Source organism: Jaculus jaculus, chromosome 1 (genome assembly GCF_020740685.1).
Source record: "Jaculus jaculus isolate mJacJac1 chromosome 1, mJacJac1.mat.Y.cur, whole genome shotgun sequence".
NCBI lineage: Eukaryota > Metazoa > Chordata > Mammalia > Rodentia > Dipodidae > Jaculus > Jaculus jaculus.
Window position 1 is genome coordinate 108,584,118 of NC_059102.1, and position 266,677 is coordinate 108,850,794.

Below are 266,677 nucleotides of genomic sequence, written 5' to 3' on the forward strand. Positions count from 1 at the left end.
CATCTGGCTAACATGGGTCCTGGGGAGTCAAGCCTCGAACCAGGGTCCTTAGGCTTCACAGGCAAGCGCTTAACTGCTAAGCCACCTCTCCAGCCCTAATTATTCTATTATGATTATTTAATAAAAGAATGTTATAGAACCCCGCGGAGATGCTCAAAGTATGAGAAGTACTTCTTTATTTATTAACAATTTTCTTTTGTTGGATTTTTGAGGTAGGGTCTCACTCTAGCCCAGGCTGACATGGAATTCACTATGTATTCTCAGGGTGGCCTTGAACTCATGGTGATACTCCTACCTCTGTCTCCTGAGTACTGGGATAAAAGGTGTGCACCATCACGCCCAGCTTTTAACAATTTTTATACATGCATATCATATATTTTGTTCATAATCCCTTCCTGTTATGTTGTCCCCCTACCCCCTTCTACTGAACCCCATCTTTTCAACTAGTGCTTCTTCTACTTTGATGTGGCAGAGGTATTTCTTTCTCTCTTGCTTGCTTGCTTGCTTGCTTGCTTTTCAAGGTTGGGTCTCACTCTAGCCCAGACTGACCTGGAATTCACTATGTAATCTCAGGGTAGCCTCAAAACAATGGCAATCCCCTTACCTCTGTCTCCTGAATGCTATGATTAAAGACGTGTGCCACCATGTCTAGATTTCTTGAGGTATTTTATAAATTCATATTTGCCTCAGAGCTTACAGCCCCTCATGGAAGGGTTCAGTAAACTGGACTGAATGTCCAGTATGTGCCACCTACTGAGCCAGATTATTGGGCTACAGAGGTGGGCAGTGTTGTCCTGGGCTCTGGGTACTGTAGACTCAAGGAGGACAGGGGATACACATCTTTTTTTTTTTTTTAATTTATTGATTTTTTTTGAGGTAGCGTCTCACTCTAGCCCAGGCTGACCTGGAATTCACTATGGAGTCTCAGGGTGGCCTCAAACTCATGGTGATCCTCCTACCTCTGCCTCCTGAGTGCTGGGATTAAAAGCGTGCGCCACCACACCAGGCCACACATCTTTATTATAAAGAAATGCCCTCCCCCAGCAATGACTGACTCTCCTCTCACAACTCATAACCCACAACTCCATGGTGAATACCAGCAACCCCACTAACAAGGGTCCTCAGTGAATTGGGGACAGGGAGAAGAGAAGTGAATGGACCAACACATGATGTGTCCATACAAATTTTCTATTTAAAATAAAAAAAGAAATGGAATTTAGATTTTTCATACCCTGTCACACAACTTGTCCCTAAGTTGATTCTGCCCCTACCCTATTTTCCCTACATTTAGAAGAAAAGTGAGGAGGAACTGAAGAGGGCAGGATCTAATGTTAATAGCAAACTGAGGGCAATGCTGGGAGGAACCAGTGGAGACACAGCGGAGCAAACTAGATTGGAAGCCAGGCAAGGTGTCTCTGGTGTGATAAGGCCAGAGCGGGAATATGGGACAGAAATAGCCACACTATAAGTTTACCAGCCATAATTCATGGTCCCTTCTCTGTAGAAAACTCTAGAGCTATTACCAAAATGTTAGAAGATAGGCATTAAAAGGTCAAATATTTGTAACAAATTCTCTCTTGTTCTAGAATTATGTGTCTATGTATATAAATGTGTATTATTAGCCCTCTCTCTATACCACAAACTCTTGGAAGGCAGGTACCATCCTGAGTCCCCTGTTTTTTTCAACAGTATGATCTTCCAGGAGTCTTGGCCCCAGTCATTTCCAAAATAACCTCACTGCTGTACGTGTGGGCCAGGTTCTTGAGTGTATGGTCACAAGTGGTTTACACACTCAGAGGGGTTGGTGCTGCTGTGAGCTACCTATAGCAATACCATCATCTGTCATTCATCTGGTGCCTACATAGTAAGACCCTGTCTGAAAGAGGAAAAACAAAAAGTCCTTGCCATTAAAGAGCTTGGATTTGTTAAAATTTGATTATGTGCTATGTTTATGCATATTTGCCCACACATATATTCATGTGCATGTGGAGGTCAGAGGTCAACATCAGGTGTCTTCCTCAGTTGCTCTTGACCATTTTTAAAATTAATTAATTATTTATTTATTTTGGTTTTTCGAGGTAGGGTCTCACTCTAGCTCAGGCTGACCTGGAATTCACAATGTAGTCTCAGGCGAATTCAGGGCGATCCTCCTACTTCTGCCTCCTGAGTGCTGGGATTAAAGGCATGTGCCACCATGCCCATCTTAAATTATTTTTTAAATTTTATTTATGTATTTGAAAGAAATAGAATGGGTGTGCCAGAGCCTTCAGCCACTGCAAACGAACTCTAGACACATGTGTCACTTTGTGCATCTGGCTTATGTGGGTCTTGATGAATTGAACCTGGGTCCTTTGGTTTTGCAGGCTAGTGCCTTAACCACTAAGCCATCTCTCCAGCCCTCAACCTTATTATTTTATTTTATTTTATTTTGGTTTTTCGAGGTAGGGTCTCTAGCACAGGCTGACCTGGGATTCACTATATAGTCTAAGAGTGGCCTCAAACTCATGGCGATCCCTCTTTCCTCTGCCTCCTAAGTGCTGGGATTAAAGGTGTGCACCACAATGCCCGGCTTTGACCTTGTTAAAGAATTTTTCTATGTTTGCATCCCACTGCTGGGATTGCAAGTATGCACCACCACATGTGTCTGGGGATCCATCTCAGGTTCTCATGCTTGTACGATAAACACTTTACTGACTGAGCTATCTTCCCAACCTAAGCTTGTACTTTTTAAAAACAGAGACAGGCCAGGCGTGGTGGTGCACGCCTTTAAACCCAGCACTTGCGAGGCAGAGGTAGGAGGATTGCCGTAAGTTCAAGGCCACTCTGAGACTCCATAGTGAACTCCAGGTCAGCCTGGGCTAAAGGGAGACCCTACCTTAAAAAAACAAAAAAAAAAAAAACCCCAGACAGATAAACAATAAGTACATAAATAAAACATAGCAATAAATCCTTTGGAGTAAAAGGTTAAAGGGAAGGTCAATGATAGCTGCTCTTTTTTTTTTATGAGGTAGGGTCTCCCTCTAGCCTAGGCTGACCTGGAATTCTCTATATAGTCTCAGGGTGACCTTGAACTCATAGTGATCCTCCCACCTCTGCCTCCAGAGCGCTGTGATTAAAGGTGTGAGTCACCATGCCAGGCCTTGTTGTTTGTTTAAGAGAGACACAATTGGAGAGCCAAGGCCTCAGCCACTTCAATCAAACCTCAGATGCTTGTGCCACCTGCAACTTTGCACTTGCCTCACCTTTGCACATCTGGCTAACATGGAATCTGCAGAGTAGAACATGGGTCCTTAGGCTTCACCGGCAAGCGCCTTAACCATTAAGCCATCTCTTCAGCCCAGTAGCTGCTATCTTTCATAGTGTGGGCAGGTAAGGCTTAGCTTTGGCAGGTACACAGAATGAAAGGAGAGAGGAGATTGCTGACAGCTGGACAGAACCTCCTGAGCTGCACTAGCCAGTGGCCTATAGGGATCAAAGGGGAACTTGCTGTCTGTTGTAGAGATTTCTGCTCTAGGGGAACTTGCTGTCTGTTATAGAGATTTCTGCTCTGAGTGAGTGGGCAGACGTGGATTGTTGGAACAGAGGAGCAATGCAGTCTGACTCCTATGTTTAAAGGATCATTCTGATACTGTGTATATTGGCAGCAGGGAGGGGGTGGGGAAACAGGGAGGACAATCAGAAGGGCAGGGACTGATCCAGGTGAGAGATGAGCAGGGCTTGGACAGTGATGGTGGTGGTGAATGCATGGCCATGAGGGAGGCAGGCATGGAGAACAGCTTAGCAACCCAGGACACTGCTTAGCTTGAGCAGTAAACACATTTCCTAGCAATGCACCTAGCAACCAGCATCAAGCTGTCTGTCCACATGTCAGGCATTGGAATAAATCTCTAGTGACAATTCATAATGTCCCTATTGTGGTAGGTTGCTGCCCATATATGTTCCAAGATATATCTGGGATTGAGAGACAGGTATCATCTGGCCTGAGCTGATTGTGGGTGCATGTGCAGCAAGAAAAACTATGTCCTCTGAGTGATTTTTTTTTTTTAGGAGAACACCCTATTTACCATCTGATGCCAATGGATTACTGGCAATACCTATGATTTAAAGCAGACACATAATAGGAAGAGACATGGGCTGTAAAGAAAGGGTTATGTTCCAGGGCAAGTGGCATGGCTAGGCAGTTAAAGGCACTTGCTTGCAAAGCCTGAAAGCCCAGGTTAAATACCCCAGAACTCACATAAATCCAGATGCACAAAGTAGTGCATGCATCCAGGGTTCGTTTGCAGCAGCAAGAGACTCTTAAATGCTCATTATCTTGTGTCTGGAATTCATTGCAGTGGCAAGAGGCCCTGGCACATGAATTGCATGCCCCCCCCCTCTGAAAAACTTTTAAAAGAAAAAGTGAGGAGGGGCTGAGAAAATAGCTTAGCGGTTAAGGCACTTGCCAGTGAAGCCTAAGGACCCTGATTCGATTCCCCAGGACCCACGTTAGTCTGATGCACAAGGGGGCGCATGTTTCTGGAGTTTGTTTGCAGTGACTGAAGGCCCTAGCACACCCATTCTCTCTGTCTCTGTCTGACTCTTCCTCTCTCTCTCAAATAAACAAGTTTCATTTATATATATATATATATATATATATATATATATATATATATATATATATGTATATGTATATGTATACACACGGGGGGGGGGGAGAAAAGGTAAGGAGCCAAGTGGTGATTCATGCTTTTTTTCTGGTCTTTTCAAGGTAGGGTCTCAGTCTAGCCCAGGCTAACCTGGAATTCACTATGTAATCTCAGGGTTGCCTCGAACTCAAGGCGATCCTCCCACCTCTGCCTCCCGAATGCTGGGATTAAAGTCGTGCGCCATCATGCCTGGCTAATGATTCATGATTTTAATGTCAGCACTTAGGAAACTGAAGTAGAAGACTTGCCATGAGTTCCAGGTTGGCCTGGGCTAGAGTAAGACCCTACCTTACAAAAACCAAACCAACTAAATAAAACAAAATAAATAAAAGAAGAAAATGTTGTATAACAGAGAATCACCCAAACTAAGCCCCTTGGCAACCAGCCCCTCATTCCTGTGACTCCTTAAAAAGAAGTCCTAAGTGAGCATGATGACTCACACCTTTAATCACAGCACTGGGGAAGCTGATTGAGAAGGACTGCTGTGTTCAAGGACAGCCTGAGCTACATAGAGTGTTATAGGTCAGCCTGGACTACAGTGAGATCCTGCTTTTAAAAAAAAAGCTCACAGGCTGGAGAGATAGCTTAGTGGTTAAGGCATTTTCCTACAAAGCCTAAGGACCTTGGTTCAATTCCCCAGTACCCACGTAAGCATATGCACAAGATGGTGCATGCATCTACAGTTCATTTGCAGTGGCTAGAGGCCCTAGCACATCCATTCAGTCTATCTGCCTCTCTCTGTCTTTTTCACTGTCTCTCAAAATAAATAAATAAATACAAGCCAGACTGTGGTGGTGCATGCCTTTAATCCCAGCACTTGGGAGGCAGAGGTAGGAGGATTGCCAAGCTTTCGAGGCCATCCTGAGACTGCATAGTGAATTCCAGGTCAGCTTGGACTAGAGTGAGCGAGTCCTTACCTCGAAAAACCAAAATAAAAGAAAAGAAAGAAAACAGGGGGCTGGAGAGATGGCTTAGCAGTTAACGTGCTTGCTGCGAAGCCTAAGGACCCAGGTTTGATTCTCCAGGTCCCACGTAAGCCAGATACACAATGTGGCACATGCATCTGGAGTTCATTTGCAGTGGCTTAAGGCCCTGGTGTGCCCATTCTCTCTCTCTCTAATAAATAAATAAATAAAAATAAATCTTAAAAACTAAATAAATAAAACATTTTTTTAAAGCTCTAAACATGGCTGGACAGATGGCTTAGTGGTTAAATGCTTGCCTGTGAAACCTAAGGACCCTGGTTCAAGGCTCACCAGGACCCATGTAAACCAGATGCACAAGGGGATGCATGCATCTGGAGTTTGTTTGCAGTGGCTGGAGGCCCTGGTGTGCCCATTCTCTCTCTCTCTTTCTCTCTATCTCTCTGCCTCTTTCTCTCTCTGTCGCTCTCAAATAAATAAATAAAAATAAACAAAAAAAAATTTAAGCTCTAAGTAACTGGGGATCATGATGAGTACTTTCCCACCTTGAATAAGATGCCAAGGACCTAGAAGCAGACAGATAGACAGAAACTACTAGTAAGTCAGATTCTGGGTCAATTTACAGATGGGATGTGGTGGAGAGAGAGAGCCAGAGACAAGGGTTTGGGGCTGAACACCTGGACTACCGGTTACCGTGACAGCTGGAAAAGACCTCGAGGAGATGAGCCATTTAGTCTGCATATAGCACCAGGGAGGAAGAACACAGCCACGGAGCAGCCAAGGGGCGGGGGAACCAGAGAGGAGTAGTGTGTAGGAAGCCAGATGGGGGAAAAAAAAGTGCTTTATGGTGAAGACCCATCCCTCCCCCTTCAAATTTCTTTCAAATTTTGCTAAAAATAGGTAAAGTAAAGGCAAAACTGGAAATTGTCCTAACCATTTCTTTCCTAACTATTCCATTCAAGTTAATTACAGGCTATGACACCCAAAGAGGTTAAATATAGCCTTGGCCATGGACATACAGGTTAGACAAGTTGCATAATTTGCTAGGGCCCAGGGCAAAATGAAGACGCAGGGCTCTTCCTTCAAAACTTAAACAACTTTAGACAGCTTCAGACAGACAATTAAGCCCAGCACAGAGCCCTACTTTCACAAGCGTTTCACTGGTCCTTGCAGCAAACTTACACTGTAGCTATTATTATCACCCCGTTTCAGATTAAGACGCTGCTGCTCGGTACACTGAGTGATATGGTTGAGGTCACAGGCTTAGACCGGTAGTCTGAGCCTGGAAGCTGAGTTCCTGGTCTCTGAGACCAGCCTTCTTTACTAGACCAAGCTAGGGCATGGGGCAGGGGAGGGCTGCTCTCTGGTCCCCTGACCACATGCAGCAGGTTGAAGGACAGAGGCCTCTACGGCATTGCAGAGGCCCACCTGGGAAGAAGGAGGCACAATGCTAAGAACTTCTGCCCTGGGGCTTTTCATGGAGGGCATGATAATGTATCATGGGGAAAATAGCTCCTCGTAAAGTAGATACACTTTAGTAAAAACGTGACCATATGTGTCTGTGTGTGTGTGTAGTATATGTGCTATGGTGTGAATGATGCACATATATGTGCACATGCACACATCCCATGGACATGCATGTGGAGGCCAGAGAACATCAGGTGTCCTTTCCTATCACTCACTTGTGTGTTTCTTGAGACAGAGTCTCTCACTGAACCCAGAGCTGCCATTTTCAGACAGACAGGGTGACCACTGCCCCAGCAATTCTCTGGTCTCCACTCCTCTCAGGACTGGGGTTACAGTGTACATGGCCATGCCCAGCTTTTACATGGGTGCTAGAGAATTGGACTCAAGGGCAACCAGGCCTTCTTGGGTCCTTGTGCTTGCCCAGCAAATGCTCCTACCTGCTGAAACATCTGCCCAGCCCCATGACCATATTTTGTTAAATATCTGAAATTAATGTCATTTTAGGCTAGATTGAGGGATTTTTTTTTTCCCTAGTGTTCAGGATTGAACAGGACCTTGTGCATATTAGGTAAAGTCTCCTTACTCAGCTGCATCCTTAGCCATATATATATATATATATATATGTGTGTGTGTGTGTGTGTGTGTGTGTGTGTGTGTGTGTGTATATATATATATATGTAACGTCTCACTAAGTTGTCCATGTTGGCCTTGTCCTCACTCTATAGCCCAGTCAGGCCTTAAACTTTTTTTTTCCCCTGAGGTAGGGTCTCACTCTAGCCCAAGCTGACCTGGAATTCACTTGGTGGTCTCAGGGTGGCCTTGAATTCATGGCAATCCTCCTACCTCTGCCTCCCAAGTGCTGGGATTAAAGGCGTGCACCCCTAGGCCCAGCTAGGCCTTAAACTTTTGATCCTCCAGTCTCAGCCTCCCCAATGGCTAGGATTATAGGCCTGTACCTACTACCAACTAGATAGAATTCTACAACTGTTTGATTTGTCACTCCAGAGCTAAAGTGTGAAGTCATGAAGGCCACATGAACAGTGTTTGCATGTATGTCTTGAAAAGAGCAAGGTATGTGTTCTGCCATTTCCTTACTAGGTAATTTAGGGAGAAAATAACTTAATTCTTCTTTTTTGGGTTTTCAAGGTGGGGTCTCATTCTAGCCCAAACTGACCTGGAATTCACTCTGTAGTCTCAGGCTGGCCTCAAACTCATGGCGATCCTCCTACCTCTGCCTCCCAAGTGCTGGGATTAAAGTTGTGTGCCACCACCCTCCAGCCACTTAATTCTTTATAATCCTCAATTTCTTACTCTGTAGAACAGACAAGTAATGTCTCAGAGATTCTGTGAGGATTAAGGAGCTTCTAACGGCCTTTATGAAATGAAAAGCACTATGCAAATGTAAGTTACATACATGTGGGCAGTGATAATAACACTTCCAAGACTCTCCCCAGAGGCACCTGGGGCTTCTTCCTGAAATGCATCTGGGGAGAAGGGTCAAGTAAGGAAACGCTGGACATGTGATATTCTTTGCCCTCCTTGTTGAAATACTTTCTTGGAGCTGGAGAGATTGCTTAGTGGTTAAGGCACTTGCCTGCAAAGCCAAAGAACCCAGGTTTGATTCCCCAAGACCTATGTAAAGCCAGAGCACAAGGTGGCACATGTGTCTGGAGTTTGTCTGCAGTGGCTAGAGGCCCTGGCATGCCCATTGTCTCCCTCTCTCTCTCTCTCTTCCTCTTTCTCTCAAATAAATAAAAATGTTTTTGAAAGTACTTTCTTGCCACGCATGCCTTTAACCCCAGCATTCAGAAAGCAGAGGTATAGGAGGATTGCCGTGAGTTCAAGGCCACCCTGAGACTACAAAGTGAATTCCAGGTCAGCCTGGGCCAGAGTGAGACCATATCTTTAAAAAAAAAAAATATATATATATATATATATATATATAATATTTAATATATATTTAATATTTCTTGAAGGTTTCACATACTCAAAGAATTGTTTCCTATGTGGGAAGGAGTCCTTGCTTCCCTCTCTTGGTCTGTGGGTGCATGATAAATGAACCCTGTCTCTGCTCACACAGATGTGCTGCACACACACACAGATAGTGTGCTCTACAGCTTCAGAATGGCTGCGGCCTGACTTCCTTCTAGCTTGTTCCAAAGCCCCTCTGACCTCGTGCAGCCAATACTACCTTCTATTAAAGTCTTCACAAATAAACATCGCTAGATAGACATCGGTGAGTAGAAAGACAATCTACTCCTACCTTGAGACACCATCCTATCTCAGTCCTTGTGTTCCTGAACCTCTCGAGCTCATGCCTTCTCAGGCCCCCCTTTTCCACAGCACTTCACGGTGGTAGAGCACTTGCCCAGCACCCACAAGGCAAACATGAACAAGAGCCACCCCACCACCCATTCCTTTGCACCTGCAGCCTCACTTTTCCCTCTGCAGAGTATCCTCTCATAAGTCATCAGTGAGTTCCTAATGGCCAAACACAGTGGTGCCTTCTCAGTTTTTTTTTTTTTTCCTTAGAGAGAGAGAGATAGAGAAAGAGGCAAACAGAGAGAGAATGGGCACACCAAGGCCTCCAGCCAGCGCAAAACGAACTCCAGACATATGCACCACCTTGTGCAACTGGCTTACATGGGTCCTGGGGAATCAAACCTGGGTCCTTTGGCTTTGCAGGCAAGTTCCTTAACCACTCTTTCCATCTCTCCAGCCCTCAATTTTTTTTTAACCTCCCTGCAGCTAGCTCATGATTGCTCCGGGCACTCTTCAGTTCTGTGAGGTGTTTACCTCTGATCCCTCCTTCTGTTTCACAGGTTTCTCTTTCACTGTCCTAGTGGGAGAGGGCTTCTAAGGATGAAACCCCAGTCCTATCTTTTCTTTTCTTTTCTTTTTTTTCAGTTTTTCAAGGTAGGGTCTCACTCTAGCCCAGGCTGACCTGGAATTCACAATGGAATCTCACGGTGGCCTCAAACTCATGGCAATCCTTCTACCTCTGCCTCCCCGAGTGCTGGGATTAAAGGCATGTGCCACCACACCCAGCCAGTCCTATTATCTTTGGACAGGTGGCTGACTCAACTATGTACTTTTAGCTATCTACTCAGTAGCTTGTAACAAAGATCACCACTGGTGTCTCCTGATGATCACTCTTAACCACCTAGAGATCCCATGGAGCCAAAACTTAGTTCAGCTGAAACAAATTTGTTTTCCCTCCAACCAAGTCACTGTGTGCTTGTTCGGTATTGGAATGGTACCACTACCCCTGGCATGCAGTGGTACATCTTCAGAACTGTTCTTTTTAAAATATTTTATTTTTTAAGAGAAGGAGAGGAGAGGAGAGAGAGAAAGAAAGAAAATGTGTGCACTGGGGCCTCCCGCCACCACAAATGAAGTCCAGACATGTGCCACCTAGTTCATCTGGCTTACGTGGGTCCTGGGAGATAGAACGGGGGTCCTTAGGCTTCACAGGCAAGTGCCTTGACTACTAAGCCATCTCTCCAGCTCCAGAATTGTTCTTGACACCTGTCTTCTCACTGTTTCTCATACCACCACCCCATTAAAGAAAACACCAAGGGAACAGGAGAAGGGTTATCTAAACAAGCTAAAAGGAAGGAGACAAAAAACTTCCCTGAAAAGGGAAGCTTGATCACAGTTTTATGGGATGAATAGGGATTGCCTTTTGAGTGTGTGGTACTGGAGCATGAACCAGGACCTCACACACACTGTACAGGCACTCTTTTTACCTTTTTTTTTTTTTTTTTTTTTTTTTTTGAGGTAGGGTCTCACTCTAGTCTAAGCTGACCTGGAATTCACTATGTGGTCTTAAGGTGGCCTCAAATGCACAGTGATTCTTCTACTCTGCCTTTCCAGTGCTGGGATGAAAAACATGCGCCACCACACCCAGCTGTTAACTTATTTTCAAAACAAGGTCTCACTAAGCAGCTCTGGGTGGTCTTGAACTCATTCTGTAGCCTGAACTTACAGTCCCCTTGCTTCATCTGGGGTTACTGGCCTGTGCCACTGGCTATTCGTACAGCTATCTTAGTCCAATCTTCCTAACACCCCTCCAGGTACTCCTGTTCTTCTCTTACCCCCACCAGGGAGGAGGATCTCACACTTTTGTTGGAAATATAAAAACAACTTCAGGGCCAGAAATATGGCTTAGAGGTTAAGGCGCTTACCTGAGAAGCCTAAGGACCCATGTTCTATCTCTCTCCAGATCCCACATTAGCCAGATGCACAAAAGTGAGGCAAGCACAAGGTCACACATGCCCACCAAGTGGCGCAAGCCTCTAGAGTCCAATTTCATTTACTGAGGCACTCCCACACCATTTTTTCTCCCCCCCCTCCAATTAAAAAAAAAACAAAAACTTGTGATTTATACCCTCCATCTACACCCATCCTACCAACCCATCCTGTACAAACAGCCAGAACATTCCTCCTATAGCTGGCACGGAAGCCTGCCCTCCTGAGAATGCTGGAAGTCTCAGAACTGTCTGTGGAACAAACACTGACCTTCTCGGTCCAGCAGTGAAGGCCGGCTTCCCAAGGTCCTTTCCCATTCCAGGTAAGTAGCACTGTTTGCCCTCCCTGCTTTGAGCCCGTCCTGTCCCTTTGGTTACTCAGGACTCTCCCGTGTCTGGCCATCCAGGCAACACGGGCCTATGTCACAAAGCCTTAGATGATGCTGGGGAGATGACAAGATGCTAGCTTGTCTATGAGCTCATAATGGTACTTGGGACTTCACCTGCAGCGTCCAGCACTTCCAAGCAGTGTCTCCCTGTTTCACTGATAAGCTGCAATGTAATTAGGTTATATCCCTGGGTCATAACTGATCAATATAAGTGACAGAGTTAAGCTCAAAATCAAGGCTATTGCACTTTGAAAGTTCACAGGTGTTTTTGTTTTTGGTGTTTTTGTTTTGTTTTGTTTTGTTTTTTAGTTTTTTGATTTTTCACTCCCTCTAGTCCAGGCTGACCTGGAACTCACTCTGCAGTCTATGCTGGCCTCAAACTCACAGTGATCCTCCTCCTATCTAAGTCTCTCAAGTGCTGAGATTAAAGTTGAGCACCATTATGCCTGACTCTAAAGTTCACAGATTTAACCACTATTGTTATTTTAATATTGATTGACTGGCTGAAGCCAGAGACAGAGGGAGTATAGGCATGTCATGGCCTCCTGCCACTGCTAATGAACTCCAGATGCACATGCCATTTTGTGCATCTGGCTTTACATGGGTACTGGGGAATGGAACCCAGGGCCATCAGGCTTTGCAAACAAGTATCTTTAACTTTTGAGCCATTCTGCCACCCTTAATTTTATTTCCTGATGCCTTAAAAAAAAATTTTTTTTAATTTGAGAGAGAGAGAGAGAGAGACAGAAAAAGAGAGCATGGGTGCACCACGGCCTCCAACCACTGCAAATGAACTCCAGACACATGCACTGCCTTGTGCATCTGGCTTTCATGAGTCATAGGGAATCGAACTGAGGACCTTGGGCTTTGCAGGCAAACACGTTAACTGCTAAGCCATTTCTCCAGCCCTCCTGATGCCTTTTTGTGTGTATGTGGTTTTCAAGGTAAGGTCTTGCTCTAGCCCAGGCTGACTTGGAATTCACTATGTAGTCTCAAGGTGGCCTCAGACTTATGGCAATCCTCCTACCTCTGCCTCCTGAGTTCTCTGATTAAAGGCATGTGCCACCACACCTGGCCTTTTCCTTTTATGTATTAATTTTTATTTTATATTAATTATAACAGGTTGTTCTTTTGTATCCCCTTGCCACAGCTCCTGTTACCCTGGAGACCGTCCTCATTGGGGTCATGGGATTCACTGTGGGATCATGAAGTCCTCAGTCAATCCCTGAGGGTATTGGGGGACTGTGCCTCAGAATATTCCTACCCACTCTGTGGCTCTTATAATCTTTCTGCCCCCTTCCTACTGCCTTTTTCTACCTAGAATTCATTGACCCTTTTATTATTATTATTTATTTATTAGAGAGAGAAAAAAAATGGGCATGCCAGGGCCTCTAGCCACTGTGAATGAATTCCAGAAGAATGAATCACCATGTGCATCTGGCTTACATGGGTACTGAGGAATCAAATCTGAGTCCTTAGGCTTTGAAGGCAAGTGCTTAACTGCTAAACCATCTCTCCAGCCTTGATCTCTCTTTTTGAGAGTTAAGATTATTCTCTCTCTCTCTCTCTCTCTCTCTCTCTTTGGATTTTCTTTTCATTTATTTATTTTGGTTTTGGGAGGTAATGTCACCACACCATGCCAGGCAGTTTCTGGATTTTTTTTTATTGTTAATTTGATTTGCAAGCAGAAAGAGCTAGAGAGAAGAGACACAAAGAATGGGCTCACCAGGGCCTCTAGTCACTGCAAGAGAACTCCAGACACATGTGCCCCTTGTGAATCTGGTTTACATGGGTCCTGGAGAATCAATCGTGGGTCCTTTTGCTTCATAGACAAATGCCTTAACTGCTAAGCTATCGCTCCAGCCCTCCAACTTTTTTTTTTTTTTTTTTTTTTTTTTTTTAGTATTTTGAGGTAGGGTCTCACTCTAGCCCAGGCAGACCTGGAATTGACTTGGTAGTCTCAGGGTGGTCTTGAACTCATAGAGAGCCTCCTATCTCTGTCCCCTAAGTGCTGGAACTAAAGGCATGCTAGTTATTATTATTCTTGATCTGAGCCTCTTTAATGGTAAATATCACAATATTTTTTATCTTTTATAGTCCATATATATGCAGCTCTGTGCTATATTTATTCAGCAAACACCGAACACATTGTGGGAATTTTTTTTTTTGTTGTTGAGAGTGACACAGAGAGAAAGAGCACACCCAGGCCTCCAGCCACTGCAAAGGAACTCCAGATGCATGTGCTACCTTGTGCATCTGGCTTATGTGGGTCCTGGGGAATCAAGCCTTGTAACAGGGTCCTTAGGCTTCACAGGCAAGTGCTTAACCACTAAGCCATCTCTCCAGCCCCATTTTTTGTTTTTTTGAGGTAGGGTCTTGCTGTAGCCCAGGTTGACCTGGAATTCACTATGTAATCTCAGGGTGGCCTTGAACTCATGATGATCCTCCTACCTCTGCCTTCCAAACTGTGGGATTAAAGGCATGTGCCATCACACCAGGCCAGTTGTATCATCTTTTGACAGCTGATTGAACTATATACTTTTGGCTATTACATCTATTCAGTAACTTCTAAATAAATGAGTACAAAGATCACTATTGGGGTCTCCTGATGATCACTCTTAACCATGGAGCCAGAACTTAATTCAGCTGAAACAAATTTGTTTTCCCTCCAACCAAGTCCCTGTGTGCTTGCTCTGTGTTGGAATGGTACCACTACCCCTGGCATGCAGTGGTACATCTTCAGAACAGTTCTTTGTAAAATATTTTATTTATTTATTTATTTATTTATTTATTTATTTATTTATTTATTTATTTGAGAGAGGAGGAGGAAGAGAGATAGAGAGAGAATGGGCAAGCCAGGGCCTCTAGCCAATGCACACAAACTCCAGATGCATGTGCCACCTAGTTCATTTGGCATACATGGGTATAGGGTCCTTAAGCTTCACAGGCAAGTGTCTTAACCACTAAGGAATCTCTTGAGCCCTGGGTTTTTGTTGTTGTTGTTGTTTTTGAGGTAAGTCTCACTTTATCCCAAGTTGACCTGGAATTCACTATGTAGTCTCAGGGTGGCCTCCAGCTCATGGCAATCTTCCTACCCCTGCCTCCTGAGTACTGGAATTAAAGGCGTGCACCACCACCCCTAGCCTTATTTTCAAGACAAGATTTCACTATGCAACTCTAGGTGGTCTTGAACTCATTCTGTAGCCTAAGCTGGCTTTGAACTTGCAGTCCCCTTGCCTCAGCTAGGGTCATTGGCCTGTGCCACTGGCTACTCATACAGTTCTATTAGTCTTTTCTTCCTGACACCCCTCCAGGTACTCCTGTTCTTTTCTTCTCTCGCCACCACCAGAGAGAAGGATTTCACACTTCTTTTTGTTTTTTTTTTTTGATTTCACACTTCTGTTGGAAATATAAAAACAACTTCAGAGAGCCAGGTATGGTGGTGCACACCCTTAATCCCAGCACTCGGGAGCCAGAGATAAGAGGATTACTGTGAGTTCGAGGCTATCCTGGGACTACATAGTGAATTTCAGGTCAGCCTGGGCAAGAGTGAAACCCTACCTCAAAAAAAAAAAAAAAAAAAAAAAAACTTCAGGGCTGGAGAGATGGCTTAGTGGTTAAGGCGCTTGCCCGAGAAGCCTAAGGACCCATATTTGATCTCTCTCTAGATCCCACATTAGCCAGATGCACAAACGTGAGACAAGCACAAGGTCACACATGCCCATTAGGTGGCAGAAGCATCTGGGGTTCAATTGCAGTTGCTAAGCCCTGGTACACCATTTTTTCTCTCTCACTCTGTCTCTCTCTCTCTTTCTGCAATAAAATAAAACTTCTTAAGTGAATTATCCCCCTCAATCTACACCCATCCTACCAACCCATCCTGTACAAACAGCCAGAACATTCCTCCTATAGCTGGCACGGAAGCCTGCCCTCCTGAGAATGCTGGAAGTCTCAGAACTGTCTGTGGAACAAACACTGACCTTCTCGGTCCAGCAGTGAAGGCCGGCTTCCCAAGGTCCTTTCCCATTCCAGGTAAGTAGCACTGCTTGCCCTCCCTGCTTTGAGCCCGTCCTGTCCCTTTGGTTACTCAGGACTCTCCCGTGTCTGGCCATCCAGGCAACACGGGCCTATGTCACAAAGCCTTAGATGATGCTGGGGAGATGACAAGATGCTAGCTTGTCTATGAGCTCATAATGGTACTTGGGACTTCACCTGCAGTGTCCAGCACTTCCAAGCAGTGTCTCCCTGTTTCACTGATAAGCTGCAATGTAATTAGGTTATATCCCTGGGTCATAACTGATCAATATAAGTGACAGAGTTAAGCTCAAAATCAAGGCTATTGCACTTTGAAAGTTCACAGGTGTTTTTGTTTTTGGTGTTTTTGTTTTGTTTTGTTTTGTTTTTTAGTTTTTTGATTTTTCACTCCCTCTAGTCCAGGCTGACCTGGAACTCACTCTGCAGTCTATGCTGGCCTCAAACTCAGTGATTCTCCTTCTATCTAAGCCTCTCAAGTGCTGGGCTTAAAGTTGTACACCATCATGCCTGACTCTAAAGTTCACAGATTTAACCACTATTATTATTTTAATAATAATTGATTGATTGAAGACAGAGACAGAGGGAGTATAGGCATGTCACGGCCTCCTTCCACTACTAATGAACTCCAGATGCACATGCCATTTGTGTAACTGGCTTTACATGGGTACTGGGGAATTGAACCCAGGGCCATCAGGCTTTGCAAGCAAGTATCTTTAACTGCTGAGTCATTCTAGTACCCTTAGCTTTATTTTCTAATGTCGTGTGTATGTGTGTGTGTGTGTGTGTGTGTGTGTGTGTGTGTGTGTGTGTGAGTGATTTTTCGAGGTAAGGTCTCACTCTAGCCCAGGCTGACTTGGAATTCACTATGTAATCTCAGAGTGGCCTCAGACTCATGGTGACCCTCCTACCTCTGCCTCCTGAGAGCTGTGATTAAAGGCATGTGCCACCACACCTGGCCTTTTCCTTTATTTTAATTTTTATTTTATATTATAACAAGTTATTCTTTTGTATCCCCCTGCCCCAGCTCCTGTTACCCTGGAGACCGTCCTCAGTGGGGTTATGGGATTCACTGTGGGAACATGAAAGTCTCAGTCAGTGCCTGTGGCATCAGGATATTCCTACCCACTCTGTGGCTCTTACAACCCTTCTGACCCCTTCCTACTGCCGTTTTCTTTTCTTTTTTTTAACTTATTATTTTTTTTTAATTAACAACTTCCATGATTATAAACAATATTCCATGGTAATACCCTCCCTCTCCCCACTTTCCCCTTTGAAACTCCATTCTCTATCATATCCCCTCCCCATCTCAATCAGTATCTCTTTTATTTTGATGTCATGATCTTTTCCTCCTATTATGATGGTCTTATGTAAGTAGTGTCAGGCACTGTGAAGTCATGGATATGCAGGACATTTTGTGTCTGGAGAGAGCACATTGTAAGGAGTCCTACCCTTCCTTTGGCTCTTACATTCTTTCCGCCACTTCTTTCGCAATGGACCCTGAACCTTGGAAGGTGTGATAGAGATATTACAGTGCTGAGCACTCCTGTCACTTCTTTCCAGCACCATGATGACTTCTGAGTCATCCCAAGGTTACTGCCATCTGAAAAGAGTTGGTTCTCTAACAAAAGTGAGAGTAGTATTAATATATAGGTATGAACATTAAGAGAGAATTTTGATGAACATAGTATACAGCCGCAGACGTTACACCCCTAGGGCTCATGACTACTTCTGTTTTAGGTTTTCAGTATCAGGGGTGTATTCCCTCCCATGGAGCAGGCCTGCAGTCCAATTAGTGGGCAGTTGGTTTCCACCATGACAGATGTGCCACTATTGTACTTGTTGGCTCATTTGGCCTCCTACTGCCTCTTTCTTCCTAGAATTCATTGATTCTTTATTATTATTATTATTTATTTATTAGCAAGAGAGAAAGAATGGGCATGTCAGGGCCTCTAGCCACTGCAAATGAACTCCAGATGAATGTGCCACCATGTGAATCTGGCTTACATGGGTACTGGAGAGTCAAACCTGGGTCCTTAGGCTTAAGCGCCTTAACCGCTAAGCCATCTCTCCAGCCCTGATCTCTCTTTTTGAAAGTCATGATTATTCTTGATTTGAGCCTCTTCTATGGTAAATTCACATAATTTTTTGTTGTTTTGTTTTTTTTGTTTTCTGAGGTAGGGTCTCAATCTGGCTCAGGCTGACCTGGAATTCACTATGTAGTCTCAGGGTGGCCTCAAACTCATGGCAATCCTCCTACCTCTGGCCCCAAAATGCTGGGATTAAAGGTGTGTGCCCCCACGCCTGGCTATATTTTTCTTTTATAGTTCATATATATACAGCTTTGTGCTATATTTATTCAGCAAACATTGAACACATTGGGTTTTGTTTATTTGTTTGCTATTTAAGGTAGGGTCTCCCTCTAGTCCAGGCTGACCTATGTAATTTCAGGGTGGCCTGGAATTCACCATGATCCTCCCACCTCTGCCTCCTGAGCGCTGGGATTAAAGGCATGCACTAGCACGCCCAGCACATTTTTTTGAGACAAAGTATTGCTATGTGGGCCATGTTGGCCTTGAACTTGCATCCTCTTGCTCAGCATCCTGACCGCTGAGGTTATAAGCATGTGCCACCAGGCCTGACTAAACTGTGATCATTTTATATTAATATTTACAACTACTCTGAGTGCAGAAACAGGGCACTTAATGCTGCCACTATGGAATTGAAAGATAAGGTTATATCACATTATAACGTGATGATAATTCTCTCTTATAACTGCTTGAAATGACCTTGCCACTGGCTACCAGCTAAAGTTGGGAGGGTAAACGCTACACACATATGATAGCACCTTTTTGTGTGTGTACATGTGTGTGAAGTGTGCTCATATGTGAGTGCCACAGCAAACGTGTTGAGGTGAGACATGTGCTGGGTGTTGGGTGTTGGTTCTCACCTTCTACCTCGACGGAGGAAGCATTTCTCTCTCATTCTCACTATCGTTATGTTTTGCTGGGTTCACCCCAAGATTATAAGCTACCAGGAAATTCTCCCGACTCTGCTACGCATCTCGCCATCAACGCACTGAGATCGCACAAGCTGACCACAGCTTCTGATGTGCTATGTGGAGTCTGGGGATCAAACTGGGGACTCAGGCTTGAGTGGCAAGAACTCCTCCCCTGAACCAGCTCCCCAGCTGCAGATCTTGTTCACTTTATGTAAGGTGCACTTTTGGCCCTTTTATCTGTTCCATAGAAATTGTGGTGGTTTGATTCAGGTGTCCCCCATAAACTTAGGTGTTGTGAATGCTAGCTCCCCAGCTGATAGATATTTGGGAATTAATGCTTCCTGGAGGGAGTGTATTGTTGGGGGCAGGCTTATGGTGGGCTTTATAGCCAGTTTCCCCATGCCAGTGTTTGGCACACCCTCCTGTTGCTGTGGTCCATCTTATGTTGGCCAGGGGGTGATGTCCACCTTCTGCTCATGCCATTGTTTTCTCCTGCCATCGTGAAGCTTCCCCTTGAGCCTATAAGCCAAAATAAAACTCTTTTTCCCAGAAGCTGCTCTTGGTTGGGTGATTTCTATCAGCAATGAGAACTGGACTGCAACAGAAATGAAGGCAAGACTCAGGAGGCAAGAGGTAGAATGATCACTGTGAGTTCGAGGCCAGCCTGAAACTACATAGTGAATTCCAGGTTAGTCTGGGCTAGAGTGAGACCCTACCTCAAAAAACTCAAAACACAAAAATGCCAGGTGTGGTGGCACACACCTTTAATCCCAGAACTCGGGAAGGATGTCTGTGAGGTCAAGGCCAGACTGGGACTATAGAGTGAATTCCAGGTCAGCCTTGGGTAGAGCAAGACCCTACCTCAAAAAAAAAAAAGGACTGAGTTATTACAAAGTGCTTAGGACAGTGTTAGGATATGGCAAGTAACCACTTCCCAAGTATTGACTATTACTGTAATTTCTGTGGAACAGATAAAAGGGACAAAAGTGCACCTTACATAAAGTGAACAAGATCTGCAATATAGAGGCCATCTGAACCAGTGGGACGACAGATACCCCTGACTAGAGCTGCTGCCACTAGGTGGACATGAATAGAAATTGCATCGTTGTGACCTGTCAATCAGGTCATGAGTTCTGGTTCTAGCACTTTCCCTCGTAGGCAGCCAGCCTTGCTCCCTACCTCTCTGACACTGTTTTCCCCACCCTCAAAGTCCTCCTCTGGGGGAGTTAAACACTTAGAATATTTGTATTCCAAACACTTAGCTAATCGATATTCTTATCACAGTCTGCTCAACAAATGTTTGGCAGCTGTGTTTTTAATGCATTTTGATGTCATTTGGTGGCATTTAGGTTGTCTTCTTAGCCAGGTGAGGGAAGGAAGAGTGACGTTAGCAGGCAGGTCTTTCTTGCCTGGCATGTTCCTAAGGGGCTGTGAGTAGTCTTAATAAAGGGTGCTCAGGACATGATCTGATCTGTTTTTTTTGTTTGTTTGTTTGTTTATTTTTTTGTTTATTTATTTATTTGAGAGTGACAGACAGGAGGAGGAGAGAGAGACTGAGAGAGAGAGAGAGAGAGAGAGAGAGAGAGAGAGAGAATGGGCACACCAGGGCTTCCAGCCCCTGCAAACAAACTCCAGACGCGTGCGCCCCCTTGTGCATCTGGCTAACGTGGGACCTGGGGAACCGAGCCTTGAACCAGGATCCTTAGGCTTCACAGGCAAGCGCTTAACCGCTAAGCCATCTCTCCAGCCCCTGATCTGTTTTTATCAGCATGTATCCTGGGAACGTCCAGTGTGAGGGTCAGAATCCCGCTGTGCTTCTCTGTGCTCTGTGTTGTCACCCTTTGTGTTGGCACTCCCGTTCATAGCCACAGGGCTGGAGAACTGGCTCAGTGGGTACAGTGCTTGCCAGGCATGCACAGGCCCTGGGTCCATCCTCAGCAACGTGAGGATGGAGCTGTAATCCCAGCAGTAGGTAGAGGCAGGATACTTACAAATTTAAGATTATCTCCAACTATATAACAAATTTGAAACCAGATTGGGGTAGAAAATACTCTGTGTCTCAGGATTGTTACTAGAAAATTTTCAGTGCCAGGGATGGGATACCTTCCAGTGAGTTGTTGGCCAGGGAGGTCCCCGATGCCCCCAAAGCATTATAGGCCATTGCTGAGGCCCTTAGATTCCCACTAGAAATAGATGGTAAGACCCTATTGCTGAAGACTCCACATACTTGGGCTGCAAGGCCACTGAGAAATCCTGCTGGAACTGAGCTGATAACCTCCTCTATGTAGACCAGCTGACAGAAAGCTGGAACAAACCATTCTGCATGCAGTTCAGTGGGAGAGAGAGAAATCACCAGTGAGATACTCAACAATGAACACTGCAAGCCTTATAATTGGCCAGCCAGGCCAAATGAGCCAATGGGTGCAATAGTGGCACATCTGTCATGGTGGAAACCAACTGCCCTCCAATTGGACTGGAGGCCCGCTCCATGGGAGGGAATACATCCCTGATACTGAAAACCTACAACAGGGGTAGTCATGAGCCCTCAGGGTGTAACATCTCCTGCTGTCTGGCTAAATGTATATACTATGCTTATCAAACTGCCCAGTAAGCACTTCTCTTAATGTTCATACCCATATATTAATGCTACTCTCACTTTTGGCAGAGAATCTTCTCTTTTCAGATGGCAGTGACCTTGGGATAACTCAGAAGGCATCATGGTGCTGGAAAGAAGTGACAGGAGTGCTCAGTACTGCAATATCTCTATCACACCTTCCAAGGCTCAGGGCCTAATGTGGAAAAGGTGGTGGAAAGAATGTAAGGAAGGGTAGGACTCCTTACAACGTGCTCCCACCAGACACAAAACAGCCTGGATATCCATGACCTCACAGTGCCTGACGCTACCTACACAAGACCCTCATGAGAGGAGGAAAAGATCATGACATCAAAATAAAAGAGATACTGATTGAGATGGGGAGGGGATATGATAGAGAATGGAGTTTCAAAGGGGAAAGTGGGCAGAAGGAGGGTATTACCATGGGATATTCTTTATAATCATGGAAGTTGTTAATAAATAATTTGTAAAAAGCAACTCTGTGTCAAAAATAAATAAAAGGGCCAGGTGTGGTGGCAGATGCCCTTAATCCCAGCACTTGGGAGGCAGAGGTAGGAAGATCACCAGGAGTTCAAGGCCACCCTGAGACTACATAGTAAATTCCAGGTCAGCCTGAGATAGAGTGAAACTCTGACTCAATGCCCTGCCCCCCGCAAAATAAGGAAGAAAGGCAGGAAGGAAGAAAGGAGGGTTTTGGAGAGATGGCTTAGTGATTAAGGCACTTACCTGAAAAGCCTAAGGACCCATGTTTGACTCTCCAGATTCCAGGTAAGCCAGATTCACAAAGTGACTTGAGCGCATAAGATCACACATGCACACAAGGATCTGGAGTTTGATCACAGTGGCTGGATGCCCTGACACGACAATTCTCACCCCTTTCATAAAAAATTAATAAATACATAAAGGGCTGGAGTTAGTGCTCAGCAGTTAAAGTGCTTGCCTGTGAAGCCTAAGGACCCAGGTTCAATTCCCTAGTACCCACGTAAAGCCAGATGCACAAGGTGCCACATGCATCTGGAGTTCATTTGAAAGGGCTGAAGGAGGTGGTTCTGTGGTACAGTGGATAGTGAACTGGACTTCTAGTTGATGAAATAGCTGATGGTCCTGGCACACCCATTCTCTTTACTTCTCTCTCTCAAATAAATAAATAAAAATAAAATGTTTAAAAAATAAAGCTGGGTATGATGGTTCACTTCTATAATTCTAGCACTTGGGAGGCTGAGGTAGGAGGATTGCTGTGAGTTCAAGGCCAGCCTGGACTACAAAGGTCCAGGTCAGACTAGGCTACAGTGAAACCCTACCTCAAAAAAGGAACAACAAAAAAAAAAAAAAAGCCAGGCCTGGTGGCGCACGCTTTTAATTCCACACTCCAGAGGCAGAGGTAAGAGGATTGCGGAGAGTTCAAGGCCACCCTGAGACTACATAGTGAGTTCCAGGTCAGCCTGGGCTACAGTACAACCTTACCTGGAAAAATCGTAAAACAAAAACAAACAAACAAACAAACAAAAAACAGAGCCGGGCGTGGTGGAGCATGCCTTTAATCCCAGCACTGGGGGGCGGGGAGGCAGAGATAGGAGGATCACTGAGAATTCAAGGCCACCCTGAGACTACATAGTGAATTCCAGGTCAGCCTGACCCTACCTCAAAAAACCAAATACATAGCCGGGCGTGGTGGCGCAAGCCTTTAATCCCAGCACTCGGGAGGCAGAGGTAGGAGGATCGCCATGAGTTCGAGGCCACCCTGAGACTCCATAGTGAATTCCAGGTCAGCCTGGGCTACAGTGAGACCCTACCTTCAAAAATCAAAAAAAAAAAACAAAAAAAAAAACAAATACATATATGTAAATAAAGTCCAGCCTTGCTCAGCCCTTGGAGGATTCTGTGTGGGAGCTGAAGAGCAGTGGTTCACATCACTCTCTGTTGGATCTAAAGGGGGTGGTAGTGCTGCCCAGACCCTGTAACAAGGTCATGGCATGTCACAAGAAGCACGGAGAAGGATCTGGCTACATAGCCTACTCAAGGCAATCTTCTTCCTTTTTTTTCTATTTTTAATTTTCTTTAAGAAAGAGCACAGTTTTTAAACATTAATTTTTCTTTTATTCATTTATGTATTTATTTATTTGAAAGAAAGAGGCAGAGAGAGAGGGAGAAAGAATGGGCCTCCAGCCACTGCAAACGAACTGCAAATACATACACCACCTTGTAGATCTGGTTTATGTGGGCCATGGGGAATCGAACCAACGTCCTTTGGCTTTGCAGGCAAGCACCTTAGCTGCTAAGCCATCTCTCCAACCCTCTATTCTTTTATTTATTTATTTATTTGAAGGATGTGAGAAGCAGAGAGAGAATAGACAAACCAGGGCCTCTAGCCACTGCAAATAAACTCCAGACACATGCCTACATTGTGCATTTGGCTTTATGTGGGTACTGGAGAACAGAACCTGGGTCCTTTGGCTTTGCAGGCAAGTACCTTACCTAAGCCTTCTCACCAGCCCAGCAATCTTCTTTTATTTAAAAAAAATTGCCAGGCATGATGGTGCACGCCTTTAATCCCAGCACTCAGGAGGCAGAGGTGGGAGGATCACCATGAGTTCAAGACCACCTTGAGACTAAAAATTCCAGGTCAGCCTGGACCAGAGTGAGACCCGATCTCAAAAAATAAACAAAAAATTGCTGTCCAGGCGTGGTGGCGCATGCCTTTAATCCTACCCAACACTCAGGAGGCAGAGGTAGGAGGATCATATTGAGTTCGAGGCCAGCCTGAGACTACAGAGTGAATTCCAAGTCAGTCTGAGCTACAGTGAGACCCTACCTCAAAAAACAAAAACAAAAACAAAATTTTGCCAGGCATGGTGGTGTACGCCTTTAACCCCAGCACTTGGGAGGCAGAGGTAGGAGGATCACCATAAGTTCAAAGCTACCCTGAGATGACATAGAGAATTCCTAGTCAGCCTGTGCTAGAGACCCTATCTCAAAAAAATTTTTTTTTTAATTTTATTTATTTATTATTCATTTCAAGAAGAGAGGATGGTGGGGGGAATGGGCACACCATAGCCTCTTGCCAATGTAAATCAACTTCAAATACATGTGCCATTTTGTGCATCTGGCTTTACATGGGTACTAGGGAATTGAACTCTGGTTTGCAGGCTTTGCAAGCAAGCACATTTTTCCCTTTTTTTTTTTTTTTTTTTTTTTTTGGCTGTGCTACTTAGCAGTTTTATTACATCAGGAAGTCATCAAATTCTCTTCCTCATTTTCCACATTCAAAACATAAGAATACTCATAAATCCAACCTTCACAGGTTGTGCAAAAGTTAGTTGTCAAAGCACCTTTTTTTGTCTATACTTTTTGAGAGAGAGAGAGAGAGGGAGAATGGGTGTGCCAGGGCCTTCAGCCACTGCTAACGAACTCCAGATGCGTGCACCACCCTGTACATCTGGCTTACGTGAGGCCTGGGGAATTGAACCCGGGTCCTTTGGCTTCTCAGGCAAGTGCCTTAGCTGCCAAGCCATCTCTCCAGCCCAAGCAAGCACCTTTTAACCACTGTGCCATCTCTCCAACTTATTAAGTAGGTGTTTTGTTATTTTTTTTTTCAAGGTAAAGTCTCACTCTAGCTAGATGCACAAAGCGGCACATGCATCTGGAGTACATTTGTAGTGGCCACAGGCCTTGGCGTGCCCATTCCTTCTCTCATTCTCTCTCTGTTTGCAAATAAATAAGTAAAAATATTTTTAAACATTTATTTATTTGAGGGCTGGTGAGATGGCTTAGCGGTTAAGCACTTGCCTGTGAAGCCTAAGGACCCCGGTTCGAGGCTCCATTCCCCAGGACCCACATTAGCCAGATGCACAAGGGGGTGCATGCATCTGGAGTTCATTTGCAGTGGCTGGAAGCCCTGGCGCACCCATTCTCTCTCTCTCTCTACCTGCCTCTTTCTCTCTCTGTCTGTCACTCTCAAATAAATAAATAAAAATAATAAACAAAAAATTTAAAAAAAAAAAACATTTATTTATTTGAGAGAGAGAGAATGGGTGCGCCAGGGCCTCTGCAACCACTGCAGGCAGCAAACATCAGACACACGCACCACCTTGTGCATCTGGCTTTATGTGGATACTGGGGAATTGAACCAGGGTCCTTAGGCTTTGCAAGAGCATCTCTCCAGCCCCCAATAAAAATATTTTTAAAAGAAGAATAGTCTTAAGACTCCTTTTTAAGCCAGATAACTGTGGTGCTTCTTGTTCTGGAAGTCGCTTTGCAAGCTAGTCATTTCTGGAGGTGAGCTAGGTCACGAATTTGAGACACAGTCTGTACGTAATCTATGAACCCTTTAATCCTGGCTATTTAGGAGCCAAGATAGAAGGATTGAGAGTTTGGCAACAGCCAGGACAACAGAGATCCCATCTCAAGAAATTATTTTTTAAAAAATTCTTTATTTTCGTGTGTGTGTGGGGGGTGTACCAGGGTCTCTTGCTGCTACAAAGTATGAACTCCAGACACATGTGCCACATTGCATCAGGCTTTAGGGGAGTGCTAGGGAATTGAACCCAGGTCAGTAGGCTGTGCAAGCAAGTATCCTTTAACTACTGCACCAACTTCCCAGCCCCCATCTCAAAAAATTTAAGCAACAATAACAAAAGAACTAATGTCAATTAGTCAAATTTCCCAAGAGACAACTGAATTCCCTCTACAGACTCAGTTTACTAGAAAGGGGTTCTTTTATCTTGAGCATTTTATTAAAACAAGCACCAAAACAAACTTAAATCAGGCATAATCTCACACACCTGCAATCCAAGCACTTGGGAGGTGGAGGTAGGAAAATCATAAATTCAAAGTCATCCTTAGCTAATAATGAATTCAAGGCCAGCCATGGCTTCATGAAGCCTTGCCTCAAAACTACCACTATCCACCCTCTAAAAATGGAGAAAACCAAGCTGGCTCATGCCTTTAATCCCAGCGTGCAGGAGGCAGATGTAGGAGGATGAATTCCAGGTCAGCCGGAGCTACAGTAAGACACTACCTTGAAAAACCAAAAAAGGAGAAAACCAAAAGAGAGAGAGAGAAAGAGCAAAGGTTTTTAAAACATAGCCCATATAATATAATAGTTCTGATTGTTGTTTCATGGCTTTGGGAAAGTGACTTTTATTTTTATTTTATTTGTTTATTTTTATTTTTATTTTTTATTTTTTTTTTTTTGAGGCAAAGATGGGAGCATTTATTCAGGGAAGAAAAACATGAGCTGCGAGGACTGACTCTCAAGAGCAGAACAGTCAATTTGGGATTACAGATAGAGGGTTTTATAGGCTCTTCAGTTGGGGGAAGGTGAGGAAGGGAAGGAACTCCTTTGTTCTTTACATTAGCCATAGGGTGAGAGACCAGAACAGTGACCTGACCTGAGAGATAAGGGGGCAGAGAACCTAGACCTGGGGCATTGTTAGGCAAGGAAGGAAGGGATAAGGGCTATGGCTTCCTTGAGGAAAATGGATGACCCACACCTGATGTCTCTGTTGCCCTCCTGCTGTCCTCGGTGACTCCATTTTGTCCTGACCTAACATTCTAGCCTTTTGTTAATGATAAGAGATGAAGGTTAATTTTTCAGGCTGACCATAAGGGTGATGAGTTCTTATGGGAGAGGCTGGATAATGCAGTAATGGGTCTCTCTTCAGGGCAGGTGACGAGGAGGCAGTTTCCTGGTGGCTAGAGGTGGCAGAGCGGTGAGATCAATAGCGCCAGTGTAACACGTTGTTACGACTTGGTCCTGAGTGAAGCATAGTCTTCTCTCATATCATCCCTGTATCGAGCTGGCTTCAGGGCAGTCGCTGGTAGACCCCTGTTATAGAGAAGGTGAGGGAGATGGGCTCTGTGCACCCTGTGAGAAGACAGAAGGGAGAATAAAGGAGCGTGTTACTCTTGAAGTGACTTTTATTTTTATGGGCCTTTTATATTGTGTGTTGCTGTGGGGCCCCTTTCCCTTTCTAGATATTAATGTCTTTATCTATAAACAATAACGTTGGACCTCCTTTACCTGCCCTTAAGGATAAATAATTGGCTGAAGTAGATGATGGTAGTAGAAGTTGTACATTTAAGAGAAAGCATTAAGCCAGGCGTGGTAGCAATGCTGTAAGCCTAGCACTTAGAAGGATCAGGAGTTGGAGGCCAGCCTGGGTTACACAGCGACACGCTGCCTCACAAGAAAGATCAAGTACCACGTGTGGTGGTTCACGTCTTTAACGCCAGTACTCAGGGGCCTGGTAGGCTGAGGCAGGAGGATCGCCATCAGTTTGAGAGCAGACTTGGCCACAAGTGCATTCCAGTCAGCCTGAACTTTTAAAAAAAAAAAAAAAAGTGCGGGCATGGTGGCACACACCTTTGATCCCAGCATTCAGAGGCTGAGGTAGGAGAATGGCCATGAGTTCAAGGCCAGTCTGGAGCAACAGAGTGAAACTCCAGGTCAGCTAGAGCTAGAATAAGACCTCATCTCAAAAACTTTAGAAAAAAAGTGTTGCTAATCCTATATTCCCTAGCCAAAGGGCCTCCTTACTATATAACAAGAGCAATGTTTCACTCCCTCCCTGCCCTACTAAAACACCCCCTCGCCATTAGAGTTAGCTATAGAGCAGTTTCTTCGAGAGCATTCTTCAAGGGTTCAGTGTTGTCTAATGAAAAACAAGGAAGGGGGCAGGCCGCACATCCGCTGGGGTCACAGCCTGCACACAGAGAGGCTTTCAGCAGGAGCAGCTGCAACCTCACTTTTGCCCACATCCTCAACTGCCAGGGCCATGGATCCAGGGTCCTCTATCAGCATGGGTAAGCTCCCAAGAGCTGGGCACACGGGATCCTCGCAGGCACTCAGAAGGGTGCTGACTTGTGCAGTCTGCAGGATGTGTAGTCAGTGCCAGTCATGAGTAAGGTCCTGTGTTCAGCACTGGGGATGAGTCAGATGGCTGCTGGGCCTTGGAACCTCTCAGTTTACTGAGAGAAACAGACCCATGAGTGTCATGCACAGGAAGTGTGATGTCCAATGCCTGCAGTCTTTGGACACAGCTATGGCTCACTAGAACCTGTGTGAAATGGTATTTTAACTGGGCCTTAAATGGAGTGTAGAAAATCACTGGTTAAGCAGGCATGGTGCTATATATAATCCTAGCACATGAGAGGCAGAGACAGGAGGATCAAGTTCAAGGCCAGCCTGAGCTATGTAATGAGATCTGTCTCAAAAATTAAAAAGGGCCAGGCGTGGTGGCACACGCCTTTAATCCCAGCACTCGGGAGGCAGAGGTAAGAGGACTGCCATGAGTTCGAGGCAGATGCACAAGGTGGCACATATGTTTGGAGTTCGTTTGCAATGGCTGGAGGCCCTAGCATGCCCATTTTCTCTCTATATCTGCCTCTCTTTCTCTCAAATAGATAATAAAAATACTTTTTAAAAAATAGAACAAACAAATAATATAATTCAGAATAACTATGGGGATATCTATCTTGCCTGACAAAGCCAATGAGCCAATGAGAGATAATATAAATGGTCCAGAAAGCAGTCTCCTAACTAAAATCCAAAAATTCCCTTACTTACACTGACTCCCAGGATATTGGCTGACCTACACAAAGTAACAACCCCTCTGTCTAACTCATCCACCTATCAAGACCTCCTCACATACACTCAAAATTACCAATCCAGAGCTGGAGAGATAGCTTCGTGGTTAAGGTGCTTGCCTGTAAAGCCTAAGAACTCATGTTTAGATTTCTAGGTACCATGTAACCAGATGCACAGTGACACAAGTGCACAATGTTGCATGTGCACACAAGGGGCGTACACATCTGGAGTTCATTCATAGTAGCTGAAGGCCCTGGTGCACCCATTCTCTCTCTCACTCTCTCTCTATTTGCATCTTTCTCTCTCAAAATAAATAATAATAGCCAGGTGTGGTGGTGCACGCCTTTAATCCCAGCACTCAGGAGGCAGAGGCAGTACAATTGCCAAGAGTTCGAGGCCACCCTGAGACTACAGAGTGAATTCCGGGTCAGCCTAAGCTAGTGTAAGACCCTACCTCAGAAAACCAAAAATAAATAAATAAATAAATAATAAAATATTTTTTAATTACCAATCCAATCTACCCTGAAAATGCTTAATTTATGTACCTAAGAGTATCAAATAATTAACCTATCAGAAGCCCTCACATACATTCCAAGTCACCAATCCAATCCACCTCAACTTGACAATTTACATCCCCAAGGATATAAGACCCCCTGATCCAAATCACTTGTAGCTGTCCCCTTAGGACATCTCCCAGCTTAGTAACTCTTCAGCCTTACTTTCAGTTTCTGCTTTGACTTTGTTCACTCTACCATTCTACTATGTCTGCACTTGTCATTCATTATGGGTCACAAGGAAAGAACTCAGGACACTGCCTTGGTGAGTCTTATTGACCATTGAGTTATCTGCCACTCTGACCCCTGAGCTAAGCCCATCCAGAGCCAAGAAAAGTTCCATCACTCTCAAAACCAGTAGTACTAATCTCTTGAAAACTAAGCCTTTAGCACATTGCCTTTGGAGGGCATTAAGGATCCAAACTATGAGGTGGGCATGGTAGTGTGTGCCTTTAATCCCAGCACCTGGGAGGTAGAGATAGGTGGATCACCATAAATTCAAGGCCACCCAGAGACTACATTGTGAATTCTATGTCAGGCTGGGCTAGAGCAAGACCCTACCTCAAAAACAACAATAACAACAACAACAACAAAAAATCTAAACTATAGCACAGCCTCAGCCCTAATTTAGGTTTAGGTAGATGCCATAGTGTCATAGTTACCTTTGCATTGCTGGGACAAAACACCTGACCAAAAGTAGCTGCTGGGAGGAAAGGGTTTATTTTGACTCACAGTCTCCAGGAGGAGCTTTGTCACAGCAGGGAAGGGATGGAAGAGCAGAGGCTGGGCGTCACTTCTTGCCACAGCAGCTAGCAGAAAGCAGCAAGAGTTAAACTCTTGAGGCCAGGCCAGGTGGCGCACATCTTCAATCCCAGCAGAGTTAGGAGGAGGATAGCTGTGAGTTTGAGGCCACCCACCCTGAGACTACATAGTGAATTCCATATTTTATATTTTTTATAATTATGGAAAATGTTAATAAAAATTGTGAAATTTAAAAAAAAAATAAAAGAAAAGAAACAAAAAAAAATGTTAAATGCTGGCCAGGGGAGCTCTGACTATAATACTAAGGCTGCCCCCAGCAATGTACCTACTTCAGTAAGGCTCTACAGCCCAACTTGCCACCAGCTGGGAACCAACTATTCAGAACACATGAGTGTATGGGGGACATTTGGTTCAAACCACCATACATAGCCCATTGGCTACTATATCAAACCATACAGATCTGAAATATACTTTAAATCCCCAGATTCTGTACATTTCAGGTCTGGCGTCATTCAGCTAGTAAATGTTGTCTGTCATCCTCACACTCTTCCATCCAGTTGGACACACTAATTGGCTACCATCAGGCTTTCAACACTGGCTGTTTCCTGGTTATAGATTTCCTCTCTGAAATCACAAAGAACCCTAGATTGCATGTCATTGAACTCCACCTTGCTACCTCCCAAGTTGGGCAGGTATTTAGGGCTCCTATCCTGTTATGCTTAGCCCTTCAGGAGAACTTACACACTGTTTCCCCTTTTGGCCAACAAGTTAGTAACAAGTCTTTGATATTTCCCCTTCCTGACCTGAGTTAGACTAGAGTGATGTATTCCAAGTTCTGAAAGATAACAACTGTCAACCAAGGTTACTTTATCCTGCAAAGCTGTCCACTCAAATAGCTGAAGAAGGATAATGGTGAGTTCAAGGCAACTGTGAGACTACATAGAGAATTCCAGGTCAGCCTGGGCTAGAATGAAACCCTACCTTGAAAAACAAAACAAAACAAAAAGGAAAAAATACACACCTTTCAATAATATCTCTTAATATCAACAACCTCAATGCCCCACCAAAAGACATAGGTTTGCAGACTGAGTTAAACAGCAGGATCCTTCAATCTGTTGCCACCAAGAAACTCACCTTTCTACAAACGGTAGACACTATCTTAGGGTAAAAGGTTGGAAAACGGTGTTTCAAGCAAATGGGCCTAGAAAACAAGCAGGGGTTGCTATCCTAATATCTGACAAGGTAGACATCAGTCCAACATTAGTTAGGAAAGATAAGGAAGGTCACTTTATATTGATTAAAGGTACACTCCAACAGGAGGACATTACAATCCTAAACATATATGCACCTAACATGGGGGCTCCCAACTTCATCAAACAAATGCTATTAGAACTAAGGTCACAGATAACACCAAACACAGTGGTAGTGGGGGACTTCAACACCCCACTCTCATCAATTGACAGGTCGTCCAGGCAAAAAATAAACAGAGAGGCATCTGTATTAAATGAGGTCATAAAATAAATGGACCTAACAGATATATATATATAGGACATTTCATCCAAATGCTACAGAATGTACATCCTTTTCAGCAGCACATGGAACATTCTCTAAAATCGACCATATATTAGGACACAAAGCAAATCTTAACAAATATAGGAAAATTGAAATAATTTCTTACATTCTATCTGACCACAATGGAGTCAAACTATAAATCAACAGCAAGAAAAGCTATAGATCATACACAAAATCATGGAAATGAGCCAGGCATGGTGGTGCACACCTTTAATCCCAACACTTGGGAGGCAGAGGTAGGAGGATCACCTGAGTTCAAGGCCACCCTGGGACTACATAGTGAATTCCAGGTCAGCCTGAGCTAGAGTGAGACCCTACCTTGAAAAAAAATAAAGACAAAATCATAGAAACTAAAAAATACACTATTAAATGATGAATGGGTCAATGAAGAAATCAAGAAGGAAATCAAAAAAATCATAGAGCCAAATGATAATGAGAACACAACATACCAAAACCTTTGGGACACAATGAAGGCAGTCCTAAGAGGTAAATTTATAGCTTTAAGTGCCTATATTAAGAAATTAGAAAGGTCTCAAGTAAATGACCTAATGCTTCACCTTAAAGCCTTGGATAAGGAACAAGGCAAACTAAAAATCAGTAGATGGGAAGAAATAATAAAGATTAGGGCAGAAATTAATTAAATAGAAAAAAAAACCAAAGAATCAATGAAACAAAGAGTTGGTTCTTTGAAAGGATAAACAAGATTGGTAAACCCTTAGCAAATCTGCCCAAAAGAAAGAGAGAAGAGACACAAATTAATAAAGTTAGAGATGAAAAAGTCAACATTACAACAGATACCAGAGAAACTTAAAAAATCTTAGGGACATACTATAAAAACATATACTCCACTAAGTATGAAACTTGGAAAGAAATGAATGATTTCCTTGATTTATATGACCTACCTAAATTATATCAAGATGAGATTAATCACTTAAATAGACCTATAATAAGTATGGAGATCCAAGCAGTTATCAAAAATCTCCCAATAGGGGTAGTCATGAGCCACAGGGGTGTAACGTCTACTGATGTCTGGATAAATGTATATACTATGCTTATCAAACTGTCCAGTAAGCACTTCTCTTAATATTCATACCCTTATATTAATGCTACTCTCTCACCTTTTGGTAGAAAATCTTCTCTTTTCAGATGGCAGTGACCTTGGGACAACTCAGAAGGTATCATGGTGCTGGAAAGAAATGACCGCAGTGTTCAGTACTGCAATATCTCTATTTCTCTATCACACCTTCCAAGGCTCAGGGTCTAATGCAGAAGAGGTGGCAGAAAGAATGTAAGAGCCAAAGGAAGGGCAGGACTCCATACAACATGCTCCCTCCAGACACAAAATGGCCTGGATATCCATGGCCTCATAGTGCCTGACACTACCTGCATAAGACCATCATAATAGGAGGAAAAGATCATGACATCCAAATTAAAAGAGAGACTGATTGAGATGGGGAGAGGGTATGATGGCGAATGGAGTTTCAAAGGGGAAAGTGGGGGGGAAGGAGGGTATTACCATGGGGTACTTTTAATAATCATGGAAGTAGTTAATTTAAAAATCCAAAAATAAAAAAAGAAGAAAGAAAAATTTAATGTACTTGTGGCAGTTTGCTTCAGGTGTCCTCCATAAACTTAAACATGCTGAACGCTAGGTTCCCAGGTGATGGAGATTTGAGAATTAGCACCTCTTGGAGGCAGTGTATGGTTGGGGGCTTATGGGTGGTATAGCCAGTTTCCCAGTGTTTGGCACACTCTTCTGTTTCTATTGTCCATCTTATGTTGGCCAGGGGTTGATATACACCCTCTGCTCATGCCATCATTTCCCTCTGCCATCATGGAGCTTCCCCGCAAGTCTGTAAGCCAAAATAAACCTCTTTTTCCCCACAGGCTACTCTTGGTAAGGTTATTTCTGTCAACAATGTGAACGTGACTGCAACAGTATTTTATTTATTTGACAGACGAAGAGAAAGAGAATGGTTGCATCAGGGCCTTTAGTCATGGCCAATGAACTCCAGATGCATGTGCCACTTTGTGCATCTGATTTTACATGTGTACTTGGAAACCAAACCTGGGTCCTTAGGCTTTTCAGGCAAGTGCCTTAACTGCTAAGCCATCTCTCCAGCCCTGCAGTTGTCCTCTGGGGCAAAGCACCTGACCAAAAACAGCTGGTGGGAGAAAAGTTTTTCTCATGATGGTAGGGGAAAGCATGGCATGAGAAGAAGCTGGACACCATCTCTGCCACAGCAGGTGTGAACAGCACAGGAGAATGAGATGAATTCTGGCAAGGGGGAGCTGGATATGAGACCCCTAAGCATGCCTTCACAAATACCCCTCCACTCGCAAGACTCCCAAATTACCACCAGTTGGAGGCCAAGCATTCAGAACACATGAGTTTATGGGGGGCATCTGATTCAAACCCAACATGATCCTAAAGGGACTGGAACACTGCTAGAGAGACAAGTGACCAGACTATGGGTCAGGCGAGATTTGTCCTTCAAAAGGTAGTCACAGAATTCCAGAGGGCTCAGCAAAAACTGGAACAGATTTTAACTCAGTTCCAGGAAAATATTTCCAGCACTGTGATTTCTGGTGACCTAACCTGAAGGACAGTTGAGTGGAGAGCCTGTAGGGCCATCTCAAACGTGCCCGAAAGCCAGCCTGCTCAAGTATGCATTGTCTCCATAGTGAAGGAGGGCTCATCAGAGCGAGGAGGCCCCACACTCCTTGACCCCATTAAGTTCACAGGTGCTATACTAAGTGTCAGACTCTCTCATCTTGCTCAACATTCTAATTAAACAACCTTTGCTTCCTTGTACATGGAAACAAGTTCCAAGCACGGAACCCCTAGCACCAAGCAAAATAGCAACATAATTTTAGCTCCTGAGCAAAAAGACTCTCACAATAGCATCAGTACAGTGTGCACATTAACATTTGAATATGCTGTATAATAAGCATGCTAATTATAGCAGGGAAAAATACTTGAATAGAAGAAGCGGTGGTTATTGGGGGAGAAAGGGGTTAGCAATGCATTGCATGGGCTGCTGCTTGATGGTATTCAAAAGTACATGATGGGGGGCTGGAGAAATGGTTTAGTGGTTAAGGCACTTGCCTGCAAAGCCAAAGGACCCAGGTTCAACTCCCCAGTACCCAGTAAGCCAGATGCACTAGGGAGCACATGCATCTGGAGTTCGTTAGCAGTGCCTGTAGGCCCTGGCACACTCCTTCTCTCCCCCTCCCCACATCTATTTCTCTCTCTCTCTCTCCCAAAATAAAGAAAAAAATATTTTTTTAAAAAAAAAGTTCATACCCTTATATTAATGCTACTCTCACTTTGGGTAGAGAATCTTCTCTTTTCAGATGGCAGTGACCTTGGGACGACTCAGAGGGTACCACAGTGCTGGAAAGAAGTGACTGGAGTACTGAGTAACATCTCGATCACACCTTCCAAGGCTCAGGGTCTAATGCAGAAGAGGTGGCAGAAAGAATGTAAGAGCCAAAGGAAGGGTAGGACTCCGTACAATGTGCTCCCTCCAGACACAAAATGGCCTGGACATTCATGACTTCACAGTGCCTGACACTACCTACACAAGACCATCATAACAGGAGGAAAAGATTATGACATCAAAATAAAAGAGAGACTGATTGAGATGGGGAGGGCATATGATGGAGAATGGAATTTTAAAGGGGAAAGTTGGGGGAGGGAGGGTATTACCATGGATATTTTTTATAATCATGGAAGTTGTTAATAAAAATTAAAGAAAAAGCATGTCAGGATGGCTGAGCGGTCTAAAAATTGAAGAAAAAAAAGTACATGATGGGCTGGGCATGGTGCACATGCCTTTAGTCCCAGCACTCAGGAGGCAGAGGTTTGAGGTCACCCTGAGACTACATACTGAATCCCAGGTCAGCCTGGGCTAGAGCAAGACCCTACTTTGGAAAAAAAAAAGTCCATGATGGGGGTGGGAGATGGCTCAGTGGGTCAAGTGCTGGCCGCACAAATAAAAGGACCTGAGTTCGATCTCCAGCAGTCACATAAAAGCTGGGTGTGATGCACATCTGTAATGCACATGCTGAGAGGCAGAGATAGGGTCACTGGGACTTCTGACTTGCTGAGTTTTGCCATCCCAGTGAACTCTCCGTTCTGTGAGACACGCTGTCTCAAAAAACAAGGTAGGGTTGAGGTGATTTCTCAGCAGTTGAAGACACTTGCTTGCAAAGCTTGCTGGCCCAGGTTCAATTCCCTAGCACCTACGTAAAGCCAGATGTGAAGAGTGGTACATGTGTCTGGCATCCACCATTTACAGTAGCAAAAGACCCTGGCACACCCACCTGTGCACAAACGTGAACAAGTAAATTTAAAGAAATTCTTTTCTTTTTTTTTTTTTGTTTTTTTGGTTTTTTTTTTTTTTGTTTCTTTAAGATAGGGTAAGGTCTCACTCTATCCCAGGCTGTCCTGGAATTTACTCTATAGTCTCAGGGTGGCCTCAAACTCATAGTGATCCTCCTACTTCTGCTTCCCAAGTGCTGAGGTTAAAGGTGTGTGCCACCATGCCTGGCTTTAAAAAAAATATTTTTTTGGTATTTTCAAGATAGGTCTAGCCCAGGCTAACCTGTAATTCAGTATGTAGTCTCAGGGTGGCTTTGAACTCAAAGTGATCCTCCTACCTCTACCTCCCAATCCCTGCTGGGATTAAAGGCATGTACCACCACAGCCAACTAATTTTTTTGTTTTTTTGTTTTTTCAAGGTAGGGTCTTACTTCAGCACAGGCTGACCTGGAATTCACTCTGTAGTCTCAGGGTGGCTCGAACTCATGACAATCCTCCTACCTCTGTCTCCCAAATGCTGGGATTAAAGACATGCACCACCACGCCCAGCAAAAATATTTAAAAAATTTTTTTTTAATGAGGTAGAGAGATGGCTTAGCCGTTAAGGCTCTTGCCTGCAAAACCTAAGGACCCAGATTGAAGTCCCCAGTACCTATGTAAGCCAGATGCACAAGGTGGCACATGTGCTTGCAATGACTAAAGGCCCTGGCACGCCCAATCTTTCTCTCTGCCTCTTTCCCTCTCTCTCTCTCAAATAAATAAATATAAACCAGGTGTGGTGGCGCATGCCTTTAATCCCAGCACTCGGGAGGCAGAGGTAGAAGGATCGCTGTGGGTTCAAAGTCACCCTGAGATAACATAGTGAATTCCAGGTCAGCCTAGGCTAGAGTGAGACCCTACCTCGAAAAAAAAACCAAAATAATAATAATTGTTATAGTAATAACAAATGTAAAAATAAACAATATTTTTTTAAAGGTCTAAATTTAAGCTGGCTTTACCCAGCGCTTTGGAGGCAGAGGTAGGAGGATTGCCATGAATTCAAGGCTACCCTGAGACTACATAGTGAATTCCAGGTGAGCCTGAGCTAGAGTGAAACCCTACCTTGAAAAAAAAGAAAAACAAAACAAAAAAAAGGAAACCTTGTATTATTAAATAGCCACTCCTGGTTCTATTTTTCCCAGTCTCTGGCAAACATGACTGTTTATCTCTATGAATTTTCCTTTAAAAAAATACTTATTTGAGAGAGAATGAATGGTTTTCCAGGGCCTCCTGTTGCTGCAAATAAACTCCAGACACTACATGCCCTCACCCCTCTCTCCTTCCCTTCTTTCCACCTTCACCAGGGTTTCACTAACTAGGTGTTATATAGCGATTTCCTCTGAAAAGAAATAGTCACTTCTAGGTGGGGGTTTGGTGTTCATAAGACTCAGGAAGTAAAGGAAAGTTTAATACGCAATTTACATGACACAGGAAGGTTAGAAACTTTTTTTTTTTTTTTTTTTTTTTGAGGTAGGCCCAGGGTGACCTGGAATTCAGTATGTAGTCTCAGGCTGGCCTCGAACTCAGGGTGATCCTCCTACCTCTGCCTCCCAAGTGCTGGGATTAAAGGTGTGCACCATGCCCAGCATTTCTTTTGTTGTGATGAAATGTTCTGGAACTAGGCAACAGTGGCACTTACACATTATCAAAGTACTTAATGCCACTGAGCTATATATTAAGATGGTCCTGTAAACTTTACCACACACATTAAAAAGTAAAAGTCCCATGCTATATTTCATGGGAGACGTTTTCTTTTTTTGTTGTTGTTTTGTTTTGTTTGTTTTTCATGGAAATATCCTGGAAGATTTTCTGATCTGGAAGTACTCTTTGGCAGATCTACTCATAGCTACACTTCTGAAAGTTGTGAAACATCTTTTTTGTCCCTAAATGCTAGGTTCTTCACAACCACCTGTTTGGCCAGACATGATGGCACATGCCTTTAATCCCAGCACCTGGAAGGCAGAAGCAGGAAGTTCAAGGTCATCCTCAGGTAACTGTCTAGTTCTATAAAATTATATTTATATATTATTTAATTAATTATTTAATCACTTGTTTAATTCTTGTCTTATGAATTAAAATCCATACACCAAGCCAGGTGTGGTGGTGCATGCCTTTAACCCCAGCACTCAGACAGCAGAGGTAGGAGGATCGCCATGAGTTCGATGTCACCCTGAGACTACACAGTGAATTCTAGGTCAGCCTGGGCTAGAGCAAAGCCCAACCTTGAAAAAAAAGGGGGGCGCTGGAGAGATGGCTTAATGCATAAGGTGTTGCCTGCCCAGGAGCTATGTACTCAGATGCACAAGGTGGCATATGCGTCTGGAGGTGTTTACAGCATCTGGAGGCCCTGGTGTGCCCATTCTCTCTCTCTCAAAAAAAAAAAAAAAATACACCACAGAGAGCAAGATTTAGAGAGACTTTATTAGATTAAGAGGAAAGAGGAGCAAGCACAGAGAGTTCCTGCCATAAGGGAGGCAAGAGGGGTAAAGCCCATGTGTGAGAGGAGGTGAGGGGTCTCCCCTCTTCTCAGGCAGCGGGGCTAAGATGAGGGAAGGCTTACCAGAGCCTGGAAGTTCAGGAGGCAGAAAAGAGAGAGGCTGTCCACCTGGTGTCTACTTATAACCTCATGGCAGTGGGCCTGGCCTTCTTGCTCAAGTGAGCCAGAGTGAGGGCTGACTGGTCTAGGCTAAGGGCTGGCTCCAGAGGAGGCCTGCCATGAAGACAAGTTTTGGGCCTGACTTTAACCAACCACGGTGCCAGGATCAGGTTTGAATTCTAAGGAAAGAAAACTTCTCGCAGGAGGGACTCGGGTTGCTTGTAGAAAAAACAGATTTAGCTAACTCCCTTATTCAAAAGATAAGAAGCCTGGTATGATTGTGCATGCCTTTAATCCCAGCACTGGGGAGGGCAGAGGTAGGAGGATCACTGTGAATTTGAGATAAGCCTGGGACTACAGAGTGAGTTCCAAGTCAACCTGGTATAGAATGACACCCTACCTCAAAAAAAGAAAAGAAAAAGAAAAAAGAGAGAGAGATAAGAAGAGGAGAGATCCTTCTCTGATCTCTAATAAAGTAGAGATTACAAGGGCAGATTTAAGGACATTTCTGCTTTTTATTTTCAGAGCCCAGTCACCCTAAACTACCTAACAAAGTTACCTGGCCATCTGAAAATAGAATGTTCTCTACCAAAAGTGAGAGTAGCATTAATATATGGGTATGAACATTAAGAGAAGTGCTTACTGGGCAGTTTGATGAGCATAGTATATAAATTTAGCCAGACAACAGCAGACATTATACCCCTAGGGCTCATGACTACCCCTGTTTTAAGTTTTCAGTTTCCAGGATGTATTCCCTCCCATGGAATGGTCCTCCAATCCAATTAGAGGGCAGTTAGTTCCCACCATGATAGACATGCCACTATTGTACCTGTTGGCTCATTTGGCCTGGCTGGCCAAATATAAGGCTTGCAGTGTCCACTGCTGAGTATCTTCACTGATGATTTCTCTCTCTTACATTGAATTGCATGCAGCTTGGCTTCTTCTAGCTTTCTGTCAGGTGGTTGGTCTACGTGGAGGAGGTTATCAGCTGAGTTCCAGCAGGATTTCTCAGTGGCCTTCACAAGACATTTCTTAGACCAAGGTTTCATATCCTTCCACATTCGTCTCAAAAATCAGCTCCAAAAGGCCAAAAGCCACACAGGTTTCTAGCAGCAACAATTCCACTCCTCTGGAACCAATTTTACTGTTGCAGTCAGTTTTGAGTTGCTGCACAAAGAACCTGACCAAAGCAGTTTATGGGAGGAAAGGGTTTATTTTGGCTTACAGACTCAGGGGGAACTCTATGGTAGCAGGGGAAATTGTGGCATAAGCAAAGGGTGGACATCACCTCCTGGCCAACATCGGGTAGACAACAGCAGCAGGAGAGTGTGCCAAACACTGGCAAGGGGAAGCTGGCTATATAACACCCATATGACCACCCCCAACAACACATCATCTCCAGGAGACTCCAATTCATAAATTGCCACCAGATGGGGACCTAACATTTAGAACACATATGTTTATGGAGAACATTTGAATCAAACCGCCACACTTTTTTTTTTTAACTTGAATTTCATTAGTTTCACAGGAGCCCATGGACAGAGTTTTAGGTGGCAAATAGAACTGCTACAAAGTTGGTTACAACAAACTGGCAGTCCCTCCCTTAGCTCTTTCCACCTTACTTGTCATTCCCCAGAGAAGGCATTTGCAGTTCTTTAAGCAGTGGCTGCTGGTGCTTGCTGCCTTTTCTATGAAGACCATGATTATATATATTTTTTTTTTCTCAGTGCTAGACATTGAACTCAGGGCCTCATGCATGCTAAGCAAGTATTCCACCATGCAGTCATATTGATACTGGATGGTCAGGAGGGAGTCCCTCATATTTACAAACCCCAAGTTTGGGTTCTGTCCTAACTTTAACAAAAAATTGATAAAGATGAACTCAAGGAGGATAAGTTATGAATTATTAAGTTTATTTAGGGAGAACTCAAAAATTGTGGGGTTTATTTTAAGGGAGATTGGGATCTAACACAGAAGGCTGGAACAGAGTCATAAACACGTGGGAAATAGGAAACATGCTCTCATGTGGGAAACGCTGCAGAGCTTATAAGGTTCATTTAAGGGAAATCAAGGCTTTCAAGAAAAGACTGGAGTAGCACATGGAGGCTGGAATTTAGGAGCTTGTGTATGGAGATTTAGAAGAAACACCCATGGCATCAGCCACAGAAGGAAGTTAATGGTGGTGACTTAAGGAAGAATAGCAGAGAGGAAATATGAAAGCAAAGACCAAAATTTCAGCAAATAAATGAATAATGAAGAGCTGGGTGTGTGGCACACACCTTTAATCCCAGCACTTGGGAGGCAGAGGTAGAAGGATCACCATGAGTTCAAGGCTACCCTGAGACTACATAGTGAATTCCAGGTCAGCTTGGGCTAAAGTGAGACTGTTGCAGTCCGGTTCACACTGCTGGTAGAAATCACCCAATCAAGAGCAGCTTCTGGGAAAAAGAGATTTACTTTGGCTTACAGGCTCGAGGGGAAGCTCCACGATGGCAGGGGAAATCGATGGCATGAGCAGAGGGTGGACATCATCCCCTGGCCAACATAAGGTGGACCACAGCAAGAGGAGGGTGTGCCAAACACTGGCAAGGGGAAACTGGCTTTAATACCCATAAGCCCACCCCCAACAATACACTCCCTCCAGGAGGCATTAATTCCCAAATATCCATCAGCTGGGAACCTAGCATTCAGAACACTTAAGTTTATGGGGGACACCTGAATCAAACCACCACAGAGACCCTACCTCAAAAAAAAAAAAAAAAAAAAAAGAAAAGAAAAGAAATAAATAAATGAGTAATGAAGAGAGTTACACTCATGGTTACCCTGCGTTTAAAGAAACTACACAGGGAGCAGGCCTGGAGTTAGCAAGAGCACACCCGTGGTAGATCTAAAGTATAAGGGAAATATGCATGTAGTAAATTCAGAGACCAAAAGAAAATCATGCATATAATCAAGTGAGAAGTTACCCCAAACTAGTAAGCAGAGGCAAGCAGAAAAGTTCCCCAGACCCTAGAAACAGTGTTATGCTCTCCCTGACACCACACAGCCAGGCCGAATGAGGAGGAAGCTAGACTCATGTGTATCCCAGCCAGAGGTGAGAGGGAACCTAGAGAGAGCTTTGCAAAGAGGGAAAAGCAAGACAGGAAGAAGAGAGCCGTTATATGCAAGGGGAAGACCCAACTGGTTTGTACGTTTGGAGGGCAGGTCCCCAAGCCAGCCCACCTGGGCAAGCCCATTTAGATAGCGGCTAGGCTGTGGGGAGGAGGGGGCACTCTAGATCAGTCTTGATCAGACACAAGTTCCATTTCTGCCAGGAGTTCTGTTCTTGTGCCAGGACGAGGTGGCATGTGGGGTGGTATCTCCTGGTTCTCTCTGGGTCTCAACCTGTAACTGAAATTGCCTGAGAAGCAAGCTGTCTCCTATCCTCCTTCCGTATCACCAGTTTATCTACTTTTGACATTAACTATTAACTTCCTACTAAGAAAAATAAGAATTTATCTCTATCCTCATTCTCACAAACTTTTCTTTTTCTTTCATTGTGTTGTGTGCTTTTGTTTTGTTTTGTTTTGTTTTTTAATTGAGGTAGGGTCTCATTTTAGCTCAGACTGACCTGGAATTTACTATGTAGTCTCAGGGTGTCCTCGAACTCATGGTGATCCTCCTAGCTCTACTTCCTGAGTACTGGGATTAAAGGTATGTGCCACCATACCCAGCACAAACTTATTTCTTATTTCCCCCTAAACTCATTCTTGGTAATGTGACTCTATACACATTACAGGTGATTGTAAGACATACATGTCACTTCTCCTCTTCTTCCATCCCCTCTCTTCCTTCTTATTCTTCTGCTATGTTTTGCCATTGACCTTGATATGTAGCCCTGGTTGACTATTGATCTTCTTGCTGCAGCCTCCCAAGTTACAGGTGTTTGCCACAATATCCTTATGTGGCTTTTAATTTTTCTTGGAATTAAGAATGACCTCCCAGGTTGGAGAGATGACTCAATGGTTAAGGCACTTACCTGCAAAGCCTAACAACCCAGATTCAATTGCCAGTTACTCATGTAAAGAGCGATGCACAAAGTGGTACAAACATGTGGAGTTTGTTTGCAGCAGCTAGAGGCCCTGGCATGCCCATTCTCTCTGTCTCTCTTCCTTCTATTTCTCTCTGCTTGCAAATAAATAAATAAAAATACATTTTAAAAATTCTGATTCACACATGGTGGCAAATGCTCTTCCCAGCACTTGGGAGGCTGAAGTTGGAGGATCACCATGAGTTTGAGGCAACCCTGAGACTACAGAGTGAATTCTATGTCAGCCTGGCTTAGAGTGAGACTATACCTCAAAAAAAAGGGGGGGAGGAAGGGTATTACCATAGGATATTTTTTATAATCATGGAAAATGTTAATAAAAATTGTGAAGAAAAAGAAAAAAGAAAATTCTGTGTTACCAGCACTGGGGTTTGAATCCATAGTCTCAAACATGCTATGCAAGAGCTCTACCACTGAGCTGTATCCCCAGCCCTTTGAAATTTTATCTTGAGGACTGGAGAGATTGCTCAGCAGTTATGGTGCTTGCTTGCAAACCCTAAGGATTCAATTCCCCACTCTCCCCACGTAAGCCAGATGCACCAGGTAGCACATGTACCTGGAGGTTGCTTGCAGTGGCTGGAGGCCCTGATGTGCCTTCCCCCATCTCTGCAAATAAGTAAATAAAACATTTTTTTTAAATATTAAAAAAAGAAAAAGCCCTTGAAAATAAAAAACCTGGCAGCTAAGACAAGGTAGTTTTAATTATCTTAGATACTTTGTTTTAAATCAACCACTTTTCCCCAAAAGGAACTCTACAGTTACTTGTCTTTGGAGAGTAAAGCATTCTGGAATGAAGTAGAGGAAGGAGACATGGAAGAGCCTCTCACCATTTGGCATGGTAAATGTCCACCTATTTCCCTCCATTGTATCTTTGCCCTCTGTCTTGACCTCTACTAAAGCCAGGTGTTGGGCCTCCTGGAAAGATTTTCTAATTATATACACACGTATATAATGGTTATTTATTATCTCTTCACCTATGAAAGTGATATTTATATAAGTAAAATATAATTTTATATAATATAAATGTGTCTATATAACATAAATATATAATTATATATAATATACATATAAAATACATACATTTCTCCTAGAATGGTTATCGTTCTTAAAACCTTTTTGAAAAATATATTTTATTTATTTGAGAGAGAAAGAGGGGGAGAGAGAGAGAGAAAATTGGCACACCAGGGCCTCCAGCCACTGCAAACGAATTCCAGATGCATGCACCCCCTTGTGCATCTGGTTTACATGGATCCTAGAGAATTGAACCAGGATCCTTTGGCTTTGCAGGCAAATGCCTTAACTGGTAAGCCATCTCTCCAGCCCTAGAATGTGTATCTTTTTCTGCTACTTTCTGGGATATTTTTCTCAACTTTAAGCCCTTTCCGGAATTTGAGGTTTGGAGGTAAGCATATTAGTTCAATCTGTGTGTGTATGTGTATGTGTGTGTGTATGCGTTACATGTATATGTGTGTATATAGTACTAAAAATTGAACCCAGAAGCATTTGTGTGGTACTGGAAATAGATCCCAGTACATATGAGATAAGTGTTCTACTTCTGAGCTGTATCTCCAGCTCTCTCTCTTTTTTTTTTTTTTTTTTTTTTTTTTTTTTTTTTTTGAGGTAGGGTCTCACTCTAGCTCAGGCTGACCTGGAATTCACTATGTAGTCTCAGGGTGGCCTTGAACTCACAGTGATACTCCTACCTCTGCCTCTCGAGTGCTGGGATTAAAGGCGTGCGCCACCATATCTGGCTTCTTTTTTACTTTTTACTTTAAGGCAGGATCTCACTAAGTTATACAAGCTGTTCTTGAACTCACTTTGTAGCCCAAAGAGGCCTTGGAGTTTTTCTGTTTGCTTGTTTTGAGGCAGGGTCCCACTCTGGCCCAGGCTGACCTGGAACTCATAATGATACTTCTACCTGAGCCTCCTAAGTGCTGGGATTATAGATATGTGCCACCATGCCCAGCAGAATTTTTGATCCTTCTGCCTCAGTCTACCAAATAGCTGGGATTGCAGGACTAGCTGGTTTTGTTCTATCTTGTTTCATTATTTAGGTCAGGGTCTTGCTATGCAGTTCTAGCTGACCTACTATTTTGCTATGCAGCTCAGACTGTCCTCAACATCATAGCAATTTTTCTGCCTCAGCCCCCTTGTGGTTGGCATTAAAGTCATGTGCCACCACCTCCAGCTAGTTCACTCTATTGTAATTAACCAGGAATCCTTCTGCTATCAGTCTACATGTAGGCTGACAGCCCTTTAGAAGAGATACATGAAATGGGTATGTTAAAACAAAATAAAAGGCCGGGCATGATGGCACCCATCTTTAGTCCCAGCACTCAGGAGACAGAGGTCGGAGGATCGCCATGAGTTCGAGCCACCCTGAGACTACATAGTGCAGTCCAGGTCAGACTGAGCTAGAGTGAGACCCTACCTCAAAAAAACAAAAGAGGGCTGGAGAGATGGCTTAGTGGTTAAGCGCTTGCCTGTGAAGCCTAAGGACCCCGGTTCGAGGCTCGGTTCCCCAGGTCCCACGCTAGCCAGATGCACAAGGGGGCGCACGTGTCTGGAGTTCGTTTGCAGAGGCTGGAAGCCCTGGCACGCCCATTCTCTCTCTCTCCCTCTATCTGTCTTTCTCTCTGTGTCTGTCGCTCTCAAATAAATAAATAAATAAATAAATAATTTAAAAAAAAAAAGAAAAGAAGCACTCTGGAGGCCAAGGTAGGAGGATCGCTATGAGTTTGAGAATTCCAGATCAACCTGGGTCAGTGCAAAACTTTACTTTGAAAAATAAAAAAAAATTTTAAAAAGCGGGTGGAGGCTATATGGGTGGTTATACAGGACTGGTGGTGGTGGCCTTATACAGTCACATAAAGGGTATGATTTCTATCCTCACCTATGCCTGGTGCTCTAAGATCCAGCACCTCTCTGAGCCCATTTCTCCAGAGAATAAATTTTTGGTTTTCTTCCATTTTCCCACTGTTTTTGTACTTATTTATTTATTTGCATGCAGAGAGAGAAGAGTGACAGACACCGAGAGAGATAATGGGTACATCAGGGTCTATAGCCGTGCAAATGAACTTCAGATGCATGAGCCTCTTTTATACATTTAGCTTTATATGGGTACTGGGGAATCAAACTCCAGGTCATTAGCTTTGCAGGCAAACACATTAACTGCTAAGCAATTTCTCCATCCCTGTTTTTGCATTTTCTAGTTTTTTTTTTGTCGTTGTTGTTGTTTGTTTCTTTGTATGGTTTTTCGAGGTAGGGTCTTGCTCTATCCCAGGCTGACCTGGAATTCATTATGAATGTAGTCTCAGGGTGGCCTCAAACTCAAGGTGATCCTCCTACCTTTGCCTCCCAAGTGCTGGGATTAAAAGCATGCACCACCACACCCGACTTGCTTTTGCATTTTCCAAGCTCTCACAGAGGTACTGGAATATCTGTAGATAGAAACAAAAATGAGCGGGGCGTGATGGCACTCGGAAGGCAGAGGTAGGAGGATCGCTGAGAGTTTGAAGCCACCCTGAGCCTACATAGTGAATTCCAGGTCAGCCTGGGCTAGAGTGAGACCCTACCTGGAAAAACCAAATATATATATATATATCCTTAAGGAATATATATTATTCAATGATCTATTCAAAAGAAATACTCAAAATATATTACTAACTGAAAGTAGCAAATTATGTTATCATCTCACTTTGGAAAAAGTATCCCAAATATAATACAGTACTACCCAGGGATCATGATACCTTTTTCCCCCCCATTTTGTAAAAAAAGGGTGTCTGTTATAATTTATATGAATATTTAATGTTGTATTCCCTTCTTCTCCCTACCTACTGAAAAGCTGTTACTAATGAGTTCTGCTCACAAGCTGAGACAAGACTGTACCATATGTGTGCAAAGACTAGAGAAAAAGACAACAAAATGTGACAGAGCTCAGCCCAGGGCATTTCCCTTTTTTTTTTTTTTCAAGGTAGGGTCTTGCTCTCTAATCCAGGCTGACCCAGAATTCACTATGTAGTCTCAGGGTGGCCTCAAACTCATGGTGATCCTTCTACCTCTGCCTCCCGAGTGCTGGGATTAAAGGTGTGTGCCACCACAACTGGCTCATTTTGATTTTTTTGAGATACAGTTTTACTACCTATCCCAGGCTAGTCTTCAATTTGCAATCCTCCTGCCTCAGCCATCCAAGTTACTTGAGGTTACAATTTTTGTGCCACCAGGCCTGGGTAACATTTTTTTAAAAAAAATTTTAATTTAGTTTTTTTTCTTTTCACAATTTTTATTAACATTTTCCATGATTATAAAAAATATCCCATGGTAATACCCTCCCCCTCCCACACTTTCCCCTTTGAAATTCCATTCTTCATCATATTACCTCCCCATCTCAATCATTGTACTTACATATATACAATACCAACCTATTAAGTACCTTCCTCCCTTCCTTTCTCTTCCCTTTATATCTCCTTTTTAACTTAATGGCCTCTGCTACTAATGCAGAAGCCCAGTCATCTGTAGCTAGGATCCACATATGAGGGAGAACATGTGGCGCTTGGCTTTCTGGGCCTGGGTTACCTCACTTAGTATAATCCTTTCCAGATCCATCCATTTTTCTGCAAATTTTATAACTTCATTTTTCTTTACCGCTGAATAGAACTCCATTGTATAAATGTGCCACATCTTCATTATCCACTCATCAGTTGAGGGACATCTAGGCTGGTTCCATCTGGGTAACATTTTTTTTGACAACTTAATATTCCTCTTTTTGTTTAAGTTTAGTGTCCAAGCTTGCTATATACACACAAAGATGACCTGGCTGACCTGATTTTCAAAGAAGTAGAGTGTGTGAGGCTATTTGCAAATTTGACTTTTATCAAGAAACAAGACATTAGGGACCAGATAGAGCACCTCAGGGCTGTCAGGGTCCACAGTGAGACTAACCACACGTCACTACAGAGGCTCGAGGTTAAGCAGGGCAGGTAAGCAGAGCTGGGGAACAGATGGTGGCATTCAGACAGCAGGAGCTGGCGTCGGATCAGCTTTGGTTGGGCGTGGACAGGGAAACCCCTGTGTGCAGGGAGACCTCCAGATGGCAAGGATGCTGCTTAATTATGGTGGAAGGGCTCTCTTCAGCTACTTTCTAGTCTAGCTCAGGGGCATGTTCCAAATTCCTGAAGAGACACCAAGGATAGTGAGACTGATGGAGTCTGACCCCGTAGGGTTTCAAAACTGTTATCAGGGTTGGAGAGATGGCTTAGCAGTTAACACAGGTTTTATTTTCCAATACCCACATAAGCCAAATGCACAACGTGGCACATGCGTCTGGAGTTCCTTTGCAGTGGCTGGAGGCCCCAGCGTGCCCATTCTCTTCCTCTCTCTGCCTCTTTCTCGCTCTCTCAAATAAATTAATTCATTAAAAATATTTTTAAGCCGGGCATGGTGGTGCACAACTTTAATTCCAGCACTCGTAAGGCAGAGGTAGGTGGATCACCATGAGTTCGAGGCCACCCTTAAACTACATAATGAATTCCAGGTCAGCCTGAGCTAGAGTGAAACTCTCCCTTGAACCCCTACCCCCCCAAAACTTTAAAGTTAAAAAAAAAAGAGCTCACTTTAGAGTGAGTCTGTTTTCCCTCAGCTAAAGGGGTAATTACAGGGAGCAGAGGTGGGTCTGATGGCCACAGTTGAATAATATCAATCCCAAGGAGGCCAGAGAGCTCTGGGACTCCGCAAAGGGGCAGGGAGGAAGATGTGGGGGACACAGGAGCTTCACCCACATGATCATGTTTAAGATGGGAGAGCAGTCTGAGCTGAGGAAGTTGAGGCAGGAGGATCTCTGTGAGTTCAAAGCTAGCCTGAGTGACATAGGGAAACTGTATCAAAAACAAATAAACAAGGCAGGCATGACAGTGTACACCTTTAATCCCACACTCCAGGAGGATAAAGTAGAAGGATCAGTGTGAATTCCAGGCTTCAAGGTCACCCTGGGCTGCAGGGTAACTTCCAGGTCTCTGTGAATGAGCTCCTGCCTCAAAAAATAAAAACAAACCAAGCTTGGTGGCACACGCCTTTAATCCCAGCACTCAGGAGGCAGAGGGAGGAGGATTGCCTTGAGTTTGAGACCACCCTGAGACTACATAGTGAATTCCAGGTCAGCTTGAGCTAGAGTGAGACCCTACTTCAAAAATAAAAATAAAAATAAAAACATGGGCTGGAGAGATGGTTTAGCAGTTAAGGCACTTGTGTACAAAGCCTAAGGACCAAGGTTTGCTTCCCCGGAACCCACATAAGACAGATGCATAAAATAGCGCCTACGTCTGAAGTTTTTTTGCAGTGGCAGAAGGCCCTGGTGCACCCATTCTCTCTTTTTGCCTCTTTCTCTCAAATAAATAACAATAAAAAATCAAAAACCATGTGTGGTAATGCATGCCTTTAATCCCAGCACTTGGAGGCAGAGGAAGGAGGATTGCTGTGAGCTCAAGGCCACCCTGAAACTACGTAGTGAATTCCAGGTCAGCCTGGGCTAGAGCGAGAGACTCTACCTCAAAAAAAAAAAAAAAAAGTGTGGGGGTGGGGAGGGAGGGAATTACCATGGGATATTTTTTTATAATCATGGAAAATGTTAATAAAAAATTTTTTAAAAAGTTAAGGAAAAATTCCATTTCCTCACTTACTGCCTATGCACTCTTATTTATTTAGGTTTTTCGAGGCAAAGTCTCATTCTAGGCCAGGCTGACCTGGAATTCACTATGTAGTCTCAGGGTGGCCTTGAACTGATGGCGATCTTCCATCCTCTGCCTCCCAAGTGCTGGGATTAAAGGCATGTGCCACTACACCTGGCAGGGAATGGGATTTTTATATCTTGGAGTCCTCTAAACACAGAAAACCTCAGCTTCTGTATTTTGTAGGGATCTGAAGGTGTTTTTACAATTTTATTTATTATTTATTTTTATATAGTTTTATTCATTTATTTGCAAATTGTAAAGAAGAGTGGAGAGGGAGTGTATGGGTGTGCCAGGGCCTCTTGCCTTTGCATATGAACTCCAGACACATACTCTACTCTGCATCTGGCCCTATGTGGGTACTGGGGAATCAAACCCTGGCTGGCAGGCATTGCCAGCAAGCACCTTTAACCAATGAACCATCTCCTCCTATTTTTAATTTTTTTTCAGTTTTTTTTTTTTTTTTGAGGTGGAGTTTCACTGTAGCCCAGGCTGACCTGGAATTCACTATGGAGTCTCAGGGTGGCCTCCAACTCATGGTGATCCTCCTACTTCTGCCTCCCTAGTGCTGGGATTAAAGGCATATGCCACCATGCCCAGCCTTTTAAGTTTTAAAAAATATTTTTTGGTTTTTCTAGATAGGGTCTTGCTCCAGTCCAGGCTGACCTGGAACTCACAGTGACCCTCCTACCGCTGCCTTCTAAGTGCTGGGATTAAAGGTGTGCATCACCACGACCAGCTCCTTTGGGTTATTAACAGGGTCTCACTCTGTGGCCTGTGCTGCCACAGAAGTTATTATGAAACTAGGTTGAGCTCTAACTCACAGCATTATTCCTGCCTCAAGTTCCTGAGTGCTAGAAGTACAAATCCAAAGCACTATACCCAGCTTGAAAACTCAGAGCTGGGGGCCTGGCTCAGCACTTAGTGCACTTCCTAAGCACGATGACCCGGGAAATGGCTGGAGTAGTTCAAATTTCCAGAGCCTACTTAAGTAGCTGGGCATGCCCACGAGTGCCCGTAATCCCAGTCCCAGCGGGAAGCACAGATCCAAGAATCTTCTGAGCACCACAAGCTCAAGAAATAGTAAGTAAATGAAGACTCTGGCTCAAAACAACACCAAATGGAAGAGTGATAAGTGGCTCACCTGGGGTGGGATCCTCACCACAAGGAAGCATATGAGGCATTGATGGCACATGCACCACACACACATTACACATGTGCATACACATGCATAAGTAACAAGAAGAATAAACAGGTCACACAAAAAATAAACAGAAATAGCCGGGCTTGGTGGTGCACAATTTTAATCTGAGCATTCAGGAGGCAGACATAGGAAGATTGCCATGAGTTCAAGGCCATGCTGAGACTACATAGTGAATTCCAGGTCAGCCTGGGCTAGAGGGAGACTCTAGCTTGAAAAAACCAAAATATTAATTAACTAATTAAGGGAGGGAATTATGATCATGGTATATTGTCTATATGTACAGAAATCAATAGAAAATTTTTAAAAATTCCCAGGCATGATGGTGCACACCTTTAATCCCAGCACTCGGGAGGCAGAGGTAGGAGGATTGCCATGAGTTAGAAGCCACCCTGAGACTACATAGTTAATTCCAGGTCAGCCTAAGCTAGGGTGAGACCCTACCTCAAAAAATATCCCCCCCCAAAAAAAAGGTTTTTAAAAAATAAAAAATAGCCAGGCATGGTGGCACACACCTTTAATCCCAGCACTCAGGAGGCAGAGGTAGGAGCATTGCTGAGAGTTCGAGGCCACCCTGAGAATACATAGCGAATTCCAGGTCAGCCTGAGCTGCAGTGAGACCCTACCTCCAAAAACCAAAAAACTAAAAATAAATAATAATAATAATAATAAATTAAAAAGAAAGCATCACGGTTGGGGTGATGGCTAAGTAGGTTAGAGAGCTTGCTAGAACATGAGGGCCTGAGACCTTCTGAGTTCAATGTCCCAGGATGCATGTAAACAGTTGGGTGTGGCCACACACACCTATAACCCCGATCCTCTGGGTAGCCCAGAGTCACTGGAGCTCATGAAAACAATAGCTTCCAATTCAGAGACCTCATTTCAATTCTAACTTCTATTTTGGTTTTGGGTTTTCATGGTAGGGTTTTACTCTAGTCCAGGCAGACCTGGAATTCACTATGTAATCTCAAGGTGGCCTTGAATTTAAGGTAATCCTCCTACCTCTGCCTCCCAAATGCTGGGATTAAAGGCATGCGCCACCATGCCCAGCCCAGAGGCTTCATGTCAAGGAAATACATGGATGAGCAATACAGAAGGACATCTGGCTTTCTCTGGCCTCTGTCTGCCTCTGAGCGCATCTGCTCATGCTCACGCACACAGCACACACACCGCACAATCCTACGCATGCAGACTAGCCTTCAGCGTGATCCCAAAGTGGTGGGGCTTTTGTTTGTTTTTGTTTTTCAAGGTACGGTCTTGCTCTAGCCCCAGGCTGACCTGGAATTCACTATGGAGTCTCAGGGTGGCCTCAAACTCAAGACAATCCTCCTACCTCTGCCTCGAAAGTGCCGGGATTAAAGGCATGTGCCACCATGCCTTTTTTTTTTTTTTTTTTTTTTTTGAGGTAGGGTTTCACTCTAGCCCAGGCTGATCTGCCATTTACTATGTAGTCTCAGGGTGGCCTTGAACTCACAGGGATCCTCCTACCTCTGCTTCCCCAGTACTGGGATTAAAGGCATGCACTTCCATGCCCGGCCAAACATGTCATATATATATTATCTACCATGTATATATGTGGGTGATGTTTTATACACTCCATATAGAGAGAGACAGAGAGAGAAAATTAATATATCACATATACATTTATGAAAAAAAGCTTGAGAGGGAGTCAGGTAGCTTTGTTAGGTAGTTTAGGGTGACTGGGCCCTGAAAGTAAAAAGCAGAAATGTCCTTAAGTGTGCCCTTGCAATCTCAACCTTACTAGAGATCATAGAAGGATGTCTTCTCTCCTTAACTCTAGACTTAGTTACCTAGATCTGTTTTACCATAAACAAGTTAAACCCCTCCAGGGAGGGAGTTCCCCTTTACTAGAATTCAAACCTGATCCTGGCACTGTGGTTGGTAAAGCTCAGCGCCCAAACTTGATGTCATGGCTGGTCTCTTCCTGAGCCAGTCCCTTGAATCCACACCAATCAGCTCTCTGTTTGCTATTTTCTTTTTTGTTTTTCTTTCTTTTTTTTTTTCATTTTTATTTATTTATTTGAGAGTGACGGGGGGGTGGAGGTGGAGGGAGGCAGAGAGAGAATGGGTGCACCAGGGCCTCCAGCCACTGCAAACGAACTCCAGACGTGTGCGCCCCTTGTGCATCTGGCTAACGTGGGTCCTGGGGAATTGAGCCTCGAACCGGGGTCCTCAGGCTTCACAGGCAAGCGCTTAACTGCTAGCCATCTCTCCAGCCCTCTTTTTTGTTTTTCAAGGTAGGGTCTCACCCTAGCTCAGGCTGACCTGGAATTCACTGTGTAGTCTCGACCTGGAATTCACTGTGTAGTCTCAGGGTGGCCTCCAACTCACAGCAATCCTACCTCTGCTTCCCCAGTGCTAGGATTAAGAAGTACACCACCACCACTCCTGCTCTCTGAGGCTCACTTGAGCCTGAAGGTAAAGCCAACCACAATAAATAGAGGCTTACCAGGTGGACAAGCCCTCTTTTTTTTGGCTTAGCACCTCTCCTGAATTTCCAAGTCCCTGTACTGGTAAGCAGCCCCTCATCTCCACCCTGCTGGTCTGAGATGGGCGGTGGGACTCTTACCCCTGCCCCTACCTCCCTGTGGGCTCCCCACTCCTGCCTACCACATGGCAGAAGCTCTTTGTGCTTTTCTTGCTTTTCCCTGAATAAATGTACCAATTTGATAACTTAATAATTATCTTTTTCAGTCTTATTTTATTTCAATCCTTTGGTAAAACAGACACAGACTCAGGGTTTAGAGTTCAAGAACCTTTCTTGAACTCCCCAAACCCCGTTACAAGCTGCAAGAGCCAGGCATGGTGGTGCTCACCTCTAATCCCAGCACTTAGGAGGCTGAGGTAGGAGGATCACCAGGAGGCTGAGGTAGGAGGATCACCATGAGTTTGAGGCCAGTCTGGGGCTACAAAGTGAATTTCAGGTCAGAGTGAGACCCTGCTATAAAAAAAAAAGGAGGGGCTCAGAAGATAACTTAGTGGTTAAAGGCACTTGCTTCCAAAGCTGTCATTTTGAGTTCAATTCCCTAGTATCCACATAAAGCCAGACACACACTGGCTCATGCTCTGGAGTTTGTTTGCAGTGGCACAGGACCCTGGTGAGGCCATTTTTTCAAATAACAGATATTTTTAAACACCAGAAAGAAGTGCTGGAGGGAAGGCTTAGTGGTTAAGGCATTTGCCTGCAAAACCAAAGGACCCAGGTTTGATTCCTCAAAACACACATGCATCTGGAGTTCATTTGCAATGGCTGGAGGCCCTGGTGCACCCCTTCTCTCTCTTTTCTCTCTCTTTTTCTATCAAATAAATAAAAATAAAATATATTTAAAAAAAAAAAAGAGTCGGGCGTGGTGGCATACATCTTTAATCCCAGCACAGAGGTAGGAGGATCACCATGAGTTCGAGGCCACCCTGAGACTACATCATGAGTTCCAGGTCAGCCTGGGCTAGAGTGAGACCCTACCTCGAAAAATAAAAATTAAAATTAAAAAGGAAAGAAAAACCAGAAAGAAGGGCTGGAGAGATGGCTTAGCAGTTAAAGCACTTGCCTGCAAAGCCTAACAACCGGGTTCAATTCCCCAGTACCCACATAAAACCAGATGCACAAAGCGTTGCATGCATCTGGAGTTTATTTGAAGTGGCTAGAGGCCTTGGCACACAACATTCTCTTTCTCTCCTTGCAAATAAATATTTTAAAATAAAAAAAAAAAACAGAAAGAAAAAGATGTAAGGATATATACCTTGGTGATGGTTCTATTTCAATGGTGGGAATTTATCTACTTATGTATGTACACATGCATTTATTAAATTTTTTTTTGAGGCAGAGTCTCACTCAAGCCCAGCCTGGCCTTGAACTCACAGCAATTCTACTTCTGCCTCCTGAGTGGTGAGATTAAAGATGTGTATCACCATACCCAACTCCTATCTATGTTTGTTTGCTTGGTTTTTTGTTGTTGTTGTTTTGTGGAAGTATTTTACTTCAGGGCTGAAGAGATGGCTTAGTGGTTAAGGTGCTTGTCTGCAAAGCCGATTCCCCAGTCCCCAGGACCCACACAAGCCGGATGCACTAAGTGGCACATATATCTGGAGTTTGTTTGCAGTAGCTGGGGCCCTGGTACACCCATACTATCTGTATCTGCCTCTTTTTTTCTCTCTTTCTCTCAAATAAATAAAATATTAGAAATACTTTACTTCAGACTAAAAAATGAACAGTTTTCATACTGCTTATTGCAAAATACACAGTTTTGCCCAATACAATGCTGGTAGCTTTTTTTTTTTTTTTAATGTTGAATTTTGAGATAGGGGTTCATTATCTCAGCCAGGTCTTGAATTCACTAAGTACCACAGGCTGGCCTTGAACTTGAAGTGGTAGTGCTGCCTCAAGTTTCTGGTCTTGATTCTGGTCTTGAGTGCTCGAGGATTATAGGTATGCAACAACACACCCAGCTAATGTTTTATTTGTACTTCTTTTTTTGTGTGTGTTTTGTTTTTTCAAGGCAGGGTCTCACTCTAGCCCAGGCTGACCTGGAACTAACTATGTAGTCTCAGGGTGGCCTTGAACTCATGGTGATGCTCCTAACTCTGCCTCCCGAGTGCTGGGATTAAAGGCGAGTGCCACCACGCCCGGCTGTACTTTTTTTTAAAAAATCCCACATATGTACATAATGAGTACATAAATCTTTGTTTATTGTTTGAGAGCAAATTTCACTATGTAGCCCAGGACCTCATGATGTAGATCAGGCTGGCCTGTTTGTCCCTGGAGTACTGGGATTGTAGGTAAGTGTCACAACATCCAGCTTCATATAAATCTTAAAGGAGGAAAACAAAAAGAAACACCTTCCCCTCCACCCCCCAAGAAATGATCAAGAAGACTAGGGGATGAAAGTGGTGAGGTGAATTGCAATGAGTATCAACGACAAGATCCAGCTTCTTACCAGCTGTCTCAGCAAACCCACTAGGCTTTGCTGTTTCCTAAACTCTCGAAAAACATGCATTATAGACCTGTCCCAGGGAGCTGTTGCCAGCATTGAGAAGCAATGTGCACAAATGTTCCACACAGTGTTTGGCTTAAGGACAGTGCTTAATAATTACTAGAGCTGACTCTCCAGAAAGGTGCTTGGTTGCTTTGACTGGCGTCCTTGAATGGCCCTTAGTTGTCTACACACCTCCTTGTGTTTTGACCATGAGAGACTAATAGAATCTCATTCCATAACACTTTGTTACCTGCTTGCCATCACCATTCCCTTTCTTAACCATTTAAACTGCCTAAATGGCAGTTCTTAGTATATTTGACACTACCGTGCCACAGCGAGCGTGTGGAGTTCAGAGCAGCCTGGAGGTGTCTGTGCTCTTCCACTTTCTTTTCTTTTTTTAAAATAGTTTTTATTTATTTGCAAGCAGAGAGAGAAGAGAGATGGACAGAGAGAATGAGCACACCAGGGCCTCCAGCCACTGCGAGTAAGTTCCAGATGCATGTGCCACTTTGTGCATCTGGCTTTACGTGGGTACTAGGGAGTAGAACTCAGGTCTTTAGTATTTGCAAGTAAATGCCTTAACCACTAAGCCATCTCTCCAGCCCTCTTCTCCCACTTTCTTTGAGACAGAATTATCTAAAGATGGTCTGAAGTTTCTCATCTCCAATCACCATCCAGAAATGTGTATGAGTTCACACATCAGCTGACAAGATAGATCTCTCTCTCTCTTTTTTTTTTCTCTCTTCTTTTCTTCCTTTTCTCCCTCCCTCAACCCCCACCTCTAATTTGGTGTTATTCTCAGGACTGAATCCAGGGCCTTGTGCATGCATGCTAGGCAAGTGCTCTACTACTGAACTCCACTCCCAACTCCTGGACATTAGTTTACCAGCAAACATTTGTTGCTCAACTGCTATAAAAGTAGCTATAGTGGGCTGGAGAGATGGCTTAGTGGTTAAGCGCTTGCCTGTGAAGCCTAAGGACCCCGGTTCAAGGCTCGATTCCCCAGGACCCACGTTAGCCAGATGCACAAGGAGGGCGCATGCATCTGGAGTTTGCTTGCAGTGGCTGGAAGCCCTGGCGCACCCACTCTCCCTCTCTCTCTTGATATGCGTCTTTCTCTTGCTGCCTGTCGCTCTCAAATAAATAAACAAAAAATGAACAATTTTTTTAAAAGTAGCTATACTGTGTTGTAAATATGGGGGAGAATTTTTTTTTTAAATTTTTATTAACATTTTCCATGATTATAAAAAAATATCCCATGGTAATTTCCTCCCTCTCCCCCCCTGAAAATTTTTTTTTTTTTAGGGCTGGAGAGATGGCTTAGCGGTTAAGGCACTTGTCTGCAAAGCCTAAGGCTCCAGGTTCAATTTCCCAGTACCCACATAAGCCAGATGCACAAGGTAGTACATGTGACTAGAGTTCCTTTGCAGTGACTAGAAGCCCTGGGGTGCTCATTCTCTCTCTACCTCTTTCTCTCTCTCAAATAAATAAATGAGAAAAAAAGAAAATATTTTTCTTTTGGTTTTTCAAGGTAGGGTCTCACTTCAGTTCAGGCTGACCTGGAATTCACTATGTAGTCTCAGGGTAGCCTTGCACTCATGGCAATCCTCCTTCCTACCTATGACTCCTGAGGGCTGGGATTAAAGGTGTACACGACCAACACCTGGTGAAAAACAATATGTGTGTGTGTGTATATATATACATATATATACATATACACATATATATGTGCATATATATATATACATATATGTGTGTGTGTGTATACACACACACACACACACACATATATATGGGGCAGGGCTTGAGATAGCGTCTCACTCTAGCTCAGGCTGACCTGGAATTCACTAGGTAGTCCAAGGTGGCCTCAAACTCATGGCAATCCTACCTCTGTCTCCTCAGTGCTGGGATCAAAGGCGTGTGCCACCACGCCTGGCTCCTTTTTATTTTTATTTATTTATTATTATTATTATTATTATTTATTTTGGTTTTTTGAGGCAGGGTCTCACTCTAACCCCAGCTGACCTGGAACTCATTATGTAGTCTCAGGGTGGCCTCAAACTCACGGTGATCCTCCTATCTCTGGCTCCAGAGTGTTGGGATTAAAGGCGTACACCAGCATAATTTCATTTTTTAAAATTATTTATTTGAGAGCGACAGACACAGAGAGAAAGACAGATAGAGGGAGAGAGAGAGAATGGGCGCGCCAGGGCTTCCAGCCTCTGCAAACGAACTCCAGATGCGTGCGCCCCTTTGTGCATCTGGCTGACGTGGGACCTGGGGAACCGAGCATCAAACCGGGGTCCTTAGGCTTCACAGGCAAGTGCTTAACTGCTACGCCATCTCTCCAGCCCATAATTTCATTTTTAAAAATGTATTTTTCTTTTCTTTTTTATATATGTGTAGATATATATTGGTTTTTCCTTTTTATATTATTTATTTATTAGAGACAGAGAGAGAGAGAGAGACAGAGAATGGGCATGCTAGGGCCTCTAGCCACTGCAAATGAATTCCAGATGCATGTGCCACTATGTGTATCTGGCTTGCGTGGGACCCGGAGAATCAAATCTCAATCCTTAGGCTTCACAGGCAAGTGCCTTAACTGCTAAGCCATCTCTCCAGCCCCATATTTTCATTTTCTTTTTTAAAAAATATTTTATTTTTATTTATTTATTTGACACAGAAAGAGGGAGAGTGAAAGAGAGAATGGCTGTGCCAGGGCCTCCAGACACTGCAAATGAACTCCAGACATGTGTGCCCCCTTCTGCATCTGGATAATTTGGGTCCTGGGAATTGAACCTGGTCCTTTGGCTTTGCAGGCAAACACCTTAACCACTAAGCCATCTGTGCAGCCCTGTATGTTCATTTTACTTTTATTTATCTTTCCAATTTATTTTTTATTTATTTATTTTTTGTTTTTTCCAGGTAGGGTCTCACTCTAGCCCAGGCTGACCTGGAACTCACGGCAATCCTCCTACCTCTGCCTCCCAAGTGCTGGGATTAAAAGTGTGTACCACCCCACCCTGCTTTTTTCCAAATTTTTATTAACAACTCCCATGATTATAAAAAAACATCCCATGGAAATACCCTCCCTCCCCCGACCTTCCCCTTTGAAACTTCATTCTCCATAATATCCCCTCCTCATCTCAGTCTCCCTTTTATTTTATTTTTCATCAATCTGTTATTTAATTTTTTCTTAATTTTTATTAACATTTTCCATGGTTATAAAAAATATCCCATGGTAATACTCTCCCTTCCCCCCCCCACACTTTCCCCTTTGAAATTCCATTCTCCATCATATCCCCTCCCCATCTCAATCAGTCTCTTTTATTTGGAAGTCATGATCTTTTCCTCCTCTTATGATGGCCTCGCGTAGGTAGTGTCAGGCACTTTGAGGTCATGGATATCTAGGCCATTTTGTGTATGGAGGGAGCACGTTGTAAGGAGTCCTACCCTTCCTTTGGCTCTTACATTCTTTCTGCCACCTCTTCCATATTAGACCCTGAGCCTTGGAAGGTATGATAGAGATATTACAGTACTGAGCACTCCTGTCACTTCTTTCCAACACCATGATACCTTCTGAGTTGTCCCAAGGTCACTGCCATCTGAAAAGAGAGGATTCTCTACCAAAAGTGAGAGTAGCATTAATATAAAGGTATGAACATTAAGAGAAGTGCTTACTGGGCAGTTTGATAAGCATAGTTTATACATTTATCCAGACAGCAGGAGATGTTACACCCCTAGGGCTCATGACTACCCCTGTTGTAGGTTTTCAGTATCAGGGATGTATTCCCTCCCATGGAGCGGGCCTCCAGTCCAATTGGAGGGCAGTTGGTTTCTACCATGACAGATGTGCCACTATTGCACCTATTGGCTCATTTGGCCTGGCTGGCCAAATATAAGGCTTGCAGTGTCCACTATTGAGTATCTTCACTGGTGGTATCTCTTTCTCCCATTGAACTGCATGTAGAATGGCTTCTTCCAGCTTTCTCTCAGCTGGTCTACATAGAGGAGGTTATCAGCTCAGTTCCAGCAGGATTTCTCAGTGGCCTTGCAGCCCAAGTATGTGGAGTCTTCAGCAATAGGGTCTTACCATCTATTCCTGGTGGGAATCTAAGGGCCTTGGCAATGGCCTATGTTTGGGGGGCATCGGGGACCTCCCTGGCCAACAACTCACTGAAAGGTATCCCATCCCTGGCGCTGAAAATTTTCTAGCAACAATCTATGGCTTCTGAGTGTTCCATTGTCCAAAAAAGTAGAATTCCATATGATTTATTTATATCCTCTTAGAGTTTGATTAGCCCTCCCTCCACCTTTCCTTTACTCAATCTCTTCCTGACCTCACTTTGGACCTTTTCACCCCCATTAATCTATTCTTCTACATATATATATATATATATATACACAATACCATCCTATTAAGTACCCCCCTCCCTTCCTTTCTCTTCCCTTTATATTTCTTTTCTAGTTTACTGGCCTTTACTACTGAGTTTTCTTCCTACTCACACGAAGTCCAATCATCTCTAGCTAGGATCCACATATGAGAGAGAACATGTGATGCTTGGTTTTCTGAGCCTGGGTTACCTCACTTAGTATAATCCTTTCCAGATCCATCCATTTTCCTGCAAATTCCGTAACTTCATTTTTCTTTACCGCTGAGTAGAATTCTATTGTATAAATGTACCATATCTTCATTATCCACTCATCAGTAGAGGGACATCTAGGCTGGTTCCATTTCCCAGCTATTATGAATTAAGTAGCAATAAACATGGTTGAGCAAGTATCTCCAAGGTAATGAGATGAGTCCTTAGGATATATGCCTAGGAGTGCTATAGCTGGGTCTTATGGTATATCTATTTTTAGCTGTCTTAGGAGCCTCTACACTGATTTCCACAATGGCTGGACCAGATTTCATTCCCTCAATTTTTTTCTTTTCGAGGTAGGCTCTCACTCTGGTCCAGGCTGACCTGGAATTAACTATGTAGTCTCAGGGTGGCCTTGAACTCACGGTGATACTCATACCTCTGCCTCCCAAGTGTATTTTCATTTTCTTATATGAGCTGGAGAGGACTCTGTGGTTAATGTGTTTGTCTGCAACGCATAATGACCAGAGTTAGATTCCCCAGTAACCATGCAAAGCCAGATGCACAAAGTGGGGTATGTGTCTGGAGTTTATTTACAGAGGCTGGAGACCCTGATACACTCATTTTCTCTCTCTGCTTGCAAATATTATTTGCAAGTGTGTGTGTGCACACAGTCTTCTTGCCACTGAAAATATAAATATGCTTCACTTTGGTGCATCCAGCTTTTTGTGGTCCAGTTTTGCATGAATAGTGGGGAACTGAACCTAGGCCTTCAGGGTTTTTAAGGAAATATCTTTAACTACTGAGACATTTTCCCTGTACTATTTTATTTATTTATTTATTTTTCCAAGGTAGGGTCTCACTGTAGCCCAGGCTGACCTGGAATTCACTATGGAGTCTCAGGTGGCAATCCTCCTACCTCTGCCTCCCAAGCGCTGGGCCACCATGCCCAGCGTTTTTTTGTTGTTGTTTGTTTGTTTTTTAGGTAGGGTCTTGCTCTAGCCCAGGCTGACCTGGAATTCACTATTTAGTCTTCATGCTGGACTTGAAGTCACGGTGATCCTCATACTTCTAGCTCCCCTCCCAAATGCTGGGATTAAAGGTCTGGCTTTTTTTTTTTTTAATATATTTTTTGTTTTATTTATTTTGCAAGCAGAAAGAAATAGAGGAGAGAGAGAGACAGACAGACAGACAATGGGTGTGCCAGGGCTTCAGGCACTGCAAACAAACTCCAGATGCATATGTCACTTTGCACATCTGGCTTTATTTAGGAACTGGGGAATCAAACCTGGTTTGGTAAGCTTTGCAGGCATGCAGCTTAACCCCTAAACCATCTCTCCAGCCCTATTTTATTAGGGCCTCACTCTAGCTCAGGCTGACCTGAGACTCACTCTGTAGCCCAGGCGGGCCTTCAATTTATAGCAGTCCTCCTACCTCAGCTTCCACTGTCCTGAGATTACAGGTGTGAGCCACAGGGCCTGGCCCTGGAGTATTTTAAAGCTTACTAGAATTCACACACTTATGAGCAAGCAGTTTTAAGGCTCAAAGAGGTGCCTGGCATTGCTTGATATGATTTCTTATTGGACAAAGAGCATCCGTGGAAGAAATTCATACCTCATTTAGTCTCTCTGACAAACTAAACTGGTTCCACTTTCCCCATCCCCTTCCAGCACTAGCTCAAATCCATAAACCCAATGGCAACAGAGCACCAGATTAGATACGACTGTATATTCTCTGTCTTCCTTACACACAGATGCACACAGAGTGATGTTAAGCACAGCAATATTCAAAAGCAGGCCGTGTGACAACAGTCCCTTCAGGCTTGTGGACTGAGAGTCCTGTAAATGCTGGCAGGGCAGCAAGACACACCCTGTTCAGCGTGTGTGATTTATGCCTCTGGCAGCGAAGCCCCTGACAAAGAGGCATGTCACTGGAACACACGCTCTTTGTTCACGGAGGTGCATGCCAGCACCGGCTGTGTAAGAAGGCACAGTGCCCTGTCTGTAGTCTCTCCTCCTCTGGCTCTTTTGCTTTCTTTCTATTTGCTGCATGTTGTGGCTGTTTATGAATTACTTTGTAGCTTAATCTTATATAACTCACATTTATTCTATGAACTATGTACTACAGGGAAAGTTCTTCATACCTCAGTTTGTCATAAAGAGAGAACACAGCCTCAAGATTTGTCGCCATCCTCCCTAGGGTCAGTATCAGCCTCTCTTGGGAGTCACTAGGTTACCCCTTCTCTAGCACAAACCTAATTCTTCTCTACTACATACAGGACACCATCAACAGCACCCTCTTCACTTGCAAGAGGACACCTGCATGCTGTCTGCTATCAACGTTCTCTGCAACTGCTAATCTACTGTTCCTAAGCAGGTGTGCCCTGCCCATGACTCAGCCTAAACTGGGGGTACAACAGAAAGATGACAGCCTTTGCAACCAGAACTGTCTTAAGGCTAAATACTAGCTCCACATATTGTTGGCAGGGATTCTTTTATAAAGTGCCTAAAACTCAGTTCCTCACCTGTGCAACACAACTAAAATATCACCCATTTCACAAGATTGTCTGGAGATTAAATGATACAGCTGTAAGGTGCACTGCTAGGCCCTAAAAGCCGATGTTCAGCGATTGTCTTTTAGCTCATGGAACTGTACCCAGATTTTATTGTTGCAGTTTGTAGCTTCATAATTTTTTTTAACAAAATACTTTGTTTATCTATTTATTTGACAGAGAGAAAGAGGGAGAGAAAGAATGGGTGTGTCAGAGCCTCCAGCCACTGCAAACAAACTCCAGATGCATTTGCCGCCTTGTGCATCTGGCTAACGTGGGTTCTGGGGAATAGAACCTGGGTCCTTTGGCTTTGTAGGCAAATGCCTTAACTGCTAAGCCATACATTCAGGCCCATTTTCATAATCTTAATGCCCCTGGTAACAGGTAAGGAGCTCACCCTTTCTTCTGCTTATTTGCTTAAGTGCTTCATTTATTTTTATTTATTTATTTATTTTTGGTGTTTTGAGGTTGGGTCTCACTCTAGCTCAGACTGACCCGGAATTCATTATGTAGTGTGAGGGTGGCCTTGAACTCACAGTGATCCTCCTACCCCTGCCTCCCAAGTGCTGGAATTAAAGGTGTGCGCCACCACCCCAGCCTAAGTACTTCATTTATTTATTTATTTGAGAGAGAAGGTGGGGGGGATGGAAATGCATACACTAAGGCCTCCAGCCTCTGTAAAAGAACTCCAGACACATGTGCTACTTTATGCCTCTGGCTTACCTGGGTCTTGGGGAATCAAACTTGTGTCCATTGGCTTTGCAGGCAAGCGCCTTAACCACTAATCCATCTCTCCAGCCCCTAAGTATGGAGAGAAAGAAAGAATGGGCATGCTAGGGCCTCTAGCCACTGCAAACGAACTCCAGACACATGTGCCCCCATCTGGCTTACCTGGGTTCTTGGGAAACGAACCTGGGTCCTTAGGTTTCGCAGGCAAATGCTGTAACTGCTAATCCATTTCCTCAGTCCCCCCTCCCCACCAAGTACTTCTTAAAAGAAGATAGGATTTATGAAGCTACACACTGAAGTTTTTGCCTTTTTCCATAATAATCTAACATCTTTTCTTTTGAAATAACTAGTTTAAAAGTTGATATGTAATTGATTTAAAAAGTTTGGACTGTTGGCCACTAAGGAAAAGTAGGAAGAAGGCTTAACTTTGTAATACCTTTGGCTAACGCATAGAGGTTTACACTTTTGTCCAATAAACTGTGCTTAACCTTTGACGCCTCCTGTCAATACAAGAAACAAGAAGCCATCTGAATTGACACACTCACTGTATGCTTTTACTCCCCAGTGGCCGGCAAAGCACTCACCCCAACATTGTGCTGTAACTACAGGGACCCTCTGAGCCAGACCATAACAAAGGCTGCCGGCCAGGCTTCCCCCAAGTGGAGGCCTAGGATTTACATACCTCACCGGGGTGCCCCAAGCGCAGAAAGGTCTGCTGCTGGGGAGCAGGAGACTGAGGCTCCACTAAAAATGTTTGCATTTGCTAACTCATATTAAAATGTTTTAAAACAAACACGGAGGGAAAGTTCCTGAACTAGGACGGGTCACTTAGAGCATCGCTTGGGCAAGCGGCCGAAGCTGCCACGGTCCCTGCGGCCCCGCACGGTTCTTAACCGCGCCAGTGCCACGAGGTACCACTCAGGCGGGCAGCGATTACGTCCCCACGGGGGAGGGGGGTCCTCGATGGAACTTGCGGCATCATTTGACTGCGGGGATCAGGCTGTTTGCCCAAGATTGGGAGGGGTGAGTGAGTGAACCCCAAAAACCCCAGGCTCGGACTGTGCGGGGAGGGGGCGGGAAGAAACTGTTCACATCTCGTGGCAACGCGGACGAACTTGGGTCCCAGGAGGAATCCCTGAAGCCGCACTGGATCACTCCTCTCGCGCCAACCAACGTCGGCACGAAAAAGCGGGGATCCAGCTAGGCGGCGGGCGCGGAAGCCCCCAGGAAGGTCTTACATCAGCTGCCCCACGTGCGGCGACCGGAGGGAGGGCGGGAGGAGGAGCGCCGGGTTCCCGGGGCTGCGCCTTAAGCCTCCGCCCCGCCTCCCGCCGCGCGCCTCCCCGCCCGCCCGTCCTTGGTGCAGCCCGGGTGCCGAGCCGAGCGGCGCCGCGCAGGGCCGAGAGGAGCCGAGCATCGCTCGCCGCGCCGCGTCGCCGGTTTAAGCGCAGTGCGGGGCCGCGGCCGGGGGCGGCGGTAGTGAGGCCAACGCCGCGCTCCAGCCCCCTTTTCCCTCCATGGTTTCTCTCCGCTCCCGCGAGTAACTTGGCTCCGGGGGCTCCGCACGCTTCTCGCCGCACGCCGTCTCGGACCGCGCCGCCGCTCGCCGCCGGCACACTCCCCCCCACCCCAGCCCCTTCCGACGGCCCTCGCCGCGCAGGCCGGGACGCCTCTCCCCCCTCCGCCCCCCGCCGCGGAAAGTTAAGTTTGAAGAGGGGGGACGAGGGGAACATGGACATGAAGAAGAGGATCCACCTGGAGCTGAGGAACCGAACCCCGGCAGCTGTAAGCAGAACCCCCCCCCCCATCGGGAGCCCGCGTCCGTTTCTTCCACCCTCCCCCATGACTTGCACGTAATGGTGGCCACCTGCGGGGCCGTGGGTCTCCGGCCGCGACTCGCGGAGACGCTTGCTCGCAGCTCGGACGGGGACGGGCAAGGCGGGCGGGCGGGCGGGCGGAAGGCGCGGAGGGGGAGCGAGCGCGCGGGCATTAACTCTTTGGCGCCCGCGGGCCCCCGCGGCCGCGGGGAGGGCGGCGGGTGGAGAATCAAACTTTGAGCTGCTGCTCTTCCCGCAGGGAGCGCGTGTGCGTGTGGCCGGCGGCGAGGGCGGGCGGGCGAGCGGGCGCGGGGGTTGTGTAACGCTGGGAGCCATGTTTGCAGCCTCCCGGGATGCGCGGCCGGGCGGAGGCCCCGGGGCCTGCCGAGGAACCGCCGCCGTCAGTCCCGTTGGGCCCGCCGCCGGCCAGGCCGGGGCTCAGGGCTCCATGCGTCCGGCTTTGGCGACGGAGAGGGCGGGCGGGCGGGCCGGCCGAACGAACGGGCTCGCGGGGTCGGGGCCTGGCGGGTGGTGTGGGCCTGGCGGCGACGGGCCGGGGGTCGAGGCCGGGGGGTTCGGAGCCCCTCGAGCGCGGGCCCTTGGGCGGGCGCGGCCTGGCGCGGAACGGGGGAGGGGCGGGCCTGGCGGCGGAGGTGGCGCAACCGCCGCCCCTCCCGAGGCCAAGTTTGAAAAAAGGATGCGGTTCCCGCCATTTTTTCAAGCCTTAAAAAAAAAAAAATACAACTTTTCTTCCTCATTTGCCTCGTTCTCCTTCCGCCCTCGGCCCTCGCCATGCCGTCCTTCCCGGTCGGCCAGATACCTTCGCCACGGTAGCTTCACCCAACCCCCGCGTCGCCGCCCGGGGCCCTGACCGAGAGAGCCCGGCCCCTCGGTGTGGGCGGGCGGCGGCTCCGCGCGCCAGCCTGGGCGCGCCACAGCGCCATGTTGGCGGGCGCCGTCTTCCTCCGCCGGGTGAGCCGGTCGTGTCCACCCGCCTTCGCCCTCGCGCCGGCCGCCGGGCCCCGGGGCCGCCCCATCCCCCACCGCGTCCCCGCGCGCCGCCTCGGCTCGGCTCGGCTCCGTTTGCCCCGGCAGAGCGGCGTTCGGCCTCCTCGGCTGGTGGACGGCCCGCCGGCCACCCCTCCTCCTCCTTCTTAAAAGGGCAACGGGGGCGGCCGCCGACACTCGGGGCTCGGGCGGCCTGTGCCCCGCACGTGCTCGGAGCGGCCTCCGCGGCCCGCCGCGCGTCCGACGCCGCCTCCGGGCGTGCGGCGCCTGTGGGGCCCGGGCCGCCGACTCGCTGGTCCGTGTCCCGGGGTGGAGGCCAGGGGACCCCCCCCCCCCACCCTCCCTGCTGATCGATTAAGCGGTCTCCTCCGGCCGAGGGGACCCTACCGAGCCTCCGCCTGCCCGGCTGGCGGGAGGCCGCGCCCGGCGCGCGCAGGTGGCCGTGGTCAACAAGTTGTGAACCTGTGGGGGCCGGCCGGCCGGGGTGTGCCCCTGGGAAGCTGGAACCTTTGTGTTACCGCCACCACCCCTCCTCCCCCCTCGCCCGCCCCGGGCCCCGCGGTCACCGGCGCCGAGGTGTAGGGCGGTCCCCGAGGAAGGAGAGCGGTGGCCTCTCTCCCGCCGCTTGTGGGGGTTTAAATGCACATGTCTCTTCCCGTCCCTCCGTCAGACATTTTGTGCCTACCACGTGCTAGTACACTGAATGGCTAACCGTCCTCCCTGGTGAAGTTGAAAGGATGTGCTCGCTCTCCTGGACTTGCTCCTTCCAGACTTTGAAGTAACTACATTTTAGACAAAGTACTCATTTTCAACTTAAGTCTTGAAAAGGCCTCTTGCCAAAAACAGGACAGAGCCATGTAACTAATTAAAAAGTCAGTTTGTGGGTCATACTAGTCACATGAAAAGTGCCCAAAAGCAACAAGTGGTTAGTGGATACTGCGTTGGACAGGGCTGCCTTCCAGAACCACAGTAGTTTATTAGTATTCCAGAGCCCGAGAAACCAGCGTGAACACGACTTCTAAGCCTCTGACCCTGGGGCCAGGTTAGTGCCCCGCGGTGCACAAATTGGAGGGACCTTCGTGTAGTGGCACGGGGAGGCCATCAACTAGATGGGTAGGGGGCTAAAAGGGAAGTCCTAAAGGACAGATGGCACTTAGGTACTCATTTGGGAAGTCTTAACCTAAGACAGACGGGCTTTGAAGGAATAATACGTTATTTTGGTTTTCTGAGGTAGAGTTTCACTCTGGTCCAGGCTGATCTGGAATTCATTGTGTAGTCTCAGGGTGGCCACGAACTTTCTGTGATTCTCCTACCTCTGCCTCCCTCGTGCTGGGATTAAAGGTGCATGCATCACCATGCCTGGCTTGAATTTTTTTTTTTTTTTTTTTTTTTTTTTTTTTTTTTTGAGGTACGGTTTCACTCTGGTCCAGACTGACCTGGAATTCACTATGTAGTCTGAGGGTCAGGGTGGCCTCAAACTCATATCCATCCTCATCTGCCTCCCAAGTGCTGGGCTTAAAGGAGTGTGCCATCATGCCTGGCTCATTTGTGATTTTTTTAAATTTTACTTATTTTTTACTTATTTGAGGGAGAGAATGGGCTTGCCAGGGCCTTCAGCTACTGCAAATGAACCCTAGAAGCATGCCCCACCTTGTGCATATGGCTTATGTGGATTCTGGGGAATCGAACCTGGGTCCTTTGGCTTGAAGGCTAGCACCTTACTTGCTTCTTAAAATTTTTTTATTATTTATTTGAGAGCAACAGGCAGAGAAAGAGGGAAAGAGGGAGAGAGAATGGGTGTACCAGGGCCTCCAGCCAGTGCAAACGAACTCCAGACGCGTGCGTCCCCTTGTGCAGCGGGCTAATTCCTGAGGAATTGAGCCTCGAACCGGGTTCTTAGGCTTCACAGGCAAGCACTTAACTGCTAAGCCATCTCTCCAGCACTTAAGTTGTTTTTTTTTAAACCAGATGGGTGGGGGGGGCATTTTATTTTGGGACTCGAACATCTCGGTAACGTTTATTTTGGCTTTTCAAAGTAAGGTCTCTCTAGCCCAGGCTGACCTTGATTTCACTGTGTAGTGTCAGGCTGGCTTCAAACTCACCAGCCATCCCCCTACCACAGCCTCCCAAGTGCTGGGATTAAAGGTGAGCATCACAATGCCTGGCGTGGTAATGCTTCTAACATGTTTACTGTATGGTGTTTTTTTTTTTAAGCCAAAGGAAAGTTTGTAAAGATATACTTAATTCAGTTTTTCTATGTTTAAGCCCATCTCTTTGGGTGAGTTGTTTGAGGCATCTTTACTGTAGCACAGGCTAGCCTTGGACTCAGTAGTAATAAAGGTGTGCGCCAAAGTGCCTCATCAGAGTATATCTTCATAGTGGGGGACAGTGCTGTAAAATGACATTGCATAATTAAGTATGGTACTTAACCATTTAAAAATGTTTAGTACAGGGCTGAAGAGATGGCTTAGTGTTTAAGGTGCTTGCTTGCAAAGCCTAGGAACCCAGGTTCCACAGTACACACGTAAAAAGTATGCACATGGTAGTGCATACTTCTGGAGTTTGTTTGCAGTGTCTAGAGGCCTATACTCTCATAAATAAATAATAATGTGTAATACAAAAAGAAAGAGCTTGGTGTGGTGGCACACACCCTTAATCCTAGCACTTGGAAGGCTGAGGTAGGATCACCTTGAGTTTTAGGCCAACAGAGTGAATTCCAGACTAACCTGGATTGAGACCCTGCTTCAGAAGAAGAAAAAGAATGTAGACATGAGTAGGAAGTTTTGTTCTTTGGTGCTGTGGATTGGACCCAGAGCATGTGCTCTGTCAGTGGGCCTGATCCCTAGCCCCTAGGAAACGTTATAGTTTCTACAAATGACCACTTTCTGATAGGGGTTGTAGCTCAGTATTAGAGCACTTATCTTGTATGTATCTACCCCTGAGTCAATCCCCCATGTTGCTCAGAAAAAGAAAAAGATGTGTATTACTTCACTGAGAGTGAGTTGAACAGTGTTACAACATATCATATATGCCACAGAGATTGGGCATTATGGTAAAGCCCTGGCATGCTATAGCAGGATATAAACCATATTTAGTTGTGTGCTAGGACAGGAAAGGAATACCTGTTCTTCTTAGGTGAGGGTCTCATCTTTCCAGTGCATGTACATATAGTGTCATGAGCACCGATGTGGCCCACAGCTCAGGACCGCCACCCTTCATAACAGCTGTGTATGCTTTTCATTCAAGGTTAGAAAACTCAGTAGCATCTTCCTGCAGTGATAAATAACATTCCATGCTCCTGTGAAACACTGTACAGTATGCTGGACTGTGATGATCCTCCTGCTGTTAGTCTTCCTTCGCCCTTGTTTGCTGGGGAAATTGACACTTTCCCTTAGCTTGCATTTCCCTTTTTTGCTGCCCTGTTGCATCTCCTACCCCCCAACGTTTGGCGTTTATTCTCTGCTGTGATGTGATTTTTGAGCGCTATTGGGTAGTCTAATTGTTTGCATAGCAACTAATTGGGGAGTTTCCCCCTTGTACAAGAAATACATCTTTGAAGAAAAATTAGGTACAGATAAGTCAAAAATAATTGAAAGAGATAAGCAAAAAAAAAAAATCACACTTAACATCTATGCATTTAGGTGTATACTTTACAAGATTTCTTAATTTTCCAAACTTGTACTTATCTTGTTTTTTTTAAATAAATATTTGGGTGAACATCTTTATCATTTAATATTTTGTAGCCTTTTTAGTGTCTCCATAGATCAAATTGCTCAGGATCCTTTCTTTACCTGACTGGAGAATATGGAGCTTTCCTTTCAATGTATCCTTCCTGACTTTTCTGCCACATGTGAGCCTGATGTGGTACATACCTGTAACTCAAGCACTAAGATAGGGAGAAACAGATAGAGCCTGTTGTCATTTTGCTTATTGTGCATGCCTGGCACTCTACTTCTGAGTTATACCTTAACCTTCTATTGTTTTGCAAATGTTCTTTTAATATATGTATGTGTGGTTTTTCAAGGTAGGGTCTCTAGCTTAGGCTGACCTGGAATTCACTATGTAGTCTCAGGGTAGCTTCAAACTAGTGATCTTCCTACCCTCTACCTCCCAAGTGCTGGGATTAAAGGCATGTGCCACCACACCCAGCTCCTTTAATATTTTTATTTATTTGACAGAGAAAGAGAGAATGGGCCCTCTAAGGGACCCTCCATCCACTGCGAACGAACTCTAGAAGTGTGCATCTGGCTAACGTGGGTCCTGGGGAATCGAACCCGGGTCCTTTGGCTTTGTAGGCAAACACCTTAGCCATTAAGCCATCCCTTTTGAAATGAAAGTCTTGTAAAATAAAAGGGTAAAAGAGCTGGAGAAATGGCTCAGCAGTTAAGGCACTTCCCTGCAAAGCCTGACAACCTGGGTTCAGTTCTGCAATACCCACGTAAAGCCATATGCACTAAGTAGTGCATGCATCTGGTGTTCCTTTGCAGTGGCTAGAGGCCCTGGTGCAACATTTCTTCCCACCCCCCCTTTCTCCCTCTGCTTGTAAATAATAATTTTTTTTTTTTTGAGGTAGAGTCTCCTCTAGCTCAGGATGGCCTGGAATTCACTATGTAGTCTCAGGGTGGCCTCAAACTCACAGTGATTCTCCTACCTCTGCCTCCGGAGTGCTGGGAGGAGAATCACTGTGAGTGCCACCACGCCTGGCCTTTTTTTTTTTTTTCTACCGTATTTATTTTTAAAGAAAAGTAGGTTAATACATTGCAAGGAAGCTATGTGTAGTGCATGCCCTTAGTCTTCCACCACTTGGAGGAGGATCACTGTGAGTTCGAGGCCAGCCTGGAGCTACAAAGTGAGTGTTAGGTGAGCCTGGGCTGGAGTGAAGATCCTGTCATAAAAAAAAAGGGCTGGAGAGATGGCTTAGGGCTTAAGGGCTTGGCTGTAAAGCCAAAGGACCTAGGTTAAATCCCCGAGACCCACGCAAGCTAGATGCAAAAGGTAGCATTTGTGTCTGGTGTTCGTTTACAGCAGCTGGAGGCCCTGGCGCATCCATTCTCCCCCTCTCTCAAATAAATAAAAATAAGATGTTAAAGAAAAAAAAAAAACAGCCAGGCCTGGTGGTGCACTTTTTTTTTTAAAATTTTTATTAGCATTTTCCATGATTATAAAATATATACCATGGTAATTCCTTCTGGTGCACGTTTTTAATCCCAGCATTTAGGAGGCAGAGGTAGGAGGATTGCCCAGAGTTTGAGGCCATCCTGAGACTACATAGTGAATCCCAGGTCAGCCTGGACTAGAGCGAGACCCTACCTTGAAAAACAAAACAAAAAAAAAAAAATCCAAATTTGCAAAGAGAAGCAGGCATGGCAGTAATAGCAGAACCACTGTCCACTTAGTACTTTTCTGAATTGGTCATTGTTAACTGGACATTGAGGTAGGTGCACACTGAAATCCCAGGACTTGGGAGGCTGAGGCAGAAGGATCACAAGTTTGAGGCCAGCCTGTATTATAGAGTGAGATCCTGTCTCAGAACCAAAACAACAAAATAATTGGCATCTCAAAATGGTGTTTAATTTCTCCATGCCTTTCCCCCTCTCCTCTCACAGGAATGCAACAGGGGAAGGTCACCCAACCAGTTAGGTAAAATTGACCCATTTCCAGAGTAGCTAAGGTAGTGGCAAGTGAGAACAAGCTGGAGAGGAAGAAAAACCTGTGTGATCACAATATATAGTTCAGTTTTCAGTGAAAAAGTAGTAGACAAAGTAATGTGGAAATTTTGAGACAGGGTCTTATGTAGTTTAGGCTGGCCTCCAACTCCCTGTGAATGCCTGTCCTCTTACTTTCACCTGCCAAGTACTGGGATTAAAAACACGAACCACCATGAACATTTAGTTCCTAAGTATTATTACTCTTATTTTTTTCTTTTTTCAGTTTTTCAAGGTAGGGTGTTGCTCTAGGCCAGGCTGACCTGGAATTCACTATGTAGTCTCAGGGAGGACTTGAACTCAAGGCAATCCTGATACCTCTGCCTCCTAAGTGCTGGGGTTAAAGGTGTGTTCCACCATGCCCAGCTTTATTCATGTTTGAGAAGAAGCTAGCTTAATAGGAGAATGACCAAAAAGAATAATGATTTGTGTCTTCAATTTTCCATCTTTGAACAGAAACAGAAGGTCATTTAATTCCCTCTTGGACCAAATGGCTCCTTAAATTGTACAAATACAGAAGTAATGCTTCCCTCCCTCCTTCCTTCCCTTTTTTCTTTCTTTTTTGAGGTAGGGTCTCACTCTAGCCCAGGCTGATGTGAAATTCAGTGTGTAGCCTCAGGGTGACCTCAAACTCACAGGGATCCCCCTGCCACTGACTCCCTAGTGCTGGGATTACTGGTGTGCACTGCGTGCTTGGCTCCTCTTTGTTCTTTTCAAACATCCTTGCTAAGTAATGCAGGCTGACTGTGGGCCGTCGTCCTGCTTTGACTACCTGCATAAAAGGGATGACTAGTCTTTGCCAACCACTCTGTTTAGAACTTTAAACAGACTAGAAGGCAGCTGGTGGGGTTTGCAGACATCTCACTGCTGAGCATGACCTTAAATAAGACTGTGTAGTAATTCCCACTTTGGTGCTTATTCTCCAGTGGCTTATTTTACTGAGCCTCTTCAGCTCTGCTCCAGGGGTAGCACATTTCTTGACATTCTCAGCATTCCTGGAAGTCAAGGGACAGGTCCTTTTTGCTTAGCCAGGCAGCCTCTGTCCTATTTATTGGCTCCTACTGGGGAGGAAAATTAATTCTCACTCAGGTGAGCATTCCTTGAACTTCTTGTTCTCTCATTTTGAAACTTAGCTACATCTATACTCATCCAACCTCTTCTCCAGGAGAGCTGTCTCGCCTGTGTCACTGAGCTACACTGCCCGCCCGCCCCCCCAGTTTTTTTTTTTATTGTTGTTTTATTTATTATTTGAGTAGCAGAGAGACAGAGAATGGGTGCACCAGGGTCTCTTGGCACTGCCAACAAACTCCTGATACATGCATCACCTTGTGCATCTGGCTTATGTGGGTACTGGGGAATCGAGTCTCGAACCAGGGTCCATAGGCTTTATAGGCAAACACTTAACCATTAAGCCATTTCTCCAGCCCTGTTTTTGCTTTTCTTTTTCTTGTGGTAGGGTTTTACTCTAGTGCAGGCTGACCTGGAATTCACTGTATAGTCTCAGGGTGGCCTTGAACTCATGATGACCCTCCAACCTCTGCCTCCCTAGCCCAGGGATTAAAGGTGTGTGCCACCATGCCCAGCTCCATTTGTGTTTTTTAAACAGGAGGACTGTGTAGCCAAGGCTGGTCTTGTAGTCCTGCCTCCACCTCCCAAGTATTGATATTAAACACATATACCCCTATACCCAGGATTCATCTCTTCATAATTTTTTTTTGAGACATCATATTATTCACTTTATTTATTTATTTATTTATTTATTTTCCAGGTAGTGTCTCATTCTAGCTCAGGCTGACCTGGAATTCATTATGTATTCCCAGGGTGGCCTCGAACTCACAGTGATCCTCCTGGCTCTGCCTCCCGAGTGCTGGGATTAAAGGTGTGTGCCATCACGCCTGGCACCTTATTTATATTACTTGGTTTGCACGTGTATGTGCAGATGCATGTGCCCTGTGTGGAGATCTGATGAAAGTATAGAATATCTTTCTCTTAACTCTTCTGCAGTTGTTTCCTTGAAAACAGAGTCTCACTGCCCCTAAGGCTCCTGTTTTCATTCCAGTTGGCTAGAGAGTTAACACCAGCAATTCTCCTGTCTCGACTTCCCACAAGACTGGCATAACAGGTTGTGTGTGGCCATGTCCTGCATTTTTTGTGGGTGCTAGGTGTAAACTCGAAGGGTCTTGGGCCTTGTTCTGTCATAGCAAGCCCCCTTATCTGTTGAACCACCTCCCTAGTCCTTACTTCTAAAGGTGTGCACCACCACACATGGCATAGCTTTTTTTTTTTGCTTTGTTTTTTTTTTTTTTTTTTTTTTTTTTGAGGTAGTGTCTGGCTGTAGCTCAGGTTGACCTGGAATTCACTGTTGTAGTCTCAGGGTGGCTTTGAATTCATGCTGATCCTCCTACCTCTGCCTCCTGAATGCTGTGATTAAAAGTGTGCTACCATACCTGGCTCATCCCTTACTTATTTTTTTTTTAATTTTTAATTTATTTATTTGAGAGCAACAGACACAGAGAGAAAGACAGAGGGAGGGAGAGAGAGAGAGAGAATGGGTGCACCAGGGCTTCCAGCCTCTGCAAACGAACTCCAGATGCGTGCGCCCCCTTGTGCATCTGGCTAACATGGGACCTGGGGAACCGAGCCTTGAACCGGGGTCCTTAGGCTTCACAGGCAAGCGCTTAACCGCTAAGCCATCTCTCCAGCCCCCCTTACCTTTTTTTCATGGCTTTCCTTTGTATGTTAGGCTGGCCTAGAACTTTCTAAGTAGCCCAGACTGACCTTGAATTTTATTTTATTATTTTTTAACTTTATTTGAGAGAGAGAGGGAGGGAGAGAATGGGCGCGCCAGGGCTTCCTGCCACTGCAAACAAACTCCAGATGCTTGTGCCACCTTGTGGGTCCTGGGGAATCGAACCAAGATCCTTTGCCTTGCAGGCAAACAAACGCCTTAACCATTAAGCCATCTCTTCATTCAGCCCTGGCCTTGAACTTTAGATCCTTTTGCCTCAACATCCTAGTGCTGGGATTACAGGTGTGTGCCACCATGCCTAGTTGTATTTTCCTAGGTGTTTGAGACTAATGATGCATTAGGTTTAGGTGTCACACCTTTAATTCCTCTTATATCTTTGCAAGATCCCATGGAGTTCTAGCCATGATTCTCTATCTCATACCCAACTTGCAACTCAATTAAACCTACACACAGCCCCGTTCCCCCAGTTGTCTCTTCACAATCTTCATACTGCTGTTTGCTTTAGCAAACTAGTTGTAATTCACATTTGAGACAGGGTCTCACTATATAGCAGAGAGGATAGCCTTGAAATTAAAATGTTCCTGGCTTCTGGGATTATCATGTAATACGACTGCTTCAGTCACTGGAATGAACCTCCAGACCAAACACAGTTTATGGGAGGAAGGGATTTATTGAAGTTACAGTTAAGAGGGGAAGTTCCATATTATTAGCAGAAGAAGCTGGCCCACTTGCACAGGTTCAGGCAGAGGGAAAAATAAAGCAACCACCACCAGCACAAGCAAACATACCCAGGAACTACATAATGGCAGAATGCCAGCACTCTACATGTCTTTTGTCTAGAAACAGATACACCCCAAATACACCTTGGGTCTGGACACTAGGATCTGCTCACAGTAACACTTCCAGACAGGCAGCTGCAGATGTAAATAAATTACAGGCTTTAATAGACTCATGAATGTATTTGGGGCATCCATTCAAACTACCATACTATGGAATTCCCCCCCTCTCCATAGTAGTTTCTGATGGTTCCTTACAGTAGTTAAAATGGGATTTTACCAAGTTTGGCATGGTGGCACACACCTTTTATACTAGTACTCAGCAGGCAGAGGTAGGTGGATCACTGAGTTCAAAGCCACCCTGAGACTACATAGGGAATTCCAGATTAGCCTGGATTAGAGTGAGACCCTACCTGGGGGGGGGGGTACCCCTAAGTTGGAAGGCAGTGTGTGGCAGGGTCTCTTCTCACCTAATCTACTGGTATAGGAGTGTCATTGGTATAACATTCTGTTTGATCTACTCTTTTTAGTTTTGTAAATGGGCCATGGAAGTTCAGTTCTGTAATACCAGCAGTCAGAACAAGAAGCACCAAAGTTGAGGGCCAGCCTGGACCTATATAGTAAATATATTTCAAAAAACCAGGGGGAAAAAAGTGGAAGGGGGGGGGTTGTCGTACTATCCTGTTTTTGAAGTTTTTTTCAGTTTTTGAGATAGGTTCTCACTCTAGCCCAGGCTGGCCTCGAATTCACAGTCATCCTCCTACATCTGCCTCCTCAGTGCTGGGATTAAAGGTGTGCGCCACCATGCCAGGCCAGGAGTTTCTCTTGATCATCATACTTGGTTGACTTTTTTTCCCCTTCAAGTCAGGGTCTCACTCTAGCCCAGGCTGACTTGGAATTCACTAAGTAGTCTCAGGGTGGCCTCGAACTCACAGTGATCCTCCTACCACTGCCTCCCAAGTGCTGGGATTAAAGGTGTGCACTAGTAAACCCAGCTTTTGGTTGACCTTTAAAAAATTTTATTTGAGAGAGAGAGAGAGAGAGAGAAAGAAGCAGATACAGAAAGAGAATGGGCAAGCCAGGGTCTCTAGCCACTGCAAATGAACTCCAGCTGCATGTGCCGCCTTGTGCATCTAGCTTACATTGGTCCTGGGGAATCAAACTAGGGTCCTTAGGCTCCACAGACAAATGCCTTAACTGCTAAGCCATTTCCTCAGCCCTGGGTGACCTTTTTATTAATGGTATTCTAATGCAGTATTAGTTTTTATTTTTTTCCAAAGTAGCTCTTGCTTTAGCCCAGGCTGACATAGAATTCACTATATAGGCTCAGGGTGGTCTTGAACTCAGCAGTCCTGTACCTCTGCTTCCCCAATACTAGGATTAAAGACCTGTGCTGCCATGTCCAGCAGCAGAGGAATGTCTCCATAGATAGCTCAGCTCTGGTCATAATTGGCTTGAGTTTTCTTATAGGCTGGTTCCTTGACAAACAATGGAACAAATGGCAATGGTATTTAGGAAAGTGGATGAAAAAAGGAAAAGGTAGGCTGGAGGGATGCCTTAATGGTTAAGGCATTTGCCTGCAAAGCCAAAGTACCCAGGTTCAATTTCCCCAGGACCCATGCTAGCAGTTGCACAAGGGGCACATGCGTTCTGTTTGCAGTGGCTGGAGGCCCTGGCACGCCCATTCTTTCTCTCCCTCTCCCTCAATTCAACTCTCTAGCATCCTCCCTGTTCCCCCTCAAACGTAATAAATGTGCATGCTTCTGAAACCAAGACTCTTGAACACTGAGAAGTGTGAGTCGTTTAACATGTTGAGAGAATTGATTCCAAATCTGTGTCTTTTGTAATGTACCAAACCAGTATGTATGGCCCACTTGTAACTGGAGTAGCATCACTGGGTTTGTATTGGGTAAAGACATTGTTACTAGCACCTCATATCTTTAGGCTCTCGGTGTCTCCCATATGTATTCTTGTTTAATGCTGTTAAACATGGTAGAGTCACACAAGAATGCCTTTGTGGAGTCATTAAAACTGCAGTTGCCATCCTTGTAAATAGATCAAAGTGTGTTAAAGTAGCAGGCTTCAGAAACAACCCCACAGCAAAAGGAATTATGGTAGTTTACTAATTATTATTAAAATCATCAGCCATGATACCCTTGCATGGATTTGAATTCTGAAAAAGACTTTCAGGACTGAAAAAGGAATCTAATGTATTTATGGTGTGTGTGGGGGGGGTTGGTTTATGCACGTGCATATGCCCATGTGGTACCTGTGTGCCTCCTTGCAGTGAGGTGTACTTTCCTACAGCATGAGGGGACCACTGAGTGTCCCATACCACTGTTAGTGTAGTTTCAGGCTAGCCTTGAACTCACTGTGATCTTCCTACTCTCTGCTGCCTGAGTGCTGGGATTAAAGGTGTGTGTCACAACACCTGGTCTGCTACTTATTCATTGCCTATTTTTGAGGTAGGGTCTCACTCTATTCCAGGGTGACCTGGAATTCACTATGCAGTCTCAGGGTAGCCTTGAACTCTTAGCATTCCTCCCACCTCTGCCTCCTGAGTGCTGAAATTAAAGGTGTGCATCACCATCCCCAACTGAAACAGTTTTTCTTTATTTATTGTGTGTGTGTGTGTGTGTGCGCGCGCGTGTGTGTGCAGGTGTATTGCGTGCATTCTTTTGGTGTGAATGTGGTGGTTAGAAGACAACTTTTGGGTCAGTTCGCTGCCTTCTACCTCATTTGAGGCAGGGTTTCTTGCTCTGTTCTTTGCTGTGCTTGCCACAAGCTTCCCGAAAATTCTCCTGTCTCTGCCTTCTGTATAGCTGTCAGCTGCAGCACCAGTATGCTTGAATTAGAGAAGTATGCCAGTTTATGGCTATGTTGGGTCTGGGGATGGAATTTGAGTTTGAGTGGCAAGTGCATTATCCAATGGGCCATTTCTCCAACCCCACTACCAGGTCTTACTTGAGCAGGAGTCTCTTACTGATGCCAGAGTTTGCTGGTCCATACTTGCCACCCCACTCCATTTTCCAGTTTCTACTTCATTCAGGACTGGGGCTACACATGTGCTTGGCCATGTGCACCTCTTAATATGGGTCCACAGGAAGTGCTTTTACCCTGTGAGCCCCCTCTCCAGCCCTCTTGTTCACCATTTGAGAAAGGACATCATGTAGCTGCAGCTGGTGTAGTCTGCCTGCCTCCACCTCTCAAGTGTATGTACCACCATGCACAGCCTAGATGGATCTTCCTTTGAGTTAAGATGGCTAGTGTCTTTATTCCTTCCATGGTAGATAATTTTAGTAAAGACTGGATTGGAAAGTGCAGGTATACAAACGGTAACCCAGAACTTCTTAGAGATCTTGATGGGGAAAGGGAAGCTCTCTCTTTGTTTATGTCTATCCTGGGCTTTACAGGAGACTGCTTTAAGAATTGTCTCTGTTCTGCACTCAAAGCCCTGTCAAGAACAACCACCACGGGGACACACCTTAACTGAAATCCTGACTACCGTGCTGCTTTGAAATGTAGTAGAGACCATTATAGTATTAATTAACATTTGTCTTTGAATGTTTCTCTTAGTATGTTGCCGTCAGCAACCTAATCATTTTTCATTTATTTGTAGCTGTGTTACTAGGCTCAGTAAAGAGTTGCCCTCTACATAAATGTTTTATGGGATCTTGAAGATTGGGGTTTTTGTTTTGTTCTCTATATGCTTTTGAAAACTTATCCCCCCTTTTTTATTCACAGGTTCGAGAGCTTGTCTTGGACAATTGCAAATCAAATGATGGAAAAATTGAGGGGTTAACATCGGAATTTGTGAACTTAGAGTTCCTCAGTTTAATAGGTGTAGGTTTGATGTCAGTTTCAAATCTACCCAAGCTACCTAAATTGAAAAAGGTATGTGCTTTTTCTTTAATTTTCAGTAAACAAGAACCATCTGGGAAGGTGGAAAGTATTTTTGGGGGAGGGGGTCGAGGTAGGGTCTTGCTCTAGCTCAGGCTGACCTGTAATTTACTATGTAGTCTCAGGGTAGCCTTGAACTCATAGTGATCCTCCTACCTCACTCTTCTGAGTGCTGGGATTAAAAGTGTGTATCACCGTGTCTGGCTATCACCATTTTTCTGCCACCTCTTCCATAATGGTCCCTGAGTTTGGAGGTATGTCTCACTTAGTGCTGAACACTCCACTGTCACTTCTTCTTAGCACTTTGAGTTTTGAGTCTTCCCAGTGGTCACCACAATTTGCAAAGAAGTTTCTCTAACTCAAAGTAAAAGTAGCATTAACTTTTTTTTAAAGGGGGGAGTGGCTGGCTGGAGAGACGGCAGGTAAGGCTAACCCTAACAACCCTGGTTCAGTTCCCCAGTACTCATGTAAAACCAGATGCACAAAGTGATACCTGCATCTGGAGGTCGTTTACAGTGGCTGGAGGCCTTGACATACACATTCTCTCTGTCTGTATCTGCTTACAAATATTTAAAATAAAAGAAATAGGAATCTTTGTTTTGGAGGTTTTTGTTGTGAGACAGGCTCTCACTGTGTAGCTCAGGCTGGCTTCACATCTTGAACTATGAGGGTTACAGATGTATGCAACCATGCCTGTGATTATTTTATCTTAAGTGTTTGAGAACTATTTGCTATTTGACATTTTAATGGTGCCTGACTCTGTATTTGTGTATGTGATCTGTTTTACAGCTTGAGCTCAGCGACAATAGAATCTTTGGAGGTTTGGACATATTAGCAGAAGAACTTCCAAATCTCACACATCTAAACCTAAGTGGAAATACACTGAAAGATATCAGCACCTTGGAACCTTTAGTAAGTAATTGAGAATTTGGAAACAGAGTTACAGGTCATTTTCATTTTCATATCTGTAGTGGGGGAAATGGTTGGGAATAATGATGGTGAAAGTGATATTTTTTCTGCTTTTTTACAGGAGTCCCAATTTTAAATATGGGGGCCTGTATGCATATTCCTATAGTTCCTCCTAAGTGATGTTATTCTTTGTTTTTATTTTTAATATTTTGTTCTTTTGATTTTTTTTTTTAAATAACCTTAAACATGTATCTTAAGTTTTCCTCCAGACTAGCTTTAACAGAAAAGTATTGACTTTTGTGGCCTTTCTGAGATGTAGGAGGACCAATCAAGGACATGTAATTACTGATCTTGTGCTCCTGCATCATTGGTACAGTTTTTGCATGCAAACTTCTTGATCTTGCTCAGTCTTATAAATTGGAATAAGTTACAGAAAGCTAAGTTTAAGTGTCACTTGGGTTATAAGCTTGCTCTGTGACCTATGCCAAATGGCTTCTTCTGTTTCAGCCTCAGTTTCCTCATTTATGAGCAGACTTACTCAGGGGCTCTGAAGATTTAAGTCAGATTGACCTTCTTTTGTAGGTTGGAAATCTGTCAGTGGGAATTTAGCCCCAGCCCCTGTGGAAGTCATAGTGGCCAAAAAAGGAGCATGTGTAGTAGGCAGGAGTGAGGTGGTTAGCCTGATAGGCTACTTTCTGTGGGAGGGAGATAGGCAGCAGATAACACAGTATATTAAAATAAGGGGTGTTACCTCACTTGTAAAGAATGCTCGCTCTTTTGGGAGCTGGGGGTGTCACTCAGTTTCTAGAGTGCTTGCCAAGCATGTAAGAAACGCGAGGTTTGATTCCCAACACCATATGAAACTGGGTATGGTGGTACTCACCTGTAATCCCAGTATTCAGGAGGGTGAGGGAGGTAGCAGCAGGTTCAGTTGAGGCTCATCCTCAGCTACATGGCAAGATTGAGACCCTGTCTCAAACAACAAAAAATAGTGCTCAGAGTTAAATCAATGAAGAGGATTGCCTGCCAGAATGAAGTGTTTTTCTTCCCATTCAGTAACAGAAATTACTGTAGTACAGATCTAGCCATCATCTTTTATTGAGTCCCTTTATTTTTACATTTCATTCATATATGAGTTTATATTTCTTACAGATTTGAGAGCTCATTTTTATCCTTATTCCACAAGTTCTACTTTTTTTTTCTGTTGTAGTTACACCCAAATACTCTCATTTTTATTGGTTTTGTTCTTTTTCTTTTCATAGCAGCCCCCATTTCCAGTAGATAAGTAGACTGTATCCAAAGGCATTTAATACTTTCTCAGTATAGGTTCATGTGGCCCAGAGATGAAAGGACCTATGTCTAGAGATAAAAAGAAACTGAGCCAGGCCTGGTGGTGCACACCTTTAATCCCAGCACTCGGGAGGCAGAGGTAGGAGGATCACTGTGAATTTAAGGCCACCCTGAGACTACATAGTAAATTCCAGATCAGCCTGGGCTAAAGTGAGACCCTACCTCGAAAAAACAAAAAGGGTTAAAAAAAAAAAAAGGAAACTGAGTTTTAGAGGCTCATGGAATTGCTTGGGATTACTGGCAAAGTCAGAATCAAATTATTTTACACTAATCTTGGGAACTGTTCCCACCACCTATAAATAAGTTATTCCTTATCCAAATCTCTGTAATCTGGAATTCCAGCAAGAATACCAAGGGAGTGCCCCTCCCCTCATTAAAAAATATTTTTTAAGCCATTGTGGTGACACATGTCTTTAATCCCAGCATTTGGGAGGCAAAGGTAGGAGAATCGCCATGAGTTCAAAGCCACCCTGAGACTACAGAGTGAATTCCAGGTCAGACTGAGGTAGTGTGAGACCCTACCTCAAAAAACAAACCAAAAAAATTATTTATTTGAGAGAGAATAGGTGTGCCAGGGCTTTCACCCACCACAAATGCACTCCAGATGCACATGCCACTTTGCATCTGGCTTTATGTGGTACTGGGGAATTGAACCCCAGGTCATAAAACAATGGTTTTTTTGGCACTACATAATCAATTATTTCTAATTCTCTTGGCAACCTGAGTCCTTTTTGCTTGTTGGAATCCTGGGTCAGTGTTTTAGAACACAGGCAGAATACTGTATGCTCAAGTGTTCTTGAGCTGCTGTAATGGATGAGGGCCCCGGGACAGTGAAGGGTAATTGATCTTTGTGTTTACATTTTTAGAGGTTCTGCTGTCTGTGCCCACACCATACACTAGTGGGTGCTTTATGCGTGGTATCCTATTAGTGATTGTTGAAAAGTGTTTCTGTAAAGTAGATCTAGCATGACTCTTGGTTCACACTGAGGAAGCTAAAGCTTTGATGAAGTTGAATTCTTGTCCAGAATAACACTGTGGCTGAGCCACTGTGTTGCATACCAGGCTGTTTGGAAAAGCCTGAGCTCCGTCATCCTGTGCTACTTGCTCTTCCCGGCGCTAGGTGTGTCTCCTGATGCTCTAACTTGGAGTAAGGGAAATATGAAGGACAGGTGAGGGGGGAGATGTCGGGTCTGTTTTGACTTCTGAAAGTATTCTTCAGTGGGGAAACACCATCCTCATCCTCATTCATCACATACATTTTGAACACTACGTTGAGCCCAGTTCCTACAGTCAATGCAATGATTGTGAATGCCTCTGCTTGCTACAGGGACATTAATCGAGAGACAAAGAAGGCATCAATTCAAACTTCCTTGGACACCTTTTTTAAGAGACCTGGGCCATCCAAACCATCCCCAAAGCCCTTCTAAATTCTAAGAAGGCAAGCAAAATTATTGTTAATAAAATGTTTAATGTTTATTATGGCTAGCCTTTAGCTTAGGTCAAATTTCTGGAATGGTAGAGTTGTAAAATTTTTAGTACTATTTGCACATTACATTGGGATCCTGCTTAATCTGTATTTTGTGCCTGTTAGGCCTTAAACACAATCCTAGAGACTTGGGATTATTGGGATTTGTTGTTGTTTACCTGCTTTCATTTTATTTTCTAGCATACAATTTGGCATGTCCAAATTTTGTTAATGGGTAGTTCATGTAGTTCAGAAACTGGAGATCCTGTTCTGACTCTGGCTCAGTCCATTAAGTAAACAGTTTTTAGATACTATAGAAATGTTGGTGTGCATTATAATCCTAACCACCTGAAAGGCCAAGGCAAGAGCTCTTGATCATGGGTTTGAGGGCCAACTGGGCTACAGAGCTAAACACAACAACAAAACAAAAACTAAAAAGCCAGCTATGGCGGTGCACACCTTTAATCCCAGCATTTAGGAAGCAGAGGTAGGAGGATTGCTGCAAATTTAAGGCCACCCTGAGACTACATTGTGAATTCCAGGTCAGCCAAAGCTAGACCAAGGCCTTACTTCAAGAAAGTAAGGAGGGAGAGGGAGGAGGAAACAACAACAACAAAAAAAATTGGACTAAACTGCTCAGGGAAAGCTACCTAAATTTATCTTAGTCTTGGCTAATACAGGGTTAGGTTAGCCTTGGTGAACAGAAACTATTTTTGCCAGGTGTGGTGGCACACACCTTTAATCCCAACACTTGGGAGGCAGAAGTAGGAGTTTGAGGCCAGCCTGAAACTTCAAGGTAAGTTCCAGGTCAGCCTGGTCTGGAGTAAGACCCTACCTCAGGAGAAAAAAGAAAAAGAAAATTCATATTGTAAGCTGGGTATGGTGGCGCATGACTTTAGTCCCAGTTGAGTAGGAAGATGGCTGTGAGTTTAAGGTCAGCCTGGGCAAGAAGAAATGAAGAAGAAAAGAAAATCCATATTATAGCAGGGTGTGGTGATGCATTCCTGTAATGCCAGCACCCAAGGGACTGAAGCAGGAGGATCACCTGTTTGAGGCAGCTTGAACTACACAGGCCCTTCCTTTCTTAAAAAAGAAGAAAGCAGCTAGTACTGTGCTAGTTATTCGATGGTGTTGCAGCATTTTCCCTCTATGGCAAGAAGCCATACTTGGGTTTCTGGAAGTGAAGAACCTGCCCAGTAGGAAACCTAATATGAACGTTAACCTGATACAGAAGCAGCTCTTCCTAGGAGTAGCAGGGCTAAGACTGCTTTCTTAAGACATCAAGGAGATGGCTTTATTAAGCAGATATCTGACCCCACAGACTTCAGTCATTGTACATTTTGTGTTGGGTTTTTCGAGGTAGGGTCTCATTCTAGCTTAGGCTGACCTGGAATTCACTAGTCTCAAGGTGGCCTCAAACTCACGGAGATCTACCTCTGCCTCCCAAGAACTGGGATTAAAGGCTTGCGCCACTGTGCCCACCACCATTTTGTGTTTTGAGGGATACAGCATTCGCCTACTGTGTGCTCTCTGGCTCTGTGTTTTGAGGGATTTATTTCTCTGAGAATAAAACCAGCGTGGGAGTCTCTTCCTGATTCGGGAGATAAAGATTCTTCTGTAGGGCTCAGCAGTCTTCCCTGTAAAGGCAGTGATAGTAGTAGATTCATGAGGTTTTTTCAGATAGTCAGTGTCACAGCTGCTCAACTCTATTCTTACAGTCTGAAAGGAGACTTGCACAGCCCATACGTGGCTGTGTTTCCATGCAGTTTCATTTTACCAAAACTGGTGGTGAGCCAGAATCGGCCAGTGGACTGGTGGTGTCAGCTGCTAGAGCACTAAGGCAATTTTCAAGATAATTTATGTATTTCCTCAGAATTATATAGATGCTGTAGGCCTGAAAGCAAGGATCTCTTGTCCTCATTTCCCAGGTCCTGCGAATGTGGAAGTAACTCCAAATAAAGCATCAAAGTCTTAAATGTCAACATTTATTAGAACTAATTTCACACACAGAGCCTATTGCTGGCGGTTTGGTTTTTTTTTTGGGGGGGGGGCAGAGGAGGGCAGATTGTAACCAAATATCAAACTTTACCTCAATTTGGAATTACTAATAATAATTATTTTAATCTCTTGTTGACAGTTTCCATAAGTATAGCTTTTAAAACTTTTTGTTGATGATAGTTCTCTTTTAAAAAGTATATAATAAAGTCACGTGCACTTGGCTTCCTGCCGCATTCTGGAAGGCACCCAGCCATGTACAACTGCACATTCGGTATGGCTTTCTACTGGTTGCTCACTGTCCTCCCTCCTTTGAGGGCCTGCTGTTGTGTCTGACATGCTTGTAATACTGCCTCTACCACCAGTCTCTTTGTTAATTCACCCCAAATTGAACTTTAACATACTCAGGATTAAAGTATGTATCCATTGATTGATAATGAGGCAATTGAAAGTCGTGAGTAAAATACATGGGGATTTCTTGTACCCACTTTGGCTAATCAGAAACCTTTTCTTGGACCTTTTCTTAACTGTTTTTAGATAGATGGTTCCAAACAAGAGATACTTCAAGGTATATGGAAAAAATCTAAAGTTGACTTCAAGTCTGATGATAGTCATTCATTCTTTTCCCCAGATCTTGCAAAGGAAGAAAGGATCATAATGGTTGACTTGATTTCTGAAATCTCAACTCTTGAGCCCTCTTCTTTTCCCTGTACTGTACTGACTCCTGTCCACACTACCACACCTCATGCTTTATCAACATTTCCATCCTGTAGTACTGCACATCTCCCCTGAGCATAGTGGAAAATAAAATGACAAAATGCCTTCAGATTAAGGGTGCATAATCTCTTTAGTGCTTCCCTAAATATGGGAAAAAAGAAAAAAGGTCTGGTTTAATAAGTCATTTCAGATTGAGACACAGATGCCGCCACAAGAAAACAGTTCTGTAGAGGAGTAGGTGCCGGAAGGCAGGGGCTAGGTCATATCTAGGAGCCTGATAGGAAGATGGCACAGAACTTGATAATGTTTTCCTGTGTACAAGACCGAGTGGGTAGCAGCTAAATGAATATGGAGCCTAGAAATTTATGCCACTTTTGGAGATAGGTTTGGTGGCTTAGGTTCCTTTGGCTTATGACTTGTGCTTTTTGGCTGTTTCCTTCAGAAAAAGTTGGATTGTCTGAAAAGCCTGGATCTGTTTAACTGTGAGGTCACTAACCTAAATGACTATCGAGAGAGTGTCTTCAAGCTCCTGCCCCAGCTGACCTACCTGGATGGCTATGACCGAGAGGACCAGGAAGCCCCTGATTCAGATGCAGAGGTGGATGGTGTGGATGAAGAGGAAGAGGACGAAGGTGAGTAACCTTCTGCTTTGTCAGGGTTCGGATTAATGCTACTGAAGTCTTGATGTTGAGGAAAATATTCTATATCTATGCTTGTAGACACTCCGTGAAATTTAAAAGTTGAATTTTGGAGCAATTTTAATAAACTCTTAGGACATTTAAACCTTAGAATGATGTAAAAATAAAACTTAGAACAAACCTAGAGATCAATAACTGCTCCATATTGAAATTCTTTAATGCATTTAAAGGACCTGTGGGTGTCTTAGGTGGCCATGTCTACTGTCCTTTCAAACTCAGCTATGCAGGAGGTGTTCCTTCACCCACAAGTTGCACAGCACTAAACTATCCTCTTGCTCGCTGAGCGACTGTTTTCTGATAGCAAAATCTGTTGTAGCTATATAATACTCAATAGCTTTCCTGCTTTTAACACATGGCTGCAGTTAGAAAATACACTGTGTCAGAGTCTGTTTATTTGCTATAAAAGAAATTAGTCATAATAGCTGGATGTGGTGGCATACACATCTCTAATCTTAGCACTCCAAAGACTGAGACAGGAAACTATTTCAAGTTAAAGGGCAGCCTAGGCACATAGCAAGCCTTTTCTCCTTCCCGTAAGAATCTGTCTCACAGATAACAATTAAACAAAATAGTTTTCAGGTATTGTGGAGTATAAGAAATGCAAGAAAGGGCTGGAGAGATGGCTTAGCCATTAAGTGCTTGCCTGTGAAGCCTAGAGACCCCGGTTCAAGGCTCAATTTCCCAGGATCCACATAAGCCAGATACACAAGGTGGCATATGCATCTGGAGTTTGTTTGCAGTGGCTGGCGGCCCTGACGTGCCCTTTCTCTCTACCTATCTGCCTCTTTCTCTGTCTGTTCCTCTCAAATAAATAAATAGTTTTTTTTAATAGTTTTTTGAGGTAGGGTCTTGCTCTAGCTCAGGCTGGCCTAGAATTCACTATGTAGTTTCAGGGTGGCTTCAAACTCACAGCGATCCTCTTACCTCTGCCTCCCAAGTGCTGGGATTGATTGTAGGTGTGCACCACCATGTCTAGCTTTGTTTTCATAATTTATTGATCAAAGTTTTTAAAATACATATTTTATTTTTATTTATTTTGAGAGAGAAAGGGGGTGAGGGAGAGAATGGGCATGCCAGGACCTTTAGCCACTGCAGATGAACTCCAGATGTATGTGTCACCGTGTGCTTCTGGCTTACATAGGTCCTGGAGAATTGAACTTGGGTCCTTTGGCTTTGCAGGCAAGTACCTTAATCACTAAGGCACATCCCTGGAGTTTTTGTTTTTGTTTGTTTTTCAAGGTAGGGTCTCACTCTAGCCCACGCTGACCTGGAATTCTCTATGTAGTTTCAGGGTGGCCTTGAACTCATGGCAATCCACATTACTTCTGGTTTCCAAGTGCTGGGATTAAAGGCCTATACCACCACGTCCAGCTTTGATGAAAGTTTTTTGCCTATTAGGTTTTTTGTTTTTAGTACAATGAGTTGAGCCGGGCGTGGTGGCCTTTAATCCCAGCACTTGTAGGCAGAGGTAGGAGGATCGCCGAGAGTTCGAGGCCACCCTGAGACTACATAGTTAATTCCCGGTATTTGAGTTGAACCAGGGGATCTGTACATGTATATATGCATGCCAAAGTTTCTTGTTGCTGTGAACAAATATCCATCCAGCCTTACATGGGTAACTGGTGGATTTAACCCAGGCTGGCAGGCTTTGCAAGTAAGTGCCTTTGACTTCTGGGCCATCTCCCCAAGCTATCCTTCTCCCCATTTTTTAAAGACTGGAAATTTGGCCAGGCGTGGTATCACATGCCTTTAATCTGAACACTTGGAGGCAGAGGTGGGAGGATCACCATAAATTCAAGGCCACCCTGAGACTAGAGTGAATTCCAGGTCAGCCTAGGCTAGAATGAGACCCTACCTTGGGGGAAAAAACTTAGAGAATTTCATGTATAAAAAATGATAGGAATTAAGTAAAAACAAACCCCCATATTCCCATCCCTCAGTTTAAGCACTTATTGGTCCTAGCTGGTTTTGTATCTGTCGCTTCGCTGCATGAGTTTGAAGCAAATCACAGACACTTTGTCATGTTCTCAGGAGTGGTAGTATATATCTAGCCACCAGACTTCAAGCCTCTTAATTTTAGGTTGTCCTATTAGATGAGGGGCTTGTAGAAAGAGGGCTGCATGCAAGTCTCCCCTGATGTCTGCAGCTGAGCATTTCTCCTGCCGCCCAGTACCTGGCTCCCATACACTGGTGCACCCTGTGAAGCATTAAGAGTATTCAGTGAATTCCATTTTTGGACTAATTTCAGAAGGGGAAGATGAAGATGATGATGAGGAAGAAGATGGTGAGGAGGAAGAGTTTGATGAAGATGATGATGAAGATGAAGACGAAGATGTAGAAGGAGAAGATGATGAAGATGAAGTCAGTGGTGAGGTCAGTGTCTGTTTTCTCTTGTTTATGTAAAGAAAGGTGGGGCTCAGAAGGAAAGAAAAGGCAGAGGCTTCCAGAACAGACCTAACACAAGGCTGAGGCTGATGACAATAGCTTTTGTCTTCACTTTTACTTTTTGTTTACGGAATGCTGCCTAGACATAGTACTTGTTCCTACAGGGTCAATTTTGCCTCTCAGATTCAGGAGGAAGGAATAGGAATACTCAGTAGTGTAAGAGGATGAAAATGCTGAGCCTCGTTTATGAATATCCACTAATACAGTAGAGAACTCCACAGGACAGGAGAGGACCAGCTCAGCTTTGCCCTATAAGAATGAGAATGTAACTGGACATTGGGGTGCATAGGTATAATCTAAGTACCTGGAAGTTCATAAGTTCAAGGCAAGCATAACCTAAATAGCAAGAGGTCTCCTAGGGAAAGAGAATGTGACTGTATGTGTGTATTTGTGTAAGAATGTAGTGGGATATATAATTCACCTAGTTGTTAAAGGCCCTAAGAGTACATCACATGCATACCGTTCTAAAAATTTCTATAGGAAGAAATCTTTGCTCAACCCTGCTTTGAAATTTGTGGCTTTAAAAGTAATTTTTTTTAATTTTTAAATTTTTATTAACATTTTCCATGATTATAAAAAAAGTAATAATAATAATTTTTTAGCCTGGCATGGTAGCTCACCCCTGAAGTCCCAGTAGTCAGGGCTCGGATGAGATCAATCCTGTGTCAATAAAAAATCAATAAGGAGCTGGCTGTGGTGGTGCATGCCTTTAATCCCAGCATTCGGGGAGTCAGAGGTAGGAGGATCACCATGAGTTCGAGGACACCCTGAGACTAGAGTGAATTCCAGGTCAGCCCGAGATACAGTGAGACCCTACCTCGAAAAAAGAAAAAAATAAATAAGGGCTGGAAAAATGGCTCAGTAGTTAAAGGTACTTGCTTGCAAAGTCTGATGGCCTGGGTTTGATTCTTCCTACTTAGTACCCACCTAAAGCCAGATGCACGAAGTGGTGCATGCCTCTTGAGTTTGTTTGCAGGGTTAGGAGGTCCTGGTATGCCCATATTCTAATTTCTTGAATTGTAACTGCTATGCTAATTAACACTTTTCTAGCAAATGCAGTTCTAAATAGTTTACATACATATAAATTTATTTGTAAGCAGAGAGAGAGAGAATTGGGTGTGCTAGGGCCTCTAGCCATGAGTACTAGGGAATCAAACATGCATCGGTGTGCATTGCAGGGAAATGCCTTCACTACTGAGCTGTCTCTCCAGCCCTGAATAGTCAATTTTTTAAGGAAAAAAAAAATTTTAGTTTAATATTTACTAAATTTTGAGTGTTGGTTGGTTGGTTTTGACAGTATTTCTGGCTGGCCTCTGTAGTGAGGATGACTGAATTTTTGACCCTCCTGTCTCTACCTCCCAAATACCGGGACTTTTTTTAAAAAATAATTTATTCATGGGGGGGCGGAGAATGAGCATGCAAGGGACACCAGCCACTGCAAGTGAACTCCAGATGAATGCGCCCTCTTGTGCATCTGGCTCACGTGGGTCCTGGAGAGTAGAACCGGGATCCTCTGGCTTTGTAGGCAAATGCCTTAACCACAAAACCATCTCTCCAGCCCTCAAATACTGGGACTTTTAAACTTTTTACTTACTTGAAAGAGAGAGGGAGAGGGAGAGAATGGTTGCACCAGGGCCCCCAGCCACTGCAAATGAACTCCAGAAGCATGCACCATCTTGTACATTTGGCTTATGTGGACCCTTGGGTTTCACAGCAAGTGCCTTAACCACTAAGCCATTTCTCCTGATTTTTTTCAACTTTGTTCATTTAATTATTTTGGTTTTTCAAGGTAGGGTCTCACTTTAGCCCAGGCTGACCTGGAGTTCACTTTATAGTCTCAGGGTGGCCTTGGACTCAACTGAGATCGTCCTACCTCAGCCTCCTGAGTGCTGGGATTAAAGGCATGAACTTAACCATGCCTGGCTAGAAAAATATTCCATTTATTTGGCTAGAGAGAGAATGGGCACACCAGGGGCTCTAGCCACTGCAAACGAACTCCAGATGCATGTACCAGCTATCTCTCCAGCTCAATTTTTATTTTCACTTGGGCAGTGGGGAATCAAACCTGAGTCCTTAGGCTTCATAGGCAAGAGCCGTAACTGCTAAGCTATCTCTCCAGCTCCTCAATTTTCATTTTCACATGGGCAGTGGGGCATCAAACCTGGGTCCTTAGTTAGGCTTCATAGGCAAGAGCCTTAACTGCTAAGCTATCTCTCCACCTCCTCAATTTTTATTTTTTAACTTTTGTGTATTTAACTTCTGAGACAAAAGTAGACTCATTGTGCGATTCTACTTCCTCTGCTGTGTAGTCTGGTCATGATGCCTGGCTTAAAAGAATTTTTTTCCTGTGGCACTAGAGATTGATCCAAGGGACTTATAAGCACTTCACCTCCTGGGCTACCTCCTCAGCTTCACTTTTTTTTTTTTTAAATTAAGCTCATTAAAAAATGTAGCATCTCTGTACATAGAGCAAAGTAGATAGAGATAACATGGTTCACTGCGTAGCTGAGGAGGACTAATCATTTATTTGTTGAGGTAGTGTCTCACTCTAGCTCAAGCTGACCTAGAATTCACTGTGCCATCTCAAGGTGACCTCAAACTCACAACCATCTTCCTACCTCTGCCTCCTGAGTGCTGGGATTAAAGGTGTGTGCCACCACACGCGGCTATTTTTTTATTTTTATTTTTATTGACAACTTCCATAATTGTAGACAATAACCCATGGTAATTTCCTCCCTCTCCGCACTTTCTCCTTTGCAACTCCACTTTCCACTATACCCCTTCTTCCCCCTCTCAATCAATCTCTTTTATTTTGATATGCTGTTTTCCTCCTATTATGATGGCCTCGTGTTGGTGGTGTCAGGTACTGTGAGGTCATGGATATGCAGGCCATTTTGTGTTTGGAGAAGCACATTGTAAGGAGTCTTGCCCTTCCTTTGGCTCTTTCCACCACCTCTTCCACAATGGATCCTGAGCCTTGGAAGGTGTGATAGAGATTTCAGTGCTGAGCACTCCTCTGTGATTTCTTCTCAGCACTATGGTGCCTTCTGAGTCATCCCAAAGTAATTGCCATCTGAAAAGAGAAGGTTCTCTAAGCAAAAGTGAGAGTGGCATTAATATGTGTGTACAAACATTAGGAGAAGTGCTTACTGGGCAATTTGAGCATGGTAGATACATTTAGTCAGACAGAAGCAGATATTATACCCCTATGGCTCATGACTACCCCTGTTGTAGGTTTTCAGTATCACGCATGTATTCCCTCCCATGGAGCAGGCCTCCAGTCCAAGTAAGATTGGTTGGTTTCCCCCGTAACAGACATGCCACTATTGCACATGTTGGCTCATTTGGCCTGGTTGGCCCAATTAAGGCTTCCAGTGTCCACTGTTGAGTATTCCACTGGTGATTTCTCTCTCTCCCATTGAACTGCATGTAGCATGGCTTTTTCCAGCTTTCTGTCAGCTATGGAGGTTTTCAGCTCAGCTCCAGCAGGATTTGTCAGTGGCCTTGTAGTCCAAGTATGTGGAATCTTCAGCAATAGGGTCTTACCATCTATCTATTCCTGGTGGGAACCAAAAGCCTCAGCAATGGTCTGTAATGTTTTGGGGGCATCAGGGATATCCTGGCCAAGAACTCACTCTCACTGGAAGGTATCCCATCCCTGGCACTGAAAATTTTCTAGTAACAATCTATGGCTTCTGGTTTCCATATGACTTATTCACAGAAGATGGCTTAACTTGTGATCCTCCACCCTCTACCTCCAGAGTGCTGGGCTTGCAGGCACGTGCTACTAAGCTCAGGTCTGTATTATTTTAGTTTGGCAGAATGTAATAATTGTAGACTGTTCTCTTACATAGGAAGAAGAATTTGGACATGATGGAGAAGTTGATGAAGATGAAGAAGATGAAGATGAGGATGAGGATGAAGGTGGGTCTGATGCATATACCTTGCTTCCCCTGAGTTAGAAATTAGATGAAAGTACTTATAATTTAGAGCTTTTTTGAGACCAGTCTTCCTCTGTTGCCCTAGCTGAGCCCTGGGATTAACAGGCATGAGTCATAATACCTGAATCTTTTTAGAATAAAATACACCTGAACCTGGCCCCTGTTGTCCTCCTGCATATTTACTGGCTGCACAGTTCCACCAATGCAGCTGTGGTATGTGCTGCTACTGTGGTGACTAACACTTGATGTCTCCTGATCAGTCTCATTTTAAAGGTTTTCATTTGGTTAGCTGCCAAGCATGAGATTTCTATATTGAGTTTTAATAAGGCTTAATTGATAATTGTGATTGAGCAGGTTTTGGTGGTGCATGCTTTTAATTGCAGCACTCAGGAGGCAGAGTTAGGAGAACTACTGTGAGTTCAAAGCCAGCTTAATGAATCCTCCCTGAAAGCACATGCTCCCTGCCTTGCTTGGGTCTGTGAATTCAGGTGTTGCTGTGTCTCCCACTTCTTCATACTGGTCAGCACCAGCTATCGCACGCTGGTCTAAACTTGCTGGATATTGAACTGACTAAGATTTGGTCACTGCCTTCAAGGAGCTTTCTGGAACATGAATTAATGTACATTTTATTAACCTCATTTAAGATCATGGATTTTAAGTAGTTGATTAAACAGTATTTTGTGTCTCAAATATCTCAAGGACATAGGAACCTAGGAAATCCCTGTGTGTGTATGTGTGTTCGAGGTAAGGTCTTGCTGTAGCCCATGCCGACCTGGAATTCACTAGGTATTCTCCGGGTGGCTTTGAACTCACAGTGATCCTCCTACCTCTGCCTCCTGACTGCTGGGATCAAAGCTGTGCACCACCAGGAACATTTCTCCATTTGTTTATATTTGAGATGTGTCACTATGTTGCCCAACTGACCTGAATCCCTAAACTCAAGGGACCCTCCTTCCAGAGCACTAGAAATTCTTTCTGTGGCTAATATTTTTATTTACTTATTTAAGAGAAAGAGAGGCACATAGAGAAAGAGGGAGAGAGAATGAGCGCACCAACGCCTCCAGTCACTGCAAGCAAACTTCAGCTGCATGCACTGCTTTTGCAACTGGCTTACATGTATCCTGGGGAATCAAACCTAGGTCCTTTGACTTTGCAGGCGAGTGCCTTAACTGCTAAGCCGTTTCTCCAGCCACTTTTCAGCTAATATTAATTAGGGAGTTAGACTATTAATGCTAAATACCTTATTGTGTTTAATTCTCAGAATGTCACAATTGCTTCCCTGTCTTGAGGTTTTGTGTTTTGTTTGCCTAGGGTCACTTGTGCACAAGTATGACTCAGAAACTCATGGGGTCACTCAAGTCTTGGCTATGCATTTTAGTAGATGCTAGATTGTTGATGCCGAAAAACTTAAGGAAAAAAAATGGATTAATGTAGTGAATGAATTGAGGTACTAATCTTCCAATCGCCAAAACGTTGTTGCCTTCATTAGCACTGTCCTCTGCAGAATGTCTTTTCAATGGTCTTAAAGTCAATTTTTGTTATTATGCAGAAGAGGAAGAGAGCGGGAAAGGCGAAAAGAGAAAGAGAGAAACAGATGATGAAGGAGAAGATGATTAAGACCCAAATGAACTGCAGAAACAGAACTGTTCAGTATTGGTTGGACTGCTCATGGATTTGGTAGCTGTTTAAAAAAAAAAAAAAAAGGTAGCTGTGATACAAACCCCAGGACACCCACCCACCCAAAGAGCCAAAGAATAGTTCCTGTGACATTCCACCTTCCTCCATTTAGTCCCTCTTGGTAATCCACCACCAAGCTTGGGGACCTCACCCCAACAAAAGTGTAAGCGTTGTTAGGTTTTTGTGTAAGACTCTTGCTGTAGCGTGGATAGCTGTGATTGGTGAGTCAACCGTCCGTGGCTGCCAGTTACACTGGGATTGTAACAACATTTTTACTTTCTGTACAACAACAAAAAGCTTTGTAAATAAAATCTTAACATTTTGGGTCTGTTTTTTCATGCTTTTTTTTCTTGTTTTGTTTTTTTACACATTAGGACATTTTATGTGACAACTGCCAAAAAAAAAATATTTTTTAAGACTTTAAGTGAAATAAACACATTACTCTTTGGTAAAGCCTAGTTGTATGCTTACATTTTTAAGTTGGGCTCTAGCTATAAGCTTGTGTTCAAAGACTGAAGAGCAGGATCTTGCTGCTGTTGTATAGGACTTCTGAGCATCTGATTCCCAGGTCCCTGAGTTTAAGCAGCTCCCCCAATAGAAAAGGTAATATATTTGGAATTGAAAAACTGGCTTGAGTCATAAGTTAAAGAAGGGCAGCATGGAGGGAAAGGCCTTAACCAGACTCCTGAGATCTGTGTTCTAATTATGGCTCTGCAATCATTTCCCGTGTGACCTGTGTTGACTTCTGGGTCTTCTCAGTCTAAATATGATAAGTGGAAATGCTCTCTATTCTTAAGGCTCTTAAAATGGGGTTGAGGGAAGGGGAAAGTGGTCTGCAGTCTGTCCAGTAGTTTGACCATTGAGTGTAAATAGATGTTTGACTGTATTGTTAATAATGCAGGTTTTTTTTGTACTGGAAAATTTGAGGGTTGGGGAAATTACATGCTTTAAAATTCAAGTCCTGGGCTGGAGAAAAGATGTAGCTATTAAAGTGCTTGCCTGCAAAGCCAAAGGACCCAGGTTTGATTCCCATGTAAACCAGATGCACAGGATGGCACATGTGTCTGGAGTTCATTTAAAGCAGGTGAAGGCCCTGGCATGCCCATTGTGTTTTTCTCTCTCAAATAATAATAACAAAAAATTGGTTTTGAGGTGTAGGGTCTTACTCTAGCTCAGGCTGACCTGGAATTCACTGTGTGATCTCAGGGTGGCCTTGAACTCATGGTGATCCTCTTACCTCCACCTCCCAAGTGCTGGGATTAAAGGCATGTGCTACTACACCCAACATAATTTTTTTTTAATTCAAGTCTTTGCAAAGCAAACAGTTGATTTCTGATTAAAGCTGTATGACTTTATCTTCCTCAACCATAAGATTTAGTTCCACTTCATAAGCCTTTAATGTTTGTTTTCGTATTGGCAACTTCCATGATTGTAGACAATAAACCATAACCCTCCCTCCTTTCCTCTTCACAACTTCATTCTCCATAACCGCCCCCCTCTCAGTCTCTTATTTTGATGCCTTTAGTATGGTTTTTTTTTTTTTTTTGAGTTGGGTCTCACTCTGGTCCAGGCTGACCTGGAATTTACTATGTAGTCTCAGGGTGGCCTCGAACTCACGGTGATTCTCCTACCTCTGCCTCCCAAGGGCTTGGATTAAAGGCATGCACCACCATGCCCAGCTCTTTAGTATGTTTTAAAGTGGTTTCTTTGCAAACTGGATGTCTTTAAAAGTTTTGTATGTAAAGCCAGGCATGGTAGTGCAGGCCTTTTAATTCCAGGCAGAGGTTGGGTCACTGTGCGTTCGAGACTACCCTGAGATTCCAGGTTAACTTGGGCTAGAGTGAGACCCTACCTTGAAAAATCAAAGAAAAAAGTTCTGCTTATCCAGGATGGTGGTGGGAATGGCTCAGTGAGTAAAGACACTTGATCCACAAGCTTGCTGATCATGGATTGCCAGCACTCAGCCTTGATTCGGGCATCTAATCCCAATATGCTTACCAAAATGGGAGGCTGAGCCAGGAGAGTCCCAGAACTCAGGGGCAGCTACTATGACCTTCCCAGCTGCCAAGAAGAGAGAACTTGCTTTAAACTTTCCAGTGTCTACCTTAGGATATGGCATGTTCATTACAGCTGGACAAAAAAGAGGTACTTATAGATCCCTGAACTGCTCATCAGTAAGTAAGTAAGTAATCAGTAAGTAAGAAAAGACACCAGCATGTGAGGGATGCTCTCTAGAGCTGAGCAACAAGGGGTCCAGGCCTCTTTTCCAGGGGAAATTTCTCGAGATGATTTAAGCTGGGTAACAAGTATGAAGTAGGGTTTAGAAATAAGGAGAGAGCTGGGTGTGGTGGCACATGCCTTTAATCCCAGCACTTGGGAGGCAGAGGTAGGAGGATCACCATGAGTTCGAGGCCACCCTGAGACTACATAGTGAATTCCAGATCAGCCTGGGCTACAGTGAGACCCTGCCTTAAAGAAGCTCAAAACGGCTGGAGAGATGGCTTGGTGGTTGGGCGCTTGCCTGTGAAGCCTAAGGACCCCAGTTCGAGGCTCAATTTCCCAGATGCACAAGAGGGCACACACATCTGGAGTTCATTTGCAGTGGCTGAAAGCCCTGGTGTGCCTATTCTATCTCTTTGCCTCCTCTCTCTCTCTCAAATAAATAAAAATTTAAAAACAAAAACAAAAAATAGGAAGGGAGAAAGGGAGAGTCATAGCAAAGTGGTCACTGGTAGAACATGCTGACATTAGTTACCAAGGAGCCCTTCTTTTTTCTTTCTGTCAAGGTGCACATTTGACAGGAGTAGAGGAATGGAAGGTGAGGCTGGAGAAGTAAACTGGACTCAGCTTTCAGAAGGCCTTTGTAATGCCGGCTTGACCTTCCACTTAAGCTTAGGCAATCTTCAAGCTAAGATTTTGCTTCTGTTATGATTTTCCTTCAAAATTAGTTTTACTAGAAGTTTCTGGCATGATTCTGCCCTTGAGAGGCTCAGCTTCCCTTAGCTAAAGAGTGCCAGAAAGTTCTGGGAAGCAAGCTTTGTGATGATGAGGTCACAGAATAGACTACATTTCTGGATTTGTCACCCACTTGAAGGACTTAAAAGTGGGTTTGCTTCCAGTACATAGAGAAAATGTTTTTATTTTTACAGTTAAAGAATGTCTGCTCAATATGAGCTAGGATGGGTTGGGTGACCAGGCCTGGCCAGCTCGTGTGGGGTCAATTGAAGGTATGACTCAAAGCATGCCTGAGTGTGAAATGTCAGCAGACTACTACTCCACTGGAGGCCACAGCTATGTCCCATGAAAGACTGGAGCCATTGCTCATTGTAGAGATGAGAGACAGGCACTGGAAACTAAGGCATGGGAAAAAGCCTACAACAGGCCCACAGTGTCCTGATAAGGTAGTGAAAGAACTTAAGGGCAGAGTCGATCACTCGTGTTTTGGTACTCCTGTTCTGGCTATACCACCCTATCACCAGAGAAGGGCTAGACAGAACCACAAAGCACTCTACCCTTTTCTGTGACCTTCTGATTTCTCCAACTCAGTCAGGCTGTGCTGACATGAATTTTAATGAGGCTGATGATACCGCTGTGTTGACAGTTTCAATCGGGAGTCGAGTTACCAGCAGACTTCAGGCAGCCAAACAGTTGCTCTGCAAGAAAACCCAAGACTGCAATCAGCCTGGAAGGTCTTCCCAGAGCCAGTTAGCCAGCCCAATAATCTGAGGGCTGGAGAGGTGGTTTAGTGTTTAAGGAGCTTGCCTGTGAAACCTAAGGATCTATGTTCAATTCCCCAGTACCCATGTAGGCAGATGCACAAGGTGGTGCATGCATCTGGAGTTAATTTGCAGTAGTTGGAAGCCCTGGCCTGCCCATTCTATCTGCCTGTTCTTCTGTCAAATAAGTAGATATATTTTTTTAAAAAAAAATTATTTCGGGCTGGAGAGATGGCGTAGCGGTTAAGCGCTTGCCTGTGAAGCCTAAGGACCCCGGTTCGAGGCTCGGTTCCCCAGGTCCTACGTTAGCCAGATGCACAAGGGGGCGCACGCGTCTGGAGTTCGTTTGCAGAGGCTGGAAGCCCTGGCGCGCCCATTCCCTCTCTCTCCCTCTACCTGTCTTTCTCTCTGTGTCTGTCGCTCTCAAAAAATAAATAAATAAAATTTAAAAAAATATTAAAAAAAAATTATTTCAAATGAAGGGTCTTAGAGGTAGAGGGTGTGCAATAGCATAGCCCTGCCCTAGCCTGAGGAAAAGGAGTAACATCTCACACTGAGATCCCAGAGCAGAGCCCTGGGCTCTGGCCACTTGGTATTTGGGCCTTCTAAGCCATTTCCCCTCTACACACCTCTGATTTCTCATTGCATACTGGGGCTGAGCTCAGAGCCCTGACAGGTCACTGCTGTCCAGGTCCCAGAGTGTTCCACTGAGTTCTAACCATCAACAGGGTCTGGTTGGCACTACCTCATGGTCTTCTTTCCACTTTCCCTCTGGAGGAAAAGTAGCTCAGGGCTTGGTTTGGAAGGTGTCAGCTGTGTTGGAGGCAGATGGAGGAGGCTCCTGAAGAGGCAAGGCCAGGAGGTTGGTAAGTTCATCACACCAGCCAGGTGTCTTGGACCCCTATGGACTTGCAGCAGGGTGAGCAGGGTATACTAGTCTCTAGAGGCCACTTCAGGTGGAAGAGGAGAAAGGGTGCAGGTGGTCATTCACTGAGGTGCCTCTCAGCCCTCCACTTCCCTGAAAAAATAGGGATTTAATGTGACCTGCCTTAGACAGTCACATAGCTATCAGTGACTGGCTGATCTGGGATTCCTATACCTCTCCCATAATCTAAACTGTTGTTTGTCTCTGTTCCTCCCTAGGACACCTGGTTCTTAGTTCTGGTGGAAAAGTTCTCAAATTACATATTTAATATATATTTTATATAATAATACATATAAGTATATATTTAATGCATATTTACTTATTTGAGGGAATGGGTACACCGGGACCTCAAGCAGCTGCAAATGAACTCCAGATGCATGCGCTATCTTGTGCACCTGGCTTTCATGGGTCCTGGGAGATCAAACCTGGACCTCTTGGATTTGCAGGCAAGTGCCTTAACTGCTAACCCATCTCTCCAACCCAGCTCTCCAATTTGTTTATAGTTTCAGAGATTGTGGGCCCACATTGAGGCAGAATGTCACGGAAGGAAATTCACTCACATCACAGTGCAACAAAGCAGAGTACTCAGGCCTCTTCTCAGCAGAGACAAGCACACACAGTAACCCACAAGCCCTAGTGGGTCCCAAAAGTTCAGGATGTGCTCACACTGCTTCAGTACCTCTCACTCTTCACGAAGAAGGCTTTGCACTCCAGAGGCAGCCCTGCCAGGCACCACTTGGATGAATTGCAAAAGACCCTTTGTTTCTTAACTCAGCTTCCCATCTGTAAATTGGAGGTGTTCTACCTTGAAAAATCAAACAAAACTTCAGGGTGTGAAGAGGAGATGGAGTTGCATCATGAACTCCCTGTCCCGCCTGCTGGGCTGCAGGGAGAGGCAGGGCCCACCCAATTGGGAGATGAGGCCAGGGAACAAGCATGAAGTGTCTGAAGGTGGCAGCAGCCACAGGTTAGGGAGCTCAGGCAATGTTGGCCAGGGGCTGTTGGAGGGCCTTGTCTTCTGCAGTCTTCACTGCCGCCCTCTAGTGGTGGCTTTCCTCACCAAACAGGAGAAGGAAAGCTGAGGCTTTATCAGCTCAGATTCCTCTGGGAGGTGAACCTGGGCCTATTTATTCTAGACCATCTGCTTTGGGGTGTTTGACCCTTTCTGTTGCTGGGGGTTGAACCCTGGGCTTTATCACTGAGCTACACCTTAGTCAACCCTGCGTTTGTTATGGCCTTGTACAGGTTCCCATCCTGTGGCGTGCAGGAAGAGATTATCACCATTTGGAAGGAATTGGAGGTGAAAATCTCAGCGTAAAGACCATTTCCCCTAGGGAGAGGACCAAGGATGAGGAAGCAGGAAGTGGGTGTGGACAGCAAAGGTGCCTGAGGTGCCAGGTATGGTGGTGCACGCCTTTAATCCCAGCACTCAGGCAGAGGTAGAAGGATCACTGAGTTCAAGGCCACCCTAAGACTGCATAGTGAATTCGAGGCCAGCCTGGGCTAGAGTGAGATGCTACCTCAAAAAAAAAAAAAAAAAAAAAAAGGCAGGGGTGGGGGCTGCCTGAGGAACAACTGAGACCCGTGGAGACTCAGACTCTGGTCACTTGACATGGGGCAGGTCCTTGACAGCTGGGGTTTCAGTGAGCAGCTTGATAACTCATTTCTTCCGCAGAGGAAGCTGACAGAAATCTGACTTCAGCCACAACTAGGAACAGTCATGTTCACCTAAGAAGCTGACTGAGGTCTGAGGCATAAACAGATGAAGTCAGTTATACCTCAGTCTCTACCATCGTTTTTTTTTCCACGTTTGCTCATTCAGAAGATGTTTACTGGCATCAATTAAGTGTTGAGAAGCCCTGTGCTTGGTGCAGGAAACACAGCAATCAGTGGTCCAGGCCTTGCTCTCCAGACACTCCCAGCCCTGCAGAATATGATTTCTTTTGTTTCTTTTAAATTTATTTATTTATTTTTTATTTGTAAACAGAAGAGAAACAGACTGGGGAGAATGGGCATGCCAGGGCCTCTAGCTGTTACAAACAAACTCAAGACACATGCCACTCTGCATCTGGCTTTATGTGGATACTGGGGAATGGAATCCAGGTTGTTAAGCTTTGCAGACAAACATCTTGACCACTGCAATGGGGGGTGGGGGTGAGGGCAGAGTTTCTCTCAAGCCTAGGCTGACCTGGAACTTACTCTGTAGCCCTAGGTTGGCCATGAACTCAAGATCTTCCTACCTAAGCTTCCTGAATCCTGGGACTAAAGGTGTGCACCACAACATCTGGCTTTAAAAAAAAATTGGGCTGGAGATATGGCTTAGTGGTTAAGCACTTGCCTGTGAAGCCTAAGGACCCCGGTTCAAGGCTCGATTCCTCAGGACCCACATTAGCCAGATGCACAAGGAGGTGCAAGCGTCTGGAGTTTGTTTGCACTGGCTAGAGGCCCTGGTGTGCCCAATTCTCTCTCTCTCTCTCTGTTTCTCTCAAATAAATAAAAACAAAACAAAACAAATTATTAGCTGGGTGTGGTGGCACATTTTAATCCTAGCACTTGGGAGGCAGAGGTAGGAGAATTGCTATGAGTTCGAGGCCACCCTGAGATTATACAGTGAATTCCAGTTCACCCTGAGCTAGAGTGTAACCCTACCTCAAAACCCCAAAAATAATAATAATTATTTTTATTTGCAAGAAGAGAGAGAGTGGGCACTCTACCCACTGCAAATGAATGCCAGATGCATGCTTGTGCATCTGGCTTTATGTGGGTGCTGGGGAGTCGAACCCAGGTCATTAGGCTTTTTAGGCAAGCTCCTTAACCATTGAGCCATCTCTCCATCCCTTGTTTTCATTTTGAAACAGGGACTATGTAACTGAGGCTGGTCTGGAACTTCTGATATTCTTGCTTTAGCCTCCTGGCAGCATGCTAGGATTACAGGTGTGTCTGATTCTGCTGGGCTCCAGAACAAGGTTCGAATAAATGGCTGAAAGCAGGTCTGTGCCTCTTCTCAGCACTGCATGTCCCCAGGGCTCTGTCCTAGGGTTGGTTCCTTGTAAGTGTTCTACATAGTTCCTGACCCCAAGGAGCTCATGGTCCAGAGGGAACAACAGACAAGAGGAAAGGCAGCTGTGTTAAAGCACGAGACATGAAGCCGACGTGGCGGAGCACACTCCCAGCAGCTGTCTGGGTAGCCCCTGGGCCTCAGGTCTAACGTGGAACTTAAGGATGCTCAACTTCACTGACAAATAATCTAGTTTCTCCAGAAAGCTTTTCTTTGCCCTCTCCGGCCAGCCAAAAGAAGGAGTCCCTCATTGGTTTTTAATTTGTTTTGAAAAACCTTCCCACATGTTCCCACACATTTGGACAAATTAAATACTGACTCATTAACCAAGCAGAAAAAGCTATAGAAAGCACTAAAATGACCATTAAACAAGACCAAGAGTGGAATAAATTGCATCCTGTGCTGGGGATGAAGCACAGTGGCAGAACACTTCCTAGCATGCCAAAGGTACTGAGTTTCATTTCCAACACTAAAAAAGGTGGGAGGGGGGCTGGAGAGATGGCTTAGCGGTTAAGCACTTGCCTGTGAAGCCTAAGGACCCTGGTTCAAGGCTTGATTCCCCAGGACCCACATTAGCCAGATGCACAAGAGGGTGCACGCGTCTGGTTTTTGGTTGTAGTGGCTGGAGGCCCTGGTGCGCCCATTCTCTCTATATATGCCTCTCTCTCTGTGTCTATTGCTCTCAAATAAATAAAAATAAACAAAAAAATTTTAAACAAGCAAGTAAATAAACAAAACCCTTTACTCCTTACTGCAGTGAGGTAGAGGTTTTTAATTTTTTGTATTTTTATTTTATTTATTTGTTTGTTTTTGGTTTATTTTTCGAGGTAGGGTCTCACTCTAGCCCAGGCTGACCTGGAATTCACTATGTAGTCTCAGGGTGGCCTTGAACTCACGGCGATCCTCCTACCTCTGCCTCCCAAGTGCTGGGGTTAAGGGCGTGGTGGCACATACACACCTGGAAAATGTATTTTATTTATTTATTTTATGAGAGAGAATAAGAATGAATGGGTGGGCCAGAGCCTCTGGCCACTGCAAACGAACTCCAGATGTATGTACCATCTTCTGCATCTGTCTTTATATGGGTTCTGGGGAATCGAACCAGGATCCTTAGGCTTTGTAGGTAAGCACCTTAACTGCTGAGCCTTCTCTCCAGCCCCTACAATATATTTTTTTGAGACAAGGTCTCTCTATTTAATCCTGACCTGTAACTCACTTTGTACTGAAGGCTGTTTTCATCTCATGGTAGTCCTCCTACTTCATCCTTCTGAGTGCTGGGATTATAGGTGTGAGCCACCACACCTGGCTAACAGTAGTTTTCTTTGCCAAAAATGACTGAGTTTCTTTAGTGTCATATTTCATTTCCCTGGGATCAGGATCTGTTGCTCAGCCACTGAAACTTGAGACAGTAAGCTCCTGGCAACTAATGGAACACACCCCTGTCCTTCGCAAGAGTGAGCCCAGCTTCCATTCCCCTCTTCCTTCACTGCTCCTCCTTGGTCTCCCAGCATGCACTGCCTAAACTCATCAGTTTTGGGACCCACCTGCTCCAATACCGCGCTTATTCTTCTTGTTCCACTTGTTTCCTCAGCTCCCCATTTGCTATCAAAGTGGCTGTCTGCAGTGGCCTTCTCCAAGTTCTCCTTTGGTCTTTTCTTCTTCCTCATTCTCCAGTAGTAGGGCCTTTACAGCTGACCTCCCCTCCTCACTGATTCTCTGTGGGCTCGTGCCCTCTCTGCTTCCTCCATGTTGCCCACCCTCTGTCGGTGCTTATTGTGCTTACCTGGGCCTTGCTGGAAAAACCCCCAACCAGGAGCAGCTTGTGGGAGGGAAGAGTTTATTTCAGGCTCACAGATTCCAGAGGAAGCGCCATCATCGAGGAGGCTGGCTCACTCCATCATACATCCTAGCATACACACAGACCAACACCAGGAAGCATGAACAGCCAGAGCTCAAACTGGCTCTCAACACACCTTTAAGGGATGGACCCTAGATTACCACCCCCAATGACACATCCCTAATAGGGGTGCCTATTAGAGACTTAAGGAAGAAGCTTTTAATACATTTGAGAGAAGGAGAGGGAAAGAGGCAGATAGAGAGAAAATGGTACGCCAAGGCCTCTAGCCACTGCAAATGAACTCCAAATGCATGTGCCACCTTGTATATCTGGCATGGTGTGAGCACCAAGGAACTGAACGTGGGTCCCTAGGCTTTGCAGGCAAGCACCTTAACCGCTGAGCCATCTTTCCAGCCCTGGCTCTTACATTCTTTCCACCACCTCTTCCACAATGTTCCCTGAGCCTTGGAGGACATGATAGAAGTGTTTCACACTGAGTGCTAACACTCCAATGTCACTTCTCAACACTTTGGCCTTTTTTTTTTTTTTTTTTTTGTCTTTTGAGGTAGGGTCTCACTCTAGTTCAGGCTGACCTGGAATTCACTATGTAGTCTCAGGGTAGCCTTGAACTCATGGTGATCCTCCTACCTCTGCCTCCCAAGTGCTGGTAAGGTGTATGCCACCATGAATATTTTTTAATATTTATTTTATTTATTTGAGAGGGAGGGAGGGGGAGAGAATGGGCATGCCAGGCCCTTCAGCCACTGCAAACAAATCCAGATGCATGAACCACTTTATGCACCTGGCTTATGTGGGTCCTGGGGAATAGAACCTGGGTCTTTTGGCTTCACAGGCAAATGCCTTATTTGCAAAGCCATCTCTCCAGCCCCTTAATCTTAATCAAAAATACCTGAGTCGGAGGCTGGAGAGATGGCCTTACAGTTAAGGCGCTTGCCTACAAAAATAAAGGATCCTGGTTCAATTCTCCTGGACCCACATTAGCCAGATGCACAAGGGGGTGCATGTATCTGGAGTTCATCTACAGTAGCTAGAGGCCGGGTGTGCCCATTCTCTTTCTCTCCCTCTTTCTCTGTCAAATAAATAAATAAAAATATTTTTTAAGAGTCAGGCGGAGAGATGGTTTAGTGGTTAAGGCATTTGCCTGCAAAGCCTAAAGACCAGAGTTGAATTGCCTAGTCCCCACATAAAGCCAGATGAACAAAGTGGTACATGCATCTGGAGTTCATCAGCAGTGGCTATTCTCTTTGTCTCTTTTCTATCTCTCTGTTTGCAAATAAATAAATAAAAATATTTTTTAAAGTACCTGAGTCGGGCTGGAGAGATGGCTCAGTGGTTAAGGCACTTGTCAGCAAAGCCAAACAGCCCAGGTTCAATTCCCCAGGACCCATGTAAGCCAGAAACACAAGGTGCCACATGCATCTGGAGTTCATTTGTGGCAGCCAAAGGACCTGGCATGCCCATTCTCTTTATATCTGCCTCTTTCTCTCTCTCAAATAAATAAAAATAAAATAAAATACCTGAGTCTATGGGGCTGTTTACATTCAATCCACCACAGTGGTATTCCTTGGTCTTTGCTGTGAATGATTTCCAGAGCTCTCTTCCAGCTGGACTTCTCAGAGTTTCAAATGTGCCTTTCCTCTGATAGGACCCCTCCCAAACAAACAAAAACACCCACAAAAACTCATAGCCCAGCCTGGTGTGGTGGCACACTCCTTTAATCCCAGCACTTGGGAGGCAGAGGTAAGAAGGTCACTGTGAGTTCAAGGGTACCCTGAGATACATATTGAATATTGAATTCCAGGTCTGCCTGAGCTAGAGTGAGAACCTACCTCGAAAAACCAAAACAAAACAAAGGCAAAAACAAACAAAACTGCACAGCTCTCACCTCAAAGGGAATAAGAGATTAAAAGATAGTTTATTCTGAAGCCAAATATGAGTGACCATGGTCTGGGAACAACAGATTTAAGTTATTCCAAATTCCATGTTTCAACGTGTTATCAATTGCATAAAGTTATTATAGTAACAGAACAAGGAAAGTCATGAATCATATCATTTTTCAAACATCTTCAGGTAGGTGGGGTTCAGCAAAGAAGAAATAGCTTTTATATGCCTCAGCTGCTATGTGATGATATTGTTAGCTTTTGGGTTGTGAAAGCTAGAGTTCTGCTCATACATTCCAAAGGATTCCCCTACTAGTCACAGGGTGTTAATTTAGACACAGAGGTTGGTACCAAATGGCCACTTCAAGGGTTCCTAGCTCAAGATAAACTGACTCTGGATCTGCAACATTCCCCGTTCACAATCACTGAAGTTATAATCAGCCTTGAATGTTAACATTCAGCTTCTTTCCCGTGTTCAAAACGCATTCTCCTCTGCCTCCCATGCGGCTCTGCTATTAGTACGGAAAGTCACTCAGGCCTTGAAATCCAACCCACCGCTTCTAAGAGCATGGGGCTGGGAGACAGTCCAGGGCCCTAGTCCCACCTCTGCTCTGGCTTCCTGGGTGGCTTTGGCTAAGTCAGTGCCTTTCATACAATAGGAATGCTCATTACAAGTGTTTTTCATACAATAGGAATGCTCATTACAAGTGTACTACTCTCTCTCTCTCTCTCAAATACATATATATATGTAATTTTTTTTTTTCAAGGTAGGGTCTCACTCTAGCCCAGGCTGACTTGGAATTCACTATGTAGTCTCAGGGTGGCCTCAAACTCACGGGGATCCTCCTACCTCTGCCTCCCGAGAGCTGGGATTAAAGGTGTAGGCCACAACACCCGGCTGCATTCAGGAATTTCCATAACACTGCGATCTCTGTTTTATTTTCTGCTTCAGAGACAAAGGGAAGCCACACTCAAATTGAGGGTTTATGATCAAGAGCCAGTGACAGATGCTGGCAAGAACTCGCAGGCCGGGAGTCTGATTCCAGAATCCCCATTTTAAAAAATTGTTTTTGTTTTGTTTTGGTTTTGAAATATTTATTTGAGAAAGAATGAGAGAGAGAGAGAACGGGTGCTCCAGGGTCTCCAGCCACTGCACAGGAATTTCAGACACAAACGCCACCTTATGCATCTGGCTTTACATGAGTGCTGGGGAATTCTTGTAACTGGGTCCTTTGGCTTTGCTGGCAAAGCCTTAACCTCTAAACCATCTTCCCAGCCTTAAAAACAATTTATTTATTAGATGGAAAGAATGGGCTCACCGGGGCCTCCAGCCACTGCAAACGAACTCCGGATGTACGCGCCACCATGTACACCTGGTTTACATAGGTTCTGGGAAATTGAACCTGGGTCCTTACGCTTCGCAGGCAAGCGCCTTAATCTCAATTATCCCGTCCGCCCGCGCCCTTAGCAGCTAGACTCACACTGAGCAAGGCATCGGACCGCTTCCTTCAGGAAAGGTTTCCAAAGCACTTGCGACCGTCAGAGCCGGCGCCCGCAGGCAGCCCGTGACACGCCAGGCGCGGAGGGGGCGGGGCTTGTCGTCCCACCCACCCCTTCTCGCAGAAGGTTCCTGATTGGCTGTCGGAAGCGAGGCGGGGCCCGGTGATAGGTTGCGCGGTGGCCGCCAGCTGACGTGGCGGGCCTGGCGCGGGCGACCCGGGCTGCGCACGCGGCAGGCAGAGGTGGCGGCCCCGGGGACTGAGTGGGAAGTGATCGGGTGCGAGCCTCCACCATGCCGCTGGAGCTGGAGCTGTGTCCCGGGCGCTGGGTGGGAGGGCAGCACCCGTGCTTCATCATTGCCGAGATCGGCCAGAACCACCAGGGCGACCTGGACGTGGCCAAGCGCATGATCCGCATGGCCAAGGTGAGGGGCGAGCTCCCGGGAGGGCGCGGTCGCGGGAGGCTTTCCCTAGCGGTCCCCTGCGGGCGTCCGGCCTCTGGTGGCTAGTGCTGTGTTCCTCTCCCTCTCCTCCTGACATGTCTTCCATCCAGCGCCCTCCTTCCAGCCTGACCTCTTTCTGACGCCACTTTGTGCATCTGGCTTTACGTGGATACTGGGGACTTGAACCTGGGCTGGCAGGTGTTGCAAGCAATTGCCTTTAAACGGCTGAGCCATCTGCCCAGTCCCAGAGTCATCTTCAGTGGCCTCTAAAATCTTAGTGACCGGGCCCGTTCCTGCTTATCATATGTCACCTCTGACATCCTCCCGTGACTTTGACTTCGAGGAATTACAGTCCCTGGCAGTTGCTATGGCATTTTCTCACTTAGCTTTTCCCTGTGTTTGGAATATGAAGTCTTTTTTTTTTTTTTTTTTTTGGTTTTTCGAGGTAGAGTCTCACTCTAGCCCAGGCTGACCTGGAATTCGCTATGGAGTCTCAGGGTGGCCTCGAACTCAGCAGTCCTCCTACCTCTGCCTCCCGAGTGCTGGGATTAAAGGCGTGCGCCACCACGCCCGGCTTTGGAATATGAAGTCTTTAAAAGCCTGGTAATTTCACTTCTGTGAACCTCAGCTTCCTCATTTGAAAAACCCAGCTTGATAAGTAATCGTTCTTGGGATTGTTATGAGGATCAAATGAGAAAACTAATGTATGATACTTGAGACAGAACTCCATTAATGTTAACTACTAGTGATAGGACGCTTACAATATGTGTGCTTCCTCTTGGTAAATTTACTTTCATGTTCCGTCATTACTACTTGGATGGATGCCTTCCCCAACTTCTCTCTCAGCCTTGGGTTTCACACTGCATTGCCATCCTCACTTTCTTTGTTTGTTTTGTTTTATCTGGTGATGGTTTCTTTTCTTCCAAATATTTACTTATTTGCAAGCATATAAAGGAGGGGGTATTGGATGTGCCAGGGCCTTTTTGCCACTGCAAATGGACTTCAGACACATGTGCCACTTTGTGCATCTGACTTTAGGTGGGTATTGGGGAATTGAACCCTGGCCATCAGGCTTTGCAAGCAAGTAAGTGCATTTAACTTCTGAGCCCTCTTTTATTTAAGAAAAAAAAAACATTTTTATTGATTTATGTGAAAGAGAGGAGGGAGAGAGAGAAAGAGAGAATGGCCTCCAGCCTCTGCACATGAACTCCAGATGCATGCACCCCCTTGTGCATCTGGCTTACATGGGTCCTGGAGAGTTGAACCGGCATCTTGTGGCTTTGCAGGCCTGCGCCTTAACTGCTAAGCCATCTTTCCAGCCCTGTTTTTCTTGCTTTTTTAAAAAACATTTTATCGATAGCTTCTATAATTGTAGACAATGAACCATGGTAATTCCCTCCCCACCCTCACTTTCCCCCCTTACAAATCCACCTTACATCATATCCCCTCCCCCTCTCAATTAGTCTCTCTTTTTATTTTTATTGGCTTTTCAAGGTAGGGTCTACTACTCTAGTTCAGGCTGACTTGGAATTCACTATGTAGTCTCAGGGTGGCCTTGAACTCTTGGCATTTCCTCCTACCTCTGTCTCCTGAGTGCTGGAATTAAAGGCTTACACCACCGTGGCCTGCTGGTTTTTTGTTTTGTTTTGTTTTTTGGTGTTTTTTTTTTTTTTTTTTTTTTTTTTTGAGACATTGTCTTACTCTGTAGTCTAAGCTATCCTGGAACTCATTATTTATCTCAGGCTGACCTTGAACTTGTCACAGTGCCACAGCCTCCCTAGTGCTGTTGTAGCTTCTGTAGTGCTGAGATTATATCACATCTGGCTTGCTATTCTTTCTTTTTTTTAATTTTAATTTAATTTTGTTTTGTTTTGTTTTGTTGAGATACTGTCTCCCTATAGTCCAGACTGACCTGGAATTCACTATGTAGTGTCCACAAATGGTGATCCACCTACCTCTGCCTCTTGAGTTCTAGGATTAAAGACTCCACCACATCTGGCTATTAAAAAAATATTTTTATTTATTTATTTGACAGAGAAAGAGGGAGAAAGAGAGAATGGGCACTGCCAGGGCTTTCAGCCACTGCAACGGAACTCCAAACACTTGCACCCCTTGTGCATCTGGCTAATGTGGGTCCTGGGGAGTCGAACCTGGGTCCTTTGGCTTTGCAGGCAAATGCCTTAACCACTAAGCAGTCCCTCCAGCCCTTGGTTTTTTTTCTTTCTTTTTTTAAAATATATTTAGAGGAGAAGAGAGAATGGGCACACCAGGGCCTCCAGCCCCTGTAAATGAACTCCAGATGTATGCATGACTTTGTGCATCTGGCTTTATGTGGGTATTGGGAAATTGAACTTGGGTCATTAGGCTTTGCAAGCTAGTGCCTTAACTGCTGAGCCACCTCTCCAGCCCATTTAAAAAATATTTTTTTTGCAACTATTTGCAAGGAGAGAGAGAGTGTGAGCAAGCAAGAAAGAGAAATTGGGCTGGGTATGGTGGCACATGCCTTTAACAGCACTTGGGAGGAAGAGGTAGGAGGATTTTCATGAATTCAAGACCACTCTGAGACTACATAGTGAATTTCAGGTCGGCCTGGGCTAGAGCAAGCCCTTACCTTGAACTCCCCCCAACACACCAAAAAAAGGGGTAGTAGGGCCTCTTGCACCTGCAAATAAACTCCAGATTCATGCACTTGTGCATCTGGCTTTATGTGGACACTGGGGAATTGAACTTGGGCTGGCAGGTGTTGCAAGCAAGTGTCTTTAATGCTGAGCCATCTCCCCAGTCCCAGCATCTGCCCATTAAAATATATATATTTATTTATTTATTTATTTATTTGGGAGAGAGAGAGAATAGGCACACTAGGGCCTCTAATCACTGCAAATCTACTCCAGACATGTGTACCACTTTGTGCATCTGGTTAACTTGGGTACTGGGGAATCAAAGGAATTAAATCTGGGTCCTTATGCTTCTCAGGCAAGCGACTTAACTGCTAAGCCATCTCTCCACCACCCCCTTTTGTTGTTGTTGTTTTGTTTTGTTTTTTTGTTTTTTGTGTTTTGCTTTTCGAGGTAGGGTTTCACTCTAGCTAGGCTAACCTGCAATTCACACAGAAAGAGGTGAACCAAGGCCTCTAGCTGCAAACAAACTCCAGATGCACGTGCCACTTTCTGCATCTGGCTTTACATGAGTATTGGGGAATTGAACCCAGGTTGTCAGGCCTTTCAGGCAAGCGTCATAACTGCTGAGCCATTCCTCCATCCATTATATAGCTTTTTTGTTGTTGTTGTTTTTTGTTTTTATGAGGTAGGGTCTCACTCTAGCCCAGGCTGACCTTTAATTCACTAAGTTGTCCCAGGCTGGCCTTGAACTCATGGAGATCCTCCTACCTGTGCCTCCCAAATGGTGAGATTAAACACTACTATGCCCGCATTTAATTCCTACAACAACCTGTTGCTAAATTCATTTTAACTCAAAGAAGCCAAGTGATTTGTCTGTGGCAAACAGCTAGTAGGCAGTGTTTTATTTTACTTTATGTTATAATCTTTGCCTTTAGCCTCAAGTCACCAGCTTTTATATGGGAAAGGGGAATATTCCTGCTTTTAATTTGGAGGAGCAGCCTGTTTTTTCAAGGTGTGACCTCTATCCATGCAGAAGTTGTAAAGTTTTAACTCCATGGAAACAGAGCTACGTGTCTTTTTCCTCACACAGTCTCTCCTTTATTTTCGGAGGGTGGTTAGCAGTGAGGAGCAACATGACAAGGCTAAGCCTGTGCTGCATTGCAGTGGGCCCAGCTTCTGTTCACTAGCTGCACAGTCTTGGGCAGATGATTTCTCTTCTCAAAGCCTCAGATTTTTCTTGCTTTTCTCTGTGTGTGTGTATGTATGCTTTAAAATTTAAAGCAGGGGAATTTCTTGAAATCTCAGCACTTTTGACTTTGCTGTCATTTTAGGAGTCACATTTGCATGTTATATCCAAGCTGACTTGCTCATGCAAGTCAGTTTGCAATATTAAAAGTTGAGTTCAGGGCTGGAGAGATGGCTTAGCGGTTAAGCGCTTGCCTGTGAAACCTAAGGACCCCGGTTCGAGGCTCGGTTCCCCAGGTCCTACGTTAGCCAGATGCACAAGGGGGCGCACGCGTCTGGAGTTCGTTTGCAGAGGCTGGAAGCCCTGGCGCGCCCATTCTCTCTCTCTCCCTCTATCTGTCTTTCTCTCTGTGTCTGTCGCTCTCAAATAAAAAAAAAAAAGTTGAGTTCAGTTATTTTTATTGTATTATTAGAATTTATTATCATAATGTATAATACATAATGCCTCCAGCAACACGGAATGTAGTCCACAGTGGTAGCCATGCAGCCTGACGAAACTCCCTCCAGAGGCTTGGGGGACATTTGTTCAGGTGCAGCTCATATCTTTAAATACATACATATATATGTATATCTTTAAATACATATATGTATGTATTTGAGTAAGAGAGAAAGAATGGGCATGTTAGAGCCTCTTACTGCTGCAAATGAACTCCAAACACATGCACCACGTTGTGCCTCTGTCTTTATATGGGTGCTGGGGAATTGAACCCTGGGCCTGCATACTCTGAAGTGCTGAGCCAGCTCCCCAGCCCATGGTTCAGATTTTGACTTGGTGTCTCAGAAGTCAGAGTGAAGCAAAGTTAGTGAGTTTAACCATTAGCTAAGGGATAGACTTGAGAGTCCAATGCAGGTGAATCTTAGGGGAACACCCCCTAAGTGCTTTAGCAACAGCATATAAAAATGCCTTGGAGACTGGGAGAGTTAAGAAATGACAGGGCTGGAGGGATAGCCTAGTGGTTAAGACACTTGCCTGCAAAGCCAAAGGACCCAGGTTTGACTCCTCAGGACCTGCGTAAGCCAGATGCACAAGGGGGAGCACACATCTGGAGTTCTTTGCAGTGACTGGAAGCTCTGGTGCTCCCGTTCTTGCCTATTTCTGTATCAAACATCTCTCAAATAAACAAATAAAAACAAAATATTGAAAGAAATGACAAAGTGACCTGTGAAGGCACTGTGCTGATATAGAAATGAGGAAGAAATGTAGTTCAGACAAAAAGATGGATGAAAAATTAAAATAAAGCTGTTTTGCTACATATAGGAAAGTGGGTAAGGTATATTTTGATCCCAAGCCTGGTTCACTAGCAATTTTTTTTAATTTTTTTGTTTATTTATTTTTATTATTTGAGAGCGACATACAGAGAGAGAAAGAGGCAGAGAGAGAGAGAGAGAGAGAGAGAATGGGCGCACCGGGCCTCCAGCCACTACAAACGAACACCAGATGTGTGCGCCCCCTTGTGCATCTGGCTAATGTGGGCTCTGGGGAAACGAGCCTCGAACCAGGGTCCTTAGGCTTCACAGGCAAACGCTTAACCACTGAGCCATCTCTCCAGCCCTCACTAGCAAATTTTGTTGTTGTTTTTGTTTGTTTGTGTTTTTATTTGTTTTTTCAAGGTGGGGTCTCACTGTAGGCTCAGGCTGACCTGTAATTCACTATGTAGTCTCAGGGTGGCCTTGAACTCATGGCGATCCTCCTTATCCCTGCCTCCCGAGTGCTGGGATTAAAGGCGTGTGCCAAGCTTTCACATTTTATTTTGAGAGAGGGTCTCTTTAAATTGTGTAGGCTGGCCTTTAAGTCATTGGGATTACAAGCCTGTACCACCAGGACCAGCCAAAGAATTTTTCAATAGCTGGAACACCTCTTTGTGTACAGAAATGGCAGTGAACTGAGACCTTAGAAGATTTTACCTAATCCTTTATTCAATAGTTTTTGAAACAACTGTGGGAGATTGGCAGATTTGCAATGGGCATATAGCTTTTCTGGCCTGACGGTCTTTCTCTTTTCCCTTCCACTCAGCAGAGATGCCCAAACGGGCCAGTGCTCATCCCCTTTGCTCTGAGTTTCAGATCCTGGTCAGCCAGCCACACCAGGAAGCACAGGTCCGGGACAGCTGGCTGCGGAGTTGCTGTTGTTGAAGTCAGAGAAAGGGGCGCAGGGCCCTCTCTACCCTTGTTCCCTTACCCGGGGGGATTTCTCAAAGCAGTTTAAGACCTGGGGCTTATAGATGGAAGAATGGAATCTAGGGATGGCAAATCACCAGTCTTAAGAGTTAGGGTCAGAGATAATTAAGCCAGAAGGACTTTCTGAAATTCAAGTCTCAGACTTATTTAATAATCTTGTGCTGAGGGTTTTTTTTGTTTGTTTTTTGTTTTTTTGAGGTAGGGTCTCACTCTAGCTCAGGCTGACCTGGAATTCTCTATGTAGTCTCAGGGTGGCCTTAAACTCACTGTGATCCTCCTGTCTCTCCCTCCCGAGTGCTGTGATTAAAGGCGTGCACCATCATGCTCTATTTCTTTTGCAATCTTTTTTCATTTATTTATTTTCAAGCAGAGAGGTAGAAGAGAGACAGAGAGAATGGGCACAGTAGGGCCTCCAGACACATGCATGGCTTTGTGCATCTGGCTTTATGTGGGTACTAGAGAATTGAGCCATCTCTCCCAACCCTATTTTACAATCTTTTGCTGTGTCTTACAATTTAAAAATCTTACGATCCACAATGCATGACCCGTATTCCTCATCAAGGAGGGGCCAGGAGAAGGGAGTAGGACATGGAGGAGGCTAACAATGGTGTCAACTTGACTGTATTCACTGAGTGCAAAAGTAATTAATAAAATAAAATAAAAATCTTATGAACTCAGAGCTGGGGAGATAGCTCAGTTGGTAAAATGCTTGCCTCCCAAGCATGAGCACATGAGTTTGATCCCCAGAACCCATGTAAGAATGCCAACAAGAGCCTGGCATGGTGGTGCACACTTTTAATTTCAGCACTTGGGAGGCAGAGGTAGGAGGATTGCTGTGAATTGAAGGACACCCTGAGACTATATAGTGAATTCCAGGTCAGCCTGAGCTAGAGTGAGACCCTACCTCAAAAAACCAAAACAAACAAACAAACAAAACAGCCAACAAGGAGCCAAGTCTCTGAAAGGCATCCTACTGTGTGTTACAGGAGTGTGGGGCTGACTGTGCTAAGTTCCAGAAGAGTGAGCTGGAGTTCAAGTTCAACCGGAAGGCGCTGGAGAGGCCATACACCTCGAAGCATTCCTGGGGGAAGACATATGGGGAACACAAGCGGCACCTAGAATTCAGCCATGCCCAGTACAAAGAACTGCAACAGTATGCCCAGGAGGTTGGCATCTTCTTTACTGCTTCTGGCATGGATGAGGTGAGCACTTGACCTCTCAGTCTGCCCTGTTACCAGACCCACAGTGGGCAGCCTGGTGACGTTGGCTTAAAGCCGGCTCTAGCCCTTTCTTACCTTTTCTGTGTCCAACTAGGTGGGAAGCCAACAGGTGCCAAGACCTGGGGAAGAATCTTTGTGAGCAGAGGACAGAGTATCTCTGAGAGTCAGGGGTAGCTACACTGGTCTCCCAGGGCCCCTCAAATCTGAGACACCTGAGCTGGGCCACATGCTCCCAGTACAAAAGGTCTGAATTGGAAACCTGGACTCCTTGCCAACTCATCTTCACTGGCTTGGTGGGTGGCACTGTCATTACCCTAGGGAGTGGCCAACAAGGCTGGTCTTGGTGTTTTGGGCTTGGCCATGCTGACATCTTAGAGAAGTCCAGTTTATGCCAGGTGTTAGGTCTATTTTGCACTGTGACTGCTTATGATGTGCTTATATTCTCTTCTGAATGTAAAAAAGTCTAGTCAGTCAGGCGTGGTGGCACACGTCTTTAATCCCAGCACTAGAGAGGCAGAGGTTGAAGGACCGCTGAGAGTTTGAGGTCATCCTGAGACTATATAGTGAATTCCAGGTCAGCCTGGGCTAGAATGAGACCCAACCTTGAAAAACCCCCCAAAAAAAGAAAAGAAAAAGAAAAATGCCTGGCATGGTGGCACACACCTTTAATCCCAGCACTCAGGAGGCAGAGGTAGGAAGATTGCTGTGAGTTCGAGACCACCCTGAGACACCATAGTGAATTCCAGGTCAGCCTGGGTTAGAGTGAAACCTTACCTCGAAAAACCAAAAAAAAGAAAAAAAAAAAAGTTTACTCATAGAAACAGTATAATTCAAAAAGGGCGGGGGGGGGTGGCCTGTGAGCTCTATGTAGCATCTCTTGATATATTTCCTCTCAAAGTCTCTCTGTGTATATTTTATTACCTGGTTATAGTATCTACCTAGGTTGTAACTTGATTTGCTTTTTCCAGTCAACATTATAGGGTAAGCTTCCACCCCACCTTGTAAATAAAGTTTTTTTTTCTTCTTTTGTTTGTAGCCTTGAACTCATAGCAATCCTCCTAACCCATATATAAAGTTTTTAACGTGATAGAATATTTTGTTTGGAGGATATACTAAAATATACCTAACTCTTTCTCTAAAAAATTTATTTATTTATTTATTTTAATTAATTTATTTGAGAGAGCACACTAAAGAGGCAGATAGAAAGGGCATGCCAGAGCCTTTAGCCACTGTGAAGAACTCCAGACACATGTGACACCTAGTATATCTGCTCATGTGGGTCCTGGGTCCTGACTTGGCAGGCAAACACCTTAACTACTAAGCCATCTCTCCAGTCCTTATTTTTATTTATTTATTTGAAAGAGGCAGATTGAGAGAGAGACTGGATGTGCCAAGGTCACCACCTGTTGGAAACGAACTCCAGATGCATGTGCCACCTTGTGCATCTGGCTTATGTGGGTCCTGGGGAATCAAACCTGGGTCCTTTGGCTTTGCAGGCAAGTGCATTAACTGCTAAGTCATGTCTCCAGCCCAATATACCTAACTCTTCCTCTGTTGTTTTCCAGAGCACTTAGTTCCCACAGGGACTATCTGAAGTCTCTGGGATCCCCCTTCTCCTTTCTACCCTTGATGTTGGCTTGAAGGTGATGCTGGCTGGAGGTCCTCTAGGTCCAGGGTCCACCACCATGTGGAAGAAGACAGGCTTGTTTTAGGAAAACACATTCACAGAGGTTGTGTGGCTATCTTGGTGGTCTTCAGTTAATGACTTTCCTATAGCTAAGGCAAGGGCCGCAGCCTCTGTCCAGATCTGAGGAGTGGGCTCGCTGTGATTCACTTTGATCTGTTGTCACATCAGCCTCAGTTTCAGAAAGCAATGAGTAAGTCAAGTTGGAAATTGGCAGCAGAACCAGACTGCTCCAGGAACCCATTTCAGGGACTCTTCCTTCTGCACATGGGTCCGGCCTGGGAGAGTTTCTGAGATCCAGTGCCACAATCCCTAAAGAAACGGGAATTTCCCAAGGGCATACTATGTAAGCTGGGATGAGAAAACTACCTAGTTCCAGGGCTCTTCGCTCCTAGGGCCTGATTTCCATCCTGCTGTCCTTCAAATCAGCAGCCTTTGAAACAATATCCAAAGGTGAGGCAAATGTGATCTGTCTGTTGAAAAATAATCTCATTTCTTTAGAAAAGAGCTGGGTGTGGTAGTGTATCACTGGTGGGTTTGGGGAGCCAGACGATGGTAGTAGCACTGAGGCAAGCCTAGGCTTCACAGCAAGACCTTGTCTCAAATAGAGAGAGAGAGTGCGCGTGAGCAAGCGAGTGGTGTGGTTGTGGTCATGAACATGTGTAACCCCAGTTCTATGGGCGGCAAAGACAAGAGAGTCACTGAGGCTCGCTGGTCAGCCAGTCTGACACCCCCCCCCCAAAAAAAGGGTAGTTCTGACTTCAGTGAGGAAAAACCTTTTCATTTTTTAAATTTTATTTTATTTTCAGACAGAGAGATGAGAGACAGAGAGAGAAGGGGCACACTAGGGCCTCCAGGCACTGCAAATGAACTCTAGACACGTGTGCCACTTTGTGCATCTGGCTTTATGTGGATCCTGGGGAATCGAACTTGGGTCCTTTGGCTTTGCAGGCAAGCACCTTAACTGCTAAGCCATCTCTCCAGCCTGAGAGACTCCCTTTCAAAGGAAAACAACATGGAAGAGTTTAAGAGGAAGACCCTTGATCTAACGTTCTCCTCTGACCTCCACATGCTTGAAGTGTATGGGGTGTGTGTACCTGCATACACACAATCACGCCACACCTGCCCAAAATCAAGTGAACTTGGGAGGGAAAATCAGGAGAACCATGAGTTCAAGGCCAGCCTGGGGTTTTCTTACTGGATCAGTGGGGCTCCTCTGCCATTTGTTTCCAACTGTTCTGGCTGACCTGGAGCACTGGGCAGTGAGAAGAAAATGAGTTCTTACAAACCTTTACAGAAGAGACATGGACCTTGCTTTGCTCAGTCAGCGTTTCCTGCCCATCCCGCCTGCTGGTGGAGATGGGTTGGTCCCTTGTTCCCTGTTTATGGAGCAAGTGACTCCCAATGTTTATTCATCCTGACTTCCTTGTAACAGTAGGCATTGACTGAGTGCCAGTTTCCTCCACCATGTGCTGTTCTTGGGTGCTGTCTGTGCCAAGGAAAGGTTAGGGTGTGGCAGCATTTTATTAAGGTTGAGAAAATGAGCAGGGCACCTGGCCCGATGGTACACAGAGGCTTGTGGACTTCAGCGGAAGTAAGTGGAATGGCCGCAGTCAGTTGAGGAAGCAGGTAGAAGCCATGAACTCAGTGGGGCTCCTGAAAGACACACTTCACCCCTCAGGACTGTCCCCATAGAGCCGCCCTTCCTCTGGCCCCTAGCTCCACCCTGCCTTTCCTTCCTCCTGTCCTTTCTCTGGCTGCCTGCCAACTGGCACCCTGGCATGGTCCCGTGTGACAAGGCTGGTCTGCCTCTCCTGTGTACCAAACCCAGTCAGGTACCTGAGAAGCTGTTGATGTGTCTTCCAGAGTTCTTTCAGGTAGGTGGCCATGCGGAAGCCCTGAGACTACCTGCTTTCATTGTGCCTAAGAAAGGGACCAAACAGTGGGCAGGGCAGGCCAGGGGAAGCCAGGGATCCCTGGAAAGAAAAGAGCCACTGGGACATGGCCACCTCAGTACCATAGCTAGGATTTTTCAGGTGACAAGTTGGCACATTTACCACTGTGCTGGATCGTAAGTGGCAGTTTTACAAGTGGCCACTAGACGGCGATGATTCCCTATGTGGGCTGTAAAATGAGGCCCCTCCCTAAGCAGAAATTTACCTTGTTTTGTTTTTAGTTTTTGGAGGAAGGGTCTCACTCTAGCCCAGGCTGACCTGGAATTCACCATGGAGTCTCAGGATGGCCTCGAACTCATGATGATCCTCCTACCTCTGCCTCTCGAGTGTTGGGATTAAAGGCATGCATTTGTGGTCACTTGACAATGATTGAATTCCATGCAAATTTCCCAATTTGCATAGGCAAGTATTTTTCAGGTGTTTTTCTTCATTTGGCCTCCTTGCTCTGTCCCTCTCCTGAGCCCACTCATCTGTCTGCTTATACCCTGGATGGCCAATGGTCTAGCCGGTGAACATTATCTAGGTCTTAGTATAGAAATGTTCCTTTTTACATAGAAACCCTCTATATTCTATATTGTGTTCACTGAGTATGTTATAAGTGGAATTTTTTCAGTCCCATCTTAGGACTGGTTACTGTGACACCTGAGAGGAGAGCATGCGGGAGAAACATGGTAGGAAAAGAACAAAAAATATAGTGAGCCAAGCGTGGTGGTGCACCCCTTCAATCCCAGCACTCAAGAGGCAGAGGTAGGAGGATTGCTGTGAGTTCAAGATCAGCCTGGGACTACATAGTGAGTTCTAGGTCAGCCTAGAATGACCCTCTACCTTGAAAATCAACAAAAACATAACAAAAAATGTTTAGGGCTGGAGAAATCTCTCAGTGGTTAAGGCATCTGCCTGTAAAAAGCCTAATGACATGAGTTTGATTTCCTGATGCCCACATAAAGCCAGATATACAAAGTGGCACATGCATCTGGGGTTTGTTTGCAGTGGCTGGGGTGCCCATTCTCTCCTTCTCTCTTACTCTCCATATATATATGGAAGGGGCTGGGGATGCAGCTCAGTTAGTAAAGTGTTGTCTTAGAATGCATGAAGATCTGGGTTGAAGAAGCCAGCCAGAAGCTGGGCATGATGGTGCACACCTTTGCTCACAGCATTCAGGAGGGTCGCCGTGAGTTCAAAAACCACCCTTAGGATACAGAGTGAATTCCAGGTCATCCTGGACTGGAGTGAAACCCTACCACAAAAATCCAAAAAATTAATTTAAAAAAATCCAACTCTAGTGGTATAGTTGAACCGGGGCTTTGCATATGGAGGGCAAGCCCCATTTTAATGAGCTCTACTCCAGCCCTTCCCTAAGCACTCTCTATGGTGGGGCAGCTCCTCCCACCCTGTGCTGTCAGAGTTTGGGCAGAAGAGGGAAGTCCTTTTTGGAGTTGTCTCAGAGTGCAGCCATGGGGTTTGGAGTAGCTCGCCCCTGGGAAGATGGGCAGAGCTCCAGCTTTGATGGGCCGATTTATGGAAGAGTCACTTGCAGAGCAGCCTCTGCTCTCCTTACCACCTCCAGCCTTCCGGATTGTCATGCCATGTGGCCTACGTCCTTACTCCAAGGGGGCTTCAGGACAGGGCTGTTGGCATTATCTAGGAACTTACTTAGTGCACACGAAATTCAGACATTTAACTCTCACTGTAGACCGGCAAATTTTAGAGTCTGTGTTTCAGCTTAGTGGGGTCCCAGGAGAGTGGCGTATACTTAAGGAGGGTGAGACGCCCTGGCCAGGTGCATCAGGCTTTGAATTTCAAATAACCTTTTAGGATAGAACCTGCCTACTTGGAACCATTCTGAGAAGTGGTTTGTCTTATTCTTTTTTTTTTTTTTTTTAAGGTAGGGTCTCACTCTAGCTCAGGCTGACCTGGAATTCACTCTGTATTCTTAGGGTGGCTTCGAATTCACAGGGATCCTTCTGCCTCTGTCTCCTGAGTGCGGGGATTAATGGCATGTGCCACCACACCTGGCTAATGTTTGATAATTTTATCTTTTTTTTTTTAAATTTTCATGGAGAAAGGGATTTATTGACATTTACAGATCCACAGGAAGTTTTATAATGGCAGAAGAAGCTAGCCTGTTTTCACAGGTCCAAGCAGAGAGAGAGAGAGAGACCCCAAGCCAAGGAGCCCAAAACCCACACCACACAACACACATAGGAATCCAGGCTGAACTCAGGCGCTTTGTATATCTTTAGATTGAAGTTCCAAATCCACCACCACACCTTGGAGCTGACCCTAAGATGCGTCTACTTGACACCTGCTCCAGCCAGGAGGCTGGAGATCCAAGAAGTTTTAATAAACTCCTGAATCTCCTGGAGGTCATCTATCCAAACTACCACATGGTGCCAAACCAAAACCAACATGCACATGCATGCATGGACTAAATTCTAGTTGGATTAGGGACCTAGATGCTTAAAGCAAGTTTGAATACTTTGAACCATTGGAAGAGTGTTTCTTTTTTTTGTTTGTTTGTTTCCATTTTTTTGAGGAAGGGTATTGCTCTAGTCCAGGCTGACCTGGAATTCACTGTGTAGTCTCAGGATGGCCTTAAACTCATTGTAATCCTCCTACTTCTGCCTCCTGAGTGCTAGCACTAAAGGTGTTTGCCATCATGCCTGGCTAAAAATATTTTTATTTATTTATCTGTAAGTAGAATGAGAGAGGTAAAGAGAATGGGTGCACCAGGGCCTCTAACCACTGCAAACAAATTCCATATGCATGCACCACTTTGTGCCTCTGGTTTTACATGCTTACTGGGGAATCAAACCTGGGTCATTAGGCTTTGCAGGCAAATGCCTTAACTACTGATCCATATCTCCACTCCTGAAAGAGAGAGAATGTCCCTATCTTTGGAAATTTAGTGTTGGTTCCTGGAACCCTTAATTTCTTTTCTTTTTTTTTTTTAAAAAAGGTTTTATTTATTTTTTTATTTGCAAGCAGAGAGAGAGAATGGGCGCACCAGGGCCTGCAGCTGCTGCAGAAGAACTCCAGATGCGTGGTCCATTTTGTACATCTGGCTTACATGGGTATTGGGGGACCCAACCTGGGTTGTTAGGCTTTGCAGGCAAGCACCTTAACTGCTAAGCCATCTCTCCAGCAGTCACCCCCAACCCCTTTTATTTTGACTCACGATCGATATATTGCCCAGGCTGGCCTCCAACTCAATATTTTCTTTCCTGCACTTTCTGGTTTCTAGAATATAGGTGTGTGTCCCAGTGCCTGGTCCATGACTAACTCTGTATACCTGGCCTTTTCTCTCCTTAGCAAGGGGAACCCTTAATTTCAGAGTAAGTTTTTCTTATAATTTTTTTTTATTGACAACTTGTATAATTATAAACAATATCCCATGGTAATTCCCTCCCTTTTCCCTTTGAAACTCCACTATATCCCATCTCCCTCTCAATCAGTCTCTCTTTTATTTTGATGTCATGCTCTTTTCCTCCTATTATGATGGCCTTGTGTAGGCAGTGCCAGGCACTGCGAGGTCAGCAATATCCAGGCCATTTTGTGTCTGGAGGAGCATGTTATAAGGAGTCCTGCCCTTCCTTTGGCTCTTACATTCTTTCTGCCACCTCTTCCACAATGGATCCTGAGCCTTGGAAGGTGTGATAGAGATATTGCAGTGCTGAGCACTCCTCTGTCACTTCTCAGCACCATGGTGCCTTCTGAGTCATCCTAAGGTCACTGCCATCTGAAAAGAGAAGCTTCTCTAACCAAAAGTGAGAATAGCATTAATATATGTATATAAACATTAAGAAAAGTGCTTACTGGGCAATTTGGTGAACATAGTAGATACATTTAGCCAGATAGCAGCAGACATTACACCCCTAGGGCTCATGACTACCCCTGTTGTAGGTTTTCAGTATCAGGGATATATTCCCTACCATGGAGTGGGCCTCCAGTCCAATTAGAGGGCAGTTGGTTTCCCTCTAACAGACATGCCACTATTGCACACGTTAGCTAATTTGGCCTGGCTGGCCAAATATAAAGCTTGCAGTGTCCACTGTTGAGTATCTTCACTAGTGATTTCTCTCCCCCATTGAACTGCATGCAGCATGGTGTTTTCCACTGTTCTGTCAGCTGGTCTACATGGAGGAGGTTATCAGCTTAGTTCCAGCAGGATTTCTCAGTGGCCTTGCAGCCCAAGTATGTGGAGTCTTTAGCAATAGGGTCTTACCATCTATTCCTGGTGGGAAACCAAGGGCCTTGGCAATGGCCTATAATGTTTGTGGGGCATCAGGGACCTTCCTGGCCAACAACTCACTGGAAGGTATCCCATCCCTGGAACTGAAAATTTTCTAGTAACAATCAATTCCATTGTCCAAAAATGTAGGTTTCCATGTGACTTATTTATATCCTCTTAGATTTTGATTAGCCCTCCCTCCACTTTTACTCTATCCCTTCCCCTGACCTCACTTGGGCCTTTTCACCCCCATTAATCTATTCTTCTACTTACATATATACAATACCATCCTATTAAGTCCCCCTCCCCCTTTCTATTCCCTTTATATCTCCTTCTAGCTTACTGGCCTCTGTTACTGAGTTTCCTTCCTACTCACATAGAAGTCCAATCATTGTAGCTAGGATCCACATATGCCTCCCGAGTGTTGGGATTAAAGGCATGTGCCACCACACCTGGCTGATGTTTGATTTTTTTTTTCTTTTTTTGGTTTTCAAGGTAGGGTCTCACTGTAGCCCAGGCTGACCTGGAATTCACTATGTAGTCTCAGGGTGGCCTCGAACTCACGGTGATCCTCCTACCTCTGCCTTCTGAGTGCTGGGATTAAAGGCATCCGCCACCACATCTGGCTTTTTTTTTCCTTCTTAAAAATATTTTATTTTCATTTATTTATTTGAGAGGGAGAGCGTATATGTGTGTGAGAGAGAGAGAATGGGCATGCCAGGGCTTCCAGCTGCTGCAAGCGAACTCCAGATGCATATGCCACCTTGTGCATCTGGCTTATGTGGGTCCTGAGGAGTTGAACCTGGGTCCTTTGGCTTTGTAGGCACATGCCTTAACTACTAAGCCATCTCTCCAGCCCTTATTCCCTTTTTGGTACAGAATTTTTCTATGCAGCCCAGACTAGCCTTAAATTCATTCTGTAGCCCAGGCTGACTTTGTGATCTTGCCTTAGTCCCTCAAGTGCTGGGATTACAGCATTTAGTCAAGCCACACCCATTTCCCACTCCTATTTCTCATCAGAGCCTACTTAGCCTCCTAGATCAGACAAGATTAGGCATGATTTTTTTAAAAGAATATTTTATTTATTTATTTATTGGAAAGAGATAGGATGGGTATTTAGGGTCTCCAGCTACTACAAATGAACTCCAAACACATACGCCACCTTGTGCATCTGGTTTTTTGTGGGTAGTAGGGAACTGAACCTGGGTGTTCTGCTTTGCAGGCAAGTACCTTAACCTCTATGCCATCTCTCCAGCCCTAGATGTTTGAATCTGAATGGGAGGACTGAGAACAAATTTTGGGTCCCTTGTGCTGGGTAAGAGCAGGGGACTTTTTTCTTCATATGCCACCCCTCCCCCACCACAAGGGCAGTGTTTATTATTGTGGTTAATATCTTTGTGTGTGAGTGTGGACATACTTGTAGAGATCAGAAGACAACCCCAGCTGTCAGTGATCTCCTTCTGCCTAATGTGAGGCAGGGTCTCTTGTACATTGCCATGGATACCACAACCTCCAGGATTCTTCTGCCTCCCATTTCACCTCAGGGGCACGAAGATCCAGATGCTCACCATCATGTCTGGTCTTAGTCGGATTCTGGGGATCAGAACTCAGATCATCATACCTGTGCAGCAAGCGCTTTATACCCATTGAGCCATTTCCCCTTAACTCTCAGCATCCTCCTACCTCTGCCTCCTGAGAGTGAAGGATTAAAAGCCATGGCCAGCAATAAATAAAATAAAGTTAAAAGGGCTGGCAAGATGGCTTAGCAGTTAAGGCGCTTGCCTCCGAAACCTAAGGACCCAGGTTCAATTCCCCAGGACCCACCTAAGCCAGATGCACATGGTGACACATGCATCTGGAGTTCATTTTCAGTGGCTAGAGTCCTTGATGTGCCCATTCTCTCTCTCCTTCTCCCTCTCTCTTCCTCTAATAAATAAATAAAAATAAACCAGAAAAAAGTTTTAAAAAATTAAGCCGGCCATGGTGGTGCACACCTTTAATGCCAGCACTCAGAAGGCAGAGATAAGAGAATCGCCATGAGTTCAAGGCCACACTAAGACTACATAGCAAATTCCAGGTCAGCCTGAGCTAGAGTGGGACCATATCTTGAAAAAAAAAAACAAAATTATATATGTGTGTAAATATTTTAGAAGGACAGTGTTTATTGTTTTTAAATGTTACTGTTATTATTTTTGGCTGGTTTGTTTCATTCTATTTTTTTTTTTTTTTTTTTTTTGGTTTTGGTTTTTTTGAGGTAGGGTCTCACTCTAGCCCAGGCTGACCTGGAATTTGCTATGTAGTCTTAGTGTGGCCTCGAACTCATGGTGATCCTCCTACCTCTGCCTCCCAAGTGCTGGGATTAAAGGCGTGCACCACCACGCCCAGTCCTTTGTTCTATTTTTTCAAGGTAGAGTCTCACTCTGGTTGAGGCTGATATGGAATTCACTATGTAGTCTCAAGGTGTCCTTAAATTCACAGCCATCCTCCTACTTTGCCTCCCAAATGCTAGGATTAAAGGTGTGCACCACTGCACCCTGCTGGGGCGATGGCTTTTTGTTTTGTTTTAATTTTTAGAGATGGTGAGAAAGGGGTTAGGAGAGGTAGAGAGAATTGGCGCACCAGGGCCCCATCCCTGGTGGGCTTGTGTGACTTTGCACTTGCCTCACTTGTGTATGGAGGACAATGTTTATGAACAATGGTGAGAAGGAACTCCCTCTTTGACTTTTGTAGATGGCAGTTGAGTTTCTGCATGAACTGAATGTTCCATTTTTCAAAGTTGGATCCGGAGACACTAATAATTTTCCTTATCTGGAGAAGACAGCCAAGAAAGGTCAGTGTTTCTCATAAAACCTGAGGGAGTTCAAGCTTTCATTCCCTTCCCCAATCCCGTGACCCAGGGTAGTTGCCCACTGTTGAATCTCATGAAGACACATTTAGGAACTTCCTTACATCAGCGACTAGCTCCACCCTTGGTTTGGGGCAGTGCCAGGGACAGATCCCAGGGCTTTGTGAGCATTCTACCACAGAGCCCTATTCACGGTCCCTGTAGGATAGCCTACCTCATGTGTGCACATGACACGGCCGCTCAGCCCAGGTGAGCTCAGTTGACCTTCACAGCCACGTTGGGATGGAAGCAGGTTGCGTTACTGTGTTGCTGTGTACTGTTCCCTGGATGAGACAGCAGAGCCCTAGGCAGTACTAGAGGTGAGAGCTCTCCACCTCATTCAGCCATGACCCCTTCCCCCCCCCCGCCTTTTTTTGTGGTAGGGTCTCACTCTAGCCCAGGCTGACCTGGAATTCACTATGTCATCTCAGGGTGGCCTCGAACTCACGGTGATCCTCCTACCTCTGCCTCCCGAGTGCTGGGATTAAAGGCGTATGCCACCACGCCCAGCTGGATTTTAGATTTCATTCTGTATTGTGCAGCCCTTTGATCTTCTCAAATGCTGTTCTCTCCGGGGCTGTGAAATCCCCCGTCTCTTTGATTTGGTTCAGTTTGCTGAAGAGTGATGTGGTGGGCGGTCTGCACTTTCCCACAGAAGCTGGCACAGTTGTGGGCAGGCTTAGCTGAATGATAGGAGCATCAGCTGGGGGGTGTTTGGGGAGAATCTGAACCTCCTGTAAAGAAGGGCCTGGTTTCTAGGTCGGCCCATGGTGATCTCCAGTGGCATGCAGTCGATGGACACCATGAAGAAAGTGTATCAGATGGTGAAGCCCCTCAACCCCAACTTCTGCTTCCTCCAGTGCACCAGCGCGTACCCACTCCAGCCCGAGGATGTCAACCTACGCGTCATCTCGGTGAGCATGACGTAGGGAGTTGTCTGACTGGGCTGTACCCTGTGGGAAAGATGGAGCCTTCATTGTAGCGCTAAGAATGGGCGCTGGAGTCATAGACATGTTAGGCAAGGACTCTACACCGACCTCCATCCCCACCACCAGCCTATTTACACCAAAATTGTAACTAACCATAGCATGTTCTATAATTTAAAGATTTTACTTATTTATGTTTACTTGAGAAAGAGAAAGAGAGCGGAGATGGGTGCTCCAGGGTCTCTAGCCTCTGCAAGCGAACTCCAGATGCATGTGCATCTTCTGCATCTGGTGTTACATGGTGTGTGGTTTGATTCAGGTGTCCCCCATAAACGAATGTGTTCTAAGTGCTAGGTTCCCAGCTGGTGACAATTTGGGAATTGGATTCTCCTGGAGGCAGGGTATTGTTGGGGGCAGGCTTATGGGTGGTATAGCCAGCTTCCCCCTGCCAGTGTTTGGCACACTCTCCTGTTGCTGTTATCCTTCTAATGTTGGCCAGGAGGTGATGTCCACCCTCTGCTCATGCCATCATTTTCTCTGCCATCATGGAGCTTCCTCTTGGGTCTGTAAACCAAAATAAACCCTTTCCTCCCACAAGCTGCTTTTGGTCACGTGTTTTCTGCCAGCAGTGCAAAGCTACCTGCAACACGTGGGTATTGGGAATCAAACCCAGGTCGTTAGGCTTTGCATGCAATCCCCTTAGCCACTGAGCGATCTCTCTAGCCCTATTATATAATGTAAACATCCTTTGGCAATCTTGATGGGGGTTTTGGTTTGTTTGTCAGTCAGGTCTCACTCTAGTCCAGGCTGACCTGGAACTCACTCTAGAGCCTAGGCTGGCTTTTAACTCAGTGATCCTCCTGCCTCAGCCACCAGAGTGCTGGGATTAGAGTTGTGTACCACCATATTCTGTAGGTGTACATTTCCTGTGCCTGTGTGCATTGGCCATTAGCAGTCCTCTTCTGTGAATTGCTCTGGTTTTTTTTTTTTTTTGTGTGTGTGTGTGTGTGTTTTAAAAATTATAGTAAAATATATGTAAGATGTACCCTTTTTAGTGTATTTTATTTATTTGTGAGAGAGGGAATGAGAATGGGCACACCAGGGCCTCTTGCTGCTGCAAATGAACTCCAGATAGATACATGTACTTCTTTGTGCATTTGGCTTTGCATGAGTACTGTAGAATTGAACTCAGATCAACTCAAGCTAGAAGGTTTTAGAAGTAAGCACCTTCAATTGATGGGTCATATATCCCCAGCCCAGCCCAAAACTTACCCTTTAAACAATATATTTTAAGCTGGGTGTGGTGTGGCATGCCTTTTATCCCAGCATTTGGGAGGCAGAAATAGGAGGATCACCATGAGTTCCAGGCTGCCATTAGACTACATAGTGAGTTCCCGGTCAGCCTGGGCTAGAGCGAAATCCTATGTGGAAAGTCCAAAACATATATGTTTTACTTGTTTATTTATTTGCAAGGAGTGAGAGAGATTGAGATTGAGTGTCTTTGGACATGCTAAGGCCTCTTGCTGCTGCAAACAAACTCTAGAAGCAGGTGCCACTTTGTGCATGTGGCTCTACTTGGGTACCTGGGAGAGTTGAGCCTGGGCTGGAAGGCTTTGCAAGGAAGGCCTTTAGACTGAGCCATCCCCCGCTCAGACTCACCCTTTTAACCAGTTTTAGTTGTGCACTTTGGTAGCTTTGGTGCATTCACATTGTTGTGCAACCATCACCTCCATCTATCTCCACAACATTTCAGGATCCCAGACTGAAATGCTGCTCATTAAATACTCCCCATTTCTCCTTCCCAAGCCCCTGCAATGCCCATTTTACCTTCTGCCCCTCTACATTTGACAATCCTGGGTATCATATATAAGTGGAACCTTTTTTTTTTATTTTTTTTTTAAATTTTTTATTTATTTATTTGAGAGCGACAGACACAGAGAGAAAGACAGATAGAGGGAGAGAGAGAGGATGGGCGCGCCAGGGCTTCCAGCCTCTGCAAACGAACTCCAGACACGTGTGCCCCCTTGTGCATCTGGCTAACGTGGGATCTGGGGAACCGAGCCTCAAACCGGGGTCCTTAGGCTTCACAGGCAAGCGCTTAACCGCTAAGCCATCTCTCCAGCCCTTTTTTTAAATTTTTATTAGCATTTTCCATGATTATAAAAAAAAATCCCATGGTAATTCCCTCCCCCCCCCACACTTTCCCCTTTGAAATTCCATTCTCCATCATATTACCTCCCCATCACAATCATTGTACTTACATATATACAATATCAACCTATTAAGTACCCTCCTCCCTTCCTTTCTCTTCCTTTTATGTCTCCTTTTTAACTTACTGGATATAAGTGGAATCTTGAAATATCTGTCTTTTTTTAAAATAATTTAAGCCAGGCTTGGTGGCACACACCTTTAATCCCAGCACTCAGGAGGCAGAGGTAGGAGGATCACTGTGAGTTTGAGGCCACCCTGAGACGATATAGTGAATTCCAGGTCAGCCTGGGCTAGAGTGAGACCCTACCTCCAAACCCCTCCCCCCCCCGAAAAAAAAAATAAAGGAGAGAATTTTTTTAAGATTTTATTTATTCATTTATTTATTTATTTATTTATTTATTTGAGATAGAGAGACACAGAGAGAGAGAATGGGTGCACCAGGACCTCCAGCCACTGCAAACTCCAGATGCATGCGCCACCTTGTGCGTCTGGCTGACGTGGGTCCTAGGGAACCAAACCTGGGTCCTTTGGCTTTGCAGGCAAACGCCTCTCTCCAGTCCATATTTGTCTTTTGCAGCTGCCTTTTTTTCTTTTTTCTTTGAGAGAGAGAGAATAGGTGCACCAGGGCCTCCAGCTGCTGCAAACAAACTCCAGCATTTGCACCACCCTGTGAATCTGGCTTACGTGGGTCCTAGGGAATTGAACCTGGGTCTCTTGGCTTTGCATGCGAAGGTCTTAACGGCTAAGCCATCTATCTAGCCCAACTACCTTTTTTCCCCTCTTGTATTTCAAAGTGTTCGTCCATGTTGTTATGTGTGTCAGATTTTTTAATCTTGTTTTTTAATGCTGTTTTTTTTAATATTTTACTTTTATTTATTTACATGAGAGAGAGAGAGAATGGGCGCTCCAGGGCCTCTAGCCACTGCAGATGAACTCCAGATGCATGTGGCCCATTGTACAATGTGGCTAACGTGGGTCCTGGGGAATAAAACCTGGGTCCTCTGGCTTTGCAGGAAAATGCCTTAACCACTAAGCCATCCTTCCAGCCCTGGTTTGTTTTTTTTTAAGGTAGGGTCTCACTGTAGCTCAGGCTGACCTGGAATTCACTATGTATTCTCAGGATGGCCTTGAACTCAGTGATCCTCCTACCTCTGCCTCTTGAGTGCTGGTATTAAAGGTGTGCGCCACCACACTGTTGTATTTAACTTTTTAAAAACCTTTTTCAGAACTGACATCACTCTCTTTTTGCCTAAACATTCTGTCCTTTGTAGTCCTGATCTTTGTTTGTTTGTTTGTTTTTCAAGATAGGGTTTCACTCTAGTCCAGGCTGACCTGGAATTCACTATGTCATCTCAGGGTGTTCTTGAACTCAGTGATCCTCCTACCTCTGCCTCCCAAGTGTTGGGATTAAGGCATGTGCTACCATGCCCGGCAGTCCAGATCTTTTTTTTCCCACTACTAGCCACGTCTCCCAGATGCACAAAGTGGTACATATATCTGGAATTTGTTTGCAACTGCAAGAAAAGTGAATAACCTTGTCGCCCCACTTCACAGTGATTAGTGTAATTAAGCACCTTAGTATCTGTGACTCCAGATAGTTTTTAGTATATCACAGACCCCCTTCCCTTTCATCCCCACCCTCTGGCTATCACTGCATGGTGAGATCTGCTTTGACCCATTGGAGCCCAGCCCACCCACGCTGTAGTGGTTGGAATTCCCTGACCCTGGAACCTGCACTGCCTTGCTCACCCACAAGCCTGGCTCTTTGGGCCTATGCCACCAGCTTCCCTAATCTTTTATGAAACTCCAAGTCTTTCTGCTGGACTTAAGCTTTCTGGTCACCCTCACTAGCAAGACTCAGCCATCTTAGAAAGTCTTTTCCTACATTCAATGAATTATAGATGACGGTTGGGTTATTCAGCACTTCCACCAAGGATTGTACTGAGATGGGGCTGTATATATAATTGATGATATTTTTGCATACAGCACACTTGCTCGAAACAGCATGCCAATTAAATGTGACAGATGCTTTTTGAACGAGCTCAGGCATTCAGTTTCAGTTGTCATTCTTGGTGACTTGTACAGAGTGAAGCATTCGTAAAACACATCCTTAATGACAACGGTAACCACAGTTGTAGAGCCTTCACGGCGTGCTGGGAGTCCTCCCTGAATTCACACAGTAGTTATTCCTCCCAGGGAAGAGAGGCTCACAGAGCTCCAGTATCTCGTCTGTGGCTACTCAGCTCGTGAGTGGCTAAACTGGGGCTCGTGTACAAAACTCCATGATGGGTAACGTTTCCCCCTTTTCTATTTTAAAGGAATATCAGAAGCTCTTTCCTGACATTCCCATAGGGTATTCTGGACACGAGACAGGCATAGCCATATCTGTGGCTGCAGTGGCTCTGGGGGCCAAGGTGTTGGAACGTCACGTAACTTTGGATAAGACCTGGAAGGGGAGTGACCATTCTGCCTCACTGGAGCCTGGAGAACTGGCTGAGCTGGTGCGGTCTGTGCGCCTGGTGGAGAGGGCACTGGGCTCCCCAACCAAGCAGCTGTTGCCTTGTGAGATGGCCTGCAATGAAAAGGTGGGTGCCGCCTGGCTCTGCTGGGTCACACTGTCCTGAGGTGGGCACGGCGCACAGGCCCGAGAGGTGGGCTCATTGCCGACCCTGCCTGAGTCAGGCGGGTAAGCTAACGGAGTGCTACCCTGTCCCCTCTGAGTCTCATCAGGCTAGTGTGAACAGCGGGGCGAATAGGTTTACCTAAGAAGAACTTGGGCAGTTTCTCTGGTCACATGAGCGTCTTTCACTAAGTCCCTGAAGCCTGTAGCCCCAGGATTCCTGGACTCCAGGAAGTATACAGGAGATGAAGTCCAGGCGTGGGCCAGGCCTGGGGTCCCTGGGAGCAGGCAGGCCCTGAGGCCCTGGGAAGAGATCCTGGGCATTGTTAAGCATAGAAGGTGAGTGAGCAGCTGCCCCCTTGCAGAGGGCTGGTGGGCAAGGATGCAGATAGTCCTGGGGCAGCATCTGACGGGATGCTGAGGCACGTCGCCTGGCATACCGACCTTTCTTGGGAGCTGTAGCCTGAATCTTCTTCCTGCCCCGTGATGCATAGAGCCAGGCTCCCTGGGAGTGCCCTGTGCAGGCTTCTCCTTTGCAGATTGTCTGGGTTGAGGCAAAGGACAAACACCAGGCACACATGAGGAATGTTGTCAACTTTACCTCGAGTGGAGTCTCTACTGAGGAATTAATATGGGATGTTGTTTCCAATCATGGAGGTTGTTAATTATAAAAAATAAAATTAAAAAAAAAAGAAATTAGGGATGAAAAGGATAAAAATGCCTTGCAGAGGAAGAGGAGACAACTTCCAGAAACTGGAATGGGAGGCAGTGGAGGAAAAATGCGGCTCTCAGCAAAGGCACACAATCATCCATTGGCATACATTTTTTTTCCCTTGGCACCAAATCCCAAACAATTGGGAGGATGGAGTGTGGCACCATAGATCGTTTCAGAGTACTTACTTAGAGGCAGACTCTCAGGAGCCCTTGGTCTCCTCACCTGCCCGGCCTGCCTGGCCCTTCCTATGCTTCTCACTTCCTGTCATCAAACTGTCACCCTCATTGGTTCCTGAGCCCTCCAGAGCCCTATTTTACCAAACTCACTAGTTGATGTGTCTGCCCTAGACCAGGAGTTAAAAGTCTTGTCCTTTTGGTTCTCATCCTGGCTGTTGGCAGCTTGACCAGGTTGCCCACTTTTCTTGGATCTCAGTTTCCCCACTTTATTTATTTATTATTTTTTATTTGTAATCAGGGAGAGAGAATGGCAGAGACAGAGAATGGGCATACCAGGAGATTTTTTATTTTATTTTATTTTAGGTAGGATCTCTTTCTAGGCCACACTGACCTGGAATTCACTCTAGTCTTAGGGTGGTCTCAATCTCATGGCAGTCCTCCTACCTCAACCTCCCAAGTGCTGGGATTAAAAGTGTGCACCACCATGTTCAGCTTGGTTGTTAGGTTTTGAAGGCAAGTGCCTTAGCTACTGAGCCATCTCTCTAGCCCCAGTTTCCCTGTATTTATAGTGAGACGTTGAACGAGGTGTTGATAAAAATAATCAGAGTTGTCATGTATCATGAGCATGTTGTGTTCCAGCTACATCACCTACAGTCATTGTTCTCTACAGTTAACTTACAAGGCATAGGCATTGTACCCCCCCCCCCCACCGACTTTACTGTGAAGCCAGTGCCCACTTAGCTGGAGGGACCTGAGCCTGGTTCTGTTTGGCTACATACTCTGAGGCCTTTCCATTGAGCTGTATTGCTGGCAGGGCCTTTCCTCTTAGTCTGTGGTGTCACTGCATATTAGCTATGTCCTATCCTCTGTAAGATGCTGTTTGGGACGCTCTGGAAGGCACAGTCCCTGTTGTCAAGGTACCTGAAAAAGGACCTCAAGCACTGCGTAGGGTTACTAACGGCATCTGACACTGTATCTTCCTCTTGTCCACAGCTGGGCAAGTCAGTGGTAGCCAAAGTGAAAATCCCAGAAGGAACCATTCTAACACTGGACATGCTCACTGTGAAGGTTGGGGAGCCCAAAGGCTGTCGTCCTGAAGACATCTTCAGTCTCGTGGGCAAGAAGGTGCTGGTCACTGTGGAAGAAGATGACACAATCATGGAAGAGTCGATAGAAAATCATAGCAAGAAAATCAAGTCTTAACATGTACATCACCCCCTCCAAGGCTCAGAACACTGGTGGAAGACAGAGCAGAAAGAATGTAAGAGCCAGAGGATGGGGAGGAGTGCTGTGGAACACCGTCTTCTGGACAGGCAGTGGCCGTTGCATTCATGACCTCACGAAAGCTATTATCACATACCAAGGCCTGCATAATATCTGGCCCATAGACATGCTCTCCTGTATGGTTGAGAAGGGAAGAAAACAAACAAAAAAAAAAAGGGTCAGAGCAGAAGAGGGACTAGTTAGAAAGGAGGAGTTCAGTGGAAAGGGGATGACAAGAAGGAATGAGAGGGGATTATGATCAAAATGCACATGTATGAAAATTATCAATAAGCTAAAAAAAATCAAATCTTAAAATAAAGTGTCATTCTGATTTCTAAGTCATCGTGCTGCTTCAGCCTGGTGTGTTGGGTGAATGAGGCATGCATGAGTGGAGAACTCCAGAGACCTGACCGTCACTTACACAGCAGCCATTTCTGGACCAGGCCCTGTGTCCAGCCCATTGGAAATGAAAAGACTTAGTGAAGCCTTTTCTGCTTTGAGTTGGCAGGTGCGAGAGAGTTAGGCTCAGAGCCAATCTAGTTCCTACAGTTTCTGTGTGACACAGAGGGGAGACAGCTGGCTGTGTTGCCACCTTGAACCTTTCTTCTTTTTACAAAACAAATTCCAGTGATCTTAAAGCTCCTTTTCTCATAGCCTCCAGCTGTCTCCCCTCCTCCCTACTCACGCTGCCCCGGCCTCTGTGTCCCAGGCACTGTAGAGTGGTTCTTTGGCATTAGAGAAGGGTTCTGTCCAAGGCCCCTGTGGGCAGAGGAAAACACTTCCACGTCTGAGCAAAGACAGGGAGATGATGTTCTCTCTCATATGTGGATCCTAGCTACAGATGATTGGGCTTCTGCATGAGTGGGAAAATACTTAGTAGCAGAGGCCAGTAAGTTAAAAAGGAGGTATAAAGGAGAGAAAAAGGAAGGGAGGAGGGTACTTAATAGGTTGGTATAAGTACAGTGATTGAGATGGAGAGGTAATATGATGAAGAATGGAATTTCAAAGGGGAAAGTGCAGGAGGGGGGGAGGTGTTACCATGGGATATTTTTTATAATTATGGAAAATGTTAATAAAAATTGTGAAAATAAAAGAAAAAGATAAAGTGGGGCTGGAGAGGTGGCTTAGTGATTAAGCCATTTGCCTGCAAAGCCAAAGGATACCGGTTCGACTCTCCAGGACCCACGTAAGCCAGATACACAAGGAGGCGCATGCATCTGGAGTTTGTTTGCAGTGGCTGGAGGCCCTGGCCTGGCATGCCCATTGTCTCTCTCTCTCTCAAATAGATAAATAAATAAAAATATTATTAGAAATAAAAAAAAAAGACAGGGAGATGACACTGAGTCCTCCCTTTGATAAATCCCTGGGGCCTGCTCTAAGCCAGCCACCACCACAAGCACAGGGACAGCAGTGCCTAGCCAGTCCCTTCCTTGGAGGACTTGCCCTAAGATGGCAGGTGCACAGCATGGTGAGCCAGCCAGGCAACTGCAATGGCAGAGGGAATGTGACATAGGGCGGAAAACACATCTGTGTAAACTGGTGGTGGTGTGGGGTGTGGACTCAACCCTGAGGCTGAGCTGAAGCCAGCCCTTCAATAATTAACCAAGTGTCATGTCACATATGAGATCACAAACCAGTGAAGACAGTTATCATTCTTTGGACAAGCAACATGAACTTAAAATATTTATTTATTTATTTAAGAGAGAGAGAAAGAGAGAATGGGCATGCCAGGGCTTCCAACCACTGCAAACGAAATCCAGACACATGCACCACCTTGTGCATCTGGTTTACGTGGGTTCTGAGGAATCAAACCTGGGTCCTTAGGGTTCAAAGGCAAGTGCCTTAACTGCTAAGCCATCATCACTCCAGCCCCAGAATGAGCTGTTCATAGAGACTTAATGTCCTATTTCCTTTTTTTTTTTTTTATTTGAGAGTGACAGACACAGAGAGAAAGACAGATAGAGGAAGAGAGAATGGGCGCACCAGGGCTTCCAGCCTCTGCAAACGAACTACAGACACGTGCGCCCCTTTGTGCATGTGGCTAACGTGGGACCTGGGGAACCGAGCCTCAAACCGGGGTCCTTAGGCTTCACAGGCAAGCGCTTAACTGCTAAGCCATCTCTCCAGCCCCCTACTTCCTTTTGTTCTTTTGAACCAAAGCTGAGATTAGTCATTCTTTTTGGTTTTTCCAGGTAGGGTTTCACTCTGGCTCAGGCTAACGTGGAATTTACTATGCAGTCTCAGGGTGGCCTCGAACTCTAGCAGACTGGGGAGATGGGTCAATGGTTTAAGGTGCTTGCTTGCTAAGCATGCTGGCCTAGGTTCAGTTACCCAGCCACCCATGTAAAGCCAAACAGGCATTTATTTGCAGCAGCAAGAGAACCTGGCACACACATATGCAAATAAATAAATAAATAAAACTGAAAAAAAATTTAAAACTTCTTAGTATTTATTTGTGAGAAGAGTGAGAGAGTTGGGCATGGGTGCCCTAGGGCCTCTTGACACTACAAATGGACTCCAGATACATGTGTCACTTTGCACCTGGTTTTATGTGGGTACTGGGAAATCAAACTCAGTCCAGCAGAGTTTGCAAAGCAAGTACCCTTGACCACTGGGCCATCTCCTCAGCCCCAACTTCATAGTCTGTCCATGCATTTATGCTCTTACTGCATCACTCCTGTTATTTCAAAGTGTATACTGGACTCTCTTTTTTTAAGATTTATTAAAACAAATTTTTTAAATAAAAATTTAAAATGTTTTATTTATTTATTAGAGACAGAGAGAGGGGTGGGAGAGGGAGAGTGAGAATGGGCATGCCAGGGTCTCTAACCACTGTAAATGAACTCCAGACACACGCACCACCATGGACCTGGAGAATCAAACCTGGGTCCTTAGGCTTCGTGGGCATGTGTCTTAACCACTAAGCCATTTCTCCAGCCTCTTTTTGTTGTTGTTGTTGTTTTTTGTTTTTTCAAGGTAGGGTCTCACTCTGGTCCAGGCTGACCTGGATTCACTTTGTAGTCTCAGGGTGGCCTCGAGCTCTCAGCAATCCCTCTACCTCTGCTGGCATTACAGGTGTGCACCACCACACTCGGCTCTTTTCAGTAGATGGAATTAGTCCTGTGATGCTTACTTGTGAGCATAGGGCTTCCCTCTACCAAGGATTCTGGAACAACTTACAGAGTGGTGAGGGGGTGTATGTGTGTGTCCTGGGTTAGACCCCTGTGAAAGAGATCCTAGAAACTTCCATGTTAAGAACTAAAGTGTATCCATTCCTGCTTTTCCCTCCCTTTTCATCCCTTCCCCCCCCCCAGCAGATTGTGAAGAGTCGGTATCTGAGTTGCTGGCCTTTTTATCTTTTTGTTAATTTATTTTTAAGATGCAAGACAAGAACACTATAATCATGGCTAGTAGTCATACATTAAAAATGCAGAACACAGTAAGTTGCTCTAGTAACAATTCCAATCTTTCAACCTCTTAACATTGCTTTCACACACCTGGCAAGACAAAACTAGGAGGTTCTTGACAGTTTTTCTTTTTTCTTTTACACACCAGACATGAACTAATCAGATCAGAATGATTACCTACACTCCCCTAAGAAAAGGAAATATATTTCTATTTCTTCCAGAAGGTACTTGAATTAGTTTGGGGCAAAGTAAAAATCAACCACTGGAAGCTAATACTCTGAAACTAGTAGTGATGTTCAGGTTAAGGTAACATGGCCGTACAGCTTTCACCCTAAGTAATCAGCAACATTTTGGGGGTTGGGGAGGCTTTCTTGTTACTGGATGGATGCCAATGAGCAGTTCCCTAGAACTTTTCATTCCTTCTTCAGCTTGCTTGGATCCAGTCACTTCTCGAGGTTTTTAGGAGATGTCTTTTTCCTTGGAAACACCTGTGCCTCCCAGACATGCGGCGTCGCAAACACTCCTTTCTTGCGCAGCTGTGTCCCGTGTCAGTCCCAGCTGCTCTGAGCACGGATGGAGTGCGAGCTGCTGGAGATCTGGCAAACACCGGCTTGATGCGCTAATGGTCTCTGTGTAGTACCCAGGTGGTCTCAGGAGAATAGCTGTTAGATTCCCAGAGCTACATTAAGGCCATCATGGAAGCAGGCAGCCTTGCCTGCACAGCACATCCACCAAGAGGCTTAACTTCCCTTCCGATGGACTTGTGCCAGGCAGGAGTAGAAACATGCCTGACTTGGCTTTTGAGGCAGGTAACATGGAATTCACTATGTTGTCTCACCTGGCCTTGAATTCACAGCGATCCTGCTTTAGCCTCCCTAGTGTTGGGGTTAGAAGCATGAACCATCATGCCCAGCCTTTAAAATTTTGGGGGGGATGGGGTAGATAGGGTTTTATTGTAGTCTAGGCTGAGGTGGAACTCACTCTGTAGTCCCAGGCTAGTTTCAAACTTACCTCTTCCTTCCGAGTCCTGGGATTAAAGGTGTGTGCCACTATGCCTGGCCTTTTTATTACTTTTTTTTTAGGCAAGCCCAGCAGACTGGGTTTTTTTGGGGGGGTGGGGGGCGTTTTTTTTTTTTTTTTCGAGATACAGCCTTGCTTTAACCCAGGCTGACCTGGAATTCACTGTGTGTGTGTGTGTGTGTGACATTGCACACTTGTGTCACCTTGTGCTTCTGGCTTACATGGGACCTGGAGAGTTGAACATGGGTCCTTAGGCTTCACAGGCAAGTACCTTAACTGCTAAGCCATCTCTCCAGCCTCCTTTTATTTTTTTATGTTTTATTTTGACTAAATAATTTGCAAGTAGAGATAGACAGAGAATGGGCTCACCAGGACCTCCATCCACAGCAAATGAACTCCAGATGCACGTACCACCTTGTGCATCTGGCTTTATGTGGGTATGGAGTAACCAAACTCAAATCATTAGGGTTTTTGTTGTTGTTGTAGTTGTTTTTGAGGTAGGGTCTTACTCTAGCTCAGGCTGATCTGGAATTCACTATGCAGTGCCAGGCTGGCCTCAAACTTAGCAATTCCCTACCTCCCAAGTGCTGGGATTAAAGGTGTGCACTACCATGCCCAGCTCAAATCATTATGTTTTGCAGGCAAGTGTATTAACACTGAATCATCCCTCCAGCCCTGTTTTATTTTGGAGAGGTGGCTTAATGATTAAGGTACTTGCCTGCAAAGCCAAAGTACACAGGTTCAATTCCCCAGGACCTGCGTATGCCAGATGCCTAAGGGGTGCATGCATCTGGAGTTTGTTTGCAGTGGCTGGAGATCCTAGCACACCCATTCTCTCTCTCTCTCTCTCTCTCTCTCTTTCTCTACCTGCCTACTTTTGTATCTGTCAAATAAATAAATAAAATATTTTAAAATACTCTTTTCTAGCCAGGCGTGGTGGCACATGCCTCTAATCCCAGCACTTAGGAGGCAGAGGTAGGAGGATCACCATGAGTTCAAGGCCACCCTGAGGCTACATAGTGAATTCCAGGTAAACCTGAGCTAGAGTGAGACCCTACCTTGAAAAACCAAAATAATAATAATAATAATAATAATAATACTCTTTTATATACTCATATATACTCTTTTTTATTTTATTTATTTATTTATTAGAGAGAGACAGTGAGCTGGTCGCTCCAGGGCCTCTAGCCACTGCAAACAAACTCAAGACACATGTGCCACCATGGGCATCTGGCTTACATGGGACCTGGAGAATCGAACTGGGGTCCTTAGGCTTTGCAGGCATATGCCTTAACTGCTAAGCCGTCTCTCCAGCCCCTCTTATATATATTCTTTTATCTCCACCCCTCCGTCATTATAGCCCCTCCCCCCCGTTCAAGTCAGGGCTTTCCTCAGTGGTGTTATGGGTATTCACTGTGGGGTCATGAAGGCCTCAGTCAGTCTCCAGACTGCCTCAGGGTACTCCTATGGACCATGTGGCTCTTAGAATCTCTCTACGCCCTCTTCCTCTATGTTCCTTAAGCCTCAGCTGGCATGTTAGCAGTCTGCTTTAGTGTTGAGCTCTCTCTGCTTCTGGATTTCTGCTTTGATGAGTTTTCTTTTTTTTTAATTAAATTTAATTTGTTTTCAAACTTTTTTTTATTAACAACTTCCATGATTATATAAAAAAAAATCCCATGGTAATACCCTCCCTCCCCCAACTTTCCCCTTTGAAACTCCATTCTCCCCATCTCAATCAGTCTGTTTTTTATTTTGATGTCATGGTCTTTTCCTCCTATTATGATGGTCTTGTGTAGGTAATGTCAGGCACTGTGAGGTCTTGGATATCCAGGCCATTTTGTGTCTGGGGGGAGCATATTGTAAGGAGTCCTACCCTTCCTTTGGCTCTTACATTCTTTCTGACACCTCTTTCACAATAGACTCTGAGCCTTGGAAGGTGTGATAGAGATATTCAAGTACTGAGCACTCTTGCCACTTCTTTCCAGCACCATGATGCCTTCTGAGACATCCCAAGGTCACTGCCATCTGAAAAGAGAAGATTTGCTACCAAAAGTGAGAGTAGCATTAATATAAGGGTATGAACATTAAGAGAAGTACTTACTGGGCAGTTTGATAAGCATAGTATATACATTTAGCCAGACAGCAGCAGATATTGCACGCCTAGGGCTCATGACTACCCCTATTTTAACTTTTCAGTATCAGGGATGTATTCCTTCCCACAGAGCGGGTCTCCAGTCCAATTAGAGGGCAGTTGGTTTCCATCATGACAGACGTGCCACTATAGCACTCATTGGCTCATTTGTCCTGGCTGGCCAAATATAAGGCTTGCAGTGTCCACTATTGAGTATCTCACTGGTGATTTCTCTCTCTCCCACTGAACTGTGTGCAGAATGGCTTCTTCAAGCTTTCTGTCAGCTGGTCTACATGGAGGAGGTTATCAGCTCTGTTCCAGCAGGATTTCTCAGTGACCTTGCAGCCCAAGTATGTGGAGTTTTCAGCAATAAGGTCTTACCGTCTATTCCTGGTGGGAAACCAAGGGCCTTAGCAATGGCCTGTAATGTTTTGGGGGTGCTTTGGTGAGTTTTGAGTGATGATCACTGTCACCATCTTTCTTGAGCTGGGTGTCAGGTTAGCAGTGAGAGAAGTACTAGTGTCACCATTTCCTCTGCAGCTTCTCCTGAGCCCCAACAGATGTGAGAGAGATGACATATCTCCTGGGGGGCAGTCAGCTTTCCTTGACATATTACTAGATCTTGGATTTCCTCAATATTCTCTGCCATCTGTATTTATTTGAGAGAGGGAAAGAGGCAGAGCAAGAGAGAGACAGAATGAGAGAGAGAGAGAGAATGGGCACTCCAGGGCTTCCAGCCACTGCAAACTCCAGACACATGTGCCACCTTACTCATCTAGCTTGCGTGGGTCCTGGGGAATTGAATTAAGGTCCTTTAGCTTTGCAGGCAAGTGCTTTAACCACTAAGTCATCTCGCCAGCCTGTTTTTAGACTTTTTATTGATAGCTTTCATAAGCACAAACAATAAACTATGACAATTCCCAACCCCACTCCTATTTTTCCCTCTCAAATCCACCCTCCATTGAATCCCTTCTTGCCAATTAGTCTCTCTTCTGTTTTCATGTTATCATTTTTTCTTCCTATTATGAAAGTCTTGTAGGCAGTGTTAGGCATTGTGAGGCCATGAATATCAAGTTCAGTTTGTGTCTGGAAGACAGTATTATAAGCAGTCCTACCCTTCCTTTCTTGCTTACTTTCTTTCTGCCACCTCTTCTATAATGGACTCTAACCTTGGAGAGTATGATAGAAATGTCTCAACATCCCACTGTCACTTCTCAGCATCATGGTGACACTTGAGTCACTCCAATGGTCACTGTCATCATCAGTACCTGGCATGTATTCCCTCCTGTAGAGTGGGCCTCCAGACCAATAAGAGAGCAGTTGGTTTCCCCCATAACAGACATGCCGCTATTGTTCCAGTTGGCTCATTTGGCCAGGCTGGCCAATCTTAAGGCTCACAGAGTCCACTGCTGTTTACCACTGTGGATGATGTCTCTCTCCCATAAAGCTGCATGCAGCAGAGCTCTTACCAGCTTTCTGACAGCTAGTCAACAGGGAGGTTTCCAGCTCAGCAGGATTTCTCAGTGACCTGCTACCCAAACATTCCACCTTAGTTTTTTTTTTTTTTTTTTTTTCTGAGGTAGGGTCTCACTGTAGCTCAGGCTAACCTGGAATTCACCATGTAGTCTCAGGGTGGCCTCGAACTCAAGGCAATCCTCCTATCTCTGCCTCTTGAGTGCTGGAATTAAAGGCGTAAACCACCTGGCCCACCTTAGTTTTTGAGACAGAGTTTCTTCCTGAACTTAGAGCTCACTGTTTCAGCAAGGCCTAGAGATCCTTTTGTCTCCACATTCTCAGCACTGAGATTACAGGCACTGGCCACCATACTCAGCATTTATGTGGGTCCTAAGGATTGAACTCAGGTCCTCATGCTCATGGGATCCTCATGGGATTTAGGTGTGTGCTACCTTGCCTGGCCTCCCCCCCCCTCATTGTAAAGAAAATATTTGCTTATTGGGAGCAGAGAGAGAGAGAGAGAGAGAGAGAATGCAAAGGTTTCCAACCACTGCAAATGAACTCCATGTGTCACCTTGTGCATTGGGCTTACATAGGTACTGGGGAGTTGAACCTGGGTCCTTAGGCTTTGCAGGTAAGTGCCCTAATGGCTAAGCTACCTCTACAGTCCATCTTTTTTTTTTTTTTTTTTTTTGAGGTAGGGTCTCACTCTAGCCAAGGCTGACCTGGAATTCACTCTGTAGTTCCAGGCTGGCCTTGAACTCACAGTGATTTTCCTACCTCTGTGTCCCAAGTGCTATGATTAAAGGTGTGTGCCACCATGCCCAGCTTTTTAAAAAAATTATCTACAACTTCCATAATTATAGACAACAAACCATGCTAATTCACTCCCTCTTCACATCCCCCTTCACAACTCCACTCTCCATCATATCCCTTCCCCCTCTCAATCAGTCTCTCTTATTTTGATGTCATCATCTTTTCCTCCTATTATGATGGTCTTATGTAGGCAGTGCCAGACACTGCAAGGTCATGGATATACAGGCCATTTTGTGTCTGGAAGAGTGCACTGTAAGGAGTCTTATCCTTCCTTTGACTCTTATATTCTTCCTGCCACCTCTTCCACAATGGATTCTGAGCCTTAGAAGGTGTGATAGAGATGTTTCAGTGCTGAGCACTCCTCTGTCACATCTTCTCAGCACTACGTTGCCTTTTGAGTCATCCTAGTGATCAACATTATCTGAAAAGTGAGAGTAACATTAATATATGGGTATGAGAATTAAGAGAAGTGTCTTCTGGGCAGTTTGGTGAGCATAGTATATACATTTAGCCAGACACCAGAAGGCATTATTACACCCCTGGGGCCCATGACTTCCCCCATCATAGGTTTTTCAGTATCAGGCATGTATTCCCTCCCATGGGGCAGGCCTCCAGTCTAATTAGAAAGTGGTTGGTTTCCCCATAACAGACATGCCACTACTATACGTGTTGGCTTATTTGGCCTGGCTGGCCAAACTTAAGGCTTGCAGTGTCCACTGTTGTTTAGCTCCACTGATGACTTCTCTCCCATGAGGCTGCATGCAGCATAGCTTTTTCCAGCTTTCGGTCAGCTGTTCTACACAGAGGAAGCTTTCAGCTCAGCTCTAGCAAGATTTCTCAGGGACTTTGCACCTCGATTATGTGGAGTCTTCAGTAATAGGGTCTTACCATCTATTCCTGGTGGGAAACCAAGAGCCTTGGCAATGGATTGTAATGTTTTGGGGATATCAGTTTCCTCCTTGGCCAACATCTCACTGGAAGGTATCTCATCCCTGGCACTGAAATAAAAAAAAAGATTTCCAGGTCCTGGTTCTGGGGTGTCAGAAGGGCGTAGGAGGCCCTGAAAACCCTAAGCTGAATTTCCAAAGGAGGAATCAACGCAGCTGAGCATTGCAAGAGCTCCTGAGGCTAAAGGCCTTCGCTTCCTGCTTTTGAGTAGAAGCTTGTCATGTGTTACAGAGGATGAAGGACCCGTTTAGACTCTTTCCATCAGGGCAAGAGGAGAAAATGACATGTACAATGCATGTCGGCAAATAACAGGCTGTTTGCAGCCAGTAGCAACAAGGTTAAAGGTCCCTCCCTGTAGCAGACAGCTTCAGGTTCGCTGAGATGAACTTCCAGACCAGGCACAGTTATGGAGGAAGGGATTTATTGAAGCTTACAGATCCAGGGGAAGTTCCATAATGGCAGAAGCTGGCCTGCCTTCACAGGTCCAAGCAGAGAGAGAAAAAGCACAGACTAAAAGCCACAGCACACAGCTCACTTCAGAAACTCCAGCTAGGCATACTTTGCACCCCTTTATGTGACACTGCCTCCAGCCAGGTGGCTGCAGATGCTAACTACAAACTAATAAAACACTGACTATATTGGGGGCCATCTATTCAAACTACCACACCCCCACTTTACCATGCTGCTCTGAGGACTGAAGGATTGGCTTCTGGGTATATCTCTAGCCCATTTACATTTGGGAAGGTCAGGTTTTGAAGTCATACCTGAGTACCTGTCAGGTGCTGTGCTGGGCCCATAGTACCTCCACAGATAGCTGGGTGTGAGTTCCCAATGCATTTCCGTGAATCATGGAAGCAATGACCCAAAGAGGTTGCATGGTAGTTTAGCCTTGCAGGTTGAGCAGTAGAAGACAGAGGAGCCATGTGCACAGGCTTGAGACATACCCAGCAGTTAGTCAAGGACTAGGAAGTGATGGTTTGGCAAGAAGGTACATGGGGAAAGCTGGAGCCCTTGAGGGTGGGGATTTGAGAAAGAAATTTTCATTTTCGTCAGGGTTTATTACCACCGAGAGAACTACCTGCTGGGACCAGGATTGTAGCTCAGGGGTAAAGTGCCTCGTATGCACAGGACCATGGGTGATAGCCCCAGCACCACAAATGAAAACAATTTATTGTTTACTGTATCAATGAGATACAAAGCCAAGAGCATGAGATACATGCTCAGTACTACTGTGGCATAGACCCCAGAGGCTGCACTGAGAAGGCGGCTCCTATGCAACAGCTGGGTATCAGTTGTCCAGCACTGTAACAGGGTACATGGGGAGCTCTGTTAGAGGCACTAATAAATCCTAGCGTGATACACTGCACAGTTTTGAAGGCAATTTCAAACATCATAAGCTTTGGCTTCGCACTGGTAGGGTCATCGCCCGCATTTTATAGATGGGGCTACAAGTAGATGCCTAGCTCAAGGACGCGCAGCTGATTATAGACTGGAGCTTGACCCTTTCCCGCTAGCGCAGGCTTTGGCCCAGAACCAGTCTTCCTGCCTTTTTGTTTGGTCTGTCTCTGCTGCGTGACTCCCACTTTTAAATTAAGGCCCCCCCTTGGGGTATAAGGCTTCATCTCAAGAGCCCAAAAGAAGACTCTAGAGGTAGAATCAGGCTGCCAGAGTTACAGGGCAAAAGCAAAGAATCAGACACTGCAGGTGGCAGTGCCCAGGCCAAGCACTTACATTCACCCTACATGGTAGCCTTGTGGGTAGGAACATCAAAGCTACACTACTAGTGCCATGACTTTGGGCAAGTGACTCAGGCTGTGCTGCCATGTGTAGAATGAGATTACTTTCTGCCTCCAAGGGATGGGGTAATGATCAGTGGACTTGTACCCAACAGTAGCTGACAAGCTAGAGCTGTCCCTACAGCTATGGGTGTGTGAGGAGCAATCTTGGTCTTCTGCCGTATTTTAGCCTCAGCTCTGTTAGGAACATACTCTGTCAGAAGTCACCTTTGCACCACTCAAGAGTAATTTTCCCTTCACTGAGGATTCCAGAATTAGCACCTTAGATGTCTTTCTGGCTAGAGATAACTGGTTAGATCTAAAGTACCTTTAGTTCCTTCTGCCTTGTATTCTACTTGTGTTGCCCCATAAGAAAGCCAAAACTTACCAGCAACTGTACACGGTTGTAACTCAATAGTGCACTGAGTCCATTTAAAACATGGGGGTGGAGGTTAGGCTTTGGCTTTTCCTCACTTCCCACGTCCTGCCACCAGGCACCCAAGAAGATGCTCTAACACAACATGACTTCCTAACGGTCTACAGAGCGAGCAGTCATGATGTGGGCCCTACTGAACTGAGCCACAGGCCCCAGAAGGGGTTTCTCCCTGGTAGAGGAGCTAGCCTCTCTGAGGTGCTGGCCCTTTGGCCCTCTTGCTTTCTGTCACTTTGTTCTAGAAAACTGGCTTGGATTTGTGGGATGTCAGCAACACAGGGATGTGGAGCTATGCAGACCCTATTCATACAGCTCTTCAACGTATTATCCCTAAGACACCTGGGGGAACCCACCTTTGGCTTGCCACCGGCTGATTTCTTCTTACTATCAACTAAGGATTAAGACTCCCAAGTTAGAGCAGGGTTTGAAGGGCTAAGAAGGGGCCAGTTCAGACACTTGCCTGGGGGCATATGGCACAAATCCAGGCTCCAAGGCCTGGCTCAGCCCTAGGTCACTGTTTAACAAGGAAGTTCTTTGTTAGAGTTCACCGCATGGAGTGATCTGTGAGGGTCTTCCCAGCTGAGGAAGTTCCGTGAGTCAGTGATCCATTGATTGTCTGTAAGGGAAAGACAGGTCCTATATTTGAGGGTCTGGTAAGAGATGTTCTGTGACTTGAAGAGACTTCCCAGGACAGGCAAGCCCCAGGGTACATGGGAGCTGTTAGAGGCACTAATAAATGTGATACACTGCACAGTTTTGAAGGCAATTTCAAACATCATAAGTGATACTGACAAAACAGGTCTTCCTATTTACAGAGGGTTGACAAACACAAAAGTACCAGGATACAACTCTGGATACCTTTGTGACTGGAAGGACTCTGAAAAGAGCAAGAGGAGGTGCGTGAGGGCAAGTCCTCAAAGTGCCCACTAGAAAGCCTTAAATGCTAAGGGAAGGTAAGTTAGTGTTCTATTTTTACTGCTATTACGGAGCCTCTTCATAGCCCCGAGAGGCCATGTGAAGATTTAGGGCAGATCACCCCAATTTTCAGGTAGATTAGGATGGGGAAAGAGTTACAGACCAGGACGTTAAACTCTTACAGATGCTCTGGAGGGAGGTGACCTGGAAAAGCTGAAGTAAGTGGACTAGAGGAGACCTTAAAAGAATAGAACAACCACTGCGGGAGACTCTCACAGATGCCTCCTGCGTGCATACTATGTGCCAGAAGGTTCTAGACGCTCTATGACAGAGAAGGCAGGAAGCAGAGGCTGCTGGGGTGTGTGTGTCCCTTTCAGAGGCTGGCACTGAAGACAGCTCCGTTGCAATGTGATGGTGGGACCTGGACAGCACATTTCAAACTATGCCCAGAAAGGAACCTTTCAAACGGGTGGGTGGGCACAGGTGGGACGAAGAGAATGCCTGAAAGAGGCGGAAGTAAGAGCAGTCACGCCTGAGTACAGTGAGATCCGAAGGCACCTAGGGCAGCCGGGGGATGCTGATGGCCCCCTCCCAGAGCCGCAGGGCCGGGTAGAGCGGCTCCTGGAAGGCGGCGCGGAAGGTGTGCAGGTGGTGCATGCCTCCCGACACGTCGTAGAAGGCCAGGACGCCGGCCTCGTAGTCCAAGAAGACGCCCAGGCGGTCGGGGTCGTGGCGGGGCCGCAGGCGGCTGCGCTGGCAGTCGTGGAAGGCCCAGTATTCCAGGTCGTAGCGCTTGAGGCACCACGACTGGCGGTTGCAGCCCAGGCGGGCAGCGGCCGAGGCCCCGCGGCGCCGCAGGGACGGGTAGGCCGCGCCCACCCACCAGCCCGAGCCCGCCTCCTGCACGTCCACCTCCCAGTAGTGGCGGCCGGCGGCCAAGCCGTCGCGGCCCAGCACCTGCCAGAGCGCGTCGAAGCGCACGGAGGGCGCGGGCCCCAGGCGGCCCAGCAGGCTGCAGCGCACCGTCAAGCGGTCGGCCGACAGGCGCAGGCGGGCGTGCATCGTGTCCGGATCCAGCGTGGGCGTGCGCGCGTCTGCGGAGGGGTGGGGAGACAACGGAAACGCCGGTGGGCGGGGCCAGCCTCGACCACGCCCCCGGGCTCGCTTGCTCCGGCTCTGCGCACCTGCGCACTACAGACTTCGGAAGCGGGTGACTCCCAAGCAGAGACAGAAAGACAGCCAACCCGGATTTCCTCCAGGAAGGTGGCTAGAGCGTGAGGGAGGAGAGAACATTTTACTCTGCGTGCTTTATACTCCTGTGTGGGTGTGAACGCCGTGGAACTTACAGCCAACTTTCTTAAAAAGCTGTTAAAAATAATGCAATCGAGCTGGACGTGGTGGCGCACACCTTTAATCCCAGCACTCGGGAGGCAGAGGTAGGACGAGCACCTTGAGTTCGAGGCCACCCTGAGACTCCATAGGGAATTCCAGGTCAGTCTGAACTAGAGTGAAATCCTACCTCAAAAAAAAAACAACACCAAAATAATAATAATGCAATCACTATGGCAAAAATGACCCTAAGGGCTCAGCGGTTAAGGCTCTTACTTACAAAGCCTAAAGGCCTCGGGTTTGATTCTCCAATACTGACGTAAAGAAGCACAGATTAGTGCATGCATCTGGAGTTCATTTGCAGTGCTTAGAGACCCTGGCAATTATTCTTTCTTTCTCTTTCTTGCTCTCTCTCAAATAATTGCATAAAATATTTTTTTAAGTAAATTAAAAAAGAGAGAGCTTGGCCAAGATGATGGCCCCTCAGATGGCAGTGGCTATCTTCAGGCTGACCTGGAATTCACTATGGCCTCCAACTCTCTGTAATCTTCCTTCCCTTTGCCTACCCAAGTGCTAGGATTAAAGGCGTCAGCCACATACCTGGCTTTTTTTAAAAAAACAATTAAAAAATATTTTAATTAGTTAATTTGAGTGATAGAGGCAGATAGAGTATGGGCATGCCAGGACTTCTTGTCACTACACAAATTCCAGATGCATGTGCCATTTTGTGTGTCTGGCTTTAGATACTGGGGAATCGAACTGGGGCCATCAGGCTTTGTTAGCAAGTGCCTTTTAACTGCTGAGCTATCTCTCCAGCCTATCCTTTTGTTTTTTTACAATGAGTGTATATATTATTAAAAGACAAATGATACAAGTATTTTCTTTTTTTCTTTCTGTTTTTGTTGTTGTTTTTGTTTTTTAATTTTTTGAGGTAGGGTCTTCCTCTAACCCAGGCTGACCTGGAATTCACTATGTAGTCTCAGGGTGGCCTTCAACTCATGGCGATCCTCCTGCCTCTGCTTCCTGAGCGCTGGGAATAAAGGCATGCGCCACTATGCCCGGCCAGCATTAAAGTTTTTACAAACCCCCAAACCTTGTTTAGAAACAAGTTGATCCCCTTAACAGAAAGAGTGGCTCTCATTCTAGGTCCTTTTCCACACCTCTGCCCCCACCCTGCACCCTCTTTCCACTTCAGAGCCTTACATTTCAAGAAGAGAGATCTCTCTGGTGAGGGGCTGGTTTTCAGCAAGGTGCCTGGCTTGGTGCTGGAGTAACCGGAGAGCTGGCAGTTTATATCTGTAACAAATTGGAATTGTGAGAAGTGAGTGCTTGGAGCTCATGCAAACTGCACACACAAAAAAGTAGCAAAAATAAGACCAAACTGGAGATTTGCATAGTCTCTCCTTGAGAATCACAAAAATATAGGAAAAATGCATATTCACAGGAGAAGCTCCTGCAGAAGAGCAACTGGGCAAAGGGGTTTGGCGGTGAAGGGGGCGAGCAGTGAGAGCCTCAGCTACAGTAGTCATCGCTGGAGCACAGAGCCTGGAGGACAACCTCCAAGAGCCCGTGCGAACACAGGAGAAAGACACACCAGGGATGCCTCCTTGAGCAGCAGAGATCCAATTCCCAGAAAAGAGGGCAGGGGCCCTCCTCAGGAGCACAGCCTCTAGGCCTGTGACAGTAAAATTCTGTTGCCAGATTAGGAATCAAGTAACCGACAAACCTCTTGGGTGGGTCTGTGAAGGAGTTCCCAGGAAGGATTGATGCAAGGGGTGCTGGATTATATATGAATAAACTTCAGGAGAACACAGTACCTTGTTTTTGTTTTGTTTTGTTTGGTTTGGTTTTCTAGGTAGGGTCTCATTCTAGCTCAGGTTGATCTGGAATTTACTATGTAGTCTCAGGGTGGGCTCGAACTCACAGTGATCCTACCTCTTTCTCCCAAGTGCTGGGATTAAAGGTGTGCACCACCATACTTGCCCCCCCCCTTTTTTTCTTGAGGTATGGTCTCACTCTAGTCCAAGCTGTCTTGGAATTCACTCTGTAGTCACAGGATGGCCTCGAACTCATAGTGCACCACCTTGCTCAGCTATAATAGTGTGGTGGTATGATTCAGGCGTCCCCCATAAACTTAGGTGTTCAGACTGCTAGGTTCCCAGCTGATGGAGATTTGGGAATTAATGCCTCCTGGAGGCAGTGTATTGTTGGGGGTGGGCTTAGAGGTGTTATAGCCAGTTTCTCCTTGGCATTGTTTGGCTCTCTCTCCTGTAGTTGGTGTCCACCTGATGTTGGCGAGGAGAGATGTCCACCCTCTGCTCATGCTGTCATTTTCCCCTGCCATCATGGAGCTTCCCCTCGAGTCTGTAAGCCAAAATAAATCTTTTTATCCCCCTCAAGATGCTGTTGGTCAGGTGTTTCTGGCCAACAATGTGAACCTGACAGCAACAAATATATACTTGTATTATTGGTACTGTTCCTCTAGGGAGTCCTCACTAATACAGTGCCTTTGGCATGTGCTGACCTGGCTGTCTGGATCTCAGCTGTTTTGCTGGAATTCACCACTTCCACACCAGCTACTTAAAGGCTTTCCTTCCGTACTCTGGCACACTCACACACTCACCACCATGGGCTGTGGGCCATGAGGACATCTACAATAATCTATGCTACTGCCCATGTGAGATCTCCACATGGGGGCTCAAATTTCTCTTGCCGCTGCAAACAAACTGGACATGTGCCACATTGTATATCTGGCTTTATGTGGGTATTGTGAGACTGAACCCAGGCCATCAGGCTTTCCAAGCAAAACCATTTACCCATTGAGCCACCTCCCCAACCTGGGAGCTCAAAACTTCTCACATGTAACAGGTCAAACACTCCTTCCTTCCAATCCATTCAGAAAAGAAACCATTCCTTCTAATTGCTCAAGTAAAATGCTTTTCTTTGTAAAGGGTATTTTTTTTTTCCTTTTTCTTTTTTAAAAAATGAGGGGGTTGGAGAGATAGCTTAGCGGTTAAGGCACTTGCATTCAAGGCCAAAAGGCCCAGGTTCAATTCACCAGTACCCACGTAAGCCAGATGCATAAAGTGGCGTATGCATCTGGGGTTTGTTTGCAGTGGCTAGAAGCCCTGGTGTTCCCATTCTCTCTCTCCCTCTTTCCCTCTTTCAAATAAATTAATAAAAATAAGGTATTTAAAATAAAAAAAAAATGAACTCCATATTTGCAGCAGCTAGAGGCCCTGGTGTACCCATTCTCTTTCTCTCTTAAATAAATAATTAAATCAATAAAATAAAATAAAGAAAATAAACTCCAGATGCATGTGCCACCTTGTGCATCAGACTTACATGGGTCCTGAGGAGTTTAACCTGGATCCTTTGGCTTTGCAGGTAAGCACCTAAACCAACCACTAAGCCATCTCTCTAGCTGTTTTAAGGATATTTAAAAAGAGTATTTTATTTTCTGGGCTAGAGGGATGGCTTAGCAGTTAAGGTGTTTGTCTGAAAAGCCAAAGGACTCAGGTTCGATTCCCCAGGACCCACATAAGCCAGATGCACAAGGGGGTGCATGTGTCTGGAGTTCGTTTACAGTGGCTGGATCCCTGGTGTGCCCATTCTCTCTCTCTCTCCTCCTCTTTCTCTCTGTCAAATAAATGAAATATTAAAAAAAAAAACAAAAAAATTATTTTCGGGCTGGAGAAATGGCTTAGCAGTCAAGGTGTTTGCCTGCAAAGCCTAAGAACGCATTCTTGAATCTCCAGGTCCCACATAGCCAGATGCAAATTGACACAAGCATGCAATGTTGCACATGTGCACAAGGCGTTGCACATATCTGGAGTTTGTTTACAGTGGCTGGAAGGCCCTGGCACACCCATTCTCTCTCTCTTTCTGCCTCTTTGTCTTAAAAATAAAAAATACATATTTAATTTTTATTTAGAGAGATGGGGTGGTGGAGAATGGGCACACCAGGGCCTCTAGCCACTGCAAACCAACTCCAGATGCATGTTCCACCTCGTACATCTGGCTTAGATGGGTACTGGGTCCTTCGGCTTTGCAAGCAAGCACCTTAGCTTCTGATCCATCTCTCCAACCTTTTTTTTTGTTTTGTTTTTTTGAGGCAGAGTCTCACTCTGGTCCAGCCTGACCTGGAATTCACTCTGTAGCCTCAGGGTGGCCTCGAACTCACGGCGATCCTTCTACCTCTGCCTCCCAAGTGCTGGGGTTAAAGGCGTGCGCCAGCACGCCTGGCTATTTTTTGTTGTTGTTGTTCATTTTTTATTTATTTATTTGAGAGTGACAGACAGAGAGAAAGACAGATAGAGGGAGAGAGAGAGAATGGGTGAGCCAGGGCTTCCAGCCACTGCAAACGAACTCCAGATGCGTGCACCCCCTTGTGCATCTGGCTAACGTGGGACCTGGGGAACCGAGCCTTGAACCGGGGTCCTTAGGCTTCACAGGCAAGCGCTTAACTGCTAAGCCATCTCTCCAGCCCCTGGCTATTTTTTTAAAGTTTCTAAAAAACGTATTTGTTGGGCTGAAGAGATGGCTCAGAAGTTAAGGAACTTGCCTATAAAGCCTAAGGACCCAATTTCTCCTTTTTTTCTTTTTATGTATTTTATTTTATTTTAAAGACAGAGAGAGACAGACAGAAAGAATGTGAAAGAGAATGGGCATGCCAGGGCCTCTAGCCATTGCAAACGTAACTCTAGACACATGCACCACCTTGTGCATCTGGCTTATGTGGGTCCTCGGGAATTGATCCATGGTGTCTCTCTCTCTCTCTCTCTCCCTCTCAAATAAATAAATAAAAATATTTCAAAAATTTAAAGATGTATATAATGTATGTGTTGGGCATGTGTGTGTATGGCAGGATCTCTTGCCACTGTAAATGAATACCTGTATGGCTTTACATGAGTGGCTGGGAACTTGTACCTTGGCTGGCAGGCTTGGCAAGTAAAGTAGTACATTTAGTTATTGAGCCATCTCCCTAGTTAGTACATTTAGCTATTGAGCCTCCTGATTTATGATCCATTTATGTTCCCCCCTCCATGCCTCTTCCACTCTATATCCACTCCACTCCTCTGAACTAACCCCTTTATTGTTCCTTTAACATGCTAAGCTCACTTTCTCCTTATCTGGAGACCTTTGGTCTCACTTTTCCCTCTTAGAATATATTTCCCTGGAGGTAACAGCAACAATGACAACAGTTTAGATGGGGGGCTGGTTATGCCTGCACCTGTATATACACCATGTCCTCCTCACTGGAGGGAACTTCATTATACCTCTGTGGAAGCAGAGGCCTAGAAATGTGAGGTGCATTGCCCAAGGTAGCAGAGGAGTGGCAGACATGCGACAGCAGCCAAGCAGAGTGACTCTAGAGCCGTGTACGTTGTCACTATGCTCATCTGCCAGCAGGTCTTCAGGGCCTGTAGAATGTCCCACCTGCTCGCCTCACCGCTCTTCTGAGGCATCTCCAGTGCCCTGTATGAAACAGCGCCTCCTCTCTCTCTTCATCTTGACCTGCTTTATTTGACTTTATGTTCCTACTGCTGGCACTTAGGCTTGATGTCTGTCTTCCTCTCCAGAGAGAGAGGGCTGTGAGTGCCACATAAGCAGTGACTTTGTTTTGTGCCCTGTGTCTCTCACAAAACCACTGTTCCTTGTAAATCACCACAGTGGGGGTAAATGAAGAAATCAATGACAGGGATATATATATTTTTTAAAGTAGGGTCTCGCTGTAGTCCAGGCTGACCTGGAATTCACTATGTAGTCTCAGAGTGGCCTCGAACTCATGGCGATCCTCCTATCTCTGCCTCCTGAGTGCTGGGATTAAAGGCATGCGTGTATTTCTTTTTTTGAATGCCTATGTATGTGGGCATGCAGGTAGACCTGTGTATGTGTGTGTGTGCACCTGTGTGGAGGCCAGGAACACTACCTTTTCTTACAACAGTGTCTGTCATTGGTTGTAGCTCATCAATTAGGCTGGACTAGCTGGCCATCAAGCTCCCCTATCTGCCTGCCCAGCACCAGGATTCTAGGTTTGCATTTTCACACGGATTCTGGGAATCACACTCAGGTTTTCATGCTTGCATGGTAAGCATTTCACCTACTGAGCCATCTTTCAGCTCCAATAGTAAGGATTTCTGAGTACCTGTTTTCTTTTTTTGTTCCCCCTAGGCCTTGTGGTTACCTCATAGCTGGACCCAAAATGGTTCCTGCCCTACAGGCATTATGAACGCCAAGGAGGGGACCATGTGTCCATCGCATGAAGCCCCACGCAGGTCAGAGGGCAGGCCCTGGAATGGGTCGGGCATAGGGAGGTGGCCAGGAGGGCACTGAGCCAGAGCAGCGTCAGAAAGGCTTCTCGTGAGCACAGGCCAGTGCATGGAAAGGACGGTGGGACTGGACCTGAGCAGAAGAGTGGCAAGAGCTGGCAGAGCCAAGGTGTGGTCTAGGCAGAAGCTGAGCCTTGGCTGGAGAGAGGTAAGTAGGATATAGTCTCATGAAAATTAGGAGGTGACTTGTCAGAAGTTGTTAAGGGAGAGCTGGACCAGGGTAGGGTGGTACACACCTGTAATCTCAGCTGTTTGGGAGGCTGAGGCAAGAGGATTGCAAGTTTAAGGTCAACGTGGGCAAATTAACTGAGACTCTGCCTCAAAATAAGTCTCAGTGATAGACTGCTTGCCTGGCATACTTGAGACCTTGAGTTCAATCCCTTGTACTAAAAAAAGGGGGGAGGGGAGGCTGGAGAGATGACTTAGCAGTTAAGGTACTTTTCTGCAAAGCCAAAGGACCCAGGTTCGATTCCCCAGAACCTACATAAGCCAGATGCACAAAGTGGCACATGCATCTGGAGTTCATTTATAGCAGCTGTTGGCCCTGACATGCCCATTTTTTCGCTCTATCTGCTTCTTTCTCTTTTGCTCAAATAAATAAATAAAAATACATTGTTTTCTGAAAAGGTGTACTGCTGGGCTGGGGAGATAGTTCAATGGGTAAAGCCAGATAAGCATGAGGATTTGAGTTCTGACTCCCATTTCCCACATCAGTGCAAGGTGATCCTGGTGACCATCTGTATTCCCAGGACTCAGGGAGGGCAGTGGCAGTGAATCCCCAGAGTAAGCTAGCCAGCAAGATTTGCTGAATTGGTAAGCCCTTGACTCAAGTGAGAGATCCTGCAATGAAGTGGATGTGTGTGCATATCCACACAGGTGTACCCACAGGCATAGATCCATGCATACATACATATGGTACATACACAAAAAGGTGTCTAGGGCCTGGAGAGATGGCTTAGCAGTTAAGGTGCTTACCTGAGAAGCCAAAGGGCCCAGGTTCGATTACTCAGTACCCATGTAAGCCAGATACGCAAGGGGACACAGGCATCTGGAGTTTGTTTGCAATGGTTGGAGGTCCTGGTGTGCCCATTCTCTCCCCCTTTCTCTCACCTATTTCTCTTTTTCTTTCTTTCTTTTTTCTTTTTTTTTCTTTTTTTTTTTTTTTGGTTTTTCGAGGTAGGGTCTCACTCTGGCTCAGGCTGACCTGGAATTCACTATGTAGTCTCAGGGTGGCCTCGAACTCTCGGAGATCCTCCTACCTCTGCCTCCCGAGTGCTGGGATTAACGGCGTGCGCCACCACGCCTGGCTATTTCTCTTTTTCTTAAATAAATAAATAATTTTAAAAAGTGTCTGGGGGCTGGAGAGATGGCTTAGCAGTTAAGTGCTTGCGTGTGAAGCCTAAGGACCCCAGTTCAAGGCTCAATTCCCCAGGACCCACGTAAGCCAGATGCACAAAGTGGCACATGCATCTGGAGTTCGTTTGCAGTGGCTGGAGGCCCTGGCACACCCATTCTCTCTCTCTCTGCCTCTTTCTCTGTCTGTCTCTCTCAAATAAAAATAAGCAAACAATTTTTTTTAAAGTGTCTGGTTCCCAGAGCCCCTGACCACCTAGGGCAAGGGCATCCACGAGGGAAACACATGATATAGGATATTGACCTCCATTGTCTCTGAGCTGAGGGGTATTAGGAGAGTGAGGACTCAAAGTTGGCCATGTAGCAACTCACTTTCCTTCAGGCGAGTGTCCAGTGGCGCCTGTAACATGTTCTTCATGGCTTCCATGAAGTCCTTGAAGAAGCTCTTGACAGGCTCAAAGGACAAAGGCACAGGGTGGCTCAGCTCCACGGGGCTCATGTGCTGCTTCATCTCAGACTCGGTGGCCATGAATGCCTGTATGGGCAGACATGGGGTCAAGGTGGTTCTGGGGGTCAGACTGTCCCATGAAATCCAGGAACAAACCCATGCCAGCAAGCCGAGGCCCCACTCTACCCTGTCCTGTGGTCAGGCCTGACCATGCCTCGGAGCAACTGTAGGGGAGATAGCACAGGCGCAAGGTGGAAGGCATGCGTGTGGGGTGTCTCAGGGATAGCAGTACTGATTCCTGAATTAGGCCCATCAGGCTTTGCAGGTAAGTGCCTTAACCACTGAACTACCTCTTCAACCCCAGACCTAGGTTTGATCTCCATTCAGCCACCTATCAGCTGTGTGAAGCTAGATGAGTTACTCTATTTCCCCGAGCCCCAAGTCTCACTCATAAAATGAAGTGAGGATATCCACTTTGTAGACCATCAGTAAATACGAGAACTAAGATTCATGAAGTATGAGTTGCAGAGATGGCTTAGCAGTTAAGGCACTTGCTTATAAAACCTAACAACTGAGTTTGATTCCCCAGCACCCTTTTTAACCAGATGCATAAAATGACACATGTCTGCAGTTACCCTGATGTGCTCATTCTCCCCCCTCCACTTGCAGACAATAAATAAATAAAAATATTTAAAGATTCATGAAGTGCTTGGAATGCAGAGGCCCTGGGAAAAGGTGGTTGTGAATATGATTTCATTAGTTGAAGATGTGCAGTATATTCCTGTCAGTGTGCATCTTCTGTCACCTGTGTGGTGGTAAGAACATCCGCACACTGACCAGGGAAATCTCTGTGCATATAGTCAGTGTGTAAATACTGTGTTCAGTGCTACAAGAACCCAGATAGAATGCAGTTGGCTGTAAGATCAAGAACCCCAGCATCAAAAAGAGAGAGAGAGAGGGCTGGGGAAATGGCTTAGCGGCTAAGGCATTTGTCTGCAAAGCCTAAAGACCCCAGTTCAATTCCCCAGGACCCACATAAGCCAGATGCACAGGGGGTGCATGCGTCTGGACTTTGCAGTGGCTGGAGACCCTGGCGTGCCCATTCTCTCTTTCTCCCTGCCTCTTCCTCTCTCTCTCAAATAAACAAATAAAATATCTTAAAGAGAGAGAGAAAGTAAAAAAAAAAAAAAAAAAAAAAAGGAGCCACAATAGGGGCTGGAGAGATGGCTTAGTGGTTAAGGCACTTGCCTGTGAAGACTAAGGACCCATCATCAACTCTCCAGATCCTAGGTAAGCCAGATGCACAAAGGTGAGGCAAGTGCAAGGTCACACATGCCCACTAAGTGGCACAAGCGTCTGGAGTTTGATTTCAGTGGCTGAGGCCCTGGCGTGCCAATTCTCTCTCTCTCTCTTGCCAAAGAGAGAGAGAGAGAGAGAGAGAGAGAAAAGAACCCCAGCATACCTGCAACAGCTGAACAGGATTGGGCTCCTGGCCAATATGCCACATCCTCTGGGAGAGGTCTTCCATGGCCTCAATTTGCTTCCTGCAAGATTCAGCCTGCTCCTTGTACACCTGGAGGGCAAGCTGCATGTTCTTCTCAATGAACTTTTTGGCCAGTACTTCCTCTTCATCGAGTAGTAATCTGAGCTCGGTGAACTTCTCTGTGAGCCAGACTTTACTTGACTCTGCATGAGCCTAAAAAGAAAGCCAGTTGCAGATGACGTTTGCCAATTTGCAGCAAATCCAAAGTAACTGACATGAAAAAAAAGATTCTAGCAACTAAAAAACATGCATTCTGAATACTAGAGTTAAGGACTAGCCAGGCATGGTAGTGCAGACCTTTAATCCCAGCACGCTGGAGGCGAGGTAGGGAGGACAGCTGTGAATTTAAGGCCACCCTGCGACTACATAGTGAATTCCATCCAAGTCAGCTGTGGGCTAGAAGAAACAAAACAAAATGCTAAAAAAAGCTAAGTACTGACCATTGCCACCTGGAAATACATGGAGAAATATATGCATTTTTTTTAAAAAAAAAAAAAACAACCTTATATCTTTATTTATTTGACAGAGAAAGAGGGGGAGAGAGAGTGAGAATGGGTACACCAGGACCTCTAGCCACTGCAAATGAACTCCAGACACATGCACCCCCTTGTGCATCTGGCTAACGTGGGTCCTGGAGAATCGAGCCTAGGTCCTTTGGCTTTGCAGACAAACGCCTTAACCACTATATATATGCCCGGAATATATGCATTTTGAGACAAGGTCTCAAACTGGCCTCGAACCCCTGCATCAGCCTCTTGAGTGCTAGGATTAAAGGTATGTACCACCACACCTGGCTTAAAGATCATTTTGTGGGCTGGGGTTGTAGACTGTGTACCTAGCATGCATTATACCCTGGATTTGATCCCCAGCATTGCATAAGCCTGGTGTGGTGGTACACACCTGCAATCTTAGCTCTTGGGAGATGGAAACAGAATGATCAAAAGTTTAAGGTCATCCTTGGCTACTTAGTGAATCTGAGGACAGCCTAAGATACATGAGATCCTGACTCAGGAAAAAAAAAAATTGTAAAATGAGGGAGGGACAGCAAAATGTCTAAAAAGAAGACTAACAAAAATTGTAAAGGGGCTGGAGAGATGGCTCAGCAGTTAAGTTACTTACCCTAAAAAGCCTTAGGACATAGGTTTGATTCTCCAGTATCAATGTAAAGCCTGATGCACTAGGTGGTGCATGTGTCTGGAGTTTGTTTGCAGTGGCTAGAGGTCCTGGCATGCTCATTCTCTGTCTCTCTCAAATAAATAAATAAGTAAAAAAAAAATTTTTTAAGCAGTAAAAGGGTCTAAGAGTCTAGCTCAGTGGTATAGTGCATAAATGAGGCCCTGAGATTGATCCCCAACACCTATATATAAATTGTACTAAAAGACACAAAAAGACCTTGGCTACATATGATTTCTTCTTTTAAGAATTAATAGAGAGCTGGAGAGATGGCTTAGTGGTTAAGCGCTTGCCTGTGAAGCCTAACGACCCTGGTTCGAGGCTCGATTCCCCAGGACCCACATTAGCCAGATGCACCGGGGGCGCACGCATCTGGAGTTCATTTGCAGTGGCTGGAGGCTCTGACGCGCCCATTTTCTCTCTCTCTCTCTCTGCCTCCCTCTCTCCCTCTCTCTCTCCTTCATTCTCAAATAAATAAATAAAAATGAACAAAAAACAAAAATTAAAAAAAGAATTAATAGAAAACTGTGTTCCCATCTATGTAAAGATTTGTGCACTGAGAATCTCATCACAGCATTTATGCTTAGAGAATAGGTGGACACAATTTCCAATATGAAGTATGCATGTTTACTATATTATAGAAATTGTGATCTGTTCATAATGAAATACTTTTTAATAATTAAAAGTAATGCAGCATTCTGACATTCTACAGCATGGATAAACCTTGAAGCCATTAAGTTAGACCCAAAAGGACAAAGTATAATTACTCATGTGAAATATCTTAGAAAAAGCAAGTTCATATGGCAGGCAGAGAGTGGAGCAGAGGTGATGGGGGCTGGGGAGAAGAATGGGAAATGGGTGGCTGCTTAATGGTTTCAGTTTCTATTTCACTGTTTTGTTTGCATGTATGTAGTACCTGTGTGTATGTGTGTGTGTGCAGATGTAAATGCATTAAGAGGCCAGAGGAGAACTGTGAAATTCCATGAGACAAGTCTCTCCCTCAATCAGAAGCTGCTTTCCATCAAAGTCAGTGAGCCCCAGTGATCTACTGTCTCCCCTACCCCTCCTGCTATGGATTGGGGTTCCAGGCTGTGTGTGATCACATCTAGAGTGTGGGCTCTAGGGGATGGAACTTGAGCCATCTCTGGCCCAAGAAGCTCTATGCTTAAGCAGCATGCACTCTAATGCTGGGCCATCTTCCCAGCCCCCCATTTGACTGTTTTTGTTGTTGTTGCTGGCTTTCCCCTTTTTTTTTTTTTTTCCTGAGGTGGGGCAGGGGGTACAGGGTCTGGTGATGAAGCCCTGACTGGCCTGGTACTCACTATATAGCCCAGTCTGGCCTCCAACTCCTGGCAAAGTTCTTACTTCAGTGCTAAGATTAGAGGCAAGTGCCACCACAGCCAGCCAGAATTTCTATTTGAAATAATCAAACTGTTCTGGAAATACATAGTTCTCATGTTTGTACAACACTTTGAATGCCATTCATGTTCCTGAAGGAATACTGCATAAGGGTTAGAAATGGCTACTATAGGGCTGGAGAGTGGCTTAGCGGCTAAGGCATTGCCTACGAAGCCTAAGGACTGAGGTTTGATTCCTCAGTACCTACGTAAGCCAGGTGCACAAGGTGGCATACGCATCTGGAGTTTGATTGCAGTGGCTGGAGACCCCGGTGTTCTAATTATCTCTCTTTTATATATATATATATATATATATATATATATATATATATATATATATATATATATATATATATATAAAATGGATGGAGCTGGGTGTGGTGGTACATGCCTTTAATCCCAGCACTCAGGAGGCAGAGGTAGGAGGATCACAGTGAGTTCAAGGTCATTGTGAGACTACATAGTGAATCCAGGGTCAGCCTGGGCTAGAGTGAAACCCTACCTCAAAAAAAAAAAAAAAAAAAAAAGGATGGGACTAGAGAGGTGGCTTAGTAGTTAATGTGCTTGTCTGCAAAGCCTAAGGACCCATGTTTGGTAGTCCAGATCCCATGTAAGCCAGGTGCACAAGGTGACACAAGTGCAAGGTCGCACATGTGCACAAGGTGGCGCATGTGTCTGGAGTTTGACTGCAGTGGCTAGAGGCCCTGGTGCAACAATTCCCTATCTCTCTCATTAAAAAAAAGGTTACGATAGGACCAGGGAGATGGGTCAGTAGTTAAAGCACTTGTCTGCAAAGTCTAACAAATTTGGTTCCTCAGTACCCAAGTAAAGTCAGATGTACAAAGTGCCACATGCATCTGGAGTTCATTTGCAGTGGCTATTCCTCTTTCTTTCTCTCTTTCCCTCCCTCTCTCTCCTCCTTGCAAATAAATAAATTAAAAAAAAAACCACCCTGCTGCTATAACGTCATGTGGCGGTACACACCTTTAATTCTAGCACTTGAGAGGGAGAGGTAGGAGAATCACTGAGTTGGAGGCCAGTCTAGTGCTAGAGTGAGACCTTCCTGGAAAAAAAAAAAAAATCAGCCTAGTGTTGCAGTCAGGTTCGCATTACTGGTAGAAATCGCCCAACCAAGAGTAGCTTGTGGGAAAAAAAGAGGTTTATTTTGGCTTACAGGCTCAAGGGGGGAGCTTTGTGATGGCCGGGGAAAATGATGACATGAGCAGAGGGTGGACATCACCCCCTGGCCAACATAAGGTGGACCATAGCAATAGGAGAGTGTGCCAAACACTGGCTTGGGGACCCTGGCTATAATACCCATAAGCCCACCCCCAACAATACGCTCCCTCCAGGAAGCATTAATTGCCAAATCTCCATCAGCTGGGCACCTAGTAGTCAGAACACCTAAGTTTATGGGAGACACCTGAATCAACCCACCACCGCTGGGAAGATGGCTCAGTAGATAAAGCCTGAGTACCTGAGTGCAGATTGCTAGAACTCAAATAAAGCCAGATGTGTAAGCATTTGTAATCCCAGTGCCTCTATGGTGAGAAGAGAGGCAGAGACAGGAGAACCCCCCAGAAGCTCATGTGTCAACTAGCTTATAGAATGCAGTGGTGAACAAGAGACCCTGCCTCAAACAAGGTGGAAGGGGAGGGCTGACACCTGAAGATGTCCTCTGAGCATGAGTTGCGCACACATTGTACACATGCACACACACCCCAAGTCAGAAAAAAAAATACAAGAAAAAAGAATGCAGTAGACCATATGGGCTTGCATGGAAAACTCTTCAAGATACTCTGGAAAAGGAGGAGCAAATTGCAGAGTGATACACACACAATACCGTTCATGTAACATGGCACAAACTCCATATGCAAGTGCAGTGGAAATATTAGTGGTGGTCTTGCTGGGGAAGAGGGGTGGGGTTGGAAGATGGTGAGGAAAGGCTCTTACTTTGTACTTTACGCACTGTAATTTTATTTTATGTTTGTTTTTTATTTAAAATTTTTTGTTCATTTTTATTTATTTAGTTGAGAATGACACAGAGAGAAAGACAGAGAAAGAAAGAGACAGAGAATGGGCGCGTCAGGACCTCCAGCCACTGCAAACAAACTCCAGACACATGTGCCCTCTTGTGTATCTGGCTACATGGGTCCTGGGGAATCAAGCCTCAAACCGGGGTCCTTAGGCTGCACAGGCAAGTGCTTAACTGCTAAGCCATCTCTCCAGCCCCTTATTTTTGGTTTTTCAAAGTAAGGTTTCGCTTTAGCCTAAGCTGAATTGGAATTCACTATGTAGTCTCAGGGTGGCCTCGCAGTGATCCTCCTACCTCTGCCACCCAAGTGCTGGGATTAAAGGCATGTGCCGTCATGCCTGGCTCTTATTTTATTGCTGAGAGAGGGTCTCATGTGGCTCAGGCTGGCATCAAACTCACTATGAAACACAGACTGACCTTGAATTTTTGCTCCTCTTGCCTTCACTTCCAGCATGCTGGGATTATAGTCATTCCACTAAACCCAGTTTATAGAGTTCTGTACTATACTATTGTTTAGTTATCTAAAAATTAGCACGTGCTCCTGATTGATTGATTTATTGATTTTTTTTGCCATTTTCATTTTTCGAACTTTATTATGGAAAGTTTTAAGCCCACACAAAAGAATGAGTACCACGGTGAACGCCTGTTTACCCATTGTCCAGTTTCAATAACCACCGACTCTGTTGTTGCTGTTTTTGTACATGCTTTCCCACTTCTGTATGTTGCAGTATTTGAAAGTGGAGTGCAGGGATTTATTGATTTTTTGAGGTAGAGTCTCACTCTAGTCCAGGCTGACCTGGAATTCATTATGTAGTCTCAGGGTGGCTTCGAACCCATGGTGATCCACCTACCTCTGCCTCCCAAATGCTGGGATTAGAGGTGTGCACCACCATGCCTGGTTTACTTATTTATTTTTAAAGTAAGGTCTTTTTTTTTTTTTTTTCTCTTCGAGGTAGGGTCTCACTCTGGCCCAGGCTGATCTGGAATTAACTTTGTAGTCTCAGGGTGGTCTCAAACTCACAGTAATCCTCCTACCTCTGCCTCCTGAGTGCTGCGATTAAAGGCATGCATCACCATGCCTGGATAAGGTAAGGTCTTGTTCTAGCCCAGGCTTATGTGGAATTCACTATGTAGTCTCAGGCTGGCTTTGAACTCATAGAAATCTTCCTTCCTCTGCCTCCTAAGTGCTAGGATTAAAGGCATGTGCTACCATGCCTGGCTTCATAATTCTTTCTTTTGTTTTATTTTTTAAAAATATTTTATTTATTTATTTGAGAGAAAGAGAGAGAATGGATGCACTAAGTCCTCTAGCCACTGAAAACAAAACTCCAGACACATTCACCATCATGTACATCTGGCTTACATGGGTTCTGGGGAGTTGAACCTAGGTCCTTAGGCTTCGCAGGCTATCTCTAAGCTATCTCTCTAGCCCTTCCTATTTGTTTTTATTTTTAGTTTTTTGAAGTAGGGTCTCACTCTAATTCAGACTGACCTATAAATTTACCATATAGTCTCAGGGTGGCCTTGAACTCACAGCACTCCTACCTCTGCCTACCAAGTGCTGGGATTAAAGGTGTGTGCCACCTCACCCGCTGTTTGTTTTTCTATGAGGTAGGGTCTTGCTCTAACCCAGGCTAACCTCGAACTCAGAGCAATCCTCCTATCTCAGTCTCCTAAATGCTTGGATTAAAAGTGTGTACCACCACACCCAGCCATTATTATTTATATCATGAAAATATAAACAGAAAATCATTTGGAAAAACAATTTATTTTTTGATTTTTCGAGGTAGGGTCTTGCTCTGGCTCAGGCTAACCTGGAATTAACTATGCAGTCTCAGGGTGGCCTTAAACTCACGGAGATCCTCCTACCTCTGCCTCCGAGTGCTGGGATTAAAGGTGTGCACCACCACGCCTGGCAAAAACAATTTTTTTTTTTTAATGAGAGATAAAGAAAGAGAGAGAATTGGTACATCAAGGTCTCTATCCACTGCAGCCGAACTCCAGATGTGTGTGCCACCTTGTGTATCTGGCTTATGTGGGATCTGGGGGCAGGGGTTGAATATGGTCCTTAGGCTTTGCAAGTAAGTGTCTCTACTGCTAAGCCATCTCTCCACCCCTGGAAAAACACAGGCCATCATTTTCCTGAGTCCAAACATTTGTATGACCCATAACTCCTATACAGGGCCAAACTCTTCTGTGATACAGTGCTAGATTTTTTTTTTTCCCCTAGTGTTGGGAATCAAATTCAAGGCCTTGGGGATGCTAGGCTAGCCCTCTCTACTGAGCTATATCCTTGTGATGGTTTGATTCACTCAGGTTTCCCCCATAAACTTAAGTGTTCTGAATGCTAGGGTTCCCATCTGATGGAGATTTGGGGATTAAAATGCCTCCTGGAGGGAGTGTATTGTTGGGGGTGGGCTTATGAGTGTTATAGCTAGTTTCCCCAAGCCAGTGTTTGGCACACTCTCCTGTTGCTATTGTCCACCTGACGTTGACCAGGGGTTGATGTCCATCCTCTGCTCATGCCATCATTTTCCCTGCCATCATGGAGCTTTCCCTTTGAGCCTGTAAGCCAAAATAAACTTCTTTTTCCCACAAGCTGCTCTTGGTTGGGTGATTTCTACCAGCAATGTGAACCTGACTCCAACAATCCTTAAAACAAAATTATTTATATATGTATTTATTTGAGAGAGAGAGAGAGAGAGAGAGAGAGAGAAGGAGTGCACCAGGGTCTCCAGCCACCGCAAACTAACTTCAGATGCATGTGCCATCTTGTGCAGCTGGCTTATGTGGGTACTGGGGAATCAAACCTAGGTCCTTTGGCTTTGCTGGTAAGCACCTTAGCTACTATGCGATCTCTCCAGCCCATATCCTCGATTTTATTTTTCTTTCTTGGCTTTATTTTTCCGAGGTAGGGTCTCACTCTAGCTCAGGCTGACCTGGAACTCACTCTGTAGTCTTAGGCTGGCCTCAAATTCATGGCGATCCTCCTACCTCTGCCTCCCAAGTGTGGGGATTAAAGGCATGCACCACAATGCCCGGCTTTTTTTTTTTCTGTTTAAAAATATATATTTTAGGGATGGAGGGATGGCTTAGCAGTTAAGGCACTTGCTTACAAAGCCAAAGGACTTGGGTTCGATTCCCCAGGACCCACGTTAGCCAGATGCACAAGGGGGCACATGCGTCTGGAGTTCATTTGCAGTGGCTGGAGGCCGTGACATGTGTCCATTCTCTCTCTCTCTCTCTCCCTCTTTCTAGGTCAAATATAAATAAAATATTTTTTAAAATATATATTTTATTTATTTATTTTGCAAGCACAGTTTGACAGAGAGAGAAAGAATGGACACTCTAAGGCCTCTAGCCACTGCAAACAAACTCCAGATGCATGTGCCACTTTGTGCATCTCTCCAGCATCGCCCTCTTCCCCCCCCCCATTCCTTGTTTTGTTTTGTTTTTTTCTAGCCCAGGCTGACCTGGAATTCACTCTGTAGTCTCAGGCTGGCCTTGAACTCACAGTGATCCTCCTAACCTCTGCCTCCCAAGTGCTGGCATTCAAGGCATGCACCACCACACCTGGCTTGTTTTTTGTTTTTTAAAACAATAATTTACTTGTTTATTTATTTGGGAGGAGAGAGTGATTACGGGCATGCCAGGGCCTCTTGCTGCTGTAAACTAACTCCAGATACCTGTGCCACTGTGCATCTGGCTTTATGTGAGTACTAGGGAATATAGAACACAGGCTGGCAGGCTTTACAAGCAAGTGCCTTTAATCACTGAGACATCTCCCCTGCCCTTGGGTTTATTTATTATTTTTTTGAGTTAAAGTCTTCCTCATGTAACTAGGCTGGCCTTGAGGTCAGTCTTCCTGCCTCTGCTCCCATGCACTGATTATAATAGGTCTGGGTCACCACACACGGCCCCATGGGCTTTTGTTAGTGGAATAGTGTAGTTCTCATACGTGTCATCAGGTGGTGGCTAATTTCTGGGGTCAGCTTGTCCTGTGGCCTGTGGCCTGTGGATTGGAGAGTTTTCAGCTGGCCTAGGAACCCGTCTGCCTTTGTAACATGGCTGCAGAATCAGTGAGCCTGGCCACGAGTGGATCTTTATTGAATGACCAAAGGAAGGACAGAAAATATGTTCCTGTCTGCAGCCATACCACCCGAATGTGCCTGATCTGGTCTAAAGCTAAGTATGTTTGGGCCTGGTTAGTATTTTGATGACGGAAAATATGTTCTCAACCCCAGAGTAAAGAATGCATTTGGAGGTAACAGAGTAAAGTAGACCTTTGTAAACAGAACAAGAGGGGAAAAATCTCCCAGCCAAGTGGGCTTTTTGAGCATAGTTACAAAGATCCATTTCTTAAAATGTTTTTATTTGTTTGAGAGAGAGAGAGAATGGACATGCCAGGGCCTCCAGCCACTGCAAACAAACTCTCGATGCATGTACCACCTTGTGCATCTGGCTTACGTGGATCCTGGGGAATTGAACCTGGGTCCTTTGGCTTTGCAGGCATCTGCCTTAACCACTACGCCATCTCTCTAGCCCATCAAGAATATCTGAAAGAAGCTGAAAGACACTATACCCTGTTGTAAAAGTCAACACACAAATAACTGCTGGGAGCGCCAGCAAAGAAGGTGCAAGCAGGTTGAGGCTCATGAGGGAAAGCGAGGGAGGGAGAGGGAGGAAGGGATGGAGGGAAATGGAGAAAAAGAATTCTGACAATGAGGCTGGGGAGGTGATTCTTGCTTGCAAACCTTGCCTGCTAGGAGTTCAGTTCCCCAGTACCCAAAGCCAGATGCACAAAGTGGTGCATACATCTGGTGTTCCCTTGCAAGAGGCTCTGGGCCACCCATTCTCTCTCTGCTTGGAAAAAAAAAAAAAATATATATATATATATATTTATATTTATATTTATATTTATATTTATATTTATATATATATTCTTGCTTGGTGGAACACTAACCCTAGCACTCAGGAGGCTGAAGTAGGAGGCCTACTGGGAGTTCAAGGCTGGCCTGGAGCTAAAGAGTGAGTTCCAAGTCAGTCTAGGATAGAGTTGAGCCCTGCCTCAACAAAAGGATCTCAAAAATACAAAGTGGTAGAGACCTGGCCTACCATGTGTGAGGTTCTGGGTTCAGTCCCCAGTAATATATATCAACAACAACAAAGAAGAATTCTGATAACAAAACAAGCAAATCTACTTCTGATTTGGGTCACATTGAGTTGAAGTGAAACATGAAACCGGGTCCCAGGCTGAGCTGGCTGGATTTGGGCACTAGGCTGGACGGGCTGGTGGCCTGTGAGCTCCTGATGGGGTCTACCTGAGATGGGCCTGAAGAATATAGTGTAGTATAGAGTATGGGGGAGAAAGAACTTGAGCAGCCAAGAAGCCCGGTGAGGGACGATGAGGGATTCTGGGAATGGGCTGCTGGCTGCTATGTGACCCCCATCTCCAAGTCCTTTGGAGAGGAAGGGGCCTGGGAGAAGAAAGCCGGCCTGAGTTACAGAGTGAGTTCCAAATTAGCCTGGATGAGTCTGCATTTGTGGTATAGTGGTGAGCATAGCTGCCTTCCAAATTAGCCTGGATTAGAGTGAGACCCTGACTCAAATAAATAAAAGAAACAAACAAACAAACAAAAAAAGGGCTGGGGAGATGACTCAGCGATTAAAGGAACTTGCTTGTAAAGCCTATCAGTTGGGTCCAATTCCTCAGTGACTACACACATCCAGATGCTCAACATGGTGCAGATATCTAGAGTTCATTTGTAGACTGGAGAGATGGTTCAGTGGTTAAGGGCGCGCTCTTGCAAAGCCTGTAGGACTAGGTTCAGTTCCCTTGTACGAATGTCAAGCACATGCACAGAGAGGCACAGTGCCTGTAATTTGTTTGCAGCAGCAAAGAGGCTGTGGCATGCCCATTCATTCTCACTTTCCCCAACTCTCTTTTTCTCTTAAAAAAACATATTTTAGAATTCATTTGCCCCTGGAACTTCCGCATGCATGCTCTCTCTCTCTTTCTCTCCCTCTCTCAAATAAATAAAATTATTTAAAAAAAAAAAAACAAAGGGAGAAGGCTGGAGAGATGGCTTAGCGGTTAAGATGCTTGCCTGCAAAGCCAAAGGACCTTGGTTCAATCCCCCAGGACCCATGTAAGCCAGATACACAAGGTTTGTGCGTCTGGAGTTTGTTTGCAGAGGCTAGAAGCCCTGGCGCACCCATTCTCTGTCTATCTGCTTCTCTCTCTCTCATCCTATCTCTCTCTCTCTCAAATAAATAAAAATTAAAAGAAAAACTAGAGAGTGAGAGAGAATATGTTGCCTCAGCTAGGCTTGAACTCTTACACTCATGCAATCCTCCTGCCGTAGCCTCTCGTATAGCTGGGATGATAGGGTTGTATCACTTTGCCTGCTTTAGGCGCTCGCATCAATTTAAGGACCTTTCAGTACTGATAGAGTATGAACATTCTAAACCTAGTTAGGGGTCTCTGGATTCAACAGACAGCATCCAGCCTCAACACACACACATGGGGGCTGGAGAGAATGCTTAGTGGCTAAGGTGCTTGCCTGCAGAACCTAATGACCTGAGTGCAATTCCCAAGTACCCATGTAAAGCCAGATGCACAGAGTGGTGCATGCATCTAGAGTTTGTTTGCAGCAGCTGGAGACCCTGGCACACCCATTCTCTCTGTCTCTTTTTTTATCTCTCTGCTTGCAAATAAATAAAAAAAATTATAACACACACACACACACACACACACACGCGAGCTGGGGAGTTGGCTCAAAGGTTGAAGGCTCTTGCTACCGAAGGCTGCTGTTTGGGTTCAGTTCCCCAGTGTTCATGTAAAGCCAGATACACAAAGTGGCACATGCATCTTGAGTTTGTTTGCAGTGGCAAGAGGCTCTGGCATGCCCATGTTCTCTTTCTTTCTTTCTTGCATGCACACCTTCTTATTTTCTATTTATAAAAGCATCAAGCAGGACACGGTGGCATACGCCTGTAATTCTAGCACTTGGAAGACTGAAACAGGATGTAGTGGTTTGAATTAGGTGGCTTCCTAAACTCTTGTGTTCGGAATATTTGATTTGGCTGGTGGCAATTTGGGAATTGGAGCCTTGCTGGAGGTGTGTTGTTGGAGGTGGGCTTATGGGTATTATAGCCAGCTCCCCCTTGCCAGTGTTTGACACACTGTCCTGCTGATGTTGGCCAGGAGGTGATGTCCAGCCTCTGCCCATGCCACGTTTTCCTCTGCCATCATGTAGCTTTCCCTTGAGTCTGTAAGCCAAATAAACCTCCTCCCACAAGCTGCTTTTGGTCAGGTGCTTGTGTCAGCAATGAGAAAGTAACTGGAACACAGGAGAACTAAAAGTTGAAAGTCAAGATGAACATGATGGCACATGCTTGTTTTTATTCCAAGGATAACATGGTGAGTTTCAGACAAGCTTAAGCTATATAGTGAGACCATATGTCAAAAAAATAGAGCCAGGCATGGGGGCACATGACTTTAGTCCCAGCACTCAGGAGGCTGAAGTAGGAGGATCACTTTAAGTGTGAGGCTAGCCTGGGCTACAGTGTGAATCCCAGGTCAGCCTGTGTAGAGTGAGACCCTGCCTCCGAAAAACAAAAAAAGAAAGTAAAACAAAACAAGGGGTTGGGGAGATTGGCTCCACAGTGGCTAAGAGTGTTTGCCATGCAAGCCTGAGAGCCTGAGGCTGCCTGAGTTCAATCCCCCAGCACCCACATAAACTGCTGGGCATGGCCACGCATGCCTATAACCTTATCCCTGTGGGGTGCAGAGACTGGAGAGTCACTGGGGCTCACAAAATGCAGCTCCAGGTTCAGAGAGAGATGTTGTCATAAGGCAATGCATACATGAATGACAGAGGACAATGGTCTTCTCTGGCCTCTACATGTATGGCACACCCATCTGCATCCCCCCCCCAAAAAAAATAACCTCTCACTTCACAAGATTTGGGAGATCCAGGAAGACAGTGTTGTTCTGTCAGTCATAGAATACCAGTCTGAATAGAAATCCGGACTTGTGGGGGTGGTGGGGGTGGTCCTGGGTTTGCCCTGCTACCCAAATCACCTCCACAACCAAACTCAAGGCCAGCCTGGGCTACAAGAGACCCTATCTCAAATAGCCATGTATAGTGGCTCATGATTATACTTTGAACACTGGGGAGCCTGAAGTAAGAGGGGAGGATCACCCCAAGTTGCAGTGAAACCCTGCCTCACAAACAAAACCAAAAACTACATATCTTATGTACAAATTTAAAAGTATAGCCGGGTGTGGTGGCGCACGCCTTTAATCCTAGCACTTGGGAGGCAGAGGTAGGAGGATCACTGTGAGTTCAAGGACACTCTGAGGCTACATAGTGAATTCCAGGTCAGCCTGGGCTAGAGTGAAAGTCTACCTCGAAAAACCAAAAATAATAATAATTAATAAATAACAGTGAATTATGAACTTAAATGTAAAATGTAGCCTTTGGCTTTGTTTTGTGTGAGACAGGATCTCATTCTATATAGTACTGGCTGGCCTAGAACTTGCATGTAGACCATGCTGGCCTTGAACTTGTGATCTTCCAGCTTCTGCCATTTAAGTGTTTGGATTATATTTTAAGATGGAGTGTTGGGCTGGAAAATGGCTTCGCGGTGCAGGCATTTGCCTGCGAAGCCAAAGGACCTAGGTTTGATTCTCCAGCACCCATGTAAGCCAGATGCACAAGGGACACATGCATCTGGAGTTTGTTTGCAGTGGCTAGAGGCCCTGGTGTGCCCATTCTCTTTCCATCTGTCTCTCTTCTATCTCTCTCTCTCTCTCTCTCTCTCTCTCTCTCTCTGCTTGCAAATAATTAATTAACTAATTAGTTAATTTTTTAAAAAGATGAAGTGTCACTATGTTGCCCAAGTATTGTATTGTGGGCTCAACTGATTCGTCTGCCTCTGCCTCCCAAGTAGCTGGGACTAGGTGTGTGCCACTAACACGAAGCTAAAATACAAAACTATTAAATGTAAAACTATAAAACTAAATATAAACTGAGTGGAGGCCGAGGCAGGATGAAAGCAGATTTAAGGACAATCTAGGCTATGTAGTGAGTAGCAGGGCAGCCTGGGCTATAAAGTTTGAGAACCCATCTCAAAACAAAATGAAAACCAAAAAAACCCAACCTGCCCAGTGTGGTGGCACAAATCTATCATCCCACACTTGAGAAGCAGAGGCTGGAAGATCAGAGTTCAAGGTCACCCAGGACTTCACAGCAAATGGGTATCTTATTCTAGTCACTGTGAGGAGGGAGCGTCTGAGAATGAGTGGAGAAAGGGGTCCAAGTAGAGTTCCAACAGAACGCGCCTCAAGGTGACTTAAAGCTTATTTATTTATTTATTTGAGAGGAAGAGAAAGAGACAGAGGCAGAGGCAGATAGAGAGAGAGGGAGAGAGAGAGAATGGTTGCACCAGGGCATCCTAGTCACTGCAAATACTCCAGGCTAAGATGATTTTTTCAGTCAAAATAGCAACTCACAATGCCAGCCCAGGATTCCCACTCAATACTCAAAAGATTCCACTTAGGTAAGCATGGTAGTAGAGGTATATACCCTGAGGAGGCTGAAGCAGGAAGGTTGGGTGTTTGAGGCCAGTTTAAGTTATATAGTGAGATTATCTCAATAAACAAACAAACAAACAAGCTGAGCCTGGTGGCCCAGGCCTATCATCCCAACTACTCAGAAGGCTGAGAGAGAAGGATCACAAGTTCAAGTCCTGCCAGGGTGATTTAGCTTGGATTGCATAGTGAGCGAAACTTTGTCTCAATAAATAGTGAGATTATGCTTCAAAAAGTAGTAGAATACAGTTTAGCATGTGCATAGCCCTGGGTTCAGTCCACAGTACTGCAAACATGCAAACAAAAACACTGTCTGGAGAGATGGCTTAGTGGTTAAGGCACTTGCCTGCAAAGCCAAAGGACCCAGGTTTGATTCCCTAGTATCCTCATAAAGCCAGATACACAAGGTGGTGCACATGTCTGGAGTTCATTTGCAATAGTGAGAGGCCCTGGTGTGCTCATTCTCTCTATATCTGCGCCCTCTCTCAAAACAAAATAAAATAAAATATTTTAAAAGGGGCAATCTGAAGATATTTTGTATTTATAGACCATATTTGTACTATTTATTTTTTGTTTGTTTGTGTGTTTGTATTTTCAAGGTAGGGTCTCGCTGTAGCCCAGGCTGACCTGGAATTCACTATGTAGTCTCAGGATGGCCTCGAACTCATGGCTTCCTGAGTGCTGGGATTAAAGGCATGTGCCACCATGCTCAGCTATGTTATTTCATTCAAGGCAGGGAAACCTTAAATTACCTGCCTGTTCTGTAAATTATTTTGCTTTGCTTAAAGCAACTGTGGGGGTGGAGAAGCAGTCCCTGTAAAAGAGGATAGCAGCTGATGCAGGACTGGGCCTTGGCAGTGGCAGTGTGAGGTCGCGCTGGTCTCTGCCTGGTGAGGAACGCAGGGGTGCAGGTCAAGGTGCTGTGTAGGGCCAGTTCTCCACAAAGCTGATGTGACGGGCCTCGGGGTCACTTACCTGCACTCATGACCCCTTCATGGTTTTTTTTTCTCATTTTTAAAATATGATATCTTTATTGGCTTATTTGAGAGAGAAAGTGGGAGATAGAGAATGGGCACACTTAGCCATTGCAAATGAACTCCAGACGCATGTATCACCATGTGCATCTGGCTTATGTAAGTACTGGGAATTCAGCCTGGGCCTTAGGCTTTGCAGGCAAGAGCCTTAACCACTAAGCTATCTCTCCAGCCCCTTCCCCCTTCATGGTCTTGCAATAAACTTTTGTGGTTTTTTTTTTTTTCCTCAAAGAGATCCCCTTATATTATTGAAGCCCCAAGTCCCCTTTGAGGTTGGGCCGGGTCTTCCCTGGGCTCCATACTGGCCGACAAGGGGTTATGAGGACAGTGTGGACATCTCTGGTGGAGTAGAGAAGCAGCAGTCACTTGCCTTGAGCCTCTCCCCAGCGTCTTCTATCTGGGCTATGTTCCCAGTGTACAGTTGCTTCTTGGTCACCAAATGCTCTGAACAGTCTTGGATGAGTTTCTGTACATCAGGGGGATAGGGAAAAAATATGGAAACACTGTCACAACCAGCTCTCATCTCTGCTCACCCGAGTTCTTTTTTAGTCGTGGTGCCTGAGGCTCCAAAGGTGGGGCGACTTGCCCAGAGACGCGTGGTGAGGTGGAAGCTGAGGTGAGATTTGGCCCCTCTGAGCCTGAGGTTCACATCCGGCATTCCTCCGGTCTGTGTCTGTCTGTCTCCTGCCTTCCAGCTCCGCTTTTCTTTCAAGACAGGGTCTCATGCATTTCAGACTGGCCTTGACTCACCATGGGCCTGAGAATGGTCTTGAACTACTGATCCTCTTGCCTCTACCTCCCCAGTGCCAGGATTACAGGGTGTACCACCATGCCCTGCTTATGCGGTGTGGGCATGGAACACAGGTTTTCCTGCACTCTACCAACTGAGTCACATTCCCAGCCCCCAACTCACTCTACCTCAGGCTGACCTGGAATTCACTCTGTAGTCTCAGGGTGGCCTTGAACTCAGGCAATCCTCTTACCTCTACCTCCCAAGTGCTGGGATTAAAGGTATATGTCACCACACCTGGCTGAGGTTTTATTTTTCTAAAAGCCTAATCTGGATATCTTCCCTCCACAGGGGTGGCCATGTTTCTGACTTAGCCTCCCTCCCTCCCTCCCTCCTTCCCTTCCTTCCTTCCTTTCTTCCCTTCCGTAGGCCTTGCACTTGAAAAGCCTGAAGCTAACTCTTGCATCCCCAAAGGGAAAGGGATGGGTGTCTGGACCCTGAAGTGTTTGTCATTACCTGCCAGTTTCAAGCCCCCAAGCGACTTGTTGGGAGCACTAGCCCCCTACAGAAAGAAGAGGGCTAGGTGTGATAACAGCCCTGTACCTAAGGTGGCATGAATCAGATGTCCCCCAAAAACTCATGTGTTCTGAATGCTGGGTGTGCAGATGATGGCAATTTGGGAGGTGGACCCTTGCTGGAGGAGGCGTGCTGCTGGATGTGGCTCTTGAGGTTTATCAGCCCCTGGATTGTCAGTGTTAATTAACTCATTTTTCTGCTACTGTTGTCCACCTGATGTTGGCAAGGAGGTGATGTCCAGCCTCTGCTTTACCATCTTTTGTAAGCCAAAATTAAGAAACAACAATGCCATCAACAACTTTCCTCCCATCCGCTGCTTTTGGTCAGGTGCTTTATCTCAGCAACAAGAAGGCAACCCCCATTTCCTTCACTGCGAAAGCACTGTGGTTGGGACTAACTAGCAGGTATGTAGAGAGCTTGGCCAACAGTACATGCGCAGTACAGGCTGTCTGACACTTGTAACAGCCATCAAGTGTTTGCAGCTGTGTGCACAGCTTCATTCAAGGGTGTGGGGGGTGGGCAGGAGAGTTGAGTGGTCATAAACCCAAACGTCGCCTTGGCCTCAGCTCCCAGGAGCACATGCTTGCCCACTGGGACTCTGAAACCAGCTCCTGTTCATTGTGACTCAAGAATACCCCAGCACTTGGATGTCTGGGCCCTCCAGTCACAGGTGCTTCTTTTGTCTTGGGACTTAGTGAAATCCTATTGATCCTTCAAGACTATTCAAGTCCAATGGCACCTCCCTCAGGGTTTTTGTTTTGTTTTTGGCGTGTGTGTGGTGTACACATGTGGGTGCATGTGCATTCACTTATGTGTGTATGAATGTGTGTGTGCTCACATGTGTTTGTATGTGCATGTGAAGGTCAGAGGACAACCTCAACTATTATCTTAAGGAGCACAGTCCACCTCTTTTTGGGACAGGGTCTCTCTTTGGCCTAGACTAGCTGGTCAGGGACCCAGTAAATTCCAGGGGTGCACTTCCCCAGTGCTAAAAAGATAGATAGGCACAAGGCATCAAGCCTGGTATTTTTACTTGGGTTTTGGGGGTCACATTCAGGAGTTCATGCCTGCATGGACGGTACCTTACTGATGGAGCTATTGCCCCAGCCCCTGACTCTAGTTCTGTCTTCTCTCTGGCCCTCACTGACTACGGTCTTGGGCTTCCCAGTACAGTACTTGCCAGGTATTGTCACTGTCTTCCCCCTGATCACCAGACAACTCCTCCATGTTAGAGCTATGGTCTGCTGTGGTCTGGCCTATGACTTGGCTCATGGCACAAGGCATGTACTGAATGGGTGTTTGATGAGTCAATGTATGATGGGTCAAGGGGCAGCAGAGTGGATAACAGGGTGTGCATGTGGATACACTAGAGAGGAGGCAGACGAACTAACTGACAACTGAGGGAGACCCCTGAGCCATATGTCTAGAAAGCAGTCTTGCTGACTCTGTCTTTAAGGAGTTATTACTACAGCTTTTTTTAAAAAATTGCATTTACTGGGGCTGGGGAGATGGCTTAGTGGTTTAGGCACTTGCCTGCAAAGCCAGGGGACCCAGGTTCGATTCCCCAGGACCCACAGAAGCCAGATGTACAAGGTGTCACATGTGTCTGGAGTTCATTTACAGCAGCTGAAGGCCCTGGCATGCCCATTCTCTTTCTATCTGCCTCTTTTTCTCTCTCAAATACATTAATAAAAGTTAAATTCTAAGAAATTATATTTATTTGTGTGTGTGAGAGAGAGGCAGAGAGGGAGAGAAAAAGAAAATAGGTGCGCCAGGACGTCTAGCCACTGCAAATAAGCTCCAGACACATGTGCCACCTTATGCATCTGGCTTCTGTAGGTCCTGAGGAATTGAATCTGAGTCCATAGGCTTTGCAAGCAAGCTCCTTAACCATTGAGCAATCTCTCTAGCCCATACTGTAGCCATTTTTTTCTTGTCAATTTTTTTTTAATTAACAACTTCCATGGCTGTAAACAACATCCCATGGTAATGCCCTCCCTCCCCCCCACTTTCCCCTTTGAAACTCCATTCTCCCATTTTTAAAGGTACCAAAAAGAACGCTCTGGAGGAAGGGACAGATTTTGAACCCAGGTCCACACTAGTCAGACTGCACTCTCGCGAGCTCAGTTTCAGCTTAGAGTTGAAAGCCTTGTCACAGGTGGTGATGTTGTCATGCTGTATGGGAGTGGAGCAGAAGGTGGTCACGGGGCAAAGCTCATTGCAGAAGACTTCTTGGAGTGCTGCAGAGATGGCTGAGTGGTTAAGGCACTTGCCTGCAAAGCCTAATGACCTTGGTTTGAGTCTCCAGTACCCATTTAAAGCTAGATGCACAAAGTGGCACATGCAGCTGGAGTTTGTTTGCAGTGGCTGGAGGCCCTGGCGTGCCCACACTCACTCTCTCTGCTTGCAAATAAATCATTTTTTTTTTTTTAAAGAAGACTTCTTGGAAAGGAAGTGGTAAAATTAGCTCTGTGGAGACAGCAGGGCATGCCTAGCATGCCTTCCTGAAGTCTAGAGAGGAGGGATTTGACCAGTGCCACACAGAAAGTTTGGATAGGGACCAAGCAAGGTTCCACTTCAAGATGAGAGCATGGGTTCTGAGGAGCAGGCCTGGCAGGTGAGGCCCTGCATTCCTCTTCCAGAACCTTCCTTTTGTTATCTATATCTCAACTGTAATAACAGCTGGTTGCTAGAGCTGGCAAGGGCTTGTCACCATGAAGGGAGAGGCCAACTCAAGTTAGGAGGATGGGCTTGTGGAGTCCATTTGCAGGACAAGGGAACGTCTCAGTTTGCAGTTTACAGGGCCTTTCTGTGAGCCCCACAGCCAACCAGAGAGATACACATGGCCATTTTCGTTTTCTCCTCATCACTCCTTTCTCTTCCTTCTTTCCTTCCATTCTCTCTTTTTCTTCCTCTCTTTCTCTCTCTCTCTCTCTGGCATGACAAGGTCTTGTTATGTAACCTAGGCTGGCCTTGAACTTGCAATCCTCCCGCCGCCTCCTGATGATCACAGGAGTGTGTCCCGAGCTTGGTGCACTGGGCAGTTTATGATTGGGCAGATGCAGCTCGCCCCTGTTCACTAAATCCTAGGCTTTTTTTTTTTTTTTTTTTTTTTTTAAGTAGGGTTACACTGTAGTCCAGGCTGACCTGGAATTCACTATGTAGTGTCAGGGTGTCCTCGAACTCATGGTGATCCTCTGCCTCCTGAGTGCTGGGATTAAAGGCGTGCAATCACCATGCCAGGCCCTAGGCTTTCTTTCGGGCCAGTGTAAAGTCATGAAGCTGCCTTGGTGGAACAGTTCAAGGGTGCCTGGGTACTAGGTACTAACCCGGGACCCCCCAGGTCATCAAACCCTCCGCTTCAGAGGCTTGGCTGGTGACTTTAGCTCACCTTTGTCCTGGCTCAGCCCCCATCTCCAGACTCTCAGGGCCACTTTCAGTTTCCGAGTCGGGGACCACCGGCTCGCTCACCCCCACGCCGCTACTCCTGCACCCAACCACCGCGCCGCGCGGTCCCCACCTGCAAGCGCGCCGCCTCCTCGCGCGCCAGGCCCACCGGGTGGCCACGGTGCGCGCCCAGGACCGGGCAGAGCGCGCACACGCAACGGCCGCAGCGGCGACAGAAGAGCTCGACCGGCCGGTCGCTGTGCTCGGGGCAGCGCCAACCCCCGCCGGGCAAGGCGGGGTCGGGAGCCCCGGGTGTCCCGCTGGCCATTTGTAGCGCTCTGCGCCGCGCGGCCACCAGGGCTTCGAAGGAAACCGAAACCTTGCCTGGAGCGGGGCGGACCGGTGGCTCCGGGGCCGGCGATGCAATGACCCTCCCGCTAGCGCTGCTCGGTCCGCCCACCGCTAGGTCCGCCCCACAGCATCCTCCCTCTGGCGGGGCGCTCCCGGGGCTGGGGGACCACCGCCGAAATGGGCACTCGCTGCGGTGGGCAAAGTGGGGGAAGGTGACGCTAGCCGGATGTCCCTCAGCGGACTGCGCTTGGTGAAGGGAGCAAAATGGGTGTGCCCTGCCCAGAGGGTTTTGCGCGGGTTCCCTACATGCCTGTTTTTTTTCTTCCTGTACCCCTTTCCCTGGCAGAGAGAGCCCTGCTCATGGAACAAACTTCTGGGAAACTCCAGTTGCCCCCAGCTTACCTCTAAGGGGGCTGGAGGGACGCTTTTGCGGTTAAGGCACTTGCCTTCAAAGACAAAGGACCCAGGTTCGAGATTCCCCAGTACCCACGTTAAACTAGATGTGCCTGGAGTTTGCAGTGACTGGAGGCCCTGGCACGCCCATTCGTCCCCCCTCCCCGCTTGGGAAAAAGAAAAAAAAACACCCGCTAAGGCTCTGCCTGGGATCTGAAGCTGCTTGGTCTGTGCTCCTCTGCTTGGGGACACTGCTTGGAGCACTGCTCCGCTGCCCTACAATGCTGTCTTCTGCTCATCGGTTTGGGCCCAAAGCCTGCTTCAGGAAGTTTTCCTTGCGCATCCTCCACTGCCCATTCAACCATGACTGAAAATGATTTGAGGCTCTTAGCACTTCACCTGTCCTGTTTACCAGCCGGGTGTCTGGTCTAAACACCAAATGTTTGGCAAATGGAAAAGGAGCACTTCATGTATTACAATGTCTAGCCACATGTTTATTATCATCATCGTTGGTTGAGACAGGGTCCCACCCTGTTTGCCCAGGCTACTCCCAAACTTATGTTAACCAGGGCTGGCCTGGAAGTCTCAATCCTCCTGCAAATACATTGTGTGCCTCATCACGCCAGGCCGACATGCATTTTTATCCCCTGCACAATTATATTTATGTTTTAATTTTTATTTATTTATTTTTTTTACAAAGGTACAAGGAATTTAAGAAACATCAAAACAATCGGTTTCAGGCACGGTTTCATAGTAAAAGCATAGATCAGTCTCTCACTTCCTATTTCCTTCTGGGACACAACCTCAAGTTTTGTTCCAGGAAGCATAATTATTCTAGAGCTCAGGTGAGTACCAGCCAACAGCTCATCTCCAAGCTCTCTTCATCCATGGAAAGATCCTGAGTCAACAGAAAGGGGGCGTGGCTCCCCGATGTGCAGTGAAGAGATGAGTGCTCTGCTGGTGCTCGGCCCCTTTGTTCCACCAGCTCAAGAACAGAAAAACATAATTAAAAAAAAAAAGATGGCTTAAAAATATGATAAAAATTACCTATCCCTCTCCCTTGCTATGAAATAATTTAAATAATTTATTCTAGATGTAAAAAAAAAAAGTTTGTTCAAAGCCGCCTGTACTGAAGTGTGAGGTCTGCGACCCTTGAGGTGGGGGAGAGTTTTTGGAGATGTGTAGAGACATGCTGGGCAGCCCTCTGGACCCAACTTGCGCGCCCCACCCACCCACCCACCCAAGCTGGGAGCCAAGGGTTCCTGGGCAGGAAGATACTTTACTCTTAGGCTGTCTTGCCTTCTAACCACGGGGTTGGAGGTGCCGGGGGAGCTCTGTAAACTGAAGCACTGGCCACAAATGAAGGGACAGAGAGGCTCATTCCGGGAGCTCTGCTTCCCCGACTATGTCTGGGACATTGCCTTTCACTCCAGAGCCCAGTGAGACAAGCTTGGAATGCTCATCATCGTGAGCAAGCCCTAGTGATGGAGGAAATGGGAGGGGGCAGCAAATAAAGGAGAGTGAGTCTCTGGTGAGTGCAGATAGATAGGGGACCAGGCATGGCTAGCAGCAGGAAGTGGAGGAACACTGGGGTTAGGTCCTGCCCTCACTGCCAATAGAGAACTACCCCCACTGTAGTTACCTGAGGCTTTACAGAGGACCACACCCCCCACTGGAGAGTCAGCATCAGTGGAGCCAGGAGGCGCCTGGGAATCAGTCTGTCTATCCCCAGCGGATGCTTACAGCATGAGTTAAAATCTAGTTGGGATGGTTCCTGCAGTCCCCAACTGAACTCCAAAATGGCTGTGTGTGACTTCCTGCCTGTACACAGTGAGGTGAGCAGATAGTAAATGTCACCTCTCATCCTTTCCAGATGCCAGCCAGGCTGCCGGATTGACCACTGAAAAAGTGAGCTTCAGGGCAGAGCTCGGTACACAGACTCACAAGAAAGGGACATGAAAACGCATTCAGGCCCAAGAGCCATCAGACCCTACTTCGCCTACAGCAGCCATCCCTTCCAAACCCCCCATGATGGGTGGCTGCAGGGCTCTGCCGCAATGGGTGCTGGTCCCCCCACCTCCCAGAGCCTCAGTTCACGGGGCAGACACCCACCCTCTGGAGGTGACAGGCTGTGGAGTCTGCAGTCATGGACACAGCCCTGAGGTCATGCCACTTCAGGCTGATTCTGGCTTGAAAGGACAGTTTGGGCTGACTCTTCACTCACTCCCCTCAGGTTGAGCTCCCTCTCCCCCAGACCACTGCAAATTCCTGTGCAGACTCAGACCATCACCCACCAAGCAGGGTTAAGGTCAAGGTCTTTGGTGGAAAGTCATGTGCAGGGCAGCTCATTCTAGCATCTTCTCCCCTCCCCCTGCCTTATTCAGATGGAGAAACAGACCAGAGAGAAGGACTTAAGAAGAGGCCACCAAGTAAGTTGGGACACAATTGAGGCTAGAAGTGATGGCTTCTCACTCTGGTGTTTAAGAACAGCACCAGCCCAGAACCGACAGACAGACAGATAGACCCAGGAGACCAGGACCTCAGCCACACCAGGAAACAAATCTCACTTCCCTCTCTCTGGGCTTGTTTCCCCACCTGTAGAATGAGGGAGTTGGGCCAGATCACTGGTTTTCCAACTTTGGAAAAAAAATAATAATTCAGTAGCAAAAGTAGATACTCCACAGCAGGCTGACGGAAAAGAAGCCATCTGTTGGAATGGGACGTGGGTGGGGAGGACCACCCCTTGCCCAAGTTGTCCCCCTATTCTATGACCATCGTCTGCAATCCACAGGCAAGTTGATCTCTGGGGTCCTTGCAGTTCTGTCCCCTTGAGAAGTCACAGCTCCTTGGGGACCCTTAAAAAGAGAATTGATCAGAAGGCAGGTACCATCTCAAAGTCGGCACAGAACCCGCAGCTGCAAGAAGGCAATAGGAAAACGGCACCAAGGCCCACCGGAACCTCTTCATTTTCTTGTAGAAAATATAGAAATAGTGGTTGTTTTCAGGGACCTGTGGTTTGGTTCTGGACCTCCCCGTGGAGCCTTGCGGTGTCCCTGAGGGCGAGGTTGGCAAGAGACCTCTGCTCAAAACTGTCCAAAGCCCGTGCGCAGGTTTTTGATCTCCAGTTCCAGCTGCTTGGCCTGCACCTCTCGCTGGATCACCAGTTCCCGGAGTCTTCGGATTTCCTCCTGTTGTCGGTAGAACATCTGCAGGAGCTGGGACGAAACAAGGCACACTAACAAAGTCACCGGGGTGGCCTTGGGATGCCAAGGTGGACCCTGGCAGAAAGGCCAAACCACAACTGCCCCTTGCCATGGCTTTTGGTCTAGGTGTGAGCATATGTATATGTGCGTGTTTTCCTGTGTGCACATGAGTGTGGAGGCTGAGGACTCTGGGTGTTGTGGTGGCTATTACTGGCTACTTGACAGGATCTAGAATGATCTGAAGGGTCACCTAGGTTAAGGTTAGCCTTGGCCATGCTTGTGAGGGAGTATCTTGGTTACGTTAACTGAGGCGAGAGGACCCACCCATGTGGTCAGAGTCCTCAATGGCATAGAAAGGAGAAAGCTGGCGGAACACCAGCGTTCCTCACTCTCTGCTTCCTGACTTGGACACAACATGACCAGCTACTTCATGCTTCTGCCACCATACCTTCCTGTCATGAAGAACTTTAGCCTTGAACTGTGAGCTGATATACAAGCTTCTGGGGTAGTTTGACATTCAAGAGTTTAATTAAAGCTTGTAACTCAGATCTCCAGCTACCTGGCTGGAGAGGAGGTGTCACTGTGAGCGGATCCTAGGGTCCAACCCTAAGATGTGTTTGGTAAATTCCTGTCTAAAGAGATGCAGAGCGCTTGAGTTCAGCCTGGTGTTCCTGAAGTGTGCTTGCTTGTGTGGGTGGTGGTTGCTTTTCGCTGTCAGCATGGACCTGTGAAAAGGGGGCCCAGCTTCTTCTGTCAATATGGAACCTCCCCTCTATCTGTAAGCTTCAATAAATCCTTTATAACTGTGCCTGGTTTGGAAGCTCATCTCAGTGATGTGAGGCTGGCTGTTATAGCTTCCTTCTTTAAGTTGCTTTTGGTCATGTATTTGTCACAGGAATGAGGAAGTAACAAATATAGATGCTGTTCCTCAGAAATACTCTCCATCTCCTTTTATTTTATTTTACTTTTTGAGACAGGGTCTCTCATTGTCCTGTAACTCACTAATCAGGCTAGACTGGTTGGCCAGTGGTCCCAAGGATTTGCCTGTGTCTGCCTTCCACAGTAAAGGTAGATCTTCTCACCTCAGGTGGCTCAGCAGTTAAAGGTGCTTACTTGCAGGTAAGCCTGAATTCTATCCCTCAACACCCATGTAAAGCTGGATGCAAAGTGGCACGTGTATCTCCAACCCCAATACACTCACGGCAATGAGAGCAGAGCTGGGAGAATTAGGAAGCTGTGGGCCAGCTAGACCGGTGCACGCGTAGCAGAAAAACAAACAACAAAAAACACACCAAGGTAGACTGTGTCTCAAGCGAAGTGGACTGGACAAACACTACAGGCCATTCTCAGAATTCCACATGTGTGCTATGGCACATGCATGTCACACACACACGTACACATTCACACACACACACACACACACACACACACACACATATACAGACACACACAATTTTAAAAGTACTATAGCCACCCTGACACCCAGCAAGCACTTAAATGCTGGCTCTGAAAGATCTCAAAGTCCCAGACTGCCAGCACTGAGAGGGACTGTTAGATCACCAGACCAGGACCTCTGCATTGCATAGGTGGTCCCTCCGCCTAGGTGTGCATCTGCTGTTTTGGCACACACTTGATGTGCTCACAGCCAGCCAGTGAGGGAAGGCCCAGGCAGCCCACCCAGCTGGATGCTTCTCACCTTTAATCCCCCCCCCAGCTGCCTCCTAGCAACCCCCCTTTGCCACCCTCTCCTACCTCATTCTCTGTCTTTGGTGGGGGACATTCAAAAACGTCAAAGCCGTTGGTGAGCCAGGACCGCTTCTCCTCCAGCCTGTGTTCTTCAGCCCACCGAGGCGTCCTCCCTTCCAGCGGGGAGCTGGGCCTCTGGCCATTGTCTGTAGCCAGCTGTGTCCCAGGGTCCCAGGATAGGGGCGAAGCCACGGGTGCAGGATTGGAAAGGGATCTCTCTGGAGGCAGTGGCTGGAAGCTCAGCAGCTGGGAACCTGGTCTGAGGGACACTAGGATTGGCTCTGGGAGGGAAGCAAAGGGCTGTGAGTGGATGGGCACAGGGAGGGAACCCACACAGGCCGCTGAGCCAGCGAGACATGGGAGACACAGCCACTGCAGACAGGTGCAGATTGGGCCCACAGCTAGGTCAGGCGATCAGACACATGCACATGTGGGAACAGTATGGCTGTCCCCAGATACAAGTTCCTTAAATGAAGCCTTCCCCTTGCTTAATTTTCCCCCTGTCAGGCAGTATCTTACTCTGTAACTCAGGCTGCCTGCAATTCACAATCCTCCCGCCTCAGCCTCCCAAGTGCTGGGATTATACACTACAGGCATGAGCCACCATGCCCAGCCTGATGTTTGCTTTGTAAGGTGAGTCCTACCCATACTGCTCTTGGCCATGCACTGAGTTCAAGAGCTCTCTGGACACCTCCAGGCAGGATTTTCAGACACCGAAGAGAAATCAGGAAGGTGGGGGTAGTGCCTGCCTAAGAGCTACACAAAACTGGCCAAGTGGCACTGGCCTTCTGCCATGCATGGGCTCTTACCATGCAGCAGGAGCTCTCCTCCTCCCCCAACCTCTAGAGGGTCACTGGGTGTAAGCAAGGAGCATGCATTGCCCTCCTTCCACGGAAGGGGGCGACAGGGAGGCAAGACACAGGGCAGAGGAGCCTGGGTGGGGCTGCAGTTATAAAATCATCACAGATGGCGGTGGGACAGGAGTATGGCTAAACCTCCCAGTCACCCTGCAAAGTCACAGTGTCACCTTTTCTATGGGGTAACATGCTTTGACTGGGAGGAATTTCTGGTCACTTGACTGAAGCCCCTAACTTCTCAGCCTTGTATTTGACCACACAGCCACTGGGGACTGACTGGCAAGGGGCTGTCTGCTTGAGAGCACAGGCCAAACCCAAGCCAAACCCCTGAACTACTTGAGGACCCTAGGCCCCCCATTTTCCCACCACAGTCACCTGCTTCCTGCCTCCCTCACCTCTGTTCATGCCGCTGAGCCACTCCTGGGCCGTCAGGGAGGGCTGGGCCCCTGCTGTGGGCGGGTAGATGTCCTCCTGGTAGGATTCCGACTGCAGGAGAAGCGGGGACAGTGAGGGACTGTACTGGCCTCAGCTCCCCACGGGCAAGGGGCTGGAGGGCTGGCTTCCCCAAACGCTGATGAATGGAGGAAGCTGAGCTCCAGCAGCAAGGGGCTTTCCAAAGACAGTACAGCTCAGGGGCAGAGGGAGTGTGAGACCAAGTACCCCTGACCCCAATACTGTCATAAGAGAGGGACCTTCCCCTGTAGGAGCAACCTGTGCCTTTCTGTGCCGCCCCTACGCCCCCCCAACATGGGCCAGGCTTCTGGGACCCTGACACCCAGGTCTTCAGAGTGGCTTCCCCACTCCCTCCCCCCACATGACCCCACCACCCTTACCCGCCGGGGTACAATCATGGACACCGGCTCAATGAGGCTTTTGGTTGTGATCAGCTTGTAGAAGCGGAAGATCTCACAGGAGGACACATCGAGACCTCTCTTTGGCATGACACCTGCGGAGAGATGGCCGAGAAGGCTGAGAGGTCCTGACTGGGCTAGGGCTGCAGGGACCAAGCTTGAGGGGCAAAGGCAGGCCACACGTCTTCCCTTAGCAAACAGCTCCTGACCAGTGCCCGCCCCAGGTCCCCTGAGCTAGAAAAATGGAGCTGAAGTCAATTCATGTGTCCACTCTCAAGGGTTTCTTGTTTGAACTGGATGCTTACAGGTAGTTTGCTCTGCTCAAGGCACCTACGTCCATCCCCACAGCTGTGGGGCCCAAATGTTTTGGTTTGTATTTTGGAGACATAGTCTCGTAATCTTGGCTGGTCTCAAACTTCCTATGCAGCCTTGGAGTCCTGACCTCCTGCCTCTACCTCCTGAGTGCTGGATGACAGGTGTGCGTCACCACCATACCAATTTCTCTTTTTTATTTTTCATTTTTGTTTTGATTTAGTTTAGTTTAGTTTATTTATTTATTTTTTTTCCAGGTAGGGTCTTGATCTAGCCCAGGCTGGCCTGTAATTCACTATGTAGTCTGAGGGTGGCCTCAAACTCACAGCAGTCCTCTTACCTCTGCCTCCTAAAGGCGTGAACCACCACACCCAGCAAAAAGAGAGAATGGGCACACCAGGGCCTCTTTCCACTCCAGATATATGCACCGTTTTGTGCATCTGATTTTATGTGGGTGCTGGAGAATCAAACTTGGGTTGCTAGGCTTTATGGCCAAGTGCCTTAACATCTCAGCCATCTCTCCAGGCACACCAGGGCCTCCAGCCCTCTCTTCTTTCTCCCTCCCTCCCTCCCTCCCTCCCTCTCTCTCTCTCTCTCTCTCTCTCTCTCTCTCTCTCTCTGGGTTTTTGAAGCAGGGTCTCACTCTGGTCCAGGCTAACCTGGAATTAACTATGTAGTCTCAGGGTGGCCTCGAACTCACGGTGATCCTTCTACCTCTGCCTCCTGAGTGCTGGGATTAAAGGTGTGCGCCACCATGCCCAGTCCTCCTCTCTTTTTTAATATGTGGAGGCCAGAGGACAACCTCAGGCATTAGGAATGCCTTTCTACCTCCTTTGAGTCAAGGTTTTCATTGGCCTGGAGCAATCAATTATGCTAGATTGGCTGGTCAGTGGGCTCCTATCTCTGCCTCTCCAGCACTGGGATTATGAGCATGTGCTACTGTGCCCAACCATTTCCCTGGCTCCAATCTTTAGTTCTTTTTTGTTGGAGGTGGGGGGGGGGGTTCAAGGTAGGGTCTCACTCTAGCCCAGGCTGACCTAGAATTCACTATGGAGTCTCAGGGTGGCCTTGAACTCACAGCAATCCTTCTACCTCTGCTTTCTAAATGCTGGGATTAAAGGTGTGCGCCACCACGCCCGGCCCATCTTTAGTTCTTTAATAGCCATTTATCAGCTACCTCATCAGATAGCACCTGAAGCTTACAGCAGAGATTTCCCCACTTTTTGTAACCCGCCTACCTGATGTTTCCAATAATGTATTTTCTTTTTTTATTAGTAGTAATTAGTTTTGTATTCAGCAAATACAATCAGTTTGGTACCATTATTAGGCTCATCCGTGACTTGCCCCCTCCCCTTGGCCCCTTCTTGTTGAGGTATATGGGTCATGCATTGTGGAGTTAGCCCTCAGTTATGGGTAGGACAAATGTCTCTCCATATCATGACCCAATATGTGGCTCTGACATCCTTTCTGCCCCCTCTTCTGCAAAATTTCCCTGAGCCATGTTGGGTTCATTTTTGGTCTGCTTCAGTGATGAGGTCCAACAATGTATTTTCATAAGTGAATCAATTTATAGGTTTTGTTTTGTGACTATGAAAGTTCATAACTGTCTCCATGTCAGTGGAACATGTCATTTGAGGCAACTTGAATCCATGACCCTGAGCCATGGTCACTCATATTGGGCTTAGAATCAATCAACCATTCCTTTTTTTAAAAAAACAAATTATTCTATTTAAGCAATTTCTTCAGCTCCCATTTCACTTTAACTTTGCTTTTTTTTTTTTTGGTTTTTCGAGGTAGGGTCTCACTCTAGCCCTGGAATTCACTATGGAGTCTCAGGGTGGCCTCGAACTCACGGCAATCCTCCTACCTCTGCCTCCCGAGGGCTGGGATTAGAGGCCCATTTCACTTTAAAAAAATATATTTTTTATTTGAGAGAGAGTATGAGCGTGCTAGGGCCTCCTGCCACTGCAAATGAACTCCAGACGTATGCACCACTTTGTGCATCTGGCTTTATGTAGGTACTGGGGAAATCAAACTCGGGGCATCAGGTTTCACAAGCAAGGACCTTTAACCAGTGAGCCACTGTCCCAGCCCAGAATCAGCCTATTTTTTTTTTTTCTTCGAGGTAGAGTTTCATTCTAGCTCAAGCTGACCTGGAATTCACTATGTAGTCTAAGGGTGGCCTCGAACTCTCAGCAGTCCTCCTTCCTACCTCTGCCTCCCGAGTGTTGGGATTAAAGGCATGCGCCACCATGCCTAGCAGACTCAGCCATTTTTTATTCCCTTTAGAGCAGTCACCATGATTTGTGTCAGAAGCATAGTTGAAACTTTTAAAGTCCTCAACACAAGCTGGGCGAGGTGGCACATGTAACCCCAGCACTTGAGCTGGAGGCGGGACCAGGAATTCTAAGTCAGCCTCAGCTACAGAGGTGTTTGAGACCAGCTTGGGCTACAGAAGACTCTATTTCTAAAAGAAAAGGAAAAGGAAACAGGGAGAGTGGGGAGAAGGCTCCGTGGTTAAAAGCACTTGCAGTGCAAGCCTGACGACAAGGTGGAAGTTGAGGACTGACCCCCCGAGGTTGTCTTCTGACCTCCAAACATGTGCTATGCGTGTGCGTGTGAGCACACATGTGTGCAGGCGCACACCCACACACAGAAGGAGAGAGAGAGCAAGATGCACATGCATGCTCCCTTCTTGCCAGGTGACGCTTGCATTGCCTTGGGACTTTGCCAACATGAAGGGCATCACCAGCTACAAGCCCCATTGACCTTGGATCTCCAGAACCATGAGCCTCATCACACATCGTTTGTTATAACTTGTCAGGTCTGTGGTGGTGTTCTTGGCAATAGGAAATAAACAGGACAGAGACAGCCCACGAGTCAGTGCCCTATGCCATCCCAGCCCTGAGGCCCTGATCCTCAGTGGCAACTGAGTCTCACTCACCTATGCCCTTCTGTGGGTTGTAGGAGCGGTACTCAGTCAGGTAGCTGAGGTGAGGCTTGCTGGAGCTCACCTCGTAGTAGCGGATGTTCCCATCTCCCTAGAGGGAGGGAGACAGAGGGTCAGAGCTGGGCTGTTAGCAATGCACTGACCCCAGTGGCCGGCAGCGAGACCTTGGCTTTCAGCATGGACATATGGCAAACTCACTTCACACCATGGAGCTTGGGTTTTACTTGTAACTAAGCAGCCGTCATTTTAATGTTCAGTTTCCTCAAACCCAACTCATAGCCAAGAGCTAAGAATGAAAGTCAGGATGGCTGGCCTGAGACTGCCCTTAGTCCTGGGGACACATCTGGCTGCCAGTCACTTAGAGGTGTGTCTCCATGCTGAGTAGGGAATAGTGGTGCAAAAAAAAAAAAAAAAAGGGACAGCTCCACTCAAGAAAACCTGATCTGACCCAAATTCAAATTTCTGCTGATGAGAGAGACACTATCTGGACCCAGAGTTGGGGAAGTTAAAACATGGAGTGTCCCACCAAAGCCCTGGCCTCAGGTGGCCCTAGAGAGCCAGGAGGGTGTAACAAGAACTTTCCTGAATAGGAGGGGCCAGCCACTAATGCCTGTCCCCCGCTACACCTCCAGCCCCCTAGGCTGCTGCAGTATTGCCATCAGTGGAGCTAAGCTTGGGACATTCCTGCCTCCCTGCCTCCAGGGTCCAGGGAGCCCACCCCCCCCCACCCCTGTCCTGCGCCAGGCTGACCTTTCCCACTATGTACAGCATGTTGGTGTCCGAGTCGTAGAAGGGAAACAGCACGCCTGAGGAGCCATCCAGATCCTCCTCGGTGAGAGGAACAGAGAGGTTGTCCTGCAAGGGAAAGAAGGCCGTTCAGCAAGGCCCGTGAGTTGCTACCTAGTGGGGGCCTGTGGGGCATTCAGATTAGAAACGCTGCTACACGCTCTAGGTGTTTGTGTGAAGGTGTCTACACGTGACAGAGAAAGCTTGGTTCTTAAGGCCAAATCTGGGTGTTACTCACCAGTGAAGACAACTTTTTTTTAAAATTTTTTTAAAATTTTATTTATTTGAGAGCGACAGACACAGAGAGAAAGACAGATAGAGGGAGAGAGAGAGAATGGGCGCGCCAGGGCTTCCAGCCTCTGCAAACGAACTCCAGACGCGTGCGCCCCCTTGTGCATCTGGCTAACGTGGGACCTGGGGAACCGAGCCTCGAACCGGGGTCCTTAGGCTTCACAGGCAAGCGCTTAACCGCTAAGCCATCTCTCCAGCCCAACTTTCTTTGTTTGTTTGTTTGTTTTGTGAGGTAGGGTCTCACTCTAGTCCAGGCTGACCTGGAACTCGCTATGTAGTCTCAGGGTGGCCTTGAACTCACGGCAATCGACCTACCTCTGCCTCCCAAGTGCTCTGGGATTAAAGGCGTGCGCCACCATGCCAGGCTTTTTTTTTTAATGCTCACATGGAAGAGAGAGTGAGAGAGAGAACTGGCGTGCTAGGGCCTCCAGCCACTGCAACTGAACCACCTCGTGTGTATGTGCGACCTTGTGCACTTGCGTCACTCTGTTTGCCTGGCTTACGTGGGACCTGGAGAGTTGAACGTAGGTCCTTAGGCTTCACAGGCAAGCACCTTAACCGCTAAGCCATCTCTCCAGCCATGAAGATGACATTTTAACAATATTTTCTTTTTTTTAACCTTAATTTATTTAATAGAGAGAGAGAGGGAGAGAGGGAGAAGGAGAGGGAGAGAATGGGTGTACCAGGGCCTCTAGTCACTGCAAATGAACTTCAGGTGCATGCACCACCTTGTGCATCTGGCTTATGTGGAACCTGTGTCCTTAGGCTTTGCAGGCAAGCGCCTTAACCACGAAGCCATCTCTCCAGCTGAAGATGACATTTTAAAGGCACTATCTGCTGAGGGTTGAAATTATAGGCAGAGCCACCACATTCAGATTTTTTTTTTCTCTCTCTCCAGTATTGGAAACTGAACTCGGGGCTTCGTACATGCTAGACAAGTCGAGTGAACGACATCCCCAAGGCTCATTTTATTTATTTAAGTTTCTGTTTATTTACACAGGCCTCTTGCCGTGGCTGCTGAACACCAGACATTTATGCTGCTTTTTGCATCTAGCCTATGTGGGTGGCTTAGGAATTGAACCCAGATTGGCAGGCTTTGCAAACAAGTGTCTTTAATCACTGAGCAATCTTCCAAGCCCCACCTAATTTTGAGACAAGGACTTACCAAGTTGTCCAGGCTGGCTTTGCTATTCCCCCGTGTCAGCGTCCCAAGTAAACAAGTCACTTTTTAGACACCTGCTCTCACACTGCTTGTCCTACACCTACCTTCACCACTATTTATGCAATTAAATATAATTATTTAATTTTATTTCAACCCAAGCTAGCCTTGAACTTGCCATCTAGCCAGGGATGATCTTAAACTCCTGATCCTCCTGTTTGTACTTCTCAAGTGCTAGAATTATAGGTTTATGACTTCTTATTTATATATTTATTTATTTATTTGAATCTGGGTCTTGCTTTAGACCAGGCTGACCTGGAATTCACTATGTATTCTCAAGCTGGCCTTGAAGTCACAGTGACTTCTATCTCTGACTGCTGGGATTAAAAGTGTGTACCACCACACCTGGCCCTATTTATCTTAATAGATGAGGAAGGAAAGTCAGAAAGGGAAATCGATCTGCCCATTCCCTCAGACAGCTGCCAAGTGCTCTTTCAAAACAGCATAGCTGCTGGGGCTGGGAATGTAGTTCAGTTGGTAGGATGCTTGCATGCAGCCCTGAGTTAGATCCCTGGTGCCTTATTAACCAGACATGCTGGTGCACATCTATAATCCCAGCACTTGGGAAATGGAGGTAGGTGAATCAGGAGTTCAGAGTCATCCTCAGCTCCTGAAGGAGTTTGAGGCCAGTCTGGGCTAGAGACTGTCTTCAAAACCATCACCACCACCATCATCTCCACCACAGGGCGGGGTGCAGCTCAGTGGTTGAGCTCTTGCCTAGCATGTGTGAAGCCTTGGGTTCCAAGCCCAGACCTGCTGGCCCGGCCTTCACTCTCAGAGGCTGCTATCAGCATTGAGAGCCAGGCTCATGCTCCAGCTGTCCCTGCCCCAGGCCTCCCTTCTTCTTCCACTTAGCTCCTTCTAGAGCCTTCCAGGGGCCTGCCCCTCCTTCCAAATGACAGGATGCCCATGGCTGGCCTGACAGGCTGTTGGCATCTCCCTGTTCCCTAGACCTGACCCCTGGCCCCAGGGATGGCTGCGTGGATGAACAAAGGCAGCCTGCACCGGGCTGGGGGGACAGTCAGGGCGGCGGGTGCGAGACTCACCTGGTCCCACAGGGCTATCTGCCGGTTGTTCCAGCGGGAAGTGCCTGTGGACAGCAGCTTCTTCAGGTTCCCCAGAAACAGCACCTTGCTGGCCCGGTGCCCCTTGTAGTTGGCTTCCTGAATGGACATGAGTGGTCAGAGCTGGACAGCTGGGATCCCAGAGTTATAGCTGGGTTTTCTGGCCTCCAGGCTTGGCTGCTGCCGCCATCTTGCTTGAACGCCCTCTTGTAGACGGCACCCGGGGGTCCACCTCCAGGAAGCCATCCTGAATCCCTCCCTTCAAATGAAATCTCCCCCGACTCTGTTAAGAACTACATTTCTGGCCAGGCGTGGTGGCGCACGCCTTTAATCCCAGCACTCAGGAGGCAGAGGTAGAAGGATTACCGTGAGGCCACCCCTGAGACTACATAGAAAATTCCAGGTCAGCTTGGGATAGAAAGCTAGAATTTCTGAGCTAGAACATTAGAACATGGGCAAACTTCTTCCCTGCTGCTACATACTGTTTTTTGTTTTTTTTTTTTTTTAGTTTTTTTTTTGAGACAGGATCTCACTATATAGCTCAGGCTAACCTTGAACTCGGTCCAACTATTGGGAGTATAGCTTGTACCACTGAGTTCCAAGGTCAGACAGGGACGCTACCTCCGAAGGCTGAGTCCAGACACTGACAGCATCACACCGTGCTCAGAGGCTCCCCTCCCCCACCAGCCCACTCTGTCCCTTGCTTCTTGGACCCCATCCCACACCCTGGCCCAGCACTAACCTGGAGGACGGTCCCTAGTCGGGGGTCCAGAATCCGAATCTTTCGGTCTTTACAGGCCGTGGCCAGCAGACTGCCATTGGTGTTGAAGGACATGGAGAGGATCACATCCTGGTGACAGGTGATTGTCCTCACGGGGCTCACGATTACAGACTCCTTTGTGTCCAGGTTCCACACCATTACCTGCTCAGCAGAGTGTCAGCTCTGAGCCCCGTGGCCCTCTGGCCCAGCCCCCACACCGTCACCGTCACACAGTGGGCCAGCCAGGCGGTGGTGAAACACAGTATTCTCAGGAGGGAAGCCACAGCTGGCAGCCTGGCTAAGAAGAGTGGTGTGTGCGGCCGGCCCGAGGCTGCAGGCACAGCAGGGGAAGCCGGGAGTCAGGCTGTCTAGCAGCAAAAGGAAAACACCATCTGCCTTTGAGCAACAAAACAGCCAACTGGGAGGATCCCAGGGGACCCGCTCATCCAGGGAGCTTTGGATAGGTGCGGACAGCACCTTCTGTTTGACATGGGTAACCAGGGGTGCCATGATTGGGTGCTAAGGCTGTGTACCACACAGATCCAGGACATTCCGTGCCCACAGCCCATGATGTGAACAATGCCCTTGGAGCCATGTACTCAATAACCTACAGAGACACACACAATACCCTGTGGACACACCCCATGTAAACAGATAAAGGAGCACTTGCTATAGGGCCAGGTGGCAGATCCACCGTCCTCTGAATCCATCACAGAGGTCCCTGAGGTGCCTCTGCAAACCCCGATCGAGTTAGCAGAGAAAAGCTAAAAACCTACCCACATGATCAGTTCACAGGCCGGCCTTGGAAAATAAAGCCTGAAGAAGAGGATCACGGGACAGTCCCAGGTCATATTGCAAGTAAGAGATGAGCTGTAACAGCCCCCAGTCTCCAGTGTTAGAAGGGTACCAGTCCCCTGAACTCATGGCCTCTGGGCAGCAGGGGAGGCTGAGGAAGTCTGGTGGGCTCAGATGGCTCCTGCAGGCAGACTTTAGCGGAGTAAAGCACACCCCAAAGGCGCATCTATAAGAACTGTACATGGGACTTATTTGGAAACAGGGTTGTCGTAGATGCAGTTTGTTGAAATAAAATCACTATAAATTAGGATGGTCCTAAATACAATGGCAGGTGTCCTCAGAAGAGGAAGAGAAGACACACAGGGACATGGCATATGAAGGCAGAAGCAGAGACTGAGGTGGCAACCACCAGCTGAGGTGCCCTGGAGTCCAGGAGCCAGGAGGCACACAGAAGGGTACTCCTGAGCCTGTGTTGGCAACAGGCCTCCAGCCCCCCTGCTTATGGCTTTGTGGTCTTTAGCATTGCAGAAGTTTCCGGGATTTGAAAGAATTAATGTATTGTGTGGGTGTGTGTGTTTGTGTGTGCATGTATGTGTAGGGTATCTTCCTCTACCTTTTTTCCCCTTTAATATATTTTTATTTATTTATTTGAGAGGGAGGAAGAGAGAGGGAGAGAGAATGGGAGTGCCAGGGCCTCCAGCCACTGTAAATGAACTCCACACACATGCATCCCCTTGTGCATCTGGCTTACACGGGTCCTGGAGAGTCAAACTGGGATCCTCTGGGTTTGCAGGGAAATGTCTTAACTGCTAATCCATCTCTCCAGCACCCCCCCCTTTTTTTTTGTTTTTCTGAGGTTGAGTCTCACTCTGGCCAGGCTGACCTGGAATTCACTATGTAGTTTCAGGCTGACCTTGAACTCATGGTGATCCACCTACCTCTGCTTCCCAAGTGCCGGGATTAAAGGCATGTGCCACCATGCCCAGCCTCCTTATTTTTCATTTTTATTATATTATTATTTTGGTTTTCCAAGGTAGGGTCTCACTCAAGTTCAGGTTGACCTGGAATTCACTATGTAGTCTCAGGGTGGCCTCAAACTATGGTAATCCTCCTACTTCTGTCTCTCGAGGGCTGGGATTAAAGGTGTGTGCCACCATGCCCAGCTCCACGTTATTATAATTTTTTTGTTTTTCTTTTTTAAATTATTTATTTATTTGAGAAATATATGTAGAGAGAGACAGAGAGAGGCAAATAGAGAGCATAGGCTTGCCAGGGCCTCCAGCCATAGCAAATGAACTCCAGATGCATGTACCTCTTTGTGCATCTGGCTTTTCATGGGTACTGGGGAATCAAACCTGGGTCCTTTGCAGGCAAGTGCCTTAACCACTGAGCAATCTTGCCAGCCCTTGTTTTTCTTTTTAAAATTTATTTATTTGAGAAAGAGAGCATGGATTCACCAAGGCCTTCAGCGGCTGCAAACAAACTCCAGAAGCATGTGCCACTTTGTGTATCTGGCTTATGTGGGTCCTGGGGAATCGAACCAGGTCCTTTGGCTTTGCAAGCACTTTAACTGCTAAGCCATCTCTCCAGTCCTCCACTTTATTCTTGAGACAGGGTATTTTACAAAGCCAGAGATCAATTCAGCTAGAATCACTAGTCAGCAAGCCCTAGGGACCTTCCTGTCTCCAGGTCTTAGCACTGGAATTATAGGCACATGCCACCACACCCAGCATTTTACATGGGTGCTGGGGATTTGAACTTAGGTCCTCATGCTTGCATGGCAAGTACTTTACCCACTGAGCCATCTCCCCAGCCCAGCTTGCAGTATCGCAAGTACCCAACCTATGGGGTTTCTGTCGGGGAGCTTCAGACTCACCTTGTAGTCATAGCCGGCACTGAAGAGGATGTTGGCAGCTGTGGGGTGCCACTCCACCAGGCCCACCCTGCGTGCATGGCCCACCAGCTCTTTCCTGTAGGCTGTGAAGTTCCTCGCCAGCAGCTGCTTAGGGATATCCCAGATCTTAATCTGCAGGGGAGATATGGCCAGGGGAGTGTGAGCTGGGGCACCTTGGGATCCTTGCAGCCATGGATCCACTAGTGCCTGGCAGAAGGAAGGAGTGAGGGAAGTTTTCTCAATCACTCCCCCGCCCCCAGTGGAGGGGCTCAGAGAGATAGGCGCTTCCCCAAAGTCCTATAGCTGGAGCAGGCACTGGCTTTGACTAGAGAGGAGCCTTAGCTTTTGCATCTTGGCTATCTCAACAGTCTGATGTGCATGTCAGATGGGTAGGTTGGAGATCTGTCTCCCAGGCTGGAGGTCAGGGTGCATCAGCCTCAGCCTGGACTCTCCCTCAAAGTACAGTGGTTTTTCCTCTCTTGATCCTCAAGCCCCAGAGGGTTTGCACTGCATCCTCAGGGAGTCAGCGCAGACTGTAAGGTAGAACCAGGTAGGGGCAAACTTGATCTGGAGGGGTACTGTGGATGGCCTGGAAAAGAAGAGACTCAAGGCCAAGAATCACACTACATGGGGGGCCCACAGGGCCTGAGATGAGGGGTGGTGGCTTCCAGGGTGTGGTGGCAAAGATGGGAGGGGCTGCCAAGGCTAAAGACCAAGGTCTCTGTCATGGAGGATTTCAGATGAAGCCTAGAGGGGGGCTCGCAGGGACCTGGAGCAGAGGATGGGGCTGTGTGGATGCTCCTTTACTGTCCCAGGTTTCCCAGGGGGCTTTGCTTCCAGCTCAGTAACATTTCTTCCCTGGTCTTGGCTTTAAAACTACAAAGTGGGGCTAGAGAGATGGCTTAGTGGTTAAGCTCTTGCCTGTGAAGCCTAAGGACCCCGGTTCAAGGCTCAATTCTCCAGGACCCACGTTAGCCAGATGCACAAGGGGGCGCACGCGTCTGGAGTTCTTTTGCAGTGGCTGGAGGTCCTGGCGCGCCCATTCTCTCTCTCTCTCTCTCTGTCTGCCTCTTTATCTGTCCATTGCTTTCAAATAAATAAATAAATAAAAAAGAATACAAAAAAAAAAACCCCTACAAAGTGGAGCTGGCAAGATGGCTTAGTGGTTAAGGCACTTGCCTGTGAAGCCTAAAGACCCATGTTTGATTCTCCAGATCTCACTTAAGCACAAAGGTGAGGCAAGTGTAAGGTCGCACATGCCCACTAGGTGGTGCAAACTTCTGGCATTGGATGGCAGTGGCTGAGGCCCTGGTGTGCCAATTCTCTCCCTGTCTGTCTGTCTGTCTGTGTGTCTGTCTGTCTGTCTCTCTCTCTAAATTAAAATAAAAAAAAAACTGCAATGTGAAATCCCCATGGAGCTGGTCTCAGGTGAAGGACAGGTGGGTAAGCTTGTGAGAGGGAGGTAGAGGTATGTCCCTGTGTACGGCAGTAGTCACCCAGGACCTGGGAGGAGCAGCTAACTTTGCATGAAGGGGCTTAAATGAATTGAGTCTAGGCTACACCATGTCCAAACATCCTGTCCCTCCCCCGCCCCTCCCCTGGTACCTCTGGAAGGGACATGGTAGACAATAAAGACTTTAACAAAGACCTAGCAGGGTGGGGTTGCACACACCTGTGATCCAAGAACCAGTGGACACAGAGATAGGGAGTTGTGAGCTTGAGGTTAGTTTGGGCTACATTGTGAGATCCTGTCTCAAATTAAACAAAAAATTTTACCGTCCCCAAACCAAAACTCCTTCAGGGGTCCTTCCAAGTAGGCCTGAAAAGGCAGGTGTCAGGGGAGTGGTCAGTACTGGGTCCCTGATGTCCTACAGAACCACATGCTCACTGGTCACACACCTGTGTTCTTAGGGCTTGACTGCCCCTTTGGGTAAAAATGTCCTTATTTCTTAGCAATCTCCGAAATGGAAACCAACATGGGTCCTCTTAAAAATCTCTTTCTTGAGCTGGAGAGATGGCTTAGCCATTAAGATGCTGGCCTGTGAAGCCTAAGGACCCAGGTTTGATTCTCTGGTACCCACATAAGCCAGTTGTACAAGGTGGCACATGTATTTGGAATTCCTTTGTAGTAGCTAGAGGCCCTGGTGCACCCAGTCACTCTCTCTCTCAAATAAACAAATAAAATATTCCTTAAAACATTTCTTTTTGGGCTGGGATGGTTTAAGGCACATGGCTGTGAAGCCTAAGGACCCAGGTTCAATTTTCTGGGTCCCACATAAGCCAGATGCACATGGTGGTGCAAGTATCTGGGGTTTGTCTGCAGTGGCTGGAGGCCCTGATGCGTACATTCTCTCTCTCTGTCTCTGTCTCTCTTTCCCTCTCTCTCTGTCTCTAATAAATAAATAATTCTTTAGTGTGTTTTCTTTTTTGAAAGTTTTATTTATTTATTTGAGAAAGAGAAAGGAAGAGGCAGACACAGAGAAAGAGAGAATGGGTGTGCCATGGCCTTCAGCCTCTGCAAACAAACTCTAGACACATGAACCATGTTGTATATTTGGCTTATGTGGATCCTGGAAATCAAGCCTGGGTCCTTTGGCTTTACAGGCAAGCACCTTAATGGCTAAGCTGTCTCTTCAGCCCTCCATTTATATATATATATATATATATATATATATTTATTTATTTATTTATCGAGACAAGGTCTTGCTATGCAATGCAGGCCGGCCTTGAACTTAAGTCTCCTGCCTCAGCCTCCTAAAAGCTAGGGTTATAGATGTGGACCCTGCCCAGTCATCTTTTTTTTTTTTTTTTTTTTTTGCCTTTCTTGCCTATGGATGCTTCCTTTACTCAAACAGTAAGCATTGAGCAACACAGCCAATTTCCCTTTTTGCCCAAGCTGCCAGGAACTTTTCAGCTAAATTAGAAACTCAGCTGCTGCAACCCTGCAAGGCCGAAGTTTCTAGTATCCCCTCATTTCCTCTATTGGTGGCTGTTGCTCTGAGGGAAGTAGCATAGGTCAGGGGACAGAGAAGGGGCTCTAGGGTGGGCCAGGCCCCGGTCTGAAGCCAGCTCTGCCCTCCCACACTGTGTGACCTTGGGTGTGACTTTGGGCAACTTGCAAAGGCTGGGAGAAAGAATTGGCATCACAGGAGTCAGGGCCCAGTGGGATCGCAAGGAAGAGTAACTATGCCTGTATCCTTATCTCCGTCATTTCTGCACGCCTTTTGTGTTAAGCCACACAATGGCATTTTAGAGGCAGGTACAGAATGACGCATAAAGAAATAACATGGGGTATTATGGGACAGGGGCTGTGTTTCTGATATAAAACAAGAACTCAAAAGAGGTAGAAGCTGGGCGTGGTGAAGCACGGCTGTGCTCCCAGCTCTTGGGAGGTCGAGGCAGGAGGATTACTTGAGCCAAGGAGTTTGAGGCCAGCCTGGGACACATCGCATGTTGGTGTGCTTGGCCTCTGGACATGGTTTGGGCATCCATGTTCTTTTTAAAGTTATTTACAAGCAGAGAAAGTAAGAGACAGAGACAGAAAGACAGAGACAGAGAGAGAATGGGCACGCCAGGGCCTCCACACACTACAAATGAACGCCAAATGAATGCAAATGAACGGCTTTATGTGGGTACTGGGGAATCAAACCTGGGTCCTTAGGCTTTGAAGGCAAATGCCTTAACTGCTGAGCCATCTCTCCAGCCCTGGCATCCATGTTCATATAAGACTCTACATTCATCCTTTCTGTTCACTTTACTGTGATAATAAATGACACATTTTTTCTGACCCCTTCACAGCATGTCACAGCCCCTCAAGAGTGGAGCTCTCCAATGGGAACATGAAATCTCACTGGGTCTTTTTTTTTTTTCGAGGTAGGGTCTCACTCTAGCTCAGGCTGACCTGGAATTCGCTATGGAGTCTCAGGGTGGCCTTGAACTCACGGCGATCCTTCTACCTCTGCCTCCCAAGTGCTGGGATTAAAGGCATGCACCACCATGCCCGGCTCACTGGATCTTTATTAGATGGGCAGAAGCCATTATGTCCATTCTCAGTAGGAAAACAGGCTCATAGAGAAAAGGCACAAGCCCCCAAGTCTCAAACACCCACTACATGCCCTCAAACCCGCCCTCATGTTTATGACATTGTCACACCAGAGCCATCTGAGGACACTGACCCACCTCCTTGCCCACCCCTCCCTCCAAACAAGGCAAGACCAATATTCACCCACCGTAGCATCCTCAGAACAGGAGGCGATCTCAAAGTCATTAAAAGGGTTCCACTTGATGTCCAACACGTTTCCTCTGTGCCCACAGACCTTCGGATAGTGGGGGTCCAACTTTCCTGTCTGAAAAACAGTGCCACAGGGGTGGGGAAGAAGATGATATGGCTCTAGCTTCTGGTCGGCCACTCAGCTAGTCAGAAATCACTGAGCAAGCAGTAAAAGTAAGGGACAAAATCATGGAGAATAATAGTCATTGTATTTCCCTGTTGACCCAGGGGGAGTCACTTCACTTCTCTGAGCTTCCATATCCTCCTTGGCACAGTGAGGGAGGGAACAGGTGTGTCACAGGCTGGAATGAGGACAGGAGTGGAAGAGGGAAGATCTGGTCCAGCTTCTAGCCCATGGGTAAGTGTCAGTAAAGGGCATTTCCCTTTGGAGCTGCTGTGGCAATGTGAAGTGGTACTGCCTTTTGGGAAATAGCCTGCACTTTTGAATCGTTAAACAGCGAGTTACCATGCAATCCAGCAGTTCTGTGCCTAGACTTCAGTTTTCCCCAGAAAAAGAAAAATGAAAACACAGACTATGGTGGCTTGAATTAGATGTCTTCTGTAACTCATGCGTTCAAATGCTTGATCCCCAGCTGATGGCAATCTGGGACGTGGGGCCTTGCTAGAGGAGGTGTGTGTCTGGGGGTGGACCTTGAGGTTTATTAGTCCCCAGTTTGCCAATGTTAGCGGACTTGCTCTCCTGCTGCTGTTGTCCACTGGATGAAGTCCAGCCTTTGTTCTATTATCTTTCCCCTGCCATCACGGAGCTTCCCCTTGAGACTGTAAGTCAAAATAAACCCTTTCTTCCCATGAGCTGCTCTTGGTCGGGTGCTTTATCCCAGCAGCAAGAAACCTGCATGGGTTTCCATACCTACTGTCCCAGCTACTTGGGAGGCTGAGGCAAGAGGATTGATTGAACCCAGGAATGGAATTAGAAGGCAGCCTGGGGTCCTGAGTGCAGCTGTGTGGCTGCCAAGGTGACCTAAGAGCCATTCCCATGCTGTGCCAGCCGTCTTACAGCCTTACTAAGAAGGAAGGTAGATGAACATGGCATCTCTAGAGGCTCAGTTGTGACTGAACACATTTCCCACAGGGTGTTGGGAAAACTGCAGTGGTAAGCTGGGGGTCTTCTCAGTGGGAGAGCCCAAAGCCATCGGCTCAAACCCCAATACAACCAAAAAAGTGCAGTGGTCTTGCAAAGTTGGAAAAGTGAGGGAAGGAGAAGAAATAGTGTGTCCTTAAAAGTTTCTCTGTAAAAACTCCTGAGATGGGGTTGGAGAGATGGCTTAGTGGTTAAGGGGCTTACCTGCGAAACCTAAGGACCCAGGTTTGATTTCCCCAGGACCCACGTAAGCCAGATGCACAAGGTGGTGCATGCATCTGGAGTTCGTTTTCAGTGGCCAGAGGCCCTGGTGCACCCATTCACTCTCCCTCCTCCACTTTCTCCCTCTTGCTTTCTCTGTCTCACCAATAATAAATAAACAAACAAATAAATAAATTTTAATTAAAAAAAAACTCTTGAGACTTGGGGCTGGGGAGACTGCTCAGTAGTTAAAAGGACTTGCTTGCAAAGCCTGCTGACCAAGGGTTCAATTCCCTACTACTCACATAAAGCCAGATTTACAAAGCACATACATCTGGAGTTCATTTGCAGCAGCAACAGGCACTGGTGCACATATACTCTCTCTCAATTAAAAAATGAAAATATTTGCCGGGCGTACTGGCACACGCCTTTAATCTCAGCACTTGGGAGGCAGAGGTAAGAGGATCACCGTGAGTTCAAGGCCATCCTGAGACTCCGTAGTGAATTCCAGGTCAGGCTGGGCTAGAGTGAGACCCTACCTCGAAAAAACAAAACAAAAAAAAAAACAAAAAAAAAAAAAAGAAGAAGAAGAAAGAAAAAGAAAATATTTTTTAAAAATATTCTGAGACTAAGTTTGGGTGTGGTGACACAGGCTTGTAATCCCAACACTCAGGGGGCAGAGGCAGGAGAAAATTCAAGGGCAGCCTAGGCTGCATAGGGAAACTTGGTCTCAAGATAAAAAACTTAAAGATATTTTATATTTTATTTATTTATTTGAGAGACACAGAAGGAGGGAGGGAGAGAGAGGGAGAGAGAGAATGGGCACACCAGGGACTTCAGCCATTGCTAATGAACTCCAGGTGCATGTTCTACCTTGTGCATCTGGCTTTAAATGGGTACGGAGGAATCAAACCAGGGTCCTTAGGCTTTGCAGGCAAGCACCTTAATCGCTGAGCAATCTCTCCAGCCCTCAAGATAAAATTTCAAAGGGCTGTGCTCGCTTCGGCAGCACATATACTAAAATTGGAACGATACAGAGAAGATTAGCATGGCCCCTGCGCAAGGATGACACGCAAATTCGTGAAAATTTCAAAGGGCTGGGGATGCAGCTCAGTGGTAGAGCTCTTGCCTAGCATGTTTGAGGCTCTTGTGGTGGTCTGATTCAGGTGACCCCCATAACCTTAGATGTTCTGAATGCTAGGTCCCCAGCTGATGGAGACTTGGAAATTAACACCTCTTGGAGGCAGTGTATTGTTGGGGGCGGGCTTATGAGTATTATAGCCAGTTTCCCTTTGCCAGTGTTTGGCAGACTCTCCTATTGCTGTTGTCCACCTTAGGTTGGCGAGAGGTGATGCATGAGGTGATGTCCACCCTCTGCTCATGCCATCGTTTTCCCCTGCCATCATGGAGCTTCACCTTGAGTCTGTAAGCCAAAATAACACCCCCCCCCCCAAGCTGCTCTTGGTCAGGTGATTTCTGCCAGCAATGACTGCAAGAGTAATGTTGGTACTGAGGAGTGGTATCATTTGCTGCTAGACACCTGACTGTATGGCTTTGGCCTTTTGGAGCTGATTTTCAAGAGGAATGTGAAAGGATTTGAAACCTTAGCCTAAGAGATGCCTTACTGTGCTTTAAGTACAGCTTGATGGACTATTCTGGTCAGAGTTGAGAGACCTGAATGCAGTAAGAACTATGGACTGTGAGGTTTGGTTTATGAGGGTGAGAAAGAGCTTTGCATGGACTGGGCTAGAAGCAGTTTGTGTGAGAGGCTTGCTGCTATGCCCATGCCCTGAGAACTTGTACAGAGTTGCATTGCATAGAAATGGACTGGTGTAAGCAGAGGGATATGGCACAGAAAGAAATCTTTGGGCCAAAACTTCTGCCCGTTCAGCTGCAATTGTATGAGAGATTAAACCACTGAGATTGGACCAGCTGACCTGCACTGGGGCAACAAGAAGAATGTAGACTCTTATGAAAGGGCCTGAATGCTCAAGGAGTATCCTGTTCTTCAAAGCATACTTTATTCCCCCCTGGATTAACAAACTGGAACCCCACCTGGTATTATGGAGCATAAGAAATGCAGGAAAGAGAGGGTCCTTGAATTTGCAACATGGTCTTGTGGTTTGGAAATGGCCATGGGCAGTGTGAAGCAGTACTGCCTGCATGGAGACCCAGTGGAGCTGTGAGAATGAACCATGGGTTGCAGTGGAGACCCAGTGGAGATGCTGGGACCACAAGATGGCTGCTAAGGAAAGCTGCTGGCCCCTGATGAAGTTTTCTAGAACTACGAGTGGCCTAGCTGGAGGGGCAGAATTAGAACTCCAGAGACTTTTTGCTGGTTAGGATTATCAGACTTTGAGACTTGTTACTGGCTAGAGTTGTTGGACTTGGAGCTACAGAGTTTGATGTTTGCCCTGTTCAAATTTTGTATTGGTTGAATATTTCTTTGGTATGTCCAATGCCATCTTTTGCAGTGTGTTTATTCTGTGCCATTGTGGGTTTTGGGGGGATTTTTTTTTTTTTTTTGGTATTATGGCTCAGTTAAAAGATCTGACTATTAAGCCGGGCGTGGTGGCGCACGCCTTTAATCCCAGCACTCGGGAGGCAGAGGTAGGAGGATTGCCAAGAGTTCGAGGCCACCCTGAGACTCCATAGTGAATTCCAGGTCAGCCTGAGCTAAAGTGTGACCCTACCTCGAAAAACCAAAAAAAAAAAAAGATCTGACTATGGAAATGTTTGAACATCATTAGCACTGATTTAAAACTATGGGGACTCTTAAAGTTGGACTGAATGCATTGCATTTTACATCATGGATGGTTATCAGTTTATGGGGGCCAGGGAAGAAAGTGGTGGTTTGATTCAGGTGTTCCCCATAAACTTAGGTGTTCTGAATGCTAGGTCACCAGCTGATGGAGATTTGGGAATAAACCCCTCTTGGAGGTGTATTGTTGGGGGTGGGCTTAAGAGTATTGTAGCCAGTTTCCCCTTGTCAGTGTTTGGCACACTCTCCTATTGCTGTTGTCCACCTTATGTTGGCCAGGGGGTGATGTCCACCCTCTGCTCGTGTTGTCATTTCCCCCTGACATCATGGAGCTTCCCTTGAGTCTGTAAGCCAAAATAAACCTCCCCCCCGCCCTATAAGCTGCTCTTGATCAGGTGGTTTCTGCCAGCAATGTGAATCTGACTGCAACAGCTCTGGATTCAAACCCCAGTGCCACAATTAGAAAAAAAAATTCCTGGGGGTGGAAAGATTGCTTAGTGGTTAAGGCATTTGCCTGCAAAGCCTAAGGATCCTGGTTCAGTTCTCCATGACCCATGTAAGCCAGATGCACAAGGGGGTACAAGCACCTGGAGTTCGTTTGTAGTAGCTGGAGGTCCTGGCATACCCATTCTCTCCCTCCTTCCCTCTCTCTTTCTTTCTCTCTCTCCCTTTTTCTCTCTCTCAAAGAAATACAATATTTTTTTTAAGTCCTGAGACTATTGATTCAGCAGTCCAAGGACTGTGTCTTTGGGTTGCCTAGTCTGCCCTTGGGAACCTCCAACAGGGCCTATCTCTGGATGCCCTTGAGTGTTTGCTGAATGGATGGAAACTCTCCTGTTTTCTTCTCAGCTGTCACTTCCACTCAGTTGTGGATAAGCTCTAGGAGCTAAGGCCACCTGGTGAGTGCAGGCTGAGGCTGCATGGCCAGGCAGGGCCCACAACCTGGTTCATGTGCAGGGCTGGGTCAGCCACTGTCTGGTTCAAGTTTCTATGACCCTGTTGACATAATGGCCTATGACCCCAGGAACTCCAAGACAGCTGGTGGGGTAAGTCTCAGGTTCAGGCTGTGTGGCGTGGGCTATAGGACCTGTGTGGCTTCTAGATAGGAGCTATCAGGAGGAGAGGGGGAGGAAAGGAAAAGCCCTCTGTTTTGAGCTGAGGTACAGGGCACATACCAGAAGAGTCACTATTTGAAAGCATGCAATGCAGGGATGAAGGGATGGCTCAGTAGTTAAGGCGCTTGCCTGCAGAGCCTAACGACCATGGTTTGCATCCCCAGTTTCCACACAAAGCCAGAGGCACAAAGCAGCACGTGCATCTGGAGGCCATGTACAGTGTCTGGAGGCCCTGGTGTGTCCATTCATTCTCTCTCTCTCTGGCTGTCTCTGTATGTAAATAAATAAACACATTTTAAAATTATTTTTACTTTTATTTATTTATTTGCAAGCAGAGAGAGAGAAGAGAAAGACAGAGAGAGAATGGGCACGCCATGGCCTATAGCCACTGCAAATGAACTCCAGATGTATGTGGCCCCATGTGCATCTGACTTATGTGGGTCCTGAGGAATTGAACCTGGGTCCTTAGGCTTCACAGGCATATGCCTTAACTGCTAAGCCATCTCTCCAGCCCCCAAAACTTTTTTTTTTTTTTAAAGTATGCAATGCATGGATCCTGGTATATCCTAATTTTGAAATGATTTATTTTATCACTCCAGAAAGAAACTCAATAATCAGTCCTTCTCCCTAGTCCCAGGTCACCCCAAATCTACCTGCTGTGAACGAATCTACCTATGACAGAGATAGAGAGTGTGTGTGTGTCTCATGTTGCCCAGACTGTCCTTGAACTTATTATGTTGCTGCCAGTAACCTAGAAATTGTGATCTTCCTGCCTCCACTTCCTAGGTGCTGGAATTACAGGTGTGTGCCATTATACTCAGTGTATGTACTGCTAGGGATCCAACTCAGGGATGTGTTTAATGGTAGGCAAGCACTCTATGAACTGAGCTGTATCCCCAGCTCCTATTCCAGATTTTTCATATACATTACTCAGGGCTTTGCATACCAGGTACCGGGAGCTGCCAATCTGCCCAAGCAGTGAAAGCACATCTGCACATCATCCAAGTGTGTGTGTGTGTGTGTGTGTGTGTGTGTGTGTGTGATCTTGTTACAGCATCAAATTCCCAATCCTCCTGCCTCTGCCTCCCAAGTGGTGGGATTACAGTATGCCCACTATGCCCAGATTTCAGGGCGAGTTCTTGAGAATGCCCATGTTGTCAGGCATGGTGGTTCATGCCTTTAATCCCTGCACTCAGGAGGCAGAGGTAGGAGGATCACCGTAAACTCAAGGCCACCCTGAGACTACAGAGTAACTTCCAGGTCTGCCTGAGCTACAGTGAGACCCTACCTTGAAAAAAAAACAACAAAAGATCTGCCCATGTTGTATAGTTGCTTACATTCTGTAAGTCTCTTCCTTAGGTGTCAGAGGTGCATGGCAATCTTTCCTTGCAGGATCATTGTGGATGAGATAGATATTATATATGAAAAGCCAAGCAGGGAGGTGCTTTAGTCAGTGCTCAGTAACAGTAGCTATCACTATACCATATATATATGTATGTGTGTGTGTGTGTGTGTGTGTCCCTTCATATCCCAAATGCTGAGACTACAGATGTGCGCTACTCTATCGGCCTTCTTTTGGGGGGGCACACACGCATGTGGAGGCCTGAGGTCAAGGTTGGATATCTTCTTCAATTGCTCTCCACCTTATTTTTTAAATACTTGAAGCACTTGGGAAGCAGAGGTAGGAGGATCACTGTGAGTTCGAGGCCACCCTGAGACTACATAGTGAATTCCAGGTCAGCCTGGGCTAGAGTGAGACCCTACCTCTGAAAAAACTTAAAGAAAAAACATTTAATTGTATGTGCAGGTGTATGTGTGTATATGTATACACACACACACACACACACACACACACACACACACACACATATGCATGGGCATGCCAGGGTCTCTTGCCACTGCAAATGAATGCCAGACACATGTGCCACTTTTGTATCCAGTTCTACATGGTGCTGGGGAATTGAACCCAGACCAGTAGGCTTTGCAATTAAGTGACTAAACACTTTATTTTTTTTTGAGACAAGCTCTCTAACTTGACACTGGAACTCACCAAGCTAGCTAGCCAATAAGCCTAGGGACCTATCTCTGTCTTCCCAGCACTTGTAGGAGCACACTGTCATGCCTGGCATTTTTACGCGGGTGCAACCCCCTATAAGTCAAGTCCTAATGCTTATATGGTAGCACTTTACTCACAGAGCCATATCCCCAGCCGTCTTATTTTTTTTTAATTTTTTGTTTATTTTTATTTATATATTTGAGAGCAACAGGCAGAGAGAGAAAGAGGCAGAGAGAGAGAGAGAAAGGAAAGTGGGCGCACCAGGGCTTCTAGCCACTGCAAACAAACTCCAGACACGTGCGCCCCCTTGTGCATCTGGCTAACGTGGGTCCTGGGAAATCAAGCCTTGAACCGGTGTCCTTAGGCTTCACAGGCAAGCGCTTAACCGCTAAGCCATCTCTCCAGTCCCCCAGCCATCTTATTTTAAAAAAGGAAACTCATATACATTTAGCATTTAGTATTTAAATTGTGCATGATGATGAATTTCTGTAATTCCAGCACTTGGGACGACAAGCAGAAGGATTTCACCTAGGCTTCACAGAAAATTTCTGATCAGTTTAGACTATCTCAAAATTAAACAAAATTACAGGCCAGGCAAGGTAGTACACATGGGTAATCCCAGCTCTCAGGAAGTAGAGGCACAGGGACTATTACTAGTTTGAGGCCAGACTGTATAGTGAGTTCCTGACCAGCCTGTGCAGCAGACCGAGACTCTGTCTCAAAAACTGAACACAGGGGCTGGGGAGATGGCCCAAAGGTTAAAGGCCCTTGCTTACAAAGCCCGACGGCCCTGGTTCAATCCCCTAGCACCTAGGTAAAGCCAGATGCAAAGTGGTGCATGCCTCTATGGTCCCAAAGCACCTATGACAATGGGAGGCGGAACCAGAAGAACCCTAAGCTCACGAAGCAGCTAGTCTCATGTCTGTTTGCAGTCTGGCAATGTGTTTACAGGGGTAAGAGATCCCGTCTCAAAGGTGGAGCAGAGATACCTCAAAATTGTCCTCTGACCTCCACATGCATGCCATGGCATTGTGTGTGTGCACACACACGTACACACAAATAAAAATGTATTTGGGGCTGGAGAGATGGCTTAGCAATTAAGGCACTTGCCTGTGAAGCCTGGTGACCAGGGTTTGATTCTCCAGGACCCACATAAACCAGATACACAAGGCGGCGTATGTATCTGGAATTCGTTTGCAGGGGCTGGAGGCCCTGGCGTGCCCATTCTCTCTATTTGTTTCTTTCTCTCCCAAATAAATAAATAAAATTGAAAAGAGTTGTTAAAATATTTTTATTTATTTGTAAGCAGGAAGGTTGTGTGGGGGTGGGTGTACCACAGCCTCTTGCCACAGCAAATGAACTCCAATGCATACACTACTTTTTGCTGAGTTTATGCAGGTACTGGGGAATTGAACCCAAGCCTTGCCTGCAAGTGCCTTTAACTGCTGAGTCACTTCTCCAGCCCCAACTACTTTCTTTCTTTTAAAGTAGCCGGCATGGTAGCACACACTTGCAATCACTTGTGAACTGAGGTAGCAAAATCATTATGGGTTCAAGGCTAGCCTGGGATACAGCAAGTTCTAGGTCAGCCTAGATTAGAGTAAGACCCTGCTTAAAACAAACAAACAAAGCTCAAAGCATTCTCAGAGACCAAGCATGGTGAAACCACGGCTGGTCTCTCTAATCCTGAACCTGTGCCAGGCACTGCTGATGGATCCTAGCGCTCTTGCACTTAGGGAAGCCCAGATTGGAGGAGAGACTCAGCCAAGGTTACTGGGGATGGGAGGAGCAGAGTCAGGTTTGGGGCCAGGCCTCTGGCGCTATAAATGTGAGCTTATGGTATACCCCTTGTGCTCTGAGGGAGTGCCAGCCTCCTCTGAGTCAGTGTCCTGGCCTCCTATATACTACCTTTCCCTTTTCTTAGACCACTTCCTGGGTGAAGGGGCATGACAGGTCTGTTCCCGGCCAGATTGATCTCAGGGCTTTTATCTCTGTTTATCTCTGCTTGCTCGCCCAGAGCCATGCCCTCATTTCTGCTCTGCAGGTTTCTCAGGAAGTACTAATCCTCAGGCTGGCCTTGAGCTGACCCAAGGCAAACTGCCAAGTGGCCACTTAGACCACACCTCTCATCCCCTGCACAGCCACTGCCTCAGGGAAGGTGCCTCCGAGCCAGGTCCACCCAGAAAGGCAGCTGCTCAGAGGTTGGCACCGGGGAGGGCCCTTCCCAGGCCTCCAGAGCAGAAGAAGCCCCAGCCTGGTCGGCTCTTCTTCCTCATCCCACGAGGACTGGCTGGGTCTTCCCTAAACCACCACAGTAGCAGACATTAGTCAGTCTGAGGTTGCTGACTGCTAAAAGCCTGGCAGGGATAGATAGCAATAATCAAGAAGCCATTTCTACCTTTCTCCTCCTCAGGCCAGCATTCAGCCAGGGATGGTCTCTGGGTTATTGGGACGCAACCTAGGGATGACACACCTGCCCCTTGCAGACCCCAGAGAGCCCTGGCTGCTGCATACAGATCCAATGATCCTCCAGGGGGCTTCCCTGGGGCAGATGGAGAGGATGGAAAGTTAGGGCCCCAAATGGCAGAACCAGGCATGTGGGAGGCAGACCCTAGGTGTCAGGCTGGGCAAGTCTATGAGGCTACGGTTAGCACCCTCAGCAAGCACAGAGGCATGGCTCTTCCTACAATAGTATCTAGCCCTCTGTCTCCAGTAGGACCCCGCAGGGGAAGGTGGAGCCTGGAGGCATGGCTGGGGGGAGAAAAGGGGGTCAGGCAGTGTGTCGGGGCTCTTCCACAGAATGCCGCAGTAGCGAGACTTCACTCGCAGGTGGGCGAGAGGATTCGGTTGAGCAGATACAGGTAACACACTTGCCCGGGACAAAACAATGCTGCATAAATGAACCTGAGCCAGTTCACCTGAGCAAATCATGATTATCGGATCGTGATTTTTGTGGAGTGCTGGGGGTGGAACCCAGGGCGTCCCACATGCTAGGCAAGCCTTGCCACTGAGCAGCACCCACACCACACCCAATTTTAATTGCTGCTTGGTATTCTTCAAGGCCTGGAGATACACTTAGTGTGAGGCCTAACTTTTCGGAGATGGAAGATGATCTCTCTCTCTCTCTCTCTCTCTCTCTCTCTGTGTCACACACACATACACACAATCATATCACTTCTTACGTAGGCTTGAGAAGGGTCACCCTGCTTCTGAGAGCACAATGGAAAAGTGTCCCTCATACCCTTCTCTAGGCCACCAATAGTCATGGGTCCACCTGGCCTTCACCCAACAATGTCCCTTCCTGGGCTCTGCCTGCCCTTGCTTTCCTTCCTCCACACCTCACCCAAAGTCCACACCCTGCAGTGTGGCCCTGGTACAGGTTAGCTCCAGGATCAGAAGCCTAATTCTCCTGTCCCTGTTGCCCGGGGTGGGCCTCTGCCCAGATCTAGCCACTATGCCTTTGTCCCCTGAACACAGACCTTGGTTGCCAAGGCTGCAAAATTCACCTCCTGGCCTCCTTCCAAAGGCTCGCCTTCACTGTCTATGTGCAGAGGGGGGGACCCAGCCAGAGGTGGCACGCCCTGTGAGATGTCAGTCAGTCTTGCCTAGGGCAGCTGGAACTCTGGTAATAACTTCTATGACTGGAGGCTGTGGTAAGGTTTGACATCTTCCAAGCTGGCCTCCCCCACATACTTCATTAAAGCATTATGGGCTGTGCTCGCCTTTTCTACGTCCCTGTTTGCTGACACTTCTTTGGGGCTGGCCTGGCTTGGCCTGCCACCCCTGGTAACCAGCAAGAAGCCCAGTAAATAAGCAGCCGAACCTTAGCAGCAACAGGCAGCATAGAAGAGTGGCAAGGCTCCAAGACCACACGCAGGTCTGGGTTCCATCTGGGTCCTCACCTGCTGCTCATGAAGCTCCAGCAGCCTCAGTTGGGGGTTATACTTCCTCCAAAAAAGGCCAGTGTGGTGAGGCACCAGCATATGCAGCCAGAAACACTAGAGGTAGGGCTGGAGAGATGACTTAGCACTTAAGGCACTTGCCTGCAAAGCCAAAGAACCCAGATTTGATTCCCTGGTAGCCACATAAAGCCAGATGCACAAGATGGAAGGTGCTACATACATCTGGAGGCCCTGAAGTGCCCATTCTCTCTCTACACACACACACACACACTCTCTCTCTCTCTCTCTCTCTCATAAATACAATAAAAAGAAATACGAGATGTGGGAGCTGGAGAGATGGCTCAATGCTTAAGGGTACTTCCTGTGCAAGCATGGGAGCCAGAGGGGGCCTGTGACTGCTGAGTTGGAATCTCTAGCGCCCACATAAACAGCTGGGTGTGGTCATGAATGTGTGCAGCCCCAGTGAGGAGCAGAGACCAGAGAACAGCTGGGGCTAGCCAAAATACCACAGCTCTGGAATCAGTGATGAGATCTCAAGGAAACAAGTGAATGAACAATGGAGGGGCAACTGGATGCTCTCCTCTGGCCTTCATGTGTGCACACAGGGTGCTGGACCTGCAGACACATAAGTGTATTCACCACACACACACACACAAAGTAAAATAAAATAAATACTGAATATGACCAGGCATGCTGGCACATGGCTATAATCCCAGCACTTGGGAGACTGAAGCAGGAGGATCATGTTTTGTTTTGTCTTTGGATCATGAGGTTTTTTTAAAAAAAAAATTATTTATTTATTTATTTGAGAGAGACAGAATCAGAGGGAGAGAGAAAGAAAGAGAGAATGGGCGCACCAGGGCATCCAGCCACTGCAAATGAACTCCAGATACATGCACCATCTTGGGCATCTGGCTTACGTGGGTCCTGGGGAGTCGAACCTAGGTCCTTTGGCTTTGTAGGCAAATGCCTTAACCATTAAGCCCTCTCCCCAGCCCATGAGGTTTTTTTTTAAATTATTTTTTAAATTTATTTTTAATTGAGACAGAGAGAAAGGGAGAGAGAGAGAGAAAGAATGGGCAGGCCAGGGCCTCCAGACACTGCAAATGAACTCCAGACACATGTGCCACCTTGTGCATCTGGCATACGTGGGACCTAGAGAATTAAACCTGGGTCCTCAGGCTTCGCAGGCAAGTGCCTTAACTGTTAAGCCATGTCTCCAGCCTGGACCATGTTTTTTTTTTTTTTTTTTTTTTTTTTTTGAGAGTGACACAGATTGAGAAAGAGGCAGATAGACAGAGAAAGAGAAAGAATGGGCACACCAGGGCTTCCAGACACGTGCACCCCCTTGTGCATCTGGCTAACATGGGTCCTGGGGAATTGAGCCTTGAACTGGGGTCCTTAGGCTTCACAGGCAAGGACTTAACCACTAAGCCATCTCCAGCCCTGGAACATGAGTTTTTAAAGACACGGTCTTGCTATGTAGTCCAGGCTGGCCTCAAACTCAAAGCAATCCTGCTGCCTCAGTCTCCCAAGTGCTGGGATTGTAGGTATGTAGTACCAAGTCTGTCTTGTCGTTTCTTATAAAACTAAATACTCAACTGCCTTATCATCCAGCAATTGTATTCTTGGGCATTCACCCTGAGAAATGAGATTGCCTTTTTCTCACAAAACCTCTATACTAACGTTCAAAGCAGCTTCACTCATAACAGCCCCAGACTGGAAATAACCAGATAGCTCTTGCTGCACGTGTGTGAGTGCAGGTGTGTGCACACATGTGTGCATTTATGGAGGCTGGAGGCTAACATTGGGTCCTCAATTGCTCCCCAGCTTTATTTATTTATTTATTTGAGAGAGAGTGAGCGAAAGAGGAGAGAATAGTCATACCAGGGCCTCCAGCCACTGCAAATGAACTCCAGACGCATGCACCACCTTGTGTAATTGGCTTTACATGGGTACTGGAGAATCAAACTCTGGTCTTTAGACTTGCAGGCAAGCGCCTTAACTACTGAGCCATCTCTACAGCCCCCCAACTTATTTTTTAATTATTTATTTATTGGCAAGCAGAGAGAGATATGGATAAGAGACAGAGAGAGAGAGAGAGAGAGAGACAAAGAGAAAGAGAGAGACCGAGAGAGAATGGGCAAGCCAGGGCCTCTAGCCAGATGAACTCCAGAATCATATGTCACTTTGCACATCTGGCTTTATGAGGGTACTAGGGAATTGAACCCAGGTTGTTAGGCTCTGTAGGCAAGCGCCGTTGATCCACCTTTCTAGCCCCCAACTTATGTTTTGAGACAGAGTCTCTTGCTTAACCTGGAGCAGCTCACTGATTTGGCTAGAGCAGCTAGCTAACAAGCCCTATGGACCCTCCTGTCTCCACTTCCCCGGTGCTGGGATTACAGGTGTGCATTGCCACACCCAGCTTTTCCGTGGGTGCCAGGGATCCACACCCAGATCCTCCCTTCTGCATGGGAAGTCTACTGAGATATCTTCCCAGACCCCAGATAAGATTTTTTTGCTGTTGCTTGCTTTTTGTTCGAGACATGTTCTCCCTAAATATTCAAGATCTGCCTAGAACTTGTGATCCTCCTGACCCCGTAGGTATGTATCACTATGCCTGGCCTACCAAGCTTGTTTTCTTTGTTTTTTTGAGGTAGGGTCCCTTCCTAGCCCAGGCTGACCTAGAATTCACTATGTAGTCTCAGGCTGGCTTCCAACTCATAGTGATCCTCCTACTTCTGCCTTCCTAGGGCTGGGATTAAAGGTGTATGTCACCATGCCTGAATTTTTTTTAATATAGTACTAGACAGCTTTTCATAGGTGAGCAGTTCGTCACTGGCACAGTACACAGTAGTGAAAAGGAATACACTGTGAATTCATGTAACCGAGCCAGCACAGAAAGGCAGGGAAAGGTAAGGGAGCATGAGGACAGAGAGAGGCTCCTCAACCTGGGATCCAGCCTAGACTGTATGTACTTCCTGCTGACAGGGTCAAAAAAACAAACAAACAAACAAAAAACAAAAAACAAAAACCCTTCAGTTTTGTCAGTGATACTGATAAAACCAAAAGTGCCTATGGACTTTGTTTCCTCCCTCCCTTTCTCTTTCTTTGTGTAAATAAATAAATAAGATTGTCCATGGAGATAATGCAAGTTTTTCTAAAGACGAATGAGCCAAACACTTAATTTCAGCACTTAGGAGGCAGAGGCAAGAGGATCACCATTAGCTGGAGGCCAGTTTGGTCTACACGGAGAGTTCTAGGCCAGCCATGATCATGAGATCCTATCTCAGAAAAACAAACCAAATGAAACCAACAAAACAGCAAACGATTATGCTCATTTAGGGCCAATATGTTTGTAACCTTGAGTTTAAATATGAGCATTCCTCTATTATTTGAATCTAAAGCTAAATAACACACCTCATAAAATCACCTTACAGGCTGGAGAGATGATTCAGCTTTTAAGGCGTTTGCCTACAAAGCCAAAGAACCAGGTTTGATTCCCCAGGACCCAGGTAAGCCAGATGTACAAGGTGGCACATGTGTCTGGAATTTGTTTCCAGCAGATGAAGGCCCTGGCATACCCATTCTCTCTATATATATCTTCCTCTTCCTCTTCCTCTTTCTCTCTCTCTTTCAAATAAATTTTTGAAAATACAAAAAGAGGGCTGGAGAGATGGCTTAGTGGTTAAGCGCTTGCCTGTGAAGCCTAAGGACCCCCGGTTCAAGGCTCGGTTCCCCAGGTCCCACATTAGCCAGATGCACAAGGGGGCGCACGCGTCTGGAGTTCGTTTGCAGAGGCTGGAAGCCCTGGCGCGCCTATTCTCTCTCTCTCCCTCTATCTGTCTTTCTCTCTGTATCTGTCGCTCTCAAATAAATAAATAAATAAATAAATAAATAAATAAAAAATACAAAAAGAAACTGAACTTGAACTGGAGAGATGGCTTAGCAGTTAAATTGCTTGCCTATGAAGCCTAAGGACTCAGGTTCTCCATGTCCCACATAAGCCAGATGCACAATGGTGGCACATACATCTTGAGTTAATTTGCAGTGTCTAGAGGCCCTGGCATGCCCATTCTCTCTCTCCCTCTCTCTGTCTCTAATAAATAAGTAAATAATAAAATCGTTTTTAAAAAAGAAGTTAAACTTAGCCAGGCGTGGTGGCACACACCTTTAATCCCAGCACTCGGGAGGCAGAGGTAGGTGGATCACTGTGAGTTCGAGGCTACCCTGAGGCCACATAGTGAATTTCAGGTCAGACTGGGCAACAGTGAGAACCTACCTCAAAAAACCCCCAAGAAACAAAAAACTCATAATTCCATTTCCAAAAGAAGCTTTATTTTTAAAAATTATTTATTTAGGCTGGGCGTGGTAGTGCACGCCTTTAATCCCAGCATTCTGGAGGCAGAGGTAGGAGGACCACTGAGAGTTTGAGGCCACCCTGAGACTATATAGTGAATTCCAGGTCAGCCTGGGCTAGAGTGAGACTTTACCTCAAAAAGCAAAAACAAACAAACAAACAGACAAATGATTTATTTATGAGAGATAAGGAGAAAGAATGGGTGCACCAGGGTCTCATGCCACTGCAAATAAACTCCAGACACGGGCTCCACTTTGTGCATCTGGCTTTACATGGGTACTGGAAATCAAATCTGGGCTGTCAAGCTTTGCAAGCAAGTGCCTTTAACTTCTGAGCCATCTCTCCAGCCCTAGAAATTTCTTTAACATAAGAAAAACAAGGGGCTAAGGAGACAAAGGAGGGAAAGGCTGCTAGCTAGCTCCTGTTGTGCCTTAATTCTTGACTTGTAGAGGTGTTCTCCAGCTAGTTAGATTTCAAAACGCCCAAAGGAGCCAGGTGTGGTGACCTTTAATCCCTCCGGAGGCAGAGGCAGGGAGGATCGCTATGAGTTCCAGGCTACCCTGAGACCACATAGTGAATTCCAGGTCAGCCTGGGCTAGAGTGAGACCCTCAAAAAACAAAACAAAACAAAGCAGAGAGGAGCATAAAGTAAAGTGAACTTGGTTGGCTTGCTTTTTCTGGTTTCTCATTTTCCTTCCATTTAAACCTGAACAAAACACCCTTCTTTAGTATCTGTCCAGTAAATTCCTGGTTGGGAAGCCCTGAATTAAATTTTGAGAATGTACCCATTTTTTTGTACAGTGCTTTATACCTGCTAAAGTTTAACTTGTTTAATGCAAAATAAGACTTTGAAAGGTCGGCTATATTAAATCTGGTTTGATTATTAATAGCTATCTTTAGGACGAAGCTTTCCCTGTTTATCATGTCATACTGCAGATTTAAAATACAGACTATCAATAAAATGCATGAAGTTGAAAAAAAAAAAGAGAGAAAGAAGAAAAAAGGTTCAAGACCAGCCTGAACTACAATGAGACCATTTCAAGACAATGCTACATCCTAGCCTGATTAATTCCTTAATTAGTTCAGAACACGGTTTAGCCAACAGAATCTTTTACAAGTACCCACAGCTTGGAAGAAACAGGTTGGTTTTAGGGGTTCCCTCTACCTCTGCCCTTTGCTGGATGGTAAAAAATTTCATTTTGCATTTCTTCTTCCTGTGTAAATAAATAAGGCTGTACAACTTTCATTGTCACACTGGCATTCAAGGTCTCCATCTGGCTGCAGCCCACTTCTCCAGGAAACTTCCCTTCTTCCCCTTGTCCTCCAAATCTTATGTGTCCGGCTGGACTGTTTTCTGCACTGTTCCCTGAGCACTCTATATGTAACCCCACCTCCACACCTCTGCTTGGGCCATTCAGGCCCACCCTGCTTATTACCTTGAATAACCACTGGATAATTTGTCCAGTCAATGAAAATTTGTGAGCACCAATTATGGACCCACAATGTAAAAATACACAGGCAAATGAAGTCCTGACATGGAGGTGCAAGCAGAAGCACACAAATGACGTTAGTTAAAGTAGCCAGGGGCACCAGAGAGATGACTCACAGGGTAGAGGCACTTGCACAGCCTGGCCTGGGTCCAATTCTCCAATGCCCATGTAAAGTCGGGCGTACCAAGGGGTAGGAGTTCGTTTGCAGTGGCAAGAGACCCTGGTGTGTCCATTTTCTATTTCTCTCCACCCCCGCCCCCATTAAATAATAAATAACTATTTTTTAAAAGTACCCAGGGAACAGTGACTTAAGCAAGCAATATGCTGTGGCAAATGTCTTAAGAAAGGAGAATATAAACTGGGCATGATGGCACACGCCTATAATCCCAGCACTTGGAGGCACAGGTAGGAGGATCACTGTGAGCTTGAGGGCAGCCGGGGCTACAGAGTTAGAGAGTGAATTGAAATGCCAAAAAAAAAAAAAAAAAAAAGAGGGCTGGAGAGATGGCTTAGCGGTTAAGCACTTGCCTATGAAGCCTAAGGACCCCGGTTCGAGGCTCGGTTCCCCAGGTCCCACGCTAGCCAGATACATAAGGGGGCGCACGTGTCTGGAGTTCGTTTGCAGAGGCTGGAAGCCCTGGGGCGCCCATTCTCTCTCTCTCCCTCTATCTGTCTTTCTCTCTGTGTCTGTCGCTCTCAAATAAATAAATAATTTTTTAAAAAAAAAAGAGAAAGAAAGGAAAATGTGCTAGACATGGTGGTGCACACCTATAATCTCAGCACTGGAGAGGGGAAGACAGGAGGATCAGGAGTTTGAGGTCATCTTCAGCTACACAATTTGAGGCCAACCTGGATACATGAGACCCTGTCTCAAAACAAAACAAAACAAAACAAAACAAAAATCTCAACCACAAAAAGGGAGAATGTTACAGATATTTGGAGGAAGAAACAGCCTATCCATGAATATAGTACATCTTTCCATGTATTGATGCTATCTTTCATCTTTCAATAATGCCCTATAATTTTCTCCTTCTAAATCTTACATGTTTGTTTGTAGTTCAGACTTCTTTTATTCTACTGCAATGTTTAATTACATTTTCTAATTGTCCCTGGTATGTACAAATGCAACTGAGTTTTATAACCTGAATTTGTATCCAGCTGTTTTCTAAATGCTCTTATTATTATTGGTTTTTTTGAGGTAGGGTCTCACTCTAGCCCAGGCTGATCTATCTGTAGTCTCAGGGTGGCCTCGAACTCACAGTGATCCTCCTACCTCTGCCTCCTGAGTGCTGAGATTAAAGGTGTGCACCACCACAGCCAGCTAAATGCTCTTATTTTTCTAATAATTGACTACATATTCTTTTAAGTATTTTCACAGACAATCATATATGTAAGTAAGTTTTATTTCTTATTCTTTTTTGGGGCAGGAGGGTTCGAGGTAGGGTCTCACTGTAGCCCAGGCTGACCTGGCATTCACTATGTAGTCTCAAGGTGGCCTTGAACTCATGGTGATCCTCCTACCTCTTCCTACCAAGTGCTGGGATTAAAGGCGTGTGTCATCATGCCCAGGCTTATTGCTTCATTTTTTTTTGTCCTAACACTTTCAACTTATTTTTCTTTTCTTTCTCTCTCTCTCTCTCTCTCTCTCTGTGTGTGTTTTCCTAGGTCTCTTGCTATTGCAAAATAATACCCGTCTAGCTTTATTTTATTTATTTATTTGAGAAAGAGAAAGAAAAAGGCAGATAGAGAGAGAATGGGTAACCTAGGCCCTCTATCCATTGCAAACAAACAAACAAACAAACAAACTCCAGATGCATGTGCCACTTTCTGCATCTGGCTGATCTCTCTTCTACTTAGATGTCTTTTTTTTGCTGTTACCAATGAGTCTACTTAGGGTTAGTTACAGGAGCATGGGCAGTTTACCAATGGTTGCACCACTGAAGAAAGAGTCTCTTCCTCCCCCAACCACCATTAAGTACCAGTAACTCCTCAGTGAGAAGTGGGACTTCATGATCTCCTTCTCCAATTCCAATTTCAAATCTACTTTGGGCCCACACAATACATTTAACTGTCATATTTTTTAGGTTGGCCTTAAACTCAAAGCAATCCTTCTACTCCTTCCTCCCAAGTGCTGGGATTAAAGGCATGTGCTACCACACCTGGCCTTTTGTTTTGCTTATTTTTGGTTATTTGAGAGTGAGAGACAGAGAAAGAGGCGGATAGATAGAGAATGGGCACACCAGGGCCTCCAGCCACTGCAAACAAACTTCACACACATGTGCCCCCTTGTGCATCTATCTGGCTTATGTGGGTCGTGGGGAATCGAGCCTCGAACTGAGGTCCTTAGGCTCCACAGGCAAGCAGAAGCCTAAGCCATCTCTCCAGCCCTTTTGGTTTTTCCAAAGTAGAGTCTTACTCTAGGACAGGCCTACCTGGCACTCACTCTGTAGTCCCAAACTGGCCTCAAACTCACGGTGATCCTCCTACCTCTGCCACTCAGTTGCTGGGATTAAAGGTGTGTGCTACAACACCTGGCTCAAACTTTCTTTGAGTTTATACTATTGGTTTTTTCCTCTAACTTTTTTTTTTTTTTTTTTTTTTTTGCTTGTTTGTTTTGTTTTTCGAGGTAAGGTCTCACTCTAGTCCAGGCTGACCTGGAATTCACTGTGTAGTCTCAGGGTGGCCTCGAACTCATAGTGATCCTCCTACCTCTGCTTCCCCAGTGCTGGGACTAAAGGCGTGCGCCACCACTCCTGCTCCCCCCGGCAACGTTTTAGGTTGAGGTTTAGCCATTAATTTTTTGGCTTTTTCCTTCTCTAATGTAAACATCAGTTCTCAAATTCCCTTGTTGGCTTTGTTGGATTATTTTCTCTGCCTAGCATGCACAAGGCCCTGGGTTTGATGCCTTGCACTGCAATAAAATAAAATAAAATAAAATTTCCATTTTGATTTCTTCTTTGTCCTAGGAGTTATTTAGAGAGACTATTTATTTATTTGAGAGCAATAGACAGAGAGAGAAAGAGGCAGACAGGTAGAGACAGAATGAGCACACCAAGGCCTCCAGCCACTGCAAACGAACTCCAGATACAGGCACTACCTTGTGCATCTGGCTTACGTGGGTTCTGGGGAATCAAGCCTCGAACCAAGGTCTTTAGGCTTCACAGGCAAGTGTTTAACCGCTAAGCCATCTCTCCAGCCCTAGAGAGACATTTTTTAAATTCCCAAATGAAATGGCTATAGTGGCACACACCTGTAACGCTGACCCTTTGGGAGGTGAAGGTAGGAGGATCAGGAGTTCAAAGTCATCTTTGACTACACAGTGGTCAGTCTGAGATACATGAGACCCTGTCTCAAACAAACAAACAGTCCAAAGAAGCGAGCAGTTAACGTTTACTTTCTGTGACTAGTTTCTAAGCCAAATGCATTGTGACCAGAAAACTTGGGTCTCTGAGATTCTCATCACATTTATGACTATAAACTGCTGAAGTCCTGTGTTGGTGTGGGTCTGCCACTGGCCCTCTCAGCTTATGCTCTCCAGCCTTGGCATCCTCCTAGCTCCCAATCTTTGTGTGTGGGCAGGCGCCTTCTTGGGTCAGGCTTTACAGCTGCTCTGCTATGAGCCAGAGGAGCCAGCAGCAGGCAAAGCCCTATGGCTCTTTAGGCATTTAGGGGACGTTTGGCATTGGTATGCTGCAAAGATCTGCTACTAGGGTGGTTTATATGAGGCTGTCATTTTGGAGGGGTCAGAATATCACCAATGGAGCCGGGTGTGGTGGCACACGCCTTTAGTCCCAGCACTCAGGAGGCACAGGTAGGAGGATCACCATGAGTTCAAGGCCACCCTACGACTGCATAGTGAATTCCAGGTCAGCCTGGGCTAGAATGAGACCCCACCTAGAAAAACAAAACAAACAAACAAACAAACAAAAAAGAATATCACCAATGGCACCTGGTCCAGGCCTGCTCTCTCTTCACTTTCTGGCCCATCGCAGGTTTCCTTTTTCACCCCTGGCAAGGAGAGGCGCTTTAGCGATTTCTCAGATCCACACGAGCCCAGGAAAGCATTAGCAATTTACTTCATCTAAGCGAGAATTAATTTGGCCCACTATTCTGCAGAGGAAAGAAAGCTCTAGAAGAAGCTAGGCCAGTTGCTAGCTCAACTCTTGGGATATGATGATGACTTTACACAAAAAGGAAACCAAGGCTCAAAGAAGTGAATTAACTTATACGAGGACTAAGCCTTTAATCGTATCTCAGGGCCAAGAGGCCTGGCTCTTCCTACTTTCTCTCTGTCCTCCAGTGCCTTTAGAGACCTGTTCAGGCCTGAGAGTCAGCAGTTGTCCCTACCTGGTGCAGGGGGATGACAAGGAAGGCTCCCCCACCAGCACACTCAGTGACGACTGCAATGAAGTGGGGGTTCACAGCACAGAAGTGGTTGTCATGGACACTGCGTGTGATGGGCACCGAGTCGTAGCAGTTCTCCTTGCTGGCTGGCTTGCCAAAGACGTGGCGAAACTTGGAGCTCCGGTATTGTGGCTGCCATGACATCTGCAGGAGGCAAATGGGATGAAAGTCATGAGGTTTGCTACCACCCTCATAGGACGCACAGAGATCTCACTGTGAGACTTTGTAAGAGAGTATAATAGGACAATACTCGTTTGTTTTTTAAATTATTTATTTATTTATGAGAATCAGAGTGAGGAAGAGACAGAATGGGTGTGACAGGGCCACCTGCCACTGCAGATTCCAGACACAAAGGCCATTTTGTACATCTGGCTTTATATGGGTACTGGGGATTTGAACCTAGGCCCTAGGCTTTTTAAGCAAGTGACTTTAAACACTGAGCCATCTCTAGAGAGTCCTAATTTTTTTTTTTATGCCAAGTCCTACATAGCCCAAGCTAACCATGAGCTCACTATTCTTAGCCTCATGTGTGCTGTGATCACAGGCATGAGCCACCATACCTGGTGACCATAGTCAGTCCTACATAGTGACTCACTATGAAGGATGATGACCCGGTGAACAGGCTATCATGGTGGTTATTTCCAAGCACCTAGTGAGCTGTGTGAAATTTCTATTGACCTGTTTGTTAATATGTTAAGGCTTTTCATTTCAAGCATGAACGCAAAAAGTCAATGAAGCCAAAGGGAGCTCCACCAATATTTCCCTACCAATATTTTACTAAACCCTCCACTAAGAAATTGGGAACCAGTGTACTCTCTGGGTTCAGCCAGAGAGTCTGGGCTCCAGTTCCAGCTCTGTCTTACCCCTGGATTGCCAAGTTAACAGGTGGAGTTTCAATTTTCTTAACAAAAGTATCTGTCTCCTAGACTTGTCATGAGCTCAGTGTCCCCCCTCTGGAAAGTCTCCAAGGACAAAGCTAGCTGGCAGCAGAGCAGCCTGACCATCAGTGCCCTTCCGCCCCGCTCCAGCCCTTACCTCCACTGCTTAGGTCCTTCCAGACCCTTGCAGTTGAGAAAGGGCTCACGAAGGTGGAGAGGAGGCCGCTCCTGGCAAGGCTCATCTCTCAGTGTGCATGCCATGGGAGTGTGCAAACACAGGGGGGTGTCAGCCTCGTGTGCAATGTGTGCACACATCTGTGCATGAGCCTTGCATTCACCAGAGCTGAGCACAGGCACTGGGGGGGGGGGGGATATGCGTGCAGGGACCTTGCCTGTGTGGCTTTGGTGACTCAGCAATTCAAGATCCGGAGTTTCACTTTTCCTACAGGCAGGCACCTGCACGCCAGTGAGGTCTGCATGGGTGGGGCCCCATCTGCCTTCTCAGGAGGGGCGTGGATGACCTCCTCTCCTCTGCTGCCATCCTTGGGTGTCCTGCAGCTTGATGGCATGAGATTAGGCTAAGGGGCAGTGAGCTCCCTACCCTGAAAAGGACTTAGTCATCTCTGGATTTAACACACTTTGAGTTTATTTTTCAGGGTTTAGCAGTGGAATGGCTTGAGCAGTCCCAATCCGTAGAACTTCCCTGACAGTGAGATCGCTGTCCTCAAGTGACAATGGAAAATGGAGGTGTGTAGGGAAAGTGATTTGACTGAAATTAAATTGGCATGAGCAGCAGTTGTGCACAGTGGAGTCTCAGGTCTCTTCTTTTTTTTTTTTTTTTTTTTTGGTTTTTCAAGGTAGGGTCTCACTCTAGCTCAGGCTGACCTGGAATTCACTATGGAGTCTTAGGGTGGCCTTGAACTCATGGTGATCCTCCTACCTCTACCTCCCGAGTGCTGGGATTAAAGGCGTGTGCCACCATGCCCGGCTTTCAGGTCTCATCTTGAGATGCCACCGGGGCTCCACTCTCACACGTATGTGCGTGCGTGTGCATGTGTGGTTACTACTAGGAAGCGTAGGTGTGAGAAACTTTCCTGCCTGTTCCCAGAGGCCCTCTCCTTCCTTACCAGCCCAATACCACTGAAGGGCAAGGGTTAGTTATGAGGTGGCAGAAAGTGAACCTCACTAAGCTGGGTGGGGCACAAACTGCCTAATGGATTATTCATTAGTTCTACTGTTAGTGGCTTCAGGGTAAGAATGATTTGGTGTGAGGATTGGTGGGATGGGCAAGAGTCTGGCACTGCCAGCTGCCATCCTAAGCTTGTTCTCTACATCTGATAACCACAGTTTTTCTTTCTCCTCTTCCTCTTAAAATTTTGCCTTGTGGGCAGAGGTGGCTCCAGTAAGTGCCTTGGAGAAGGATCTGAGGATGTGAGCCACTGCATTTCACCACAGCCAGGTTAACAGAGGGAGATTAGAACCACAAGCTAGTGGGTGTGGTGGCACACATCTCAGCACTCAGGAGGTGGAGACAGGATGGTCAGGAGTTCATGGCTAGCCATCCTCAGCTACATATTAGAGTTCAAGGCCAGCCTGGTACACATGGGGCCTTGTCTAAAAAAAACAAAAGAAAAAAAAAAAAACAAAGAAAGGAAGCCGGGCATGGTGGCACAGCACTCGGGAGGCAGAGGTAGGAGGATTGTGGTGAGTTCGAGGCCACCCTGAGAATACAGAGTGAATTCTAGGTCAGCCTGGGCTAGAGTGAGAAACTACCTTGAAAAAAAAAAAAAAAAAGGAAAAAGATTACTGTTAGCAAGAATAAAGAACATTCTACTTAGCCAGAATCAAGAATTCAAGGTCACCCTGGGCTCCTCAGCAAGACTGTCTCAAAACAAAACACAAGCAAAATAAAACCCACTCTATTTGGAAGTGGTCTTCAAAGACCAAGAATCAACATGATAAATCCTGATTAGGGGTGGGCCTCTCACCTGACTATAGTTCTTGGATAACAAACCTGACAGAAAATCTCTTTACTTTTAGTTTTTCTTCTTCTTCTTCTTCTTCTTCTTCTTTTTTTTTTTTTTTTGGTGTTTGGCTTTTGGCTTTTTTCAAGGTAGGGGCTCACTTTAGCTCAAGCTGACCTGGAATTCACTATGTAGTCTCAGGGTGGCCTTGAACTCACAGCAATCCTCCTATCTCTGCCTCTGCAGGGATTAAAGATGTGTGCCACCACATCCAGCTAGAAAAATCTTTCTAAGGCACCCAGAATTAGTGTGGGCCCCTGATCCACCCCAGATGTGCTGGGAGTCTGGCTCTGGAATCCGAGGCCCCTTTGGAATGAAGGCCACTGCTTCCCCAGCCCTCTGTCACCGAACTGTCCCTTCTTACCAGGCAGAAAGAAGAAAGCAGGAACTCTAGCTCCTTCTCCAGGGGAGGGTTTGATCAACAAGTGTTCTCTCAACCTGAGGCAGGCCCTGGCTGAAACCACAATTTCTGGGCACGAGGCCTCTTTTTATTTTGCCTTCTGCAGGATGGCACGGTCACAGGGAGGCAACTGAGACCTCTTCTCATTTTCTTCCCTCTTTCTAAGCAAGAAGAGGCCTGGCAGATGTACAGGAGATTGACCAACTGTCCTGGTCTGCCAGGGGCCATGTGGGCTTCTCTGGGCCATGGGCTTTAGCGTTAAAACTGGGAAGCCAGGCTTGTATTTCCAGCTACTTGGGAGCTGAAACAGGAAGACCTCAAGTTCAAGACCAGCCTGGGAAATTTAGTGAGACTCTGCTTCAAAATTAAAAAAAAAAAAGGAGAAATGGAGCCAGGAGTGGTGGTGCATACCTGTGATCTGAACACTAGGGATTCGGAGGCAGGAGGATTGCCAGTTTCGAAGCCAGCCTGGATCATACAGTGAGATTGGGTCAAAAAAAAAAAATTACAAAAAGGGCTGAGGATGTAGCTCAGTGAGTAAGGGGCTTGCTTAGCTCATGTGTGGGTTGAATCTCCAGGCCCAGAAGGAAAAGAAAAAGGAAACTGGAGGACCCAGGCAGGTAGGAACAGGTTGGTCACTCTACCATATGTAATGACTTAAGATCCTAGGAGCCCTGACTTTGACAACTTGCCTGTGAAAAGGAAAGGTATGAAATGGATTACCTAAAGGTCCACTCCCTGAACCAGAGACTAGAACATTCTAAAACAGAAGGTTCCAGAAGGTCTGTAAAGACAGGTGACTATGATTTCATTCAATCACTACTTCCCGTCCACTGCTGGGTCAGTGCTTACTCTGTGCCCAGCCCTGTGCTGGGAGCAGGGGGAAGGAAGAACACCACGGTCACTTCTGTCCATGCTCATCCCTCTCAAGGAAGTGCCAAGTGTGGGAAGACATGTGATGGGTTCTTGAGGGCTGCTGGTGCCAACAGGTAACAAGGTAAACAGGATCATTACAGATGGGAAGAGGCTTTTATTTTAAGCTTTGTATTGACAATAAATCGTGATAATTCCCGACCAGGGAAGAGACCCAACAATGAGTGTCCTAGGTGACCTGATTCACAGAAACCAGCTGTAGAAACCCGATGGACACTAGATGGTGTTAAAGGATGTTGTCCAGTTTTCAGGGCTGATGGTTATACCGTCATTGTTACATAAGAGTCTGTTTCTGGGGCTGGAGTGATGGTTCAGTGGTTAAGGTGCTTGCCTGCAAAGCCTAACGACCCAAGTTCAATTCTCTCTGTCTATCTCTCTGATTGCAAATAAATAAAATATTTAATAAAATTTAGGGGCTGGACAGATAGCTTAGTGGTTAAGGCACTTGCCTGAAAAGACTAAGGACCCAGGTTTGACTCTCCAGACCCCACATAAGCTAGATGCACATGGTACTGCATGCTTCTGGAGTTCATTTGCAGTATCTAGAGGCCCTGGCATGTCCATTCTTTTTCTTTCATAAAAAACTTTTTTTGGTTTTTCGAGGTAGGGTCTCAATCTAGTCCAGGCTGACCTGGAATTCACTATGTAGTTTCAAGATAGCCTCAAGCTCACAGCGATCCTCTTGCCTCTGCCTCTTGAGTGCTGCGATTAAAGGCATGTGCCATCATGCCCAGCTAATAAATATATATATTTTTTAAATTAAAAAAAAAACTGCATGCTACCTGTGGGCTCTGCTGCATCTTTCTTGCTTCAGTTGTTACTATGGAAACCTACACACACACATGCATACACACACACAGAGAAAACAGGAGAACAGCAGGTCCTCACGTGCTCAACTCAACGCCCTCACTGAGTTTCAACTCAACTCCGAAGTCCACACCCCTGCTGGGTGGCTTTATTTTATTGTCCTCAATTGGTGGGAGGTGATAGGGACTGAAACTAGAGCATTCGTTTATCTTAAAGTCAGCCTAGATAGTGTATCTTGTCATCTGTGACTATTTTATTTATTTTCAAAAAGAGAGAGAGAGAGAGAGAGAGAATGGGCACAGCCAGGGCCTCCAGCCACTTCAAACGAGCTCTAGATGCATGTGCCACTTTGGGCATCTGGCTTTATGTGGGTACTGGCAGGCAAACGCATTAACCATCTCTCCAGCCTGTTTTTCTTTTCTTCTTTCTTTTAAAATATTTTTACATATTTACTTGCAAACAGAGATAGAAAGAAGAGGGAAAGAGAATGGGCACACCAGAGCCTCCAGCTATTGCAAACAAATTCCAGATGCATGTACTACTGCGTATCTGGATTTATGTGGGTACTGGGGAACTGAACCCAGGTCATTAGGCTTTATAGGCAAGTGCCTTCACTGCGGGGCCATCTCTACAGCACCTCTTCCTTCCTTCCTTTCTCTCTTTCTCTCTTTCTCTCTCTCTCTCTTTCTTTCTTTCTTTCAAAACAGGGTCTCACTCTAGCCCAGGCTAGTCTGGAACTAACTCTATAGCCCAGGCTGGCCTTGACTCATAAGAATCCTCCCTAGTGCTGGGATTAAAGGAATGAGCACCACACCTAGCTGGATGCAAGGTTTTTATCCCAGCTCTAACCACTCTACCCAACAGCAGCCTCTAGACCCCCTTCACTTCTAAAGTATAGCAAAATCAAATGAAACACAAAGTTCAGCTCTCTGGCTGCACTAGCCACATCTTGCAGTGTTCAACAGCCACACGTGGCTCTGGGGATGGAACAGGTTCCCACTGCACTGTTGGACAACGTTGCTCTGGCTTCCCATCTCCCAACTCTGTAGTTCAGGAACTTACAAGCTTATTTCCCTACCAGTAACAGGCGTGATAACACACTACAAAGACTAGCTACCATTTACCCTGCTTACTTTGTGTTATAAATGTTCCATGTAAACTCAGCACTCACAGTAACCCCACAGACACTGAGATCGCTCCACTTTACAGATAAGAAAATTAAGGCACAACGAGATGAAGTGCCTTGCCCAGAATCACTCAGCTGGTTAGTGGCTGGGCTGGGCTGGAGTGAGAGGCCAAGCTGCTTGGAAACAGGCCCGCTGAACACGAAGAACCCTGTTTAACGCATATTTGTGCTGGACAAACATTAGTGATTAAGACTGCCATGGTACTACTGATGTATACAAGCGAGCCAGATTTGACTTAGTCAAGGACAGGTGTGTGCTATGGGCCCAGCATTTGGGCAATCTGGGTAAAATACCCCAATTAAAAAGTGGCAACTTGGAAGCCAGGCATGGTGGCACACGCCTTTAATCCCAGCACTTGGGAGGCAGAGGTAGGAGAATCACTTAAGTTCAAGGCCACCCTGAGCTACGTAGCGAATTCCAGGTCAGCCTGGGCTAGAGTGAGACCCTACCTCAGAAAAAAAAAATGTGGCAACTTGGGCTGGAGAGATGGCTTAGCAGTTAAAGCACTTGCTTTGCAAAGCCTAAGGATCCAGGCAGGTTCAATTCCCACTACCCACATAAGTGAGATGTATAAGGTGGTGCATTATATCTAGAGTTCGTTTGCAGTGGCTAGAGGTCCTGGCATGCCTTTTTGTTTTCCTCAATCTGCCTCTTTCTCTGTCTCTCTCTCTCTTTCTCAAATCATAAATAAAGATTTTAAAAAGTGAGAGGCTGAGGTCGGAGGATCGCTGTGAGCTCAAGGCCAGCCTGAGACTCCATAGTGAATTCCAGGTCAGCCTGGGCTACCGTGAGACCCTACCTGGAGGAGGGGGGTAGTGGCAGCTAGGCACCGAGCAGCCTGAGGGCTCTGACTCCTCATGCTCAGCACGAAAACAACTACGCGCAGGTTTAAAAAGCTAAGGAACAACCCTGCTGGTCAAGATGATGCAAAAGTGGTGGTTTTGATGCAGTTCCATCCGTGTGCTGAGGACTGCCCGCTCCTCCGTGGCCTCTGACATCACAGTGTAGGCAGAAGCAGTGCAGCCAAGAGCACTAGGTCCCCTCCCCCTCTGTACTTCTGGTCTGGCAGATGCCTCCCTGCAGGCCCACAGGAAATACTGATTGAGACTGGTGGCAGCCAAGAGAAGGCCTTTTCTCCTGATGAGATTAGGCCTGAGGGAGCACCTCCTCCCCCACCCAACTGCCCAGAGCCAGGGCCTGTGCAGGGAGGCCTAGAGCTCCCTGAGCAGCCCTGCTGCGATCTTTGGGGCTGTATTTATCCCCCATCTGGGTCCTGCACTGTCCCCGCTCCTATGCTATCTGCCCCTCACAGCGTCAGCCTTTCCTGACACCCCATCTTGGCTCAAACCACTTCTCGCTGCTTGTCTGGAACCAGGCTACCAGGCACCTGGCAGGTACTAACCTGGCTCTGAGGGTGCTCCCCCAGGCCTGGCTCTAAGAGGACTCTATCCAGACTGCACCCCGCTATGAAACATCTGTCTTCACGCTGCGGGAGGCAGGCTGCGTAAGGGAAGAAGCGCCAGGTTCGAGAACTGCGCAATCTGTCTGCACTCCGCATGTGCATCGTTGAAAGGCAACCTAAACCCAGCCAGGTGGCTCGGGCAGCTAATGCTAGCTCATTGGGAGGATCAAAAGATCGAGGACAGCCTGGGTTACAGAGTGAATTCAACACAAGCCTGGGCCATTTGATGAAACCCTGTCTCAATATAAAAAGAAAAAGCCAGGTTTGGTGGTGGTGCACGCCTTTAATCCCAGCACTTGGGAGGCAGAGGTAGGAGGATCGTCATTAGTTTGAGGTCAGTCTGAGAAAACATAGTGAATTCCAGGACAGCCTGGGCTAGAGTGAGACCCTACCTCATTTAAAAAAAAAAAAAAAAAAAAACCAGAAAAGAAAGAAAGGAAGGAAGGAAGGAAGGAAGAAAGGAAGGAAGGAAGGAACGAACGAACAAAGGCTTGAGAGTTGGGTGTGATGGCACATGAAATCTCCCAGCACTTGGAAGGTAGAGGCAGGTCACTGGTGGCTACAAAGCTAGCTCGAGGCCAGCCTTGGCTACATCATAAAAGAAAGCAATAGGCTGAGGAGGGGGTGGCCAGGGATATAACTCAGTAAAGAAAATTCGTGAGGTTCAAGATTTAGTCCCTAGTATTGCAAAACTAGGAATCCGTCAATCAAAAATTAAAAAGCTTCCTCTAGTTTTGGAAGACTACTAGAGAGGATGACGTATCTAGAGCCTGTCTGACACAGAGGATGGGTGCTTCCTTCCCTTCCTCCAAGGACTGTCAACTCTGTGTCCCTCCTTCTCTGCCTTGCGCAACCGCAGAACCCGGAATCTGCAGAGAACTGCTGCCGCCCACCCGGAGAACTCTCTCTCCCTCTGGACCCTCAGCCAAGGGGCTGGGGCTGTCCCAGCTCTGACACTGATGTGCTCCGTGGCCCTGGACAGATCCCATCCTCCTCTGGTTTTCCATCTATACAATGGTTATGCAGAGAACGCTGCGCCTGTGGACACTCTCCGAGGCCCATGAAGGCATGAAGCTATCCCAGACCTCAGAGAGCTGGTCCTCTGTCTGCCCTCACCTTCTGGCCCTGGCACAAAGCTTATTCCTATTTATGTCTCAAAGGAGGCCCTGAGAAAATGCAGGTTTATTGCCCCACAAGCTCCTTATCTGAGAGTTTCGAGCAACAAGGGTCACAGGGAGTTTCCCTAAGGGTGAAACCCGGGAGCCTCCACTGCTTCCACCCTGCCTGCTCCCTGGTGCACCTTCCAGATCCACCTTTGGACAGGGAACACGGAGGCCCCACACCAGGCGAATGTTTGCTCAGAGGCCTAGTGGGAGTGATGGCTGAGGCCCTGGGACCACATCCAGCCAGGAGCATCCCCTGGACCTGCAAGGTGCCCAGCTGAGATCATGTGTACCATTTGAACTTCGTACCATGCCGGGCACCATGGGCCAGAGAGAAAGAGAAGGCAGATAGGTGTAACAAAGTATACTGATAAACGCTCACTTGACGGCAGGGAACCAGTGAGCTCATTGAGGATGAATAGGGCTGAATGGAAATCTGTTTGGTTTTGTAGTACAGGGGACTGTGCCACACATGTACCAGGCAAGCACTCTAACACTCAGCCCCTGAGTGGCAATCTGTTTGCTTTTGATTTTTTTTTTTTTTTTTTGAGGTAGGATCTTGCTCTAGTCCAGGCTGACCTGGCATTCACTATGCAGTTTCAGGGTGGCCCCGAATTCAAAGTGACCCTCCTACCTCTGCCTCCCATGTGCTGAGATTAAAGGCGTGTGCCACCATTCCTGGCTCTGAGTGGCAATCTGAAGCAGGAGATGGCCACTAGGGCCCAGGGAGGGCTGCTGGGAGTGCTGCAGAGGGGAAGGATCCCAGGCAGAAGGTAGGACTTGTGCCGCCTGGCACGGTATGAGGCTTACAGAGCACGGGCGCGAGGGGAGAGCAGGGAGCAGGTATCTGCGCAAGTGTGGGGAGCCACCAGGGCTGCAGGTGGCCCGAGGCACGTAATGCTGGCCTGCGGCTTGGCCCAGGGGTTGTCAAGTTTGCAATAGGGGCTGAACACAATCAGAGCCGCAGTGGGCTCAGCCCGCCCTGAGGAAGTTAGGATGTCAGGCCCGGGAGATGGTTTTCTCTCCTCAACTCGGGGTTCATTTCATTGAACGTGGGCGGGCTCATCAGCTGCAGAGAGCCATCGGGAGTCTGCACTTGGGAGGAAAGAGTGTGACAGTCCTGCCTGTGACTGGAGACTCCAGACAGGATAGTAGATGCTGGGCAGCCTAATTCCGCTCATAGCCTGGAGACTGATGGGAAATTCTTTCCTGCTTCTTTTTCACCTGCTCATTGCTCTGGACATAACTGCTGCTGATCATCATTAATCAATTCCCCAGGCAGGGCTGCAACAGCTGACATTACCCACCTTCTGCTGCCAGCCTCTGGAGCTCCACCCACACTCTGTGCCCAGGCTGGCACAGGGGCCGAGCTGCTTCTTCCATCAGATTCCAACTTCTGGCTGAGGGCACCTGTGCCTCCAAGAAGAACTTCTTGCCTTGAGGCTGGCTACTAGCATAGGGGGCAGCGCCCCGTTGGCATGTATTTGCTGACACTATCGTAGTGGGGACCTGAGAGCTTCCGAGTCCCTGGAGGGCTGGTTCCAGCCACATGGCTGTCCTGAACCCACCTGAGTTTCCAGTGCCAGGTGGCCAGGAAGCAGCTATTCCAGGACAGTGCTTGGAGAGTCGTCGTTCTACATGCACTTTATACAACTTCCTCCTCTCCCCTCACCACCACCCCACGGAGGGGAGAACTGTGCCTCGCCCCCAGCTTTCCTCACCCCTCGGCAGAGGGGACAATATTCATCGTTTCATTTGTTTTCTTGTGCGGTTCCTGCCCCCAGCCCTTCCTGGTCCTGACCTTGAGTTGGTTCCTGGAGTGGCCTTCGAGGTAGGCTCTGACAGGGACCAAGGGAGAAAGGAGAGAGCACGAAACGTCCATGTTTCCTTGCTTTTCATAGCAATGTTACTTAAAGATTTACGATTTGGAGGACAGGGATCATCTGCCCCTGTAAGTGGATAAATGCAGAGAAGCCTCTGGCCCTACTCCCACTTCCTGCTGACACAGTGTCTAAGCTCCCTGTGTATTTGTGCGTGTGCACATATGTGTGCATGTGGACCATGTGGACAGAGGCCAGAGGACAGCCTGCTGGGGCCTCCCTCCGGCACTGCCCGTGTTGTTCAGAGACGGGATCTCTGTCATTGGCCTGGAGCTCCCCCTGACTAGTGAGCTCCAAGGATCTGCCCATCTTCCCTCTCCAGTACTAGAGTTCCAGGCACACACCACCACACCCAGCTTTAGAAACATATTTGATTTATTTATTTGAGAGAGAGACACAGAGACAGAGCAAGCCAGCATGGGTGTGCCAGGGCCTCTTTCCTCTGCAAACGAAATCCAGATGCATGTGCCACTTTGTGTATCTGGACTCACATGGGTACTGGGGAATTGAACCCAGGCTGGCAGGCTTTGCTGGCAAATGCCTGAGCCATCTCTCTAGCCCCCAGATTCTTTTTTAAAGAGTTCTAAGGATGAAACTCAGGTCTTCTTACTTACAAGGTATAATGGTTTATGTTATCTTGGATGGGTTAACTGAGGTGGGAAGAGCCACCTTAACTGGGGGCAGTACTAGTTCATGGGCCAGGGTCCTGGGCTGTATAGAAAGGAGAGAGATGGCTAAGTGTCAGCAGTCATTGTTCTCTGCTTCCTTACTGTGTACTGAGTATGACCAGCTACTTCAAGTTCCGGGTCACCAGGCCTTCCCTGTCACGTTAGACTGGAACCTGGAATTATAAGCTATAAACCCTTCCTCCCTTTAATTAATTAATTTATTAATTAATTTATTTATTTAAGGGGGCAGATAGAGAATGGGCATGCCAAGGCCTCCATCCACTGCAAACAAACTCTACACATACAGTGGTTTGATTCAGGTGCCCCCATACTTAGGAGCTCTGAATGCTAGGTTCCCAGCTAATGGAGGTTATGGAATTAATGCCTCCTGGAGGCAGTGTATTTTGGGGGGCGGGCTTAAGGGTGTAATAGCCAGTGTCCCCATGCCAATGTTTGACACACTCTCCTGTTCCTACTGTCCACCTTATGTGGGCCAGAGGTTGATGTCCACCCTCTGCTCATACCATTGTTTTACCCTGCCATCATGGAGCTTCTCCCTCGAGCCTTTAAGCCAAAATAAACCCTTTTTTTTTCCTAAAAGCTGCCTGTGGTTGGGTGATTTCTACCAGCAATGTGAACCTGACTGCAATACTAAAGTGGTATTGAGGAGTGGGATTGCTGCTAGACACCTCACTGTGTGGCTTTGGCCTTTTGGAGCTGATTTTCAAAAAGAATGTGGAAGGATTTGAAACCTTGGCCCAAGAGATGCCTTGCAGTGCTTGTAAGTACAGCTTGACGAACTATTCTGGTCAGAGTGAGAGACCTGAATGCAATAAGAACTATGGACTGTGAGGTTTGGCTTATGAGGGTGAGAAAGAGCTTTGCTTGGACTGGGCTAGCAGTTTGTGTGAAAAGCTTGCTATTATGCCCATGTCCTGAGAAGTTGTGCAGGGTTGCTTTGTGTAGAAATGACCTGGTATGAGCAGAGGGATATGGCAGGAAAAAAAAAAATCTTTGGGTGAACTGCTGCCCATTCAGCTGCAATTGAGAGATTACAACCTTTGAGACTGGGCCAGCTGACCTGCACTGGGGCAATAGGAAGAATGTTGACTCTTTTGAAGGGGGCTGAGTGTCCTGTTCTTCAAAGTGCTTTATTCCCCCTTGGACTAACAAATTGGCATGCTAACCTGGTATTGTGGAATATAAGAAATGCAGGAAGGAGGATCATTGAGTTTGCAACATGGTCTTGTGTTTTGGAAATGGCCATGGGCAGTGTGAAGCAGGTTTGCTGGATGCCTGCATGGAGTCGCCATAGGGCCATGAGGATGAACCATGGGTTGCAATGGAGATCCAGTGGAGATGCTGGGATCACAAGATGGCTGCTAAGGAAAGCTGCCAGCCTGATGTTTTCCAGGACTGTCAGTAGTCTAGCTGGAGGGGTGGAATTAGAATGCCAGAGACTTGTTGCTGGTTAGAATTATCAGACTTGGAGACTTGTCACTGATTAGAGTTGTTAGACTTGAAGCTACAGAGTTTGATGTTTACTGTGGTTGTTTTAAATCTTGTATTGGTTGAATATTTCTTTTGCTATGCCCAATGCCATCTTTTCTAGTGTGAATGTTTATTCTGTGTCATGATGGGCTTTTTGAGGTTATTTTGTGGTTATTATGGCTCAGTTAAAAGACCTTGGATTATAGGGATGTATGAACATCATTGGAATTGATAAAAACTATGGGACTTTTAAAGTTGGATGAATGTGTATCATTTTACATCATGAATGGTTATTAGTTTATGGGGCAGAATGTGGTGGTTTGATTCAGGTGTTCCCCATAATCTTAGGTGCTCTGAATGCTAGGCTCCCAGCTGAGTTTGGGAGATTTGGGAATTAACACCTCCTGGAGGCAGTGCATTGTTGAGGGTGGGCTTATGGATGTTATAGCCAGTTTCCCCTTATCAATGTTTAGCACACTCTCCTGTTGCTATTGTCCACCTTATGATGGCCAGGGGGTGACGTCCACTCTCTGCTCATGCCATCGTTTTTCCCTGCCATCATGGAGCTTCCCCCTCAAGCTTATAAACCAAAATAAACCCTTTTCCCCCCAAAGCTGCTCTTGGTTGGGTGATTTCTGGTAGCAATGTGAGCCTGACTATGAAGACACATATGCATCACCTTACGCATCTGGCTTACATGGGTCCTGGGGAATCAAACCTGGGTCCTTTGACTTTGCAGGCAAGTGCCTTCACCGCTAATCCATGTCTCCAGCCCTTAAATTGACTTTTTGTCAGCTACTTTGTCTCAGGGACAAGAAGGTAACTGATAGAGAAGGCAGGCACTTTACCGACAGCCATCTCCCCACTCCTGCACGCTCTTACTGTGACTGAACCTAGTTTTCAGTCAGACCCGCTAGGCCTCCCTCTCACTACACCCTACCTGGGAGCAGGCAGCAGCATACCACACCCCAGAGTTGGTCAGGCTCAGTCAGGATCCAGGTGGGCATCCCTGGCTTCTTTCCATACTTTTCCTATTCAAGTCTGAGGGTTTGGGTTTGCATCCTGCCAGTGATGAGAACTCACCCCTTGGAAAGGTCAAGTGTTGGACCTCCTCCCTCTGGTCATCTCAGTCCCCGGAGCCCCACCAGCCACACCTGTGACTCTGGCTACAGTAACAGCCTTCCAGAGACCTGAGGTCCCTGACCACAGGCCCCCGGGACGGCTCTGCTCCACGACGGAGGATTTCTTGTGTGATTGTTTTTCAGCTCTTCACTTTGGTTCCTTTCCACTGTGCTCTGAGCTGCCCCCATCTCTCATCCGATCTGGATCCTTAACTACACGGAAGACCCCGATGGGGACTGAGGACCCTCAGTATAACAGCTTCTCCCACGAATCCGGAGAGTAGCAACAGCCAGACAAGGAGGGGAAAGTTAGTCACACACCCAGGTCCATCCAGAGCGGAATCAGGAATAGGATGTAGGCCCGGGAGTCCTCGAAAACACAGAACAAAGTTTCCTTTTATCCCATGCCTGGGTACAGTACCACATACTTTCCTCCTTATCTGTACTGCTGTAAGTAATAGTGCAAGCTTGTTTGTGGACGAACACATTCCAAGGATGGCTGGTGATGGTGAGGTCAGGGGTCATTCACCCTCTCAGGGCCCTGCAGGGGCTCAGACCTTTTTGGTGGCTTTCTTATTTGTTGGTTTTCTTCTTTGTAGGCTTCCTCCCTCCCTCCCTCCCTCCCTTCCTTTCTTCTTTCCTTGGTTTTTCAAGGTAGGTTCTTGCTCTAGCCCAGGCTGATCTGGAATTCACTTGGCAGTCTCATTGTGGCCTTGAACTCATGGTGATCCCCCTACCTCTGCCTCCCAAGTGCTGGGATTACAGGCATGTGCCAGCATGCCTGGCTTTCCTCCATTTAAAAAAAATTATTTATTTATTTGCAAGGTGGGGATGGGCACATCAGGACCTCCAGCCACTGCAAACAAACTCCAGACACATATGCCACTTTATGCATCTGGCTTATATGAGCCATGGGGAATCAAACCCATTTGACTTTGCTGGCAAGCATCTTACTGCTAAGCCATATATCCAGCCCATCCTTCCTTTCTAAAAATTTCTCTGCCTCTACCTTCTGCCTCTTCTCTCCTTCCTCCCTCCCAAGATAGGATGTGGCATTGGCTAACCTGGAACTTGCTATGTAGGCAAGGCTAGCCTTGAATTTTTGGAAATCCTCCTGCCCCTGCTGCTACATCCAGTTCTTTTTCCCTTCTATTTTATTTTATTTTATTTTATTTTATTTTATTTTATTTTATTTTAAGACATCTTAATCTCATTCTGTAGTTGAGAATGACCTTGAACTTCTGATCTTCTTGCCTTCACCTCTTGACTGCTAGGATTATAAGTGTGCTACAACACCCGGATATGCAGCGCTGGGATTTTCCTGTGGGCAAAACATGGGGAGCACTAGTAGCCCCAAATACATCCCATTAGCTGGTACCACTCAAGGCCCATGCTGGAGACTGCCATGGAGCCAGTTATATACAACCAGAGGAGGTAGTGACTGGATTGTCAGTGTGTGTATACAGGGGACAGGTTAAAGAAAGATTTCATGATCCACTGAAACAGAACTCCATCACACTAGCAGAGGTGACAACCCAGCGGGGACCATGACAGCAGATCAGAACTCCATCACACTAGCAGTGGTGACAGCCCAGAGGGGACCATGACAGCAGATCAGAACTCCATCACACTAGCAGTGGTGACAGCCCAGAGGGGACCATGACAGCAGATCAGAACTCCATCACACTAGCAGTGGTGACAGCCCAGAGGGGACCATGACAGTAGATCAGAACTCCATTACACTAGCGGTGGTGACAGCCCAGAGGGACCATGACAGCAGATCAGAAGTCCATCACACTAGCAGTGGTGACAGCCCAGAGGGACCATGACAGCAGATCAGAACTCCATCACACTAGCAGTGGTGACAGCCCAGAGTGGACCATGACAGCAGATCAGAACTCCATCACACTAGCAGTGGTGACAGCCCAGAGGGGACCATGTCAGTAGATCAGAACTCCATCACACTAGCAGTGGTGACAGCCCAGAGGGGACCATGACAGTAGATCAGAACTCCATCACACTAGCAGTGGTGACAGCCCAGAGGGGACCATGACAGCAGATCAGAACTCCATCACACTAGCAGTGGTGACAGCCCAGAGGGGACCATGACAGCAGATCAGAACTCCATCACACTAGCAGTGGTGACAGCCCAGAGGGGACCATGACAGTAGATCAGAACTCCATCACACTAGCAGTGGTGACAGCCCAGAGGGGACCATGACAGCTGATCAGAACTCCTTCACACTAGCAGTGGTGACAGCCCAGAGGGGACCATGACAGCTGATCAGAATTCCATCACACTAGCAGTGGTGACAGCCCAGAGGGGACCATGACAGTAGATCAGAACTCCTTCACACTAGCAGTGGTGACAGCCCAGAGGGGACCATGACAGTAGATCAGAACTCCATCACACTAGCAGTGGTGACAGCCCAGAGGGGACCATGACAGTAGATCAGAACTCCATCACACTATCAGTGGTGACAGCCCAGAGGGGAAAATGTCAGTAGATCAGAACTCCATCACACTAGCAGTGGTGACAGCCCAGAGGGGACCATGACAGCAGATCAGAACTCCATCACACTAGCGGTGGTGACAGCCCAGAGGGGACCATGAAAGCAGATCAGAACTCCATCACACTAGCAGTGGTGACAGCCCAGAGGGGACCATGACAGCAGATCAGAACTCCATCACACTAGCAGTGGTGACAGCCCAGAGGGGACCATGACAGTAGATCAGAACTCCATCACACTAGCGGTGGTGACAGCCCAGAGGGGACCATGACAGCAGACCAGAACTCCATCACACTAGCAGTGGTGACAGCCCAGAGGGGACCATGACAGTAGATCAGAACTCCATCACACTAGCGGTGGTGACAGCCCAGAGGGGACCATGACAGCAGATCAGAACTCCATCACACTAGCAGTGGTGACAGCCCAGAGGGGACCATGACAGTAGATCAGAACTCCATCACACTAGCGGTGGTGACAGCCCAGAGGGGACCATGACAGCAGACCAGAACTCCATCACACTAGCAGTGGTGACAGCCCAGAGGGGACCATGACAGTAGATCAGAACTCCATCACACTAGCAGTGGTGACAGCCCAGAGGGACCATGACAGCAGATCAGAACTCCTTCACACTAGCAGTGGTGACAGCCCAGAGGGGACCATGACAGTAGATCAGAACTCCATCACACTAGCAGTGGTGACAGCGCAGAGGGGACCACGACAGTAGATCAGAACTCCATCACACTAGCAGTGGTGACAGCCCAGAGGGACCATGACAGTAGATCAGAACTCCATCACACTAGCAGTGGTGACAGCCCAGAGGGACCATGACAGCAGATCAGAACTCCTTCACACTAGCAGTGGTGACAGCCCAGAGGGGACCATGACAGCAGATCAGAACTCCATCACACTAGCAGTGGTGACAGCCCAGAGGGGACCATGACAGCAGTTCAGAACTCCATCACACTAGCAGTGGTGACAGCCCAGAGGGGACCATGACAGCAGATCAGAACTCCATCACACTAGCAGTGGTGACAGCCCAGAGGGGACCATGACAATAGAACAGAACTCCATCACACTATCAGTGGTGACAGCCCAGAGGGGACCATGACAGTAGATCAGAACTCCATTACACTAGTGGTGGTGACAGCCCAGAGGGACCATGTCAGTAGATCAGAACTCCATCACACTAGCAGTGGTGACAGCCCAGAGGGGACCATGACAGCAGATCAGAACTCCATCACACTAGCAGTGGTGACAGCCCAGAGGGGACCATGACAGCTGATCAGAACTCCTTCACACTAGCAGTGGTGACAGCCTAGAGGGACCATGTCAGTAGATCAGAACTCCATCACACTATCAGTGGTGACAGCCCAGAGGAGACCATGACAGTAGATCAGAACTCCATTACACTAGCGGTGGTGACAGCCCAGAGGGACCATGATCAGAAGTCCATCACACTAGCAGTGGTGACAGCCCAGAGGGGACCATGACAGCAGATCAGAAGTCCATCACACTAGCAGTGGTGACAGCCCAGAGGGGACCATGACAGTAGATCAGAACTCCATCACACTAGCAGTGGTGACAGCCCAGAGGGGACCATGACAGCAGATCAGAACTCCATCACACTAGCAGTGGTGACAGCCCAGAGGGGACCACGACAGTAGATCAGAACTCCATCACACTAGCAGTGGTGACAGCCCAGAGGGGACCATGACAGCTGATCAGAACTCTATCACACTAGCAGTGGTGACAGCCCAGAGGGGACCATGACAGCAGATCAGAACTCCATCACACTAGCAGTGGTGACAGCCCAGAGGGGACCATGACAGCAGATCAGAACTCCATCACACTAGCAGTGGTGACAGCCCAGAGGGGACCATGACAGCAGATCAGAACTCCATCACACTAGCAGTGGTGACAGCCCAGAGGGGACCATGACAGCAGATCAGAACTCCATCACACTAGCAGTGGTGACAGCCCAGAGGGGACCATGACAGCTGATCAGAACTCCTTCACACTAGCAGTGGTGACAGCCCAGAGGGGACCATGACAGCAGATCAGAATTCCATCACACTAGCAGTGGTGACAGCCCAGAGGGACCATGACAGCAGATCAGAACTCCATCACACTAGCAGTGGTGACAGCCCAGAGGGGACCATGACAGCAGATCAGAACTCCATCACACTAGCAGTGGTGACAGCCCAGAGGGGACCATGACAGCTGATCAGAACTCCTTCACACTAGCAGTGGTGACAGCCCAGAGGGGACCATGACAGCTGATCAGAACTCCTTCACACTAGCAGTGGTGACAGCCCAGAGGGGACCATGACAGCAGATCAGAACTCCATCACACTAGCAGTGGTGACAGCCCAGAGGGGACCACGACAGTAGATCAGAACTCCATCACACTAGCAGTGGTGACAGCCCAGAGGGGACCACGACAGTAGATCAGAACTCCATCACACTAGCAGTGGTGACAGCCCAGAGGGACCATGACAGCAGATCAGAACTCCATTACACTAGCAGTGGTGACAGCCCAGAGGGGACCATGACAGCAGATCAGAACTCCATCACACTAGCAGTGGTGACAGCCCAGAGGGGACCATGACAGCAGATCAGAACTCCATCACACTAGCAGTGGTGACAGCCCAGAGGGGACCATGACAGCAGATCAGAACTCCATCACACTAGCAGTGGTGACAGCCCAGAGGGGACCATGACAGCTGATCAGAACTCCTTCACACTAGCAGTGGTGACAGCCCAGAGGGGACCATGACAGCTGATCAGAACTCCTTCACACTAGCAGTGGTGACAGCCCAGAGGGGACCATGACAGCAGATCAGAACTCCATCACACTAGCAGTGGTGACAGCCCAGAGGGGACCACGACAGTAGATCAGAACTCCATCACACTAGCAGTGGTGACAGCCCAGAGGGGACCACGACAGTAGATCAGAACTCCATTACACTAGCAGTGGTGACAGCCCAGAGGGACCATGACAGCAGATCAGAACTCCATTACACTAGCAGTGGTGACAGCCCAGAGGGACCATGACAGCAGATCAGAACTCCATCACACTAGCGGTGGTGACAGCCCAGAGGGGACCATGACAGCAGATCAGAACTCCATCACACTAGCAGTGGTGACAGCCCAGAGGGGACCATGACAGCAGATCAGAACTCCATCACACTAGCAGTGGTGACAGCCCAGAGGGGACCATGACAGCAGATCAGAACTCCATCACACTAGCAGTGGTGACAGCCCAGAGTGGACCATGACAGCAGATCAGAACTCCATCACACTAGCAGTGGTGACAGCCCAGAGGGGACCATGACAGCTGATCAGAACTCCATCACACTAGCAGTGGTGACAGCCCAGAGGGGACCATGACAGCTGATCAGAACTCTATCACACTAGCAGTGGTGACAGCCCAGAGGGGACCATGACAGTAGATCAGAACTCCATCACACTAGCAGTGGTGACAGCCCAGAGGGGACCACGACAGTAGATCAGAACTCCATCACACTATCAGTGGTGACAGCCCAGAGGGGACCATGACAGTAGATCAGAACTCCATTACACTAGCGGTGGTGACAGCCCAGAGGGGACCATGTCAGTAGATCAGAACTCCATCACACTATCAGTGGTGACAGCCCAGAGGGGACCATGACAATAGAACAGAACTCCATCACACTAGCAGTGGTGACAGCCCAGAGGGGACCATGACAGCAGATCAGAACTCCATCACACTAGCAGTGGTGACAGCCCAGAGGGGACCATGACAATAGAACAGAACTCCATCACACTAGCAGTGGTGACAGCCCAGAGGAGACCACGACAGCAGATCAGAACTCCATCACACTAGCAGTGGTGACAGCCAAGAGGGGACCACGACAGTAGATCAGAACTCCATCACACTAGCAGTGGTGACAGCCCAGAGGGGACCATGACAATAGAACAGAACTCCATTACACTAGCAGTGGTGACAGCCCAGAGGGGACCATGACAGCAGATCAGAACTCCATCACACTAGCAGTGGTGACAGCCCAGAGGGACCATGACAGTAGATCAGAACTCCATCACACTAGCAGTGGTGACAGCCCAGAGGGGACCATGACAGCAGATCAGAACTCCATCACACTAGCAGTGGTGACAGCCCAGAGGGGATCATGACAGTAGATCAGAACTCCATCACACTAGCAGTGGTGACAGCCCAGAGGGGACCATGACAGCAGATCAGAACTCCATCACACTAGCGGTGGTGACAGCCCAGAGGGGACCATGTCAGTAGATCAGAACTCCATCACACTATCAGTGGTGACAGCCCAGAGGGGACCATGACAGTAGATCAGAACTCCATCACTCTAGCGGTGGTGACAGCCCAGAGGGGACCATGACAGTAGATCAGAACTCCATCACACTAGCAGTGGTGACAGCCCAGAGGGGACCATGACAGCAGATCAGAACTCCATCACACTAGCAGTGGTGACAGCCCAGAGGGGACCATGACAGTAGATCAGAACTCCATCACACTAGCGGTGGTGACAGCCCAGAGGGGACCATGACAGCAGATCAGAACTCCATCACACTAGCAGTGGTGACAGCCCAGAGGGGACCACGACAGTAGATCAGAACTCCATCACACTAGCAGTGGTGACAGCCCAGAGGGGACCATGACAGCAGATCAGAACTCCATCACACTAGCAGTGGTGACAGCCCAGAGGGGACCATGACAGCAGATCAGAACTCCATCACACTAGCGGTGGTGACAGCCCAGAGGGGACCATGACAGTAGATCAGAACTCCATCACACTAGCGGTGGTGACAGCCCAGAGGGGACCATGACAGTAGATCAGAACTCCATCACACTAGCAGTGGTGACAGCCCAGAGGGGACCATGACAATAGAACAGAACTCCATCACACTAGCAGTGGTGACAGCCCAGAGGGGACCATGACAGCAGATCAGAACTCCATCACACTAGCAGTGGTGACAGCTCAGCGGGGACCATGACAGCAGATCAGAACTCCTTCACACTAGCAGTGGTGACAGCTCAGCGGGGACCATGACAGCAGATCAGAACTCCTTCACACTAGCAGTGGTGACAGCTCAGCGGGGACCATGACAGTAGATCAGAACTCCATCACACTAGCAGTGGTGACAGCTCAGCGGGGACCATGACAGCAGATCAGAACTCCTTCACACTAGCAGTGGTGACAGCTCAGCGGGGACCACCACAAATTAAAACTTATGTTTCTTCTATCTCAGAATCCATGGGTGCTAGAATCACAGGTGTGATCACACCTGGGTCTCAGTAGAATCTTTCTCTTTTTAAAAGTTTATTTTTATTCATTTATTAGAGAGAGAATGCATATGCCATTTCCTTCACCCACTGCAAACAAACTCCAAGCACGGGCACTACTTTGTGGATCTGGCTTACATGGGTCTTGGAAAATCGAACATGGTTTCACCAACTTTGCAGGCAAGCACCTCAACTGCTAAGCCACCTCTCCAGCCTTCTCAGTAGAATGTCTTGTTCATGTGGGTGTGTGTTCCTATGCAAGTGCACATGTATAGGGGGTTGTACAAGTGTGGGGTGGCTCAAGAATCAACCTCACATGTCATTCCTCATGTTCACTTTAAGACAGGGTCTCTCATTAGTCTGAAGCTCACTATTTAGGCTAGTTTGGCTCACTAGAAAGCCCCCAAAATCCAATTTCTGCCTCCCCAGTGTGGGATTACAGGTGAATACCACTACATCCAGCATTGCTACATGGGTGCTGGGGATCAAACTCAGGTCCTCATGCTTGTGAGGCAAACACTTTACAGACTGAACCATCTCCCCAGCTCTCCACAGCCCTCAGTAGCACATACCCCTCACTCTATTTTATTTTTCTGGTTTTTCGAGGTAGGGTCTTGCTCTAGTACAGGCTGACCTGGAATTCACTATATAGTCTCAGGGTGGCCTCGAATTCACAGTGATCTTCCTACTTCTGTCTCCCAAGTGCTGGGATTAAAAGTGTGCACCACCATACCTGCCCCCCCGACACCCCAAGGCAGGGTCTCTCTCTAACTGTGTAGCTCCAGGCTGGCCTTGAACTAATGGTGATTCTCCTATCTCGGCCTCCCAAGTGCTGGGACTAAAGATGACCACACCCAGCCCTCCGTAAGATTTTAAAAAATACTTCATTTTATTTATTGATTAGAAAGAAAGATCGAGAGGGAGGGAGGGAGGGAGACAATGGGCATGCCAGGTGCCTCCAGCCACTGCAAACACACTCCAGATGCATGCGCTACCTTGTGTATCTAGCTTTACATGTGTACTGTGGAATCAAACCTGTGTCCTTAGGCTTCACAGGCAAACACTTTAGCTGCTAAGCCAGCTCTCCAGCCCTTAATAGGATCTTTTAACACCACTTCAGGATTTGGACAGGGTTAGTTGTGATTGGTTATTATCATCTATAAATTCAACATGGATTAATTAGTCTGCATCCACCTAGATTAATCAACCAGGTTAATTAAACAGGACACCCTGCTAAAAATGGACCACAGAGTGAGGTGGTCCTCATGAGTCCTCCTCCAAGCATCTCCCTACAAAATAAATTTGGAGATACAAAATACAACTGCCCGATACGGATGAGGAGCAGTTTGCCCACATCCAGCAAGCACGAGTACAATTCTTTTTGTTCTTTTAGTTTGTGATGTTGTGCGTGCCAGGCTGCTGTTCTATCATTGCACCACACACTCAGTCACCAATCCTTTTCTTTTTGATGTAGGTCATATTTTGTCTGCATGAAGTCTACATCTTGCATACCTCACTTGGGAAGTCCCTGGAGTAGGTGACAGAGCGCTGGAGAGGATGGCCACTCCTCAAGGTTTGAGAGAGATTGCCCAATCTACCTGTCACTCCATAGGTGTGAATCCAGGAGCCAATGCCGGGAAGAGCACACATCTCCAGTCCTAGAGGCCCGACAGTCCTAGAGCAGTTGGCCCCGCTCCAGGGTCCTGGCCACTGGCTGTCCCCCAGCTGGTTTTCTTCCTGCACAGTGCACCTCTCTCAGCTTCACTGTGAATCTTATTTCCTTGGACTCCTCAAAGCCAGCTGCTTGAGGGCCCACAGGGCCTGTGACATCTGAGGGCCAAGTCCTGAGGTGTGCCTAGAGCCTGGAGCATGGGCCTTTGCCTGCCAACCACAGTACTGCCCCTGCCAGCGTCCTCCGGGTACGCTAGAGGCAGCAATGGCCATGGTCCACGAGGGTCCTCTCCTATCCTCAGCTGCTGCCTTCTGCTCCGGCCCTCGGCTCCTTCTGCTCCTTGGTCCTTCCCATGTCCTTTCCCTCGGGACTGACCCAACCCCACCACACCCTGTTACTCTGAGGCCGGGCCAGAGGGCAGCATCGGGCTCTGAACCTCCTCAGCCTCTGCACTGGGCACCGACAGCCAAAGTGTGGCTCCGAAGGAACTGTGGGGGAAGAGGACGGGGAACGAGAAGGATGGCAGCAGAGCGCAGAAGCCCAGAGAACTCAACAGCAGTAACAGTGCCGACCCAGCCCGTCTTCCTGCCAAAAGACTGACTCCACTGACCGCTGTGCAGCTCAAGGGAGAGTACGCGCTCAGCATTCAGGAGGCCCTGGGTTCTAGCCCAGGCACCACAAGTAAGTAAGATTGAAAATAAAATACACCTCCATTCTCAATATTTGCAGGGATCTTATACTATTCTCTTTGCAAAGACCAAGCAGGAATATATATATCCACACCTACCCAGGCTCAGCATGTCTCTTCCTTCTCCAAACAGCACTTTCCCTCCACCAACTTCCTAACCAACACTCCTCCAGGAAGCCTCCCACAGGCATGTTCCCACAAATACTTCAGTGCTGGGATTCCCTCCCAGGCCTCCTGTCTACCACAGGATGGGTTTAGCAGCAGCATAGTTCAGCAATCAAAGGCGCTTGCCCAGAGTTCAATTCCCCAGCACCCACATTAAGCCAGAAGCAAAAAGTGGTGTATTTGTCTTGTGTCTGTTTTCTGTGGCAAGAGACCCTGGCATGCCCATATACACATGTGCACACACACATGCCAATAGATAAATATATATTTATTTATTTATTAGTTTGTGGTGATATAGTTTGTGAAACATAAATAAATAAATAAGTATTTACTTATTTGAGAGAGAGAAAGAGGCAGATTGTGGGTGTGCCAGAGCTTCTAGCCACTGCAAAGGGACTCCAGATGCATGCACCACTTTGTACATCTCGTGTAATGTGGGTATTGGGGAATCGAATTTGGGTCCTTAGGCTTTGTAGGTAAGCACCTTAACCTCTGAGCCATCTCTCCAGCCCAAATAAACAAACATTTAAAAAAAGGAAAAAATTAGGAAGGGACTTGAGACAGAGAACTCTGAAAGGAGTGTCATTTCATAGTGGTGAGACCTCAACCAAGCCCCACAGCCTCTCTGAGTCTCCCTCTCTTTCACCTCTGTGAAGCCTGCTTCATCTCTAAATGACCACCTGTCCTTGGCCTTAGCCTTAGCTTCTCTTGGCCATACCCTGAATTTGATCTCAAAGGGGGAAAAAGCAAGCAAACAAACAAACAAACATTCTCTACCTGCTTCCAAACTAATTTCATCATTCCTTTGCTGACATGAACACACTTCCCCACCTCCCTCATCCTGCTGGCAAGACAGAACCAGCCCTGTCCACCATCCTGACAGACCAGAGACCCCCCCCCACAAAAAAAAAAAACTTGGCCTATGAGCAACAGTTAACCTCACCCCACCACTGCTCAGCCCAGCTTGTCTGAAGGCAGCTCTGGGGACCTGGGAATGGAGGCATCTGTGCCATGGGATAACCACGTGCTGTGGACTCTCACTCGTTTCTGGGGACACCATGTCCTTCTTACTAACCCTTCAAATCTGCCGCATCATTTCCCTGGCAAACCCCAACACTATAGGAACCAGGGTGTGTGCACACTGGCGGTTGGGAGAGCTGAGGTCAGAAGGTAACCACGGGGAAAAGTGGGGTAAAGGCTTATCCCCGCAGCTGCCTTCCCTGCCCATCACCCCCTGCAAGGCTGGCCTGTGAAAGGCTGCTGGAAACCAGGGATGGCTATATGCCCTCTTTCTCCTTGCACCCAAAGATAACCCATCACAAATCCCACCTCTCTTTCTCCACTCTAACTGCTATGACCACGCCCTCACCTGGGTCCTAGCCACCCACCATCTTTTCTCAGGTTTTTTGTATTTTATTTTTATTTATTTGATAGAGACAGAGAGGCAAATAAAGATATAAATAGAGAAGACAGGTGTGGTGGTGCACGCCTTTAATCTCAGCACTTGGGAAGCAGAGGTAGGATTGCTCTAAATTCGAGGATACCCTTAGACTACACAGTGAATTCCATATGTATATATGCATATACATATATATGTATCTATACCCACATACACACACACACACACATATATACATATGAAGAGAGAGAGAGAGAAAGAATGGGCACGCCAGAACCTCCAGCCACTGCAAACTCCAAATGCATGTGCTACCTTGTGCATCTGGCTTATGTGAGCCCTGGGGAGTCGAGCCTGGGTCCTTTGCAGGCAAGCACCTTAGCCACTAAGCCATCTCTCTAGCCTTTTATTTATTTATTTATTTATTTATTTATTTATTTATTTATTTTGGTTTTCAAGGTAGGGTCTTGTTCTCGTCCAGGCTGATCTGGAATTTACTACGCAGTCTCAAGGTGACTTCAAATTCACTGCAATCCTCCTACCTCTCCCTCTAGAGTACCAACCCACACCCAGCTCTAGTTTGTTGTTGTTGATTTCAGACCTGCAAACCTGAGCATTTCACTCACTAGTCACAGCTCCACCCTTCCAGCCTCCACTAGCTCAGAGAGCTGAGCTGTAGACAATGATGGTTTAACTCCTCCAAGGCCTGTTTCTCTTGCCCCAGAGCCTTTGCACAGGCCACATCCTCTGTCCAGCATGCCCACTTTCACTCCCTCATCCCCTGCTCATCTTTCAGAGCACAGCTGCTTCCTTAGGGAGGCCCTGGGCTAGCCACAGTCTGTACTTATTTTACACCTCTTCCCTCTTCAGGCACCTGCTTGGAGGTTTTGTGGGATGGTACAATGAACTGACCCTGTCCCTTTAGTCTGTGAGCCCACAAGGGCAGGGCTGGGTCTGTTTGGACTTCACCCTTCTTGATCTCAATCTGGGACTTGTGCCTCATACACAGAAAACAACCAATACACAAACAAAGGTCCTATTCAAAAAGTTACATGGAGGGCTGGCTTAGTAGTTAAGACGCCTGCCTGTGAAGCCTGGGGACCCAGGTTCTGTTCCCTGGTATTCACGTAAGCGAGATGCACAAGGTGGCCCACGCATCTGGAGTTCGTTTGCAGTGGCTGGAGGCCCTGGCGTGCCCATTCTCTCTCTCTCTATGTGCTTCTATCCCTCTCTTAAATAAATAAAATGTTTTTAAAAATACAAAAAGTTACATGGAGAAATAGCTTTTTTTTTTTTTTTTTTTTTTTGGTTGTTTTGTGGTAGGGTCTCTCTCTAGCCCAGATTGACTCACTATGTAGTCTCAGGCTGGCCTTGAACTCACAGTGATCCTCCTACCTCTGCCTCCCAAGTGCTGAGATTAAAGGCATGTGCCACCACGCCTGGTGAGAAATAGCATGTTTTTTAAAGATAGCAATTTAGGGGCAAATGGCTGGCTAGTCTTGAACTAGTCGATATATGTTATGTGTAGGGTGGATCTCCAAGGTCTTTTCTCCAGGGTGTGCTGATAACTAAGCTACTCTGGTTAATGGTTACAGCAAGGATGAACAGACACACCCAGCACACTGTCATTATGGGGCCCATCAACCTGCCGTCATGGATGATGGAAGAGGACAAAAAAGATCCAAATAAAAGAGGGATTAACTGGAAAGAAGGGATTCAGTGGAAGGGGAACAAAAGAAGGTAATGGGAGGAGATTATGTTCAAAATACATTATGTATATGTATAAAAGTTGTTAATAAAAAAAGTTTTCTGACTGGGTGTGATGGTGCTCACCTTTAATCCCAGCATGCAGGAGGCAAAGGCAGGACCACTGTGAATTCGAGGCCACCCTGAGACTGTACAGTGAATTTCAGGTCAGCCTGGATTAGAGTGAGACCCTACCTCAAAAAACCAAAAAAAAAAAAAAAAAAAAAAAAAAATTTTTTTTTTCCTCAGGCTGAGGAGATGGCTTAGCAGTTAAAGGCACTTGTAAAGGCTGCAGCCTGGGTTCAAACCCCAGTACCCACATAAAGCCAGATGCACTGAGTGGGGCATGTGTCTGGAGTTCGTTTGCAGGAAAGAGGTCCTCATGTGCCCATTCTCCCCTTCACAAATAATCATATATATGTATGTATGTATGTATGTATAGTTTGTTTGTTTGTTTGTTTGTTTGAGGTAGGGTCTCACTCTAGCCCAGGCTGACCTGGAACTCACTATGTAGTTTCAGGGTGGCCTTGAACTTATGGCAAGCCTCCTACCTCTGCCTCCCAAATGCTGGGATTAAAGGCATGCGCCACCATGCCTGGCTCAATAGTTTTTTTAAAAAATTCTTTCTGGTCATTATCCTCTGGCTTGCCTCCAGGACTCCATAGCAAACGGGGACGAGGTGTCTATTGACAGGCACTTCTGACCCGCTCTACATTGTGGACACACTCCCCCTTCCCAAAGGCTCAGGAGCCATTTTCAGTGGGCTCGGATGAGGAAGAACAGGTTAGGCTTAATGAGAGCAGCTGCAAATCCTAGCTGTGCCCCTGTTGGCTGTGTGACTCTGTCAAAGTCGCTAACCTTCTCTGGGCCCATTTCCTCATCTGCCAAAAGGAGGACAAGCATGTCTAGCTGCAAAGCTGTTATGAGAATTAGTGAGAGAATGCACATTAAGCGTCTAAGTGGGGGCTGGAGAGATGGCTTAGCTGTTAAGGCACTTGTGTACAAAGCCAAAGGACCTTGGTTCAGTTCCCCAGGACCCCGATAAGCTAGATACACAAGGGGGCGCATGCATCCAGAGTTTGTTGCAGTGGCTGGAAGCCCTGGTATATCCATTCTGTCTCTCAAATAAATAAATAAATAAAAATATTTTTTAAAAACAAGTCTGAGGGCTGGAGAGATGGCTTAGCGGTTAAGCGCTTGCCTGTGAAGCCTAAGGACCCCGGTTCAAGGCTCAGTTCCCCAGGTCCCACGTTAGCCAGATGCACAACGGGGCGCATGCGTCTGGAGTTCATTTGCAGAGGCTGGAAGCCCTGGTGCGCCCATTCTCTCTCTCTCCCTCTATCTGTCTTTCTCTCTGTGTCTGTCGCTCTCAAATGAATAAATAAAAAATTAAAAAAAAAACAAACAAGTCTGAGTGGAGTTGGGGAGATGACTCAGCAGTTAAGTCGCTTGCCTGCAAAGCCTAATGACCAGGGTTGGTTCCCCAGTATTCATGTAAAGCCTGCTGCAGAAAGTGGCACATGCGTCTGGAGTTCATTTGCAGCAGCTAGAGGCCCTAGCGTTCCTATTCTCTCCCTCTATGCAATAGATAGAAATAGTTTAAAAAAGAGTGTAGGTGGGAGCTGGGCATGGTGGCACGCACCAGCATTTGGGAAGCTGAGGCAGGAGCATTGCTACGAATCTGAAGCCAGCCTGAGTTACATGGCTGAGACACTGTCTTGAGAAACAAAATCATCTCTCAAACCAGGGTGTAGATTCCCGCTGCCCTTTCCTTTGCAGTGGATTACAAATAAGAGCCAGCCCTGCCTTCCATGAAACAGGCAATAGGAGATGGTTCATTGGTTAAAGGCACTTGCTTGCAAAGGCTGCTGGCTTGGGTTCGATTCCCCAGTACCCACATAAAGCCAGAGGCACAAAGTGTCACATGTACCTGGAGTTTGTTTGCAGTGGCTAGAGGCCCTGGTATGCCCGTTCTCTCTCTCCCCCTGCAGGGCATGGGGGGAGGGGAGACAAAGTTCTCACCCTGCTCAGGGAAGGGGCCTCCTGGTCCTGACATCACCCTGGGTGCCTGAGACACTGCAGACCCTGACTCAGGCCCTTCATCTGTTCCAGCTGTGTCCCCACCTGTGACAGGACCCTCCTGACTCCGGCTCCGTGCTTGATCGTGGGCTTTGGGCAGTCTAGTTAGTTACAATGCCAACCATGGTTTTGGTCACTGAGTCCAGCAGTCATGATCCCAATAAGAGAGACCTGAGACCTATCCTATCTCTGGGTGACTCCAAGAAGCCATCCCTGGGGACATCACCCTGGCTTTCTCATTTATTATAACTTACAGTACAAAGGACACATAGCACCCAATATAGATCTTTGCGTGTTTAAAAGTTTCAAAACACAAGCCTGTGAGCCTACTAACCTGCTGTTTCTCTGAACAGTCTCCTCCTTCCCTCTAGGGAATTGAACCTAAAGCCTCAGGCATGTTAGACAAGACCTCTACCACTGAGCTACACCCCTCAACCCTCTTTTTACTTATTTTGAAGCCTCACTAAGTTGCCCAGGTTGGCCTTCAACTTCCGATGCTCCTTTCTCAGCCTCTCAAGCACTTGGGACTCTAGGCCTGTTCCACCAGGCCAGGCTTGAACAGTCTTCTGTCTTTACATGAGCCCACGTGTTCCCTTTCCAGATCCAAACCCAAACAGGCTCACCCCGCACATGCTGCTCTCCACCTGGCTTTCCAGCTGATGTGGCACCCCGGCCTCTCTGCACCCACGGCACCTCACCCCCACACTGAGCAGCTCTCCACAGATGCTGAGGCAGGACCCTGAGGCCTCCACCCGGAGGGAGTGCTTTGGGCCCGATGAATGCTGTGGACACTGTCCCCGTTCCTTACCCCAGTGGGACTGTGATTTGTAATTGGGGGGCAGCAGTCCTCAGGGCCCCCTCCAAGTGAAGCCACGCCTTGGTGCAGATACTCTCTGGAGTTCTTCAGTCAGGGTGGGGGAGGGGAGGGAGGGCAGTGGCGCTGTGTCTCCATGGGGTTTAATGGTAGCTCTTTCACTAAAGACTGGAAGTTCCTCTACTCTGGGTGTTGACTCGGTATCCTTTCCACCTAGGGAGTTCCAGAACTCACAATAGCAATGAACAGGTGCCTGGTACCTTAGTTCCTAAAGCGCTTCCCTGTCCAGGGCATGGGGCTCCACAACAACACCATACATCATGCAGGGCAGGCACCTCACCCCCATTTTACAGAGGACGAAACCAAGTGTGATGAAGCAGGCTGAGTTACCTAGTATCTACTACCCTTCACAGATGGTTGACTTCACACCCCTTGGCGCTCCTGGCCCCACCTCCTTCAGTGCACCTCTCATTTCCTCAACCCCAACCAGGCTGGTGGGGAGACACTCGCTAAAAGGTCCACAGCTGCCAGCTGTAAGCCCTTCAGGGCTGAGCTGGATGTGGCTCATCCAATACCCTCAAGCTTGGAACCACCTCAGCAAATGGTTGCTAAATGGCAAGGGACTGTAATCAATGAGGCTGGGGATGTTCTCTCCATTAAATTTTTTTTTTTTAAGTTTTCAATTTTTATTTATTTGAGAGAGAGAGATTCAGATAGAGAATGGGCCTGCCAGGGCCTTCAGCCACTGCAAACAAACACCAGATGCACGTGCCACCTTGTGTATCTGGCTTCCGTGGGTCCTGGGGAATTGAACCTGGGTCCTTTGGCTTTGTAGGCAAGTGCCTAAACAGTTAGGCCATCCTTCCAGCCCATCTCCATTTTATGCATGGGACACTGAGGCATAAAGAAGAGGCCAGGCCTCCTTCCTTGGAGGCAGAGGTCCTCTGATTCCACTAAACTCTCTTTATTGGCAACCTTTGGCATCTGAAGTTCATGTCTGTTTCCTCTTGCAGGGGCTGGGCCCTACCTGGTCCACCCAAATATAGAGGGGCACTTGGCAAGAGATTATCTAAGGGGGGCTCACTATTCCAGCATGGTTGCCACTCTGCGAGGCAGCAGCAGAGCTGCCCATGTACCATACTGTCAAGCACTTGCCACACTCATCCCTGCAGCCCGAGGCAGGAGCCATTATGATGCCACTTTGCAGGTGGGCAAAGAGACATTGCTCAAGGCTGGCTGATGGCTAGAAGCCAGGGCTATGACCAGACTGTAGTGGCGTTAGGTACTCTTGCCAGCCTAGAGCCAATGAGAAATTCACCGTCAGAATGCCAGGGATGAGTCCCTGGGGGGTTGTGGCCTTGGCAAATCCTCAAGCTCTCTTTGCATCACCTGCTGCCTCCCAACTCCGGCTGGCTGGGGCCAGAGGCTCTCACCTGGACTGCCCTGAGGTGCCTAGCACGTCCTGAGGGCAAGGCCATGCCACTTGCCAGCCCCAGGTTTGAGGCTAGGCTGGAAGCGGATGTTTTGGGAATCATGCACGGGTTTTCTCAGTCTCAACTTCTCCTTGGAGATGCCAGTGTCTGCTCCTGACACAGTGGCAGAAGCTGGGCAAGGTCCCACTTACCCTAACTGGGACACGATGTGGGGGTGACCCAGTGGAACCAATTCTGACACTCCAGGGTTTGCTTACAGGCAGAGCACAGTGGCTGAGATCCAGGACTGTGGGCAGACGTCATGGGTACCAATAGAAGCCCCTGGGCAAACCTCCAGGCCTCCGTTCCTCATCTCTAAAATGGGGATGGCACGGGCTAAGGAAATGACTCAGAGGTTAAAGGTGCTTGTTTGCAAAGCCTGATGGCCTGGGTGCAATTCCCCAGTATCCACGTAAAGCCAAATGCACAAGGTGGCACATGTATCTGGAGTCTGTTTGCAGAGGCAAACAGCCTTGACATGTCTATACTCTCTCAAATAAACAAGTAAATAAGTACAAGAAATAAAGTGGGGCTGGGGAGAAGGCTCAGCAGTTAAAGTGATTGCTTGCAAAGCCTGATGACCCAGGTTTGATTATCAAGTCCCCATATAGAGCCAGATGCACTAAGTGGCACATGAACCGGGAGTTTGTTTGCAGTGACAGGAGTCCCTGACATGCCCATTCTCTTTCCCTCAAATAAATAAAAATATATTTTAAAAATAATAAAATGGGGATGACAGTGGCTTACAGGCTAGAATGTTCATACTGCTCACCTAGATGAGAAGACATGAGACATTTAATTCCTGTCTCCTTCCTCATCTCTTTCTAAACTTGTCCACTATCATCAAGTATTTGTAACAGAAAAAATAATAGCACACTCTTTGTAAGGTACTTTTATTGAGATACAATTTATTGACAACATAGTATACCCACCTTAAATATGGGAATTCTGGGTGTGGTGGCACATGCCTTTAATCCCAGAGCTTGGGAGGCAGAGGTAGGAGGAGGCTTGCTGTGAGTTCGAGGCCACCCTGAGACTACATAGTGAATTCCAGGTCAGCCTGGGCTAGATCAAGACCCTACCTCAAAAAAACAAACATATGTGTGCATGTGTGTGTGTGGTGGCTCATGCCTGTAATCCTAGTGTTCTAGAAGCTGAGGCAGGAGATTGCTGGGAGTCTGAAGTCAGCCTGTGTAGATGAGTGAGTTTGAAGCTGGCCTGGGCTACAGTGTGAGATATTTGTCTCCAGAGAAATAAACAAAACAACAACAAGCAAGCAAAACACAGAAACAAGGGGTAAGACATGAAAGAACTAAAACTCCACAGGCTGGGCATTGTGAGGCCAGAGCTGAGTTAATGAGTATAAAATCTTCCCGCTTCTTGAAGCCTAAGAAATACTACCAGGGTTTGGTCTAGAAGCCTGGCCAGTCTGACGCCCCCTCTCCTTCCTGTTCACCAAGTTCAGCAGTCCCTCCCTGCCCCTCCTTCAGAGGTCCACCCAGGCCTGGACCTCTGATGGGGCCTCCTTTGCATCCTGCCCTATGCACTCTAGACTCCTGTAACAGTGTCATGAGTGGTGGCTTGCAAACCACAGCTCTGGTGGCTGGAGGCCAAGCTAAGGGCAGACTGGGCGTGTACTGAGGGCCAGCTTCCAGGTTCATGGAAGAGTTGCTTCGAGTCCTCATATCACGGTGACAGGGCCAGGTCTCTTGGGACCTCTTCTGTTAAGGGCACTAACTTCACCAGGAGCACTCGGCCTTCCCTTTCAGCCCATCACCTGAGGGGGTGGGTGTGAGGTTTTCAACACAGGAACCAGAGGACCACACCAACTTCCAGACCACAGTAACCCCAGAGAAAATACAATACCATTCAGACATGGCCATGCCAGTCTAGGTCACAAGCCTTCCCTGGGAGGCTGGAGAGATGACTCAGTAGGTAAAGAACTTGCCTGCGAAGCCTAAGGACTCGGGTTTGATTGCCCAGTACCCATGTAAAGCCAGATACACGAAGTGGGATATGTGTCTGGAGGCCCTGGCACGCCCATTCTCTCTCTCTCTGCTTGCACATAAACAATTTTTTTTTAAAAAAAAGCCTTCCATAGCTCCCCAGTGCCTCCAATCAAAACCTTACCTTTTCTCTGAGACACTATTTCAGCAAATTATTGAATCTCTGTACTTTTTGCTGTAACTAAAAAGGAGGCATAAAAATAGTTCCTCCTTCACAAACTTGTAGGATTCCACACTGTACATGGGAGGTGGGGGTGGTGTTAGACAATCAGGATCATGACCTCTGTGTCCTCCTCTTCCTCCCACACTGTTCTAGCACACTCGTCCAGGCACGGTCCTACCTCAGGGCCTTTGCACTGGCTATTCCTGCATGGCTCTCACCCTAGAGTTGAGCCCAGCTCACTTCTTCAAGCCTTTGCCCAAGTCACCTTCACAGTGAGCCCCAGTCAACTCTTAAAATTGCATCAGGCAGGGTGTGGTGGCGCATGCCTTTAATCCCAGCACTTGGGAGGCAGAGGTAGGAGGATCGTCGTGAGTTCGAGGCCACCCTGAGACCCATAGTGAATTCCTGGTCAGCCTGGGCTAGACTGAGACGTTATGTCAAAAAATCACACACACACACACACACACACACACACACACACAACCCAGGAGCCACACTTAGCAGTCTGCTTTTTGTCCCTACCTGAAGGTAAGCTTTTACCATGGAGGTTTTTGGTAAACCCCCGGGAAGGGCTCGGTGAACTGGTGAGAAGCCCTCAGAGCAGAGGCTGAGGCAGCAGATCCCCACACTACTGCTGTTGTTAGGACCGCGATCGCCGAGCGTCCCAGGCAGAGCTCCAGGGCCAGCCTCCTTACTGCAGGCTCCTAATCACACCTCCCTGGTTCCCCGCCGCACCCTGCCATTGCTCAATTATAGGAAGGAATAGTAATTACATCTTTAATTATAACTTTTCCCACTTTGGCTGAACCATATAAAATTGCTATTTTTTAAGTTTTAAAAAGAAAAGGTTGGGTATGGGCTGTTTTAACATGATGTAAGCTAATATGCTTCCCATCGAACTGCGTAGGTCCCCATAAGGCCCCTTGGACCCTGGTATGGGAATACAGAGAAAGAGTGAGGTCACCTGACCTTTCAGACAGACGCGAGTACCAAGTGCTCCAGACTGAAAATAACAGCTTGATCTTAGATTCTCCTGGGATTTGTAGAGATGATTAAAAAAAAAAAACACTAAGTTTGAAAGTGCTATTTGATATTTTATTATTTGTTTATTTGAGAGGGAGAGAGGGAGGAAGAGGCAGAGAGAGAGGGAGAGGGAGGAAGAAGAAAAGAGAAAGAATGGGCACATCAGGGCCGCCAGCCACTGCAAATGAACTCCAGATGTATGCACCCCCTTGTGCATCTGGCTTACGTTGGTACTAGGGAATTGAACCTGGGTCCTTAGGCTTCACAGGCCAAGCGTCTTAACCGCTAAGCCATCTCTCCAGCCCCAACAGTGCTATTTGAAAAAGAGCAAAAGCTTAAAGCAGACCTTCCCTCCTGCAGAGGGAACTGGTGGCGCTCCCCAAGGAAGCTCACTCATTCTGGGGGAGCAAAGCTGGCATGACAGCATAGCTCCTCCTCCAAAGTGCCCCATGCTACAGAGATGGCTGAGTCTAGTCCACTGGCTGCCAGAGCTAAAGGACTCAGCCACCCCTGAGGCTCTGCCCATTTCACAGAAGGGAAAATGACGTCCAGAGAGGGGAAGGGCTGGCCTGAGGTCACTCCGTGGGGCAGAGGGAGTCTATGTCTGCAGACTTCAGTATCAGGGCCTTTCCAGGGCTGAACCGCTCCTGCAGTGTAAGCTTCCATATTGCTACTTTGTACACTGTTGTTTTCAAGTGAAACGTTCAGGACAACTCAGAGAGTGCAGTGTCTTCTCTGTAAGCCAACTTTTTACAGACAACAATACTGCATAGTGTGTGTGTCTCAAGTTACTTCCTTATAGCCTTAGGGTAAAGTCCCCAAAAGAGAAGACAAGGAGCAAAGGGCAGGCAGATCGTTTTCACTGACTTTTGTCATGGGCTGCTAGATTACCCTGCAAAATGAAACATCACGGGTAAATCGTGACAGCCTTGCCAGCACAGCTTCATGCTTTTATGTTTATTTTTGTGAACTTTATAGAACTCCACAGTTTTCACTTATGACATGACATGACATGTGGTCTTGTTTTTCAAACCACTATCCTGGCTTTAAAATTACTTGTTTATTTGTTTACTTATTTATTTATTTAGAGATAGAGAGAGAAAGAGACACAGAGAGAGGGAAGTAAAAAGGGTATGCCAGGGCCTCTAGCCACTGCAAACAAACTCCAGACACATATGCCACCTTGTGCATCTGGCTTACATGGGTACTGGAGAATCAAACCAGGGTCCTTAAGCTTCAAAGGCAAACACCTTAACCACTAAGCCATCTCTCTAGCCCACTATCCTGGGTTTTTTTTTTTTTGTTTTTTTTTTTTTTTTGTTTTTTGAGGTAGGGTTCCACTGTAGCTCAAGATGACCTGGAGTTCACTCTGTAGTCTCAGGCTGGCCTTGAACTATTTTTATTTCTTTATTTGACAGAGAAAGAGGGAGAAAGGAAGAGAGAATGGGCACACCAGGGCCTCCAGCCACTGCAGACGAACTCCAAACGTATGCGCCCCCTTGCTCATCTGGCTAACGTGGGTACTGAGGAATCGAACCTGGATCCTTTGCTTCGCAGGCAAGCAAGCACCTTAACTGCTATCTCTCTAGCCCTATTTTATTATTATTTTTTAAGACAGGGTCTTTTGATCCAGGCTAGCTGAAAATGGCTGCAAACTCCTTAATAAGTCCAGGATGACCTTGAACTTCTGGTGTTCCTGCCTCGCTTTACCTCTTAAGTGCTAGGATTACAGACATGCACCACCACACCCCAGTTACAAGGTTCTGGGGTTCAGAACCCAGGACCTCATGCATGTTAGGCAAGCACTTTACCAATTGAGCTGCACTTCCAGCCCTTTTGCTGTATGGCCTTTTACAACAACATCCCTTCCAGGGACAGGGGATATTTACCTATAAGATTAAAAAAAAAAAAAAAAAGTGGAAAAGCCACAATTCCACTATACATTTTAAAAGTATCAGTACAGGACAGTTTTTTTTATTTTTATTTATTTATTTTTTTTAAAGAAAGAGCTGGGGTGTGGTGGTGCACACTTTTTTTTTAAATTATTTATTTATTTATTTGAGTGACAGACACAGAGAGAAAGACAGAGGGAGAGAGAGAAAATGGGCGCGCCAGGGCTTCCAGCCTGTGCAAACGAACTCCAGACGCGTGCGCCCCCTTGTGCATCTGGCTAACGTGGGACCTGGGGAACTGAGCCTCGAACCGGGGTCCTTAGGCTTCACAGGCAAGCGCTTAACCGCTAAGCCATCTCTCCAGCCCCAGTTTTTTTTTATTTTTAAATAACCAGAATCTGCCTCCTTCCTGTATCACCCAGTGGCCTGAACCAGCTCGGCAGGAGCCTGCGCCCCCCTCCCTGCCCAGGACACTCTTGAATAGATGACAGGGGACTCAGGTAGCACTTAGGCTTGGCGCGGGGCTCTCGAAGCAGCATGTATACTTAGTCTGCTTTTATGAGGGGATAATAATACTCATTTGCAGTGCAACTCCAAGTCAGAGGGCCATGGGGCAAGGTCATAGTCATTGCTTCAGGCCTGGAACCCCTGTGCTCCCCATAATGCTCACCTAGCCTCTGGTTCAGTACCTAGGATGACACTGAGCTCACCGCCTGCCCTTCTTTTAGCCCTAAGAAAAGCTCTAGGTTACTGGGAGAGGGACAAGATACAAGGCAGCTTAGAACCTGTTCCTTAATCCGGGACAGAAGTGAGGTGCAGGACCCAAGATGCAGGACAGGGGCAGGCTCTTCTTCCTCCACACCTCAGAAGAGATGGGCAGGAGACCCAGGGACACATTCCAATCCTGATACACAGGTGGTTCGGAGCCAGCCCCAGGACCATGTACAGAACCCCAGACCCTAGGGCAGACTCAATCCCCCCTTGGCTTTGCTTTCCTTGGCTGCTCCTGGGAGGGGAAGGAGCGGGAGTTGCTGTTTAGAGGCCCCTAGCAGGACCTAGCAGGAGAGGCAGTGATTGGGAACAGATTTCAGTTTCAGCCTGTGAGATCACAATCATAAGAAATGCACAACGGGCGTCAAGACCATTTGGAGGTGGTCTTCTGGAGAGGCCCAATCCCATGACAGAGGCCTTCATCCAGGGACCTTAGGGCCACCACACCTCAGACACATACTCTATCCCCCGCCCCACCCTCTTGACCCCTCACTTCTCTGAGGTCCAGGTGTGGCAAAGTCAGCCCTATCCCACCTGGCAGATACACAGAATTGGGCTCTGGCATGCGGCCAGGGCATGGACCAGGCCATCCTTTCCCTTTCTATGAATATGGGTGGGTGTATGTTTGGCTATGAGCCAGGCAGGTCTGTGGCTGAGATCTGGCCGCTGCCAGCCCTGGGTTCCTCTAAAGCCTGGGCTCCTCCAGCTCCAGGCGATGAGGCTGGTCTTGGTGGCCGTCTTTGCCCGCCCCACCCGCACGCCCAGGTCGCCTTGGCAGGGACCTGAGGATGCTCCCCCCTCCACTATTTTCCCGGAGGGGGGAACTGAAGCCCAGTCGGTCCCCCAACCAAGAGAAGGAGGCTCACGACACAGGTCCCACAGGGCACCCGGGCCACATCAGGGCCTGTCGGGACCGGCTGGCCGCGCCCATGGCGAGCCGCCTCACCGCGGCGGGAGGGGCGGGTGGTGCAGACCGAGCCCGGAGCAGTCGGGAGCCCGCACCTTGGGGCGGCAGCTCCCAACCACCCACCGAGGAGGGGGGGTCACACTGCACTGCTGTCCAGTTGGGGAAACTGAGGCTTGGGACAGGGCAGAGCTTTGTGCAAGGTCACGCGAGGTGCTGGAAGCCAGGTTCCCGCGCCCCTCCAGATCCCCACGGCGCGCCGAGCGCAGCATCCCTCCCGGGCCAAGCTGCAGCCCCGGGCGCCGCGCGCGTCCCTCCCGCCGCCGCGCAGCCCGCGAAGGCGCGTCCGCTCGGGCGAGCCGCCCTACCTTGCTGGCGGCCGCGCAGGTGGCGGCGGCGGCGGCGGCGGCGTCCGGCTCCCGCTCTGCGCTCCGCGCCACCCGCCGAGTACCCGCGCCCAGCGCCGCCGCCTCCCCGCGCAGCCCAGCGGGAGGGGCCGGGCCCGGGCGGGGCCGGGGGCGGGGCGGGTCCCCGATCAGGTTCCGCCCGTGCGCTCCGCCGCCGTGGCTCGGGGCCCCTAGATCGGTCCCCGGCGCGCGCTCACTGGCGCGCTCTCGCTGCTGGGTGGGGGAGCGCTGCGGGACCCTGAGCAGGGGTGGGATCGCCAGGTCCGCGTGGCCTCGCGTCCCGCTCCCCCTCGCAGCGAGTCACGGGGCACGAGTCCCGAGCCTGTTTCCCTTTGGGGAGATGGAGAGCGTGACCGCGAAGCCGCAAGAGGCGGTGTGAGGATTGCTTGGGGGATCCTGGCCGGATCCCGCCTGAGCGCCGAGCCTAACTCAGGAAACTGCTTCCAGCCCCGGCTGAGGCTCCCACGCGGGCCAGAGAACAAGCGGGGGCTGCTGCGTGATGGCCAGGATTCCGTCTTTCCCTTGACAACCAGGAGGGGACGCTGCTGCCCAGTCTCAGAGCCCCGAGGACACTGGGCAGTGTGCGGGGGGAGGGGATGGAAGGTCCTGTTTTTACTAATAAACACCCACACCACCTCTCTTGAAAACGGATCTTGGTTTTGTGTGGCGGTGCATCTTGGGGTCTAGAGCAATGCCTGACGTGTTGTGGGTGAATAAGCATACTACATACTTCACATGTATTTTATGCTACAAAATTTGTGTGTGTGTGTGTGTGTGTGTGAGAGAGAGAGAGAGAGAGAGAGAGAGAGAGAGAGAGTGTATGAGCACACCAGGGTATCTTACCACTGCAAATGAACTCCAGATGCATGAGCCACTTTGTGGCTTCTGGCTTTACCTGGGTGCTGGGGAATTGAACCCAGGCTTGGAGGCTTTGCAAGCAAGCACTTTTAACCACTGAGCCATCTCTTCAGCTTCTCATGTAGCCATGTTTAAATATGTTATTTAGGGCTGGAGAGATGGCTTAGTGGTTAAGGTGTTTACCTACAAAGCCAAAGGACTTCGGTTTGATTCCGCAGGACCCACATAAGCCAGATGCACAAGGTGGCACATACATCTGGAGTTCGTTTACAGTGGCTGAAGGCCCTGGCATACCCATTCTCTCTATTTCTCTCTCTCTCAAATGAATAAAATATGTAAAAATTTAAAACAAATCTTTATTTATTTGAAAGCTGAGAGAAGGGGAGAGAGAAAGGGCACATCAGGGCCTCCTACCACTGCCAATGAACTCCAGAAGCATGGACCTCTGCAGTTTTGATAAAGTATATGGACACACAGCATGTTGTGGGGCATCTAGGCACTCATGGCTTCATGTTTGTTTAAACTTATTTATGAGAGAGCGAGCGAATGAGAGCGTGCTTATGGGCAGGACAAGGCCTCTAACCCCTGCAAACAAACTCCAGATGCCTGTGCATCAGACTCACATAGGTCCTGGGGAATGGAACCTGGGTTCTTTGGCTTTGCAGGTAAGCATCTTAACCGCTAAGCCATCTTTCCAGGCCCTCCTCCCACCCCCAGTGCTGGGATTAAAGGCGTGTGCCACAATGGTGGGCTTCCTTTTTTTTGGTTTTTGTGAAACGGGATCTCACTCTAGTCCAGACTGGCCTGTTACTCATATTCTCCTACTTGCATCCCCAGTGCTAAGACTTAAGGTGTGTGCCCCCATGCCCGACTCTATTGTTTATTTAGTTAAGGGAGGGGAAGAATATGGATGAACCAGGACTTCTTGATGCTGCAGACACACTCCAGATGTATGTGCCACTTTGTGCATTTGGCTTTATGTGGGTAGCGGGAATTTGAACGTGGCCCAACAGCAAGTACTTTTAACCACTGAGCTATTTCCCCAGGCCTCTGCTTTTTTTTTTTTTCCTCTGCTTTTTTTTGAAAATTTATTTTATTGACAATTTTTTGTACATGTATATAGTGCATTTTGGTCATATTGACCCCTCATTACTTTCTCTTCTCTCTCTTTTTTTTTTCTTTTTCTTTTTGTGACTCACTGAGTTTAATTAGGGTTACCTGCACAAGCATGGGTGAGCACATGCTACTAGTGGCTAGACCACTGAAGAAAATGTCTCTCCCTCCCTCAGGAACTCTTAACTGCCAGTAACTCTTCATGGCAGGATAGGGGCCTCCTGGGCTCCTCTACTATCTATCCATGATGGAATATCCATGGGCCCAATCTTGTGCAGATGTTGTGTGAAGCGTTTTCCCATCCCTTCACCTGAGATAGGGCAGACATGATGGACCAAGAATGCACCAAAATCTAATTTTGTTGAACCAATGAGCTTGTTGGGGTTACTTACAGGAGCCTGGATAACTCAAAAGCTGCTAATGACTTCCCCAGCAGCCTGCGTGTCCAAACAGCCCACCCCAGCATAGGTGACCACCTCAAAGAAACTGCTGTCTCTGCAGTGAGCTGGTTAGTCTCCCTCCTTCCCTTCTCAGTTGTTTGCTGCTTCTGTAACCTTGGCGAGGGGTTACAGAACTCTGACCTTGTTACTTTTAGCTTCGCCAGACTTGACCAAGTCTCCCTCCTCCCTCCAGGGGGAGATGTTTCAGTTAGGAGGAAATTGCTACAAAGTAGCAGGTAATGACAGCCACCTTGAACTCTGGAATGCAACAGCCAAGTCCTGCCTGGAAGACAGTGTTCCCCAGCACCCTTCCCATCTCTGGCTCTTGCATTCTTTCCACACCCTCTTCCACAATGTTCCCTGAGCCTAACATGTCCCACTTAGAGCTGAACACTCAACAGTCACTTATTCTTAGCATTTTTGAGCCTCCCTACAAGTTGCCTCCCAGTGCAGAAAGAAGCTTCTCCAATCAAAATCTATGGGCATAAACATGAATATTTAGAGGACAGTTTGACGGGCATGTCTCCATTTAGCCAAAAAAATGTGTAGTTTCTCTCCTAGGGCCTAAGACTTCCCCAGCCACAGGCTTTTCACTAGGTTCTCAGTAACAGGCATGAATTCTTTCCCATGGAGTGGGCCTCAAATCCAATCAGAAAGCCGTTGGTTATCCACATAACAATCATGTCTCTTGTGGTGGTTTGATTAAGTTGTCCCCTTAAACTTACATGTTCTGAATGCTTAGGTCCCTGACTGGTGGCGATTTGGGAATTAACACCTCCTGGAGGCAATGTATTGTTGGGGGCGGGCTTATGGATATTATAACCAGTCTTCTCTTGCTGGTGTTTGGCACACTCTCCTGTTGCTATTGTCCATCTGATGTTGATGAGGAGGTGATGTCCACCCTCTGCTCATGCCATCGTTTTCCCCTGCCATCATGGAGCTTCCCCTCGAGTCTATAAACCAAAATAAACCCACTCCTCCCACAAGCTTCTCTTGGTTGGGTGTTTTCTGCCAGCAGCTTGAAGCTGCCCGCAGCACCACTATTGCATCAGTGGGCACATCTTGCTTGGCTGGTCTGTTGTGTAGAACCCAGGATTCATGGCTGGGTAAGCTGCTAATGACATCTCCCCTAGCAGCCTACATAGGACCAGCCGTTATGACAGCTAGCCAGCAGGGAGTTAGCTTCAGCTTGATTTCTCTGTCCTACAACAGAAGGCAGGTGGCATTTTCCACAACAGGATCTTACCATGTAGTTCTGGTGGGCAACCAAAACCAGTGGCAATAGCTTGTATGGTTTGGGGGGGAGGGGGAAGGGCTCTCTGACAAACAATTCCCTGAGAAGTATCCCATCCCTCACACTAATTTTCCTATGACTTGTGGAACCAGCATGGCCCACCCATGGAGTGTACTTCTGTTCAAATTCTTTTTAAAAACATACATAAACCCAGCATGGTGGTGCATGCCTTTAATCCCAGCATTTGGGAAGCAGAGGTAGGAGGATTGCCTTGAGTTGAAGGCTACCCTGAGACTACATAGTGAATTCCAGGTCAGCCTGGGTTAGAGCAAGATCCTACCTCAAAAAAATTTTTTTAAATATATTAAAAAATATATATGTTTTTTGTTTTTTTTTTTTTTGAGGTAGGGTCTTGCTCCCAGGCTGACTTGGAATTCACTATGTAGTCTCAGGCTGGCCTTGAACTCATGGTGATCCTCCTATCTCTGCCTCCCGAGTGTTGGGATCAAAGGCGTGCGCTACCATGCCCAGCTTAAAAATTATAAAGTTATTTAACAGAGGAGTTCCCCCTATGTTGTTTTCATAATGTCTTTACCTTCCCTACCTCCTCCTCTTTCCTTACCCCACCGCACCTAAACCTTTCCAACCCCTTTCCACTTTCATATGACCTGTTCTGCCATGCCCTCCTCAGAGCTTCCCTTTCTAGCTTCCTGGCTTCTACTCACTTTCACTTACACACAAATCTAAGAATTTGAAGCTAGGATCTGCATGAGAGAGAACATGTGGTATTTGTTTTTCTAAGCACAACTGAACTCACTCAGTATATTCTTGTCCAGTTCTACCCATTTTCCTACAATTTCAGTTTTTCTTTACAGCTGAGCAGAACTCCATTGTGCAAATGTATCACATCTTCATTATCCACCCACCCATCATTTGATGGGCATCTAGGCTGATTCCATTTTCTACCTATTGTGTACCTAGGAGTAATAAGCATGGATGATTAAGTCTAAGAGTCCTTATGGTATATTCCCAGGGGTGGTACACCTGGGCCATATGGTAACTCTATTTTTAGCTTCTTGAGAAACCCGTATTCTGATTTCTATAGTGTTCTACCAGTACACACTCCCAACAGTAAATAAGGGCTCTCCTCTCCCTGCACTCTAGCCATCATTGGTTTTCATTTTCTTGGTAATAGCTATTCTGACAGGTGAGACAGAATCTCAACGTAGTTTCCCCTGATGGCTAAGGATGTTGAACACTCTTTTTTTTTTTTTTTTTCGAGGTACGGTCTCACTCTAGCCCAGGCTGACCTGGAATTCACTCTATAGTCTCAGGTTGCCCTCTAACTCACAGAAATCCTCCTACCTCAGCTTCCTGAGTGCTAGGATTAAAGGTGTGTGCAGCCATGTCCAGCAGTAGCCCATTTTTCAAAAGAAAAATGTTTAATATTTTATTTATGAGAGAGTGAGTGTGAATGGGTGCACCAGCCACTGCAAAGAAACTCCAGGTGTATGTGCCACCTTGTACATCTGGTTTACATGGGTCCTGGAGAATTGAACCTGAGTCCTTTGGCTTTTCAGGCAAACACCTTAACTGCTAAGCTATCTCTCTAGCCCTCAAAACAAACAAAAAAATATTTTTTTTGAGGTAGGGTCTCACTCTAGCCTAGGCTGACCTGGAATTCACTCTCTAGTCTCAGGCTGGCCTTGAACTCATGGTGATCCTACCACCTATGTCTCTGAGTGCTACAATTAAAGGCATGCACCACCATGTCTGGTTTCAAAAAATATTATTTATTTATTTACTTGAGAGGGAGGGAGGGAGAGGAGAGAAAGAGGGAGACAGAATACGAATGTATTGGTATGTCAGGGCCTCCTGCTACGTCAAATGAACTCCAAATGCATGCACCACTTTATGTGGGTACTGAAGAATCAAACCTAGGCCCTCAGGTTTTGCATGCAAATGCCTTTCACTGCTAAGCCATCTTTCCAGCCCCAATAGCCCATGCTTTGATTCAGTTGTTTGATTTCTTTGAATATTGTACTTGTTAATCCTCTGTTAGATGTATAGCTGGCAAAGATTTTTTTCCCCCATCTTGTAGGCTGTCTCTTCATTTGATTAACAGTCCCCTATACTGTTCAGAAGCCATTTAATTTCATGAGGTCCCATTGATGATTGTTGGGCTTATTCCCTGAGTGACTGGAGACTTATTCAGAAAGTCCTGAATTATGCCTATATCTTGAAGTGTTTTCCCTATTTTTTCTCCTAGCAGTTTCAGGTCTTATATTTAAGGTCTTTGATCTATTTGGAGTTGATTTTTGTGCTTGTTAGGAGACAGTTTCATTCTTCTACATGTAAGTATGTAGTGATCTCAGCACCATTTCTTTTTTTTTTTCAAATTGGTAATAAACTACTCAAGTTTTAATATCCATTCATAGCTTAAGATAGGTATCTTTATGCCCAGACTTCATGTTCAAGATAAAAGCCTTAAAAAGTAGACAATCTTCATCTATCATTTGAATATCAGAATGCTGATTCAATGTCTGAGATTTCTTATTACCTATGTTTTTTTTAAAAAAATTTTTTTTGTTTATTTTTATTTATTTACTTGAGAGCGACAGACAGAGAAAGAGGCAGAGAGAGAGAGAGAATGGGCATGCCAGGGCCTCCAGCCACTGCAGACGAATTCCAGATGTGTGTGCCCCCTTGTGCATCTGGCTAACGTGGGTCCTGGGGAATCAAGCCTCGAACCGGGGTCCTTAGGCTTCACAGGCAAGCACTTAACCGCTAAGCCATCTCTCCAGCCCATTACCTATGTTTTTATTGTTTTTTATTTTACTTATTTGACAGAGAGAAAGAGGGAGAGAAAGAGAAGGGGCACACCAGGGCCTCCAGCCACTACAAACGAACTCCA

General features: G+C 46.6%; 4 protein-coding genes, 1 long non-coding RNA gene and 1 other non-coding gene across 6 annotated transcripts; 3 read left to right on the plus strand and 3 right to left on the minus strand.

Moving 5' to 3' along the window:
* Window positions 1-65,125: 65,125 nt before the first annotated feature.
* Window positions 65,126-95,145, plus strand: Anp32b (acidic nuclear phosphoprotein 32 family member B). Its single transcript, XM_004656951.2, has 7 exons — window positions 65,126-65,454; window positions 79,469-79,618; window positions 80,414-80,536; window positions 86,503-86,692; window positions 89,007-89,131; window positions 93,058-93,127; window positions 94,694-95,145. Exons 1-7 carry the CDS (start codon window positions 65,401-65,403, stop codon window positions 94,759-94,761), a joined length of 780 nt encoding a protein of 259 aa, XP_004657008.1. The 5' UTR covers window positions 65,126-65,400; the 3' UTR covers window positions 94,762-95,145.
* Window positions 95,146-100,126: 4,981 nt separating this feature from the next.
* Window positions 100,127-107,795, minus strand: LOC123457626. The gene is made up of 3 exons (XR_006635085.1): window positions 107,740-107,795; window positions 104,304-104,426; window positions 100,127-100,267 (listed from the first exon to the last, which is right to left on the minus strand). It is a non-coding gene; the product is annotated as an uncharacterized LOC123457626 (long non-coding RNA).
* A 192-nt stretch (window positions 107,796-107,987) lies between these two features.
* On the plus strand, window positions 107,988-134,464 carry Nans (N-acetylneuraminate synthase). The gene is made up of 6 exons (XM_004656952.2): window positions 107,988-108,182; window positions 115,228-115,443; window positions 126,062-126,161; window positions 126,975-127,129; window positions 131,671-131,937; window positions 133,857-134,464. The coding sequence occupies exons 1-6, from the start codon at window positions 108,051-108,053 to the stop codon at window positions 134,064-134,066; spliced, it is 1,080 nt and encodes a 359-aa protein (XP_004657009.1). The 5' UTR covers window positions 107,988-108,050; the 3' UTR covers window positions 134,067-134,464.
* Window positions 134,465-144,963: 10,499 nt separating this feature from the next.
* Window positions 144,964-179,896, minus strand: Trim14 (tripartite motif containing 14). Its single transcript, XM_045160122.1, has 7 exons — window positions 179,836-179,896; window positions 178,095-178,558; window positions 173,639-173,734; window positions 157,951-158,184; window positions 156,413-156,575; window positions 149,559-149,651; window positions 144,964-148,120 (listed from the first exon to the last, which is right to left on the minus strand). The coding sequence occupies exons 1-7, from the start codon at window positions 179,894-179,896 to the stop codon at window positions 147,585-147,587; spliced, it is 1,647 nt and encodes a 548-aa protein (XP_045016057.1). The 3' UTR covers window positions 144,964-147,584.
* A 56-nt stretch (window positions 179,897-179,952) lies between these two features.
* On the minus strand, window positions 179,953-221,247 carry Coro2a (coronin 2A). Its single transcript, XM_045142489.1, has 11 exons — window positions 221,038-221,247; window positions 199,663-199,779; window positions 195,416-195,565; window positions 192,727-192,906; window positions 191,967-192,083; window positions 189,375-189,479; window positions 188,619-188,715; window positions 185,345-185,457; window positions 184,907-184,997; window positions 183,661-183,935; window positions 179,953-181,920 (listed from the first exon to the last, which is right to left on the minus strand). Exons 1-11 carry the CDS (start codon window positions 221,236-221,238, stop codon window positions 181,789-181,791), a joined length of 1,578 nt encoding a protein of 525 aa, XP_044998424.1. The 5' UTR covers window positions 221,239-221,247; the 3' UTR covers window positions 179,953-181,788.
* On the plus strand, window positions 202,000-202,106 carry LOC123458164. Its single transcript, XR_006635462.1, has one exon. It is a non-coding gene; the product is annotated as a U6 spliceosomal RNA (small nuclear RNA).
* Window positions 221,248-266,677: the final 45,430 nt, after the last annotated feature.

Bases quoted from the DNA above. Each gene is read 5' to 3' on its own strand.
- Nans (XM_004656952.2), top strand. From the start codon at position 108,051: ATGCCGCTGGAGCTGGAGCTGTGTCCCGGGCGCTGGGTGGGAGGGCAG. The intron at 115,444-126,061 runs GTGAGCACTTGA...TGACTTTTGTAG, and splicing joins CTGCTTCTGGCATGGATGAG to ATGGCAGTTGAGTTTCTGCA. The intron at 131,938-133,856 runs GTGGGTGCCGCC...TCTTGTCCACAG, and splicing joins AGATGGCCTGCAATGAAAAG to CTGGGCAAGTCAGTGGTAGC.
- Trim14 (XM_045160122.1), bottom strand. From the start codon at position 179,896: ATGTCTCTACACATCTCCAAAAACTCTCCCCCACCTCAAGGGTCGCAG. The intron at 149,652-156,412 runs GTGAGTTGCTAC...AATTTGTTACAG, and splicing joins GGACACTCGCCTGAAGGAAA to ATATAAACTGCCAGCTCTCC. The intron at 148,121-149,558 runs GTAAGGCTCTGA...ACCCCTCCGCAG, and splicing joins GAGATCTCTCTTCTTGAAAT to ACGCGCGCACGCCCACGCTG.
- Coro2a (XM_045142489.1), bottom strand. From the start codon at position 221,238: ATGTCATGGCAGCCACAATACCGGAGCTCCAAGTTTCGCCACGTCTTT. The intron at 192,907-195,415 runs GTGAGTCTGAAG...TCTGCTGAGCAG, and splicing joins GTGCCGGCTATGACTACAAG to GTAATGGTGTGGAACCTGGA. The intron at 192,084-192,726 runs GTTAGTGCTGGG...ATGTCCATTCAG, and splicing joins GACTAGGGACCGTCCTCCAG to GAAGCCAACTACAAGGGGCA.
- Anp32b (XM_004656951.2), top strand. From the start codon at position 65,401: ATGGACATGAAGAAGAGGATCCACCTGGAGCTGAGGAACCGAACCCCG. The intron at 65,455-79,468 runs GTAAGCAGAACC...TTTTATTCACAG, and splicing joins GGAACCGAACCCCGGCAGCT to GTTCGAGAGCTTGTCTTGGA. The intron at 79,619-80,413 runs GTATGTGCTTTT...TCTGTTTTACAG, and splicing joins AGCTACCTAAATTGAAAAAG to CTTGAGCTCAGCGACAATAG.